The 288,358-nt window shown below is 46.9% G+C and overlaps 1 protein-coding gene across 1 annotated transcript; it reads left to right on the forward strand.

Annotated features, from left to right (window-relative positions):
- The first annotated feature begins 6,216 nt into the window (after positions 1 to 6,216).
- LOC147730583 (uncharacterized) lies at positions 6,217 to 142,818 on the forward strand. The gene is made up of 4 exons (XM_086954089.1): positions 6,217 to 6,227; positions 6,684 to 6,788; positions 82,570 to 82,625; positions 141,863 to 142,818. The coding sequence occupies exons 1-4, from the start codon at positions 6,217 to 6,219 to the stop codon at positions 142,069 to 142,071; spliced, it is 381 nt and encodes a 126-aa protein (XP_086810215.1). The 3' UTR covers positions 142,072 to 142,818.
- Positions 142,819 to 288,358: the final 145,540 nt, after the last annotated feature.

The following is a 288,358-nucleotide window of genomic DNA, read 5'->3' on the forward strand; positions in this document are numbered from 1 at the left end:
ACAGTACATACCAGTGTTAACTTTAGCCCATTCGCACACTTCTATTATTGCAAGACGTTGGGTTTTCTTTTTCTGTTTAAAACTTCTTCAAGAGAAAAGAAAGACAATGCAAGATACATCAACCTAAAATGTCTAACAAGTAAGGTGACTCTAAAGGTTAGTCATTAGTTAGGGTTAAGTGACTTATCACACCACACGACTAAACCATACCTTGCAATGATTTATCTTTATCCGTAAATTGGGTTCTGCAAAATGAGAGAAAAAAAAGAAAAGAAAAGCCAAGAACAAGTTCTGCGCCAATAGTAACTAGCGCAACGTCCAGAATCAGTGGTTTAAGTCACCACTGAATGTTAATCACTCTCTGTTTCACATTGGAATCACAATATATAAATCATTTAAACAACTACTGTTCATCATTCACATTAAAGAATAGTATTGGCAAATTCTTCTGATTAAACAAAAGTAAAGTTCCCCAAACGAATTGTCTTTAGCAATGGTTGTTTAGCAATGTTTGTTTTGTTCAAGGATCGGAAAATGTCTCTAGGAATCTGTTGTTTGTTGCTAAGCAACTAGTCTTACTGTCTTTTGTCACAGGAAGCGGATGGTCTTGAAGGCTGCACCAACCGGAAACCAAAGACGGGATCTGAAGTCCAAAAATGCTTTGAAGTTGCTCCGAGGTCCGACGCTGTCTGGAAACAGGTAAGGTGAAGCAGGGAGGAAAGGGAGGCTTGTGCGAACTGCCGGCAGGATAGGGAAGGGAAACCAGCAAGGGAAGGAGCGGGGCAGCCAGAAAGGAAGCAGGAGCAAGACGGGAAATCCAGGCGGGGCAGGCGATGTTCAGGAAGCTCTCGTGGTGATGCTCAAAGAAACGAAGCGAAGCACTCCCACGTTTAAGAGCACAGCTTAAATAGCCTCCGTGCTAGGGCGTTGGCTCTGGGCGTTGTCTTCATCCACACGTGTATTTAGTGAAGCTGTTGCTGGCAGGTAGAACGTGCTTGAAGATCAACTAGTACTGTAACCACAATTACGATGGTAACAAGCATTGCTACATACAAGGATTTTCCATTCATTTCTAGTTTATACATTTCAAGTTTAACCAAGGACAGATGTTGGAAATATACTCAGTAAATTGAATGTGATTAACAATATTTGTACCATCTTTCCCCTGATCTTTTGGAAAAGAATATTTAACAGAATATTTAACCTAAAGCAGCATGTGCACCATGAGCACCCATGACAGTTCTCCCCCCCAAAGGCCGTCTAATAGGTCGTGGTTTTTGTGGATGGAGAGCATGAAATGACCGAACAAGACGAGGGGCATGTACGTTTGTTTCAGGTTCCCATGATCTCTCTGAGGAGTCGTACCCTTTCCAATCAATTAAATAGAACAGGCGGCCTCGAATGCGTTTTGCATCCAAAATTTTCTTGACCTCATACTCAACATGATCTCCTACGACTATTGGAGGAGGGGGATTATCTGAACGGGTGGTTGGGTCAAATGGTTTTAGAAGGGATACATGGAACACTGGGTGAATAGCGTAGTCGTGAGGAAGGGTCAGTCTGATTGATACTGGATTTAAGATTTTCTCTATGGGAAAAGGTCCAATAAAACGGGGTTTCAATTTTTTAGGTCCTTCAATTTGGATGTTTTTTGTGGCTAACCAAACCAAGTCTCCTGGTTTGTACTGTGGAGCTGGAATTCGATGAAGATCAGCTAATTCTTTCATTTTTTCTTTATTTTTACCTAATGCTTTTCTTACATTTTCCTGAAAAGCTTGTAAATTAGCTAATCGGTCTGTGACTGCTGGCAAATTGTGTGTCTTGTCAGGGAAAATTATGGGTAATGTCCGGGGGTGATGACCAGTAAGGAAATAGAATGGTGAACATCCTAAAGCCGAATGAACAGAGTTATTATAAGCAAACTCAGCTAAAGGTAAAGCTTCATCCCAATTGGAAATCATGGTGGTAGTCAGACAGCGCAAACTTTGTTCCAGATACTGGTTAACCTTTTCTGTTTGGCCATCAGTTTGAGGATGAAAGGCAGAGGATAAGGCGATCTCTATACCCAATTGGCTGTTTAGTTGTTTCCAAAATCGGGACAAGAATTGGGGACCTCTGTCTGAGATGAGTTTTTGTGGCAATCCATGAAGCTTGACTATATTGGCCAGGAAGATCTGACTCAATTCTATTGCAGATGGCAATTTACTTAGAGGGATGAAATGTCCCATTTTGGACAAAAGATCCACCACTACCAGGATTGTGGTTAGGCCATGAGATTTAGGTAGATCCGTGACAAAGTCTAAACTAACGGTATGCCAAGGGTATGGTGGAACTGCCATTGGTTGCAATAAACCCATTGGAGGCGTATGCAAGGATTTCTGTCGTGCACACACTGGGCATGAGTGTATGTATTGATTTATATCAGTTCTCATTTTGTCCCACCAAAAATGTCTTTGGCACAATTCTAGAGTTTTGTGGATTCCTGGATGAGCAGCTGTTGCTAAGTCATGGTTCCAGTGTATTACCTGTTCTCTTAATACCTTGTCTGGAACATATAGTTTATCTTTGTAAAAGAAAAGATTGTCTCGAATTGAAGTGTGTTTAAGTGAGAGCCACTGTTGTTGGTTTAGGTTCTGAGTTTCTTTCTTTAGTAATGTCAAAAAATCATCTGAGAGGGTCTCAGCACACACCTTTTCAGTGGGTATTATGCTTTGTAGATCTTTTGGTAGATCTTTGTCTTTATTGCAAATCAAACGTGAAAGTGTTGCAGACAATAATTGTTTAGGGCCTGGGCGGTAGGTGATTATGAAGTCGAATTCGCTAAAGAATTGCAACCAGCGCATCTGTCTAGGTGTAAATGCCTTTACTGTTGAATAAAACTGCAGGTTCTTGTGATCTGAGAAAACAGTAATTGTGTGCTTAGCCCCCAAAAGGTGGTGTCTCCATTCTTGGAAAACTGCTTTAATTGCAAGTAGCTCTCGTTCTGCAATAGTGTAATTTTGTTCTGCAGGTAATAACTTGCGCGAGAAAAAGGCCAAAGGATGTAACTGACCGGTGTGGGCATCTTTTTGTAACAAAACTCCACCAATAGCTGTTTGTGAAGCATCCGCTTCAACAAAATAAGGTCTGTCTGGATCTGGGTGTACTAAGATAGGAGCAGAGGTGAAGGCCTTTTTCAAGGTCTGGAAGGCTGTCTCAGCATCAGTGCTCCAGTGAAACTTTTTTCCTTTTTGCAGAAGTTGTGTAATCGGGGCAACTATTTCTGAAAATTTTGAAATAAAACGCCTGTAGAAATTTGCGAAACCAAGAACTCTTTGAATGTCCTTCACAGAAGTTGGAGCAGGCCAAGTTAAAATTGCTTCCACCTTTTTGGGGTCCATAGTAATTCCTTCCGGAGATAACCAATACCCCAGGAACTCTACTTTTGAAGTGTTAAAAACACATTTTTCTAATTTTACAAATAGAGAGTTATCTCTGAGCCTTTGAAGGACTGCTCGAACATGTTTTACATGTTCTTCGGAATTTTTTGAATAAATAAGGATGTCATCAATATATACGATAACGCAGATGTCCAACAGGTCATGTAGTACCTCATTAATGAAGTACTGAAATGCTGCTGGGGCATTACACAGACCGAATGGCATCACCGTATATTCAAACAAACCAAATTTTGTGCGGAAGGCTGTCTTCCATTCATCTCCTTCTTTGACACGAACAAGATGATAGGCTCCACGCAAATCTAGCTTGGTATACATGCTTGAGCCCTTTACCTGATTCAGAAGTACAGGGATTAAAGGTAAGGGATACCGGTTTTTAATTGTGGCCTTGTTGACTGCGCGGTAGTCTATGCAAGCCCTCAAGTCACCTGACTTCTTCGCTACAAAAAAAAGAGGAGATGAAACTGGAGAGGTTGAGTGACGGATAAAACCTAACTCCAACAATTCGTCTAGATAGGAACGCAAATATTGGTTTTCCGATTCTGTAAGAGCATATATCCGACTACAGGGCAGGACCGCACCTGGGATAAGGTCAATCCTACAGTCATAAATTCTGTGAGGAGGTAATTTAGTGGCTTTGACTGGGTCAAATACATCAGAAAAATCTTGGTACTTACTAGGAATGGTATGGTGTTCAGTATGGGAAGTAGCACAAAAAAGAGGCATGACAGGATCTTTTGTCTCTTGAAAACAATGAAGTTTGCAAAAAGAGGAGTCTAATGTCACAGTGCGCTTTGACCAGTCAATCTTTGGATTGTGTAACTCAAGCCATGGAATTCCTAGTATCACCCCAAAAGTGGGTGTGTCAATCAGATCAAACGTGGTAAGTTCTGTGTGACCGTTATCAGTGACTAGAATCAAAGGTGTTGTGTGATAACGAATTAAACCTGAAGAAAGCGCAGAACCATCAACAGCTCGAACTGGCTCCGGCTCCTTTTTTAATACTTGGGCTATATTCAATCTCCTAGCTAATTCCAGATCAAAAAAGTTACCAGTAGCCCCAGAATCGATGAGTACTGGGATACTATGTCTTTGTTGATTTGTTAAAATCAGAATTATGCGTATAGTAAAATGTCTAGGTATATGACTGGTTACACTTGTTGCATACCGTGAGATCTCTAAGCTATGGTTTCCCGAGAAGTCGATCTCTTTATTCCCCGGGATACTTAGTTTTCCGAACTTTGAGCAGAATCAGAAACTACTGCTGAGATTTTCTTTTTAACAGGTTTTATAGGACACTCTCTGGCAAAGTGGCCAGACTTGCCACAATACAAACACAAGTTTCCCTTTCTCCTCCGATCTTTCTCTTCCAATGATAGGGGTCCTTTGACCCCCCCTATTTGCATAGGTTCTACTTGGGAATTCTTGTCTGCACTATCCTTGCGTTCTATTTTGAAATGTAAACTTCTAATGTCTCCTTTAGTTCTTTCGCCTTTGCGTTCACCTAGCCTATGGTCTAGTTTCACCACTAAATCCTGAAATTCCGTGAAATCCTCTGGTAAATCAACTATGTGAGCAAGGGAGTCTTTTAGATCATCTCTAAGCCCTCGATAGAAAAGTGAAGTTCTTTTCTCTTCAGGCCACCGGGTTTCTGCTGGTAATCTATTGAAAGTGGTGACGTAAGTTATTAAATCCTTTGATCCTTGGCGAAGACTCAGGAGCTCATTATCAGATGCTTGCAGGAAAACATGTTTAGCAAACAGACTTGCCATTGCCGCTTTGAAGTCAGTTAGATTATGTAGCAAGGGATCATTTCTTTCAACAAGAGGCATAGCCCAATTAGCCGCCACCCCACCTAGATAGGAGATGATAAAGGCTACTTTAGCTGAATCTGTGGTAAACACTTGGGGTTTACACATAAAGTGTAACTGACATTGACTTACAAATGTGCTGTAACGATTACCATCGCCTGTGAATCTTTCTGGATTTGCTAAAGGGATTGGGTTAGGTGTTACTACTGTTACTTGCACTGGTAGATCAGCGTTCTGTCCTGATGAGGCCTGAATAGGAGGATTAGAAGTCCCAAATTTAGCTGGTGTTAAAATGGGTCGCTTGTCTTCAGATTTTTCTCGCCATGTAGTGAACCCCAATCTAGTTTTATCTAACTCATGTCTAAGAGTTTCATTTTCTAGACGTAAGGTCTGCATTTCCTCATTCAACTGCTGTACCAATTGGGTTAACTCGGAAACATCCATAGTGATTGATTTTACAGGTTGCACCGCCAAGAGGAAAGTAAGGTGTGGCTTCGCTTTCTGTTAAGCATTCATCCACGAGGTTCCTGTTGTTTTCCTTCTTGGCGCTGCAAGCTCCTAACCCCCCTGAGAACTAACCAGCTAGCAAGGAAGAGAACACTTGACTGGTCTGGTTATTCCCCAAGGGAAAGGAGAAGTGGACAGGGAAAGGGGAAGTAGACTGAGAAAACAAACAAACACTGGATCTCTTCAGAGATGTCAGCCAGTTTTCTCTTGAAGTGTTCTGGGCTTCACAGTGATCGTAAGCGTTCAACCACTTGTACCTATGCAAACCGACACACTTATAAATAGCCATGCAATAATGGACACCAAACTGTTATTCATTACTCTAAAACATTAACAGTACATACCAGTGTTAACTTTAGCCCATTCGCACACTTCTATTATTGCAAGACGTTGGGTTTTCTTTTTCTGTTTAAAACTTCTTCAAGAGAAAAGAAAGACAATGCAAGATACATCAACCTAAAATGTCTAACAAGTAAGGTGACTCTAAAGGTTAGTCATTAGTTAGGGTTAAGTGACTTATCACACCACACGACTAAACCATACCTTGCAATGATTTATCTTTATCCGTAAATTGGGTTCTGCAAAATGAGAGAAAAAAAAGAAAAGAAAAGCCAAGAACAAGTTCTGCGCCAATAGTAACTAGCGCAACGTCCAGAATCAGTGGTTTAAGTCACCACTGAATGTTAATCACTCTCTGTTTCACATTGGAATCACAATATATAAATCATTTAAACAACTACTGTTGATCATTCACATTAAAGAATAGTATTGGCAAATTCTTCTGATTAAACAAAAGTAAAGTTCCCCAAAACGAATTGTCTTTAGCAATGGTTGTTTAGCAATGTTTGTTTTGTTCAAGGATCGGAAAATGTCTCTAGGAATCTGTTGTTTGTTGCTAAGCAACTAGTCTTACTGTCTTTTGTCACAGGAAGCGGATGGTCTTGAAGGCTGCACCAACCGGAAACCAAAGACGGGATCTGAAGTCCAAAAATGCTTTGAAGTTGCTCCGAGGTCCGACGCTGTCTGGAAACAGGTAAGGTGAAGCAGGGAGGAAAGGGAGGCTTGTGCGAACTGCCGGCAGGATAGGGAAGGGAAACCAGCAAGGGAAGGAGCGGGGCAGCCAGAAAGGAAGCAGGAGCAAGACGGGAAATCCAGGCGGGGCAGGCGATGTTCAGGAAGCTCTCGTGGTGATGCTCAAAGAAACGAAGCGAAGCACTCCCACGTTTAAGAGCACAGCTTAAATAGCCTCCGTGCTAGGGCGTTGGCTCTGGGCGTTGTCTTCATCCACACGTGTATTTAGTGAAGCTGTTGCTGGCAGGTAGAACGTGCTTGAAGATCAACTAGTACTGTAACCACAATTACGATGGTAACAAGCATTGCTACATACAAGGATTTTCCATTCATTTCTAGTTTATACATTTCAAGTTTAACCAAGGACAGATGTTGGAAATATACTCAGTAAATTGAATGTGATTAACAATATTTGTACCATCTTTCCCCTGATCTTTTGGAAAAGAATATTTAACAGAATATTTAACCTAAAGCAGCATGTGCACCATGAGCACCCATGACACTCATAGAGGCATAATTCCCGATCTATGGTAATTTAGCGTCATCGGTGTTAGTAGAAGAGGAGGCATTTAAGGTGGCGTTGAGGGGACAAAACCTGGGACAATTGATTGGCGCACAGCGGGAACTCCGGCAATAACTACTGGATCTGAAGGCTCAGATCAGGCAGTGGGACAATATTTAGGGGTGCAATGCCACCTCTGCAACGTGCCTGCAGGAGGCACACACAACTTTTAATAGTGCGTTAGAGAGGCTGAGATGCCACAGCTACAGGGAATACCTAGACAGGGTGCAGAGGGAGGAAGGGAAGGCTGGTCATCTGCTGGCGTGGCTGTTCAAGCCTGAGAGTAGGGGGGCACCGATTATGCAGGCCCAAACAGACACCAGAAAGTTGGTTTATGACCCTGATGCTATTAATACCTTGTTTTGCACATACTATGAGAAGTTGTATGCCAGCCCTGCTCTGGCCCCTCGCTCCAATATACGGGACTTTCTGGATGGCTGCCACTACGGAAGTTAGAGGTATAGGTGCAGGACAATCTAGGCCCAGTACCCTTGCATGAAGTCAGAGCAGCCATTGTGGACATGGTGCCGGGTAAGACACCAGGACTGGATGGACTCCTGGCAGAGTAGTGCGCAAAATATATGGACTAACTGGAGCCATGATTAGTGACCCTGTACGAGAGTCCCCGTACCTCTGTAACCTCTTGACTCCACACATGATGATTTGGTAATACCCCTCCCTAAGACCAAAGAGGCTGGTGCTCCGGTCACTGAGTATAGACCACTCTCTATGCTCAACCTCTATTTCAAGATCCTCAGCAAAATACTAGCACTCAGACTGCTCCGGCACATGCACTCCATCATTCACTCAAACCAAAACGGTTTCATCCCTTCCCATAATACATCTTATAATCTGCGTCGAGATGAGATCTATGCCCTCGGCTGCTGTACTCTTGGTCGACCTGGAGAAGGCCTTCAATAAGGTTGGCTGAGAATACCTCATTGAATTAATGATGCGACTGAGTCTTGGGAGGGATGGGTGAAATGGGTACAGCTGCTTTATGCATCGCCTATAGCGAGGGTCAGGACGGGGAAGTCTGTGTCCTCCCAAAATTCTGTATTACTAGGAACTAGGCAGGGGTTCCCCTTATCACTTTTATTGTTTGCCCTGGCAACTGAACCCCTTGCAGAATTGGTCCGGCAGGGTGGGGAGGGGATAGGCCTTAGACTAGACGGTCGGACACATATTATTTCTGTGTATGCGGATGACATGCTGGTATATCTAGGGACTGATGTCTCCGGCACCGCAGCTGCACTTGCAGTTTTGGAGTGGCACTGTCGAGCTTGCAGGTCAACAAGAAAAATACCTATTTGCTTCCATTGAGGGAACCGACACCCTGCTAAAAGCAGATATTAACTGGGTTCCCCATTCATTTAAGTATTTAGCCATACATATCTTTCAGACTTTGGAAGACCAAAAGGAAGATAACTTGGATAGAGCGCTGTGGTCTCTTCAAACTTGTGCACTTTTCTGGCACACATTATATTTGCCCATTATGGTGGGAATCTCTAATTAAAATGGTCATGCTGCGGTGGCTATTGTACTTCTTCGTCACTTTGCCGGCATTGATGCCCTAGGATGCTTCAGGCCACTGAACTCACTAGTGAGAGATCTGATATTGGGAGATGGTAGGTCAACGATTTCCCTGTGGACGTTACGGCGCCCCATGGTGGAAGGCGGCCTGGGTGTGCTGGACTTTTTGCTGTACATTTTTTTTAATTTATTTTATTTATAAAGTTTTACATAGACCCATGAGGGTATCCGAGCACTGTACATTTAGGATGGTTGCGTTAAGAGTTACATCAGATACAAGAGCATAGTAAGATAGAGTATACATAAACAATCTTTCACAAATTTGTAGGAGGGAGGGGAGGAAGGAGTAATAGCGGGGAGACTACGAGGAACTGTGCCTAATGTCCGGCTGGGTAGGTGACCAGTGGGAAACCAGGACCAATCTCCTCATTAGCTGTCTAGCAGCTCCACCAGGCATCAGCCATGTTGGTCATGTCTCAGCATTCAGGAAAACCAGATTTTATTTTAGTATTAAATCATTTTTATTGAAGGATTGTCACACAGATAATCACACATTACTGATAGATCCGACAGATTTTAGTTTATTTAATTTGAGTAGAGAAGGTTATATAGCGATGGCTAGACTCAAAGGTATCAGAGCGCAAAACCAGCGGATTGTTGCATTACTAGGTATATCTAAAAAGGTTTATATAGCGCTGGCTAGACCCGGAGGGATCAGTGCGCTATACAAAAGGAACATTGCATTACAAGTTACATCACTTACAATAGCGTAGCACAGTACTGTCAACAAAAACGAGGATGAGAGAATTTGTAGGAAAGGAGGAGAGTAAGGTGCCATAACAGGAAGACGAGTAAGAACTGTGTTCGATGTCCAGCTGGGTAGGTGACGTTCAAGGGAGAAACCAGGGCCAGTCTCCTCATTAGCTGTCTAGGCAGCTCCACCAGGCATCAGCCATGTTGCTCAGGTCTCAGCATTCAGGAAGACCATATTTTTGTTTATTTTGTTTATTTGATTTGAGGAACATTGCGTTACAAATTACATCAGTTACAATAGCATAGTAAGGTACAGTCAACTAACGAGGATGAGAGAATTAGTAGGAAAGGAGGGGGAGGGGCCATAACAGGGAGTCCTATGTCTGGCTAGGTTGGAGACGGTCGAGGGGGAAACCAGGGCCAATCTCCTCATTAGCTGTCTAGCAACTCCACCGGGCATCAGCCATGTTGCTCAGATCTCAAAGTTCAAGAAAACCAGTTTAGAATAGATACATTGGCTACGAGGATAGAGGTAACAGAAGGATGCGGGAGGGGTTGTAGTGCACTAACAGCTCAGAATGGGAGTGCCCCGGAGCCACGGGAGACCTCCCTGGCGATGATTAAGACTAACCCTGACTGGCCCCAGCCCCCATCCTGACAGGGAAACGGGTGCTCCTCTGGGTGTTAGAGTGGAGTCAGTGCTGCTCCTACTCCAAGCCGAGTCACAACAGATGCCTTGCAACACTGCCTCATTCAACAACCCTGTCCTGAGGATGATCCTAACTTAACTGGATCGAAACGTCGTCGACTCCCCAGCTAAATTCAAAAGGCGCTATCTACATTGTGACCACCTTCAGAAATTAAGAATTTGTGTTCCAATTTAGGATCATGTCACTTTGTATTCCACCACTGTATATATTTCGCACTCAGTATTTCCATTCATGCTGAGCACCTTTGTCACTTGCGTACCTATTGTGCACACCACTTGCACCTTTCTGCACCAAGTACAATTTGGTTTGTATTAATATTTTTAGTCACAGTGCTGATACTATTTGTGTCCTGTTTCTCCCGTGTTGTACATAAATATGATGCTCATGGCACATACAAATGGATATATTGAGTCTCTTGTTTCTCTTCTTGATAATGTTTATTACATATCATATTTAATTGTCTAAATGAACTATACCTGTTGGGATACTGTTTGTTTATTAGAGGAGAAGAATGTAGCAAAAGCAACTTCAAAGTAAGGCTGACCGGACATACACCTTTGGCAGATAGACAAGCAGGTTCGTTCAGGTCTTCCCTTGAGCAGTTATTAGCCAAACATTTTTGGAGTACTCAGTTTGGGATTTTGCCCATCTGACCATCTGTAGCACCACACCAAAGACTGGTGGGACACCACTTGTGGAATCAGGAATCACTTTGGCCAGGGTCCAAGGATGGGTTCAAGATAGAGGAGCCTTATATCCCTGTATCTCTCAACAGGAGGCCAACAAACTAGCCCTTGGAGTCGCTCTGTGTGTCTGTGGTGTAGGTGAAGATGCAGGGCACAAACAGCAGGACTGACCTCTGAGGGTTCAAGTCAGGCTCTAGGCAGCAACTAATTCCATTTAGGTACAGCAAATCAGTCTTGCAAATTGCACTGCAGATCACAGCATAAAGCAGTCCTCTGAGAGTCCTTTCCACATATCCAAAAGTGAACTGAAGAGTGTGTCTAAGGGTCCTATTTTTACGAGGATAGGAAAAGGGGTGTGCAGCTCCTTAAACACAAAAAATACTCCCCCTGTATATACTCTTGTTGTATTGAGCACGTCCGGGAAGTATAGCTGTCCCATTTCCAATATGGTGGCCATATTAGATGGGGTTTATGTTGTTTACATCTCTTCTCTTTCTCCATTTTTAATGCACAGATTGACACAACGATCAAAGGGTCATCTGGATAGAAGGGCTCACATAAGGAGCTTTGATGATTTAAGCATTCCCTCATTGGCTGGAATGAGAGAAAATAGCCGAATGAGGGTAATTTAAATTATTGTCCATTACAACTTTGTGCACTTCTATAATTACATTGGGAACAGTAAGGCAAAATTGCATTTTGTTGTGTTTGCTTCTTCCATTTGACAGTTTTTCTAAAATGATTTGTCCAACTTAGGTGCTGTGATGAGCCGTCTAGCCGTGAAGAATTTGCCGAAAAGTTGCAGGCAATGAAACATGATGGCATGGAATGTGAAATGGGTATGCATGATTAGCAACATGCCAGAAACCGGTCCTTGGAAGCTTGTTTCCGGTCCAGGGAAGACATGGCTTGGCAGTTCGGGCTGGACTGTTCCTATGAGGCACAGGGTCAGACTCATTTGCATATAGCCATGTCTGAACTTGGGTGGCAGAGTGGGCTAAAGAACGGTGATGGATTAAACCCAGATATTTTGACTGGGTGTGAGTGTTTGATTGATTCAGATGCTCTGTCCATCACCACCCCCTTTTGTACCGCTTTTGGCCGCCATAAGTGTGGCAGGGTATGCTCAGACGTGAGTCCCTTGCTCACTTTGACACTGGATTCAAGCAAGCCGGGCTGAAGAAGGCTGGAATGCCAGAAACCAGTCCTCGGAAGCTTGTTTCTGGTCCAGTTCAGACATGGCTTGGCAGTTCGGGCTGGACTGTTCCCATGAGGCACAGGGTCAGACTGATTTGCATATAGCCATGTCTGAACTGGGGTGGCAGAGTGGGCTGAAGAATGGTGATGGATAAAACCCAGATCTTTTGACTGGGTGTGAGTGTTTCATTGATTCAGATGCTCCGTCCATCACAACCCCCTTTTGTACCGCTTTTGGCCGCCATAAGTGTGGCAGGGTATGCTCAGACGTGAGTCCCTTGCTCACTTTGCCACTGGATTCAAGCAAGCCGGGCTGAAGAAGGCTGGTATGCCAGAATCGGGTCCTCGGAAGCTTGTTTCCGGTCCAGGGAAGACATGGCTTGGCAGTTCGGGCTGGACTGTTCCCATGTGGCACAGGGTCAGACTGATTTGCACATAGCCATGTCTGAACTGGGGTGGCAGAGTGGGCTAAAGAACGGTGATGGATTAAACCCAGATCTTTTGACTGGGTGTGAGTGTTTAATTGATTCAGATGCTCCATCCATCACCGCCCCCTTTTGTACCGCTTTTGGCCGCCATAAGTGTGGCAGGGTATGCTCAGACGTGAGTCCCTTGCACACTTTGCCACTGGATTCAAGCAAGCCGGGCTGAAGAAGGCTGGAATGCCAGAAACCGGTCCTCGGAAGCTTGTTTCCGGTCCAGGGAAGACATGGCTTGGCAGTTCGGGCTGGACTGTTCCCATGAGTAACATGGTCAGACTGATTTGCATATAGCCATGTCTGAACTGGGGTGGCAGAGTGGGCTAAAGAACGGTGATGGATTAAACCCAGATCTTTTGACTGGGTGTGAGTGTTTGATTGATTCAGATGCTCTGTCCATCACCACCCCCTTTTGTACCGCTTTTGGCCACCATAAGTGTGGCAGGGTATGCTCAGACGTGAGTCCCTTGCTCACTTTGCCACTAGATTCAAGCAAGCCGTGCTGAAGAAGGCTGGAATGCCAGAAACCGGTCTTCGGAAGCTTGTTTCCGGACCAAGTAAGACATGGCTTGGCAGTTCGGGCTGGACTGTTCCCATGAGGCACAGGGTCAGATTCATTTGCATATAGCCATGTCTGAACTGGGGTGGCAGAGTGGGCTAAAGAACGGTGATGGATTAAACCCAGATCTTTTGACTGGGTGTGAGTGTTTGATTGATTCAGATGCTCCGTCCATCACCACCCCCTTTTGTACCGCTTTTGGCCACCATAAGTGTGGCAGGGTATGCTCAGACGTGAGTCCCTTGCTCACTTTGCCACTGGATTCAAGCAAGCCGGGCTGAAGAAGGCTGGAATGCCAGAAACCGGTCCTCGGAAGCTTGTTTCCGGTCCAGGGAAGACATGGCTTGGCAGTTCGGGCTGGACTGTTCCCATGAGGCACAGGGTCAGACTGATTTGCATATAGCCATGTCTGAACTGGGGTGGCAGAGTGGGCTAAGGAACGGTGATGGATTAAACCCAGATCTTTTGACTGGGTGTGAGTGTTTAATTGATTCAGATGCTCCATCCATCACCACCCCCTTTTGTACCGCTTTTGGCCGCCATAAGTGTGGCAGGGTATGCTCAGATGTGAGTCCCTTGCTCACTTTGCCACTGGATTCAAGCAGGCCGGGCTGAAGAAGGCTGGAATGCCAGAAACCGGTCCTCGGAAGCTTGTTTCCGGTCCAGGGAAGACATGGCTTGGCAGTTCGGGCTGGACTGTTCCCATGTGGCACAGGGTCAGACTGATTTGCATATAGCCATGTCTGAACTGGGGTGGCAGAGTGGGCTAAAGAACGGTGATGGATTAAACCCAGATCTTTCGACTGGGTGTGAGTGTTTGATTGATTCAGATTCTCCGTCCATCACCACTCCCTTTTGTACCGTGATTAGCAACCTGTACACATATTTTAATTTGACAGTTCACTCCTAGTGAATAATAAAGTATTGTGTGATAGGCGTGCCTGTCAATTTTAATCATTTTTTCATCACTAGTATAGAGTGTACTTATTTGTCACTCTTTTGCACTTATACTGTTTATGTTTGTTTGGACACAATTTTTGTTATTAGACAAGGTGATTACCGATGATGAGAACAGTGGGCTTTTCTGGTGAGTACCTGCCAGTTACTCCTTTGGTGGTTCGCCCGTGAGGGGTCACTTTGTCTTTCACACATTTTTTTCACATTTTTCTCACGATTTGGGGAACACTGTTTTATTTATAAGCAGCTTAGGGAGATTGAAAAATTAATCACCACTTTTTTTTAGAAAGACTGTCAATGGAAAGGAGAGGTTTTTTAGAAATAGGCGTTGAAATGTGGCAACCAACCTAGAGTAAGATATAGGTTAGTGTGCAGAGAACGTGAAAGTTTGATGATGTATGCAAATTGTATAGCAAATATTTAAAGTAATCTGCATACGATATCCCTTGCGGAACGGGTTTTGTTGATCATTGTGACCCTTCCCTCTATGCCTGGGACTGTTTGCATGGGTCCTCTAAGTAACGAAGGGGCCATGTGGCTGGCACTGGCCGCTTATACCCCGAATCCAGATTTAGGTAGTTTTAATTTGGTACAAACTCACGCTTTGTATACTTTTCTTGTTGTTCTATATAGACGTCTTATTCAGTATATTTTATCTACTTTGCTGGCTAGTTTAACGAGACATGGCCTGTAAGCACAATCCCAGTTGCCAGCAGCCCCTATCATTAGCCTTGTAATAGTTCTTTCACTTACAGGAAAACAACACACAAATTATGAGGAAATTCCATTTTGGGTAGCCCAAAAATCAAATCAACGTGAAGCTATGCTTCCCCTAATGGGGCATAATTTTCACCATGTGCTTACCCACTGGACTGGTTCCTACTCTAGCAGAATGCAAAATCTAAGGGACTATTTTTGCCACTGTTTTCACTCTCTTATGGGACTCCCTCAGTGGCTATTATGTTAAACTTCCACAAACAACTACAGAATGAACATGGGGCAAGTCTTGCCCTAGATTTGGGGATGAAACTTATGGGTAATTGTCGAGTTGTCTCTAAAATGATTCTTTCTTATGTTAAATGGTAAAGCAGTATCTTTGGTTGTGTGCCAGTGACTGGAGTCCTCCGAAAGACAATATGTTTTTCATGATCACACTAAAATCAAGACCCCTGATAGGTATCACATTCCTGATCCACATTCACCTCATTCCTTTAAGGACTCGTCTGACAAACAGTATGACAGAGGTTGGCGACCACAGACAAGAAGAGAATGTTAAACGAACAAGGTAGACCAAAGCTCATCAGACATGAAGAGAAATGAAGATTGACCTACTCCATCTAAAACCCCTGTAAGTTGCAGATTTAACTGCAAAATACACCACAGATGGTGAGAACCCTCCTTCTGAACAGGATTTGGATGTCTGCTCGACAGCACATGGGAAGTCACCATAGTTCGCGGGGATCTCCCCAAATTTCTGGTGGTGAAAGCAACATAAACATTTATTACAGTTGAACAGTTACAGCAGGCACCTGTGTAGCCCCTCTGGACAGGCTATATCACTTGGATATTCACACTGAAGATGATGTTAAACGCTAAACGCAGCATTATAGCAATATTCTGGGACAACTTGACTACTTCTTATGACATTCTCTATGCGGAGGTCAATTGGCCCCTAACTTTTGTTCTTCATGCCCCCAGGTTGAAAGTGCCTTTCTCCCTTCTTTCGCAAACTTCACTCTGGCAAAGTCAATCAAGCTTATGCATCTGAATGGGATTTAACTTTGGGCCCTGCTCTATATCATAATCATACTGGTTGGAGTGATGATTCCCCTTAGCTTGTTATTCCTATTTGACCCAGACCTTAGGTACAACCACAATATCCTACATGGTCAGTGACGGCTACCGCCCCCCTCCCTGTGGACCCACATCAACCCAGAACACATTGACACGGAAGGATTGTCTTTGGAAGGCGGGGGATCGTAAGACCCCCCGGCCGTATTTATTAAGATACAAAATAATAAAATTATTAAACAAATGATACAATTTTATGCAAAAATATTCAGGAACATTAGATACAATCATATCAACAAGTATGATAGGCTAACCTTAACAAGATTCTAATACAGCTTGTTTCCTAACCGAATCTAACATCCTCCTCTGAAAATATTTGCATACTAACATTTCTGGCCATATGGCGAGGTCGCTAACCGGTGTCAGGTCTTACAAGCTGCGCTCTTACCGCAGGTGCGCATGTGCAGCCGAGCCCGTTAATTACTCGGTCCACCCGTGCAGCCGAGCCCGTTAATTACTCGGTCCACTCTGTGAAATCCATTTAACCACTGAAGGAGGGCCCTTACTCGCGTCATACGCTGATGTCATAAGTACGCGCGGGGTGGCTACCAGCCTAAGGACAGCCTGACTCCCCTACCCGCGCCCCTTTGCAGCACCAGTTATACCTGCCCCTGAAGTTCTAGGAGGGGCCAGTGACCCCTCCCCCCCTGGGCGGACACCTCCAAAGGATGATGCCACCCACTCAGACCTTAAAATAGCTGCTCACCGGTCATGACCTTACCGCATGTCCATACCCTAATAAATACGACGACCTGTGGAAAAAAGGACTAAAGGACAACTACATAATCTAAATCAACATGTCATGACATACCATCGTCAGGCTGCTAGGGGAAAAAAGGCCTAAAGAAAATTGCAACCAACATTTTATGCTTCAACACCACTTCCCAAATGGGAAAAAAACAATTAATACATGACAATACACACAATAAACAGGTAAACAATATGCACCACACAACATTGTAACCAACATTTATGCTTTAATACCACTTCCTAAATGGGAAATAATTAATACACGTCAATCCATACTACAAGACAGGTATACAATATACAAAACACTGCAATGTTCCAGGGATGGTGGGTGGGGAAAATTAGGAAGCCCCGAGCGCGCGGCACGACCAGTGTGTGGGAGCATCTATGCGACAAGAGGGTCACCTGAGCGCCCCCCCTCCTTTATTCCCGGGATTGTGGGGAGGGGGTGGCACACCCCCTCCCTGCGCCCCTCCGACCCGGAAGACTGCACAACGCCTTCCGGGTCAGGGATCGGGCACCAGCCAGCCGGTGGTGAGGCGCACACCCCCTGCGTCATCATTGGACGCCGGGAGGTCATGCCCCCACCACCGGGAGGCAAGGGGAAAGGGGATCGCCGCACCGCTATGCGGGCAGGGGGGCCAAGGGCACCCCCTTTTCACATGGTCAGTGACGGCTACCGCCCCCCTCCCTGTGGACCCACATCAACCCAGAACACATTGACACAGAACGTGATTGTCTTTGGAAGGCGGGAGATCGCAAGACCCCCCCGGCCGTATTTATTAAGAAATAATAAAATTATTAAACAAATTATACAATTTAATGCAAAAATATTCAGGAACATTAGATACAATCATATCAACAAGTATGATAGGCTAACCTTAACAAGATTCTAATACAGCTTGTTTCCTAACCGAATCTAACATCCTCCTCTGAAAATTCTTTTTTGCATACTAACATTTCTGGCCATATGGCGAGGTCGCTAACTGGTGTCAGGTCTTACAAGCTGCGCCCTTACCGCAGGTGCGCATGCGCAGCCAAGCCCGTTAATTACTCGGTCCACCCGTGCAGCCGAGTCCGTTAATTACTCGGTCCACTCCGTGAACTCCATTTAACCACTGAAGGAGGGCCCTTACTCGCGTCATACGCTGACTTCATGAGTACGCATGGGGTGGCTACCAGCCTAAGGACAGCGTGACTCCCCTACCCGCGCCCCTTTGCAGCACCAGTTATACCTGTCCCTGAAGTTCTAGGAGGGGTCAGTGACCCCTCCCCCCCGGGCGGACACCTCCAAAGGATGATGCCGCCCCCTCAGACCTTAAAATAGCTGTTCACCTGTCATGACCTTACCGCCACAGGGCAGCATTGTTACCCGACGATCTGGCCTCCCCCTACCTACTCCTAAGAAAGGTCATACTCACCTCGCAAATCCCTCTAGCCATGCCAATATGTTATTAGACCACAGGACGTTCCCTGCCTCAGTCAAGTGTACCCCGTCCTGCAGGTAGAAATGTTCCCCCCAAATACACCCATGAGGTATCGTCTGCAACGGGGGGGCTCGAAATAATGTGTCCAATTGTGTGTTGATCCTCTTTACCGAGTGATTCAACGCCTTGACCGAGTCCCCCCCTCGCCACTGCCACCGAGGTATAAGTTGCGACCAAACTACTGTGCAACTCGGGCATGTCCTGGCCACCCACCCCACAGTGGAGATGATTTCCTCTATAAGGAGGCACCTCCCCAGTTTGGCCAAATCGTTCTCCCCCAGGTGAAGTATCACCACTGACGGGGGGCGGGTTGCTGAGATAAGAGTTCCTGAAAGTAATCTCTGAACTGGCTGATGCATAGGCCCCCCCTCCCAAAGAAGGAAACACAAAACCCCTTTTTCTCCGCCCTTCTCCTCCTTTCACTTGAAAGAAAAACATGTTTAGCTCGCCGCACTTAAGAGTGGCCCACAATCCAAGTCACCAATGTCCGTTGATCTTCATGTCACTTGCGTTGAGCTGCCGTCGTTTCTTGACGACCCTCGTCGAGTTCCTCCCCCGCGTGACAGGTTTGAGAAACTGCAAAGACCAGAAAATACCAGGCGTGAGTCACCTTGCCATGTTATAGCATGTCAATCCGTACATATTGTTTGTAACATTCAGACCACCATCTTCCAATTCTCTTAACCTTCTCTACTGAGAGTCCCCTTACAACTGCCTCAGTTGCTGCCCCAATTCTAAAAGAGTGGGTACCAAATTCCGTAGGATCCAAGCCTGCTTTTGCGACCGTCAACTCCAAGACTCTTCTAAACTGATACCTATTCAGTGGTGTACCGTCGGCGTGAGGCAATAGTGCCCCCCCCTCCGCACCCTCCCGCTGCCTTTTAAAGACCTCTACATGCGAGACCGGGCAGCAAGGATTGGTCCGAGCCCGATGGAGCACTATGGTATCCCCCCATCCCTCTTGGTCAGTTTTTGATCTTTGAATTGTCACCCGCATTGTATCTTCTCTGATCACAACGCAGGCCACTTGGAGGCCGCCCTGTTTATCACTTTTTGACGTCACTACCAACTCCCCTATCCTTAGCGCTCCTTAGAACGCTAGTGCGAACGCAGCTTTGAACAGCAGCACCTCCCATTTTGAGCTACAAACGTCATGAAGTGCCGATAATAAGGCTGTGAGCCTTTCCAGACCTATCGGCTTTCTCGTATCCGTCAAGTGTCCCTGTATGCAGCGCCAACCCCACAAAGCATTGCGCACCACAAAAGTGTTCGTAGGATCCCTCATGCCCTTGGCCTGTGCGAAGGAGACAGCCGCCCTATGCCTATTTGTCGCTGCCACTGAGCGCCCTTCCTTGTGCTTCAATTCCAGATAAGCTACAAAACTGTCCTCTTGCGCCCGGCTAACCTCCCACCCGTGCCCCAAGAAAGTACGGTAAGACAAGAACGCCCCTTCATATGCTGTCTTGGTCCTGGGGGCTAAGCTAGCTGCCACGAGATGCAGTAGTCTGGAGCACCAATCTGCCAGAGAGCAGCCGGGAAATATGCTGGCGAGGGGTCTGCTACAGGAAGCTGTTCCCAGAATACCTGCATTTTGAAGCGAGAAAGGGCATCAGCCGCATTATTGAGGACGCCTGGCACATGTTTGGCTCTGAAAACGACATTACATTTCAAGCATTGCAGCACAATTTCTTTTACCATGCGCAGTATGAATGGACACCGTGCCGCTTGCTGGTTAATGCATTCCACCACGCTCGTGTTATCAGACCAGAACACCACCGACTGATTGCATAGGTGTTCTGGCCAGACCATCAATGCTACCCATATCGGAAACAGTTCCAGAAAGCCGATGTTGGTGGTCAAACCCCATGACCTCCACTCCTCAGGCCACCTCTGGGCGACCCATTTGGTCCCCAGGATGGCGCCAAAGCCCACGCTACCAGCAGCGTCTGTCCATAAACCCAACTCTGCTGATGCCGTGGGGGGGCCGGGCCACACTATCCTGCCATTAAAGTCCTCCAGGAATGCCATCCATATCCGCATATCCTGGCGAACCTCAGATGACAACCTAGTGTGGTGATGTTTCTCCCGCAATCCCTTCATGGCTAGGGCAATAGAGCGTGAGAAGGGGCGTGCAATTGGGATGACCCGCAATGCAAAGTTCAGTTGCCCCACCGTCTCCTGCAGTTGTTGTAAGGTAACCTGGTCTTTGAGTAGGCTCTGACGCAGTGCAGCCCTAAACCTTGACACTTTGTCTCTGGGCAACCTGAAGCACCCCTCCACCGAGTCTATTTCAATGCCAAGGAATTCCAAACAGGTGGACGGGCCAACCGTCTTCCCTGGCGCTAGCGGGACCCCGAAAGCCCGCATGAGCACCTAAAATTTCTGCAATGCCCAAGCACACTCCCCAGTACCCGCCACTCCTAGGAAAAGGAAACCGTCTAAATAATGCATGACCTGTTTGTGGCCCGTCGACTGCCTCATGACCCATTCTAGAAAAGAGCTAAAAGTCTCAAAGTATGCACATGATATGGAACAACCCATAGGCATGCACTTATCCATGTAAAATTTGCCTTCAAAAGCGAAACCCAGGAGGTGGTGGTCCAAAGGATGGACAGGTAGGAGACGGAAAGCAGATTCAATGTCCGATTTTGCCATTAATGCGCCCGGCCCTAATCCCCGCAATAATTCCACGGCCTGGTCAAATGAAGCGTACTTCACACTACAAACACCCTCATCTATCGCATCATTCAAAGATGCCCCTCTTGGTGCCGATAGGTTGTGAATCAGTCTAAACTCGCCCTTTTCCTTCTTGGGTACTACACTCAGTGGCGAACACACAAAGTCGGGGACAGGCACCTCCAGGAATGGCCCAGCTATCCTGCCCAAGGACAACTTCTTTCCAATCTTAGCAGCCACTATCGCAGGATTCTGCTGTACCGATAACTGATTCCTGCAATGTGGGCTGCCTGTGTATCCCCCTGCCGGGATCCGGAAACCTTGGGAGAAACCTTCCTGCAGTAGGGCAGCCGCTGTGTGGTCTGGGCATCAGTTCAACCATGGGATCATTGCCAAGACGTCTATGGGAGTGGGACCAACCGTGCCTTCTACCCTATTCTGGTTTCTTCCCCCCTCTCTGACCTTGGTTACCATTTCTGGACCTGCACGTTGTCTCGGGATGGGAGGTGTGACCGCAAATTGCGCAGGCATGTTTAAATTTACATGTGCCAGCCGGCCTCGCACAGGAGCGCTTATTAAAGTCCCAGCACACACCCCTCCTTTCCCCCCCACTCCCCCTATTCTTCCCCGAGAAGTCATTCCCCTGTGCTGACCGAAAGGGCTGCTGAGGTTTTGCAGAGAACACCTTGGCTACACTGGTGGAATGGGCCGGGGCCGTGTTCCCTGAGAACTGCTTCTCCCAAGACAAAGAGTCAACCTTGTCCCATGTCAATGAGGAGTCAAATTCCTTAGATTTCCTGAAATTAACATCATACTCCTTCCACGCCTTCCCAGGGTACTGCTCGCTCCACCCTACAATCCTGCTCTGGTAGCAAGCCATTGCTGCCTGTACATTAGGAGGGCGTTCGACGGTGATAGCCGTAAGGATCGAGAAGGCACTGATCCAATTAAGCAACGTTTCCTCCACCCTGAATTTTTCACACTGTACCCTTCATTCGCTAGGATGCATCCATTCTTTAAGTACTTTGGCATTTTCCATTTCCCTATTGTCCAGCAACAGAGAAAAAATATAAATATACTTTCCCGCCCAAATCATTTCTTTCACAGCCCGGGAAACATGTTGTGCTAGATCCTCACTCCTGGACGGGATTGAACCGTCCCCCAAGAGAGGCAGAGCCACTTCGTTACCATTTCCGGACACTTGAGCTGGTCCACCTTCCATTCCGCTCGGTTGAGCGATATTCGCACCTGCAATTGAAGAAGAAGAGGGGCCCGCAGCACCACCACCAGCCGTTGCTGCTCTAATTTTTTCCACCATCTTAGCCGCCTCAGCGGTATGATCCAATGTTGAGGGCAACATATCCCCCTTTTGCAACCAAGGCAATATGGCCGCTATCTGAGCTGTTAGTTCGGGCGGGACTGGAGCTTCTGAATCTGGCACAACTGCCGGCACTACCGGCCCCCATGGGGGCACGCCCGGCGGCACTGATGGGCTAGGTAAAGGGGCGGCCGGTGGCAGGGGGGCCCAATAGTTGCTGGCACGGGGGCAGTCGGAGGCGACCCAATGGGGGCAGACGGGGCGGCCCCACAGGAGGAGCCGGTGCCGCAGGAGCCGGTACTACCGGCTCGGGTTTAGGGGGATCAGCCGGAGGTGCAGGAGCGAGTGCGCTGCGCCTAGATCTCTTGGCCTTGCTCCTCCTAGGTGAGGTGTCGAAGTCCCCCCTAGGCAAAGGCGCCGTAATCTGCCGTTTGGGCCTAGCATGTGGGCCCGCAATACCATCAATCCTCTCATTCATACGAGCCTCCAGATTGTCAACCTTACCCAACCTTTTATCAATGGCATTCATCCTACGCATCATGGCCTGCATCATCATCTCCATTTTCGTCCCCTTAGCCCCCTTAGCTCCTGACATTCTGCTGCCCACTGTACAACAACCTTACTGCCCGGATTCGCGACCCGTGCACACTGTTACCTACAACAGACGGAGGATACGCAGGAGGCTGTGAGCACCATGCAACTGCGACCGCAACACACCAGCTTGTCCGATGTCCGGGGTGACCAAACTCTAAGGTAGACCCACCCGGCGGCCACTAGAAGCAATGAAATGCGAGCCCCCCGCTCTCCTCTTACCACTGATGTCCTGCGTGTTCCACGGTCCCGGTCAATGCTCCATAACGTACGGTCCACGCTCAGACTGTCTGCTTCCAATGTCGCGCTCCCACACACCCAAATAGAAGTCCTCACTTTGGCACTGACCTGCAGTGAAAGGGAAAATATTACGACTTTTTGAGTCAAGGCGCTGCCACGTTCGACGCGTTCCCTTTTCGGCCTCTGTCCTTCCAAGACTCAGCGCCTCCTTCAGCCGCTTGACCGCCGACAACAACCTGAAATACAAGAAAAGAAAATTAGGAAGACCGGAGCGCGGGGCACGACCAGTGTGTGGGAGCGTCCAGGCGACAAGAGGGCCACCATAGCGCTCCCCCCTCCTTTATTCCCAGGATCGCGGGGAGGGGGCGGCATGCCCTCTCCCCCCGCCCCCCAGCCGCCCGCCCCTCCAACCCGGAAGACTGCACAACGCCTTCCGGGTCAGGGTTGGGGGGCCAGCCAGCCGGTGGTGCGGCGCACACCCCCGCGCCATCATTGGACGCCGGGAGGTCACGCCCCACCACCGGGAGGCAAGGGGAGAGGGGATCGCCACACTGCCATGTGGGCGGGGGGACAAGGGCCCCCCCTTTTCATTAACATGGATGCAAAAGCACCTGTCAAAGAAATTCTTTCCCAACTGGAGTATCAGGAAGTAATTGAATCCTGAGTTTCTCAAATGAATAATATTCTTTGTTCTGTTCTGAAACCAGATCATTCATATTGCATTGTGTTAAATTATAAACATTTATACACGCACATTTGCAGTGCATAATACCGGCAGTATGGCACTTATTATTAATGTGGTCCACTTTGGACATTTCCAACGTTTTTTCAGTTGCAACCTGGCTCTTAAGAGCTGAGACCGGTTCCCCTTTAGAACCTTGGGCTTTCAAATGTGTTATACATTACTTCCTCAGGGCCATAAGAGCAGCCCAGGTTATTTGCAGCACGAATTGTGTTGATTCTTCATGATGTAGACGCTAATGCTCTTTCTTAGGTAGATAATATCTACCTGACGGATAATGAATTAAACTCCCATCTAGTGAGAGTCAATTGCTTAATACTGCGATTTGCTGAACTTGTCTACAAGTTTAACTTCAAATAATCAAACATAGCTCTTCTGAGTGTATTTTTCTTAAGATATGAATGTACCAATGAGGGAAAGAGTCTTACCCCTGAATTTCCGAAGAACTGTTCACAATTGCAGCCTCCAAGTAAACATAAAAAGCTACAATCCCTGCTAGGATTTTTGAATTTTTGCCGAGCATACATATCTGGTTATGCACTACGTATTAAATCACTTTTTGCCTTAATGTGTCCTGATTTTTCTGCTTCCTGTTGGACATTGGAGCACAACGACACCCTCAGATCTTTACAATCTTTGAAACATGCTACTTACAGACGTGTCAATGCCACAAATTTAGTCATCCATATTTTGCTGAGTGTAATTGGATTTACATATGTCACATTTAACTAACGTGAAACGATTCCTATAGCATATAAATCACATTTCTACTCCACTTCAGAAATGCATTTTGCTTCTCAGGAAAAAACACTGCTCAGGCAACGCATTATTATAATTTCTCTAGTGCCAGCTTTAGAGGTCGTCACCAAACCTTGCATTCTAAATGGTGGATAAAATTGGGCTCGGTCCTTAACAGCCATTGATGTAAACTCTGTGTTTGACACTTCTTTGCAAACACAAGAATTTTTGCAATATGAACATTTTTATCATTCTTTGGTTCTACCTCTTGGACAATATAAATATATATGTTACACTGATGGATCAGCTCAGCCTGCTATAGGTTCTACGAATCAGAAAAGGGGGTGGTGATGAACAGAGTGTCTGAATTAAGCAGACCACTCTTTCCCAGTCCAAAGATCAGGGCTTGATCCATCACCGTTATTTATCTCACTGCACCATCCCAGCTCAGAACCTGGCTATATGCAAATCAGTCTGTCCCTGGCCCAGTGCATCATGGGAACAGGGCAGACTAAACTACCAAGCCAATTCTTCACCAGAAAGGAGACAAGCTACCGGGGACCGGTTTCTGGCATTTTAGCCGTCTTCGGCCCGGCTTGCTTGAATCCTGATGGTGCAGTGAGAAAGGGACTCATGTCTGAGTATACCCTGCCACACCTATAGTAGCCAAAAACGATTCAGAAAAGGGGGTGGTGATGAACAGAGTGTCTGAATTAAGCAGACCACTCTTACCCAGTCCAAAGATCAGGGCTTGATCCATCACCGTTATTTATCTCACTGCACCATCCCAGCTCAGAACCTGGCTATATGCAAATCAGTCTGTCCCTGGCCCAGTGCATCATGGGAACAGGGCAGACTAAACTACCAAGCCAATTCTTCACCAGAAAGGAGACAATCTACCGGGGACCGGTTTCTGGCATTTCAGCCGTCTTCGGCCCGGCTTGCTTGAATCCTGATGGTGCAGTGAGAAAGGGACTCATGTCCGAGTATACCCTGCCACACCTATAGTGGCCAAAAACGATTCAGAAAAGGGGGTGGTGATGAACAGAGTGTCTGAATTAAGCAGACCACTCTTACCCAGTCCAAAGATCAGGGCTTGATCCATCACCGTTATTTATCTCACTGCACCATCCCAGCTCAGAACCTGGCTATATGCAAATCAGTCTGTCCCTGGACCAGTGCATCATGGGAACAGGGCAGACTAAACTACCAAGCCAATTCTTCACCAGAAAGGAGACAAGCTACCGGGGACCGGTTTCTGGCATTTCAGCCGTCTTCGGCCCGGCTTGCTTGAATCCTGATGGTGCAGTGAGAAAGGGACTCATGTCTGAGTATACCCTGCCACACCTATAGTGGCCAAAAACGATTCAGAAAAGGGGGTGGTGATGAACAGAGTGTCTGAATTAAGCAGACCACTCTTACCCAGTCCAAAGATCAGGGCTTGATCCATCACCGTTATTTATCTCACTGCACCATCCCAGCTCAGAACCTGGCTATATGCAAATCAGTCTGTCCCTGGACCAGTGCATCATGTGAACAGGGCAGACTAAACTACCAAGCCAATTCTTCACCAGAAAGGAGACAAGCTACCAGGGACCGGTTTCTGGCATTTCAGCCGTCTTCGGCCCGGCTTGCTTGAATCCTGATGGTGCAGTGAGAAAGGGACTCATGTCTGAGTATACCCTGCCACACCTATAGTGGCCAAAAACGATTCAGAAAAGGGGGTGGTGATGAACAGAGTGTCTGAATTAAGCAGACCACTCTTACCCAGTCCAAAGATCAGGGCTTGATCCATCACCGTTATTTATCTCACTGCACCATCCCAGCTCAGAACCTGGCTATATGCAAATCAGTCTGTCCCTGGCCCAGTGCATCATGGGAACAGGGCAGACTAAACTACCAAGCCAATTCTTCACCAGAAAGGAGACAAGCTACCGGGGACCGGTTTCTGGCATTTCAGCCATCTTCGGCCCGGCTTGCTTGAATCCTGATGGTGCAGTGAGAAAGGGACTCATGTCTGAGTATACCCTGCCACACCTATAGTGGCCAAAAACGAATCAGAAAAGGGGGTGGTGATGAACAGAGTGTCTGAATTAAGCAGACCACTCTTACCCAGTCCAAAGATCAGGGCTTGATCCATCACCATTATTTATCTCACTGCACCATCCCAGCTCAGAACCTGGCTATATGCAAATCAGTCTGTCCCTGGCCCAGTGCATCATGGGAACAGGGCAGACTAAACTACCAAGCCAATTCTTCACCAGAAAGGAGACAAGCTACCGGGGACCGGTTTCTGGCATTTCAGCCGTCTTCGGCCCGGCTTGCTTGAATCCTGATGGTGCAGTGAGAAAGGGACTCATGTCTGAGTATACCCTGCCACACCTACAGTGGCCAAAAACGATTCAGAAAAGGGGGTGGTGATGAACAGAGTGTCTGAATTAAGCAGACCACTCTTACCCAGTCCAAAGATCAGGGCTTGATCCATCCCCGTTATTTATCTCACTGCACCATCCCAGCTCAGAACCTGGCTATATGCAAATCAGTCTGTCCCTGGCCCAGTGCATCATGGGAACAGGGCAGACTAAACTACCAAGCCAATTCTTCACCAGAAGGTTCTAAGCAGCAGTATTCCGATGCATGCACCATTGTCATTGGTACTACATGAGATAGAGGTTTTACCCCCAAACGGCTCATACAAGGTCGCACGGAGACTGCATTGCGCAGTTGGCTGAACTAAAGGCTTTTTTTTCCTGCACTTGAAAATATGAATCCTGAATTCCCCCCGTTATTTTGTGTGATTCATATTATTGTGTACAATCCTTTAAAGATAATTTACATTTTTGGTGGCAGAATGACTTTACAGATACAAAATGTAGCACAATCAAGTATAAACTGCTTTGGGTCAAAGTGGCAAATCTTAAGGATAGATTACCACAAGCTCATGTTATACATACCTTGAGTCATCGACGTGTGGGAGCTCACGCTATTGGATATTCTCTGGCTGATGAAGCAGCCATATCTGCAGTAGCCATAACTAGAATTGCAGCTGTAACCCACTTTAAACCTCGTTGTGACTTTGATATCTTGGCTGCTGGGAATGCTTTTTAGAACGGCACCCATTTACCAAAGGACTTTCCTCTAAATACTCTTATCATTTAAATGATGAGAATGTTTGTTTTTTCACTATTCCAGGTGTTGGCGATCATGTGATACGCAACGCAGACCACAGACATGATCTGATTGTTGCAGCAATTGAAGGGATAACTTCTGCTCACACAGGACTGGCTGGCACTATTTTGCTCTTAAAGTGACTTTCTTAGTGGCAGGGTTTATAATAGCAAACTAGAAAGTATGTTCTCTGCTGTGGCACCTGCCAACAGAGTAACAGTTCTACTGTGTCTCTTCCACCGCAAACACAACCTTACATTTTGAATAAACCTAGATTCCTCTGGCTTTGGCCACAGCGCTCAGTTTATGGTTGCACCGTTATTAAGAATGTGCAGGTCTTCATCGAACGTAGGCCTAGTGCGCATTCCACTCAGGCCAAGGTCTGGATTTACTTCTAAAGCATATCATGATTCAATGAAATCCATGGGTGTACAAGTGCATTTTACTTCACCAAGACCCGAGGGCAAATCTCATGTGGAAAGAATGAATGGTGAATAAAAGCAGTCCTTAATGGCGAGGGTATTAGGCAAAGGGAGCGGCTGGTTGAACCACCTCTATGGGGTTCAACAGGCATTAAGTAACCTCCCCAAAGGATCTATGGGTGAGCGGACTCCGTAAAAAGTGCTTTTTAGCATCAAGATGTATGTTCCAGACCTTGACAGTCCAGAAATTGTGGTGGCATCTGCATCCTTTGGTGTAGATAACCATTGTGCTGTCCTACAGGATCCACAGAAGTTCTGTGGCACTCAATCTCACAAATACTTGCCTTCATATCTCTCATCGAGTACTGAAGATGAGCTTCCAGTTTCTGTCTGGCTTCCGAAAGTTGGAGATCTGTTTCAGGAAAAGGTGGCCATCAAAAAAAGAATTCTGCCCAACGTATCATGCTCCTGTTACAGTCCTTGGTGTGCAAAGTACACATGCTGTGATTTTGCCACCACTTCAGGGATATCAAGACTAATTCTTTGTCTCCATTAAACATGTCAAACTACACTGTGTGGCCGATTCTCAGTAGTATTCCACAGAGTGTCCATACCCTAATTGGTAGTTCATATGCACCCCCAATGCTGATACTCCCAAACTAGGGGGGACGCCGAGTCCTCAAATGACAACTTAAGTGACACAGTTCCTGTTCCAACTATCACCTCTTCTACAATGGATGTTATTTAAACAGATCTTATTAATTAGCAAGAACTAGTCTATCTAGACGTGTGGGGAAGTCGTAAGGGTGGATGTAGTATGATGTATGTAAAGGGGTAGGGTTTACCCTTTTTGAAAGCCCTCACCCACCAACCTAGTTGGTGGCATGCTTCACCATCGGGCCCACCCATTGACACCGAGTGTGTCCAGGGTGTCAATTATACACAATGGGAACATTGTCCAACTCACCGAAAAGGGACCTTCTAAAAGGCAAAAAGACATGTTCACGTATTTTACGGAATATGACATTCAGACCCCTCATCATATTATTTCATACTTGTTCCAAAGCCACCAAAATAATATTTGCTTACTCAGACTAAGCTCATCTGAATAGCTTTTGTTTACAACCAGTTAGTCCCTAAAGGCTATGATTACTGGAAGGACAACATTGATTTGAAATCGATTTGGGTAAAAAGTCCTGGCAGGTTCAAAGTCCTGGCAGGTTCAGGGCATGGAAACCTTATTTCTAGCCTTATTTCCCACACAAGTTATTTTCTTAAATGAAATGATCATACAAACTACTTGTCTATGATTGTCAGAAATTAAAGAAATGAATGCCATGACCATTTTCTCTAATGCCCACTTCGATGAATATTTCAGAATTTGACACACTACGTGGAAGACTAATTAAATAGCGTGGTGTAGAATGGTACATTTAATTCTTCATTTTTCGAGTCCTGGCGGGTGGTTGTTGTGGCCAGTGGACACAAATTACTGTTATACTAATTTCCTTAATTCCATACCTGGATTCAACTCAAGCAGACCTGATTCCTGATACTCATTGTCATTCTGGAATCATTTATTATATAGTTTAGCTGGAGTCTTCAAACACCCTAAAATGGGCATGTTCCATGTCATTACTTGCATTGTAGCGATTTGTTCTACCTTTTAATTTAACACGTGAACATCAACTAATGGCCATGAAAGATGCAACCTACACAATGCTGCATTTAGAAAAATAAAAACAACTCCCATTCACCATAGCTGAACCACCTTCGGAGGTGTGGTTAATACATGATGTTATTTCACTACCTATCTCAACATTTCAATTCACAGCTTGCTTGAAACATATCCCTGTTGGTAGATATGAACACCTTGGAAGCATGCTTCATTCATGAATTATGGTCACTTCCCTTTACATATCGTTGTAAACGTACTAATACTTATTACTGGAGAAGAATGCGACTCTACTGTTGATCATTCACTTGTTTGTAAACAGGTTCAAATTCATGGTGCATGTAATTCTTAAGCGCCCTATTTAGATTGGTATTTGAAAGGAATTCTGTTTCCCGTAATTCTCCCTTTTATTATGATACTCTCTAATGGAAGTTATTTCATACTTAGCATTAGACTGCTGCGGAATGTCGGCTGGAGACCTGTATATTTTGGCTGTTTCCCAGTTAGTCACTTGTTGCAACAACGTCTAAATTCACCCTCTACATGGGATTTTAGATAACTCATTTAGGCCTACCATTCCAAATTTGAAGGCAGATTTCAACAAGCTAAGCAGACGCAAAGCATTATTGTTCCAAAAAGATGTAGTTCGTACATCTGCTCCAAGGCCTATGAGGAAACATGTGTATTGGCACATGGATCAAAGGGTACATGCTTTACTAACACAGATGCAGGTGTCCTGGTAACTGTTAGCTTCGGCTGGGACCGGAGATCATGTGTGGCTCGTGACTTGGGCAGTTGACCAATCATTATATGAGGAGTCAGGCTCCGTTATGGAGTCTTTGGCCTTATGATTACTTTTATTACATTTAGTATTCACTTTAGTGGTATTATCCTGACCAAAGGGAGGGTGTTGTGTTTTTTCAGAAAAGCCCATTGTAGTTTTCCCTATGTTAGCCTAATTGTGCATGTTGTGGGTCGCATTTTCTTTCGCACATGTTACTATATAAACATGCTTGCTTTCGCGCCTCGTTGTACTTTCATACAGAACCTGCATATGTTTTCGTGTTCTGTTCTTTTCCTGGGACTTAGTCTGAACACCACAGACAAGGTCAAACAACATTGCCCTTTGTTATTTTCTTCGGTCAGGCACTAGCACCTAAACATAACATGAGAATGCAGCTCCTGTTTGTGAGCACACGTCTTGTTATACAACTGAGCAAGGGTTCTAAGACAAGATTGCTACACCAGCTGAGATGTAGAAAGTCCATCTGCATATGCTAAGGTACAGGGTCTGCCACTAATCCCAGAGATCTTTGATATATAATCATTCAGCTTCAGTAGAAAGGGTAGAGGGGGTTAAAATATTCAGTCTCATAAATTGACAGGGCTTTTTATGGTATATGGTTTATTGACCATGCTAACAGTATTTTTGGTATGCATTTGTTTTCTAATTGTGGCACGAATACTGCATTTTAGGACACAATAGTTTAAATTAATTTTCTAAAATGTCTTTGTGTCTCTTATTGTGGATGATCGCAAGTGAGAAAACAAAACGGTGTGTCCTTTACAGCAATTCCTGAGAGGGTCAGGTGTGTTATGTTCTGGGGTGCCAATTAACTTGATTCTCTGGTAGTGGCGGCCGGCTTGTACTGAGGATGGTGAGGCAGGGGGTAAAAAATAATTAATAAATAAGCAGACTTTCCTTGTATCTTGTAGCACAATGTCCTCCTCCCTCGGGTGTCTTCTCTCCTCACGGAAGTTCCCGCTGCAGGAAACTGCACTACCCAATCCTGCTATATTCAATCCTGGCGCTGCTCTTATGCTATGAAAGCAGGACAAGGATTAGATAGAGTGGCCTCTCCCCAAGCTCCTAGGAGCACTGTAGACCTGTGCTTTCTCTAACATAGCTGTCTTTGAGAATTTTAAAATGCGCATGTGTGGCTGTCCTGCCCAAGAGGGCTGGCCAAGGAGATATATGCATTTTAAATCGCATATCTCTCTGCTTCTGCCACTGTGCAACACTGGCCAGCTCCGTTCTGACACTTAGTTCAGGATGGGCTGCTGAAAAATAAAACAATAATACATTAACTTTATTAGAGTTTTATTTTTCAGCTCTGGTGCTTGTCAGGCAACACTCCTCCGCTCAAATGGAGGAGCCACCTCTGTTCTATTGTAAGGTTAGTAGGGCAAGTGAGGCACTATAGGTTGTCGGACTCTGGCTCATAGGTACTGAGGTGGTATGGTGACTCAGTCCCTACAGGCTGATGTTCTATGGTCCCAAGCATAGTTCAGGTCCTGAACATAATCCCTACAACAGTTATAATGCAAATTTGAATTGGCAGTTTATAACTGGAATCAGGCTGAAATTGCAGACCAGAGACATGTTTTTAGGTGCTACTTACGTTTGTGGCACAATAAGTGCTGAAGGCCCACTAATAGCATTTCATTTTTAGGCCCTGTGTATATGGCATTTCATAAGGCAAGCAGGTGTAAGTCATAAACAATATTTAGTGGAGTGAGCACAAACTTTTTCACACCGGCTAGCAGTGGTAAGGTGAACAGAGTCCTAAGGCCAACAAAAGCAAATTCAGCAGAAGTGGAGGGTAAAAGGCAACGTGTTAGTGAGTGACCCTGCAGAGAGGGCCAGATCCAACACATTGCAATATGACACGCTGTGCATTTCTGAGCATTTCTGAGCAAACGTTGTTACCTGGCCTCATCATTTTACCTAAACTGTTCTAAAAACGGTGTTGCAAACTAGTATTATTAACTGGTAAGGCTGGGTTAGGACATTCCTGTACTGTTGAATTAATATATTTTTCTTTATTCAGGTGCAAACACATCCATAAAAAATACAGTCATACATTTGTACAATAAAAAGGAAAATATACCTCATAATAGGTTAAAAACATTTGATACAGCTAAAACATCATAAAATGTAAAAACAATACAAATTGATAAAACTCTGGGGACAGGACTGTACACACCAATGCGCTAAAATAACTTTACCAATGCATGCCGCACAAATTCAGTCAATTCTACAGAGCCTAGATCTGTAAGCTGCCCGCAAAAAACTTGTCACTGCACAGAGTGTAAAGGGGTCAGGTTACAGCTGTAAATGCAAGAGTGCCTCTTTAGCCTGCATAAACTTCAAACTTCTTAACAATGGCTGGAGAAAGTGTTTGCAGCCACAAGGACCTCGTTGGTCTGACTGAAAAAAAAAATACTGCCGGGGATGCTAAAAATTGATAAAGCTGATTAAATCTGAAACGTGTGATTAAGAATCTATCATGAGTACTAGTATGGGCCGAGAGGTATGATTCGATACCCGGAACCGATTTTAACATTACATAGGGCCTCACTGAGGGATTACTAAGCTCAGTGTTTTCACGATTCACAGTAACAAATGTATAATGTAGTTTTTTTATGATTGTAACATCCCCAAAACCTGAAGTGTTATGTCCAAAGAAAATGTATGGCCTTCCTATAGTCTGGAAAGACTCTTTTATGTATCGCATCCAAGGGATTTTATTGCCATGTTCTAATGTCAGGCAATCCGATAGGATCATGCGATTCAAGCCCTTATGTTCGCATGTCCATATTTTTATCCAGCACACTAAAGGTTTGATTGCCGCTTGATCCGCCAGGTAACCAACCCCTAGCTCTTCAAGCACAGACCAGGCTCTGATGCAGGAACTTATTTGCTGCCACCTGTAACCTATGTGGGGGAACATACCCCCATATTTTACTGCTGTATAAAACTCTAGAAATACCTTCAGACATTTACAGTTTTAAGTTGACCTCCGGAGGCCCATGATCCCAATCGACTTGCAAAGGTAGTGATGGCTTCCAAGGATTTATTCAGCTCACTCAGTTTCCCCTCTAAGTGGGCTTCCCATTGTAATTTATCATCAAATGATACACCCAGATAGGGAAAAGCTGGGACCTTGCCAAGGGTATGGTTGCCAGCTTTACAACTTTTCATCTTGAGCCCCAGGGGACCCGCAACTAAAACATAGAACTTAGTAAAATTGAGCGACAGGTCCAGTCTGTCCATGAATGCCACAAAATCATCTATTAAAACCTACAGGCCCCTGCCTATACAGGCCATGAGCAGAGTGTTGTCCACATGAAATAGTCCTGGCAAAGCTCTCCTACCTACTCAAGAGAGTGTGACTGGAGTGCAAAATGGGCAGCTTTGAAGCTGTTAACATGAATCGAGATTAAAAAAGGAGCTAGAATGCAGCCTCAGAACACTTTCCATATGCAATAAAAGTGATTAGAAAGGTCTCCCTCATGGGAAAATCTCACTGCTGCTGTTGTGTGGGCATGGACTGATATAAGTAGGTGGACAATGCAAGGATTCACCCACAGAGAGGTTAATATGTCCCACAACTTAGTTCAGGTTACGCGGTCAAAAGAGGACGTAAGGTCCATGAAAGCTAAATACAGAGTGCCCAGTTTGGCCACTGTGTATTTGGATATCAGGAGATAAAGGTTAAGACATTGGTCCGTAGTTGACAAACCTTCCCGGAAGTCATATTGGACATCTGATAAAATATGGTTATCTGTGGCCCACAAAGATAATCTGGACAGAAGTACCTGTCCCCAAACCTTGTCTGCGGCATCAATGAGAGAGATTGGACTCTAAGATTGTGGGTTATCCTTGTCTCCTTTTTCAAAAATTGGTTCTATAATAGCAGAGGACCAGGAGGACAATGTCCCCTTTGAGGCAGCCGCATCTAAGACTTCGGTCAGTATAGGAGCCCAAATCTCATTGTTATTGCGGAAAAGGTCCAGGGTATATAATCAGGACCTGGGATCTTGTTTAATGCCAACAACTTGATGCTTGAAGATACCTCCTCCAGAGAAAAACTAATGACGGAAACCACCAGACAGGGAGGTATGACTACACATCGCTCGCCCTGGCAACCCACATTATAAACTGTTTCATAATTAGACAGCCACTGATCTGGCGTGATGTGGTGGCATAGGGTCAGATTGACCGATTCTGAAAAGCAAGGGTTAATAATAATTTTCCAAAATAAGATTGAATCCCCCAAGTCTCCCGCTTTGGTTAAGTCCTCCCAAGCCTGCTTCTGTAGTTGAAGCCTGCAGTCTTTTAGCGTCTCTTTATAAAGGCGTCTGCACAAGGGCACTCTTGTGGCACCTGTTTTAAAGCTGCTTTCAGCCTCCTTAAAGCCTGCAAACACTTGTGATCAGACCATGAGGGGGAAGCCAGAACACGCCCGCTGCCTTTGTAGGTAAAAGGCCAGAAACTGTCTGGGCGATGGAAGAGAACAAGCTTAACTATTTCTGGCATGAGGAAAGAAGGCTATTGTTAAAGGCCTTTATGTCTATGCTCGCCAATCAAAGGAGCCTACCCTACCCTGATCTGTGGGGGTTAGAAATGCCTGAAGCTTTCGTTGGACCTGTTGGAGAGTGGTCCTGCCATGTCAGTGCAAGTGTCAGTGTGATCACTAAAAATGCTGTGCTCTATATTAAATTGAATCGGGGACCACTATCAAATGTGCTGTTATGAATATAAAGTCTATGATAGTTGCAGAAGACCTTTCTTCATACGTCAGGGCAATTGAGAAGTAGGTCCGGGGTACCAATGGTCTAGAGTGTATACCAGGTTATGAGTAAGTAAAAGGTTGTTTAACACCTTCCTACCCATGGTGTGTTCCATGTGTAGGTTGTCAAAAAGCAGGCACGGCTGAGCAGTCGACTGATTCTTCACAAAGGATAGGCATAAGTGACAGTTGAAATCACCCACTAAAATAAGATTCATGTGCCCACAACCCTCCTACTTTATGGAGTCTAGGGCACAATTTAAGGCATTGAAATTGGAAGACCCGCCCTCCCCCTCGTGCATTATAAAAACAAGTTTAAGTGCTCTCCTCATATGCAATTCTATACCCTGGAATATCTGAGAATCCCACTTTAAAATCGTTACATCTTTGCATAATTCTAGATCCACAAATATAATGAGGCCCCCACTGGCTCATCCCATGATTGAGTTTGACGCTGGCAGAAGACAGTCTTATACCCGTCCATAAAAAAGTTATTCTTATTCTCCCTAGTTTCCTGTAAGCATATGATTTTTATATGATCTAACATACAGTTACCATCTGTCATCGGTAATCTTGGAAGAGAGACCTAACACGTTCCAGGAGATAAGACTAAATTCCCCATAATGAATGTGGTTGATGTTACCATGAGAGTGTAATGGAGAAAGAGGCGTGTGAGACCTCACCTGGGTAGTGTGGTTAATCACGGATAGCACATAAGGCAGGTAGGCTGATCAAATCTCATTTGAACTCAATATTAGTGGGGGCTAGCTTCCTCTACACTCTGTCTCAAAGGGCCATGTTGTTGGAGTGAATAGACGTGTGTCTCCTCAACCTGTAGTTTTTTAGCTCATTCCCTGTGTGTTTTAGCTCATTCCCTGCACTGAAGTGTTCAGTTAGAAACTCTTCTCAAGTGTGTTCAGCTATGTTTGAATTGCTTATGGTACAATTACCTCTTCCTATTTTCCAAAAGGTTTTTGAATTATTGTCCATGCTTGCATGTAAAACACAGACCCAGAATTGGTCTACACACATCTTTTTTCCCTTCCTATTAGTTTTTTGTATGTTGTCCTTTGCCGTGCGGAGGTTATTAAGTAATTGATTGTGGACTGGTGCCTTTTTAAACTTCCTGAATGCCTGTGTGACCTTCCATTCGCCAGCCTGCAGGCATTAGATGGCATTTTGTTACAGCTCGTTTCAAAATATGGAATTTGAGAACTAATCATTTAAGAAATTTTCATAAAGGTGTACTTGCCGAAGAAAAAGGTATGTTACAATTGTCTCAGCAATAGGCTCAAAGGTGGAAATTGAGCAATCTGACCACTACAATTTTTGTGTTTATCTCTAGTAAATAGCCCTAGAAGGTTATTGGCAGGAATGTGTCTAAAAAGGGAAAGTTAGACGATTATGTAGAGTAAGAGTGAGTTTTTGTCGAGGTGTAATATGCCCAACAGGAGGGGTTATTTCCCTTCAGCCTTTAATTTATGACCCTCATCCCAATGTGTTGTAACTCTGTGATGAGGTTTTTGCCCAGCTTGTCTCAGCACTTAAATGGGCATGGCCCTTGGTGGTCCATAATAGGTTCCCTAGACAACAGTATTTTGGCTGGTTTAGGATATTTTCTCAAATAAATAATCAGGGAGACGAATTTTCTGAATGGTCGCGTTTCGTTTTTGAGTCGGCATGAACATTGGAGAGTGTACTGATTGGTGTGTTCTTGCCAACCAGTTATCAAGCTGTACTTCCGAAAAAGCAGGGTGAGTGCATTTAATCTACAGTGTTGTAGAGATGTGCGTCGCCATTCCCTCTTTGGCGGCCTTTTCTGTTACCTTCCATGCTGGGCTTGTACATTCAATACTACCAGGCAGAGAAGGAGAATCCATGGACCGAGTTTCTTGGAGCGTTATTATTGGTATATGTTAGTCATGTAACTTATTAGCCGGCCCACCAGTGTTTCAAGAGCTGATTAAAAATAGGGGTGATGTGTTGTTGATTGATTTTCTAGGAAGTTTATGATTTTATTGGCTTGGATTTACAAGTGCGGCGGCTGGTAATGGGTTCCAATCTAGCAGCTCCTATGTGTTTCAGTGGAGTTGGCATTCAGGTGAAACCTGCTCTGCTTCATGAACTGTCACGGATTTACCAATTGCATTTTGAAGAGCTGTGCTCACTTTTATGATCCCTGAGTAATTAGTAGTCCCAGACCTGAAGTGGGAGCCTTCAAGAAGATGCGGTTAATCTTTGTTCTCAAAAAGTGAGATTCTTAAACTCCAGGTTATTTTCCGTCATTATCTTCTTGAGTGTGATGTCTTGTGTTTTCCAGGTGTCAATTGTTGGTTGAGTCGGTTGGTATATCCTTGATGGCAACTGTTCAACCAATTTCATCTCATTTGAAAGACGAAGAGCTAAGGTTCTTAAAGACTTAAGTCACTTCACAATATTTCAAATAGGTAGATTAGCAAAGCAGCGTTTGGAGTAATGTTTGGGCAAGAAGAGAGCTTTTCCATTCTATTCTTATATCATTTCAAAGCTCTGCAAGTGGACATTGTCCGAGTATAATAGATCAATTGATCAACACTGGAGTTGGAATTATTAGGACTTATTCGTTGCACCCCATGATGTACATTTGACACTGCCATGTTGCTATAGAACATTATTACAGGTGTCTTCGTTTGTTCCTCTTCATGTTCCTCTTCCTCTATGTTAACAGCCTGGGGCGCAGAGCAAAGTGTTACCTTTTTGTGCATTGGTTGTAAGTAAGTAAATAATGAGTAGGTAATACTTTATTGTTCAGTGATTGTTGTTACACTTCTCTAGTGTTGATGGGAGTGTCTTTTAACAGGACAAGTGGGGTCTCCAGATATTCGTCTGTAATGACCATCAACTCAACATTGTGACTATCAAATGAAAGAACTGTGCCATTTTTCTCCTGGTGGAAGTCCTGGCCATCATTAGTTTGAATACATGGTTTATTCTGGATTGATGTCGATTTTTCCACACCGGGATTATCATGCATAACCCCAACTTCTTTGTTGCTGCCATTTTAAGATTTGAATACACCTACATTTCTTGTATATATGGGATTATTCTGGTTGTTATGCATTTTTCTGAATTTTAAGTCGAGGGTGCACCATTTTGTTCCTCGCCTTCCGTAGTTTTTAAAACTCAGTCTTTGTTATAAGCATTATAGGAAAAGTCTGAGAAGGGTCTGCCTCATTTGTGCTAACTATTGCTTCAGAAGTTTTCAAGTCTGCAAGGTCTATGTCATTTCTTTGTTGATGTATTTCAAATTGTAGCTGTTGCGATCACTTTTCCTCTATTACAAGTGCGCTGGTCTAAAATGCTCTATTGGTAGAATGGAATCAGTTGTATTCAGTTGTGATACTGTTTGTCGATAGACATTGACTCACTGGAGAAACTTCCTTTCACAGTATTTTAGCGGCAGCGCCCACTTGGGTTCAATTTCTGGTTCGGACTGCAAATACCAGGATGCAGTTTAGTACACGCCCAGGAGGGTGGGAGAACTCGTTGTTTTGGGCGAGGTTCCTTTAAATAATTGCAGATGTTCTGGACCAAGGTTGTCGCTTTCTTATCTGTGTTGGGCTCTAGAGGAAGGATAACTCCGAAACGCGTCAGCCCACAACTAATGATTTATTGGAGAACAGTTGCCTGCTGCTGACCTCGCTGGAAGGGAAGATGTCATGAGGGCTTTCTCATTGGAGGGTAACCTTTATTTTTGGATTTGAAGCGGCTTGGCCCAAGTCGCGAGAAAGCCCCGCCTCGTCAAAGCGGCCCTGCAAGGCTGTGATGTCACGGCACGCTGAAGGGATGACGATCGCTCACAAGCGAGTGTTCTTTTGATGTCAGCCAGCATCCAACTTCGATAGACATTGACTCACTGGAGAAACTACCTTTCACAGTATTTTAGCGGCACCGCCCACTTGGGTTCTATTTCTGGTTCGGACTGCAAATACCATGATGCACTTTAGTACACGCCCAGGAGGGCGAGAGAAACTGTTGTTTTGGGCGGGGTTTCTTTGAATAAATGCAGGTGTTCTGAACCAAGGTTGTCGTTTTCTTATCTGTGTTGGGCTCTAGATGAAGGATAACTCCGAAATGCGTCAGCCCACCACTAATGATTTATTGGAGAACAGTTGTCTGCTGCTGACCTCGCTGAAAGGGAAGATGTCATGAGGGCTTTCTCATTGGAGGTTAACCTTTATTTTTGGATATATATATATATATATACTTCCCAAGATATAATTTGCATTAATTGTATATGTCTATTTTAAATTTAGGAGAACATTTAAAAAACAATGTGCCAGCACTAATAAATTCATTTGCATTAATATATATTCTAAAGTATATTAAACTAGTTTTAATTTCCCTTATACTTTATTACATGCACATCTTCACCCGAGCTGTGGTGTCCCCTTATGATGAAGTATGTGGGAAAAGTATTAACATTTATTTAACTGATGAGTAAACATACTTTTAAGTTACATTTCACTGCAAAATATTGTTCGTGTGAAGGTGGCTGTACTGAACCCTATAGAGTCAGACTCAATTTAGCATACTCATTTCGGATCTCGACAAGGAACAAAGGTTTAACTAAATGTCTAGCATGCATATATAAAGCTGACAGACAAGAAACACTGGGGGATATTTACAAGAATATGTTTGAGAACGGTGTTACACCAAAATTAAAAACGCTATGCTCCAATATTTTTGAAACGCAGGGATGTACCATATTTACAAAAATATGGCACACCCCTATGTTTCCCCTGGTGTTAGCTCTAAAAAAGCTACCAAGTACCAGGGCAGGCACAATTGCCCCATATTGCAAGGGTGCGTGTGGCGCAGGGGCTATTGTTTATGTGCAGTAAGGGACACCTTTCTGCACCTAAACAATCTTTAACCCGTTGAGTGCTTCGAACGTCCAACGGTCGTCGCGTGCACTACCTCGCTAGTGCTGCGCACGACCGTTGGACGTCCGAATCCCGTTAGCGCAATCGAACGTCCGCACTGGGGCGGAATGTTTGCGCGCGCTTAACGGGTTAAAGGTGATTTGCTGTTTCTAAGTGTGTCACAGAATGAAAGCAATTGGTGCTGCTGTGGAATACCCACAGCAACATCCATTACCCTCCCCTTTTCCCCAGCAGACTGCTGCTGTAAGGGGCATTCATACCGGGTGGCGCTAAGCCAACATCAAGTGGCTTAATGCCACCTTGTAAACATGGAGTAGAGAGCAATGCCACTGGAGCGTCACAAAAAGTGACGCTCCAGTGGAGTTAGGGGCTTGTAAATAAGCCCCGCTTTACCACCACGTTTAGCCAAATGTTCATAAAATGTACAGAGTCTGTCTCATAATTGAGGCAAAAACAAAACTGGACCTCTAAAGCAGATATGACTAAACTTTAAATGTGTATTATTTTGAAATTAGAATCGTTTCCAAGGTGCAGATGGTCTGAAGTGCGTTCTCAAGCACAATATCAATTCTGTTAAGTTCGGTGCGTTCACATGTTTAATTTATTGTATGCCTTAAGAAAATATGTTTTGAGATGTGTTGGCGGTTTTGCTTGTGACTTTTAAACAGTGTCTAATTTTGTTATGCTGTATATGTGCATGTTTGTTTGTCATCTATTTTTGCCAAAAAACCCAGTTGATGGACAGAATGTAGAACAATGTCATACATTCACCCCAGTACAAGGATCTGGGCCTAAATCCATCGTTTTTTGCACTCCACACCACCCTGGGTTAGACACTGGCTATATGCAAATCAGCTCTGACCCTGTGCCTCATGGGAACAGTCCAGTCCGAACTACCAAGCCATGTCTTTCCCTGACCGGAATCAAGCATCCAAGGACCGGTTTCTGGCTATCAGCCTTCATCAGCCTGGATAGCTTGACTCCAGTGGTGTGGAGAGCCTGGGACTCACGTCTGAGTATGCCCAGCACACTCGGGGTGAAAATTGCAAAAAACGCAGTTGATGGAGAGAATGTAGAACAATGTCATACATTCACCCCAGTACAAGGATCTGGGCCTAAATCCATTGTTTTTTTGCACTCCACACCACCGTGGGTTAGACACTGGCTATATGCAAATCAGCTCTGACCCTGTGCCTCATGGGAACAGTCCAGTCCGAACTACCAAGCCATGTCTTTCCCAGACCAGAATCAAGCATCCAAGGACCGGTTTCTGGCTATCAGCCTTCATCAGCCTGGATAGCTTGACTCCAGTGGTGTGGAGAGCCTGGGACTCACGTCTGAGTATACCCAGCACACTCGGGGGGGGGGGGGGGGGGGGGGGAATTGCAAAAAACACAGTTGATGGACAGAATGTAGAAAAATGTCATACATTCACCCCAGTACAAGGATCTGGGCCTAAATCCATCGTTTTTTTGCACTCCACACCACCCTGGGTTAGACACTGGCTATATGCAAATCAGCTCTGACCCTGTGCCTCATGGGAACAGTCCAGTCCGAACTACCAAGCCATGTCTTTCCCAGACCGGAATCAAGCATCCAAGCACCGGTTTCTGGCTATCAGCCTTCATCAGCCTGGATAGCTTGACTCCAGTGATGTGGAGAGCCTGGGACTCATGTCTGAGTATACCCAGCACACCCAGGGTGAAAACTGCAAAAAACACAGTTGATGGACAGAATGTAGAACAATGTCATACATTCACCCCAGTACAAGGATCTGGGCCTAAATCCATCGTTTTTTTGCACTCCACACCACCCTGGGTTAGACACTGGCTATATGCAAATCAGCTCTGACCCTGTGCCTCATGGAAACAGTCCATGGCTTGGTAGTTCGGACTGGACTGGTCCCATGAGGGACAGGGTCAGAGCTGATTTGCATATAGCCTGTGTCTAACCCAGGGTGGTGTGGAGTCCAAAAAAACGATGGATTCATGCCCAGATCCTTGTACTGGGGTGAATGTATGACATTGTTCTACATTCTGTCCATCAACTGTGTTTTTTGCAATTTTCACCCCGAGTGTGCTGGGTATACTCAGACGTGAGTCCCAGGCTCTCCACACCACTGGAGTCAAGCTATCCAGGCTGATGAAGGCTAATAGCCAGAAACCGGTCCGTGGATGCTTGATTCCGGTCTGGGAAAGACATGGCTTGGTAGTTCGGACTGGACTGTTCCCATGAGGCACAGGGTCAGAGCTGATTTGCATATAGGCAGTGTCTAACCCAGGGTGGTGTGGAGTGCAAAAAAACGATGGAGTTAGGCCCAGATCCTTGTACTGGGGTGAATGTATGACATTGTTCTACATTCTGTCCATCAACTGTGTTTTTTGCAATTTTCACCCCGAGTGTGCTGGGTATACTCAGACGTGAGTCCCAGGCTCTCCACACCACTGGAGTCGAGCTATCCAGGCTGATGAAGGCTGATAGCCAGAAACCAGTTCTTGGATGCTTGATTCCGGTCTGGGAAAGACATGGCTTGGTAGTTCGGACTGGACTGTTCCCATGAGGCACAGGGTCTGAGCTGATTTGCATATAGCCAGTGTCTAACCCAGGGTGGTGTGGAGTGCAAAAAAACAATGGATTTAGGCCCAGATCCTTGTACTGGGGTGAATGTATGACATTGTTCTACATTCTGTCCATCAACTGTGTTTTTTGCAATTTTCACCCCGAGTGTGCTGGGTATACTCAGACGTGAGTCCCAGGCTCTCCACATCACTGGAGTCAAGCTATCCAGGCTGATGAAGGCTGATAGCCAGAAACCGGTCCTTGGATGCTTGATTCCGGCCTGGGAAAGACATGGCTTAGTAGTTCGGACTGGACTGTTCTCATGAGGCATAGGGTCAGAGCTGATTTGCATATAGCCAGTGTCTAACCCAGGGTGGTGTGGAGTGCAAAAAAACGATGGATTTAGGCCCAGATCCTTGTACTGGGGTGAATGTATGACATTGTTCTACATTCTGTCAATCAACTGTGTTTTATGCAATTTTCACCCCGAGTGTGCTGGGTATACTCAGACGTGAGTCCCAGGCTCTCCACACCACTTGAGTCAAGCTATCCAGGCTGATGAAGGCTGATAGCCAGAAACCGGTCCTTGGATGCTTGATTCCGGTCTGGGAAAGACATGGCTTGGTAGTTCGGACTGGACTGTTTCCATGAGGCACAGGGTCAGAGCTGATTTGCATATAGCCAGTGTCTAACCCAGGGTGGTGTCGAGTGCAAAAAAATGATGGACTTAGGCCCAGATCCTTGTACTGGGGTGAATGTATGACATTGTTCTACATTCTGTCCATCAACTGTGTTTTATGCAATTTTCACCCCGAGTGTGCTGGGTATACTCAGACGTGAGTCCCAGGCTCTCCACACCACTTGAGTCAAGCTATCCAGGCTGATGAAGGCTGATAGCCAGAAACCGGTCCTTGGATGCTTGATTCCGGTCTGGGAAAGACATGGCTTGGTAGTTCGGACTGGACTGTTTCCATGAGGCACAGGGTCAGAGCTGATTTGCATATAGCCAGTGTCTAACCCAGGGTGGTGTCGAGTGCAAAAAAATGATGGACTTAAGCCCAGATCCTTGTACTGGGGTGAATGTATGACATTGTTCTACATTCTGTCCATCAACTGTGTTTTTTGCAATTTTCACCCCGAGTGTGCTGGGTATACTCAGACGTGAGTCCCAGGCTCTCCACACCACTGGAGTCAAGCTATCCAGGCTGATGAAGGCTGATAGCCAGAAACCGGTCCTTGGATGCTTGATTCCGGTCTGGGAAAGACATGGCTTGGTAGTTTGGACTGGACCGTTCCCATGAGGCACAGGGTCAGAGCTGATTTGAATATAGCCAGTGTCTAACCCAGAGTGGTGTGGAGTGCTAATAAACGATGGATTCAGGCCCAGATCCTCGTACTGGGGTGAATGTATGACATTGTTCTACATTCTGTCCATCAACTGTGTTTTTTGCAATTTTCACCCCGAGTGTGCTGGGTATACTCAGACGTGAGTCCCAGGCTCTCCACACCACTGGAGTCAAGCTATCCAGGCTGATGAAGGCTGATAGCCAGAAACCGGTCCTTGGAGGCTTGATTCCGCTCTGGGAAAGACATCGCTTGGTAGTTCGGACTGGACTGTTCCCATGAGGCACAGGGTCAGAGCTGATTTGCATATAGCCAGTGTCTAACCCAGGGTGGTGTGGAGTGCAAAAAAACTATGGATTTAGTCCCAGATCCTTGTACTGTGGTGAATGTATGACATTGTTCTACATTCTGTCCATCAACTGTGTTTTTTGCAATCTATTTTTGGCAAGCATGACTTTCTCATGTGGTATCTCTATGGCATCTTCAATTAGCATTTGTATGTGTCATTTTACAAACCGTGTACTGCTTGACATGGTTTATAGTTTTTTTTATGCAATAATAATACAGCTGTGCAAAATTAGCTTTCCAGCTTTCAACAGTCGCCTGGTCAATCATTTGCAATCATACTGCCAAATCCAATTATTACTCAAGTATATTAGTATAGCAACATGATATGTTCCCCTATTAAGCAAATTTGGTTTAATTCGGAAAACATATGACTTGGAAAGTTATCTTAATATACACAAGAAATGATTACCCCAGATATATGTTTCAAATTTATAAATGTATGGTCTGTATTACTTTATCTCAGCGATGTACCCTCTTTAAAGCCCACTCTACACTCACTTTCTTTTCATAGTCTTTGAACCAGGAGCTTACTTCTACGATTCCAATCTGTTTGACCTACTGATGATTTTCGGCATGATCAAGAGGGGAAACTATGTCCCATTGACCCATATTGAGTTACTGTGTTCTAGCCGCTTGTCAGCAGGTCAGCGTTCCTCTTACTCTGTAACAGATGGTATGATTGCCAGCTAAGATCAATGTGAACTTAAGTCCACACCAATAACCATGGTTATATAATATAGCAGTGCGCTGAAGCACTTGAGGGAGGTTCTCTTCATGCAGTGTTCACTCAAGGACAAACTTGAGTTCTCTGCCCTCACATGGAGGAATGGGGAAATAGTCACCAAAAAGTGAATGCTTTTTAAATATAGAATAGTACATTTCCTTTCAGAAATGTGTTACTTAGATGTGGTAGTAGCAGTGGTCGTTTCTGTGCAAGGGCATGGGGGTCCGCCCCCTTTACATTCAGTAAAAAGAAAGGAATCATAGTAATGGTCATATGTTGGTTTTAATTAAAAAAAGAAAACCTTTTAAGTTTTTATAACGCAGGGCACTGTCTGCCTTACTCACCAATGTTGATGTTGTTACTGCTCATGTGATGTGACTGTCGCTGCGCGGAGAGCTCCCCTGGGATGGCCCAAAGTTTAAGTATTTGCCGGGCTGACAATCTCGCAGCCCTGATGGAGTAGAGGTAAAGGTAGCCCCAGGAGTTTTGGATACAAGCCCGGTATTGCTAAGCCTCCATGTCAATCAGGGAGTGGAACGCACTGTCACCAAACCCTTTCCCAACTCAATGCAGGATGTGAGATGGGACACAACCCTGTGACGAGTTGGGAAAGGGTACGGCCGGCAGGAAGAAATCAAGTTTGCGCAGACTCGACTTATAGTGAGGCAGCTTCCCTGGCCTCACATGAGTCAGTTAATCCTGGAGTGGATGCCATTTTAAGGACACTGTGTGTGTCTCTGTGTTGAGACAGCCATATGATCTACTGCAGTGTCAGCAGCTAGTCCTAATAGCTGTTTGCACATAGCACTGCAGGTTGCTGTTGGGACAAGTGGACGTCATATGTTCACCTGCCCAGGTAAGGTTAAAGAAACATTGGCAGCCAGTTATTAGGTGGTTACACTTAGTCAAGCTCTCTGAAGTCAAAGAGGATACCACGGGACCTTTGATGTTATTAGCACGCTGGCAAATGCTAACACATTGATGATTCAGCTTAGGCTTTTAGACAGGTCCAGCATAAAGGCCCAAGGACAATGTCTCACTACTTATAAGAGCGCCACAACCTGAGACATTATCCCAGCTTTGCGCCTTATAGTTTTTATTTTTACTTAGTGTAGGAGACCCCCGGATTAAAGTTGTTTTCGGAGGTACTCCCAAACCTATTTTACATGTCATACAAAATGACACCAGAGGTCTGCTACTGTAGCCTGGGTGTGGTGGTGTATGCACCCCTTACTGAGATATATGTTCACTATATCTCTCCATATCACTGCACATGTAAACCTATCAGTCACCCCTATGGCAGGCCTTAACAATCTTGAAGGCAGGGTGCTGGGTTTCATGTGAGAGGGTGCCCATGCATGAGCAGAGCCCCTCTGCAGCTTTCGGAGCCGTTATTCCGGGGTTGTTTGTGATGCAGCCAAACCATATACTCTTAAATGCATTATAACTTTGCAGTAAATGCTAACATTGGGTTGGCTGTATGTAAACATATTGTGTTTGGTGTCAAACACTTTGGAATCATACCCCCACACCAGTAACTGGTGTGGAAGTATGATCCCACCCTTCTAGAGGGAGAGACATGACAGCACCGGTATACCCGGTACCAGCTTAACAGAACCTGGCATCACAAAATGGATGCTGCCAGCCACAGACTTGAGTCTGTCCTCCTGCTGCTGGAAGAAACTCCGGCAGGGGAGGCCTGGACAATAGGTTTCCTGTCACAGGGAGGTGTAACCACCTCCCAGACAGGCTTTAGTGTATTGGGGCTGGGTGGGTGTACTCCAAGATTGCTTTGAATGCTGCACTCGGGGCACATGCGGTGTCCCTGTACATAGTCCAGCTCAAACCGGTTGCAGGGGCTACCAGCCCCTGCTCTGGCATGAAACTGGACATGGGTGTAGCCACACCTCTTTCCTGACCCTCCCATAGGTGGGTCCCTAGAGTTTGTCCCACCCCTTCCTTGAGTATAATATAGGAACCCCTGGCTACAGGACTTTGGATTTACCTGGACGAAACTCTGATACATAATCCAGGAACTTCGATGATCTACAAGGCGCTAGATGACTGAAGAATCTCCCTTGGAGTAAAAGAGTTTCTCCCCCACAAAGCAGGCACCTAAGACGCATCTGACCGGTTTGCATCTCGGAAGCTCCCGCCTGACGCAGAAGAAGTTTGCAACACAGGAGGTGGGTTTCCGTGATCTCTGAGGTTGGTCTGTACACTCAGCAATTCTGAGGCCTATATCCCTCTTGGAAGACCGTGCAACCTGAACCCCTGGACAACGCAACCATTTTTAGAAGCATCAGCTTTGAGGGAACCTCTGAACCTGAGCTTTGGGTTACTTGTAGCCCTGACCCCTAGCAGCATTTGAACCGAAGATTGCCAGCCTACACTCCACAAGTGTTCTGTGAGCTGGCTCTTTGTGTTTTCTCTTGAGGTCCCTTTGTGATCCCTAGTCCATCTACTGGTGGTTCCCTGTGAAGGCAACTTTAACTCTGATTGGGCTTACCTGGTTGTGCCAGACGGGCCCTGATTCTCCATTGCTTGGGGAGTCCCCAGGACCTTGCTGGTCCGCACCGAAGCATCTTTTCTCATCCTGCGTGGGTTGCAGTAGCCTAGGGTTGCCGTGTTCAATATGAGCACTGACACTGCAGCACTTGACATCTTTTGAGGGACAGTTGAATTTAGCTCCTGGTCATCGTCGACACCTCCTGGCCCTCATGGCTGCAGAGTCACGCTTCACGTCTTCATCCCTGAAATACCCGACATCGGTGGGCATTCGTCTATCATGCCCCTGGTCACTGGCAAGAGACCCAGACTCTGTCCCCTCTGCTTTCAGGTTCTTCACATCTTGGATCCAGGCTTGGATCACACCAGACACTTTTCTTTTTCACTGCAGCAGCACTTTGCAGCAGATCGCCATTGAAATCAACGACAATTCCCGGCACCTTTTGACACCTATGCACCCGGCTTCCCTGGGTGAGGTAACTCGAGTACTACAGTGCTGCCGTGGGTGTTTGCCCTAGAACTCCCTAAGTCTAAAGGGGTTTGCTCAAAGTCCTCTCCTAAGTGTCCTTTAACTTTAAAATTCCAACCGCAACTTTCCCCATAGAAGCTAACAAAGCTCGCGGCTGTGTTCTCACACTGCACACGTCCCCCGTGGGTCCCCTGTGACATTACCTTGGGTGATTGCTTGGGGTCCCGGTGATTCTACAGGCTCTAGGTCCTGTGTCTAGTCAAGTCGTGGTTCTTGTACCACTTTCTTAATATATGGTTTGGCCCCCCTCTGGGGCCCATTGTATATTGTGCTATTTACTGTCATTTTAGAACTGTATTATTGTGTATCTTGGACTCTAATCTCCTAAAGAGATTAGTAGTGAGTGTTTAGAAATAAATACATATATTTTATATATACCTTGTGTCGTTCTTCTTCCGTTTAGTGATGCAAGGGGTTTTAATCTGGTAAACCACGCTGCTTTACACTCCTTCAAGACTTAGCCTGAAAGCTGTTCTCCGTAGCTACCGCTAGGATAGTTTTAAATAAAGTTGTCTTTAAACCTATCATCAATAAGGGTTTTTTGGACTAGTACAAGGTGCCCACTATAACTAGTGGTCAGCATATACCCGGCCAACTTCTCACATGCACACTTTTGGCCAAATGGGTTTTAAGGGGCCAATCTCCTAGGTCCTGTTTGTGGTGTGACTACCTATCTAGGGGATTGATCAGGGTTTTTCCTGGGATGCCGTTTGTCTTTGGGCTAAGTATGACCCCAACAATGCCCTGTCACTTGATAGCCATGGGTTGGGGTTGCAGAGTGTTTCTGACCACATATCTCTGACTCAGGGTTGACGGGGAAGTCATTTTTGGTGAATCCGACAGCAATGATTTGAGTTTGCTAGAACTTCTACAAATTATGCAGCGGTCATTGATATTATTTATCCCTACATCCTCAGTATTGTGCGTACAGTTGTCACAACATACACCAATACTGTCTTTACTGATATTGACATTATTTTGTGTGCATAGCTTATGGCATACATTGACATTGCATTTGTTGTTATTGACATTGTTATGCAGGCATAGTTTATTGAATATGTTGACATCGCATTTATCGGTATTGCTGTTGTCAGGCCTGCAAATATCATGGTATCCATTGACATTGTATTCACTCATCCTAACATTACCCCCTCTAGTTGAATTTTCAACTACTCTATCCTTCTCATGTGTGCATGCTACCTATTGTGAGGACTGATATTTTACAGCAAGAATCTCCCATTTGTAGGAAATCACACTACAGAAGTACAACGGTAAATGGCATTAGTGACATGAATAGTCCGGACACCCATAGGGGGATCCATGAAAAGATACTATGCAACCAGCCCTGTTCAGTGGCACCTACCTCCTTCTTCATGTCACGTTGTAGTCCTTGGGTGGCAAGAGTTAATGTCCCATTGTCCATGTCATTTCCAGGGATAAAAGCACAATAGGAAGCTAAAATGTTGCCACATACCCCACCCTCGATTGCCGTCCTCAAGTCCAACATATACCGATGTTGCATCACCTTAAGGCAGATGGCTCTCAGTTCTTCCTTAATAGCGTTTAGGCCAATGTCAGTATCATTGATCATCTTCAGCATCTCCCACCTGGTTATCTGTAACCAGCGGGTGTTTGCCTTTGTTTGCATGGTTAAGAAGGGTATCAACCCTCATGTATTTACTTAAGTCTCCGTAAACAGTCTAAATTCTTCTTGAATGTCCTTGTACTGAGCCCAACCAAAATAACCAGCAGTTCTTCTCCTTCTAGCCTGATACAACAGAGCTGTTTTCTTCTGTAACAGATGTTGAGACAAGTCAGACAGATCGTCTCCAGGGATAACCAGCATTGTGGTTTGTATGGTCACAAGGATCCAGAGGCCTGCCATACAGGGACAAGCTGGGTGTAGGCAAGGTCACAGCATTGCCAGTAGATATCCATCAACGTGGAGGTGCCCCCATAAAGGTCTGGTATTTGCAGTATCACACCACTGTTTTTGTTCCAGCCAGGCAGTATGGTTGCTTTGCCTCTCAAACTCAGAGAATACAGTGTAACTATCTGTATATTTTGGGGTTGCCCCTTGTCCTTCAACCATTTGTACCTATTAATCTTGGTATTCCAGATTTACTGACTTGGAGCTTCTATGTTAGCGTTGAACCCCCTTCCATGAGACTTCTTTTCTTGCCCTAGCATGAACAAGGTGAGTGGCCCTGTTAGGGCCACCCTGGGACTGCAGATGCAGGAGGTGGGAGGGGACATATTTGGGTACTGGTGAATAGTCCTACTACCTCAAAGAACCTCTTTTCTATGAAGGCCTGGGACCAAACAGTACTTCCCCTATAGTGCCCCATCTATGCATCCTGTCTGGATTGGTTTGGATATCTCTTGGGTCGGTGAAAATGTATAGTGCTGTTGGGTTGGCCTCATACCGGGTGATGTTTTCTATTGTCCTATGGGGTTCTATTGTATTGGGTTGAATCTTGTCCCTGATCCTGCATAGGTACAGGTGGATGAGTCACTTTGCTTTTTCACAGGCTATCTCCTGGAATAAGCAAAGCCTGTCTGCTCCCATGGCGTGGTGTATCAGTGAACATGTGTAGCATGACCGGTTTGTGGTTTGAGTGCCTACAGCGGTCATATGTTGGTACCAGGTGTTGTGTAGTAGTGCACTGTGTAGTGAATGAGGAATGATAGCATTTTGTTCAGTATATGTGTACATGATTTGAGAGAGGTCACTGCACATGCTTTGCAAGAATGTTGAAGTAGAGTATATGATATTAGCCATATTTCTGGCTCTGGAGGGGCATGAGAACAACGCAGCTAAATAGAGTGTGCACAAAAATACATAACTTAGAAACATTTGTAGACTGTAGGATCATCTTTAGGGGAGATGTCTGTCTTCTGGGCGCCCAGGGGTGTCTTGTCTTGGTGCAGTACAAAAAAGTCTCTTTAACAAAATGGTTGTAAAGTCAATTTGTAGTCTGTGATACTTAAGCAGTTGGCCTTGGGAAAGTCCTTTTGAAAGCTTTGATCAAAGGGGTGTAGGACCGCGGAAATTATAGTGCAGTTCGATCACAGACTTGTAGGATAAGAGCTGTGCATTGTAGGTTAGCTTGGAAAAAACACATTTTTAGGCAGTTGTTCAGAAAATTCCTTGATTTACATTTTACAGGTAGACTTGATGGTTTTACTGTGAGGAAATTTTCCTAGTAGGGTATTGAAAGGCAGTGCTAAGATTTTGGGGAGAATGGTGAGGTTTAAGCTGGTTTAGTGCTGTTTGTATTTTGGTTTCTCCTTCTCTTTACTGCAGTGGGGACAGTACTCTTCCTCAGTGGGCTTCTCCCATTAAATGTATGATGTTTATTCAGTTCAGAGGTATTCTACAGACATGCATGTGCTGTGTGCATTTTGAGAGGAAGTGAATGTTAGATTTTTAGGCCAATGTTTCCTTTGACAAGTGCACGTACCTTGGTCTCTGCACATGGCGTGGAACAAGGTTTTCTCTAATTGGGTTGAGTTGCTAGGTTACAACCTTCTGAAAGGTTTGAGAATTTTGGGCTGTTTTTACGCTCTCCTGTGTGGGTTTAGGTGGGTGTTTACTTATGATTTGGGTGTTGTTAATTTAAGCAAAGGATTCCAGAGTTGGCCGGAGGGTCGTTCATGGACCCCTGTAGGGCCCTGCAGGGAAATGGCTGTAATTGTGTTTGTTTGCTGTGTTTTTCAACAAGAGTCAGAGGCCTCGTTTAGACTTTGTGTGCTCGGCTTTATGTAGGTAACGCTAATAGACTCAATTGATTTTTCTCTATTTTCTGGGGTCCTGTGAATTGGGTTTCTTTGGAGTTCTGAGGACATTGTTACCTTAAGCCTTTTGAGCAACCCTGCTCCAGACGCCAGAGCATTTGCCTAATTTTGGAACTAAAGGAGGGCCTCCACTTGGAGAGTGAGACGTACATAGCCCGCCTAAAGTTGAACTTGGATGAACGGACATGACTGCTTATTTTTATGCACCACCTGGGCTCCACTCTGCTTCCTCATCAGACTGTACTCAACCAGGTGCGTGGTCGGCTAACACCACCCTGGGGACAAACAGAAGTGGGAGCCCCAGGCCCCTGCGGGTACCTGGATGGTGTACTCAAGTGTGGATTCCTGGTCAACATAGTATGGCCACCCTAAAAGCTAACTGTGAAGGCCAGTAAGCAAATATGACTGGGGGTGGTGTGAAGGGGATAAGTTGTTACTGGGAATGAGTTTTGGACTCATGGCATGTTCGTACTGTGTGATTGTGCTAGGGCATTGCCACACCAGATAGTCACACTTCCATGCCCTGGTGGAGGGAGCAGTTGTCCTGTGTTCGGCCAATCACGCAGCCCCTGTTGCTGTGGGGTAGCTGCAGCCTGATTTCCTTGAAGCTGATTGTGTGATGTATGTAAGTTGTTCTGAGCTCAGTTTTGGGGTTGGATGCTCTGTGTATATTCATTTCTGGTCTTGGTACATTCTTAGATGACACCAGTTAGCCATGTGACCCATTCTGTGACAATAGTGGCACTCTATGAAACTGGTTTGGACCCAGCCTCCCTGATTTTGTCCGCTAGGACTGGGAGGATACCGTCTGGGGTCAACAATTGGAGCTCCCCTAGAGACTGGTGCCATCTGGATGTTCATGGCCAACACTGTTCCGTCGTGGTTAGTCTTTTTCAGCGTATGTTGGATCAATTTGGCGATGTCTCTCAGGGCCTTATTTTCCCTGTCCTTCTCTTGTCTTTTCTGGTAATAGTGTAGTATGTGTGCCTGTATTTACCACCAAGGTTTGGTGTCTAGTTCTACTACCCCATCTAGCCCGGTTTGGAGCTCAGTGGATAGTCCACTTTTGAGGTTGTTGTAGAAGAATGAAACCTGGGGGCCGGTGTCAGTCTAGAGCTGTCCTGTCTCTTGTCCCCATCATTCTTTCGTTCTATCTAGGAAATCAGTGGTGGTCTCCATAGGCATTATGCTCACTACCATCAGTTCTCCTACGTCTGGGCAGCTGGGGAAAATCTCCCTCAGGGCTGTCCAGATCTGGTGTCTGAATGAGTTAAATGCAGCACTGTCATGCTCAGTATTGATAAGCATGACTGTGGGCATGCAGAATCAGGAGAAAACCGTGCCAGTCTGCTCCCCGATGAGGCTGTTGAGCAGAGTTTTTATGCCATCTATACCTTAGTTTATACCTGCGGTGTTCTTATCAAAGCATGAGATCCATTTTCCTGCCACGTCCATTAATGGGGGAAGTTTGTTCCTGAGCTCTTTTTTGTCCATCTGTGCCCAAGGCACATAGATGGTTCCTGCTGGACCTTTCTGTAGTAGCGGACACATTTGGGTGTGGAGTTGCTCTGTTTGTTTCTCCCTGATGTAGCGCCCCCATTGTCTTAGGCATTCTTGCATGTAGGAGTAGTTCAATTTCGGAACGCCCTCCATGCTGAATGCAGTCCTCTGAAATGGCTCTATCCTCTGACTCAAAGGATCCCTCCTCTGGCCACAGATGATCATACTGGCCCTTCCTTTTAGTCCAGCAGGCCAGTAGATGGAAGTAAGGTGGTGCAAGGACTTATCCTTCTTCTCTATTTATTTATTTATTTATATAATTAAAAGGTTTTGTATAGCACGAACAAGACCCAGGAGGGTATCAGAGTGCTTCATAGTTGAGGTAGGTAGAATACCAAGGTGTGACAAGAGCAACACATTACAAATAGGTTCAAGATACAAATTACCACTAGGTTCAAGACGAGAGCATGACAACAAAATGATTCAGAACATTTGCGAACCAAATAGGATGGTTCCAACAATAGAAAGGCATAGGCAATGTTCACAGTAACAGTAGTAGCCTGCCAATCCTATTAAGCACCAGATTACACAAAATTAACAGATAGCGATCACACAATGGGAGCGAGACATTCTCTAGATACTATCTCTCTAGGGGTTGGTCTGCCTGGCCAGTAAGTTTGGAGGAAGTGGTGGACGTCCTCATTCTCCTCATGGATGTGACTCTCGACCTCAGAGAAATCTAGTGTGGGCCAGTGTGTCTGTGTCCAGATGTCTGGTGTGGGAGCGTGTGATCACCTCATGCAGTATGCATGTTGTGTCCTGGTTGGCTGAGTGTTCCTAACTACATATGGCATCAAACCTTTGGCCAAATGTGTTTTATAGGGCCAATCGCCTAGGTTCTGTTTGTGGTGTGACTACCTATCGGTGGGATCGATCAGGGGTTTCCCTGGGTGGGTGTTTGTCCTTGGGTTAAGTGCGACCCCACCTGTCACTCAATAGGCATGGGTTAGGGTTGCAGGGCCTGTCTGACCATGTATCTCTGTCCCGGAGATGGTGGGGAGGTCACCTTGAGTGAATCCGACAGCAATGATACGAGTGTGCTAAAGGTTTTACAAATTATGCGGCAGTCATTAATATCATTTATACTGACATCCTCAGTATTTTGCATACAGTTGTCATAGATTACATTGATATTGTCTTTACTGATATTGACAGTAATATGCAATGCTACATCATAGCGTTTATTGACATTGTTTCTACTGGAATCAACTCTGTTACGCATGCATAGATTATGGCATACATTGACATTGCGCGTATTGATATTGACATTGTTATGTGGGCATAGTTTACGTCATACTTTTACATTGCATTTATTGGTACTCCCATTGTCAATCCTGTATATATCATGGTACTCATTGACATTGTATTCACCCATCCTAACAGGCTTAAATTAATAATTCCAAATGCTTTTTTTTGTGGTAGTGTGAGCAAGCAGGTTATGCTTATCAGAGGGTAGTGCTAATGCATTTGTTGTACACACCGAGTCCATAAATAAGACATACACGCAAGAAGAAACTCGAGACCAATTTAGAAAAATAACAGGTATTTTGATATTTATTTTAACACCAAGAACTTCATAATTGAGTAAATACTTGTCAGTTTATCATTTTTTGCAAGTATTTAAAAATGTCACTCAAACTAGTTTTCATGTGGTAATGCTTTCCTATGGAGAAAGAAATATATACTGCATGCAAGTATTTGCAAACAAGTCTTGGGGGTCCCCTTTAGGACTTAAGGTGCTAAGTGGCCAAAGTTCAAAGTACCATCAGCAGTTTGACTTTACCTGCCCTGGATTGTCCGGGTGCAGAAGTGGTGGATGGGTTGGAAGCCTTTTGCGCAACACCATAGGAAAAGAGGAGGGAAGCCTAGAAACAGGATTCAGAGGAGGACTTGGGGATAAGTCCGGGAGCTCTCAATGGGGGCTCGGTGTTAGGGGGTACTGGGAGCATGGGAGCACCATCGGTTATCATGGACCTGGACTCGGGAGAGCGGGTGAAGATGGTATTGATCGCCTGGGGCCTGTGCATCAAAGGTACCTATGGTTCTCAGTAGGATCTGCAAAGGGAGACAAAACAGGATAGCCGGAACACTCTCATTTCTGGCCTCTGTAGTTGTGATATCTCTCTTTGGCTGCTCGGTCTTTGCGATGTTGGAGTCCGGATTGGACTCAAACAAGCATTTGATTGCAGCAAGTGGTCTGGTACCTCAGGTATTTGTACAGAGTAGCTCCAGTTGGTCCTGGGATCTTCTCACTTGGTAGGGAGATGGATATTACCTCTTAAAGCATGGTGACCCCCTCCTGTGTGGCTGCTGTGTTGGTGCAGCAGGTGTTCAGCAGTAAGGTGAACCAGATCTTTCAGTTGGTGCCTGCATCTTGAAGGGAAGTGGCTCCTCCATCGTCCCACGTTTATTTGGATAATCACTCATAAGTAAACATTCAACAACTCGACGATGAATGACTGACTGTTTAGTGCTTGCATGCTTATGTCGAGGGTGCACCGGTGAAACTTTCAGCTACAGGCAGATTACCAATGTAGCACTACCATACAATCCATCAGCCTTCTCTAATGGTTTGATTTCAGTTGGACTTAGATACTATTCATCTGAGGAGACGTCGGTGGGAAGTGACTCTCCAAGCACATGAGCTGACGGGAATGCTAATGAGCGGGGATGCCAGAGAAGCTCCCATGATAGGGGTGTCAGGCCGCATTAGGGAAGGGAGGCTGCCTGCCACAATTGTGCATCGAGTGCTGGCACTCGCGGGTCTAAGGCGCGGATGTCACAGGGAGTCCCAGGTGCATTAGGAGCCGTGCACCTCCTCATTCTATGAGGGAGGCAGTCACTGGCTGACCCTTCATGACAAATAATTTTTAGGCGTGATGGACCTCCACAGAATCTTGTACAGTTTTTATATAACTATGTGGAATTCAGCAGAGTAAAACTCTGCGACTTCTGCCCACCCCTATTTAGTATTTTTAAACGTTTTGAAATTGTTTCCTCCGTTCATATAAAATTGATTTAAAGGGAAGCTGGAACAGTTAGACTTTCATACCTTTTCTGAAATGCATGCAAGCATTATCCGAGTCAGAGCATTGTAATAGGACCCTAATGCAAACATTATAATTATCCAAAAATAAAACATTTATACCCCCATTATAAATGTGAATTGCAAAGCACTGCACGAAAATCCCTTTGAATACCAAAATATTAATGAATACTAACAATAAATAATGTTGAAAATATACCATTAAAAATTGACAGTAACCAATAACAATAAAAAATATCCCGAAAAGAATATGATAACAAAAATGTAACTTAATATCTCATAGAACAAGTTATGTAATGATAGTATGTAAGTATTGTGAAGGAAAGAGAGTCTGTGTATGCTCCCAGGTGCTATGTGCAAATATCGCTATCATGATATAACGGCTTGTCAAATTTGTGACTGGAAGTAAATATTCTATTGTGAGGAGCCTAAGGCCACTCGGCTGGTAGTCTGGACATGGAAACGGTCATTGTGAAAGATGGGTTGGATGAACAATTTATTCCTGAGACGCCATTGTGGGAGCCACCGCTTATGCAGAACTACTTGGGGTGGCAGAACATCAGCAGTGGGACATACTAGGCATCCCAAAACTAGGAGATGAATGAATGAACGCATTTGTACAGTGCACAGCTACTCAAGCGAGTGTCTTGGCACTAAATATCTATGTAGTACATGAATATGGTTGATCTTTGAGGAACTACAGGGGCAGTGCAATGTTTCGGGAGGCCAATTCTATTGATATCCATAGGTGAGGGTGATGCTACACCATTGAATCGCTGAAGCTCCGAACCTAGAGGAGAAGAACCTGTTGGAGTACAGGATACATGCCATCACCGTGCACAAACAGACACGCCATATTTCAGATAAACTGCACCCCCCTGGTTCACAGTAATTTCCCCTTGCAGACACTGAGGGAGAAATGGAATGCAGACCTGGGTAAAATAGAGGACAATGAATGGGAAGTGCTGCATGTTGCTATCCTGGGGACGTAGAAATTCAAACTGACTTTTGACTGGTGCAGCTGAAGTTGCTACACAGGGTCTACTACACTCAACAAGGCTACATGCAAAGGGAGCAACCAAGTTGGACTGCTAGAGATGGGGGTCTGGTCAAAGGCATCACTTTTTTAAAATGATCTGGAAGTGCCCAAAACTAAACAGAATTTGGTCCAGTATACAGAGCCGACTCTCCCTGCTCATGGGGGACACCCTGCCACTCACCCTCCTGGTTGGTATACATGGGGATCCGGGAGGAGGTAACTCTTGACAGACACATGTTGACTCGTTGCAGTACAGCCCTGGCAGGGGCAAGGTGAATCATTGTGGGATACTGGGGAAGGGAGGACCCCCGCACCCCCCAGTGCAAAGTAATTGAGGGTCAATATGGAGTGCTATAGGCTGATGGAGTAACTTTTCAACCAGGCAATTGGATGCCCATAAAAGGACAAGGCTCTGGAGTCCATCCTGCTGTTGAAAAAAGGTACAGGCAGAAGACCCTTTTCTGCAGTTGCCCGGCGTTAACCGCCTCTATACCCATTCAAGTTACCAAACAAAGAGGCAGGCGCTGGAGACCGAAAGGCAGGAAACAGAAGTTTTATTCCGACGGAGCAGAACACGTCAAATCAGACAACAGGGTATCTTCTCGAGGTGCTCTAACTGCATCTCTGAGGCCTGGCCTCTTATACATGAGTTTATTACTTTATTGCATAAAACACATCTCTGTCAACTCTTTGATGTACGGAAAGACATCCTCGGAATCCCCGCTTCAGGCCCGTTCCCACACATATTTACAGTTGAAGTCCCCACCCCGGTCACAACAGATGATGTTTATCGCGCAGCTGGACATTCCGCCGTTTCACGGAATGTGTGAGGTTGATCGGATCTCATGGGGTGGGGGCTTTGATCAGCTCAAGGATCCTTTGATGGGGGGGGGTTCCTACTGTACAGGAGGAAGGGGGCAATGACAGTATCCGCGGGCCAGGTGGTGGCTTGGGAACGAGTGAGACAAACGGGCACAAAGGAAAGAGGGGTGTTATCAAGGGATCCGGGACCATGAAAGGGATGGAGGGAAGTGTCGCGCTGGGAACAGGATGGGGTTCCGAGGCAGAGCTGCGTGGAAGAGAGGTTTATGACCCAAGGCATGTGAGAGCGGGGGCTGTCAGCGCGCGGGGGATGCTTTGCGAGGTCAGGAGAGAGAGAGAGAGAGACGCGCTGGCTATCAACGATGGGCAGAGAGGCCATGGTGCTCAAAATGGCTGCCGCTTACGCGCATGAATGGGCTCGAAAAGGGGGCAAGATGGCGCCGATAATGTTGATGCTGCAGCCTAAGGTTTAACAGTCCTCCCTTTTCAACATATCTAGCCACCTTGCCTATTCGATATCAATTTTCATTAGATCTCTGACCTCGGCATCATACAATGCTCCCATGCGTTCATTTCTGAAGTCCACAGTTTTAGGGCAAATACAATTTGTGCATAGTGAACACAGAGGTGGCAGACATTGGATTCCTAAGCATAGACCACATATCACAACTACAGGGATCAGGATAATGGTAAACAGTCTCCAGCCCCAGTTCTTAACAGTACTCCAGAACCAGCCACCAAGCGACCATTCTTCCTGTTCCTGGTGGACTTCTGAAGAGAGTCTGTGGAGATGTTCGATGGCCTTGTACACTGAGGGTGAATTGTCTGGTATAAATGTACAGCAGCTGGACCCAATAATTCGGCATGCTCCACCACGGTCCGCAAGAACCACATCTAGGACAAGGTGGTTCTGGAGGGCCACCAGGCGGACCGCTTGAAGTTCGGCGGTGTTGTTAGCAAGGATACCAGCTGTGATGTTCATTGTCGTCTCAACTGCCTGAGTCAGATGTCGGATGGCACGGCTGTTTGCCATCGGGCCCCAGAGCGGAACAAGTCCCTTCATGGCATTGAGGAACTGTGCTCCTGTTGAGTCGGCTTGTTCAATGTCCTTGGCTCGTTTTTGTCTGTGATGGTTCGCTGGAGCCACATAAGTCGGAGGAAGGATGAAGGAGATGAAACAAATGCCCCCCCATCCTTTGGGGAGCCAGGTGTAAGCCTTTGTGCCGCAAACGAAGTACATATTTGGGGAGGATACAAAGGAAGGTAGGTCGGTGGAGTCCAAAGTTCTGGTGAAGTGGCAGGCGCTGCGGCCTACCAGCTGTGTCCCAAGCCCTTCTATGCACATGTGGCCTGTGACGTTGATGACTGACAGGGCCACAGTCAGAGTGGCAGCCGTTCGTTTCCGCAGGTAAGAGAAGGTGGGTCTGGTTGGATTGTTGAACACCTGCATTTCAATTCGTTCTTTAGCAGGGATGTCCATGTGGATTGAGTCGTTGGAGGTCTGCGGGCAGAAGTGTGTCTTTGTCCGGTTTCGCCAGACCCCATGATAGAAGTGCGTCATGGCTTTGCCGGAAGTGGCATTGTCTTTATAACTTTCTTGCAGGAGGATCAGCCAAGCGAGGCAGGAGCCGTGAACTGAAAAGGGTGAAGGGATGAAAGGTATCGAGTGCCCAGTGGCGTGGGGTAGCAACCCACAGATCCAACAGTTGGTGGCGTTGGTGGCAAGATTGTGCTGGTGCAACAACTGTACAAAGGAGTTATTCCAAAATTCCTTTCGTCTCTCTCTGAGTTGTGGGGAGAGCGAAATCAGATAATGTTCTTTCATGGTGGTAGGCTGAGCAGTAGTCAGGAATGTTTCGTGAGCGGGTGTATTTTCTTCCACAATCCAGAGCGTGGTCATGAGGAGAAAGCAGAAAAGGATCGTGATAAAAAGTGCAATTGTCTTTGAGCTGTGGAGTCTGTCTGCTTTCGGGTTTTTGTAGTGGGTATTTCCTGTTGCTTCCATCATCTTCTTATTTGGCGCTTCCATCATCTTCTCATTTGGCGCTTCCATCATCTTCAAGGTGCTCGGTAGCGGGCAGAACCACAGACTTCGTTTAGCGTCTCTCCGGGTGACCCTTGATGGTGTTTTAGGTCACCGTTCTGAGATTTTAACTTAGCCCGTGGTCTACTTAGCCGAAGCTCCCTCCTTCCGTCGCAGGAAATACCCTTCTCTGGATGGCACAGTAGGATCAGAGAATTTTGCAAGTTCAAGGGCTTTGGAATCAGGATAGCAGGCTAGTGACGGTCGGTCCTTGTTCAGGAGCTCTTCTTGGTTGTTGATGTTTTCTGTTGTGGTCAAGGTCGAGGAGACCTTCTTGCAGTGGTGCGCGTGCAGCCAATGCCGCTTCCCCTCCACACGAAGAGCCGTCCGGGTGGTGAGCAGCACTTGCCAGGGGCCCGTCCACCTGGGTTCCAGACTTTTCGTTCGCTGAAAATTTCGGATCAGCACGAAATCTCCAGGTTGGATGGTGTGACCCGGACCCCTGGAAGCATCGGGGATGGCCTGCTGCACCTGCTGATGAATGACAGACAGAGTTTCAGTCAATTTATACAGATAATCAGACATTAAGACGTCCGGGACGTCATGTATGGAAGTTGGTTTCGGTGCAGACCAGACACTCATGGGTCGGCCAAAAACAACTTCATAAGGTGTCAAGTGATGTTTGGTGGGGGTGGAACGCATCGATAGGAATGCCAGTGGGAGGGCATCTGGCCATTTCAGACCCGTGGTAGCCACTATCTTGGCCAATTTGAGCTTCAGGGTGGCATTGTGTCGCTCAACGAGACCCGCAGACTGGGGGTGAAAAACTGCGTGGAACTTCTGCTTGATGCCCAGCCCCTTTATGATGAGCTGGATGACTTCGGCTATGAAGTGGGGGCCATTGTCGCTCCATAAAATCCGACAAAGGCCGTAGCGAGGGAAGAATTCCTTTAATAATACCTTTGCAGTGGCCATGGCGGTGTTGTCACGGGTTGGATATGCCTCTACCCACTTGCTAAATGCACACACCACAACGAGTACGTACTTCAGGCCTTGGCATCTGTCTAGTTGAATATAGTCCATCTGCAGGACTTCAAACGGGTGATTTGGGACCCCAAACCCTCCCCGGGGTACTACAGTTCCTTTCCCGGGGTTGTGTTGTAGGCATATCAAGCATTGTTGGACCAGGCGTTTGGCGGAGTCTGTGATTTTATCATTGTGCCAAACTCTGGAGACAAGTTCGATCATGGGGGCTGATCCTATGTGGGCAGGGGAGTGTGCCATAGTCAGTATGGGAATCAGGTACGAGTCAGGTAGCAACCATTTGTTTGTGTCCTTTGTTCGCCAGCAGCCTTCGTCATCCTTCAACCCCACCCGTGTCCATTCAGTCAGTTCGTGTGGTGTGCTAGCCATTTGAATGTCTCTAATAGTGTCCCTAGCGTCAGTCCATTTTTCTGCTTGTGACCTGGTCACGTACATACGTGTTGTCGTCCTATTTTCGGCTGTCGTTCGGGCGGTGATGTCGGCTAGTGCATTTCCCTGTCCAATAATGTCCGTCACCTTCTTGTGTGCCTGGCATTTGATGACCGCAAGCCTCTTGGGGAGAAGGACAGCTTTGATTAAGGCGGAGACTAGATCTCCATGCAAGATGGGTGTGCCGTGTGAGGTCAAGAATCCCCTCTCCCTCCAAAGGAGCCCAAAATGGTGAACCACCCCGAAGGCGTACTGGCTGTCAGTGTAAATGCTTGCTGTGGTTCCTGCTGCTAGAATGCAGGCTCGTGTGAGGGCAATCAGTTCCGCTGCCTTGGCAGATCGTTGTGTGATGCGGGCTGTCTCGACTACAGTTCGAGCCGTGGTGACTGCATAGGCAGCTGAAGTGGTGCCATCGGGGAGTTTGATGCAAGAGCCGTCCACCCACAGCTCTCCGTCAGGGTCAGGAAAAGCCGTGTCTCAGAGGTCAACCCTACTTCTAGTCTGTTCGTCCGTAAGAGTCACACAGTCAGGCGTGGCTTGGGCGCCGATGGCGATGGTCGCCTGAGAGCTCGGCTCCGGGACTGAGCCCGTGATTATCCTGTACATCGGAGGCTGCGGGGCACCCCGACCCCAGCGTTCTGCTGATCGGCCCGACGGAGACCTGCCGGGGCCCCTGGCGGAGTCCGAACGAGCGGTGACCCGGCGGAAAATCGGAGTTTGTGGAACTGCGGAGTGCGACCCAACATGGCGCCCGGACTTCATTGTCCCCTTGGCCGGATCCACTAGACTGATGGAACACCACTAGCAGCGGTGCACCCCCTGCTCTGCCGTCTCACGGAGATGTGAGGAACTGGACATCGGTCGGATCGGACTCTTTCAACGAGGATCGCACTCGGACGGGCAGATGCCCCCGCTATAGTGGATCCCGCACGCGGGCGCCTGGAGGTCCCGACGGTGGCCCCACTCCCTGCGCCGCACTTGGCTACTTTTTCCTGGCCGACCCACTTCCATGGGAGGCGCAACCCTTTGGCGCCGCAGATCATCCGGAGGAGTCAGTGACCCTTGCTCCGGGACTCTATCGGCCGCTCGGGCCGGCCCGACCTGGCGACGATTGTCTCCGCCTCCTCCCCGGTGCCCTCAGACGACGTGGTGGTGGCACGAGCCGAAGCTGAGGAGGTCCAACAGGCCCTGGAGACGGGGATCTCCGGCACTCGACCTGAGGCCCAGCAACCGGGAGAGTCACAGCCGGCGCTTGCACTCGGAGAAGCCTACTCCTGGACCCGCACGGTGTGCTCCCGGCGACATGGGGAAACCTAGAGGAGCCAAGGGGGCTACCCCAGCCGCCTCAGACTCGGAGTCCCAGGACAAAGAGGAACGTGGGGACCCGGAGAGTTCTGGTGGTGCATCAATGCAGCAGCAATTTGACCGCGTCTTGGAGGCGATTGCGACCACGCGCTCGGCCCTCCAGCAGGACATTGCCCAGGTAGCGACAAGCCTAGGCCTCCTTAGAGCGGATCACGGCAAACTCTCGGACAGGGTCAAGGAAGTGGAGAGCTCGGTGAAAACCTTGGAGCCGGCGCAGCGAACCCTGGCTGCGACTATGAAGGATGCCCTGTCCCGGATTACGGCCCTGGAGCAGAGAGCGGAGGATGCGGAAGGCCGTAACAGGAGGAATAACATTCGGGTGGTGGGCCTGCCGGAAAAGATTGAGGATGGCGACATGGTGGCATACTTGGAAGCCTGGCTCCGAGACACGGTGGCCCCGGAGGGTCTATCCTCCTTCTACACCCTGGAGCGCGCCCATAGAGTCCCAGCGAGGCCACCACAACAGGGTCGGGCCCCGCGACCGGTGGTGGCATGATTGTTGCACTTTCGGGACAGGGACCTCATCCTCAACGCCGCCAGACATAATGGTCCATTCAAAGTGGCGAACAGCCAGGTGAACATCTTCCCGGATTACACCTATGAAACTCAACGTAGACGGTTTTCCTTCCTGGCGGTCAAGCGTGAGCTCAGGAGCAAGGGCATCCAGTACTCGCTCCTATTTCCTGCGAGGCTCCGCATAATTGTCGATGACAAGACTCTCTTCTTTGATACCCCGGAGGACGTCTGCAACTGGCTCGAACTCTACAGAGCAGGGAAAGATGGCTTCGGCTCCTCAGCACAGCAGGCGGCGGAGCCGGAGCAGAGACGGCGGTCCAAAAGAATTCGGAGTCGTCGTGGACGCTCAGGCAGGCCCTCGACTGCGGAGACATCGACGGAGCGGAAGGGAGTGCTGGAAGTGTTGTCTGCGCTGTTTGGCTCACGGGACGATGCCATTGAGGAGGAAGCGGACCCTGGTGACGAGGGGGTGCCAACGGACTCCGAGGAATCGGTGACTGACAGCGTCCATACGCCGGTGATCACACCGAAATCGGTGGAGGACCTTCTAGATGGACAGGGGTAACGGGGTGAGCTACTTCCTTTTGGGAGGGGGCCCGGCACGGGGGCGGTGGGTGCCGACACTTGATGCTGACTCCCGGGGGAGGGGGGGTGGGGTGCCTTGTTTTTGCCCCGAGCATGTTTGGCACTGTTTTGGGCTTGTCTTAGTCCTGGTGGCCTGAGCGTTGAGGGCCCACTGCCTCCGCCCGGCCCGCACCTGGCCCTTAAGGCCTTCCTACGGTGGCGACCGCAGGATTAGTAGGGGATAGTGGGTTTTTGGAGGGTATGGTTTGGATGGGAACTAGATGGTGCTATTTGGGTCCTGTTCTGGGGAGGGCGGATGGGGGTTTGGTTCATACTTGGGTTGTTAAGTCTTGGTTGGGGAAAATGGCCGCCATCAGTGCTGGGATGATTGATGTCCTTTCTTTGTTGGGACCCAGATGGAGAGACTTTGTGAGAACGATCTGGGACAATGGCTAATGTTGCTAATCTGAAATGTGTTACTTGGAACGTGCGGGGGCTTCATACCATGTCTAGGCGGCACAAAGTCCACGCTTATTTAGTGCGTAGGGGGGTACAAATGGCGCTGCTGCAGGAAACACATCTGAACAAGGCGGAAGGGGCGGCGCTACAGCGTAGATGGAGGGGGCAGGTCTTTTGCACTTCGTACTCCGCGTATGCCAGAGGGGCGCTGATTTGGGTTAGAGCTGGGGTTCCCTTCCAGGTCACGAAAACAGTGATAGATCCAGAGGGGCGATATGTGGCCATTTCGGGCACTTTGGGAGGGAGAGACCTAAACGTTTGCTGTGTATACGCTCCTAATGTAGACCAGACTGCCTTCCTTTCCAGGTTATCGGGCTCGTTGGCCCACTTCTTCTCCGGGCCCCTCCTGCTCGGTGGAGATTTTAACTCGGTAGTGGATGTAGACACTGACCGATCGCATCCACCCCTACCTGATTCTCCGGTTCGCCGCGTGGCTAAGGGTCGTAGGGACTGGCAGACTCACTGGGGTTTAACGGATATCTGGAGGGCGCAGCACCCCACAACTAGGGACTATTCCTACTTCTCGAGCCTCCATGAGTTGCACGTTAGACTGGATGGGTTCCTTGGCTCGCCAGAACTAGTTTCGGCAGCGGTCCGGTCTGAATATTTGACCAGGACCATATCAGATCATAACCCCCTCCTGCTGGACCTTCGTTGGTTCCCCGGGGTGCCTGCGGTGCCCACCTGGAAGTTACGGCCCGAGATCCTTGAGGACAGTGTTTTCAGAGCGGACCTAGGCGATAAGATCTCGGAGTACTTTGCGTCCAACGGTGGCACCGCGAGCTCGAGAGCGCTAGAGTGGGACGCTTTTAAGGTGGTGGTGAGGGGATACTGTATTTCTAAAAAGGTCGGCATGAGGCGAATTATCCTCGCCGACCTAGATGCGGCGGACCGGAAACTCCGCGAGCTGGAACTCCGCCGCCCCGGGCGCCCTGAATTACAGATACGCGCAGCGGAGGCGAAGGAGGCGGTAGCGGCGGAGGTCGAACGGCTCCGCTGTTTTGACTACAAGGCCTATACGGTTCGGTCCATCGCAGAGGGGGATAGGTCGAGCGCGCTGCTGGCATGGCTAGCCAACCCTACGCGCCAGTCCTCACTGACGACGTCCATGCGCAAGGCAGACGGGACTGTGGTGTGCACTCAGCCTGAGATTCTGAGTTGCTACCGGCAATACTACGAATGTTTATACCGCAGTCGCTCTACCCGAGACCCTGATTTGCTTAATAATTATCCGCAGCCTCTGGAGCTCCGAACAGTGGAGCAGGACGTGGCGAAAGCCCTGGGGTCCGACATAGAATTGGGAGAGATCCATAGCGCCATTAAAAAGATGGCGAGGAATAAGACCCCGGGCCTGGACGGCCTTCCGGTGGAGTTCTATGCAGCTTATGCTGATCTCCTAGCCCCTAGGTTATTGATAGTCTACAGAGAGGCGAAAAGGCTTGGGCGACTCCCGGGCTCGATGTGCGAGGCCTTGGTGGTTCCCCTCCTCAAGCCCGGAAGGGACTCATCCGATCCGGGGTCTTACCGTCCCTTATCAATGCTGACGGTTGACTATAAAATACTGAGCAGCATCTTGGCCTCGAGGCTGCTGGGGCACATGAGCTCCCTGGTACATGAGGACCAAGCTGGATTCATCCCCAGGCGTAACACGACCATGAACATTCACAGGTTGTTCCGCTTGCTGGGAGAACCGCTTGTGGACGCCCCGTGCCCGGTTGTCTTATCGGTGGACTTAGAGAAGGCTTTTGACAGTCTGGAATGGGACTACCTTGGTACTGTGTTACGGAGGTTCGGTCTCGGTGAGGGCTTCATCAGGTGGACCAAGGTTCTGTATGCCTCTGCATCGGCCAGGGTTCGGGCGGGACCGCTCATTTCCTCACAATATCCGGTGGAGAGGGGCACGAGGCAGGGATGTTCGTTATCCCCGCTTCTCTTTGCGCTGGCGGTGGAGCCACTCGCACTGCACCTCCGGTCGGGAGCCCATTATACGGGCCTGTGGACTCCTTCGGGCCAGCACTACATTTCGCTGTATGCAGACGACCTGCTGCTCTTCCTCGAGGACCCGTTCGCTGCCTTACATGGAGCTGCGACGGCGCTCACGGAGTTTGGGGAGGTGTCGGGCCTCCGGGTGAACTGGACCAAGACCTGTCTTTTCCCGGTTCGCAGGGGCACCCCTAGCCCTGCTCTCAGCAGGGAGATTAGATGGGAACCTGACTGCTTTAAATACCTGGGGGTGTACGTCTATCATGAACCATCTGACCTCCTGGATGGGAACATTGCCCGCGGCACTCGAGCACTTCGAGGCAGCATGGACTTCTGGGCCACGCTACCGCTTTCGGTGGCAGGGCGGATCGCTTTGCTCAAAATGGTGGCGCTTCCCCGGTTGTTATATTATTTCCGGACGCTGCCAATATGGGTCCCACCGGCCACATTTCGACTATTACGATCTATGATAGTCGGATTCCTCTGGGGCTCGGGCCGCCGGCGGGTGGCCCTCAAGACCCTGATGAGGCCGAAGGATGAGGGTGGGCTGGCAGTGCCGGACTTTGAGAAGTATTATCTGGCGGCGCAGCTCCAGACCTTCACCCAGGAGATCGCCCGGGAATTCCGGGGCCCAGAAGACAGAAGGGGTACGGGTATAGCCAGGCATGTTCTCTCCTTCATAGCGCTGCGACAACGTTTGGCCTTACAGGACTTGTCCCTTGAGGAGCGGACCGTTCGCCTGTGTTGGAACCGAGCTCACGCCCGGGGCCACCTGAGAATACCGTATGCGCCCGAAATACCTTTGGGGATGCTGACGGCTTTGCCCCATGGCGGCGATTGGTCGCGGTTGGCGAACTGGGAGGACGCAGGCTTACAGCTGATAGGTGACCTATACGAGGACGGGGAGCTTTTGCCCTTTCAGGAGCTCATCGATCGCTTCGAGATTCCTCGCGGCGACTTTCTGTTGCACTCGGCCCTTATCCGAGCGATTCAGGCGCACTGGAAACATGGGCAGGAGGAACCCCCTTTATCTCCGGTGTGCCAATACGTGATGATGTCTGCGGGCACGATGAAGGCGGTCACTTGCCTTTATGGCAGACTGATCAATGAGGGGCTGACTCCCCTCACTACTCTGAGAACTCGTTGGGAGGTGGACATTGGCAAGGAGATCCCGGAGACGACCTGGTCCCAGCTGGTGCAGCGAGCCTGGAAGGGCACACGCCACGCCCGCTTTCAATTGGTCCACTACTACGTGCTCCATAGAGCTTATCTGACCCCGGTGGAAATCAGGCGATATTTTGCTACGAATGCAGCGGACTGCCCCAGGTGCCCGGCCCAGGAGGCGGACCTTCTCCACATGTTGTCGGCCTGCCCGGGATTATCATCCTATTGGGTAGAAGTGGGGAAGACCCTGGAGGAGGTGACGGGGAGATCCTTATCGATTGACCCGGCGGTGGGACTCCTGCACTGGTTCCCTCATACCCCCAAGAACAAAATATCCAGCAAGTTCATCGATTTAGGGCTGCTCCTTGCTAAGCGGGAGGTGACCAGGAACTGGAAGGCACGAGCTGGTCCGACGGGAGGCCGGTGGCACAGCGAACTTTTGAAGTGGGCAGCGGGGGAGAGCACACTGAGATACCAGCTAGCTTGGAGGCAGCGTAATGAGAAGGCACAGGAGGCAGCGCTGGAGTGGGAAACGTTAGTGCAGGCCCTTAGGGATTATTGTGCCCCCAGTGACTCTGACAGTGAGGATGCAGCTCGCCCCATGTCCCGTTAGATGATTGAACTTTTCGGCTCTGTTGTTTTCCCCATGGGTCCTTTAGCAGATCCTGTTGCGGTAGTTACCGTGCGCTGATGGCGGGGTTGGGTAGGGGTTACTTTGGTTCTTAGCGTTTTGAGGGTGGGGTTTTTCTTTCTGGGTTTATAGGCTTGTTTGGAAAAGCAGATGACAGACAGTGGATCATCCGGACCAGCTTTGACATCCTGCTGAGCCCCAATTGACTTTCGCCGCCCGACCCCAGGGTTGTGGGCTGAATGGATATGTACGAGAAATACAGCCAGGGGACAGAGGGTTGTGTCTCATTGATTTTGCTTGTTTTATAATGCTGGTCGATTATGTAAAAGAGTCACACAGTCATGTACAGGGAGCACATTGGGATCGTTCTCGGGTAAGGGTAACAGAGTTGCCGGGTTCAGTGTGGTGCATCTTTTTAGGGTGATATGGGGTGCTAGCAAGGTCAGCTCGTATCCAGTCAGTCGTGCACTCGTCAGGTGTTGCGTCTTGGTTTGGTTCAGGAGGGTGTCAACTGCATGGGGTACCAGTACTGTGAGGGGATTCAAGAGTACGATTCCCTCACTCTGTCGGATAGAGATAGCAGCGGCAGCTACAGCTCGAAGGCAGGCAGGCAAGGCTCTGGCTACAGGGTCAAGAGTGGCAGAGAAGTAAGCGCACGGTCGTTGCTTTGGGCCAATGGACTGGGTCAGGACAGATAAAGCGCACCCCTCCCTTTCGTGAGTGTAAAGGGAGAAGGGCTTTGTATAATCAGGGGTACCTAGGACAGGGGCCGAACAGAGGGCGTCTCGTAGTTCCGTGAAGGAGGTTTGGCACTCAGGGGTCCAAGGGAGTGGGAAGGGGACGTCTTTAGCTAGCAGAGAAAGCAGTGGTTTTACAACGAGGCTAAAGTTTGGCAACCACTGTCGGCAGAAGGAGGTGAGGCCTAGTAGAGAGCGAACCTGTTTCTGAGTCTTAGGGACAGGAGTTTCGAGAATGGTTTGGATCTGGTCGGGAGTGAGCTTCCTTCCGTCTTTGGACAGGAGGTGGCCTAAGTATGTCACTTGGGGTTGGCAGAATTGCAGCTTCTTCCTGGAGACCTTGTGGCCATTTTCCGCAAGGAAGTATAGGAGTTGGATGGTGGCTGTGACTGCTAGCGGAGTGGTGTCGGCCGCCAAAAGGATATCATCGACGTATTGCACCATCACCACTCCATCGGGTAACTGGACTTGATCCAGTTGTCTCTTGAGGGCCTGGCTGTAAATGCTAGGGCTTTCTGTATAGCCCTTGGGTGCTCGACAGAACCTATACGAGCGGGCCTTTAGGGTGAAGCCGAAGAGATATCGGCTGTCTGGGTGAATGGGGATGGAAAAGAATGCGTTTTTGAGGTCAATGACAGTGAAGGTAGTAGCAGTAGAAGGAATCAATGTCAGGATGGTGGTGATGTCCGAGACCACGGGGTACTGGGGTACCACCACTTTGTTGATCTCTCGAAGGTCAATGATAAAGCGGTATGCTTTCTCATCTCCTTCTCCTTGTTTCTTGATGATGGGCAAGATAGGGCTGTTGCAAACGTTGCTAACCACTTCCTCTACCACTCCTGCATCTATCAGTGACTGAATAATCTTTACCAATACCTTCTCGCCCTCGGGCGATATCCGATATTGGGGAAGTTTTGGGAGTGTTGCGTCTGGGCGGACAGTAATGTGTAGTGGGTCAATCATCATGCGCCCTACGTCCGAATCTGTCTTGGCCCATAGATACGGAGGCAGGGTGTCAAGCAGGGATGCGTCAGCGTCAGTGATGGAAAACATGCGTCGGGAAGGGCAATGTCTAAGCAGAATGGGGTTGTCGTAAAGGAAAACTCGAACTCTGTCTTGAGAGCATCTAATTGTTGCTCGGAAGTGTTTCAATAGGTCAAGTCCCATAATGGCGTCAGGGCTATTGGCAGAAAGCAAAAACGTGGTGTCAGTGGTGTTGTTTTCCAAGTCGAAGAGGATTGGGGCGGACAAAGGGTTAGTGGAGGGCGTTCCATCGAAACCTGTCGATGTTATAAGTGAGCCAGACAAGGGTGCCCTTGGAATCAGTCGTTTAGATAACGCACTACGTGTTGCGCCAGTGTCTACCAGAAGTGGAGACTTTGTACCCAAGACCTTAGCAGTGACATAAGGGCCTTGCTGGTCAACATAGAGCTCGACTGGATCCCTCCCTTGCCCTTGGCAGTCCTATGCAAAGTCGTGGGCGTCGTCATAGTCAGACTGCTGGCATTGGTTCTGTCTGGGTCGGTCAAATGTATTTGGTCTGCCTGATCTGTCATTAGTCGTGTCATTTGAAGGGCCTCGCTGCTGTCCCTTATTTCTCGGTCCGTTTGCTATGTCCCTGGGGTCTTTGTTTCTGATTATTTCCGAAAGGATCGGGCACTGGGATTTCCAATGGCCAGTTCCTTTACAGAAAGCGCACTGGTCCTCTCTAATGTCCGTACGTCCAATGTGGGGAGTCGAAGTACGGTCCTTGGGAGGTGCAGTCTTAGGGACGTTCATCTGATAGTTTCCCCTGTATTGGTCGCGTCCTATAGTCACCCCTTGCAGTTGTGCGATCATCACCCTCTCTTTCAAGTCCTTCTTCTTTTTCTCTGTTGGTCTATCGTTTTCATTTTTCTGATGTTCGTAATATTGGGCCATTTGGAGGATAGCCGTGGGTTTGGAGGCTGCCCAACTACTCTCGCTGGCCTGCAGTTTCTGGGAGACCTCTGGGGACAAACCCTTAACATAATTCTGGACGAACAGATGGTGTCTGGTTGCAGAGGTCATGTCCTGGCCGCTGTAATCGGAGAACACCGTTTCAAACCGGGAGAAGTAATCCGATACATCCTCTTGGGGTTTCTGGCGACAGGCCGTTACTATCGACCAGTCCACTTTCTTTTCTGGAATCAGGGTTTTTAATCTCTGTACGATTTTGTCTGGGAGGTCTAGAATGGATTTCAAAGGCTTTTGTCCAGGTTCTCGTTGTTTATCAATGCCATCGAGTTGCGACCAGGTATGTCCAAACAGCTCAAGGTGGTCGACTTTCCGGATTTGCTTCCACACATCAGCTGGTAGACATAACCCGAAGAACAAGTCGATTTCAGCCAGGGTCATAATCGTTGAACCTAGGGCTGTGGCTAACTCAGTATAGAAGGCGGTGGGGTTTTTACGTAGATCAGGCAGAGATTTCCGAAACGTCAGAATCTCTTGCCGGTCCCACGGCTGGTAGACCCAGTTGAACACTACCCTTCCTTTTGCATCTTTGTTGTTTGCGTCATCATGAGTCCCTTCACCTCGTGGGGGAACCCAGTAGGGGGCAGCTTCTCGTATCGGCATCATGGCGTTAGATTGCTCAGTTTGTGGTTCGGTCACTACGGATGTCATGGTTTTAGTTCCCGATTTTTGTTCAGTGAGGTGGCGGAAAACCTCAAGCGTGCGCGTAAGGAGGTCCGTCACATCACACTCGCCCTCATCCCCGATATCGACCTTCCGGTACAGAGTCGTTAGGCTCTGGGGACCTTTGTCTCGATATTGGTCCTCGTATGCGTTCAAGACATAGTAACACAGTCGAACGGTAAAGTGTCGTCTGTGACTTCCTGTATACGATTTAAACATATCCGTGATATACTCTTCATCTTCCTTTCTTTCTACCAACGTCCTTGCTATCTTGTCAATCCCTGCTCGCTCATCTTTGCTTAACCTGTTTGTTCTTGTAGAACCAGCCCTTCGGGTCTCATGGTCGCCTAACGTTGTCGTTTGTGTAGTATCTAATACAAGGAGTTCGGCCGGCACAGAGGCCACGGGGGCCGAAGCTGTGGTGCTACTTTCGTTCGTGCCCGGGGGTGGTGGGTGCTGAGCTAAGGGTTGGGAAGGGGCATATGGAGGGGGCATGTAGATGATCGGAGGACCTAGCAGCAGATCATCGTTGGCTCGCTGTTTCGCGGGTAATTCAGGGTAGAGTGTGGAGGGCGTTCTAACCGGACACTGGTTTGATGTTTCTATCTCTGGTTTCTGATCGGTTTCCTCTCTTTCCTTGATCTCTTCTTCTAGTTTCTTAGCAGCTAGGTGGGCTGCCTTTCGCAGCTCTTTTCCCAACCTACTCTCATTTCTCTTCTTACGCTGTTCGGTTTCTTTGCGCCACATGCCGAAACTATCAAGCATAGTGGGCGTTGTCTTGTTTTTACCAAGGGCTGTTTCTAGCGCGCTCATTTTATCGTCATCGAAGGATCCTATCAGTGGCCACTGACTTTCTCGATCCTTTTTCGTATATTTATGCCACAGCTTGCTATAAGCTATAGCGATCAATCCATGCTTCATGAACATGTCCTTATTAGGGGTGCCTTCCAGTGGAGCCGGATGGTTCATCTCTAATAAGCGGTCCGGGCTAAACAGGCTACCAATCAGTGGGGAGAAGACAGGCATGACGGAAATGGGGACAAGAGTCAGCACTACCTATCTTATCACTGTGTGCAAAGACTAGACAGAATATTTCTATTCTACGTTGTTTGCAGGCAGTGAATACCTCATGAACCAATATCGAGCAGTCAATGTTCAATCAAATAATCAGTGGGAAGAATAAGTAGGCCCGCAAAGGTCTGCGTTACCTACCCTTTCACTATCTGCAAAGAGGGAACCTGTTCTTTCCTGTTTGTAGACAGAGAATCTTCAGAAAATAATCCGCGAACGGTAGTTCGGGTTCAATCAATTAATCAGTGGGGGAGAAGGATAGACGCGATGGATGACAATGTGGACAAAGGTCTACGTTACCTATCCTTCACTGCTTGCAAAGAGAGAGCCTGTTGTTTTCTCCGTTTGCAGGCAGCGAATCTCCAAATGGATCAATCAAAGAGTAATACTAGTATTTTTCAAACAATCAATCATTTCGCAATTTGTCGTGTCTACACGACCTTACCCGGACCGCATGGACAGTTTCTTGTCTTCCGAATCCAGCGCCCGATCGTCCTCTATTCTTCGTAATCCTCGCGGCACTCCTGATGGTTCCCAGTCAGGACAGTAGATCACTCGAGAGAGGTCTGTTCGGAACCAGTGAAGTTCGGATGATCGGCTGTCAGACGAGGGTCTATTGGACAGGTGCACTCCCGATCGTTGCAGTCGTTCACTCTGTCGTCAGGACCTCTCCCACTGGATCCACGAGTCGCTGATGGGCCCCACGTTTGGGACGCCAATTGTTGAAAAAAGGTATAGGCAGAAGACCCTTTTCCGCAGTTGCCCGGCGTTAACCGCCTCTATACCCATTCAAGTTACCAAACAAAGAGGCCGGCGTTGGAGACCGAAAGGCAGGAAACAGAAGTTTTATTCCGATGCAGCAGAACACGTCAAATCAGACAACAGGGTATCTTCTCGAGGTGCTCTAACTGCATCTCTGAGGCCTGGCCTCTTATACATGAGTTTATTATTTTATTGCATAAAACACATCTCTGTCAACTCTTTGATGTACGGAAAGACATCCTCGGAATCCCCGCTTCAGGCCCGTTCCCACACATATTTACAGTTGAAGTCCCCACCCCGGTCACAACAGATGATGTTTATCGCGCAGCTGGACATTCCGCCGTTTCACGGAATGTGTGAGGTTGATCGGATCTCATGGGGTGGGGGCTTTGATCAGCTCAAGGATCCTTTGATGGGGGAGGGGTTCCTACTGTACAGGAGGAAGGGGGCAATGACAGTATCCGCGGGCCAGGTGGTGGCTTGGGAACGAGTGAGACAAACGGGCACAAAGGAAAGAGGGGTGTTATCAAGGGATCCGGGACCATGAAAGGGATGGAGGGAAGTGTCGCGCTGGGAACAGGATGGGGTTCCGAGGCAGAGCTGCGTGGAAGAGAGGTTTATGACCCAAGGCATGTGAGAGCGGGGGCTGTCAGCGCGCGGGGGATGCTTTGCGAGGTCAGGAGAGAGAGAGAGAGAGACGCGCTGGCTATCAACGATGGGCAGAGAGGCCATGGTGCTCAAAATGGCTGCCGCTTACGCGCATGAATGGGCTCGAAAAGGGGGCAAGATGGCGCCGATAATGTTGATGCTGCAGCCTAAGGTTTAACACTGCGACAGTGGGAGGCACATGTTTTTTTCCGGCACTATGTACTCCGACACTTCATTTCCATATTCTGTACTCCTGTTTATTAACACTGCTCCGCCACCCAGGGTGGATCTTATGGCTGTGTTCGTTGTTGTTTTAAAATGCTCAATAAAAAAGATTTGTGAAACAAAAAAAACATATCCAGAGAAGCAGGAAAACATTTGTTGTGCCATAGCAGTATTTTTCCTGTTATCGCCCTGTGAGGTTGCACGGTGTGAAATACCAGCATGGACGTGGTTTGTTCATAAATACCAAGAACGCATATAGTAACCAAACATTGCAATTTCTGAACATGACACACTACACACCAGCCTTGGATCACAGCGGGTGAGCATCATGTGTCCTTTTACAACCTCCCATTTCTTCACCTATGTGAAGTTACCCTTGGGAATGCCAATGCGTGAAAACAACAGAGGTCTTGATGCCAAACTATACCCATCAACATGCTTTTCAGATAGTGTGCCTGGAAGAAAAGGAAAACATAAAGACCCTTCTGTGGGACAACATGGCAGACAAATTAGCAGCAGGCACAAAAGTATACAATTTCGAATCAGGAACTGACTGTGCATCCAGAGGTGATAGTTAAGAGGAGCCAGGTCTAAGGACAAGTTCTATATCAAGGCAAGCCGAGTATACCGCTGTGAGGCAGAGGACTTTACGAAACGGTGATTGAGAGAAGCTGCTGCCAAAATGTACCTCAATTTAAAGAAGGAATCCTTATTTTGAGTAAAAGTGTCGGAATCCGTACAGTTGTGCTAAAATTGTGAATCTTGTAATACTATCCCCAAACTGTTTTGACTTTTTAAGTGACTTGTGTGCTAGATAGGATTTGAGCTTCACAAACCATCACAACCTTTGCAGACATTATGATTGTGACTGAAAATTGCAGTGTTCAACCATGAACCCTGGTTTCATCTCTGAAGAGTTGCAGGATGAACCCTGGCAGATCGGATACAGTAAATCATTCCAAAAAATAAGTATTGAAAAGCCATCCATTCGCTCTATTTAGGAGTAGCTAGTATTTTTGGCATCTCATAAAGGGTCTGTCACAAAAACTAAAATGAAGCAGTACCTCGCCCTGTTGAAGGACAGATGCTCACATTTCACAAAGCTGCTGATAGACCAAAGAATTTGTGTCCTACCCTGGGAACCTGTTAGGAGTGCAATGTAATCATTGTAAAACGCATTCACATATTATCCAATATTTTTGGGAATTAAAAGTAATTGTGAATTAACTAACATGTTATTGTACAGCTTAAAACAACCCTATGTAAGTTTAATGTTTAGTGTGTAGAACATGTACCTATCCTGGTAACCAATTAAGTTGTTTTAGGTTTTATTAATACTTGTGATTAAGTGATGTATTATTGATGATAAGTGCTCTTCTAGGTTGATGTTGAATGTAAAATGTGTACTAATGCAGTCGGTTGATGTATTTGTAAGCCAACTGAGGAAATGTATTTTTTGAACGACAATCATTTTTACAGGGCTCCATTGATTTTTACATTGCCATCTCGTGGCAAACCCTTTCCACACGACCCTCGTGGTAGTTTTTCCTGATGTACGAGGAAAATTCTATCAGCACCACAAAAATCCATTTTAGCAGGCCTGCATTTCTGCCCAGGAACTGTCACCCGTCCAACCCCCTGTTCTTTTCAGTTCATCAGAAAGCCACATGGCCCTCACCCCGAGTGAATGATTCATTTTTCCTCTCCAACTCCCAGCCTGATAAAACATCCTTGACACAGTGATCAGGTTATCTAGACAGTGGTCTGACCGCTGGACTCTAACCAGGGTAAATAAACAAATGACTTGAAAGACCAGGCTTTGATCAGGCAATTGAACAATGACCTGAAAGAAAGAGCCCTGATCAAAGCACAGTGGACAATGCTCTGTGTACCAAGCCTTGACCAGGTCACCAACTACAAGCATCGCCTTAATCAAGCTATCAACTACAAACACTGCCCTGATTGGACAATGGACTGACAGCCAAAAGAATGGTATGAGAAATGTATAAAAGGCTTGTAAGCTACAGAGTAAAGTAGCAGCCTCCTGGGTTTTGTCTCTAACTAGCTTGGGACTTTGTTCCATAGCCCGGGCTATTAAATAAATCTGGGTTCCTCCTGCAGACGAAGGCTCCTGTGTCTCCTTTTACTACGTATGAAGGGTATGAAAGATTTGGGCGGTTCCCTGCTGCCAAGACCCTGTAAGTGGGTTATTCCGGTTCTTCACTACCATGTATGATGGAATCATTAACTTAGCTTGACTCATAGGCCTGACTGTATGGCATCATAAGGGTCCTCATTGCTGACATTAATGTTTAGCTTTGTATGTGAAATCTGTAGAATGTTCCTCTCTCACTTTTGCATTGCAGGTGGAAAACTTTATTAGAGAAAGTAGGGGTATTGTTCCATTAGGCAAGGTTGCAGCCAGCGGTTCAGGGGACACCTAGAATCTACGGGCTCTTCTTGCTTAAATCATACATTACCAAAGCGACCAGGACAACCAGCCGTGGAGGGAAGTAAGTTATTTATTAGCTCGAGCTAAGGACAGGGTCCCAGAATGGTACAAAGACAATTCTACGGAGACTGCTGCTTCAATCCACAGTGCACACATACTTATAGTACTAGCCACGCCCATTTGCACAATACATAGTTCCACGTTTTGTTAAGTTCCTCATCTGACAAGTTTTTCGTAAGTCTTGTGGTGCAATCGTGGCCAGGGGACATCTTTCTCTGATTGCACAATGTACACAGCCTCGTGCTTCCTTGCTCAATTGTGTGGTCACAGGGTGCAGCCTTGTGCTTCCTTGATCAGATGGTGTGGTCACGGGGCACAGCCACGTTCTACCTTGACCAGATAGTGTGGTCACAGGGCACAGGAGTTGGTTGTGACAGGCTGAGTTACCAACAATGGACAGGAGGGGGCTAAGTCTCAGACACAACTGGGGGGTGAGGCACTCAGGCAGCTTCTCGGAATCGGCTCAACCACAAAGAGGAAAGAGGGTTGTGCACGTTTCAACAGGGACGTGGAAAGCTATTCTTCACCAGGTTGCCGAGAGCAGGGCAACACAAAATGGAGTCTCGTGGGTCATTTTAATTTCAGTTCAACATGGCTGAGCCCAGTGTAAAGACTGTGGAACGAAAAGCATTGTAGGACTTTTGATGAATGGTATTGTTGTAAATAGATGACAGGATAATTCTAGTTGGTTACATGTAGAGTTATTGTAGGACCAAGGATGGACAGTGGTCCAGACAGTGTCTAAGCTAGTCACATCTAGGACTATGTATCCATCTTTTGAAGTGAAATCTTCAAGCCAAAATTTCAATCTCTTTACATCACATGCAATACTGCACTTAGTAATCTTGAAGAGTACCTATGTATGGAATTCTCACATTTTACCTAAGACTGTGGTATTTGTAAAGCACAAAGGCGTATGTTGAACTTTCTATCTTCAACTCAGAACTTAAAGTGTTGGTGGACGGAAACAGATTTGAGAGAGTGGGCTGTCTCTTCCTGTTTTGCTGGTCAAAGACGGATTGGAGAGAGTGGACTGTCTTTTCCTGTTTTGTCAGTCTAAGGGGAGTAGGTAGTAGTGATACCTATTAGTTGTTTGAGTGCTGTGTCTCACCTCACACTTCACTTATACACGCTTTGCCCCAAAATGCTCTTTTGCCTTCATGAACTAAAATAGTTCAAGTCGTCTTAGATCTCCTATCTGTCTTTAATATTATTGTTGCTGTCTCCCATACTTTAAACTTCTTTTTTTATGTTTTGTTTCATTTCTTTTCTGTAAAGGAGGAAGATGTGTTGTATATTGATTCCATCTTTTCATTTTGATAACTTTATTGCGGTCATAGACCATAAAAGCACAGATAATAAATGTACATACACGGTATAGAATACATAAATAATTTAAAAAATGCATGGTTAAAAAGTTATTAAACAGTAAGTTATCAAAATAATGGTATCAAACATCGCAATTGATCACAGTTTGTCGCAATTCATTAGAGTAAGCCTTCTGCGCCACATACCATATAAAAACGGGATACCGCAAACACAAAAATAGGGGAGGTGTCATATCTTAAAATTCTAACAGCTTGAACACATTGCCTTAGACCAAGACTTCTGCATAACGGTGCCAGCCAACATGTCCTTATTTTGCTATAAGCTGGGCAGAGGAATAGAACGTGAACAATATCCTCTTTAGTGTTGTTACAGACTGGGCAAATTCCCTCTTCTCGTCCATTCCATTTGCATGTAAATGCCCCAATAGGTAGGCAACGATGTCTTAATTGTGTATAAAGTTTTCCTGCAAGGGAAGGCTGTATTAAGTCCAAAAACTCCTCCCTCTTAGACACGAGTTTTACCTGCAAAAATTCTGTAGACAAACTGCCCAACGTTGTCGAGCTATGCAGAAGGCTTAAGTTGTAATGTCTCAAGGAGGCCAAGAGCTCCGTTCTCTTCACTCCCGAGCAGCTCACCTCCGGGGTCTCCCATAATTGGGGCATACCAATTTGATGTGCAAGGGCTTTGATATGGGCTAACCAAGGAATATTCTTGATCTTTAACTGCCCCCAGACTGCAGCAAATTCAGCTCTATAGTCCTCGAGCTCAGGGACTGTCCAAAGCCTTCTCCAATGCATGAGAGGTCGAGCAGCTAGCAGTTCTGAGATGGACTCTAGGCCTAGATCTAGTCTCAGGGGTGTGAGTGGGGTGCTCTGGGGGAGGCCTATCAGGTTCCTCATAAAGGCCTGTTTCACCTTAAGAAGGCTTGGTGTACTCTTATGGCCCCAGAATTCTGCACCATAAATCACAGCTGGTCTAGCTTGTGCCCCATAAATCTCAAGGGCTGGGGCAACTGGCTTAAACAGGGATGTTCTCTGAAACTTGCCAATGCCCCCTCCAATCTGCGCCAACCTCAAAGCAGATTTGGATACCTGTGGGCCCCAACTGAAATCTTCAGTCAGGGTAACCCCCAAGTATACATAGGTTCTCACCCTTTCCAGCGGGACACCATTTAATACAGGGTTAGGGCGGGTGCGCTTTGGGGGATGGAAGATCATAAACTTCGTCTTTGCTAAGTTTATCTCCAATCCCCTCAGAGCGCAGAAAGATACAAAACCGTCCAGAACCCTCTGGATTCCTGATGATGTTCGAGACAACAGCAAGGTGTCGTCTGCAAGCATCAGAGCAGGTACCCGGCCAGTGGCCAACCATGGAGCGTCACTGTCCCTGACCTTGTCCAGTTCACCCACCAGGCCATTTATATAAAGACTAAAGAGCGTGGAAGCCAGAGCGCAGCTCTGGCATACGCCTCTAGTCACGGGGAAGCGGGCTGATAATTCACCGTTCTTCCCGCAGCTCCCCTTGGCGTAGTTCCCTGCATTGAAGCGCTTCAGGACGTCTAGCAGATAGGGCGGGAGGTCTAGTTCTTTCAGTACCCTCCATTGGCTCTTCCTGGGGACAAGGTCGAAAGCAGACCGCAGGTCTACGAAGACAAGGTAGAGGCTGCCACCCTCTACTCTTGCTGTCTTCCAAAAAAGGACCTGCAACCTAAAGATTTGGTCCAGGGTCGATATTCCATCTCTAAAGCTGGCCTGTAGGGTAGTCAACAATTTTTGCTCCTCCATCCACCCCAGCAATCTATCCAGGAGCACTCGGCCCATTAGCTTCTGCGAAGTATCCAGGAGACTAATCGGCCAGTAATTTGATGGCACTAAGGGGCAGCCCTTCTTGAAGATTGGGACAATATCAGCTCCTGCCCAGTTGTCCGGTAACTTGGCTCCCCAAAGGACAGCATAAATAGAACAGCCAAGTACGGCGCCCAGATTTTTGGCTGGGAGCGGAAAAGATCTCCTGGTAATCTATCGAGGCCTGGGGCTTTGTTAGGTAGCTGCCTGATGATCGCCGATTCCACCTCCTTGATTGAGATACTCTCGGTGTCTCCAGGGCCCACCTTCGCCCTGGCGTCCCACTGACCTCTGGGATAGCCCGGATCCAAGGCCCCCCGCAGTCGATGCTCATGCGGGGGGTCTGGGGCTCGGGGCATCCGAAGGGCATCATCTGGCACCAATGTCTCTGCCCCATTTAAATGTTCACTAGTGTCGGTCTCAGGGCTAGTGTAAAGCGCAGCAAAGTGCGCCTCCCAAACTGACGGAGCAATGTTTGGTTCAACATGGCTGAGCCCAGTGTAAAGACTGTGGAACGAAAAGCATTGTAGGACTTTTGATGAATGGTATTGTTGTAAATAGATAACAGGATACTTCTAGTTGATTACATGTAGAGTTATTGTAGGACCAAGGATGGACAGTGGTCCAGACAGTGTCTAAGCTAGTCACATCTAGGACTATGTATCCATCTTTTGAAGTGAAATCTTCAAGACAAAATTTCAATCTCTTTACATCACATGCGATACTGCACTTAGTAATCTTGAAGAGTACCTATGTATGGAATTCTCAAATTTTACCTAAGACTGTGGTATTTGTAAAGCACAAAGGCGTATGTTGAACTGTCTATCTTCAACTCAGAGCTTAAAGTGTTGGTGGACGGAAACAGATTTGAGAGAGTGGGCTGTCTCTTCCTGTTTTGTCAGTCTAAGGGGAGTAGGTAGTGGTGATGCCTATTAGTTGTTTGAGTGTTGTATCTCACCTCACACTTCACTTTTACACGCTTTGCCCCAAAATGCTCTTTTGCCTTCATGAACTAAAATAGTTCAAGTCGTCTTAGATCTCCTATCTGTCTTTAATATTATTGCTGCTGTCTCCAATACTTTAAACTTTATTTTTTTATGTTTTGTTTCATTTCTTTTCTATAAAGGAGGAAGATGTGTTGTATATTGATTCTTCATGTAATATGGCTGACAATAGTCATTAGCCCTTCCTTAGTGTTCTTACCTCCTCAGCCTCCAAGAATACATGTGTGTGCTCTAACCTGTGAGAGTGTTCACTGTGTCCTACAATAAATCTACATGTAATCAACTAGAAGTATCATGTCATCTATTCACAACAGCTATCTTATTTATATGCAGCTTTGCAGACAAGGATAGTTACCAATTTACCGCGTGAACTCCTGACAGAGTACACCTAAGCGCAAATGTGCTCTTTCTGTCGCTTGTGGCTTTATGCCTCTGATCCATTTATGGATGTTTCATCTACTGACACCACTTTCCTCTTCTCTACTGCCCTGTGGGGGAATTCGTTTAGTGATGGCACGTCAGTGTTAGAGTAGGGATAGTTAGATTTAATGCTGCATCAAGAAGTGCGGATGCAAGGGAAATTGAGTTTCTGTTTTCTCATCTCATGCATAATCGTAATTGAGGTTCTTGTTTTTCTTATGCTTCAGCGGGTGAACTTTTTCAGAAGGATCGATTTTCTGTTCCCTTTGTACTTCTATACCCTCATGCTGAGATGGGCTTTTGTCCAACTGTTTTTTAGTTTGCAATACATTGACTAAACTTCATTTGGCTGTCTATTTGGGTTCTAGTGTAGCCATTCCTGTTGCACTGTATTTCGAATAATCCATGACCTTTCCATCCCTCTAGCATTCAAACTGTTCAAAAGAAGCATCGGAGATCCGACACTGAACTGAACGGACCAAGTAAGTGGGCTCAGGCTGCATTACTACTAATCCATCGTCATGACGAGCATGAATCATTTTCATTTTCAACACCTACATTAATACTCATTAACAGCGATGCCAGACTCAGGGGTGCAGCTATGAGTGATGTAGCAGCTGCAGTGAGCGGAATAAGGTGTTTGAGCGACCCACTGCAGAACTAGAGTGGGAGGCCGTTCTCTGACCCTAAATGTGGCCAGGCTGTGGAACACTCTCCCCCTCCACTTAAGGTCCAATCCAGACCTAACCTCCTTCAGGAAACAACTGAAAACTTTTTTGTTTAATAAGTAGGCCCCCTTCAAACACCATGCCATCTGCCTTACTGTAAGAACACCTTTTAGTCATAGCGCTTGACGCCTCCGGGCAACTATTTGCGCTTTACAAAACGCATTTTCATTTCATTTAATTTTATTTCATTTCACTGCATCCCATTTTTGGCCATCTTTTATTATCTAAAAAATGGGTATTGGGGCCCATTTTACTTCATTGCATTAGAGTCCATGGAACCCTTCTGAGGCATTGTCCAGATTGCAATATAAATAGAAATGTTTACATGAAGCACCTGATAACCAATATTAATTGCCAAATATGAAATAACCGCACGCGTATTTATTTGCCATAACGGCATGCCTTGTAAGTATTTGACTGTTGCGGTCCTTTCTTTGAAGTCGATCAGCCCACCTGTGGGCCCAGGAGCCGGTGTTTATCCCATTTCATACTATGTCTATTTTATACTGACGTGAAAAGGATGCGAATAAGAGTCCAGCCGCCTGATTCATCATGCTCCCGTTTTGCGAGGCCCTAATAGCGATTCATAGCGAATCGCTATTAAGGACTCGCAAAACGGGATTCATGTAGGAATATGCAATAAAAATGCGATTCCTTACAATTCCTTATTTGCGATTAGCTAATTGCTAATCGCAAATAAGGAATAACTCGCCATTCATTCCTATGGGCCAAAAGGCCCATAGGAATGAATGGGGAGTATTCCTTATTTGCGATTAGCAATTAGCTAATCGCAAATAAGATTGCGATTTGAAGGGTGCCAGGGGTGTCCACAGGACACCCTGTAGCACCCCTCAAATGAAATGTCACACAGGTGTTGCACACACACATGTCCAAAGGACATGTGTGTGCGCAACATGCAACTTAGAAAAATGCTTTTAAAAGCATTTTTCTAAGTTTTTGCTATTTACCGAGAGGTCTGACCTCTCGGTAAATAGCGGCCCGAAATTGCGAATTAGCAATTTAAAATTGGTTGATGAATTGCATTTAAGGAATCTCAAATATAGATTCCTTAAATGTAATTCCTCGCAATTTAGCGAATTAGCAATTACCGATTTTTGCATTTGGGATGATGAATCCCAAATGCAAAAATAGCGCTCGCAAAGGGCCAGATTCTCAGAATCTAACCCTTTGCGAGCCGATTTCAGCTTGGTGAATCAGGCTGCAAATCCAGTTTAGACTTTATTCGTAAAATAGGGAAAGGCATATACATTCTTGACAACCAAGACAAAGCACGCACAGCTTCATAATTTAACTTTAGTGGCTAAGATAATTAATTCCACGCATGAAATGACCTGTGATGTCTGTTGTTAGTTCAAATTAGGAACAGATGGGCTACTCCATATGTAATTTTCATCACGCTTCCACTTTCCATAAGCGCCTGAAACGGAGAACTCGGCTTCACTTGCAAGAGCCAACACTTCCGCCTCCTCCTGCGCCCTGGCTGACCCCGACCAATGCTGATTAGATCTGCACCTCCCTGACCCTGCTCGTTCATCACAAGTTAACACGTGACAGGTACTTCTTCCCGGGCTGTAAAAATAGCATTGCTCTGGTGCACAAAGATAAATCTATGCGAGCCTGCCCAGACACATCACTGGGCAGTTCAAGTGTTTTGAAAGCGCATTCCTCAAATTGGATAGGTAACATATGACACAACTTCATAATATTTGATTTTAAATTAGGTATTGTATGTCAACGCGTGTATGTGCCAAGCAAAATACATCTGGGGCATGGCATATCTTGGAGGATGGTGGAATTCTCTCTGACCCCATTGTGGACTTAGATCCGCCATACGTGCAGCACGTGAAGTGTATCCACCGGGGCACCGACAACTTTCATTGGATAACAGTAAATTTAAAGAAAGCTATAATTCAATAAACCCTCTGCAAAAACATCGTTAACTCAATAAGATGTATGGCAACCGCCAGAGAACATTTCTTTTGTTTCTAGGTAGTCCATTGCTGTTTTAGATTTCCAGTCTTCCAAGAGTATTTTCTATTCAGCCCCTGGCTAGAATGGGGTCCGGAATTGTGTACAGATGAAATCAATAACATAGCAAATCATACCTTTCATGTATGCTGTAATTTAATTTAATACCATCTGGTGTTCACTATTCATACATTATCACATAAATTGCATTCAATTTAGCAAAATCATTTGTAAGGAAAACACCTGCTTTAGGGACCATGGATCGTGTCTATTATATAAACCATTAGATTTATATTCTATATTTTATCCAGCATATTTCTCATTCAAAACCGCCCTTTCTATATTCTGAGAAATGATATAACTCTACCCAGCAGCAGCAGGGGCAAAGTATGTCACCAGAGTGTGTCTGGATCGGCCTAGACGGTGTAGAGCAGCCCGGACTCCGTGGTAGTAGTAGGTCCTGCTCTGGAGAGAGCTTGTCCAAGTTGACACTCTTAACATGCGCTGCACCACGCCCTTTGCCTGGGGGGAGAGAAATCTGAGCCCAGGCATATCGGAGCTCTCAGACTCATCAAATACCACATGCAACCTGCCCTGTGCCTTGGTGGGGGTGGGTACTAGGAGCCCAACCGGGGCTGCATTCCAAGACTGCATCCAATAATGTTGGACCTTTCAGACTCATCTGCCGCAAACACTGACAGTGAGGCTCCCACCTCGCTGCCTGGATCTTTATTTTAAAATCCTTTGCTCGTAAAGGACATCCTCTGCCATCTACAACAAGCACCAGCAAGGCCAATAGGTCTGACTTTAAAATACCAATACATGTAAACAAGGGCATTTACAAATTCTATTGGCATGCATTGTATGCATACATGTTGTATTTCACAATAAAGTATGTCGTACTAGCTATGGCAATTTTGGAAATAGGCAGCAAAATGTTTTTTTTCTGTGAAGACTACATATAGGAAAAAACAACTGAATATGACAAACAGCAAAGTTGAGTTAAAAAAGAAAGATTTTGCATAATACCTTGTGCATACTAATTGCAACACTTCCTGGAGGGTGGGATAATAAATCCACAGCTGATAGCATGAGGTGAGACAGTAATTCTCCTGTAGTTGTAGCTTTTCTAAAGCCACCTACTCTATTCATGTTTAAAAGAATTGCTAAAAAAATGTCACCCAGACAGCTGCACTGTCAAGCCATATTCAGAACAGTCATGCACTAATATATAGTGTATTTTGCCACTCATGGGCATACTACTGTGTGGGAAGCTGTAGCAAATCTCTTGAAATGTGTAAAAGTGATTGACAGCATATTTAGCACTATTTTTGCATTAAAAGCACTGCATTACCTGCCTAGAAATACAGATGCACTGTACATAACACCCACTAATGTACTTATTACAGCGCCGCTTATATATCCCTGTAAATCATTCCCAAAGTTCCCAATACTGGGGGCAATGATAATTTCCGGAAAAAATGTGGTCATAGAAATAATAGACCCTGAGCATTTACTTATCAATGAGGAATTGTTGGGAAATCTATAATTTGATTCCCAATTCTTCCTGTATTGCACCCTAAGGCTCCCCTGCTTTCAACACGCAGAGTCCTTGAGTCAGTGCTTGATTTGAAAAAATACAAGTATGAGGGCTCACAGCAGGAGGCCACTGCACCTTGTGCAGCAAATTGATAATGGCAACACAAGTACTAACATTCACACTCCTACAAGTTTCAGACCCACCAAGCTATAAGAATGGCTTGGGTGGCAAGTATTATTCATTTTAATGTATATGACTTGTTGTAGTCATCTCTAAATTAGCCAGACAGCACCACTTTGTAGCAGACTGTCACAGGCCCCGGTGCTGCCAATTAAGTGCTGGTGCCAAGCCCCTGAAACTACAGCTCAGATTAAGCATTGCCCTGAGTGGGTGTTCAGGGGAAAAAAGTGTTTAGATTCATGGGAATGAAGTGTTAAGGGATAGTAATAGGTTTTCAGTGTTTTGGGAAGGGTAGCTTTAAGTACACTAGGGGGCCCATTAGGATGTCGAGCAGATAGCCACCGCCATGCGGGTGGTTGTGATCCACCCGACATCCTGGTCCGCCCACCACCCATTTCCCCCCCGCCATGTTAGCATGACGGGGGACCACGGTGGACGGAAAGACCGTCCACTGCTTTTCCACCCCGGTCGCCTTGCTACCGGGGCTGAAAAGGTTTAATATCGTGGCGGTGTCTATCAGACACCGCCAGCCATATTACAATGGGCTGACACAGATGCCTTTCCGTGGCGGCAGAAAGGCAGGCGGTCTTCAGCTCGGGGGCCCCCTGCGGGCCCCCATGGTGAAGGGGGTGGAGGGTGCACATGGTGGGTACCTGTGGTACCCCTCTGCATATGCATACACAATGCGGCAGGCACCGCGCGGTGCCTGCCGCTTTGTGTACGCAAATGTATACATGCATTTTTAGCATTGTGGCGGGTGATGCTGAGAGCACCGCCCGCCACAATGTTAACAATGCATGATGCGCCCGCCACTGTGGCGGGCGCATCATAATATGCAGGGCGGGACCGCCGCTTAGCTCGCGGGTGGTCCCGTTTTCCGCGAGGGTGACGGGCGGGCAAAGTCCACCGACCATCCTAATGAGCCCCTAGGTGTTTGTTGTTTTGGCTTTGATTGTAGATCGTGAGGCTGAAGAGCCTGAGGCAGAAGGTGAAGAAAAAATCTATTAGTGATGAAGCTTAAAACAAATTTAATAAAATAGTGCAGAAGTTAGATCTGGATTTGGTAGGCTGTGAAATTTGAAGTGAATAAATTGGATGAGGAATCTGGAGGGTTTGAGTTGTCTGGAACTGTGTGAGAAGAACGTTTTATGTATTTACATTCTTGAATGTACTGTCTGTACATTTTTGATCGTTATGTAAATTATTGGGGAGTTAGAATATCTCCACTATTTTTTTTACCTACATCTACTTCTGTACTTTGGTTATTTGGTTCTGGGGTGATCCAAGTATGTGAGAGTATGAGATGTAAATAGTTTCAAGGGAGCCATATTGTCCACAGCTTGGGAGATAGTATTGTTGTTTCTTAAAAGAAGAGAGTTGATGTCACTTTTATCAGGGAGTGTGAGCAGTATACATGATATTGCCAGAGCGATCAAATTAGGAGAAAAAATATTGAAGGATTGTTTTTATATGGTGGAAGGTTGAACCTTGTTGAGGATGAATGAGTGGGCGAAAAAGAGAGAGAAAGGAATGGGTAAGGTACCTGACCAGTCAGTTGTAATTTTGTTTTTGCAGTGTACCATGTTTTCATTACTTATGATGAGATCGAGGGTCTGACCTATGCTGTGAACCCAGAGGGTAGTGAGTTGTTTTAGATCATGTGACTGGATGATGAAATTTGGGAAATTATAGAGCCTGCATTTTGTATTCCCCCAGTCAAAATTGAGATCTCTGAGATAGGTATAATTTGCAGAAAGTGATTGTTCGGAGAGAATATAATAAGCTATTTCTTGTAAAAAGCGTGCTTGCAGATTGTGCGTGCTTCCAGATTGTGCTGTGGGTAGTGAGAGTTTCAGAATGAGGTTTTAAGAAAAATCCTAAGACTTTTGAAGATTATTGGGTTAGGTGCTGGTATTTCAGTGCCCATGAGGGATTCTTTGTGAATGATGGCCAGTTCCCATGTTATATATATATATCTATCTATATCTATATCTATATCTATATCTATATCTATATCTATATCTATATCTATCTATCTATCTATCTATCTATCTATATATATATATATATATATATATATATATATATATATATATATATATATATATATATATATATAGATAGATAGATAGATAGATAGATAGATAGATATATATAGATATAGATATAGATATATATATATCTTTATAGTCACTGAAAAAAAGAACGTTTACAGGGATGTTATAGTTAGGAAATATAATTTAGAAAAACATAGAAATTCACTGAAAAGACCAAAGGTGACAGTGATGTTATTGTTAGGCTTAAGTTTCACTCATACAAAACCAGTGAAATTCAGCAGTTATAGTTAGCTGAGCTAACTAATAACTTGCGCCTCCGCAATGCTTATGACCTCACATATTACATCACTCATGCCATGGTCAGTGACATCACTGATGACATCACTGATGACATCATCTAGTGTCTTTTGATTTCAACAAGTACAGGCAATCATCGCAAGGGATTCAACTGAGCAATCAACATATCTCAGGTTGAGGGAGAAGTAGCACAGGCTTAATTGAGTGCTAACTGAAAAAGTAGCTGCTAGTTGTAATAAAAACAGAATTTTATATTATGAATATGGTGAGAGAGTGGGTCAGATACTTGCCAGCCAAATGTCTGACAACAAGGCTAGATCTAGCATCAAGTGCATTGAAGGGGAGGGAGGGGCATTATATATGCAACTTCAATCTATCGCTGAGCAATTTAGATTTTTTAAATGAAAGAATACATAGCGAACCAACATCTCCCACTAATTTCAGCACCTGGGAATATTTAAAAGATATCCAATTACCCAGGTTAGATTCTCAGGAGATGATACAGCTTGAAAGGACCTAGTGCTAGGCGAGGTCGAGGGCGCTATTAGTGCTATACCCTCAGGTAAGGCTGCAGGCAAGGACACAATCCCCCTTGCGTGTTAGAAAGTCTTTAATGATATTCTAGCATCAGAATTCACTGACTTAATTGCATACATTATGGGGGAGATGTCCCCTGTATCTTGGAGAATGACCAATATCGGAGAATTTCTCAAAAAGGGAAAACCACTGGGGGGAGAGAAGTTTGTGCCGACCAATTTCACTGCATAACTCAGGCGCAAAAAAAAATCTAAAATGTAGGCAAGTTACCTGGCCTCTCTCATACATGGTATAGTCTCAGACCAACAGCATGGGTTTGTCCCCGGAAGAGACACCATGGCTCACGATAGCACTTCTAAAGCAGCTTTCGATATATCAGGGTAGTTGAAGAACAGATGGGCATGATAATGCTAGACGCAGAGAAGGCTTTTGATAGAGTAACTTGGGAAGCATTATGGTCAACAATGAGGGTATTTGGTCTTGGCAGCCAGTTTATATCTCTGTTTCAGACCCTGTATAAGAAACCTGTAGCTAAGGTCATGCTGAGTGGGACTTTGACATCTTTATTTTCAGTACACAGGGGCACTCGACAGGGTTGCCTACTTTCTTCATTATTATTTGCTTTATATTTGAACAATTTATCAACCATCTATTGCAGAATGTGGGTATTCATTGAGTAAACTTAAGAAACTGCTTAAGCAGATGATATCGCAATTTTTTCTAGCAACCCAGTAGAGGCCATAGCTTGCATTACAAAAGAGGCTGAGCTTTTTGGAGTCTTTTCCGGATGTAAATTAAACTTGAATAGAACACAGATAATCTTTAGTTACCAACCGGGCATCTCACTCTCAGTCCCAGGGGTCATAGATACAGCCACACACTTAGGCACACGGCTCAGTAGCCGTGTGGAAGATATAGTAACTCTTAATTATGAGCCACTCTTAAAACTTGTGATGGACACATTACGGCACTGGCATTGGCTCCCTCTCAGTAAACCTGTATGAGATGTCTGGTAGGATCTCCATTCATGTATTCTATCAGAAACTTATCTCAATGGTACAAGATGACTGTTAGTCCTAAGATTCAGCATTTCCGGATGATCGGCATGTTATATTATATGCTGGAACGTATCTCTAAATGGGCATCATCCTGAGCTCCTCATAAAATTAATTGCCTGAAATGCAAGCTGTATGCAGATGATTTAAAGGATATGTTCGCTGACTGCCCAAAGTTTAATCAATTTGGGCAGATCTATCCTCGCTTCTCACAAAACGTTTTGGTTACAAATTTCAACTAACTGACAAATACATTCTTTTGGGGCATAAGCAAGGTTATGTGGATCACTTGAGTCATTGGTACCGATCAGCATTGTGAGTGCCAGTTTATGTATAGCCAGAGTTTGGATAAAGCCCACTTCACCGACTATCAAGTCATGGTGGGCAATACTGCCACTGGTCTACGAGTCCGAAGCAGCCTTGGCTAAGGCCAGAGGCCCTCGTGCTCTCACAAAGTTAAAAAGGATCGGGTCCAATATAAATTGGGAATAGTCCTGTGATAGTAAATTCATGTAAATGATGTTAAAACTTGGATTTTGTAGCTGTGGATTTTATAATATATCGTTCCCATGTGATATTTTTCTGCCAGGGGTATAAGAAGGCAAGATCACAATGGCTAATCCAGCTTTGTAGGAACTTGGGGTCCACACATTGTTGCGACATGTACAGGATTTTAAAATCTGATACACACATGCCCATTGTTTTTTCCATCTCATGCTTTTTTAATGATGAACTTGTGATAAACTGTACTTATTTGGTACTCCTAGAGATAATCGATTTATTTTAAAGTCCACCATTTTTTGAAACAGAATGCATATAGAATTGATTCCTTAATGTACATGGTTCTCATTTTATTTTATTTTAACCACACTGACAATTAGAAACAAATATGCTGGCTGAGTAAATGCATTTATAGTAACTAGCCACCTAATGTACTTCCCACCAGCACTTTATGTCCTGTTCTCTAAGATGGCCCATGCCTGGAAATGCTGCTATAGTGCATGGATTGTGACTGTTTTTCTCTTTTATGTAATTTTATTTTAACTATTTTATACTATTGCCTTTTAACTGTGCTTTTATGGCCATTTGTGCTGAAATAAAGTTTTATGAATGAATATCGTTCGTCCGTTGCTCTATCTGATTTTTGCTTGCTATATTGTGCATGATGATAAAGTAATTAATGAGCTACACATTATGTAATTAACAAAAATGCGTTTTTCTTTTTGCTGATATATATGCTGGCTCCATCAAAAAATATAAAATATTTAAACCAAATAAATACATATATGTATATATATTAGCTACTGGCGGTCGCCAGTAGGTAGATATAGTTAGGACCTAGTTTCCATAGGGAATCCCCAACATTCTATTTGGTATAACTTTGGCGCCGGTTGATAAATCTTCGCAAAATTCTCCAAGAAGATGGGGTGCTCCACTCCGCTCCTACCCTGAATGTTTCGGGGTGATTCGTCAAGCGGGGGCAGAGAAAAAAGGGGGTCCCAAAACGTGTTTTCCCAATGTAATTTTCCACGGGGACATTTAAGTGAGTCTACAGCCCGAACTGCTGAACGGAATTACACCAAATTTGGCAAAAAGGTAGAGTTTTGTTTGCAGATCACACTTTTTTTTAAATGGTGTAAATCCGTGCAGTAGTTCCTGAGAAAATCAAAAGTAAAATCATAGATATATCTATGGACAAAGTAAGGTACGCGTATCCTCCCGAGCACAAGCTTTATGCTAATTGGCTGTCAACACTCCAAACCAGGAAGTGTTGGCAGCCATCTTGTGCCTCGGTAGAACCAAGGCAAAAGAAAACAGAAAAAGAAACGCAAAAAACAAGACAAGGGGGCAGGACAGAAACACCCTGATCCCCTAGGCCTGCTTAGGGGGTCCCACAAGGACCCCCAAGGACCCCCCCCAATATTTTTTTTTTACAAATCACAATATGCATGTAGGATACGCGTATCCTGCCGAACCCCCGCAGCCCTGGGGACCGTCAGCCCCTGGGCTTCCTTTTTATTATAATAAGGGGGGGCCCAGAGGGGTCCCTCAGCCCCGGGGACCGCCACCCCCGGGCTTTAAAATTATGTATGGGGGCTCAGGGCCCTCCCGCAGCCCCGGGGACTGCCACCCCGGGGCTTCCTAAATAAATTTAAAAAACCTGTGTGGGGGGCTCAAGCCTCCCCCCAGCCCTGGAGACCACCACACCGGGATTTAAAATGTTGGGGGGGGGCCACGAGCCTTGTGGTGGCCCTGGGGACCGCCACCCCCATGGACCGGCTCCTGCAGTGTCCCGGTGTGCCTACCCGCGGGACACTGTAGTTTGCTATGGTAGGGCTGAAGCCTCGCAGCTCCCCCCCTACCATAGCAAACTGCTATGGTTTTTGGAAGAAAGAGCAGGAAACCTGCTCTCTTTTCCAAAAACCAAAGCTGATTGCTTTTCTACATGGGGAGCAGCATGTTAGCTGCTGCCCATGTAGAAAAGCAATGCCAGATCCCGCAGGGTGCAGGGAACCGGCTAGGACCATGGTGGGATTGGGGACCCCCCACGGCCCCCAACAAGGAGGGCCAGCCCCGGGGGATGGGGTCCCCGTGGCTAGTAGTGGCCCAGGAGTGGGGCCACGCGGCCCCCCTCACTAAAAAAATAATAATTTAAATACTCAATAAGAGGCCACAGGAGGGGGGCAAGGCAGCACCATTCCAAAAGAGATTTTTTTATTTTTTTATAAATGCATGCCTCGAGGAATGGGGCCCCCGGGGCCAAAAAAGGCCTTGGGAAGGTGGCCACACTTCCCAACATTAAAAAAAAAAAAAAAACATTTGGGGGCAGGCCCTTCTTAAAAGTAAATTAAAAAAAAAAACAGGATTGGGGAGGAGGACAGGATCCCTCATTGCACCTCTCTGCAAACCCACCCCCTGGCACATTTGCAGAGGGGGAAGTAATTTGCCTTGAATACTGGGGGTGCCTGGGGGCCAACTAGCCCATCAGGAGCCTCCAGTATGCGCCAGGGGGCTATGTTGCAGAGAGGTGTAATGAGGCCATGCCCCTTTTTACACCTCTCAGCAACGCAGCCCCCTGGCGCATACTGGAGGTTCCCAGTGAGCTAGATGACCCCCAGGGACCCCCAGTATGCAATGGGACTTAATCCTCCAACTTAGAACGTGCTACGGGGCCCGTTTGCACAGTGGTGAAGGTAGAGGGTGGTGCTTGAGGTGATATGTGTGCAAACATGTCCTGTGACGCGTTTTAAGTTGGGGAATTAATTCCTCTTCAATCTAGAGGTCCCCTAGGGGCCAACTAGCCTACCAGGTACCTCCAGTAAGCACCACGGAACTGCGTTGCAGAGTGTTGTAAAAAGGGGGCTTGGCCTCTGAAAACCTCTCTGAAACGCAGCTCCCTGGGGCATACTGGAGGTACCTGGTGGGCTAGTTGGCCCACAGCGGACCTCAGGATTGAAGAGGAATTAATTCCCAAACTTAAAAAGCACCCCCTTCCTTCACTATTGAGCAAAACATTCCTCTAAAATCAGCCAAACTACGAATTCCGATTTACTCACCTGTTATCACGAGGGACCTTAGTGCTGCATCTTTGAGCGCAGTACGGACCCTGAAAAGTAAATCTAAGTGTACTTACCAGTAACTTGTATTTCCTTCCATAGGAATCTATTGTGTTGGTTTAACCAGAAAAGTTTCTAAGTGTCTATTTTTAAAACGTACAAATATTCCCCTAAAATCAGCCGAACTACGAATTCCGATTTACTCACCTCTTATCAGGAGAGACCTCAGTGCTGCATCTTTCAGCCCAGTACTGATCCTGAAAAGTAATTCTAACCTTACTTACAGTAACTTGAATTTCCTTCCATAGTCTAACATTGACTGGTTTCACTTGGAAATTCTTCTAAATGTGAAGTTTTAGAGCTTTAAAAAATTCCTCTAAAATCAGCTTAACTACGAATTCCGATTTACTCACCTGTTATCAGGAGAGAACCCAGTGCTGCATTTTTCAGTCTACTACTGATCCTGAAATGTAATTCTAACCATACTTACAGTAACTTGAATTTCCTTCCATAGTCTAACATTGACTGGTTTCACTTGGAAATTCTTCTAAATGTGAAGTTTTGGAGCTTTAAAAAATTTCTCTAAAATCAGCTGAACTACGAATTCCGATTTACTCACCTGTTATCAGGAGAGAACCCAGTGCTGCATCTTTGAACACAGCACTGACCCTGAAAAGTAATTCTAACCATACTTGCCAGTAACTTGTATTTCCTTCCATAGGAATCCATTGTCTGGTTTTCACCAGAAAATTTCTGTGTCTATTTTCATAAACTAAAAATATTCCTTAAAAATCGCCTGTATGACTTAAACACATTCTTTCAACTGTTTACAGGAGATGCACCAGTGAAGGATCCAGGATCCACCACTGAGTAAGAAAAAGTAATGATAACACTACTTACCTGCTAAGTGAATTTTGTTCCCATACAATAACATTGGTGATTCCATGTAAAAACATTTCTAAGTGTCAACTTTTAAATTACAATAATATTCCTTAAAAATCACTACCGTAAATAAAACACTTTTACTCAACCGTTTACATGAGATGTCCAAGGAATGAATCTAGGATCCAGTCCTGTGGTTAGAAAAGTAATCCATAAAGTAAATAATTGCATTTAACTAGAAAAACACATTGAGGTCAATGTTGTATTGTGTTTGAAATTGTGTTGCCCATTGTAACAACTGTAATTACTGTAATTAAAAGTCTGTTGCCTATTTGCAAAGTATTTAAACTAAACTAATTCATTCTGAGAAAGTGTATTTTGTAATGTAATGTATAATGTAATTACAATGTAATTAAAAAAATAAAATAGCTTTAAAGAAATAGTTTAAAAATTTTAGCAAATCAGTATTAAAAAAATATATACAACAATTAATACATTCACAACTGGTAAAGCTGCTGCTGCTGTCGATCGCACTCTGCTTGATTTTAAAAATTGATTGAAATCGCTTATTTGTACATCACCTGTTGCTTTTAAAATTGTTTATTTTGCACTAAAATTGTAGAGGAAGACAGCGAGTGAGGCTGTTCCTCGTACCTTGTTTGCGTTGGCTGCCGAATCCCATCCTCTGTTCTTATGAGTGCCAATTGCGTGGAGAGCAAAAAGGGGAAGTAGGCAGACCAATCATTGGCCATCCCCATTGACCATCCCCTGCGTGCCGGAGGGCGGATCCAGGAGCCCGCGCTTCCCGCTATTTATTTCAATGTGCTGGTGTACGCGCAGCGAACAGGCGCAGCGGGTGCGCCAAAGGCAAGCCCGTCTGCGCCCGTCCGCGACTGGCCGGGGCCAGGCACCTTACCCCCTGTCGGTGATATTCAATCCCTGCCTGCCGCCATTAGCTATTCACGCAACGAGCTGCTGTCCTATGCTCCTAATCTGGGAAATAATCACGGACAATGTACGCAGACTGGTCCGGAACTCTCTTACGGCCCAATATCCTGCCTTGCTTGTAGGTGGTCAAGTATGGGCCAATTTCAACCAGGCTCCCCGAATACTCAGGATTACCCGATGCTTCCCTGCCTATATTTCAATGCTAGATCCCTTCCCAAGCATGCCACTGATATATGGCATCTGCTGTAGGCAAAGAACCCCGATCTGGCTAACCGATACTAATGCCCCAGACTTGGCCAGTGCATTACCCAGCAATTACAAAATTATCAAACAAGATAGAGTCGGAAGCAGGGGAAGGGGGGTTGCTATTATTTTTACAGATCACCTGAATTGTCTCCAGATGCAGGCAACCTCCTACAATGAACATCAAACTCTCCCTTTCCAATTACTACACGACGGACTCACCATCCTAGCAGGAGCATTAATCTATAATCCTCCTGGCAAACTTGTCAAATTTAGCACCAAATTACTCAACTTTTACCAACTTGCCTAAAATATAATAACTACCTAGTAATCTGTGATTTCAATATGCACTATGAGAAAAAAAGACACTCTAGCGGTCTCCCAACAGGAGAGTGATATGAGGATCCTCAATCTCAAACAGTGGATAGAGGGACCGACCCATAGAGCGGGTCATACACTCGATCTACTCTTCTCTAACATCGAAGCCATAGATATTCACGAGATCTTGCTATTACTTTGGACAGACCACTCCCTTATAGTCTTCACATTGGGCTTGCCCACTAAACAAACAAAATCCAGGGTAACCCATCAGATCTCTAACCGAGTTTGGAGGATATTCAATGAAGCCAATTTTGAAACACATTTCTTAGATGCTAATGTAGAGTTCTCAGACGATATCACAGTATGTGTAGATGCAACAACTCTTGAAACAAAGATCTATCAACACTAGACAAGCTGGTCCCTATTCGTAAATCCCCGAAATGGCCCCATACAGAAAAATGGAATACCCCTCAATTAAAAAGCCTCAAGAGGGAGTGCCAGAAACTTGAACACCAATGGAGGCGATCCAAAATTGAAGCAAATAAACTAAGTTATATTCTCAAGTTGAGGTTTTATAATCTCACCATAAAAAATACAAAACAAATTACTATTCCCAGCATATCAATGAAAACTGCAACTCAGCCAAAGAACTCTTTAGAATTGTTAAAGAACTCAGTAAGCCGTCTGGCACAACTCAGACCCTTACCCCCTCGGTAGAGGCCTGTAAAAGAATTAGTGCCTTCTTCACTGAAAAAATTGGAAAAATCTATACCACCTTCAGTCCCCAGAGTTCCCATGGCACAACCATTGTAGCAAAGACAGCCACGGCTGCCCCCTGCTCAGAAGTCACCCTAACCTTGGGCAGTTTTGAGCCCCTCACACTAGATGAGGTCTTAAGAGCTATGAGCACAGTAAAATCAAGATCCCTGTTGGACCCCTGTCCCCATTTTGTTTTCTCAAAGATTGCCACTACGCTTTGTCCTTTCATTACCCAACTTTTGAACAAATCTCTAAGAACCGCCATCTTCCCGGATTTATGGAAGCACGCCTCAGTGATCCCCCTCCTAAAAAAAGCTGGGACGGACGTCCTCAACCCTGAAAATTACCGCCCCATTTCCCAGCTCCCCTACCTTTCTAAGGTATTAGAGAAATTGGTAAATGGCCAGCTGACTAAGTATCTGGAAATAAATCACCTCCTTGATCCCTCCCAGACAGGCTTCAGAGCCAATAACTGCACGGAGGCAACGCTGCTGGCTGTGTCGGACAGTGTCAGATCAAGCACCGACCAAGGTGGGGCGGTGGCCCTGATACTGTTGGACCTGTCAGCGGCATTCGACACGGTCCCCCACAACTGCCTGCTGAACATTCTCTATGAAAAAGGTGTTCACTCCACTGCCTTAAGCTGGCTACATTCATTCCTGAGCAATCATACACAAGCAGTGCATATGGGATAACCTCATTCCAAACCCAGCCCCATAGGTTGCGGTGTCCCCCAAGGGGCCTCGTTAAGCCCAACCCTTTTTAATGTCTATATGTCATCTCTAGCTAAAATTGGTGGGAAGAGGGGCATTGGCATCTGCTCTTATGCGGATAACACACAACTAATGATGGCCCTGGATGAAAAAACAGACACTACCAAATCTAAACTGCACAACTGTCTTTCCGAAATGGACCAGTGGATGCACTCACACTGCCTGAAGCTGAACGCCGGCAAATCAGAAATCCTATTGTTCGGCGGTGCCAAATTAGTGTGGGACGCCTCCTGAAGGCCGCCCATCTTAGGCAAGGCCCCTATCCCAAAACAACACGCTAAAAACCTGGGGATCATCATGGACAACGCCCTGTCCATAAAGGTTCATGTGCGTTCCCTCTGTGGCAAAGGTTTCGCCATTCTAAAGCTTCTAGTTAGACTGTTCACATGGATACCACTGGACTGCAGACGCTCGGTTACACAAGCTCTGCTGGTCAGTCTTATGGACTATGGCAATGCCCTATTTGTAGGCATGAATGAGCAGCTATTCACACGCCTACAAGTACTGCAGAATGCAGCAGCAAAACTTGTCTGTAATAAAGGAAAGTTTGACTCCACCTCAGTTTGTTTGAGGGAACTGCACTGGCTGCCGATGCGCCAGGATATATATATATCCAATTACCGCTCCGGTGAGTGCATCCACCATGAAGAGAAAGACAAACTCCGTAATACCTTTATTCCCTGCTGGAAACAGTGACTTTTATTTATATTCGCCAAGAGTGCAAATGCATCGGAAAGGATGACGCATTTCGGCCAACTGCGTGCCCTTGTTCACATACATGCGTTGCTCTAAAACTTTGTTTTTTATACATATGTGCAAAGAATCACGTGACCTGGAGAACTACCAATTTCACTGAAAGTGAAATACTGGCGGGTTATGAACTACAAATTCTACTGTTTTTACTTAACAGAATATCTAGAATTTGTATGCCTTCCAACATTATTTACAATACATTTCTATGATGTTTAGACATAAACAAGATGGCAGTATGTTAATGACTGTTCAAATACAGATATTAAATTAACATTTGGTCATACATGGTTTTTCTGATTGGATAGTAATGTCTGCATTAAACAACGACTGTTCAAAATTATTAAAAAATGTGAGTGGTGATTCACGACCAATCTCAACATAAACCAAAATCTCTTGGTGTTTGGTTTATTTGTGCACACATGCATATTGTCGTCCCCATATCCTTTTTAGTTATGGTTCTTAAGACAGCTAAGAAATCAATACCATCAGTAATATCTCAAACTCATCGATCAAGATTATATTTACTGTCAACATTGTATGATATGTAAACTTAAACTCATTTTTTGCTGGATAATATACAAACCCTACCATATAGAAAAGTGCTCGGGATAATAGGTAAAACATGTTATCAAATAGAGAAAAAAGAAAAAAGAAAGAGAAGAAAAAAAAGGCGGCTTAAGATATGTAACTATGCAAAATATTATGTTTTGCTATAGAAAATATCATAATCAAGGAGGCTATCATCTAGGCATAATCTTTACAAAACAGTCAAATAACTGTCAAAAAACATTCAATGAACAGTGAGCAACACGATCAGTAGCAGACCAGATTAACATGTAAACAAAGGTTAGAAAATAAAAGTTGGAAAATAAATTTCCACACAGTATTGATGGATCATATTTTGAGGTATTTAACTGGTTATTAATAGATATTTTAGGCCACTCTAAAGGTAATGGTGTATGTCTTCACACATATTTAATTCATCAGGGGCATTAGTGTTTAATTCGATTATATATTTTGTCTCCAGTTGTCTAAGATTCTTTTCACAATTGCCTCCCCGTTTATTAAGTGGCACGCTGTCAATCAAGTAGTATTTCAACACGTTCAGATTGCTTGCATGCTCCTCATTAATGTGTCAGGCCACAGGATAGGTAGAATCCGAATTTACAGTTGCCCGCAGGTGCTGTAATATTCGTTGGTGGACAGGCAGCTTTGGGCTGCCTACATAGCTTAATCCGCATATGCACTGAAGGACATATAATGCATGGTCAGTGAGGCAAGTATAATATCCCTTTAAACTGATCGGAGCCTCTGAGAAACCTGTAGTGTATGTTTTAACATTCATGCCAAACTTACAAGCTCGGCATGAGCTACATTTGTGAAAACCCTTGCTGGCTGTAAGCCACCCCTTTTGGAGATCTAGTTCTGGACTTGTTCTTACTAAGTCATTTCGCATAGAGCGGGCTTTTCTGTAAGTGAAATTTGGCTTAGTGGGAAGTAGTTGAGACAGTACTGTATCTGTTAATACAATTGACCATTGTGCATTGATTATGCTTTTTATTGCATTGGCCTGCCTGCTATATGTAGAAATAAATCTATATGATAGGGAGGTACGAGATCTAGATGTTTGATTTTGTTTAATGGCCTGTTATTCATCTGTCACTGTCTTTTCCTTTGCCAAATTTATTTCCAATAGATCCGCCCTGTCTCTAGAGTTAGCTTTCACTAATGCAGTGTCTAGTAATTTGGCTTTGTAGCCTCTCTGTAGGAGTCGGTTTCTCGCTGCTTCCTGTGCTGTTTTCATAGGTGCTGGTGTACTACAAGCTCTCCTGATCCTTAAAAATTCACCATAGGGTAAACTGGTGATTGTATGCTGCGGATGAAAGCTAGTGGCATGCAGCAAGGTGTTTCCTGCTTTAGGCTTGCGAAACGTGTTTCGATTTTATTGTCCTCAACGTATACTATGATGTCTAAAAAGTTTACTGTATGTCGATCAATGTGAGCTGTGAATTGTAAGTTTAGAAGATTATTGTTTATGGTATTGACAAATTCCAAGGCTTCAGTTTCAGTCCCTCTCCAGACGATAAATATATCGTCTATGTATCTCCATATGTGGACCAGGTGTCTATCAACAACAGATCTATGTTGTTCCATGAGCACATGCTTCTCCCACCAACCTACGTGCAAGCACGCATAGCTGGGGGAGAAGCAGGTGCCCATAGCTACACCCTGCCGCTGCTTATAGATCTTGCCATCGAACATAAACAGATTGTTATACAAACACCATTGCATCATACATAGCAGCATCTTATTATGATTATGTAGGGACAAACATCTGTTAAGAAGGAAAGATTATGTTGCAGGCAAGCCATCTTCGTGTCTTATGCTTGTATAGAGGGAAACAATGTCTAGCATCATGAGTAAATAATCATCCGACCATTTGATGGAATTAAGTTTGCCCAAGAAATCTTTGGTGTCTCTAAGATATGTCGGCAAAGCTATAACATGTTCTTGTAGATAGTGGTCGATATATCTCGAAGTGTTTTCAAAGACACTGTCCCTTGCCTAGATTATCGGACGTCCTGTATATATATATCCACAAATCTTGTTGTATTTCCTTCGCCAGAAGTGCAGACCACATATAAATGCTAATATAATATTTTGTTATTGCTATTGTTGATAACTGATTTTATATAGCGCAAATTACTGGCAGGTCGCTAAGCACTTGAGAGAGAGTTGCCAGAGGTCGACATGGGTCACAGGTGCATGGCTGCATAGTAGGCTAGTTAAGCCGTGTCTAAAGCCTTCTTGATCAGAAACCTTTTAAGCTGTTTCCTGAAAGGGAAGAGTGCCAGTTCCTTGCGCAGGTAATCGGGCAATTGGTTCCAAAGTTGTGGGAGCAGGCTGAAGAATGCTGAACCCCCATTAGATGTAGATTTATATCCTGGAGTGGCCAGGCGGCAGGTCTCAGAAGACTGCAGTGTGCTGCCTGGAACAACGTTCTTTAATATAGGCCGGTGCAAAAACAGCAGTTGATGGACAGAATGCAGAACAGTGTCATACATTCACCCCAGTACAGAGATCTGGGACTAAATCCATCGTTTTTTGCTCCCCATGCCATTCCAGTTTGATCCCAGCCATTTGCAAATCAGTCTTGGCCCTGTGCCCCATGGGAATAGTCCAGCCCGAACTGCTAAGCCAGGTCCTCCCTGCACTGGAAGCAAGCATCCTAGGACCGGTTTCGGGCTTTCAGCCCTCATCAGCCAGGGTAGCTTGATTCCAGTGGCATGGAGAGCACGGGACTCACATTTGAGCATACCCGTCCCACTCGAGGGGACAAATGCAAAAACAACAGTTGATGGAAAGAATGCAGAACAATGTCATACATTCACACCAGTAATATAGGCCGGGGCTTTGCCGTGGTTTGCATTATGGCCGATACAGAGGCCTTTAAATCTAGCTGTCTGTTTGATTGGAAGCCAGTACACCTTGCGCAGCAGGGGGAGGAGTGGGACCGTCTTGGCAACCTAAAGACCAGTCTGGCTGCATCATTCAGCACCACCTGTAATTTATTAGTCAACTTCTGAGGGAGGACAATGTATTGGTCGCTGCCGTAATCCAATCTCGAGACAATCGTGGCTGATGATACAATCATTTGCAGCGATGCAGTTAAAAGGAGGTGGACAAGTTTTCGTAACTGTCTCATAAGCCCTATAAAGGGTTGCGACCACTGTGGTGACTTGGTTGGCCATGGATTAGCTTTGAATCAATTTTTATGGCCAGGCTTTTTACGACATGTAATGGTGGGGTGGCACTCAGCTCTCGGTGCCAGAAAAGGTAGCTCCAGGGGTTGTCTTTCGTGGGGATGACAAGTACTTCCATTTTATCGGGGTGGATTTTCAGTGAGTTGGCAGTCATCCAGTTCACCGTAAATCTAAGGATTTTTATTGCCACTTCTTGGGCATAGCTGGAATTGTCAATCTGGAGAAATGATCTGGGTGTCATCCGTGTAGTTAAAGACGCTGCAGTCCATATGGGCAAAGGCTGGCACTAAAGGCAGATGTGAAAGAGGAGCGGGGACAGTGCAGAGACTTGAGGGATGCCGCAGGTGAGGGTACCTCTATCTGATACCCTCTCCCCTAGCTGGATCCTCTGGGACCGCTCTGTCAGTATGGCTGAGATACCCGCCACCCCCTCTCAACACAATCCCCAAGAATTGGGAAACCGGAAACAGTTCTGAACTTTTGGAAGGCGGGAGGGAGTTACCCTCCCGGCCGTATTTATTAAAATATGAAACAAAATCAAAACATTAAAAAAACAGTTTCATATCATGTACAATTTCATATCCACATTACGATGTTTGGCTAACCTTAACACATATCTAATACAAAGGTTCTCCTAGCCGATACTAACATCCTTACAAAATGCATTTCAAATTGAAATTGTACATCCTAACGTTAAGGGCCAACGGCAAGGTCGTAACCGGTGTCAGATCCCTAAACCAGAACTCCCCCCTCACTTGTGAGGGGCGGCCGCACAGAGGACTGCACCTCTTGTGCCATACCAATTTCCCTTGTCTTGACGGGGGCCCCTGTTAACTTGACGCCATCTACGTGGTCGTCCGAGGACTCGTGTGAGGTGTCTAGAAGGTAGCGTAGACACCCCTCCCCACCCCACACAACTTACCACATCTGCCGTCGCAGATGTCCTGGCCCCGGGAAATTCCCAGGAGGGGCCCGTAGCCCCTCCTATCCAGGGAGGGGCCTTGACCGCCTTCCCTTTCCTTTAGGCGTCCCGTCCTCTAGAAGGGACCGCCTCCCCGTTGAGGGGCCAATGGCCACCTCCCCCCGGGCGCTCCCATCCGTAATGGGTGACGCCCCCCCTAGGGATCTTCCAATGACTGCTCACCGATCATGACCTTACCGCCTGACCAAACAATAAATACGACAAGATTAATTACTAAAGAGAAAAAGACATTCCTACTTTAAACAGATCAAGTATCAACCCTCTAAAACATTACTAATCACTCTGATGCAAGTCTTTAATAAAGCATACTGCAAAGAATTATCCACTTTATTGCAACCGAATCACAAACTTTATTCAGAAACAACCTGCAAGAAAACAACTACTACGTAAAATGACTTTATACCACAACAACTTGCTGTCTTCAGGGGATGGTGGGTGGGTTCAAAATTGGCTCTTCGTTCCGTCTCGAGCTCACGTGCAGCGAGGAGGTGCAGCTTCAGAGCACAGGAACAAGAGGATGCTTCCTTGAATTGTTGCTCCTTTTATTCTTCTCTGGGCGGGCGTAAACCCGCCTCCTCCCGCCTCCAGGGGCGTGGCTGACGGCTTCAGTGTCTAGGACAACCCACTCTTGGGCGGGAAAAAGCGCGCCCCGGCTACGCCGCTTCGGGCATACCAGCCGAGACGCGCCTCCCACCCAAAATGGCTTCCCGGGGGGATCGGGGTACTCCACCATACGTTCGGGGGGACCGAGTGGTCGCCCCTTTCCATATGGCTGAGATACCCGCCACCCCCTCTCAACACAATCCCCAAGAATTGGGAAACCGGAAACAGTTCTGAACTTTTGGAAGGCGGGAGGGAGTTACCCTCCCGGCCGTATTTATTAAAATATGAAACAAAATCAAAACATTAAAATAACAGTTTCATATCATGTACAATTTCATATCCACATTACGATGTTTGGCTAACCTTAACACATATCTAATACAAAGGTTCTCCTAGCCGATACTAACATCCTTACAAAATGCATTTCAAATTGAAATTGTACATCCTAACGTTAAGGGCCAACGGCAAGGTCGTAACCGGTGTCAGATCCCTAAACCAGAACTCCCCCCTCACTTGTGAGGGGCGGCCGCACAGAGGACTGCACCTCATGTGCCATACCAATTTCCCTTGTCTTGACGGGGGCCCCTGTTAACTCGACGCCATCTACGTGGTCGTCCGAGGACTCGTGTGAGGTGTCTAGAAGGTAGCGTAGACCCCCCTCCCCACCCCACACAACTTACCACATCTGCCGTCGCAGATGTCCTGGCCCCGGGAAATTCCCAGGAGGGGCCCATAGCCCCTCCTATCCAGGGAGGGGCCTTGACCACCTTCCCTTTCCTTTAGGCGTCCCGTCCTCTAGAAGGGACCGCCTCCCCGTTGAGGGGCCAATGGCCACCTCCCCCCGGGCGCTCCCATCCGTAATGGGTGACGCCCCCCCCCCCCTAGGGATCTTCCAATGACTGCTCACCGATCATGACCTTACCGCCACAGGCCGGATAGTTGACCGGCTATCCGGACCCCCCACAAAACTCCTACCTAAAGGTCATGCTGTAAACTCCTTAACCGGGCTACGAGGTCTCCTATGGGTAAAGAATTCCCCACCCGGGACAAATGGACCCCATCCTCTAGATACATATTGTCCCCCCTGATACAACCATGAGGAATCGAATGCAATGTACTGGTACGGAACAGTCTACCAAGCTTGTTATTCACCTTTTTCACAGAATGATTTATAGCAGACACTGAATTAGCCCCCCGCCATACCTTTCGTGGAATCATATGGGACCATGCAATCGTGCACCCTGGAACTCTTCTCGCCAACCAACTTACTGTGGATAGTATCGCCTCGAGAAGTACTCGTCTACCAGTGGTCACCAAATCATTGCCCCCAAGATGTACTATGAGTATAGATGGCGGTGACCTTGTCCGCCCGAACAAGCCCTCGAGAAAATGTTGAAACTGGTCAATACAGAGCCCGCCCCTTCCGTAGAAGGTCACCCTGTACCCATATTCCCCAGCTGTGTGAATCATGTCACCTGCTTTGAATACGTCCGCGGCACGCCTCACGTATGAGTGGCCCACGACCCACACCACTCTTCCCTCAGCCGGTGATCTCTGACCGCTGGTTCCCAGGTGTCGGGTCGACTGCACAGTCCGCCCCGCCTCGTAGGTTTGCGAAACTGTAACCAAACAAAGACAAGAAGCGTGAGTACATGATATCAGCTTCACAACATGTGCAACCGCACATACCTTTTGTAACAATTCGAGGACCAACGCCCCAACTGTTTCACTTTTTCCACACTCAGACCCCTGGCTGTAGCCTCTGTAGCAGCCCCTATCCGGAAGGAATGAGTCCCAAACTCGCCCGGGTTCAAGCCCGCGGCCGAAATTGCCATTGCAAACACCCGCTGGAACTGAAACCTTGTCAGTGGGGTGGCATCTGCGTGCCTCAGCAATGTCCCCCCCCCATGATGCCGCCCTCTGCGCCAAATACTCCTCAACGCATGCCACCGGGCACATGGGAGATCCGGGAATCCGCTGGACTATTACACTGTCCCCGATCGCCCCCTGATCGGTCTTGGACCTGACAAACGAGACAATCATCGTCTCCCCTTTTACTTGAATGTGCTCTCGGCACAAACCACCCCCCGTATCCTGCTTGTTTCTTGCCACCAGTTCGCTTACCCGCATAGCCCCATGGAATGCTAATGCAAAAGCGGCCCGGAATAACACTGTTTCCGACTGGGATGAACATGTTGCAGGGAGTACGGACAATAACAGGGCCAACCTATCCAGACCTATCGGGTGCCTTTCATCTACTCTGCGACCCTCAAGGCGTTGCCACCCACGCAGCGCTTTCTGTACTACGAAAGACGCTGTAGGATCCTGGATACCATGGGCCCGCGCCATGAAGGAAATGGCGGCCCGATGCCTCTGGGCCGTAGCCACCGATTTGCCTGCCCTGCGTAATGACAGTAAAAACTCTATGACAAATTCCTCCTGGCCCCATAGCTCCCTCCTAGCAGAACCCAAAAAGAAACGGAACGCCCCTTCATATGCCTTCCTTGTCCTGGGTGCTAAACTCTCTCCCACGAGGTTTTGTAGTTCGGGGCACCGAGAGACCAGAGAGCTTCGGGAAATGGTGCCGCCACCGGGTCCGCAGTGGGCGGAAAACCCCAGAAGGCCTGCATACGGAAACGAGAAAGCGCATCAGCAGCCTGATTCAGCACCCCTGGCACATGCCTCGCTCTAAAAAGCACGTTCAATTGCATACATAGTAAAACAATTTCTTTGAGCAACCTCAGAATCCATTTGCATCGTGCTGCTTGACTATTGATACACTCAACCACGGTCATGTTATCAGACCAGAACACCACAGAGTGATCCCTAAACCCCTCAAGCCATGTTTTCAAAGCCACCAGAATAGGGAACAGTTCGAGAAAAGCAATGTTACTTGTAAGCCCACACTTGTGCCACCATGGCGGCCACCTCTGAGCCGTCCAGTGATTGCCAAATATGGCGCCAAAGCCTATACTGCCCGCCGAATCTGTCCACAGCCCCAACTCCTCGGAGGACACCGCCGGCTTGGTCCAGACAACCCGACCATTGAAATCCGCCAGGAATACCAACCAAATGCGCATGTCCTGGCGAATCTCAGCCGAGAGCCTCGTGCGGTGGTGCCCCTCTTTGAGACCGACCATGGCTTGTGCAATCGAGCGGGAAAAAGGGCGGGCCATTGGCATTATCCTAAGGGCAAAATTCAACTGACCCACAGTCTGCTGTAATTGATGCAAGTTCACCTTAGTTTCCCTAATGCATGCCTCAAGCGAAGCCCTGAATTTCCGCACCTTTTCTTCTGGCAACCGGAAGCAACCTTCTTCGGAATCGAGCTCTATTCCAAGAAACTCGAGCGAAGTTGATGGCCCCACAGTCTTACCTGGCGCCAACGGCACACCAAACTGCCTCATCAGATCACAAAATTCTTTTAAAGCCTGTGCACATTCTGTGTCCCCGGCAGCCCCCAGGAACAGAAAATCGTCAAGATAATGCATAACATGCTGAAAACCCATCACTCTTGTGAATGCCCACTGCAGGAAACAACTGAATTTCTCAAAATAAGCACAAGATCTGGAACAGCCCATTGGCATACATTTATCCATGTAATAGCGCCCCTGAAACTTAAAGCCCAGGAGACGCTGATCGTCTGGGTGTACCGGGAGCAACCGGAACGCTGACTCGATGTCTGATTTGGCCATCAGCGCTCCGGGCCCCAGGCGATTCAACATGGCGACTGCATCATCGAAGGATGCGTACCGCACCGAACAAACCTCTGGGTCTATCGCATCATTAACTGACAGACCTCTCGGGGCTGACAAATTATATATCAGTCTAAACTCACCCGGGTCCTTCTTGGGGACCACTCCCAAGGGTGAACAAACAAAATTAGGAACTGGTGGCATGTCGAAAGGTCCCACAACCCGACCCCGGGCCACCTCTTTCCCAATCTTCGCTTGCACCACCGCCGTATTATGTAGGACCGATAGTTGGTTCCTACACTGCGCTTTACCCTGAAAATTCCCCACCGGGATGTGGAAACCATAGGAAAAACCGTCTCGCAACACCCCAGCGGAGACATGATCAGGGTATTCACTGAGCCAAGGAATCATTGCCATGGTATCAACTGGTGTAGGTAAAGGCGCCCCTCGGACTATGTCAGACCTGTTTGGCGCTTCCCCTACTTCCGTTATCACCCGTTTTGGCTCTGCACATGGTCTCGGGATGCGAGGACTGTCCACACCCCCCACAGTCGTGCCTAAACTTGCATGACCCCTGGGGCCTCGTACACTTTCCCCTGTTAAAGTTCCAGCATACCCCTTTCTTACCTGTATTGCCATTCGACCTTGGGTGATGCTCATTACTTGTCCCCGCCCGAAAGGGCGCCCCGGATGAATGGCGGGAAAACTCACCCCCGCCCCCCCCAACAATGGCGCCTTTAACATGCCTGAGTTCTCCATTTTTTGCCAAGAAATGGAGTCGTAACAATCCCACGTCAGGCACGTGTCGAACTCTTTGGCCTTACGAAAGATATTATCATAGCAAAACCACTCATTGCCCGCATATGTCTGAGAAAATTCCATAATACGTGACTGGTACACAGGTAACTCGGCCAACAAGTCAGGTCTCCGTTCCCCCATAATTGAAGTAAATATGCCAAATGCTCTACCCCAATTACCTATCGTCTCATCGACTCTAAAAGCGGCCATTTTTGCGCGCCAAACACTCGGATGCATAAGCTCTTTCTGGACTTTCACATGCTCAATCTCGTAATGATCAGTTAGCAAGGAAAACATGTTTACATATTTCTCAGCCCATATCCGTTCTTTGATTTCCATCGGGATATGCTGAGCCAATTTCTCCCTTCTCGAGGGTACAGACCCCTTCCCCGCAATCGGCATTAGCTGCTTACCTGCGCCAGAAGCTGTAACCGCCGTTGCTGCCGAACTCGTGCCAGATGCGGGTTGCTCTACTGGGGCCTGCGGGGAAACAAACGGACAAGGTGGTTTCGCGGCCTCCGGTGACTGCCGCAACTGCCTCATTAATTGCTTGGCCTCCTCGGCCGTGTCCCCCGGAGCCAGGGAACCCCTGCTGCTATTACCCAACCATGCCGCCAGCTGGGCGGCCAACTCCGGGGGCATGTCCCCATCGTTCACTGGGGTAACCACCACGGGGATCCGCTGGCCCTCGGCGGGAGCCGGCGCGGGAATCTCCGCTGGTCTAGGAGGGCTCGCCGGGGGAGCCTCCGGAACTGGGACCTCGTCCCCATTTGCCCCATTCCTGGCCCTCTTCCTTCTTCCGGCCGGGACCTCCGCCGGGTTGGATCTTTTCGGCCTTCCCGCACCGTCCCTGGCCGCCAATTTTTTTCTTCATCTCTGCCATGTCTTTCACCAACATCCGGAGCATCTGGTCGGTGCTGACCTTCTTTGCGACTCTCTTGCCCGGCATTTTCCCCACGTAGGTGAAAGGTCCTGACGCGATTTGCAATGCTAGAAGAGAAAAGAGAGAAATTACAAATTTCAAAATTGGCTCTTCGTTCCGTCTCGAGCTCACGTGCAGCGAGGAGGTGCAGCTTCAGAGCACAGGAACAAGAGGATGCTTCCTTGAATTGTTGCTCCTTTTATTCTTCTCTGGGCGGGCGTAAACCCGCCTCCTCCCGCCTCCAGGGGCATGGCTGACGGCTTCAGTGTCTAGGACAACCCACTCTTGGGCGGGAAAAAGCGCGCCCCGGCTACGCCGCTTCGGGCATACCAGCCGAGACGCGCCTCCCGCCCAAAATGGCTTCCCGGGGGGATCGGGGTACTCCACCATACGTTCGGGGGGACCGAGTGGTCGCCCCTTTCCAGAAGGAGGCTAGCCACTGGTGTGCCGGCCCAAGAATGCCCAGATCCGCTATTTGGTCCAACAGCCGGGTGTGGTTGACTATATAGATCTAATAGAATCAGGGTGCTCAGTTTATTGTGTCCCCCATGATTTAGAGATCATCAAAGACTGACAAAATCACCAGTTCCGTGCTGTGGTGGGCTCCAAACCCAGCGTGTTGCTTCTGGAGCAGTTGGTTATCCTCCCGGAATGATGAAAGTGTTTTGAGAACATGTTGTTCTATCACTTCGAACAAGAAAGGGAGCTGGGAAATAAGCCTATAGTTCTTGAGGCTTGGGGCATCTGCTCCAGGTTTAGGAGGGGATGACCCTAGCTTCGTTCAAGTTGGAAGGTAGGTGGTCAGTCTTCAAGGAGTTTTTTAATAGGACAAACAGCTGTTTTCCATGCCGGGTAGGGCCATTTGGAAAATCCTTGGGGGACACAGGTCTGTGGGGGAACCCGCTTCAGTATGGCTCATCAGCTGTGTCAGTGACATAGACTCCAGCATAGGGAAGATGGAGAGTTGTTTGCCAGAGGGGGGGACTGATTCTGGGTTAGATGCCCTTGATTGATGGGGGTATTGTCAATCTCAGAGATGATGTCCCTGACTTTTTGGAGAAAGTAGGTCTGAAATGTGTTGCAGTCTAGGGGTTCGGTTGCAGATTTCACCTCCAATTTTTGGCTGAGTTCTTTCAGTATTCTGAAGGTCTCTTTCTGCTTATTAGGCGCAACTATGATTCTTGCCTTGTAGTATTCGGCTTTCCTGACAGTGATGGATTTTTTATACGCAGTGAGCATGGCTTTATAGGCTGTCAGTTCTGCCGGATCGTAGGCTTTCCACCACCTCCTCTCGGCGTGGTGGAGGATTTGTTTCAATGCCCTCCGTGTCTCATCAAACCAGTAGGCCCCTTTCCCTTTCTCTCTCACTCTATCTCGTCGCTCCGGTGCCACTTTATCTATAGCACAGCATAGAGAGTTTGTCAGGGCTTCACTCTCCTGGTTGAGATTGCCTGGTTTGGGTTTCGGGGGGGGGGATCCTGTGTAGAGTTTCTACTAGGTTCTCAGCTTCTATTTTTTTCCAGTTTTGCATCTTTCTCCACTCTGGGGGTGGTTGAGATAGTTGGCCCTCTGTTGTTTATTGAGTTACATTTGCCATGACGCATATCTGCCATTGCCGGCCTTGATCGCATGACAATCCTCCAAATGGTGATAGTTGCTTTTAAAGTGACAAGTGTTCCACATGTGACTAATAGACATAGTAAAAAGACTGTCCTACTGTGCATATTAGGCATAATACATGGTTAAATCCACATTAAATTGCATCACATTGATACTTTATAATCTTATTGCTATTTATGCAGTATAGATATTTCCCCTATTCACATTGATTTGTGTTAACATTCTTTTACTGCATACCACAGTGCAATTTTAATAATGCCACATTTGCTTACATGTCATTGGCCATATGTGTAGATGAAATAGATGAACACTTGTTTTCTTTTTTGCTTTTTTACCGCTAATCCTTCCCAGCCAGGATTTTTCCCAACTTCATTTCTTTAAAGTGACTAGTGCAAACTGACTACTGGGTATGGTCAACACATATATTTATTGGATCTTAATACTTATATGAATACTTTTTGTCTTCTCCCTTTATGGATTAGACCTTTATATGGTAGCTCCTGCATTCAGCTGATGTAGGACATCTCCAACAATTAGTCAAATTCAAATATTCCAATTGACATATATTGCCAATCCTGTCTCATTCATACCATATCCCGATAATAATTATGTGCAAAATGTTAAAGTGTGTATGCGCCTTCACATAAACAATCCTTTCCAGCCAGCATTTTATTAAAGTACATAGTATCTAAAGTGCCTATTTTGTGCAAATTGCATGAAAGTGCTTCAGCTGCAAATTATATACATGAATTACAATCAAGTTAATGTATATAATTCAATAACTCTTCGATTAATTCATCGAGCATTTTAAAATTCATATATATGTTTCCTGGTGGCTAAATGGTTATTTGTGGAAGATGAAACACATTATAAACCTTCCATTTAGTTGTAATAAAATCATAATACAAACAGCACATTCATAAGCCTCTGAAATCCAATAAATGTTTATTTGTGGAGGACAAACTGTATACAAATCCTCCATCGAGTTGTTGTAAAACAAAATCAGAATCAGAATATAAACAACATATTAGTAAGCCCCTAAAACCTTATAGGATATTCTAACATGCACATACTTTCAGAGTCTTTTTCCATCATAGAGCTTTCTCACCTTAATTATTGTAACCCCCTGGGTCTCAAATGGTCCAGTTTACAAACATGTATAAAGGTCCTCACTTGTATTTAACCCTCCTGGTATCTTAGTATCGAACTCTAGGATCTACCTTGTCTCCAACCTTCTCAGCTTCTCCTCCCGGTTACCTATATTTAAAATGCTTAAGATCTCTCTAATAAACTTCTCTAAAATGCCTTGCCACTGGGTAACTGGGGTCCTTGTTGACTATAGCCGTAGTATGCTGCAAAATACTTTTGAGTGCCTGCAGTTTGGTGCTGCCTACGTACTGGAGGCCACAACTGCACTCCAGTACGTAGATCACATGGTCTGTTTTGCATGTAAGGTGCTTACTTATCAACTGTATTTTGTTGCTAAAAGCAGTCTGGTGTGTGGTTTTAATAAAACCATACTTGCAGATTTGCAGGTCGCACATTTAAAAAAAAACGTTTTGTGCAGTGAGCCAAGAGCCATTCCCTATACCCTCTTGACTTCTCTTTACCAGGACATTCCCCATGGAAGCTGCATTTCTATTGGAGATGGAAGGTGTTTTAGGTAGCAAATGGCCTATTGTTGGGTCATCTAATACAATAGGCCAATTTTGGGGAGAGGAGTTGGCCTAACAGCTAATAGTAATAGTTGTGGCCCCAATATATAAAATCTTTTCCTTTTCCACGTTTATCATCCAATCTTAGGATCCAAGCCCCATCATTTGTAGAATAGTATTATCCATTCGGATCTTGATAAAGCTCAAAAGTTTGCTTTTGTCCTCCTGTGTCCGCTCCCAGTGCGACCTGCTCAGACTCCTTTCTTGTGCGAGAAAGGCCACAACTCTTACGATGATGAAGGACATTAGGAGCGCAAACTCTCAATATTGACCTGCAAACTGTGCTATCAAACATCCGGGTTATCATCCATTCGTCACAGAGAAGTGCAACTTTAGAGAATATCCATAATCATAGACCTTGGAATGATTAGTTACAAGCCTTGAGAAAGCCCTGCGGGCGAAACGCGCGTCGGCTGCTTTTTACTGCTTGTGAATTGTGGAAATTAAACACAGACCTCAACTCAGGAAGATCTGTTTGGACTACTTGATTTTCTGCTCTGAGACATTATGGACCTAGAATATATAGGGTGCTGAGACGTCATTGTATTGTTGGGAGAAATACCTATACATTTGAACTTTTGGAAATAATGATATTGGTGTGCTCAGGTGTTTTGTATATATATATGTATGACCTGGGTTCGGCTGAATCCTAGGACTGAATGACACTTTGGTGGGTAGGTGTTATATACCTTTAGAGCCCCCGGCCCATAGTTGCCTTTTGTTATGAATAGATGCTTTTTCCATAATTGGCATAACATTAGGATGTGCGGCTCAATTTAAGCAAACCCATTTTAAGCAAACCCATTATCTATATGTGTACATTTCTCAAAAGCAACTGGACGGATTTGCACCCAGTGACAAAAAACACGCAATCTACGTAACAATATCTACCTTTCTGCCAAATTTGATTTAATTCTGTTCAGTGGTGACAATGCGTTCTTATGGAAATTAACATTACAAATGCACCCTTTTTTGTGCCCCTATTCCTTGGTATCCCCTGCGCAGATCACTCCCAAACTTTCCATGACACAGAGAACCTACTTTGACACTTTTTAAATAAAAATGTAATAAAGATTTGACAAATGATGCCAAAGTTCTAGGCAAGTCAAAAAATACCTTTTCTATGTAATCTAGGTCCTAACTATAGCTACCTACTGGCAACCGCCACATATGGCCAGGGTACAAGATATAGTTACTTTAGGGCATGAGTAATAGTTAAATGAGATAACTATAATTGGTGAATCAATATGTTTTACCTGATATTTTCACCTATTTATTAACCTTTAACCTTTGAAATTTTAGTGAATTTCTAAAGTTTTTTAAGGGTAAAGTAACTAATGATTAAAATTCCTAAGTATAATGTAACTTTAACATAATATGTGTATTTGTAAAGCCCACATCACCCAGAAGAGTATCTTGGTGCTGAATGACAGATGTTTATTGTTACCCATATATTTGGTACTCATATTATCAAACAAAGAAGGATGAAAAGCTGAGTGGACCCACCAGGATTAGAACCTGTGATTATGAGGTCAAACACAGGACCGATACTGGACACATTAGTCCATCGAGCCACTAGAACCTGCTTTAACCTTTATCTTGTATCAGTGAATTTCTATTTTTTTTAATGTAAAGTAAGATGTCAGTCACAATGCACGTCATGGGGTTGGGTGCCCTTCGCGCCCCGGGAATCACAGCTCTGCCCACTCCCTGCCAGTGGCCCCATGGGTGTTGCAGGAGCTGCCAACATGTTTTAAAAAAACCTCCTTTTTCATGTTGGGGGCTGGAGAGGGAACCCCATGGCGCCTGTGACTCTAACTGGGAACTACAAACTGTTCAACTTTTAGTGGTGCCCTGGTGCCCACCTGGGACACCCAAAAGGCAGTTTTCATTGGGCATGCAGAGGGAATTCCCAGTGCCCATACTATCCCTGCTGCCATACTTGTTGCTGGGGGAGCTAAGTTCATTATTTTCCTCCCACCTAGGCAGGAGCAGCACTTTTCACTGCTCCCGCTTGTGCAGGAGCAAAGTTCTGTTCATTGGCCTGGAGGTTGGGGGTAAGGTATGCCCGCACTTTCTCAGGCCAAGAACTACAGAATCCTGTGAGATGGGGTCTCTGAGACACTGCAACACTTTTGGCCACAGGAGATGGAATACCCAGGTTAATCATCACTTGGTGAGGTGGGTCCCACATCAGCTCACCATTTTGAAAATTAAAAAAAATATTAGTTCCGAGTGATGGCGTCCCTGGGCCGTCCTGTGGGTGCAACAGCAGCCCATGCATCCCCCTCTCCAGCCCTACCAGCCCTGGGGGTAGGGACCTGGGGCCCTCGTGATTGTTCTTGAAGGTGGCCATGTGTCCCATCCTCCAAAAAATCAAAAATGTGCTGTGGCCCTGGCCCACCCTTGTGGTGTTAAAAACAAGAGAGTAACTGCTGTCTTTTTATTTTTAATTCTGAGCCTCGGATCAGCGTTTCCCCCCTATCAAGCACAGGGCGCAGAGCTACCCTGTCCCCCATATGTTTAGTTTTTTATTGACTTAGGCCAGGGGACTGAGTCCCAGGGTCCTCAAGTGCATGCTACCACATCTTTGTTGATGTGGTGGCAGCTAATCAGATCTTATGTCAGGATCTGTTGGCACCGCAGATTCTTCTCAGCATGAAACATGCAAGGTTTTTGAACTTTAATTTTTCCAAAACTACTAAATGGATTTACTCTGAGATTTAGCTTCGTGCCAAATCTGGTGTAATGCCATTCAGCAGTTTTTATGGCATTGCTGCCCAGATTTCCTAATGAAAACTGTATAGGCAAAATGTGTTTTGGGACCCCATTTTTCACTGCCTCCACTTGATGGACCACCCCAAAATGTAGATAGATTGGTAGATAGATAGCTAGATAGATAGATAGATAGATAGATAGATAGATAGATAGATAGATAGATAGATAGATAGATAGATAGATAGATAGATAGATAGATAGATAGATAGATAGATAGATAGATAGATAGATAGATAGATAGATAGATAGATAGATAGATAGATAGCTAGATAGCTAGATAGATAGATAGGCGCCCCAGTCATTGTAAACATTATCTTTTCCTCTCATAATCATTCCATCTTCTGGGTTTAAATATAACAATTTGACTAGTAGTAGTAGTGGTACTCTAATTCTGACATATTTGATATATCCTACATACAATTCCCTGTTCGGCTTTTTGTTGATGATCACAATTTCTAGCCACTGAATTATGTCATAATCTGTATCCCCTCCATAATTTCTGTCTTTGTCTTGTCTAATTGAGTGTGTACCAATTGTGATGGTGGTGACTAGGATTGAAGGATGCTGCTGCAGCATTCATACCAATCAAATTTCCTGTGAACATATGTGAACTTTTTTGCCCTTTTGCATGTGAAGGTAGACCTACTCTTTCTATGCATCCAAATCTCATTTGGTGTCCCATTTTGACCTGGGTCTGACATCATTAATATCACTGCCACTCTGAAAGGTTTTCAAAATTGACATCTTAAGAATATGTTGGAGAAACCCCATTTCTGAACTTGCTTCTTAGTCACTCTCCTTTTTCACTCAAATATTCATTAACAATTCAAATTCAAAGAAATGTCTACACTATCTTCATATTTCCTGATATGAGAATATGCTGCAAAGTTCTTGGCACCTCTACACCCTACATCCACAGTTTCTACTCAAGCTTTATATTATAATGAATATTCCACTTTTCTCATTCTGGGCGTTTCTAATGATGAAGTAATGTTGGTATTCCTGCAAGAGACCTAAAATACATTGCAACATCTTGCAACACAGACTGTGATACATTCACAATTTTACATCAATATACCCCCCAGTTTCATTGCCTTCTTTGTTAGCTTTGTTATATCCAGGTGACATACTTTGTCCCTTGTGTATCTTGCAGCAATACGTTAAACACAACTAGAAAGTATATATATATATATATATATAGATCTATATATATATATATATATATAGATATATATATATATATATATAGATATATATATATATATATATATATCTATATATATATATATATAGATATATATATATATATATATATATGCGTGTGTGTCTGTGTGTGTGGATGGGTGTGTGAGCTGCAACATGCATAAGTACGTTTGAGTTTTATTTTTGAACTGCACGCTCTTCCCCATTGGAAAGGTAATATAAAAAGAGAGACATAAAACATAATCAAAATAGAGACGTGATAGTGTGTCTCTTCAGATGTATATGTATATATTTTTTGTTACTTCCCGCAGTTGACGCCTTTCATTCAAGCATGCATTTAAATGTCCTTCCAGGCTGTTCTCTGAGCACAGCTCTTCCACTCTGTTGCTCCTCACCACAAGTTCGTCTTCAGCCTGCTGCACTCACAACATAGGCACAAAGACGTGTGAGGTTACTGCACTGAAAGTGTGATCAAGAAAGACAAAAGACTTAGTCTCACCTAAATGGCCCCTTTAAACCAGCAACAACAGAAAACACAGTCCTACGCCTCACCCTTGCAATTTACCAATGGGCAATACTCCATGACATCTACACAGCATTCCTTTCCTAAAATCATATGTATTGCATTTGTTAGGAAGCCCTGTTACCATCCTCCAAATGCCTGTGTCTGCATCTCTACCTTCCAGCCACTGCACTACAGTCAAAACACTTCCAATGTCTGGAAAGCTGTTCTTATCGTCCATCATGTGCCAGTACAATGAAAAAGCATCCAAATGGATCCCACTCGGCTTTATCATTAATACTATGAGACAAACTTGAGGATGAACCTCAAAAAACACCCGCTCCAGCATCTGCAGAATCTTCTCTACAATTTGTATGTTATTTTCGACTGAATCTTCTCACATTGCTATGATCTTGAGGTTACTGCTTCCTTGAGTGCAGCCCAGTGTTCAATACCTCCCTACATGGGCACCCAGCAATTACTTTTCAGTACCACTTTGATCTGATCAACTGCCCTGGCTGGAGAGGGGGTCTAGAGTAGCAGTGGACGGGTTGTTTGAGTGATTCTTGTGTCTGTCAAAAATACCTCACATGGCACTATCTTCACACACAAATAATATTGTTTCATTCTACAGTCACAAATGTCATGCTATCTCGAAAATGTCCTTTGTATTCCTAACTTTTAGCATGTAAATAGAACCTTCACTTGAAACTTCTGATTGACGCCTCTCCTTTTTTCTTTCATATGGCTCACTTCTCCTCTTCCATCCCTTAGATGCCTGCTCTCTCTAAGCACAATCTACCCCTGTCAAATGCATGACTGCCTTAATCTCTATTATTGTATTTCTGCAAATCCCCCACAACTCATTTTCAAAATTACGTGTTCTCTGTCCTTGGAAAATCAGACCCTGCAACCTAACAATAGCACATCTCCTCTAGCCATCTATCACTCTCACTACCCCTATATGTAAGCAACCCAGTCCTGGACCCATGGAAATGAGCCTGAATGTGCTTTGCCAGCCAAGCTGTGGTCATTTAGGCAGAACCGATAAACAATGATGCATTTCCTCACAGCTCCTCTTCAGAACTGCTGCTGTGTGATGTATGTCTGATGCAGGACTTTGAACATAGCCCACAGTCTCTTTGGAATCGCCACTGTGTGATGCATCCTTGACACAGGACTTCACACCGCAATCTCCTCAATGACTAAGCAGAACCTCACATTGCAGCTTTGCAGCTACGCTTTGGTCTTGCTGTTGTGCGATGTATCCTTGACACAGGACTTTGCATCAAGCTTCTATGGAAATGCTGGTGTGCAACACATCTTCGATGCAAGACTTTGCACTGCAAGTCCCTCTTCAATGGTATCCTTGATGGCGAAGCAAGCCTAGCATCAGAGCCTCGCAGCTCCTCTGAACGGTGACATATCCTCAAAATGGGATCTCACAATGCGCCGCAACCACGATTTAAGATACTTTGTTCAGCAGCCTAACATGGTTCCAGCATCTGGCCTGCGCTCCATCACAGTCAGCCTGAACTTGTAACTTTGCCCCGGTCTGGCATCACCAGGTAACTACAGGTGGTGCTTTGTGCTATTGGGCATTATTGTCCTTTAAATCTTTAAAACGTCATATCAGGGAGAAACCAACTAGACAAAAAGAACATGTTTTCCTTGTATTGCTGTGTTCCTAGAAATACAAACTGCAATTAGAAGTGTGTTCTATTTTACTTAAGCCAACAAAAGGGTTAGCAGTTTGCACTCCTACTTTTTAAAAGTTAAACAGAAGCAGAAAACATTGCTAGCTCACCCCTCCCACTGTGGATCATTTGCTGAGGCCCACAAATGGTCATTTACTATAACAAGTGCAGTCATTCATCAGAGAAAATCATGGTTGTAGGATAGTTGTTCGGTGCATGGCAACTGGGACAGGAAGACAGAGGATGGCCTGGAGATCCAGCACAAGGAAAGTAAGGAGAATAATGGAGGCCAAGAGTTGTTGTAGCTGGAACTAAAAGGTAAAGGTAATTCCCGAACAATTTCCCACGTAAAATTCTAAGGCATGTGCTCCGTGCCTGAAGAAAGAATTATGCTGCCTTCTTTAGTGCCTGAGTCGCATGACATGCCCAGTAGATCATTTACGATAAAAATAATTCATATACAGTGCCATCAAACGGAGAAAACATCTCAACCAAAAATTGAAACATGTCCTGTGCTTTGAAACTTTGTGTTAACATCAAGGAAGCACACAGCAGAGTACATAGTTCCTCCCTATTAAGCATGGCATAAACGTGGATTATCAAAGCACATGAACGATATGTTTTCCCTGTTTGGTGGCAATGAGCGCAAATTATTTTCATGGCATATTGTCTGCTGGGCAAAACACAGGGCTGTCCCTGAATGGTATTTAACGAGAAGGTAGCCCTTATGGAAATTTATAGCACAGTAGCTAGTGATGGCAAAGTGCGCAGAAGCACAGAAATAACAGGCAGAGACGGGCGGGAGGTTGTGGTGGGGGAGGAGATGGCACCAAGATATTAAGTGATGGTGACAGAAGCCGAAGCACTGAAAATAACAGGCAGTGATGGGTGGGGGCGGCACAGGGAATTTCCGCAAAAAAATAGATTTACAGGCTCAAGACTAAAACATGAAGCGCAGCGTCCATGAAGCTTGCGCCCTGCTGACTCAAGCCGAGGCAAACAATTAAAAAAAATAGTGTACAAAAAGAAACTTAAATTTAAAAAAAAGTAAAACAACATGTAACAGGGGCTGTCTCCTGGGATGGTCTGAAACACCAAAAGGAGAGTTTACTTACTAAATAAAAGCAGACATTTATGAAGGTCACAAACAGGAATCAATACAAAAGATGGGAGGTGCTTCAAGCCCACAGACTAGGTACAGCGTGCCTCGCAGAGCAGCACATGTACTGCTTAGGTTCAACCTAATAAAATGTGACATATCTTGGTAGGTAAGGTTCCTTTTTTTCTCTCACTCACTTTGACCCAAGGCAACAAAGAAATTTCGGTGCTGCGCTGCCTTGTATCAAATAATAATAAATCTGTCTCTACATCTGTATTTGTTATGTATCAAAGTGATAAAAAGCATAATGAGCCTGCTAGTATTTTAATAGAATATATACTTTTGGTCTCCATCAGGGGATATTATGTTTTCCTATGCATCCTCTCCTTGCATGAGAGAGTGCATTACTGACCAGCGCATCAGACGAGCATGGTGAACAGGATAAAACTGGTAGGAATAGCTGGGTGGCTGAAGCATTTATCCTACATGCTACAGTGCCACTTTGAAAGCAATAATGAGCATGTCACGGTCTATATAACATGATTTTACTGCATTTCTGTTAATTACCTAAAAAGGCTGCATTTTTATTTTCTTTACAGTATTATCTTCTTTATTCTGAAGTTATATTCTGCATTTTTTATTCATTGCCTTGGCCTCTTCAGGTCAAGGTTTTTGATTGACATATTTGGGAGCACTTATAAGAAAGCAGATTCATCTAGTTTTCCAGGTGTCCCTTTGCATTAAACTGCATGAAGCAGTTAGACCGGTGGTTGTATATCGAGTGGCACATCTGGCCTTTATTTATTTTTTGGTTTTAAACCGTGGGTTCATGATCTTCCAGCTCTATAACACTTTCTCATGACATCTTCTCTCTGCTAAGACACAGGATACAGCTGTTTTCTTTTTCCTGGAAGTGATCCATGTTCAGAAATTCCCAAGAGTTACACAGAAACCAAATCAAAGGTCTCCCCGGACAACTGAAAATCTCATTACGAAACACAGAGACACTCTCTATTGCATTCTCTGTGTCAGCCGGACTAATAGATTTCCACTGATGGGAACTGCTAATCAGAACAAGCCCCCTGAAATCATGCTGCATCCTTATGGGAAACAGTCCTTTCTGTATCATGCAAGAACTGTTATGAAAGTCCAAACAAAAAGCTGTGCCAAAAAAAAATAATGCAGCGAGATCAAGCAGTTGTTGAGGTGCATTAAAAAATATATGTGTGCAGGGTTTGGGGGGAGTGAGCGGTTGGGCGTGTGTAGAAAACAAAATAATCTGTAACTTTTTTTGGTCTTTCACTTTCTGGTAACTACATATAAAATAACGCACAGCTCAAATGAAGATTAAATACAAGTTGTTAATCAGTAGGAAATGCACTATTGTACATTATGAAACCTCTGTTAGTTAAACTGCACTGCACCAGAGAGCCACAGAATTGAATACTAGTTGGTGCAGTGGAGAAAGTGTTCACTGCTACAAGGTCCAAGTCGGTGACAGAAAGCACTGTGAACATGCAAGTCATTATTTTAAACATTCATCACACACAGTATAAGATAGGCTCCTACGGAATGCACCAAAAGTTTTAGGATAAAAAGTGCTTCATTAATATGGATTTTTTGCAGACTGTATGTAGTGCAGTTTTTTTAGTAACTTTTTTTAAAAGCAGCCACTTCACAACTTAGGTGGAAACTCTCCTACAATACCCATACAATACAGCAAGCTTCAAGTGATTAAATTAATTAAAGTCAATACTGGCTTCCAAGCACCCTTTACATTTGAAGATTGACCAGTTGCAGACATTTACATTTCTTTCAGGCAAGCAGTCACCCTGGCAAGAAGACTTTTTTAGCTGTCTGCTCCTCCCTCGTTTTCACAGCACAGGAGACTCGCTGCCTTACAGTTCAGCGGAAGCATTTCAGCAGTTTCGAATTGATCGTCCCGGGACATCATGCCCCTCAAATCCTGCCTTCTACGACCACTGTTTGCAAGACTATATTATCAACGAAATTGGAAACTTGACTTCTCATCCGATACTTTAGGAGGCATGACCCATCAGAAGCTGTTGTATTTGCCGCTTGCTACTTGCTCGTTGTTCAAACTCCCATTGTATTCTAACCCAGTGCCTCTGCACCTATAAGTAGGTACGCTTTGCAGTCTAGGTGATTCAAGCAAATGCCCATAAGCATTAGCTGATGTCAGTTTTGTAGTGAGGGTGTCCATGCATGAAGGTAGTATTTAACGATGATTTATTCAAGTAGATTACAAGTGGAATAGTTCAGAACAAAAAATAGTTAAGTTGTGAAGGAGAGCCCCACCAGGAGCAGCCTGTCGGCTGCTCAGCCCATGCTCAGCTGTCGCTGCACCTCTCTGTGTCCCAACATTTCGAGGCACATGAAGACTCCCAACATTCTATTGGGCACAGGCACTGGCTGAGCAGGAGGTGTAAAATACATTTCATTACAAGCAGGATACCACATATCCCCTTTCCTACCAACAGAAGCACAAATCCAAATATGAATGAAATATAATGAGAGTGAACAAAGGACAGAAAGCAAGAAAGGAACAACAGAGTGACAGAGAGAACGTCAAGGAAAAGAGCAAGCAAAGCAGAGCTAGGAGATAGATGGGAGAAGACAAAGAGGAGAGAGATAAAGTGTAAGTAAGCAAAAAGAATAAACTCATCCTCTATAACAATGAAATGGAGAGAAGGAGACAGTGAGACACAAGAGAGGAAAACTAAATAGAGAGAGACAGATGTACCAAAGACAACCCCTACGAACACCCACTGGACGGGCAGGCAAGCAAGGAAAGAAGGACAAGGCATGACAGGAACAGAACAGAAGACATACCAAAGCACAGGGCAAAGAGAAGGAAGAGTTTCCTCCTGAACAAGGTAGAACAAGAAGAACATTGCAGAAAGGGAAAGACTGAATACCAAAAAAGAAATAACAGTGAAATGTGAATGGTTCAGATTCCAAAGATGAAAAGGAAATGACATCAAGAGGAAATCTGAACAAATAATAAACAGAGAAGAAGTGAAGTAAATACACCAGTATCACTTATACTCCCCTATTATCAAATATAGAAAAACCAATTAAGATATAATATGTAGCGTTGCATAATAAAATGGACAATGTTACATAAACGATTACAAAGCGATAAAATAACAGCCAATAGAGAAGAGGCCCATGGCCATCCTCTACTCCTAGGCAGGAGGATGAGGAGCACTGTGAATGTCACATGGGCCCATGACATAGAAGACCAAGTAAGGACAGCCCCCACATAAAGGTAAACAGCAGTGCCATGTAGTACTGGAACTATTACCCATAAGACACAGCCTGTGTGAGGGTAGAAGTGTAAATGTGAATGGGAATGTGACCCATGAGACGATGCCAAGTGTAAGGGTACCTGTGAAAATGTAAATGGGACTGTGACCCATGAGACAATGCCCAGTGTAAGTGTAGCTGTGGAAATGTGAATGGGACTGTGACCCATGAGACGGTGCCGAGTGTAAGGGTACCTGTGAAAATGTAAATGGGACTGTGACCCATGCAACAGTGCCCTGTGTAAGGGTGAAGACAGTAAGGAAGTTCCTGAGATACGCTTGTTCCACGTGGGTACGTCACCAACTTATCGCAAAATAAATGTCGGAGGAGGTCCACGCAGGAAGGTAGCATTTAAAGATGATTATTCAAGTAGATCACAAGTTGAATAGTTCAGAACAACAAATAGTTAAGTTGTGAAGGAGAGCCCCACCAGGAGCAGCCTGTCTGCTGCTCAGCCCATGCTCAACGGTCGCTTCACTTCTCTGTGTCCCAACATTCCAAGGCACATCAAGACTCCAACATTCTATTGGGCACAGAGCACAGGCACTAGCTGAGCAGGAGGTGTAACAGACATTTAATTAAAAAATGCAGGACACTACACAGTTTTCAAACCTTCATTAAGTACTTAAATCGGAATCAATGCTTTTCTCCTGATGCATCAGCTATGTCTATACGTTTGTGGATAATGTTTGATCAGGGACATAAGATAGCTTCACTATTCTGATTGTCAGGTGGGGATAAACCACATTGGAATTTGAGGGGAATCAATCAATATGCCCTTGAAAATACTACCTTGCTGCTCAGAAGTACTGCGGAAGGGAGGGGGTGTCGTTCTCTGCACCGCAAACCGGTACAGAATGTCCACCACAAACAAAACCTACAGGTTTGTAAAAGAAAAAAAGTCTGTGCAAAAGTTAACAATTTGCATGCTTAAAATCAAAATAATATGAAAAACAAACTCTCAAGAAAAGTTTGATGAAACGAAGGCCGTGTTAAAAATAAAATGTGAAATATTTTGCGGTACATGAAAAAGTTATCATTCACAAGGGTACACCTACTGGTAACAATAACCGACAGCAAATATCAGGGCAAGTGCCGCAATTTTGGACCCTTAGATAAAAATCACATTTTGCCTTACCCTTTCATGGCAACGGGACGTATTTGATGGTGTTACACCAAAGTCGGATTCGAAAAGCACTTGCTGCGCATGCGCACATATTCAGCGTATTTTGAAGAGGTTGACAACTGTGAGCTTGGCTTGAGAGCAGTTATTTAGAAGGTGGCTGGATAGCTACAAACAACACTCACCGGCTACTTTTGAATAAGTGAAAACCCAAAAGAAGCAACACAGAGGCCAGCACGACCTTTTATTTAGTTTTATATTCGACAAATAAATATCCGTGTTTTATGCAAATATGTCACTGAATTAATTTCATTGTACAAAACTCAGATTTGCTATTCAGATAAAATCCGTTGGATCAGTCAATAATCAATGTCTGAAAGGTAGAATGGGACTCTTTTCACCAGCGTAAGTTTGATAGTGTTCATTCAACATGTGCGCTGCTGGTAGAGTGCATAAGAAGCAGTCAGGTTTGGCTGTTGTGTCTGGGTGTACAAATGTGAGCAAAATAGCAAAGGTGCATGAGAAATAGGAGGAGAGAAAGAGAGGCGGGGAAAAGGGAAGTCCGAGTGTAAAGGAGGTTAGGGTGAGTGAGAGAGAAAGAGGGCAAGATGGTGTATGATATGAGCAAGTAAGTGGGTTTGTGTAGGAAAGCTGCTAAATATCTCTGTTATTCGCTGCAGTGGCAGAGTGGCAAGAGTGAGAGGCGCAGGAACTAAAAGCAGGATACCATGAGATCATCAAAGCTGCAGGAAATGACAACAGCATGAGTTACAGCAGTGACAGCAGGGTTCAGAGCGACTGCCGAAGGAATGGCAGGTTAGTAGTAGCAAGAGTTGCAACCAATGACAAGACCGGACAGAGAACGGCAGCATTTGGATCCATAAGATATAACTGGGAATGGACTGCTGATTATGACAACAACATGAGTTACTGAGTGAAAACAGGACTCAGAGTGACCGCAGGAAGACCAGCAGCAGACGCTGCATGCAGTGACAATAGGTGTAGCAGTAAGACCGGGAGGAGAATGGCAGCAGAAGTATCTACAAGAAGCAACATCAACTAGACTGCTGACTATGACAACCACAGGAATTAACGCTGGACTCACACTGATCCTATAAGGACTCTCAGGATACGACAGAAACATCTCTGGCTGAATTGTGTGTGATAGCATGGGTCATAAGGAGTGACAGGAAATGTGCTGATAGTCAATGCCACTTTTCTAACAAGCGCAGTGTGAGTGTAGGGGGCAGGGCTGAATCCGGCGATTGCAGGATTAGAGCTGCCCCTGCAGTGTGACTGTTGGGGTGACCGGCTGGTTTGCTCTGGCCAGCCTGACATGCGCAGTGTGAACCAATCAATCCCATGCCTGTGAAACAGCTGGGGGATTGCTAGCACAGCCCCCCAGCCTCAAAATGAGTGCTGGGTTATCCTGCTCCCACCAAGCCTGGAGCTGCTCTCATGCTGAGGACAGCTCCAGGATTGGTTGTTAGTGTTCCCCTGAGCAGGAAGGAAGTCCTTCCTTTTCCTGCTTGAGGTCACTAATATGAAGAAAGAATTGCTGCATCCTGGGGAGCAGTAAATATGGTGAGTTCGGCGCTGTCGTGCTCCACTATATTATTATAGTTGTAGCCACCACTGCTGATAGGGACTGGCACTCGCTGAAAGTGATAGCAGCACTTGCTCATTCACTTTTTCATGCACCTATAAACTTATCTCAATGGCTTAAGGACCTGCTCCAGAACCCTGTGTGTAACCTTTACTTCACTGATACTGTAATTGTGCATATTATGTAAGTGAGATGCTTTTGCCATGCTGATGTGCTGTATGTTATGTAATAGGGGAAGCATGAACTGCAGCTGCAGTCTGAGTGATGGGAGCTTGTTTTGCTGCTGTCCAGTTGTGCCTGTTTGGCTTAGAAGTGAAGCCTGCTCATCAGCTGTCCAGTTTGAGCCTGCCTAGTGAGGGTGGGAAGCTGTCACTGCTGCAGCTGTTCTGTTGTCCCTGCTACATGAAGAATGGCTGTTTCCGCAGCTGTTGTCTCATCTGTACCTGATCTGTGAACAATGGAAACTTGCAATGTGGATGTACAAATTGTACATATTCTGTGAGGAAGGGAGGTTTGCACTCTTGCTACTGGCTTTGAGCCTGTTTTGTGCATATGTGGCAGAATACTGCCCCATCTGCCTTTTACATAGTCATTGTGTCAGCATCGCTTGCGCTGCTCCTGCTGATAATTTACCCTCTGTTATGTGTCAGCTAAGATTGGTATATGCATTTATCTATGAAAAAAACACAAAAAGATTGGCATTGTCAATGCAAGATGTAAATGAAAACTTGCTATTTCACAAAATAGGAAAACAGAGTTTAATTTACATCTTACACCTCAACCAAAAGGTTTTTGAAATGGGGTAGATCACTGTGTAAACTTTTTGCAACACACTTTCTAAAAGTGACTCCTTGACATGTCCTGACACGATTAACCAATCCTGGCTCTTTACTCAACATCACTTTGCACGCTACCATTCTATTAGCCTGTAAGGAGTGTTGAAATAAAACTACAAGCCCCAGAATGCAACATGCTGCTGCCAAAAAATCTAGAAATGGCTAATGGTTTTGTATTCAGAGTAGGGGTGGTTGCCAGTGTGTCACTTCACTATCAACAGCCTCCTACCTACACTGACATATTTAAATGGCTTTCAAACATTTGTGATTCTGAAATATTAATGATAGAATTAGCCCTACTTTTCTTTCTGAAAATGGTGCCACCTTCCAACAGTTCTGAAAGAATGGGGTGCAATACCCCCCTAGACAACCCTTCTTTCCCCAAAGAGGAAGGGGTCCAAGAAACCGTGGTTCCAGAGGTCGTGGTACTCCCAACACCTCCAATTCTACCAGTAAGTACTACTCCTTCTTCTTCTTCCCTCCCATAGTAGGGGGCAGACTAAAACAGTTTTATCATGTTTGGAATTCAATCACCCAAGACCCATGGGTTCTAGAAACCGTCATGGGCTTCAAAATAGACTTTTCAGAGATCCCCTTCCAATCACGCTTACCCCAACCCTTTGTCCTTTCACAGGATCAGGAAAAGATCGTGGAGGAGGAAATTATTTCTATGCTCAAAAAGGGAGCAATAGTGGAAGTTCCTTTGTCCGATGCAAGATTCATAAGCACACTTTTTCTTGTTCAGAAAAAGGACAGAGGGTGGAGACGGGTAATAAACCTTCGAGAAGTCAACAGATTTCTGGTTTATCGTCACTTCAAAATGGAGGGTATCCACCTTCTGAGGGATCTCCTTCTCGAAGGAGATTGGTTGGTCAAGTTAGACCTAAAGGATGCCTACTTCACTATCCCTATGTACAAGGAGCATTAAGCTTTCCTTCAATTTGCTTGGAAAGAACGCCTTTACCAATTTCAAGCTCTTCCCTTTGGCCTCTCTTCTGCCCCTTGGTGTTTTACCAAGATCTTGAAGTGTATCGTTACAATTCTAAGAGAAAGGGGTATCCGTCTCATCATCTACCTGGACGATATTCTTATCATGTCCCAATCCCATTTAGATCTCCTAAGAGATCTAAAAACTTCCATGAACTTAATAGAGAGTCTAGGATTCATCATCAACAGAGAAAAATCCATTCTCTCTCCCTGCAAGACCATAGATTTCCTTGGCTTCACCCTAGACACAGTGAAGTGTCTTCTCCTCCTTCCTGCCAAGAAGATTGCCAAGATCCGGAAAGAGATCAGGTCCGTCTTAAAACAAGAGTCTCTAACACTCCGTGAACTAGCCAGACTTCTTGGGCTTCTTTCTTCTTCCATCCAGGCAATTTTCCCCGGTCCTCTGAATTACCGTGCGCTTCAAAGATTAAAGAGAAAAACGCTCAATTTAGGTCTATGGTATGGGGATCTTGTCTCCCTGGACCAAGATGCCAGAGCAGAGCTCTTTTGGTGGCTGGAGAACTTAGACGCCTGGAATGACAAAGCTATCTTTGGCTGATCCCCAGATTTGGTCCTAGAATCAGACGCCAGTCTTCATGGCTGGGGTGCACGTTTGGAAGACCAGAACACCTGTGGGGTTTGGACCCTGACGGAATCTTTTCAACACATAAATTTTCTGGAATTGACAGCTGGTTTATACGCTCTTATGTGCTTCAAACACTCCATTCAATGGAGGACTGTTGTTCTGAAAATGGACAACATTTCTGCTGTGGCCTATATCAATCGTCTTGGAGGAACGAAATCTGCAGATCTCTCCAATCTTGCCAGGAAACTTTGGATGTTCTGTCTGGAACACAAAATTTCCCTCAGGGCAGAATATCTTCCAGGAAAATCGAACAGTTCTGCAGACTGGAATTCAAAATTCCTTCTAGACTTCTCAGACTGGAAACTCAATGTGAACGTCTTCAATACCCTCTTCCCCTTTTGGGGTCCCATGGACGTGGACTTATTTGCCAGCAGGCTTACCTTCCAACTTCCCAACTACTTCAGTTGGATGCCAGACCCGGGCGCTCTTGCTGTGAACGCCTTCCTCCAACCATGGTCTCACTTCCTGGGTTATGCCTTCCCTCCTTTCGCCATGATTCAGAGGGTCCTCCAGAAAGTCAGATTGGAACAATGCCTTCTGATCCTAATTACTCCCTAATTACTCCCTTTTGGCCATCCCAAGCTTGGTTCCCCACAGCCCTGGAACTAGCATGCGACATTCCCTTTCTGATCCCAGCCTCTCCAGGCCTGGTCTCAAACGCAGACGGAGAATTCTTATTCTCGAGGGGAATTTGAACCTTCTTGCTTGGAAAGTGTCAGGCAATCTAACGAATTGTCTGGACTTTCGTCGACAGCTCTCTCTCTTCTCTGAGAATCTTGGGCACCCGGAACACACCTTAGGTATAACAACATTTGGAAAAAATTTTTTCATTGGTGCCTGGAAAGGAGTCTCGATCCCGTGGAGGCTCCGGTCGTCAATATCGTAAATTTTCTGGTCGAACAATTTGACAGAGGCCTATCTTATCGTTCTATTAATTGTTTTAGATCCGCAATCTCCGCGGTCCATTCCCCTATCAACGGTAAATCGGTAGGTAAAAATCCTATTATTTGTAGAGTCCTCAAGGGTTTAAGACTAAGGAGACCTCCTAGACCTAAGTATCAGACCCTTTGGGATATCAAGTGTATTTTAGACCTTTTTTGTTCTTGGCCAGAAAACTCTTCCCTTAATAGAAAATTTCTCTCCTTCAAACTCGCCACTCTCTTGTGTCTAGTCTCCTGTAGAAGAGTATCGGACATCAAAAGCTTAGACATTTCAAATAGATGTTATGATATTTTTGGTGTCAAGTTTGAATTACTGAGAAGAACTAAAACCATGTCAGATTTTATCTTTTATCCTCGTTTTGACACTTTCCCTAAACTTTGTGTGGTTGCTTGTATGAAAGAGTATGACGCTAGGATGTCTCTCCTACGCCCTAACGATGCAAATCAACTTTTAGTTTCTTTTGTGAAACCTTTTAAACCTGTTTCTTCCACCTCTATATCTAGATGGGTTAAGTCTACCATGAGTCTTGCTGGTATCGACCTCTCTAAATTTCAAGCACATTCTATCAGAGGAGCTATGGCCAGTAAATCCTTCTTCAGGTAAGTTGGATGATATCCTGAAAGCTGCTGACTGGTCAAATGCTAACACCTTTGCTCGTCATTATTGCAAGCCTATCGAGCATATGTCTGATGTTGTCCTTCGGGGCTACGAACATGCATAATGTAGCCTCCGGTCTTGTAATGAAATTGCGATTCTCCTATTAACATGACCAGAGAATCTGGATTTCATTAAAGACACAGAGGCTGACATTATCCCTCCCTCCTCCCTTTTACAACATTTGATATGTCTTTATGATATTGAACTTATCGACTACTTCAATTGTTGTTAATCTTTTATTATGCCTATGCTTCTGTTATCTTTCTGATTGTGATGAGGTTTTATAGCTCTCTAGGCTCTTGATTCTTAATCATTTCTTTCTTTCAGGCAATTCTGTTTAACAGGCTGTTGATTGAGAAGCTTTCCATTCAGATGCTGAAGTTCGTTCCACAATGTTTTTCAAGCTCTTCTTGGATCTCTCCGTTTATGAAGTTCTTTCCTGCTGCGATTCTTTTAAAAGAGGCAGATCATATCCTGGATACATCCTTTGTTCACTGTTAACTCTAGAACTTATCCTTTATGATGTAGTGCGGCTGTGTGAGTTGCTTATTAAAGGATAATGCATAATGTCAGCCTCTGTGTCTTTAATGAAATCCAGATTCTCTGGTCATGTTAATAGGAGAATCGCAATTCTACTGCAAATCCCTTAAACGTGTTAAATCATGCCTATACTGGAGTGAAAATCTTTCTGAATCTGATACAGTGTGACCACTCGGGATTTTATTTGTAAATAACTTTCTAGTTACCTCAAAAAAAATCTTTGCTATCACCTTGTTTATGTTTATTTATTTCACTAGAAAACCTAGGGACACAATACTCTTTCATTCGGAGCTCTGCTCTTGATATCAGAATTCACTAAGAGCTCAATTCTGAAAACACCTAATTATGCGAAGTCATCATGCCTGTGCAACGTGACGCAAAGTGACGCAAAGTGTGCTTACTTTCCAGTGCAAAATGTATTTGTCCTTTGTCCCTTGGAAGGTGCACTTCTGTGCAGCTGTGCTCCATTATGCGTCAAGGGGGTGTTACCTATGCGGATCTGAACAATCACACATGGGTTAGAAGCAAAACCTGATCGACTAAGATATCCAGACTGGGCTACACTTCAGTGATGCATCCGAATACACCGTCTTTCTAATTTCAACCGCACCCTCACCCTTATCCCTTATGTCATGGAGTCATCAATCTGAGAGTGCAAACAGTGCATATGTGCTCTCCTTTTAACTGCCCCAGTTTCATATTCGGCTGAGAGTTCGAAGTGTCAATTATATCTGAAGCAAACAAGTAAGCCAGAGTTGCTTTTATGCATAATAGGAACAAGCTCATTGAATACTGGGATTCATTAGATTTGTTTCTACATTTAGTTTGAAGAGGACTGAAACAGTGGCACTTCAAACTCAGTGATTGACATATATTTGATGTACGGTGAACGAGAATTCTGCCTACAGATAGATGGAATTGTCTGTAAATGAGACCTACAAAATACTTCAGAGGCACTTCCTTCCGGGACCACTCCTCGAGGTATTCCTGGGATCATCGTACCCACAATTATGTGTCTAGGACACTACTCTTTTTATTTGCAAGAAGTTAATCTAGAATACCTTCTCTCAACTTTAACCAAGAGTCCTAGGGTGCCAAGTTCCACTTGCAATACACAGAGTCTCCTGTCCACAGCAGGGTGCAGTGTGCCCTCTCGCTCCAGGGGTGTGACTGGTGGTGCCGAGTTGTCTAAATTGTGTTGTCCACCAGGGTATGCATGGCATGCCTTCTCACACAGGTTTTACTTGGATGTTGTCTCATCAAAGGACTGCATGAGGGCAGAGTGCTGCCAGAGTGTGTACTGGGTTTCAGGTTTACTCTGTAGCAATGTTTTCCCAATAATGATCTCTATGAGCTGCCGTACACTACCCACCAGGGGTTTGTGAGGATTCTGGTATGCGTATGAGGGCTTCCCTCTTACGAACATGACCTCTAGATTTGTATGTGATGCTTTTTGTCCACTGCCACCATGGTAATAAAGCGTCTGCCATTTTCATTGAGAGGTTGTGCATCGTAAAATAATCCTCATTTCAAGGGGTTGCTTGTGAAGCAACCTCACTTCCACCCTCCAAATTCTCACCATTTTGGGACACTAGATCTTGACAGGTTGTGTACAGCTAGGGTTCTTAGTCGTCCGGCTCCTTTGGTCCTCGGGAAAGCTCTTCCTATATGTGGAACGCAAGATGGGCGCACACCGCTAGCCTCTCCACCGGATCGCCCCTCAGCATTCTGGGAGTGGTAGTGCGAGTAGCAAAGAAACCGGAAAGTTCAAAGTGTATCACCTTGGATGGTGCAAATCAGTTCTTGAAGCTTCAGTAATCTCTAGACCCGAGACATGGCCCGGGTTTCGGGATTTATATCCCTCATCAGTAGAGATAAAGTTCAGGGGTGGTGAAGAAAGCCGCTGTAGATCCGTCAAGGGCTTTGTTGCCTGCTCAGCACGCAGGTGCGTTTCCCAAAAGCCCGTCGGCTTGGAGGCTCGCAAAAGCCCTTAAGTAGAACGCAAGATGGGCGCACACCGCTAGCCTCTCCACCGGATCGCCCCTCAGCATTCTGGGAGTGGTAGTGCGAGTAGCAAAGAAACCGGAAAGTTCAAAGTGTATCACCTTGGATGGTGCAAATCAGTTCTTGAAGCTTCAGTAATCTCTAGACCCGAGACATGGCCCGGGTTTCGGGATTTATATCCCTCATCAGTAGAGATAAAGTTCAGGGGTGGTGAAGAAAGCCGCTGTAGATCCGTCAAGGGCTTTGTTGCCTGCTCAGCACGCAGGTGCGTTTCCCAAAAGCCCGTTGGCTTGGAGGCTCGCAAAAGCCCTTAAGTAGAACGCAAGATGGGCGCACACCGCTAGCCTCTCCACCGGATCGCCCCTCAGAATTCTGGGAGTGGTAGTGCGAGTAGCAAAGAAACCGGAAAGTTCAAAGTGTATCACCTTGGATGGTGCAAATCAGTTCTTGAAGCTTCAGTAATCTCTAGACCCGAGACATGGCCCGGGTTTCGGGATTTATATCCCTCATCAGTAGAGATAAAGTTCAGGGGTGGTGAAGAAAGCCGCTGTAGATCCGTCAAGGGCTTTGTTGCCTGCTCAGCACGCAGGTGCGTTTCCCAAAAGCCCGTCGGCTTGGAGGGTCTCAAAAGCCCTTAAGTAGAACGCAAGATGGGCGCACACCGCTAGCCTCTCCACCGGATCGCCCCTCAGCATTCTGGGAATGGTAGTGCGAGTAGCAAAGAAACCGGAAAGTTCAAAGTGTATCACCTTGGATGGTGCAAATCAGTTCTTGAAGCTTCAGTAATCTCTAGACCCGAGACATGGCCCGGGTTTCGGGATTTATATCCCTCATCAGTAGAGATAAAGTTCAGGGGTGGTGAAGAAAGCCGCTGTAGATCCGTCAAGGGCTTTGTTGCCTGCTCAGCACGCAGGTGCGTTTCCCAAAAGCCCGTCGGCTTGGAGGCTCGCAAAAGCCCTTAAGTAGAACGCAAGATGGGCGCACACCGCTAGCCTCTCCACCCGATCGCCCCTCAGCATTCTGGGAGTGGTAGTGCGAGTAGCAAAGAAACCGGAAAGTTCAAAGTGTATCACCTTGGATGGTGCAAATCAGTCCTATATGTGGCTGCCACCGCTGGGTCTCCACTTCATGCACATACACACACACACCAGGGGCTCACTCACTGCTTCCTGCTGTCCACATAACTCTTTCACTACCTCCAGCTGCCACATGCCACATACAGGAAGGTGAAGGTGAGGGCTGGGCTGAGGCGACATTGCGCCATTCAGGAGGAAGTGACAGATATGCTCCTAATCTCATCAATGAAAACAGAAAATGGACTAAGCACAATCATTGCAAACACTGCATTCATTATACGCTGATCATATTGGCTATGCATTAAAGAGGAAATAAAAATCAATTAAAACAATTCTTTTTACTGAAATAGTGCAGAAACAATTTTTTTACTTAATAACTTTTTAAGCTGAAGTTTTCTTCACATTTTCACCAAAGTGGTTGTTACAGGCACATAGAATATGTTACAACAATAAAGTCTCAATAAAATGAGTTGCTGCATGGATGAAACACTGAAGGATTAGACATACATGCTATAGAATCATTTAATTGGTTAAGCTCAAAGCACAACTATATCACATCCCTATATCATGGAAGTACTGATATTATTTCATAATTGCAGTGATGATTGTGTTTGGGCAGCTGAGGGAGCTATGCGTAAATACCCTTAATCCCACTCGCACTGTCAGCCAGCTATAGATTTCTACAGAGGATCCTACAAATAAGTGGATTGGTTACAAAAAGAATAATTGCAGAAAAATTGCCATTTCCATTTGATAACTTTATTTCGGTCATAGACCATAAAAGTGCAGATAAAATACATACAAAGCGCAGTAATAAAATCCTTAAATATAAACAGTTAGAATAGAGGATAAATAGTTATTAAACAGTAAGTTATCAAAAGGGGGCTCAGCTGAGAAAAATTGTATTAAAAAAAAAAGCGGACAGTTTGTCCAAGTTATTTCCATTTGACCTTAAACAAAGCCTTTCCTTCTACGCCACATACCATGTAGGAAACCGGAAACAGCAAAGACAATAGGGGGGGAGGTATCATATGTTAAAACCCTCCACGCCTACACACATTGCCTAAGTCCCAGGTTTCTACATAGGGGAATCAGCCAACATTTTCGTATTTTAGTTTACGCCGGGCAAAAGAACATAACATGCACAACACCTTCTCGGCTACAGTTACAGGCTGGGCAGGTTCCCTCTTCTGTGTTGGCCCATTTAAAAGTGAACGCCCTAATGGGCAGGCAGGCGTGTCTCACTTTGGTATATAATTTCCTCGCGAGGGGAGGTTGCACTACATCTAGGAACTCCTCCCTCTGGGAATCAGTTTTTACTAACAGGAACTCAGCAGATAGCCTGCCCAGAGTTGTCGAGCAGTGTAATGCATGGAGGTTTTGATACCTCACAGAGGCCAGCAACTCTGACCTAGGTATCCTCGGGCAGCTCAGCTTGGGGGTCTCCCATAGCTGGGGCAAACCTACGTAATAGGAAAGAGCCTTGATGTGGGATAACCAAGGAATGTTTTTGTTCTTTATTTGTCCCCAAACCTCAAAAAATTCCGCTCTATAGGCTGAAAGCTCCGGTACAGACCAGAGCCTTCTCGAGTAGAACAGGGATCGTGCAGCTACCAATTCCTTAATGGACTCCAGGCCCAAATCTAGTCGCAGGGGTGTGAGCGGTGTACTTTGAGGTAGGCCCACCAGATTTCTCATAAAGGACTGCTCAACCTTTAAGAGGCTCAGTGTATTCAGGTGTCCCCAGAGTTCTGCGCCATAAATGGCTGCTGTCTGGGCCTGGAGTCCATAGATCTCAAGGACAGGAGCAACCGGTTTGAAATCCGATGTTTGTGGAATTTACCGATACCCCCCAAAGTCTGTGAGAGTCTCAGGGTAGATTGAAAAACTTGGTGGCCCCAATCAAAATGTTCTGTCAACGTGACACCAAGGTAGACAAAGGTTTTCACCCGTTCAAGGGGGATACTGCTCAAAACTGTGTTAGGACGGGTGTGCCTCGGGGATTGAAGATCATAAACTTTGTTTTCTCCAAGTTTACCTCCAGTCCCCCCGAGGCACAGAAAGTTACAAATCCTTCCAGAACCCGCTGGATGCACCTGACGTTTGGGATAACAGGAGAGTATCATCCACGAACATCAGAGCGGGCACCCGGCCAGTGGCTAACCAGGGAGCGTCATTATCCTTGACACCGTTTAGGGCATCCACCAGGCCGTTGATGTAAAGGCTAAAGAGTGTTGGAGCCAGGACGCACCCCTGACGAACACCCCTGGATACAGGGAAACGGGCCGAAAGATCCCCATGCCTCCCACACCTAACCTGGGCATAGTTCCCTGCATGGAATCTAATCAAAATATCGAGTAAAAAGAACGGGAGGCCCAATTCCTCCAACATCTTCCACAATCTTTCCCTGGGCACAAAATCGAATGCGGCCCGCAGGTCCACAAAGACAAGGTAGAGGCTGCCACCCTCTACGCTTGCAGTTTTCCAGAATAGGACCTGGAGCCTAAAAATTTGGTCCAGATTCGAAATACCAGATCTAAATCCGGCCTAGAGAGTAGTAAGTATTTCATGTTCCTCCATCCATCCTTGTATCCTGTCCAGTATGATCCTACCCATTAGTTTTTGAGTTGTATCTATAAGGCTAATAATGTGATTTCAACATAACAAAATACTAATACGGGCCCCCAAGAGGGTGGGCAAGAGGGAAAGGGTTATACACATGTCCATTATGAATTTTGGAAGGGCAGCATGTACAATTAGTGTCAGCAAACCTATATTGATGACATGAGCAATTTTATGGTAGAATTTCAGTTTTAGAGAACTTTAGTTTATAACCACAGATATTAGAATATAACCTCATCGCTCGTAAAAAAGGATTTGAGGAGGAGAGGGGGTTAGACATATATGTTAAAATATTTTATTATATACATTCAAGGAAGGGTTCTAAAGAAAGATTAAAAAGCAAAGAGGAGAGGGGACAGCCTTCTTCTGGTACCTCTATGTAATTTAAAGTAAGGGGAAACATATCCATTAACTAACACACTAGCACTGGGGTCAGAAGTCAGAATATAATAATTTAATAAAATAAATAAAATTAGGCCCAAACCAATGAAGAGTTGTAAACACATATTGCCAATTAATGCGGTTGAATGCCTTTTTGGCATCAAGAGATTGGAACACAAGAGGAAAGTGATATTTTTTACCTAATGCAAGAAAATTGAAGAGCATTCTGACATTATCCACAGCAAGTCTACCTTTAAAAAAACAGATTGATCAGATTTAACAAGTAGGGAAACAACATTTTCAAGGCGGGATGCTAAAAGATTGGCAAATATTTTGCAATCATAGTTAATTAGTGAAATGTGCAATAGTTTTTACAAAGGGTGTGATTTTTGTCAGGTTTAGGGATAATATCAATTAGTGCTTTCTAAAAAGGTCCAGTAGCCTTTGATACTACAAGGCAAGAATTGAAAAGTTCAAGTAATTTAGGGGCAAAAATGAAAGAAAAAGATGAAAATAATTCATAGAAAATCAATCTGGGCTCGGGACTTTGTTTTTTTTAACTAATTTAATAGCATCCATAATCTCCTGAAGAGTTATGTTGGCTTGTAATGATTTAAATTTATGAGGAATGGAAGGTGGATTAGGAAGACACCTAAAAAAGTATGCATATCGTGCTCTGAAAGATTAGTATTTTTTTAATATAATGATTTGTAATAATCGTTGAAAGTATTAGAAAGATCAGCATTTCAGGAAGCAATGTTATTGGTGAGTTCATTACAAACAGGTACAATATTTTTACATTCAGATTAGATTGGCCAACATTTTGCTAATTTTATTTGGACCATCATGATATTTTGATATAACTTTAAGCTCAATATTACAAGCATTAGTCTGTGGTAGTGGGTTTATTGAGGGTATACTTGGCCTTAATGAATTTGTGTAAAACAAAGGAAAGATTGAGGGGTAAAATAAGTATGTTCCAATGTTTTAATTTATTTGCTGTAATAATGAAGTATATTGGGAATTTGCTATCTCTTTCCTTTCAACTGAATAAGCTATAGTAAAACCCAGAAAGGAAGCTTTGAAAGCATCCCAGTTGTTAGAAGTATCGGTTTCAATAGAACGGTTAAATTTTAAAAACGCATTCATAAAAGCAATGGCTTCTGTAATAAAATTATTGTCCGATGAAAGGAAATTGTTAAATTTCCAGGAGGCAGATTTAGAATTAGTGAGGAATTAATCAAAAGAAGATAAAACAAGGGCATGATCTGAAATAAAAATTGAGCCAATTTTTGAGGAATGAATGGAGGAAAGTAAGGGCTTAGGGGCCCATTACGATGGCGGTTGGAAAACCACCACTACCGCCATGGTAGCGGAAAACAACTCCCCACCGGGACCGTGGAAATACCCGAGGACCCGCGGATCAACCGCCTAAAAAAAACGACTGCGGTGGTAAGGGCCTCTGAAAAATCGCCCGACGCGAGCCCGAGACATCGTAAACCGGTTTGCAACAGTCGGATTCACGGCAGAAACACACCAACCTGCCGCCTGGACAGCGTAGACACTGTCCGGAAATGTAGGATACCCTTGATGTGACCATGGTATGTTTCACTGTTTCCGTCCGCCACGGTCGCACACAGTGATGAGTGGGAGATACGGCGGGTGGCTGGAGCATATCCACCGCTGCGGAAACACCGTTAAAATAATGGTAGCCAACATGAAAACACTTAACAAGGCCACCAAGTCCACCCAGCAAACTAGACCTGCCCCCAAAACAACTAACACAGCCCAAAGACAAACCACCATGGCAAAATCAAAAACTACAAATCACAGGAAAACCCACAAAACAGATCTGCCAGAAATACACCATTTTGCCACACCCACATAGCTGAGTATAAGACCAGCCCCTTCCCTGACCACAATCCTTTGCAACACTCCAGCAGAGAAGGCTATCAACCACATCTGAAAGGAGAGGTAAAAGAGTACACTACACACACATCACCACCACCACCACCACACCTGCACCTCTAATACCTTTGCACATCAAAACACCATACACATCACCACCACAACTACTACTTCCACACCTGCACCTCTAACCCTTGGTATACCACACACCATGGCACCACAAAAAATGCCAAAATTCACTGAGAGTGAGTTAAGGGTCTTGGTAGATGAGATAATCAGAGTTAAGCCATATTTGTTTGGCAACCTGGTCCCTGCGGGGACAGGCCATGACCCTCCACTTCCACCCAAAACATTCTCAGATTGGAAGGAGTAGGTGCTTGCCATCCTGCATCTAGAGAGTCTCACAGTAATAGCCGGGGGAGTGCAGGCTGCTAAGCAAAAGCAAATATATCCTGTCACACTGCTATGTATTGTCTTGCACAACTACAAAGCTACGCCCCTTAGCCACAAGTCTAGTCACCAGCACCGCAACACCCAACACAGGTCTCACAGATGTAAATTCACTTCAACTGATTCACTCCAAAGCTACACAACATTCACAGGGTGGCATGTGTATAGACAACCAGCCCCACAACTCCCACCAGGCACCCCTGTCCCACACCTGAGCAGGATGGGGCAATCCCCCCTCCCAGCATGTGTCAGCCAGTGTATGGGTCACCTTCACCTAACAGGTCAGTAGCTATCACACCAGGAAAGGCTGTTTGTGGGTGTAAGGCTGGCACCACCATTCCCACCAGGCATCTCTGTTCCCAAACCCAGCAAGATGGAGCACTCACATCCCCCAGCATGTGGCAGCCATTGCATTGTTCATCTACACCTAACAGGTAGGTAGCCATCTTAACAGGGAGGGCTGTGGGTGGGTGGGAAGCTAGTACTACAACACCCACCATACCCCCTGCCCCACAGCTCAGCAGGATGGAGCACTCCCCCTCTCCCAGCATGAGTCAGGCCGTGTATGGGTCACCTTCACCTAATAGGTTGGTAGCCATCTCACCAGGGAGGTCTGTTTGTGGGTGGGAGGCCTGCACCTCCACCCCCACCAGGCATCCCTGTTCCCAAGCCCAGCAAGATGGAGCACTCACCCCCCACTCCCAGCATGTGGCAGCCATTGCATTGTTCATGTACACCAAACAGGTAGGTAGCCATCTTAACAGGGAGGGCTGTGGGTGGGTGGGAAGCAAGCACTACAAAACCAACCAGGCCTCCTGTGCCACAGCTTGCAAGATGGAGCACTCACCCCTCATTGCCAGCATGTGGCAGCCATTGCATTGTTCATCTACACCTAACAGGTAGGTAGCCATCTTCCCAGGAAGGGCTGTGGGTGGGTGTAAAGTCAGCACTACAACACCCACCAGGCACCCTGTCCCACAGCCCAGCAAGATGGAGCACTCACCCCCCCACTCCCAGCATTTGGCAGCCATTGTATTGTTCATGTACACCAAACAGGTAGGCAGCCATGTTAACAGGGAGGGCTGTGGGTGGGTGGGAAGCCAGCACTACACAAACCAACCAGGCCCCCTGTCCCACAGCTCAGTAAGATGGAGCACTCACCCCCACCCCCAGCATGTGGAAGGCATTGCATTGTACACTGAAACCTAACAGGTGGGTAGCCATACACCAAAGTCATTCTCTCTGTGGTTGGGAGGCCTGCACTACAACTGCCAATAGGCTCTCCTATGCCACCCCTGAGCAGGATAGAGCACTCCACCTCACACAGAAGCATGTCCCAGCCGTTGTATGGTTCACCCTCACCTAACAGGTAGGTAGCCATCTCACCAGAGAGGGCTGTTTGTAGGTGAGAGACTTGCACCCTCACCAGGCAGCCCTGTTCCCAAGCCCAACAAGATGGAGCACTCACACACACCCCCAGCATGTGGCAGCCGTAGCATTGTTCATCTACACCTAGCAGGTAGGTAGTCATATTAACAGGGAAGGCTGTCTGTGGGTGGGAGGCCTGCACTATAACACCCACCAGGCTCTCCTGTCCCACAGCTGAGCAAGATGGAGCACTCACACACCCCCCAGCATGTGGCAGCCATTGCATTGTACACTAAAACCAAACAGGTTGGTAGGCATACACCAAGGTCATTCTGTCTGTGGTTGGGAGGCCTGCATTATAACTCTCACCAGGCTCTCCTGTTCCACAGCTGGGCAAGATGGATCACTCACCCCCACCCTAGCATGTGGCAGCCATTGCATTGTACACTGAAACCTAACAGGTGGGTAGCCATACATCAAGGTCGTTCTGTCTATGAATAGGAGGCCTGTACTACAACTCCCAACAGGCTCTCCTGTCCCACCCCTGAGCATGATGGAGCACTCCATCCCACACAGAAGCATGCATCCGAAAGTCAACAACAATATGACAACAGGACAGGTGAACAGTCAGTGCATGCACCCCAGAAAAGCATGGAGATAGATGACAACACAAGGCCTCACATCACACATAAAATGGTACAGATACTATCTCAAGATAATGTGTGTACACAGCTAAGCATATGCAATTGCCACAGAAATAGCAGTGTGGCTCACCAAACACAATGTTGAAGCAAATCAGGGCACCAACATGCACAGCAACGAATGATCACTGTAACTTACATGGGACTGACCATGAAGGTCCAAAGGAAAAGTAAGCAAGCATGGTCTGTTGAACTACGAAGTCAAAGTACAGGACGGGGCAAAGGAATGCATGAGACGAGAATGGCTAGTACATGCCCAGATGTAACGGCTGCCAGGCAGAGCAAACATCAAAAATGATTTTCACAAAGTTGTGAATCCGCCAGTTGTCAGATGACAACCTATCATTGTTATAATGAAATTTGCATGTGGGGCATGGTACCCATCCATAGGATGTACCCCCACATCCTGTCATAATGATAATCACTATGAAGACATACAATGTGCGAAAAAAGTCAACTGCGCTCTGCATTACCTGTGAATTAGAGACAGTGAACAGCAAGCTTGAGGTGTGCACGTCAATGATCATCTCCCCTCTGTCCCACAGGTGACCAAGAACTGACTGCGGAGGACGAGACCACCAACCTGCAGAGCCAGTCATCTCTCCAGTTGGAACATGGACTCTCTGGGGCTGACTCCCTGGACTCTGACTTTGAGAAGGAAGCCGGCCCATCTGGCATGCCAGTGGAGAACGGGTCCTGGGACACCACTGCCACCCCGCACCCTCAGCAACAACAACACCCACTACTCCGCTGAGCCCTGCTAGAATGATTCCTGTGGCCACCACCAGTGCCCTGCCTCAGAGGATGTACACCCCACCCCAACAACTGCGGAGGCCAGGGCAAGTATTCATGGGCAGACAGTGGTGAGCCAACAGGCGCGTGACAGCAGGGCAGGGGTGAGGCCCAGGGAGACACGGAGGCAACAGCACCATGGGAACGAAGCCCTGGTCATTGGGGCTTACGAGCAGGCCATGGCCCAAATGGACCAGGCCCATAGGATGCTCGTGAGCTCACTCAGGTGCTGCGGTCCATGGACCACCACATGGGACAAATGGTGAACCTCCTGGGCCAGCTGGTGGCAGAACTTAGGATAAGGCCTGCGGTCCAGTACCCCTCCACCTCCCTCCGGTGGCTGGCAGGATGCCAGTTTCTCATCCTCCCCTGTGAGCATGGAGAGGGCTGATTCATCAGACACGACTGGCGCTATAGCTGCGTCCCCCCTGCCAAGAACCCACGGGATGCCCTAAGAAATCATTGGGCCCACACCGCTGAAAGGCACCAGCAAAACTCCAGCCAAGGGGCTACCCATGATGGCACACCTTTTGCCACTGCCATTGACCAGCTCTACTGTCCTTCCCCACAATGCCATGTTAATGGTATCCGGCTGTTGGACTTATCTCATCTACCATCACTCAGAACTCATTGCTTCACCTTTCACAGTTCTGTAAATACTCACTGCCCTGTCACATATATCCCTTGTAAATAAACACTTCTTACACACAAATGATGTTGTGTCTGCTCCATGTTCATCACAGTATGTTAAAATCTTACCTTGATCACAATGTCACAGGAGCATGGATTGTCAGTAAGCAAGGAGAGGCTGAAGGAACCTAGGGAAATACAACAGAACAATAGTCACTAGTCAGGCAGTGGTATCACAGCCAACACACAACACTTGTCATCAAGGTACACCAATCTGCACACTTTACAACAATGAGCAAGAGTACCAACAAAAACCTCCTATAGCTGTGCATGTCTACTGGGTCCCCTAAACATTTCCATGCAACACTGAGGAAATACCAGGCTGCAGTCACAAAGATGACATCAACCTTTTCACCAAAAACAACAGCAGTAGACAATGGCCCCATAGTACCTTGTCACTCAACATCATGTAAAGTAGCAGTTGATGAGCTGTCCACTCAGGTCAACACCCTCCTCCTCTCGACTATCCTCGTCACTAGACATGGACTGGTGTGCAGGCAGGGGCCTTGGCTGATCATCATCGTCCAGAAGCAGTGGGATCTGCTTGCACAAGGCCAGGTTGTGGAGCATGCAACAGGCAACAACGATCTGGCACACCTTTCTCGGTGAGTACATCAGAGCACCTCCGAATTTATCCAGGCAGCGAAACTGTTACTTCCGGAGCCCAAAAGTAAGCTCCACAACACAGCGGGTCCTCCCATGGGCATTGTTGTAGCAGACTTCAGCTGGTGTCTGTGGATTGCGCATGGGGCTCAGCAACCAAGGACAGTAGGGATATGCAGAGTCACCTAGGTGTGAGATACACAGACCTCTTCTTGAAAACAACTGTGGCAGGGGACAGCATGTCACACACATAGCACGCCAGTCAACTCTGCATACTGACCCACAATCCATGCACGCTTTGGAAGCAGATTAGCCATCAGCTGGGGCACAATGCTGTTACGTTGGATGTACGAGTCATGGGCAGAGCCAGGACATTTGGCACACATGTGCGAGATGATCATATCCACCTGGGACACCACGTTGATGGAATGGAAATGTTTCCGATGCCTGTAGATGTACTTACATGCCTACGGTGGAACCAGCCCAACATGTGTGCCATCAATGGCTCCAACAACATTGGGGATGGGGCCAAGGGTATAAAAATTACCCTTAATAGCGCCAATTCATGGCTCCTGGGAAAATTGATATATCTGTCTTTGTTAATCATCATAGCGGCCGGGACATCACGTAGCACCATGCTGAACATGGGTTGCAACATCTCACCTGCGCTAGACACCGTGTCCTGGAATGATCCAGTGGTAAAAAAATGAAGGGCTGCCATCACTTTTGATGTTGGGATAAATGAATGAATGAATGAATTAAATTATATTTGTATAGCGCATTCTACATTAAGGCCTCGTAGCGCGTGTGGACTGCTTGGAGATGGGAAAATAATTAGGGCACATTGAGGAATAGGTGAGTTTTGAGGTGCTTGCGGAAGGCCAGTATGTTTGGTTCGCTGCGCAGAGGGGTGGTGGGGGGGCAGGGAATTCCATAGATTCGAGGCGTTCAGAGAGAAAGAGCGGCCACCCCACTTGGCACGGCGGACTTTCCTGATGGTGGCTAGAAAGGCTGAGCTGGACCGAAGGTTTCTTGAGGGTTGATAGGGCGTAATAAGGGAGTGTGAAATGGCTGGACCGGTTTTCCACATGGCTCTATGAGCCAGACACATGAGTTTAAACTGGATTATGGCCCGGATGGAGAGCCAGTGCATTGTCCTTAGGGCAGGTTTAGCCGATTGTCTCTGGGGGATTTGGAGCAGAAGGCGGGCTGCACTGTTCTGTGACACCTGGAGTCTTTGTAGGGTTGCCCAGGTACAGTGCGTACCTGTATTCAAGGCGTGATAAAATTAGGGCCTGTACCATGATCCTTCTAGCATTGAAGGGAAGCAGAGGGAGAACTTTCCTAAGGATCCTAAGTAGGCCAAAGCAGGCAGTTGCTAGCTTAGTGGCCTGGTAGCCAAAGCACAGAGAGCTGTCAAGCCATATGCTGAGGCTCTTGATCTGCTGTTTTGGAGTGGGCATTGGATTGAGACAGGTCGACCATAGATGTGAAGACAGAGGGGATGGCAGTTGTCTCAAAAACATGAGCTCAGTCTTGTCACTATTTAGTTTTAGGTGGGAGAGTTTCATCCAGTTGGCTACAGCCACTAGGCAGCTGCCGAGGGAGCAAGATGAGTCCTCTGGGTGGTTCAGGGATACCACCAACTTGGTTGGATATGTTCTGCAAGGCCGCAGGTGGGGCTCCAACATAACACATTGTTTCAGTAGGGTGGGTTGATCCAGATGGAATTTCCGGATTATCTACTTATTCTCCATGCCTGTCAGCAATGTGAAGGGTCAATGTATATTTGGTCTCCTCCTAGTAGAGATGAAAGGGGACACATGTCAATGCAATACAACATTACACATGTCCAAGTTCTCATGTCCTTAGTGGCACAACACCTACAATTACTCACTGTTGACTTATAGACCACCTCACCTGTAGGGACCACCACTGGTACACTACTTGTACACTTGTCCCCTATTACACAGCAAGTGCCTCCAGAAATAAAACAGGCCATGTAAATGTACAAAGGGATATGGCCACATCTAGCACGAGCAGCCCTGAGAGTAATCCATCCAGTACATGTGTTAAACTGCAACACTACTGTCAAACACATATCAACTGTGCCTGCCCCACCTTCATGTGTAGGTTGCACAAGGCACACATCAACAACACAATGAGCACAATCTGTGCCTAAACAACACATGTGTGCATTTAGCAGAGACAATAATTCTGCAAAAACTAGGGGTGGGCGTAGTTTGCGAAGTAGCGCTACGCGAAGCTACCCGAAGTGCACTTTGCAATACGTGAACTTCACGTAGCACTACGCGATCTGCGTAGTAGCATGTTCATACTGTGCAAGATGCATTTTCAATGATTGCACAGTGCGAACAAGCATCCGGCACTGTGCAATCATTGAAAACGGCATCTTGCACAGTGCGAGCTGTAGTTTTCTGCCGCTCGAGTAGATTTTTACTCGAGCGGCAGCTTTCTCAACGCAAACTGGTAGTTTCTCATTGTGAGCAGTCACGAGCATGCAAGACCACTCGCAATGAGAAACCTGACCTCCCTGCATTGAGAGTCTCGCCGGGATATCATTTTGCTTGCTCGCGGTCGCGAACATGATGTTGCGGACCACGAACAAGCAAAAAATGACCGCTGCACTACGCTACACTGCGCTATGCGTGTTGCACTGTGCTACGCTACGCTCGCGTAGTGCGAAGTAGCGCAAACTTCACAAACTACGCGAGCGTAGCGTAGTGCTTCGCCCAGGGTTACAAAAAACGAACATCATCATGTGGGGAAAACACATTTATGCATGCAGGTATGAGGGTGGTTACAGTACAAGCCTGTCTCATAGCCATGCAGGGTGCCAGCACAGAGCCCAATGTGTATGCTGACCACATCTGCTGCACATTGTTGGGAATATCAAGATATGCAGGACATTGCTACGTATATTTTAGTGAAGACTCATTGTGTCGAACACTGCACAGCCCTCAATGCATTTGTCCTTAAAGTGCCCCACTGTGTCATGGAAGTCATGTGGGTGGGCTAAACTGGACTGTACAGTCTCTGTCCTCTGTGGTGACGGCAGCCATTCAACCTGCCCAATCTCATAGTCCAGCTCCAGTTCCTAGGCCCACCACCCTGCCACTGGCCACATCTGAAGATAATGACCACACACCCCAGACATCAAGGGAAAGATACAGCACAACCATCACACCACAGCAGCAGCTGCCCAAGCACTCCAGGGCGCAAACGCCATCCCCACAGAAAGCTAAACCCACCCGAGTGCAGAGGCAAAAGCCCTTCAGGCGACACCCAGGGCAAGGAAACCAAGAAGCAGGCCACAGGCTCACATGCCTCAGAGGCACCCCCAGCCAAGGACTCATCTGTCCCAAAAGTGTCTAGCAAAGACAAGTAGACAGTTTCCTTGCCCACTGAGAAACAGGTGCCAGCTAAGAGTCCACGTAAAAAGAGCTCCAAGACAGGTTCACCCACAACATTGACTCCCATCCAGAGCCCTGTGAAGCAGGGAAAGGAGGCCACTGTGGGGGGACACCTGGTAAACAGGGGATGCAGGGGCAGAGGCAATCCTGAGCCAAGCACTCTGCTGAACCCATCAAGTCCCCAGAGGGAGGCTTACCATCTGCAAATGATCCTGCTGTTGTGGTGAGTGTGCCTGTTGTGTGCACACAACTTGCCGTTAATCCCAAGACAGGGAAGCCATTTCGAATCCCCAAGAAGTGGACGGGCACCCCTCCAGATTCTCCCACACACACTGTGTCTCAGGGTAGCAAGAGTCCACCCCACCTGGTCCTAGTAGCCCTCAGGCATTCAAAACCACTAATGACTCTACCACAGCTGGTCCTAGCAGCACTAAGGCTTACCAAACCACTGAGCCAGTCCCCCAACTGGCCCGACACACATCCACCTCCCAGGCAGACTGTCAGCCAAGTGTTAGTCCCCCTCACACACATGTCTTTCCCACAGTGGTGCCTTACAAGTGTAAGGAAAGAAACTTGAGCACACCTGCATGCAAAATCAATTGTTGCTGTGTTAATAAAATTCAAATGTCCAAACGTATTATGGCTGAGTATTCAATATTTTAATCAGTCCGTATTTGGAGTCATATTACTTCACATGATCCAAGTAAGATTCCGGAAATAATCAGATCCAAAGAAGTTGTACAAATGTGTTGGTTAGGATTACTACAGTAGCATGACGTTGTAAGAGTCACCCTGATGCATTTCGAGCCTGGGCTCTTCTTCAGGGGGAAAGCGTCTAAGGAGGAAATGCAAATTATGATTTTTAAAACAAGAGGCGAGATAAGTACTAGGAAATAAACAGCCATAGAGTGAAAAGCAACCATATTGTGCTCGGCGGTTGAAAAACCGGGAGACAAGTGGAGCCGCTGAATGCTGGCTAGAAGGGGGCTGTGAAGGGAGTGCTAACGTATATAGGATAGTGCCGATGGTCTAAATGAACAAGCGGAATGATTTAAATATGTGCAGTGCACTAGTGCCCGAATAGATATCAGTCTAGCGTTAGTCGCGAAGGAAACCAAATAGATTTATTAGCTCGAATTTTGAAAAACGTAAATATGAAAAAACAGTGGAGCCGCTGTTACTGACTAGAAAAGGAATAAGCAGGTAGTGCTAACAAATGTAAAATGGTGCTGGTGGTCTAAACTAACAGACATTGTGATGTAAATCAATGCGATGAACTGGTGCCAAAGTAGATGCCGGTGTGGCATTAGTCACGAAAGAGCGGAATACACATGTTGGCCCGGGTTTAGTACGTGCATATAAAATAAGTGTCAGTGTAAGGGTTATTGTAAATTACAACGTGCTTTGAAGTGCTTACCATGCCTCAGTAAAACGAGTAATTCCGATTTCAACAGCGTGTGGCGTGCAAACTCTCAGGGGAGAAATGTTACTAATACGCAAGCATGCGCGTTAAGTGCTGCTGTAGTAGATGTGGAGAGAGGACTGTAGAGTGTATATAAAGAACAATGCGATGGACAGAAAAAAAGAAGAAAAGAAGAGAAGAAAAGAAAAATAACTACTATAGTGTTTTATTAATACTAAGACCCAAACTTTAAGAAAAAAGGAAAGTATCACAATTAAAAATTGTGAGTACTGCGGATGTACTCGAAACCAGGTGGAATGTGTTGGAGACATGAGAATGTAACAGAACAGTGGCGAGGGTCGATCTAGATACAGGAAAATGAAACCTGAGGATGCAGATAGACAATACCAAAAATAACGAAAATCATATCAAAATAAGTGTATATACTAGGAGACTGGCTGAAGTTGTGGGTCAAGCCCAAACTAAGGACAAATAAAAGTGAGAGAGTGGAGAATGGAAGGGCGGGAATGAATAGGACAGATAAAAGCATGGTGAGGGAAGAACAAGAAGTGAAGAGGGAAAAGGGTGAATGCATGCAGGATGGAAACCGTGGCACTTGGAAAAGAGAACATTTAGAAATGTGTTCAAATTACACAAGAAAAAGAAGAAAAGAGGAGGAGGTATACACTAAAGTCATAGAGAGAGCAATAATGGGACCGTGGCAATATATGGATAGATCAAAGTGAAATGAAGCATTCCATCAAAGAAAACTACTATATTCAAGTCTCTCATTGAGGCCCGTAGGATGAATGGAGCGAAGTCTCTGCATCCAGTAAAGTTCACATTGTAACAAGAATTTTTGGGTGGTGGTCCTCTCACCACCTCCAAGATCTGAAAGCGATTTGCCTTATGTTATGACTGTTGTTCACGTAGTGTGCCGCAACACATGATTTTAAGTTCTTGGTTCTGATGTTGCTGCGGTGTTCTGTGAGTCATATTTTTATTTTGCGCTCGGTTTTCTTGACATAGGGTAAGTCTCCCACAGTGGTGCCATGAACTCCCAAATGTTGACACCCTGAGTGTGTTGGTGACCATGGTAGGGTACAGTACCGCCCCTTCCCAGTGCTGGATTTCATGTGCTCACTCTGCACTTTGCACTGGCCACTAAACTTGTTGCTCCTGGCTGTGTTAATTGTTCCCTGTGCAGCTTCTCATGTACCTCACCTGCACTGTGTCCTGCCCACTGGCCTTGCTGTTCACTGATGTTCCAGTCTTGCCTGTACAGCTTCTCATGTACCTCACCTGCACTTTATCCTGCCCACTGGGCTTGTTGTTCGCTGATGTTCGAGCCTTGCCTGTGCAGCTTTTCATGAACCTCACCTACACTGTGTCCTGACCACTGGCCTTGTTGTTCACTGATGTTCGAGCCTTGCCTATGCAGCTTCTCATGTACCTCACCAGCACTTTGTCCTGCTCACTTGGCTTATTGTTCACTGATGTTTGAGCCTTGCCTGTGCAGCTTCTCATATACCTCACCTGTACTGTGTCCTGCCCACTGGCCTTGCCGTTCACTGATGGTTGAGCCTTGCCTGTGCAGCTTCTCATGTACCTTACATGCACTGTGTCCTAGCCACTGGGTTTTTTGTTCACTGATGTTTTAGCCTTGCCTGTGTAGCTTTTCATGTACCTCACCTGCACTGTGTCCTGTCCACAGGCCTTGCTATTTACCCCTTCCCTGTGCTGGATCTCATGGACATACGCTGCACCTTGGACTGGCCAATGTCCTTCAAATAAAATCAAATTTATAAACTGAATGGCTGCACTAGCTAGTGCATCCCCGCGATGGACAAGAGCACGGTCCAGGCAGAGGATAGAGCAGAGAGTTGTCAAACAATAGAGTTACCAGATGGAAAAAGCATATCTCTCGAGCTTTTTCCGGAAAATGGTCTCTGATGAATCTGCCTGAGCCCTATCGGAAGCTTATTCCAGTGAGAGCGCCACTAAAAAGCAAAAGGAGCGCCCGCCCATTCTGGCTCTTCTGATGATCCCAATGCTGACCGTCCCACTAGATCTTAAACCCTGCATTGGAACATAAGGGGTGAGAAGGTCATGCAGATAGGAAGGGTCTCTCTTCTGCAGAATGCGATGACTGACAGACATAGCTTTAAAAAGAACACGTTCCCTCACCGGGAGCCAATGCAGTGAAGCCAGGGCCTTACTGGATAAGTCACTCCTCTGGAGCATTAAAACAAGACACATAGCAGCATTATGGTTGCGCTGGAGTCTCTGAACACATTTAATATTTGCTCCTAGGTACAGAACATTCCCATAGTCCACACGAGATGTCACAAGGGCGTGGACCATCGTTTTTCTTGCTGACACCGGGAGTGCATCTAAGGTCTTCCGGAGAGTGCGCAGGACCCCAACACAGTGTCCCGTCACTCGCCTGGTATGAGTTTCAAAAGACAGTTTGGTGTCCAGCCACATCCCCAGGTTCTTTACCTGGTCCTTAGTTGATGGAGTTGGGCCCAGGGTTTGAGGCCACCAAGCAGAGGACCAGATCGAGGGGGTCTTACCTATCACTAGAACCTCTGTTTTATTGCATTACTTTTAAGGCAATTAAAGGCCATCCAAGATGCCAAATCTTGAAGACACATTAAGAAGTTTAAGGCTGCTTCCTCAGAGTCTTGAGTAGGAGTCACCACAAGCTGTGTGTCATCAGCATATGACACCACACTGACTCCAAACTTCCTACAATCTCTGCCAAAGGGGTAATCTAAATTACAATTTACAGTCGGGCTAAGTATGGCTAAGTATGGAGCCCTGTGGGGCCCCCTGGTCCAGCTTGACGCTTTTAGAGAGGAAAGGTTTCTATGACACCTGTAATCTACGGTCAAGTAAGACGGAACTTAACCATTCCATCGCCCTCCTAATCATGCCTCCTTCTCTAAGGCACTGTAGTAGTGTGTGATGGGCAACAGTTTCGAATGCGGCGCCGAGATCTTAAGGGACTAGAGCAACCGTTTGTCCCATATCTACATGTCTATGGATAGTTTCAGTAGACAAGAGCAGTAACGATTCAGTAGAATAAGTGGCACGGAAGCCCGATTATGTAGGGTGAAGAAGGTTATGATGATTAATATGCGCAGTCAGTTGGATGTTTACCACATTCTCTGCTATTTTCGCAAAGTAAAGCAGGAGGGAAATGGGACGAAGATTATCCCGCTGACTCATACTAATGTTCGATTTCTTTTTTAGGGGAATGAAAATAGCCTCTTTCCATCTTTTAGGGACAACTCCAGATGAGAACGTGAGCTCAAGAAGATGTCTGGTATAGGGTTCTAATGCAGCTAGGCTCCCACTAAGGATCTTAGGGGAGGCCGGATCTCTAGGTGTGCAGGACTTAATACCGAAGGCTACTTCTTTAAGTATGTCCCCGCTGGGGAATACAAAGTCACAGAGGCATTTCGCCTCTAGTATCCTGGATACCCCTTTACTGCTAACGCATCCATGTTGTGCTGAATCAGGGAAAGTGGGTAGATCTTTCCCACCTTCTCCGCGAAGAAATCCATTATCCTATTACAGTAGTCAACTGAGATAGTGTGAGGAGCTGTTACTCTTCCTAGCAACGTAATCTCTTTGTAGATAGTAAAGACTTCTTTTGAAGAGTTCTCAGCTGTCTTGATCCTGAAGAACCGGATTAACCCACTCACTGAGTCTCGGCGACAGGGGGACCGTCCTAGTCTTCCATACTTTGCATATTTAAATAAAAGGAGACACAGGAGCCTTCGTCTGCAGGAGGAACCCAGATTTATTGCAATAGCCCGGGCTATGGAACAGAGTCCCAAGCGAGTCAAGCAACAGTGCAAAGGAGGCTGCTACTTCACTCGGTAGCTTACATGCCTTTTATACATTTCTCATTACATTCATTTGGCAGGGTTTATTGTTGATTAGCTGGATCCAGGTGGTGTTTGTAATTAGCGACCTGGTCAAGGCAAGGTACACAGTCAAATGTTAGTTCAGCTTTGATCGGGGGTTGGTTTCCTCAGGTTTCTTTGCCCAGCTGCCTTGATCAAAATCCCCGGCTTTACGAGCCATTCTCCGATTGTCTGGATGAAAGTTCAGCAGGCAGACCATTGTCCAGATAACCTGATCATGGTGTCAAGGATGTTTTATCAGGCTGGGAGCAGGAGATGAAAAATCCTTTATGCAAGGCATGATTGTCTTGTAGCCTTCCTGTGAACTGTTATGAACTGGAGGTTGGGTGCACGGCAGTTTCCGGGCAGAAATGCAGGCTGCAAGATGTTTTTTTTGTCGTGTCAGTTTTTAGCGCTTGTTCATGTATCGACAGAAAATGACCAGATGTCTTGTGTGGAGGTGTTTGACACGAGATGGCAATGAGAAAGCAATGCAGTCCTGGTGAAATGATTATGGTTCGAAAAACTAATTTTCCTCAATCCTGCTGCTGTAATAGGTGGCCTGCACTTTCCTGATCATAGCATGATATTTTTTTAGGCTAGATTTATATTCGGTTTTTCAGTACATCAAAATTCCTCCTCCAAGCTCTCTCGAGATGCTTACAGGCTGATTTAGCATTTCTGAGTTCATTTCTAAACCAAGGAGCGGTTTTAACTGCCTACCTGTTGATCTTGAAGACCAGGGAGTCGTACTATTCAATGCCTCCAGGATGCGTTTATCGAGTCCATCCCATGGAGACACAATGTCAGTGCCCCCAGGCGTCCCACCCTTTTGTAGGGCCATATTAAAGCTAGGTGTAGAAAACGTGGCCCATTTCCTCAACGGTTTTGTGGTACCCATTTTATATGGCACATCAAACTGGGGCAACATGATTCCTAAGGGGACCACAAAATGATCAGACCAGGGAACCGGGATCTGGGGTTCAATTTGTAAGGTAATTACAGTGCAGGATCTCATGGAAATACTCTGCACCTTGAACTGGCCACTGGCCTTGTTGTTTACCCCTTCTCTGTGCAGGATTTCATGGACATACTCTGCACCTTGGACTGGCCAATGGCCTTGCTGTTTACCCCTTCCCTGTGCAGGATCTCATAGAGATACTCTGCACCTTGGACTGGCTACTGGCCTTGATGTTTACACCTTCCCTATGCAGGATCTCATGGAGATACTCTGCACCTTGGACTGGCCACTTGCCTTGCTGTTTACCCGTTCCCTGTGCAGGATCTCATGGACATACTCTGCACCTTGAACTGGCCAATAACCTTGCTCTTGTCCACTTTTGTTGCCTATCACTGTGATATGTGAATAAAACTAGTTACTCCTGTTGTCTGCATTGTCAGTGCCCTTGATGAATAAAGTATTACTCTGTGTGGGTATGGTTTACTGTGCCACATGCTCTATATGCCAAAATTCCACATTGCCAATGGTTTTGAGCACTTTATCCTGGGTTTTACAGAGCTGACATGCACTTCAGTTCTTCTTCACTCTGAGACTTGGGGGTGCAATGATGTTGGTTTGTGATGGACTACAGTTATAATGGTCACTCTTTGGACAGCTTGTCTATATTGGACACATGTCATGTCTGTATGTAGTGCCTGCACAAAGTGGGATTCTATACAAAGAGTTGCATGCTGGCAGGCCAGGGTAATCATGTCTGCTTGTCCTTTATTGATGTGTGCACAGCGGTGTTGGTGTATGCTCATCTAGTGATGTCCAGGCGTCCAAGTCAAATGTGTTACTTAAGATGTTTGCCCTTGGGTGTTCATGTAGTGTGCAATGTGAAAGGCTGATTTTGTCATTGTTGTTGTTGTTGTGTGTGTGCCCCTTCAATATGAACTACACACATGTGTCACCCTGGAGTTGGGTGCATGTTGTTTGTGTTGGTCATCCCTGTGCTTGTGACTGTGTGCACATGTTTGAGGTGTGTGTTGGGCACTAAGCAATGTGTTGGTGTGTTTGCACTTGTGGGGGATGACTACTAGTGGAGTGGTGTGGCTCACTGGTTTGAGGCGGCAGACCCGGAAGCAGAGGACGGCCTGGGACCAGGGTTCAATTCCCGACGTGGCAGGGTCGTAAACCAGGGTCAGCGGACTCGATAATTCTCGCCTCGGTGCCTACTCTAACCAGGGATCACACTCGGCAACTCTGGGCATTAGCTTGCCTCATCTCCACAACGGCCCCCCACAAACGCCAGGGATGCCTGGTTTCACCTTGGAGATACCCAGCAGGGAACATCTCACAGGGAAAGCCAGGACGGGTTCCCCAGCGGTCTATAGCGCCAGGACGCCTCCGGGTAGCAGTGGGCTTTACAAGACACACATTACATTACTTGTCGTTGGTGGCAATTGTGAGTATGCAAATTGTGTGTCTGGGAGGTCAGTGTTGGGTTTTGTTGATCAACCATGTGTATTCTAACTGTCTGTGCTCACTGTGCAATCCTGCTCAGCCACACTGACATTGTGGGTGTTTTCTGATGCATTGCTCTAACTTGGATCTATTTTGGGGCCATGATGGCATTTTGGGTGTGGAGTATGACGATTGCCTGCCTGTGCTTCTGATGCCTACCCATTGTGTGTGTGCCCTGCATCTATATTACTATGGGGTACTCCTCACCTGTCCACTACTGGCGTACACACCACTTAACTCTCATGGCAGCTGTCCCCTTTGCTTACCACTGTGTGTGCCTCCCCATCAGTTTGTTGGCTTCACTATGCTTTGTGGTGCTGATCTGTGCACAGGACCAATGTGCCACTGATGACATTTGACCAATTGGTTCTATGGGATATTCTTTTTTTGTTTAGCAGACATGTTTGCTAATTTGCAATTCTGCTGTTTGTGCTGCAAAGTCCTCTAGTCATGGTGTTGTCACCTGGGAGTCCCAGACCTGTGCATGTGTGTGTTGTATTGGATGTATGTGTGTCTGCTGTGTTACTGCTTCACTTTCTGAGTGTGATGTTGTGTCAGTGCTGTGCTGATTGGTGGTGTGTGTGTTCATGTTGTGTCAGTCTTATCTGTGTGGTACTGGTATATTTGTTGCGCAAACACTGCTTGTCGTGCATGCAGTTCTGTGAGTGTATGTTGCCTTGTCTTTGCCTGGTGTGCACCCCCTGATGTCCTGCTGTGCTGGGCAATGTGAGATATTGGCATGTGCATCTGTTGTGTCTTTGATGTGGATGTGTGCAGTGTTTGGTCTGTGTTATCTCTTGCAGCTGGCAGGTGCTCTGTGTGTGATGTTCTATTGACATGTCAGTGTGCGTGTTTTATCAGTGTGTTGTGATTCATCCAGATGTGTGTTTCCAGTGTGCTGTGCATTACTTGTGTGTCTATCACATGCACCTAGGGCTATTCTTGTTACTGGGTGCATCCTGGGGGTTTTCTGCTATCATGTGTGAGCTGTCATTTGTCAGGATTGTGCATGTGCATGCAGGTGGTACACTATGACACCATGTTGACTTGCTCGGTGGTGTGGTATGTCTGTCTGTGTTTCATTGTAGGGCCATTGTTCCTATTTTGTTTCCATGTTTGTTTTGAGATGATGCACTTCTTGTCCGTGTTGGGGTATGTTGTCTGTGCAGTGTTGCTGAGTGAAGATGTTGTGTTCTCCTCTTTTGTCTGTGCTGCCATTGCCTAAATACATTTTTGCTACACAGGTCAGGTCTTGTCTTGTAGTCCTGTGTGTGTTGTTCTTGATGTGGGTGGATGGCTGCTGTTTTGGTGTCAGCATTGGTTCAAGTATCCATGTTTGAGTGATGTTTGTGTATGCCCCCCAGGGAGTGTGATTGTCTGTGGATGTATTGACTGGACATCATTGGCACCCTTTTGTGTGTTTGACGCTGGTGTTGTGTGATGCATGTGTGGTTGGGGGGTATGTGTGGAGGATGCTACTTGTGTTAGACAGTTATGGAGTTTGTAAATGGGCCCTGACTGTGGTGCTGCTGACCCACACCTTTCAAGTAGTTGGATGCAGATGTGTGGCTGTTGTCTGTTGAACTTCAGTGACTTCCTTTCATTCCTGAGCCTATACATGGTTTGCATTGCTGTCTCCCTGAGTTGTTGCAAATGGGGTAGCTGTGGTTCAATTTCACTCACTTTAGCAGCCATGTGTGGTTTTATGAGGTAAGGGTGTTGTCCTGTGTCCATTGCCTTGCATGTACAATTGCTTAGTGATTGGCTCCTTGGCCTTCCATTGGTGTGCACATCACTTTTGCTTTCCTATTTCTTGTCCTCCATTGCTGGTGACTTGTGGTCTGAGTATGTGGCTGTGTATCAGTGTGGGTATGTTATGTAATGTTATGTTATTTTATTTATACTTATACAACGCACAGCTGCCCCAGCGAAGGGGCGTCCTGGCGCTTTGACAAGGTACACACAACACAACACCGATAAAAGACCAGAAAGGCCACAGAACACAGTTTTGAGAGCTAAACAAATAAAATGGTCTTGATGGCGCGTCTAAACTGAAGAAGGTCATCAAGAGCCCGGATATGAAGAGGAAGAGAATTCCACCACTTCGCGGCTAACACTCGAAAAGAGCGGCCACCAGCTCTACTCAGCCTGAAACGCGGAACCACTGCCAGATTCTGACCCAGCGATCTGAGGGTTCGCGGGGGTACATACTGTGTCAGCAGGTTCTCCAGAATATGGGGAGACGTGCCCTTGAGGATTTTAAACGCAAGGCATAATACCTTGAATTTAATCCTCTGGTTTACGGGGAGCCAATGGAGAGAATGCAACGATTTGGAGACCGAGCACCGCCTTGGCAGACCTATCACCACTTTGGCTGCAGCATTTTGAACTCGCTGCAGCTGGGTGAGTTCTGACTGATTAATCCCCGCCAAAAGCGAGCTGGCATAATCCAGCCGGGACAGCACTGATGCTTGAACCACCAGTTGCCTGGTAGCTACATCAAAGAATTTAAGGATGGGTCTTAGACCTCTGATGATGCCATAACAAGTGGCCCCCACCTTCTTGGTGTGACACATGAAGCTGAGGGTCGGATCAAGCCAAACCCCTAGATTTTTTATCTCCGATGCTGGAGAGGGGGTCTCACCCAGTTCAGAGGGCCACCACTTGTCACCCCACAACTCCGCCTGCTTGCCGACCACCATAACCTCGGTCTTCTTGGTATTTAACTGGAGACAGTTGGAATTCATCCAGTTGGCCACTGCCCGTAATCCGTCACGGAACCTGGGAGCCTCCATGTCTGAGTTCCCACTCAACGTGACCGCCAGCTGCGTATTATCTGCGTATGATACCATCATCAAGCCCCATTGCTTGACGACCGCAGCCAGCGGCCTCACGTAAAGATTAAATAGAGTGGGACTTAATGATGACCCCTGTGGGACCCCCAGGTCCAACGGATAGGATTTAGACTTGCCAGGCGGGATCGCAACCTGAAAGGACCTTTCTGTGTGGTGTGTGACTTGACAGGCTGTGTGTCCAGTTGAGTGTTTGGTTCTATTCTGTTTGGGTGTTGATTTTGTGCTTGGCCTCAGTGTTGTTGCCATGTGTGGAGTGTAGGTGTGGTGTGAGGGTTGCCCTGACCATGTGTTTCTGTGCTGTCTGTTCCTCTGCAGCCCTTCCTGCAGAGGCTCCCTCCCTAGTTCTGTGGAGTGTGTGGTGCAGGGTGTGGATTTACCTGCGTGGTTGTTGTACATGGGGTGGCTGGGATAGGTGAGGCACATGGCATGTTCCTTCAGGGGGGCTTGGTGTGTGGAGGTGTGGTCCTGTGATCTTTGTGCACTGCCCAGGCCTGGCACAGGCCCTGCCTTCCTGCACTATGCGCATGTTTTCCCGCAGCTTTACCGCTGTGGTGACGTGACCGTGACATTATAGCAAGATTGCGGTAGATAGGTGACCTGGATGCGGAGGGGTGAATTTGTGACACTTGGGACATGTGTGGGAGCACTTGTCGATGAGTTCCTGTCCCCACCAGGGTGTTTGGATTGGACATGGTCCCCATGTCAGCTCTGGAGTTCTGTGTTGTGTTTGTGTGCGGAGTTGTGTCATTGCGTACCTGCGGCGGCGGCCGCAACGGTACATTACTTGCTGCTAGTGTATCATGTACAGCGCAGGGAAAACATGTATGGGGGGGTCCATTGCGTTCGGGACCGGGTGAAAGGGACCGGGACTCTGGTTTCGCGCTCGGCTGTGGTGCTTCCACCGCCTCTGGTTGGGCAGTTTCTTTGCCGCGGTGTGACAGGATGTTTGGAGCATCTTGATTTGTTGAGCGGACGGAACGTCATTCCTCACGGAGGTGGATCTCCATTAGCTCCCACCGCTACTGTGGCGGGTGCACTTTGATGGCGGTGCGTCTTGCACCGCGACGGACGGGAAAGGGGCTATATTTGACCGTACCATTATGGCGGGCATCGGGGACCGCACCTGGCGTGCAGAAAATTGCTTTTTCCACCAGCACCCCGGTGGTGCTTCCACCCGCCATCATAATAGACCCCTTGGTTACTAAATGTAATCAGTTCTAGACATAGTATGATGTACATTAGAAAAAAACATAAATTTGCAAGTAGTACAAGTTTTCCAGCCATCAAATAATGGACGAGTTGCAATGGCCGATTGAAATGCCTTATGAGATTTTTAAGGATTAAATTTACATTTAGATTTTCTCTCAGTAAAGGGATCTAACTACTGATTAAAATCTCCGGCTGCAATAATATTGGGATTGTCAATTGAGGCCAATTTTATCTTAATATTATTCCAATAATTAGGATCTGATTTGACAGGACCATAGATAATAAATGAAGAAATATTTTTGTACTGAATAATAACAGTAGCCAGTACCCAGCCTCCATTAGTGCAACTTTGGGTTGATATAATCTGTGCATGTGACATTTCATGAAAAAGAATGGCAACACCGCCTTTACGTTTAGTAGCTGGGGAATAAACCACCTTGCCTTTTTAACTTAAGCGATTCGACTTGAATACAATGACTTTCCTGTAAAAAAGTAATATGTGAATACTATTTTGACAAATGAGAAAATACATTTTGTCTTGTAACAAGATGTCCTCAACCACGGATGCTCCATGAGACAACGTTAAACGTATTGGGAATTAGGAGTAGGGAGACATGAAAATGAATGACAAGCTGCAAAAATATGAAGAGAAATGACACTGGGGCATATTTACAAGTCCCTAGCACAGTTGGTGTGTCCCTTTTTGTGATGCACCGATGGTGCAGTTTGCTGCCCCATATTTAGAAAGACACGTAAAGCCACCCTGCTTGGCTTTTCGGGTCCTTGTAAATACGGACCCTTTTCATGCAGCACTGTGCTTGAAAGGGGCGTGCCATGAGTGTTGCTGTGGGTGTTCCCACCCAACACACAATACCCATGGCTTCTGCTGCATTCCCAGATTTACAACCTTTTGTAAATCTGGGAATACGCCAGAATGCTTTGCATCCCCAGGGGTCAAACATTTTTCCTAATTTTTTCCTTTTTCTATGCATGCTGCATTCTGCAGCACACATGGAAAGAGTGTATCACCATAGTGCCTGTGTTGGCTCATGACAGCCAATTGTGCACCAGCACAGGGAAAAATACAGGGATGCAACACATCATTGTAAATATGACGCATCTCTGTGCTTTGAAAGTGACTTGGTGTGGCGCAGCCAAATGGCTGGCAGTGCCGTGCAGAATCTCTTTCTTTAAGATAAGGCTCTCTGTGTTTTAACATCCATACAACATGTAAGCAGTACAAGCTTGATGACAATAGAGAAAAAAAGCACTCACAGAAAAAAACAAGTAATAGAATAAGAAGGTAGAAAAAAGAAACAGGACATGGACAGTAATTTGAAGAGACAGATCAAGGATAGAGATCCAGATTTGGAGTGAAGAGTATGGAGAATGAGCATGAGATTAGCTGTGCTCTACAAATCCCAGTATTTATTTATTTAAGTCCAAAGCATCAAATTCCATCGATGTGTACATTTATAGTGATATGCAGCATACACATTTAGATAATTGTTTCTTTTTTTAGGCACCATGAAAATTAAGTGATCTGCCCTTAATTAATTAAGCTTTGTATGTATGAAATTGCTCTATGTTTGATTTCTACTTTGAGCTAATTCTAAACTGGATGTCCAGCACTTAACTAATACCCAACCTAACTAGGATATAATTCCTCCTACAGCATTCAATTCAAGAATAGTTAGCAGGCAGGAGCCCCAAGGTCTTTATGTGAGCTGAGAACAAACTTGAAAACTCTTGGATTCTCCCGTTACACAGATCTCAACTTTATGAAAAAAATCACCAATAAAATCAAGGCAGCTAGATCAGTCACAGAAAGAACGTCACTGAGCCCTCTTCCAGACCGACATCATATTTCTAACCAGCTGCATCATGGACAAAGCATTGGAACCAACCGTCTATGTATGGAGAAGATGGGGCGTTACAGCCAGAACTGCCGATTTTGGAACTGGGAATCCAGGTTCAAGTCCTGGTATCGGTTCAACATCATGTAATTAAGGGCAAATCACTTGACCTCCCTGGTGCCTGAAAAAATAAAAACAAGTCTGACTTTGTGAAATGTAACCGGTGCTCATGTAAAATGTTCTATTTCTCTTGACCTAAATTTGCACAACATAAAACTGCAACAAACAAAAGGTATGTAGTATTTCTATTGCACGAACCTGGACAAAAAAAAGGCAGTGGAGTGCTGTACAAGGACAAAGTCATGCGTGATTGGAGAGGTGTTAGACCTGTCATCCTTTCGGGTGTCGTGGTCTTCCTCTAAACATTTTGCCTTACTCCTCTTTTCTGATCTCATTTTTGTTGTCCTTAGAACTGTGTACACTTTGCCACTGCTAACTTGTGCTAAATTGCGTGTGCATGTGCTCACTCTGTAAAACACTGTAACATTGGATTGTACCCTATTCACACAACTCATTTCTTAGTACAGTGGTAGTACATGTACATAGGGCCTGTAAATTAAATGTTGCTAGTGAGCCTGCACCACTTGTTGTGCCATTTACTTAAGTAGCCTTTAAAACATGATTCATGCCTGGCATTGCAGCCTATGTGTGCAGTTTCATACTGCCATTTCGACATGGTCAAATAAACCTTTTGACTTGGCTTGGGGGTGAACTCTGCACCGTTTGCGGAGTTGTCCGCACTTCATGTTCCATGTAGCCTGCAGTGTTCCGAAGAAGTTTTTTCCTCGCTTGAGCTCACCGGCATTGAGTTAGCGAGCCTTCAGCTTGGAAAATCCATCCCTAGGCCACCTCTCAGTGAGACTTCTCAAAGCGGTCAATCACGGATATTCATGATGGCTCGCATTGAGAAACCTTCCCTTCCCATTGAGGAAGCTGCCACTCTAGTAGAAAATCTACTCGAGTGGCAGAAAGAAGCAGCACCCTCCTGTATTGTGCATGGTGCCATTTGCGCTGATTTTCCAGCTCAGGACAAACACCCTTGCTAAAAACCAGCATGAAAGGTGAGACCTAGCACGTTCCACCGCTTTCGGAACTCCATGTAGCGTGTCAGAGTTTTTTGGTCACTTTTTGGAGTTCCACATAGCAAAACTCTGCAAACTCCACCCAGGCTCAAACCTGCCATTTTATTATGTATAATACAATTCAATGAATTAATCAAAAACAATTATTTTGATCCGCAATGTTTTATTCACTGTGGGATCCAGTGTAATGAATACACATAGCAAACAATCAACTGTATTGGAGGTCATACAGTGCCCCAGGGAGGAGAAGGGAAGTGATAGTGGAGAGGTAAGGGAAGTGGTGGGATTGTGTGACAGTAAAATCAATCTTTTAATGAACTTTTCATGCTATAATTGGTATAGCAACAGCTGCCATGAGAAATGGCGACAATATTTTTAGATGTGGAACTTACCACCAGTTATTGGTCATTTCAAATGTGGCCATTGTAAGGCTTGCGATTCTGCTATTCAGACCAAAGAATTTTTGCATCTTCACCTTACAGTCAAACTCAAATCCTTCAGCAACTGTAACTCAAACAACATCATCTACGCCATCGTATGCCCATGCCAAAAAATCTACATTGGCCAGACTCAGCAAAAAGTAAAAGCACAGATTTTACAACACATGAGCCGAATCCGATGTGATGTCCCTGGCGCACCACTAGTGGAACATTTCAAGTTGAATTCCCATCCCCCTGAAAGTCTACGATGGCTGGTCATTGAAAAGGCAACGCTGGGACCACGAGGTGGAAATATCTCTGACATTCTCAACACCCGAGAATTGAAATGGATCTTCTTTTTTAATTCAATTGAAACTGGCCTCAATGAACTGGATAGCTCATTTTCCCAATTGGCTACACTTCCATGATGGGTCTTTCCGCTCATACATGTTTCAAATTCCTCATCATTGAATATACTTGACCCTCCCTCTTTTGACCATCCTGAGTAGGGTTCCCTCTCCCAGTAAATTTCTTCTAACTATTCCTTAGTCTTAGCAAGATGGCCCTACCCTCATGTTCGAGAGGTACGCTACTGTTCAATTGGTAATTATCACATAGTCTGTGAATGTATGTGTTGATTGACTGCGCGACGGGCCTTACCCTCATGTTCGAGAGGTACGCCCTGAATATACTAATTGGTTGTATTGAGACGTTACTGATATCACAATTGTTCTTCGTTTGACTCAATGCTCCGAATGCTGTCTCGCATGTGCTTATTCTCTCATGACAATGTCTTGGACTCATGACATTTTAAACTTCTCAACTGCCTGGCCCCTTCAGTTCCACTAACATCATTGACAAGACTGATAGTCTTTCTTCTCGTTTCACGGCTCTGACGATCACCACGTGATCCGTTGCCATGACTATTTCACTAAACCAGGAAACGCAGCACACATCGGCTGCCCTCGTACGGAGCTCCCAGATTAAATCTAACCTAGTGAGTATGACTCCTCTCCTGTTCCGCCTTCCGTCCTAAATCCTTTAATAGTGATTTGCTCTCTCATGGTCCCATTGTTTTGCCTCATCAGACGAACTTTGGATCAATTCCCCACGATGTCTTAATGTACCGAGCACTGACTGAGTGCATGACGCCGCTATTGGTAAGCATCACTACTCTGTATCCATTTGGATATTGCTGTGACTCTCTTTTGACTGTCCTCCTCGATAACAGACCTGTAATCAGTGTATGCTCATTACTTTAGGTGCAGCTCTACTACCGACGTTGCCCTAATTAATCATAGACCACACGGAGGACTCCTTACCCTGTGGTGTGTCTTTCTCCTTAGTTTCTAACTCACTTTGTTGTCATTTTATATGGGAATAACTTGTGATAGTCTCAATTCACTATATTTCAGGCTCTCCTATGACCCTTTGAATTTTAGTCTATGTTCTATTTCAGGTAATTCAATTAATGCATGCCTTACTCTGTGAGTGGTTGGTCGCCCTGAATCGTGCCGGTTTCCCTACCCAGGCGCTCTGGCCCTTGCACTTACCTGTGTTTAGACCTTGTTCCATGCCTTGGACACATTCATACCACGTTAATTTTTATTCTTGATGTGCATCGACTCATAATCCCCTTTTAATCCTTTAGCTAAATACCTTTAATTAGGATGTTGACCAACGCTTTAAACTACCGCTGTGATAATGAGAGGCTGGAGTAGCACCCCTCTAACTTTAGTCTATTATACCCATTTTCATTAGGTTCCTTGCCCCTCCCCCTGGTCCTGATGAAGACCCCGCAGCAAGGTTAACTTTTCCTGCACTATCAGAGGGTCGAAACGTCACCTGTTTTTCCAATTGCGGCAACCTCACGCCAATATTTTGTATATACACTGTACCTTGTGTTGTATGCCTTTCTAAAAATATTGTCGCCATTTCTCATGGCAGCTGTTGCTATACCAATTATAGCATGAAAAGTTCATTAAAAGATTGATTTTACTGTCACACAATCCCACCACTTCCCTTACCTCTCCACTATCACTTCCCTTCTCCTCCCTGGGGCACTGTATGACCTCCAATACAGTTGATTGTTTGCTATGTGTATTCATTACACTGGATCCCACAGTGAATAAAACTTTGCGGATCAAAATAATTGTTTTTGATTAATTCATTGAATTGTATTATATGTTTCTTGTTCACACTGGGACCCCTTCCTCCTAGTACCTACTGAACCCAGGTCCCAGTGACTACAATTGGGTAACCCCCTCATTCATAACCTACTTCGAGCAGACGGCTGTCTGCGAGGTTTTTCCTTCCTTTTTCTTTAATTTATTTTTTGATATCACAATATGGTAGAAAGAGAACTTTTGTCCTACTCCGAGGACTACATAGATAAACTGTTGGAGAATCCCGACAATATATTTTTCCCATCTGATATTCCATCAATTGATTTCTCATTAAAGGATAAAATCTCTCGTCTTGAGCGCCTGGAGATGAAATTGGTACGGACACGGTGGCATGGCCACTTACTCACCAGGTATCTTAAAGAGAACATAATTCCGGTTGGACTACAAATTAAAACTGAACCGGCTATTTTCATTGAAGTCCCAAAATTTAGAGAAGGATTTAGCCACATCTCTAACAACTGCTCGCGCCACTGGATGGTGCTGGGCGTGGAAACGGCTGCGGAACAAGTACAACAACTCACTGCTGAAATCAAGGCATTGAAAGCTGAAATTGCCGCTGATACCAACTTTGCCAGCGCCAAGGATACGTTAACCAATTTGGAAGCCACACTCAAAGATTTTGACTTAACCACCCAAACCAGTAAACTTGAAAAACTGGCCCGTGATATTCGTTTATACGATAAAAAAAAGACATATCCATACTTACAGGACGACTACTACCGGCAAGACACACAGGGTTGTTTCACCAATAGAGGTCGTGGAACTTACCGAGGTAGACGGAATTTTCCAACTTTCTCCGACTCATCCTACAGTTCCGAGGGAGAACAGGACTCAGCAGGTCCAAGCTACCAATAACAATATCCTGATTACAACTACCCACCCCAACAATTTTCTCCTTTTTTAGGACAAGGTCGGGGATCTTGGCGACCCCCCTGAGGCAGGGGCAATTCATGGCCCCGCGGTCAACACCAACGCGGCTCCCAGCAGAATCAAACCAACTGGGACGGAGGACGAGGCCAAACTTCGAAACAAGTTCGGTTCCAACCCGAACAACACGGCGAGAGAGTGACTCGCAACAAGACCTACCGCTGGTAGAACCGATTGAAACTTTGAATCCTGTGGTGAACATTTCCAAACAACCACTCACTCATGCTGAACTCCGAGTACTCAGTAAAGGACTATGCTACGTTCCTACATACAATCCAGACAATTTTATCATAAGAACAGAACTCTACAAATTCTTTCGTAAGGTCCGATTGAAGTACTTTTTCCACAATACGGAAACACAGTTCAAGTCATCTGTCACAGGCCTGCGCCCTCCTTCAACTTTTGTTCCATATGCCAATAGTATGTCGAATCAGATCCTAGCCTATGAAGCTGTCGTTTGGTGAGATGTGCAACGAGTTCTTCAAGATAAAACCTTCATTCGGTATAACACCAGTAAACCCCAAAAGACAGCCCTACAGTCATTGGCAAATAACCAACAAGTCGTGATCAAGCCTGCAGACAAGGGTGGTGCCATTGTTATTCAGGATTCTTCTGCCTACAAGTCTGAGATTCTACGCCAACTACAGGATGACACTTGCTACCAACTACTGAGGTCCGACCCCTCCAGATCCATCGCAATGGAGATTCTAGAAGTAACTCAGGAAGGTCTCGATGTAGGCTTTCTGTCTGAGAATGAATTTCAGTTTCTGAATAATAAACATCCCCGCTTGGCAACACTATACACCTTGCCTAAGATTCACAAAAATATGACAAACCCTCCGGGTCGCCCAATTGTTTCTGGCTGCGGCTCCATACTGGAACCATTGGGGAAATATATTGACTTTTTCCTCAAACCACTTGCTGAGTCCACTCCGTCGTATCTATGAGACACAATGCACACCATTAACATCGTTGAAAGCATACCTTACGATCCGCTGAACCAAAGACTAGCCACATGTGATGTAGTCTCCCTATACACATGCATCCCACAACAAGAGGCTTTTACAGTGATAGCCAGATGTCTTCAGAAACGTCCTGCACCTGTTCAAGTTCCTTCAGAGTTCATTGTAGCTTTGCTCAAAATAGCGATGACCCGAAACTTCTTTTTGTTTGACAATAACTTTTACCTCCAAACTTCCGGTGTAGCCATGGGTGCTCCCTTCGCTCCCGACGTAGCCATACTCTACATGGCAGCTTTCGAAGAAGATACAATCCTTAATCAATTGAACCCATTCAGAGACCAGATTGGTCTCTGGATGAGGTATATTGATGACATTTTACTAGTTTGGAATGGCAGTCATGCCCTATTAAGCAGTTTCTTTACTTGGCTAAACCAACAATCTCAATTTGTCAAGTTTACTCTCCAATCGGACAGCAACACCATCGATTTTTTGGATGTCACGATTTACCATCATTCTGGATCACTCTGCACTAAATTATATCGCAAACCATCTGAGAGAAACTCTCTATTGGCTTACAATAGTCATCATCCTCTAGCTCTCCGCGATAACCTGCCCTTCGGGCAGTTTCTAAGGATTCGAAGGAATTGTTCAAGTAAAGACGACTATTTCTCCGAATCAGAGGATCTTTCAAACCGCTTGCTAAGCCGGGGATACCCAAGACGCCTGATAAAAAAAGCACGCAAACGTGCGTGGTTCTATCCCCGTGAAGAACTACTATCACCACAAGACAGAACCAACTGTGAAGAGAGCCGTATTGTCTGTGTCACCACCTTCAATACCAAAAGCAATAGCATCAAACGGATTATCAACAAGCACTGGCATTTGGTATCTGATGATATCAAACAACCTGAGACACCACTCCATGCGTTTAAGAAAGCTAAGAGCATTAAGGACTATGTTGTTTGCTCCTTCTTATCCACAGACAGTCAACCCACGATTACCTCCATGTGGAACTTACCATCAGTTATTGGTCATTTCAAATGTGGCCATTGTAAGGCTTGCGATTCTGCTATTCAGACCAAAGAATTTTTGCATCTTCACCTTACAGTCAAACTCAAATCCTTCAGCAACTGTAACTAAAACAACATCATCTACGCCATCGTATGCCCATGCCAAAAAATCTACATTGGCCAGACTCAGCAAAAAGTAAAAGCACGGATTTTACAACACATGAGCCGAATCCGATGTGATGTCCCTGGCACACCACTAGTGGAACATTTCAAGTTGAATTCCCATCCCCTGAAAGTCTACGATGGCTGGTCATTGAAAAGGCAACGCTGGGACCACGAGGTGGAAATATCTCTGACATTCTCAACACCCGAGAATTGAAATGGATCTACTTTTTTAATTCAATTGAAACTGGCCTCAATGAACTGGATAGCTCATTTTCCCAATTGGCTACACTTCCATGATGGGTCTTTCCGCTCATACATGTTTCAAATTACTCATCATTGAATATACTTGAACCTCCCTCTTTTGACCATCCTGAGTAGGGTTCCCTCTCCCAGTAAATTTCTTCTAACTATTTCTTAGTCTTAGCAAGGTGGCCCTACCCTCATGTTCGAGAGGTACGCTACTGTTCAATTGGTGATTATCACATAGTCTGTGAATGTATGTGTTGATTGACTGCGCGACGGGCCTTACCCTCATGTTCGAGAGGTACGCCCTGAATATACCAATTGGTTGTATTGAGACGTTACTGATATCACAATTGTTCTTCGTTTGACTCAATGCTCCGAATGCTGTCTCACATTTGCTTATTCTCTCATGACAATGTCTTGGACTCATGACATTTTAAACTTCTCAACTGCCTGGCCCCTTCAGTTCCACTAACATCATTGACGAGACTGATAGTCTTTCTTCTCGTTTCACGGCTCTGACGATCACCACGTGATCCGTTGCCATGACTATTTCACTAAACCAGGAAACGCAGCACACATCGGCTGCCCTCGTACGGAGCTCCCAGATTAAATCTAACCTAGTGAGTATGACTCCCCTCCTGTTCCGCCTTCCGTCCTAAATCCTTTAATAGTGATTTGCTCTCTCATGGTCCCATTGTTTTGCCTCATCAGATGAACTTTGGATCAATTCCCCACGATGTCTTAATGTACCGAGCACCGACTGAGTGCATGACGCCGCTATCGGTAAGCATCACTACTCTGTATCCATTTAGATATTGCTGTGACTCTCTTTTGACTGTCCACCTCGATAACAGACCTGTAATCAGTGTATGCTCATTACTTTAGGTGCAGCTCTACTACCGACGTTTCCCTAATTAATCATAGACCACATGGAGGACTCCTTACCCTGTGGTATGTCTTTCTCCTTAGTTTCTAACTCACTTTGTTGTCATTTTATATGGGAATAACTTGTGATAGTCTCAATTCACTATATTTCAGGCTCTCCTATGACACTTTGAATTTTAGTCTATGTTCTATTTCACGTAATTCAATTAATGCATGCCTTACTCTGTGAGTGGTTGGTCGCCCTGAATCGTGCCGGTTTCCCTACCCAGGCACTCTGGCCCTTGCACATAACTGTGTTTAGACCTTGTTCCATGCCTTGGACACGTTCATACCACGTTAATTTTCATTCTTGATGTGCATCGACTCATAATCCCCTTTTAATCCTTTAGCTAAATACCTTTAATTAGGATGTTGACCAACGCTTTCAACTACCGCTGTGATAATGAGAGGCTGGAGTAGCACCCCTCTAACTTTAGTCTATTATATCCATTTTCATTAGGTTCCTTGCCCCTCCCCCTGGTCCTGATGAAGACCCCGCAGCAAGGTTAACTTTTCCTGCACTATCAGAGGGTCGAAACGTCGACTGTTTTTTCAATTGCGGCAACCTCACGCCAATATTTTGTATATACACTGTACCTTGTGTTGTATGCCTTTCTAAAAATATTGTCGCCATTTCTCATGGCAGCTGTTGCTATACCAATTATAGCATGAAAAGTTCATTAAAAGATTGATTTTACTGTCACACAATCCCACCACTTCCCTTACCTCTCCACTATCACTTCCCTTCTCCTCCCTGGTGCACTGTATGACCTCCAATACAGTTGATTGTTTGCTATGTGTATTCATTACACTGGATCCCACAGTGAATAAAACTTTGCGGATCAAAATAATTGTTTTTGATTAATTCATTGAATTGTATTATATGTTTCTTGTTCACACTGGGACCCCTTCCTCCTAGTACCTACTGAACCCAGGTCCCAGTGACTACAATTGGGTAACCCCCTCATTCATAACCCATTTTAATATGTAAACATCGCTTCTAGGGTGATCCCTAAATAGTCCACAGGGCAGGGTAAAATGTATTCAAAAAGTAGGGCATGTGCTTTCAATTTTTACAAATGCTGGTATTGTAAAAATAGGGGGGGCAGAGCTTGTGGAGTTTCACTTAGTGGAATGCCACAGAGTAATCAGAAATCTCTGTGGTATCCCGCAGAGTTCCGCAGGCAGGCAAAGTTCCCTAAAACCAACATGTAGACCATCCCTGTCATTTGCTGCTTGTAGGTTGTTGCTCAGCCCAGGAACGGAAGGGAAGTAGGCACGAGCGAAGGGAGGGTAGCAAGGCTATAATCTGTTCTGGATTATTTCTCTAGCCTGCAATGCATAAAACAGGCCATTGGATTTCACGAGCAAGGACGTGTTCCCAGCCCAGGAGTTTCCCTGCACCCTCCAGCGGGGGGATCCAGCCCACGATTTCATGCCCAGAGCACCCTAGGAGCAGAGCTAGCTTCACTGGCATCATCTTGACCTAACTTGGTGTTGAGCAGCCAGTCAAAGATGGCATCAGGAGGTGACTAGAGTTGGAGGTTCCTGTTAATGTTTGCACTGCTACCAGTGGGCCCGCAGTGCAGACCCTGCACCCCAGGCTGCAGGGCTTGTATTTTGAAGATCTCAGTCCAGGGCCAGCCTTGCCTAGGGTGCGCAAGCCCTGCCTGGTCCCCTTCATCCCCTGGAAGTCTCACTAACCTGCAAGCCGCAGAGACAAGCAGGCAGACCTAAAGAGCCAGAGGAAAGGCTCAACTTTGCAGCCAATCTTGGCCGCTCCATAGTCTCTCCACCACACAGATAAGCAAAGCTCGAGCTAGTAAGGAAGCGTGCCTTCACGGGGGAAAAGTAAGTGATGAACACTTCCTTCTAGTCAATTGTTTTTCCAAATTGTGCACCAGTTTGACATTTGGTGTCTCTTGTAGCATTAGAGAAAACAAGATGTTTGGGGGCCTTGGGAAGGTTCAGAAGTGATTTTGTGAATATGGCCCCAGTATGCATTTTGAATGTACATTAAAGAACACATGTGTGCAGATGATCTGTGCCAAAGCTGCATGCACCCCGGGGCGCTAGAGGGGGCACTGTGGAATGGTTGCCTTCTAAGACAGCTCCGCCGGTCTGGATTTTTATCTGCCAAAAATGACTGCATAGCGGATGTCAAAGTAATCACAAAATGACTCTCGGGATGTCAGAACCAGTCAGCAACGGAGGGAATATGTTGTAAGCCCTGCAAAAAGAGCTGAACTCCAGAAAATTGTAAGTGTGCTGCCGGCGCGAATAAATGACTAGATGATCACAAGACGACGGTGCTCAGAGCATTAGCCGACCAGATGGGCTGCAAAACGCGGTGAAGCTGTTCTGTATGTCTGCCCCGCAAACTGTAATATCTGGCGTGATAGCTGTCTAGTTGTCTTGGATGACGTATCTGCTGGGACAGTCTGGGTGATATCAGCCGAAGATCCGGCGCTACATCTTGCCACGCGTCAGGCAGACACAAAATGGCGGGATAGCACGACTGCGGCACGGTTGCAGTTATATTCGAATAGGGAGGGTGGATGGCAGTACTGAACAATGGTGTGAAATATAACTTATGGCAGCGCTTTCAACATAGTGCCTTGTGATCCATCGTCACCTACTAATGTACATAAGGTCTGGGATGTGCTAAAACGGCTGCTCCTGTAGCATCACATAATGTGTCAGCGCCACATGTGACCTGAATGCCGTTGATATAGCGCTATGTGCAGAGCCCTCACGTGGCGGTGCTGAAACTGGCTGGCCAGGTGGTGCAGAGAGGTGAGGCATACCTATAGATCCTGTGCGTATCTCCTGCAAATTGTCTGTGGATGACCAGTGCTGCCACCAAAATATGGAGCCACTGATGTCCCCAATACCACGTGGATATTCACATTGGTCACTAGCGTGAGAACACTATAAGGGCACTTTGCTGGCACTGATAAGGACCCCATGTAATCCCTGTAAGTGGTACTGCAGAGAGAGCATAACGTACATTTGCCATAGAGTAATTCCCAACTACTGAACTGAGATACACATTGTCTGCCGCTGCGGTGGGACAGTCTCTAACCTAAGGAGGCAACTCACTGGGAGGTGAGCGGATGCGTCAACTGTAGCTGTCTGTGTGTCGGCCTGCTGCCCTGGCATCATCTCTCTAACAGCTGATAAAAAGCCTGATTAAATTCTATGTGATTGACGCTATATGCGGTGAGACTGTTCCAAATTACCTTCAACCATTAGCTTTGGTGCCATATCTAGGTCATCTTTTGAAATTGTCTGCAACACTGACCCTCGGGCACAATGGGTAAACCAGATACGCAACAACCGAAACTCTCATTTGAAACTAAACTCACTGCCAAAGGCGCAACCGCGCACTCAGATACAGAACTGAAAACAGGGGATGCAACGAGTAAGACCATGGAAAACGTCCTTCAAGCTATACCGCAAAGCCTGCAAGACATAAACGGAAAGCTGGACTCACTCACCCAAAGGGTAGATAGCATGTCCGCGAAACTGGATGAACAGGGGGAACCCCTAGACGTGGCTGAAGATCACATAACTGCAGTGGAGGATGAATCACAAACTACGAACCGCAAATGCACGGGTATGGAGAAGATCCTAGAGGTCATAAGTAACAAAGCTGAGGATTTATAAGCAAGATCGGGTCGCAATAACATCAGAATTGCAGGCGTACCGGAGTCTACGAATACCGGGAAGATGGAAACATATGTGGAGGACATGGTGCGTGACATATTTGGAGCCAACAACTTGTTGACGGTACTTATAGTAGAGCGTGCACACAGATCATTAGCGCCGAAACCACCACCAGGTGCTCCACCTAGACCAATTATTGCCCGGATCCTTAATTACAGGGAACGGGACGCATTTTTAAGGATGGCCAGAGACAAGCAACACATCACATACCAGGGAAACGACATAGCATTTTACCCGAACTTTATGTTGATGGTACAGAGCACGTAAGGACTTTAACCCTGCGAAAAAAAACTACGTGAGCTGGGTATCGGATACGCATTGCTCTACCCGGCTAGGCTGCGGGTAACGCATGATGGGCGTCCCACGTTCCTTCAGACACCGAAAGCAGCACAGGACTTCATAAAAAAGGTAATGAACAAGGGTAGGGACAAAAAACGCGATGAACAGGGCCAGGATTCCGAATAACATATGAAGATTTGAACTACACTCCCCGACTGGTGGAGAAGTGTGGCTCAATGGTTAGAGCGGCAGACCCTGATGCAGAGGTCTAGCCCTGGACTAGGGTTCAATTCCCCGCATCGGCGGGTCTTGGGCTCAAAATTCCACCGACCTGATAATTCTCGCCTCGGTGCCTATTCTAATCATAGAGTCCCACTCTGCACCTCTGGGCAATAGCTTGCTTAAATTCCACAACGGCCCCCATAACGCTAAGGATTCCTGGCCTTCACCCTGGGGGTGACCAGGAGTGGACGCCTCACAGGGAAAGCCAGGACGGGTTCCACAGTGGTATTCGTACAAGCGCCTTGAGACCCTTGCGGGTGAGTAGTGCGCTATACAAGTATCAATTTACATTTTTTTTTTTACTCTACATAGATGGCTGGAAAGACAGGACTTGACTACAGGAGATATCATCTTACATATGTAGACTGATATTATGTCTTGTATTGAATACACTGAATGCATGTTGTAGCTTTTGCATCGGAGATATAGGGGAATCTCCTGTTTACTGCATCCTGCTGCTGGACGGACTAAGCTAAGCAACCAAATTGTTGGACAGGCTGAAAGCGAAGCTCCCTACTGGTGGAAATGTATGGACTATGCATACATTAACTTTTTCTAGGCAGGGGGCATGGAGGCTAAATATGAAGTAAGCCTTGTCTGCTTGCTGTACCTGTTGCCAAATGGCTGTATTGGTCAAATATAAAATAGAATATAATGCTGTATCTACTAAGGTACTAGGCATGGGTAGCTTTGTACGAAAATAGTAACAATAAAGGCTAAAGCCTATCTATATGTAACATAATTACAGTGGTTAGGACTGTTAATTGAGGATTGTTATATAATACAATTACGGCCCCTGACGTATGTAACTAACTGTGCTGTTTTGAAATGGATGTAGGATTCGAATACTGCATTACCATATGCAGCAAACAGGACTGAGTGGTGACTTTGCATCTTGCGATGGCTGTTAGATACTAGAAATGTATGCACCTGCACTAGTAAAGCAACACCCGACCACATCCACTACGATAGATGGAGTTGTACACATCTGGCGGATTCCCTCAGGCAGGTAATCCCCACTAAGAGTTTTTGTTATGTTGTCAGTTCAGTTAGGGGTCTGTCTTTGGCAAAGTTGGGATGCCAATGTGGGAGGGGGATGGATGGGATGGGATTGGGAATGGTTCTGCAGACTGTGGTACTTAAGAGGCATCGCAAATATCCAGATTGATACTAATGTGTTTATTGTCACCAGAACTCTAATAGCGGCATTAGATGCAAATACAGTGAGTACTATAAAGCAATACATTATGAGATAGAATATGTTATTACCTTCGGATAGACTAAAACCAACGCACCTGAACTTGGTGTCATGGAATGTTAGACGGCTTAATAACCCAAAAAAGATACGCCAGACATTTGCTTATTTTGATCGTCTACATGTTGGCATTGACCTTCTCCAAGAAACCCATCTAGCCCCTAAACATAAGAGTAATATCGGGAGCAAAAGGGCGGAAACTACGCATTGCTCCTCATATTCCACATTCTCGAGGGGCGTACTGATTTCAGTCATGAAAAGAGACGCAATTTCATATAGATAGCACCATCACGGATGATCTGGGTTGTTATGTAAGTGTAATGGGACGAATAAGGGGGCAGCGAATGGCTTTGATAAATACGTCTGGCCCAAATGTGGACAACCCATATTTTTGCTAAAAAATCTGACGTACAATTAATGGGTCACCAGAAATGGCCTTGCTTTGGGGAGGTGATTTCAACATTGCCTTAAATGATAACTTGGACAGGTTGGGCATCACAAAAGAGCTACATAGACATGCGGTGGGAATATTACATGATATTATGTCTGAAACACACTTGATTGACCCTTGGAGGGCCCGAAATCCTGGGCGTATGGAAGCCACCCACACTTCAGTGATACATAACAGTTGGTCATGTATAGATTGCTGGCTAGGAACAGTGGAACTGGTATCCTGGACGCGAAACATACGCCTCCTACCTAGGACCCTGACTGACCATAGTCCAGTGTTATTAACTATAGACCTTCCGCATTACATACCCCCACCATATGTCTGGAGATTTAATGCAAAGGCGCTCCTAGACTCGGTATATACTGAAACTATTAGCCAGGCCATTACTGACTACTTCACACTAACCCAGCAGCCACGGACGACTCTAACCTGCTGTGGGAAGCCTTTAAAGCTACCATAAGGGGGGTATGTATAAGCACCAAAGCAGGTATATTAAAAGACATACGCAGTCAACTTAGCAAGCATGAGGCAACACTAGAAGTACTGGAGCGTGAATACGAACGCAAAATGCAGCATAAAGATATTACGAGATATCAGAAATGTCATGACGGAATATCAATCATTTGCATAAGATGACCTTAATTATCTAACGAAATGCCAAACCGCACGTTTACCGCAAGGGAGGCAGACGAGGTTGCGTGCTCGCAAGCAAAATTTGTTCTGCCCATAGGCCACAAAGGGTTCTGGCCGTTAATGATACTAACTGGGATCTCCAATACAATACACAGAATATACTGAGCACATTAAAGGGAATGTATAGCGATCTATACGCCTCACAAAACACTGCTCCACCCTCTGAAATCATTACTTAGACGTGGCGATAGCTTGGCTATCGGACATGCAAACAGAGTATCTCTCCCTGCCGGTAACGGTAGAGGAAGTCACCGAAGTAATTAAGTCACTCCCAAATGGTAAAGCACCAGGCCCAGACGGCTTCACCTGTGAATTTTATAAAGCATTTGTGGACCAACTGGCGCCTCACCTGGTGGAAATGTACGGTGATGCTTTTGACAAACAGCTATTACCCCCAACACTGAGAGAAGCAATGCTCATTGCCCTCTTAAAACCAAATAAAGATCCAGAGCAGTGTGGCTCATTTAGGCCACTGTCCTTAATAAACGCTGATACAAAAATATTGGCCAAACTTCATGCAAGACGGCTACAGCCACTAATGACTAATAGTCTCGTACTCCCTGACCAGTCGGGATTTATACCCTCTAGATCAACATCTCACAACACCAGAATGTTATTTGCACTGTCGCACTACTTGACCCCAAACACGAAAGCTGCTGCAGTCCTCTTTGATGCAGCAAAAGCATTTGATTCGAATGAATGGCCTTACCTAAACACAGTGTTACAAAGAATTCGGTTTCCTCCAATCTTCCTCCAGTGGGTTCAAATACTTTACACAGCACTTACTGTAGTGTAGTTCCTATATTCCCAATAGGCTCTGCACATTGGAATTGTGTATCCTGTAGTTTAGAAGTAGGACTGAAGTCGACTAGGTCTCTACAGAATATACTAGACTTAATTATGTGTGTGCCAGCAAGCTCAAAGGTCACTAGAAACTTTCTTGAATGAACAAGAAGGGATTAGTTTCTGACAACCACTTAAAACATGACAACTTTGTTTCCAAAGAGATAGAAATATATCTCTAGAGTCGCGGAAACAATAGATAGTTATTTCACTCAGTCAATTGTGCATGCTTCGTTTCACCAGAGGTGCAGAGAAATAGAGAGACGGGCATTTCCAATAAAAAGGTTTTTATTGAACAGTCTTCTTTCTCAAGCATAAGAAATGAACTGCTGCAATCGTAATACTTGTGGTAAAGTACAAAGCGTACAGTACGAAGAGTATTATAAAATAATATTGTAAAAGCATGATATGGTTTCTAAGCCATAAAATACCTAAGATGCATAAAATACATACAGTGACAAATAATGATTAAAAGTACTCAACTGGTGCTTCTAAAATACGCCTACCCTGGTGTACCTAACCTAGGTCTAGTACGAGGGAAGAAGTAAGTGAGGTGTAGCTTAAGTTTAGTATTCTTTGCCAAGAATCTATTCCAAGAATTCTCTAAGGGTCTAATCAGCTCCGTACCTTGGTTTAGAACGCAGGAGGTCTTGTATCCCTCTCTCAGGACTCAATTTCCCAGCAACCTGCAAGGGTAGCCTGGAAAAACTGGAGCTGGATTTCTCGGCAGGAGAAAGAACAGCGTCTCTCTCAGTGCGTCAGCTGGAGGGTCGGCTTCTTTTGGCACTTGCTGTAGCAGGGCGTCGGGCAATTAGATAGTCGAACTCCTCCAAACCACCGTGTGTTTGTTTGGACAAGTGTGGGCATATTTATACCTTGAAGGTGCTGAGATTGACGTAAGATTGGACATAATAACGTCATTAGAGACTTGATTCTCAGAAAACTCCATAGTTTCCTGGATAAATTAATATTCATGCAGGGGGAAGTTCCTGACTGCTGAAGGCGGGTTTTTCCAAGAAATCGTAAATTTTCTGAACTACTGGAAGTAGCCAAGCCGTATTAGGACTACTTGAGCTATGTCTTAATATGGTTGTGATTTCTATGCCTATATTAGGATACAATATTTTATACCTATATAAGGGCATGAATCGGGAAAATTCCTAAAACGCTATACAACATTACAGCGCGTGTCAAAGTCAATACGTATATATCAGATACCATTCCAATTGCGAGAGGCACAAGGCAAGGATGCCCATTAACCCCCTTGCTTTTTGCCATAGCCCTTGTACCCTAGGTGTGCAAAATACGACAGGGACATCACTACTCAGCGCTTCAATTTCCACAAAGACCATTACATATCTTGCTATACGCGGACGATATGGTACTATATGTACGTGACCCTAATACACATTTGTCCCCTTTGCTGAGAGAATATATTAAATTCGGCCGACACTCTGGACTCCAAATTAACTGGGCTAAATATCTTATTATACCCTTAACAGACACCACACAGCCACATCCCACAGAGTTCCCACTTGAGTGGCAGTCAGACCCAGTCAAATACTTGGGCATTTGGTACCATCGAGATCCAGAAATAGTGATTCGTACAAACTACGGAAGAGCGATTAGTATAATGAAGGACAGAATAGAGCGCTGGATTCAGCTCCCATTAACACTGGCAGATCGCTTGGCCATTATCAAGATGGTAATTTTACCTAAGTTTCTATATCTTTTTAATAATATCCCTATCACACCTCCAGCAGCGGTATTTAAAAAGACTGAATGCTATGGTGACACAATTGATATGGGCGGGTAAGCAAGCCTGAATCGAGATGCGTTCCCTTGTGCTGCCCTACTCCAGAGGAGGCTTCAAGGTCCAAGATTTGCTCCTCTATTACCTGTGTGCATGTAAATGTAAATGTACATGTATTTATATAGCTCAAACCACCCACATCGCAGGCATCTAAGCGCTTGCTTAGGGAACCCGTCCTGGTATTCCCCTTTGAGATAACCCCGGCAGGGTATCCACAAGGTGAAAGCCAGGCATCCCGCCGCGAGGGGCCGTTGTGGAGATTAAGCAAGCTATTGCACAGAGTGTGAACCCGTGAGTCGAGTAGGCACCGTAGCGAGAATTATCGAGTCCGTGGAATTATTGAGCCCAAGCCCCGTCGAGGCGGGGAATTGAACCCTGGTCCAGGGCCGATCTCAGCTTCCGGGTCTGCCGCCTCTAACCCCTGAGCCACACTTCTCCACTAACTAACGAGGGGGACCCGGACCCTCCAGGCTTACATGTGTCCCCTCTTTTTAAACAGCACACCGAGACCTGGAAGACTTCAGATGCTGTGTACAACCCCGGACCAGAAGTCTCTGCCGACCACTGTTTCTTTAACTTGGCGGAACTGGACCTTGGCCACATCCACCCGTCACAGGTAAAACCCAGCCCAGAGAACGCACAGGTGTGTTTTACACCCGGAGGTAGCGGAGGTGATTGGCAAGAGGACGGAGCGGAGTGGGAGAGCGGAGGTGATTGGCGAGAGGACGGAGTGGAGTGGAAGTACGGAGCAGAGCGGAGGATGGAGGAGGCAAGTGGAGACCAACGGAGGACGGAGGAGGTGAGTGGAGACCAGCGGAGGACGGAGGAGGTGAATGGAGACCAGCGGAGGACGGAGGAGGCAAGAGGAGATCAGTGGAGGAAGGAGGAGACAAGAGGAGACCAGCAGGAGACGGAGGAGGCAGGTCGAGGAGACGAGGAAGCCCCGAACCTAGGAGATGCAGAGAAGAGCGGGGGAGAGTGGAGACCGGGACGAGACATCCGCCACAAGCCAGGAGGCCACCTTAGAGGCACTTCGCCCTGCCACACTTCAAGGGAAGTGTGGCTTGAGCAGGTACGGTCACGCTTTGCGGGCTGGGCAGGTCGTAGGTGGGCTAAACCTCTCTGAACAACCAGCCGCCATATAGTGCACACCCCCTCCCTCACGAACCCTTCACTTGGACCTGGGTAGAGTAAATTGCACATGTGTTCCTCACTCCCTTCCCTGTGCACAAACCAAGGCCCCAGTCTCATTACACTTTCTTTCTTTCCCGGTACGGTGGACGGGACGACGCGGCATCACGGTGGAGAAGCGGCTACAAGTCCCAGAAAACCCCGGGAGTCCAGGCGACTGGGATCGGTGAAATGCCAAGATCGACTGTTGGAAGAGACTGACACGCCTCTCCCATATTACAGAAAGATGATTCAGAAGAAGCGCTCCTATAAAACAATAAAACCATCATTGCCCCGAGCACCAGTGTTTGTGAGTCTGTTCGAACGCCCACAAGTGGTGGAGAATGCGGGCACTGATCTAACTGTCTGGGATACAAAGATGGAAGAGTTACTACAGGCGTTAATCAAGGGACAGGAACAACTCGGATGGGCCGTGGAGCAGCAGCTCACCTCGGCACAGCAGGACAGAGAGACTTTCAGGAATACTGTGGTGGCGCAGATCGAGGGGTTGCAATATGCGACTGACCCGGCCAGTAACCCGGTCAGAGAAACAAGGCCTCAGCACAACCCTTCTGGCATTTTGCTTCAGAAGTATATCGCCGGAGAAGACCCAGACGCATTCCTTGTCAATTTTGAGAGGGTGGCTTTGGCGTGTGGCTGGCCGCTGGAAAAATGGCCATTCTTTCTCGCGCCCCTCTTGACAGGGGAAGCCCAAGCGGCCTAACAGGTCGCCAATGGCAACGGATGAACCCCACTTAGACAGATCAAGGAGATTATCCTAGACCACCTGCGCCTGGATGCGGAGGCGTACTGGGTCCGCTTTCGCAAGGAAAGAGGGGTCCCCGGAGAAAACCCAAAAACCTTGTTTTTCAGACTGGAGACTGCCGCAGACAAATGGCTTACTCCCTCCACCAGCACTAAAGAGGAGATCATGGACAGGATCTACCTTGAGCAGTTCCTCGAGGCACTACCCTATGGGACCCAGAGATGGCTGAGGCAACACTCTAACCTGTCGACCAAACAAGCCATGGAGATGGCCTCTACGTTTGTCCGGGCCCAACCCCGATTGCACACCGCTGAACCTGAAAAGACAAACTGACCACCCCTCAGACCAGACTGAAAACTACGGGCACCCCCCGGACTTCCAGGACCACGTGTGACGACTCCTTAGGCCCCCTGTAGGATCCTTTGTGTATCATCTGATCCATTGCCCCTTTAATAGTGTGTTTCCCTTTTAATCTTATGTTCATTCTCAATGTGCACATGCATTTACTGTAAGGTTCTGTTATGGAATTGTTTATCTGTAAAAGACTTGTACTGGTTATTTTGAGAGAGGAGCTTGAAGCTAAGAGTACTGTGCTGTTCTGCTAATAAAGCAACCTCCTATTTTCCCTGGATTCTGCCTCAATTCTTTACAAAATTGGCGACGAGGGTGTTCTGTACCTATCTACTCAAGTCAGCACAGGTGTGGTACATATTTGAGGAATTTTTCATAAAGAAAAGAAGAAGAAGAAGAAGAAATGGAATGACAACTTCTAACAATATGGATCTATCTTGATTGGAATATCTTTCATTGGACTTTGGATTACTTGCTCAGATACAAAAAAACTTTTACTTCAACCGTGGTTTGACTCTGAATTAAATATCTGTGGCTGTTGCCATCTTCATTTAGTTACTGCACGCTTTGGATGCAACAAATTGTAAGAGACTATTATTCAGAGAGGCATGTAGAAAATCCTGCTTCTCTGGTGAATTCAAGGACTGGATGGGGATTTAAATGCACTTTTCCGCTTTCAAAACGGATGATCGGAAAAGATTCGGAAAAAACGCTTACCGTGTTATTGTTTGAAGCTCACTGTATCCTGGCAGCGTGTATCCTGGCAACCGCTGTGGCAGCAGCGTCATCACTCCGGATCACCGAGGCTTCGTGAACGACGTGACGTCATCACGCTGTGACGAGGACGTCGGCGGTGCGGCGTGACGTCATCACGCAGTGACGAGGACGTCGGCGGCCATTTTGGGCGTTGTGATGACAACTGCAGCATCGGGACACTGATTAGTTGCTCGGCAGCGGAAAGTAAAGCGTTTTATCTGGAGTGCATCACGGAGGTTTCCATTCGGCTTCTGTAGCTATACGAAAGAGATAAGTTCTCCGGCGAGGAGGTCTGAAATAACTGGGCGTACTTTTAAGGGTGTGTGGGTCTTTTCTCCACAGAATACCTTTTGACATAATACATTTTACCTCATGATGCAGTTTGAACCTCCCACAAAGTTCTTGCAGTGCAAGGGAGACCCACCCATACCTTGGAAAAGGTGGAAAGAGGAGTTTTTAACTTACCTGAAGGCCGTTGATGGGGATAGGATGGGAAATGAGAGAAAGAAGAATATTTTTCTACATTGTCTGGGGTCAGAAGGGCAAGCTATATTCAGGACACTTCCTTCTGTGCCTGGTGAATTGGGAAGTTTTGATGAAGCGATGCTAAGAATAGAGACACGATTTAAACCTACCACTAGTATAGCGCTAAATAGGTATAAATTTTACACAAGAGCTCAGAAAGAGGGAGAAACGTTTGATGATTTTTTAACTGGTTTAAGGTCTTTAGTTGTTTCGTGTGAGTTTGGGGAAATTACTGATCAGATGATTAGGGATCAGATTATTGTAAATGTGAGATGTAAAAAAACACAGGAACAACTGTGGATTTTGGGGAACCCAACTTTAAAAGAAAGTATATCTACTGCAAAAGCGTTTGAACAGTCAAACAAATGGATGAAAACAATTGAAGAAAATGTTAAAGGGGGAAAAGGCGATAAGTCAAATGATGATGTGTGTGCTTTGAGCAATGTGAATACAAAATCTTATCCACAGTCTCAACAGAATTTTCACCAGCAACAAAGCAGAGGCATGGGGAAAAACAAATTGTATGCTTCAAATGTGGCAGCAGTAATCATGTTGCTTCATTTAAATTTTGCCCTGCGATTGGAAAAGAATGTACCAAATGTGGTAGGATAGGACACTTTGCAAAAGCTTGCAGAGATGAAAGGAGGAGGAATTTCGATCGTAATGCTAGCCATTACAAGAAGAATGAAGTTTCCTGTGTTAGACCTTATTATGATTCCTCGTGTGAAAATGTTTGTGCAAGGTGTGAACATACAACTTCAGAAGATACTATTAAAGAAACTGGTGTGGTAGTTACCCTAGTGAATGTAGGGGTGGTTGATGGTGAAATTCTTAGTTCCCCAAAGTGTGTTGTGACATTCTTAGATGTTGATCTAGAACTGATGGCTGACTCTGGTTCTCCTTGGACAATTATTACCAAAAAATACTTTGATGAAAAATATGGTCTGAGATTTTCTGAAAGAGACTTAGTTTCTCCCGATATAGCAGCTTTAGGTTTTACAGGTTCGAATATTGATTTCATTGGCTTCATACAGTCTGTTATACATTTTAAGGGAAGGTCTGCTGTCATAAAGTTATATGTAGCAAGGAAAGGTATTGATGTACTTGGGTGGAGAGACCAATGGAAGTTAGGAATCATGTTGAATCATCGCAACAGAGAACCAGTTATGATACTAGGTGATGAGTTCTTGGACGGTAAACAAATTGTGTCAGTAGGAGAAGACAGAAGATGGATGTTGTTAGCAGAAGAGTTTCCAAGGGTATTTTCTGACAACTTAGGAAAGTTGAAGGGTTTCACTCACGCCATTAAACTTAAGCAGGGTGCTGTGCCTGTTGTGCAGAAATTAAGAAATGTTCCACTCAATGTCAGGGAAGAACTTGGGGAAGCATTGCGTGAGATGTTGAATAATGAGGTTATAGAGGAAATAGAGTCATCTGAGTGGGTTTCGCCTGTGGTTCTTGCCAGGAAACCTGATAAAAGTTTGAGGCTATGCATCGATTTGAGGGCTTTGAATGCAAACATAGTTATAGATTGTCATCCTCTGCCGAATATCAACGAGGTAGTGAGCATGTTAGGTGGAGCCACTGTGTTTTCCACTCTCGATCTCAGATCGGCTTATCACCAAATTGAGTTATCCCAGGAATCAAGACATATGACGGCTTTCATCACTCCACAGGGTTTATATCAATTTAAAAGAATGCCATTTGGCTTAGCCTCGGTGGCATCAGTGTTTCAAAGGTCCATGCACCATCTGTTTAGAGAAATGGGTAGTTACGTGAAGTGTTTTCAGGACGATATTCTCATTTTTTCGAAAAATGATGATGTGCATTTAGACCATCTAAGGAGTGTGTGTAGAGTGTTGAGTGAGTCCGGTTTAACCATTAAGAGCAAAAAGTGTAAATTATTTCAGACTACAGTAGAGTATTTAGGTCATACTTTGTCTAAAGATGGTGTTTCTACGAAAAAGTCCCTGATTGATGCAATTTTAAAAGCACCAGCACCTGATTGCAGAGATAAGTTGCTTTCTTTCTCAGGTCTCTGGGAATACTACAGCAAATTTATTAAGGACTTTGCGACCAAAATGGAACCTATAAGAGCGTTGGCAAGGAAAAATGTTGAGTTCATATGGGGAGAAAAGCAACAGTGCGCTTTTGAAAGTATAAAAGCATTGCCAGACTCATGTCACGTTTGCAAGAATACAGTTTTGACATTGAGTTTGTTCCAGGGAAGTTGAATGTCACTGCAGACTGTTTATCTAGACTGCCATGTAGTCATGAAGGGAAAGGTGAAGATGAGGAAGTGGATGTTAGCATTGTGGAGTCTATGCCTGACAATTTCAAGTCTATTTCAGAGGCAGTGTGGAAGAAATGTATGGACGAGGGTGAATTGCTTTGCAAGGTTAGAGATTTTGTTCATAAGGGCTGGCCAGCCAAGTCTGAGTTGTCTGCTGATGTTGTTCCATATTTTAATGTTGGAGATGAACTTACTTTAGAAAATGGTTTGTTGTTCAAAGAAGGAAAATGTGTCCCACCTTGTGGTATACGTGAATCTATTTTGAAACTCAGTCATGAGTGTCACATGGGAATGTCTTCCATGAAGAGGCTTATTAGATCTAGCTTTTGGTGGCCTGGTGTTGACAGGTTTGTTGACAGATTTGTAAGAGAATGTTCTGACTGTATTGAGAGTGATAAAGCGTGTAGATGTAGTCCAGCCCCTTTGTCACCTATAAAGTGGCCAGATTTTCCGTGGCAAAAGTTGGGTATTGACATCACCGGTCCCTTCAATTTTTTACCACAGGACTGCCGGTTTGCCATTGTAGTAGTGGATTACCATTCCAAATGGCCGGAAGTTAAGTTGATTTCTCATCCCAACACTAGTACTGTCATAATGTTTCTTAAAGAGTTGTTTGCTCGTGATGGTTCTCCTGAGATGGTGATTTCAGACAACGGTGTACAGTTTACATCGTCTGAAATGATTGATTTTTGGAAGGTATGTGGTATCAAGCATATGACAACGGCGCTGTATGAACCTCAGGGTAATGGACAAGTTGAGAGGTATAATAGGGTGCTCAAACAGGAAATCCTTTGGGCACGCTCCTTTGGTGGTTTGTGGAAAGATAAGTTAAGAGAGAGGTTGTGGTTATATTGCATCACACCACATTCTACGACGGGGGTTTCACCTTTTCGTTTGTTGAAAGGTAGGTAACAGGTTTCTAAGTTGTGTACGTGGTGGTTTAAGAAGAACTTGTTTCCTTGTGAAAGTAAAGTGGATGTGTCTGAGGTGGCTCGGAAGGTTGAATCTAAACAGGAGAAGTCCAAGATTTACTATGATTCCAGGATGAATGTTAAAGTTCCCCTTTTCCAGACTGGTGATTGGGTGAGAATACGCAAACCAGGTTTTATTTCCAAAGGTGAAATAAAATATGGAAAGCCTATTCGGGTTGTGAGAGTGAATCGAAATAGTGTTGTAACTCAGGATGGAAAAGTCTGGAATGTTAGACGAGTTTCAAAGTGTAGAGTTTTGGACCATTGATTTTCTTTTATGTTGATGGGTGTACATAGTTCTTTTATTTTCTTTTGTTTTTCTTTGCTGTGTACAACTTTTCTTGAGAGGGGAAATGTGTAGGATCCTTTGTGTATCATCTGATCCATTGCCCCTTTAATAGTGAGTTTCCCTTTTAATCTTATGTTCATTCTCAATGTGCACATGCATTTACTGTAAGGTTCTGTTATGGAATTGTTTATCTGTAAAAGACTTGTACTGGCTATTTTGAGAGAGGAGCTTGGAGCTAAGAGTACTGTGCTGTTCTGCTAATAAATCAACCTCCTATTTTCCCTGGATTCTGCCTCAATTCTTTACACCCCCCTGTTCCGGGGCCCCCAAGGCTTAGACTGCGGAGCCTAGGGTCACATTGCCCGGTTGTGCCCACAAAAACTGAATCAAGAGGAGCCCATGGAAGTCGGGTATCTACCTAAGGCCGTCCTATACACCACAGAACTTGGAGGGGATTATCACGTGAGTGTCTGAATAAATGGGGCAGAGGTTCAGGCCCTTTTGGATTCGGGCTGTAAACAGTTTGTGATACTGGGGTGTTTTGTGACACCCCCCCAGGTGATGCCAGACGCCATAGTTCATATTAAATGTGTTCACTGTGATGTTAGGGGTTACCCGGTGGCATACATACCCCTGGAATTGGAGGGAGGGAGGACCCTGGTGGTCAAGGTGGGAGTACTCGACACCCTCCCCGAGGAACTGATCCTAGGGACTGATAACCACACTTTTTGGACCTCTTCGAGGAGTCCCTACAAAAAGAAATAAGACCTAGCAACCCCACATTACCTGCCTTGACGTCCCCTGATCCCTGGGAGAAAGACAGGAGTTTTTGTTTCGCGCAGGCCAATGACTCCAATCTGTTCAACGCCTGGGAACAAGCACATGCCGATCAGGACAATCCCACTCCCAAATACCCCCGGTTTCTGATAAAATATGACGCTAAAGCCACTTACCTTAATTTTGGACATTGCCGACACCGCCAGGAGTCACGAGAGGGGTCAGGAACGAACGCCGACACCGCCAGGAGTCTCGTTGACCACAGCATCGCGCCGCCGCCCCGGGTGACTACAGTACCCGGCAGGCTCAGCGGCGGCGCGTCCTACACGCAAGCGGAGCGCCTGAAGGCGCATTTAAGGAGCACAGCTCCCCGCGTCGCGGGACGTCGGGCGAAGCCCAGGCCAAGGGCGGGCCCGTTTAAGCCCGTTCAAGACCGAAGAGGCCGGGTCGGGCCACTCCCTTTCCATCCTCCTACAAAATACCTGAGTGAGTACATTGCCACTAAAATCCCCTGTAACATTTTGCGACATTTGGCATGCCCCCTAAAGAGTCCAAGGGGAGGGCGGGTGCTGCAACATTCACTGGAGCTATGGACCAATTTATAACCAAGATGAACAGTGTTGTTGATGAAGGGATCACCATAATGGAGCGCCGTGTCTCGCATGAATTAGCCATTGCTAGAAGATCTTCTATGGGACTAATTGCGGATGCTCGAACTCCTGATAACCTGAATACTAATAATCGTTTGAGTGCTTCCCCTATTTTAGAACTCCCTATTCCACAGCTCCCTCATTGTAATTTGTCACAAACAACCCTTAGCAGCCAATCCACAGCCTCTGAATCATTGTTGTTGTCACCTCAGATGCTCCCCACTGCAGCTGGCGTACCTAGCGTAGTAAAGGTGCATAATACTAGGCAACAGTGTGGGAAGGACCCAGGGGCAATACCTAAAAAGACCCATCAGTCTCCCAAAAAAGCAGGTGGGAGGAAAAACAAGGGCCGTAAGGGCAAGAAAGCGAATTCACCTATTGCGGTGCATGGAGCAGCCAAATCACCTCTTGGCCCGATAGACCCCGTTCCACAAAGTAAGGCTGCAGTGGCCCCAAGGGGGTTACCAATCCAGGAAATGCCACAGAGGGTGTTGGAGGCAGAGCCTAGTGCTGTCTATGACACCATTAGGCTCCTGTTAGCTCCATTATAAGAGAGGTTGAGCAAGATCGAGGTCCATTTAAAAAGGATCGAACGTGATGTTAAAAGCCTTGTTGAACCCACTCTCAGAGTTGTGCCACCCCCAGCTGCAAAACTGTCCAAACCTCCTAAAAACCATAAAGAAATAGTGACTAACAAGGAATTAGTCGATTCAGGTTCAGTCCAGACGACTATACCTGTTCCTGAAGCTATCCCTAACCCCAAAGAATTAGCTTGTCCCAACGTGAATAGCTTATCCCAAAGAAAGAAAACTCCAGATCAAAGCATGCCTGGTGGGGGGGAATTGGTCAACCAACCCATTGCAGGTAAAAAGATCTTAAATTACCCCCGGAAGTTTGTCCATTTGTGGTGGTGCTAGCGGGAGCTCCAGAATTGGCCGCAAATGAAAGGGAAAGCCCCACAAAATTATGGAACAGAGTGATACACTGGCTAAATGTGAATAGACCCTTGCCCCCATACATAGCAGGCAAAATACTTATGATTCGCAGGACTCCATGGGTAGGTCATTTGGCTAAAAACATAAGGGGAGATTATATTTTGATTAACTTCAGCAATCCTAGAATTGTTGACTTCATTTGCAATTGGAGATACCCTAGCACAGGTACGACTGTTCATTCCCTCCCTCTAACTTATTTCTACCCTCCCGGTCATTTTTCCTCTCAAGCTGACGGATGGACCATGGTTCCTGGGCGTAGGAGGGGAGTAGCACAAGGAGATTGGTCCCTGCCCCCGGCAAACTTTGATAGCTTTTTTCACCACAATCGCTATGATTGCCTGGACGCAGTCGATTGACCAGATGTAACTGCAAGCGAAATAAGTATCCCTTCTTCCCCTCAGGGTGATCATTCTATAGAAATACCTGTACTTCAAGCATCAGAGGATATAGAGCCCACTGGCTTAGCCTTGGACCCGGTGGTTAGTATTGATACTAAAGCCTCCTCAACCTTGACTGACATCCCAAACGTTGTATCCCTTGGTAGAGATAATGCTAGTACGCTTAAAATTGTTTCGTGGAACGTGGCAGGACTGCGAAACAAGCTTTTGTTGCCTGACTGGGTTGACTTTATCAATGGATTTGACATCTGCATGTTTCAAGAGACTTGGAGCTTAGAACCGTTGCATATGCATGGTTTTTCCACCTTTTGTGTGCCTGCTACATCGGTTGGTCGTGGTCGTCCCTCAGGGGGACTCATAACATGGGTAACTGTTGATCTCAACCTTAGGATTATACATCATACTCTCCCCTGTCCAGACATCATGAGGCTATCTGTTGAAAGTATTAATGGTGACCCTGGCTGGGATTTTTTCAATGTTTGTATAAGAGGAACGCAGGGAGGGGGCAAATCGCCCACAGTTGAGATATTAATAGATTTGTTAAGGTTGTGTGCTCCTGATTCTTTAGCCCTAGTAGCTGGAGATTTTAATTGTTCATTCGAACCCATGGCAGTAGAGGATATTTTAGGAACACATGAGGATGACGCACAATGGGGCGTTCCGTCCTTAACTCTCAAGCCTGTGAGAAGATGGTCTCCTGTAGTCATTCAATTAAACAGCTTAATGATAGAAACAGGTTTACGGGCCGTCAACGGCCGCACTATCTCTGACACTCAGGGTGCTAATACTTATAATAGAGTATTGTGCGAGAGTAGGATTGACTACATAAGGATTGATAGGAGAACCTGGAAGTCTGTAGTGGATATGGTAATTATTCCATCGGTTGAGAGTGACCACAACCCTTTGTCCCTCACATTGCAAAACCCATGGGATAGAAAGGAGCGCATGCCCTCAAAAGATAGGAGTTTACTAACAAAAGAACATATTCCATCGAACTGTAATAGATTCTTAAAATGGCCAAAGTTCTGCCTGGACGATTCTAAATTGTGCCAGTTGGACGGAATCCTTGCAGAGCAGTTATTAAGGCTGTCTGTAGTCTGTGGTAAGGAGGCAGGGTCGGTAGAGATAGAAAACATTTATACTGCCACAATGGACCACATTGGCAAGTTGTTTATGGTCCCTCCTAAGAAGACCCCGGCATGTACTAAGCCACTACAGAGCTGGTTTGATAGTAATTGCAGGAGGAGGAAAACTGATTTAATCTCTGCCATTAAATCTTCGAACCCAGTATCTGTGCGCTCGGCAAGATTGCATTACAGAAAGGCAATTATAGCCGCAAAAAGGGCTTGGGAAGAGTCCCATAGGGAAAATCTCAGAGATGCAAGTAAAAATAGGGATTCTGAATTGTTTTGGTCATTAGTTAGAAAATTATCTGGGTGCAGCTCGAACCAAATTCCAAGCCATATCACGGATAGTGAATGGTTTGAACATTTTTCTAGGCTATATGGAGGGATTGACCTGCCCGGAGTCCCCGGGCATTTAAGCGGTGCCTCGGTTGATGGTTCCGGTCAGCTCACGCCAACCATAGTCAATAAGAAAGAGGTTCTCGCTGCAATAGCCAAAATAGTTTCTGCCAAAGCCCCAGGACAGGACGGAGTGCCTGGGGACCTTTTTAAAGCCAATCCCGAAGGATGGGCAACGTATTTCACCATCCTTATAAATGCATTGATGGCAGGCTCTCCAGTCCCTAGTTCCTGGAAAGTGGCCGAGGTGATTCCCATTTATAAGAAGGGCCCCAGGGAGAACCCTGCCAACTACCGTCCCATTAGTCTGATAGGCGCGGGACAGAAGTTGGTTGGCAGGGTTCTCCTCGAAAGGATCCTCTCGTGGGCAGAGGAAAATAAAATCATTTCCCCTTACCAGGCTGGTTTCAGGGCATGTACTGGTACAACTGATCAAGCCTTTAGATTGCTCCTACTCCATTGGAAGGTGGTCACTATCGGCAAAGGCGGCCTTTATTTGGCATTTATTGACTTGAAGATCGCCTTTGACCTGGTTCCTCGAGATCGATTGTGGACTATACTGGAGGAGATGGGGATCCCGCTTCCAATCCTAAACCTTTTGATACGTATGCATGAAGGCACCTATGCCCGTATTAGATGGGGCTCTCAAGGGCAAAAAACCGATAGGATCCCTGTTAAGCGAGGGGTTAGACAGGGGTGCGTGTTAGCCCCAACACTCTTTTCTTTGTTTGTAAATGGTGTTGTCTCCTTTTTACTTGAAATTGATGCAGATGCCCCAGTCCTGGCAGGCGATAAAGTGCCCACCTTACTTTTCGCAGACGACACCTTGCTGGTTTCAAAAACTCCTGTGGGCTTGCAAAAATTGTTGAATCGCTTTAGCCTGTTCTGTAAACTTAGAGGCCTAGTCATTAATACCACCAAAACTAAGCTTCTCTATTTCAACCCAAGTAAGTCCTCCAGGTCCACCTTATATCTTGATGGAGAACCTTTGGAGCGCATAAAAGAATTCGATTATTTGGGAATCAGAATCTCTCATAATCTGAAGTGGCAGCCCGATATTGATAAAATGCTTTTGAACCATAAAAGGGTGACTGGTGTTCTGGGGCGGGAACATCGCATGTCCATTTCTAAGCCCATTGCCCCGGCCCTAGATATATATGCTGCAAAGGCTGTGGGCAGCGCCCTTTATGGTGCCGAGCTGTGGGGCTTCGAATGTATTAGTGCACTTACCACCTCTGAAAATAAGTTCTTTAGAGAGCTAGCATCCCTTCCGATGGGTACCCCTATCAAACCACTATTGAGTGATCTGGGCCGCTGCCCTATTCGGGATTTAGCTAGGCTTCGACCTCTTTTATACTGGGCCAGGTTATGGCGGACCCCCGAGCTCTCTAAATACCTTGATGGTTTGATAGAGGTCATGAACCTTAATGGTTCCCATAAAGTCAGTTGGATCCGTAATATTAAGAAGCTTTTGAGTGACGTTGGCTTGCCAATTGGTTGGGAGCGTGGAGCTTCCGTACCCAAGCTTGAACTTAAGCGAGTCTACTGGAACTGGGTGGATGACCAAGATCTAAGGGACTCTAACCAGGGTAGGCTGACCGAGGAGTTTAAACAGCATAAAATTGAGCCTCGTTGGGAGCCTTACCTGGACCTTATTGTAAAACCAAGGGATAGATCCCTGTTCATCCAGTTCAGGTTGGGAAACTTACCTTTGCATGATTACACCTGTAAATGGAAGCCTCCGTACCAAACTTCATCTGAGTGCCCTACCTGTAATGGCGTTACCAAAACTATTGCCCATGTCTTTTTTGTGTGCCCGGCATATGCAAAGCCTAGACAGAGATGGCTAAAACCTACATGTTTATTGCTCGGCACCAGGAGTCATTCCGTAGCCTTGAGAATTCTTAAGACTGACACCAGCACACGTTTAGTTTGTGGGGTTGCTAAATTCTTGAGTTGGGCCTGGGTAATAAGAGCAAAATCTCTGTGATGAATCGCTTTTTAACTAAACATTCTTAATTTTTACTTCTACAAAGCTTTTACTGTTTAATATGCCTCTTAATCTATTTATTGTAGTATGGACATTTTTTATTGTTATTAATTCTGTAAATTGTAACGACCTATGAATTATGGTTCCTTGTTTTTTTATCTTGTGTATGTGCTTTTATGATATCACATGTTTATCGAAATAAAGCTTTGAATTGAATTGATAAAATATGACCTCCTTTATCAACAAGGGAGCCAAGATGACCCAGTGCAACTATTGGTCCCGAGCTGTTTCAGAGAACAGATATTGTTTTGTGCACACACTCATTTGTTGGCTGGCCACATAGGTAGCGAAAAAACTACCCAGAACGTGTTAAGAAACTTTTATTGGCCAGGAGTATGTCGAGACATCAAGACTCATTGTCAACCGTGTGACATATGTCAACGCAAAAACACGCACAGACCACCGGCTGTGCCTCTGCAACCCCTACCTATAATAGGGACACCCTTTCGATAGAGTGGCCATGGATCTCATAGGACCTTTGTGAAAACACGTCGGGGTAATCAATACGCCCTGGTGATCCTGGACTATGCCACACATTTCCCAGAAGCTTTCCCTAAAAAGGCCCCCACCTCCAAGAACATTGCCGAGAAATTCATGGAACTTTTTTCGGGAGTGGGATTCCCCAAAGAGGTCCTTACTGACCAAGGTACTCCCTTCATGTCAAGGGTCATGAAGGAGGTATGCCAGCTGTTGAACCTCCACCAGATCTGGACGTCCGTTTACCATCCACAGACGTACTGACTGGTGGAACGCTACAACGGGACCCTGAAGAACATCCTGAAGAAAATGCTCACAGTGAACGGAAGCGACTGGGACATGCTATTGCCCTTAGCTTTATATGTTATCAGGGGCCAGAAACAGAGCAGTCTGGGCTGTTTGTCCTTCGAGATGCTCTATGGGTGGCAGCCCCGAAGTCTATTAGAGATGACCAAGGAATTCTGGGTGGCCGAATCATCAGGAGAAACAAGGTCACTACTGGAATACTCCCAGAACCTAAAGAACAAGTTAGGGAAAATACGCGAACTGGCGTATTCCCAATTGGAGAGTAACCAACAAAAACAGAAGACACACTATGACAAGGGAAAAAAATGGCAACATCTAGCCGTTAACGAATAACAAAGAAATTCCACAACGAGTGGCAAGGACCATACCGAGTTTTCGAAACCATAGGGAAGACCACATACCGGTTACAACTGAGCGGGAGAAAAACACAGATATTCCATATCAACCTCCTAAAGAAGTGGTTAGGATCTCCTCCCCTCGCTTCCAATCTCGCCTCTCCTATAAGTCACGAGGGAGAAACAACACTGAGTGAACTCGTAATCAATGAGGATTTGTACCAGAACGAAAAAGAAGGACTACAGAAGGTTCTCCATCCCTTTTCACACGTCTTTTCCAACCTTCCTGGGACAACAAGAATGGAGGAACACCGGAAAGAGACCCCTGCAGGATCCATAGTAAAACAGCGGCCGTACCGGATACCTGCCGCAAAGAGGGAAGCGAAAAGCAGAGAAGTGAAGGAGATGCTCAAGCACGGAGTCATCAGACCCTCTCGCAGTGAATGGTCCTCGACGATCGTGATGGTGCCCAAGCCAGACGGGAGCAGCAGGTTCTGCATGGATATCATCATTTGACGCATACCCCATACCTGGATAGACAAATTAATCGTAAAGTTGGGGGATGCCCAGTACATCAGTACTCTCGACCTAACGAAAGGTTACTGGCAAGTCCCCCTAAGAGAGGAAGACCGCAAGAAGACTGCCTTCGCCACACCCGACTGACTCTACGAATTCAACGTTCTCCCCTTCGGCTTAATAGGAGCCCCCGCCACCTTCCAGAGGCTGATGAATGAAGTCCTGAGAGAACACCAGGGGTACAGTTCAGCCTATCTGGACGACATAATAATATTCAGTCCTACATGGGGGGAACACTTGAAGCATCTAAGGAGCGTCATACAACAACTGCACAGAGCTGGGCTACACATCAATTCAAAAAAATCCCGGATGGGGTATCAAAAAGTCAAGTATTTAGGATACATTCTAGGACACGGGATCATAGAACCCCAGATAGAAAAGGTCAGAGCTATAGTCGACACCCCATTTCCCAAAAACCCAAAAGAAATGAGGGCCTTCTTGGGGTTAGTCGGCTATTATCGCAGATTCATCCCTTCATTCTCAGACATAGCCGCCCCTCTAACCGACACCCTAAAGAAACAGCCCCAGATGCCGGATTTTCAGAGGCCGACCCCTGCTATGTGGAACGCATTTCAGGCACTAAAAAGGGTTATCACAACCAGTCCGGTCCTTTCATCTCCCGACTTCTCCAAGCTATTTATCCTCCACACCGACGCAAGCTGTTCCCAAGGGAGGTGAGGTACTCGACAATTGAAAAGGAATGGCCCATAGACAAATTGCGTTATTATATGGAGGGACATGTCTTTACCTTATACACCGACCACGCCCCATTACAATGGATGAGCTGCAACATATCGAACAATCCAAGGGTAATGAGATGGTTTCTGTCATTACAGCTGTTCTCGTTCCAGGTCCGACATAGAAAGGGGAAAGACAATGCTAGCGCTGACTATCTCTCCCGTTATCCTCTTCCCGATCGGGAGAATCTAAGGGGGGAGGGGTGTAATGAGGGGGACCCGGACCCTCCAGGCTTACCTGTGTCCCCTCTCTTTAAACAGCACACCGAGACCTGGAAGACTTCAGATGCTGTGTACAACCCCGGACCAGAAGTCTCTGCCGACCACTGTTTCTTTAACTGGGCGGAACGGGACCCTGGCCACGCCCACCCGTCACAGGTAAAACCCAGCCCAGAGAACCCACAGGTGTGTTTTACACCCGGAGGTAGTGGAGGTGATTGGCGAGAGGACGGAGCGGAGTGGGAGAGCGGAGGTGATTGGCGAGAGGACGGAGCGGAGTGGAAGTACGGAGCAGAGCGGAGGACGGAGGGGGCGAGTGGAGACCAACGGAGGACGGAGGAGGCGAGTGGAGACCAGCAGAGGACGGAGGAGGTGAGTGGAGACCAGCAGAGGATGGAGGAGGCGGGAGGAGACCAGCGAAGGAAGGAGGAGGCAAGAGGAGACCAGCGGGAGACAGAGGATGCAGGTCGAGGAGACGAGGAAGCCCCGAACCTAGGAGACGCGGAGAAGAGCAGGGGAGAGCGGAGACCGGGACGAGACATCCGCAACAAGCCAGGAGGCCACCCTAGAGGCGCTTTGCCCTGCCACACTTCAAGAGAAGTGTGGCTTGAGCAGGTACGGTCACGCTTTGCGGGCTGGGCGGGTCGTAGGTGGGCTAAACCTCCCTGAACAACCAGCCGCCATATAGTGCACACCCCCTCCCTCACGAACCCTTCACTTGGACCTGGGTCGAGTAAATTGCACGTGTGTTCCTCACTCCCTTCCCTGTGCGCAAACCAAGGCCCCAGTCTCGTTACACTTTCTTTCTTCCCTGGTACGATGGGCGGGACGACGCGGCATCACGGCGGAAAAGCGTCCTACGAGTCCCAGAAAACCCCGGGAGTCCAGGCGACTGGGATCGGTGAAACGCCAAGATCGACTGTTGGAAGAGACTGACACGCCTCTCCCATATTACAGAAAGACGATTCAGAAGAAGCGCTCCTATAAAACAATAAAACCATCATTGCCCCGAGCACTAGTGTCTGTGAGTCTGTTCGAACGCCCACAGTGAACAGGCGCAATATGCACATTACTGGTATCACTCTGTCCCTTATCTAATGCATTGTTGTGTGGCGTTTTAGGCTCCGATTGAATTTTCCTGATTAGCGCCCTTGTATAGGTACAATTCCCGTTGTCCTCATATAGGCATAGAAATCAAGCCCTTACTTAGGCATAGTCCATGCGAGCCAAACACAGGCATGGCTACTTCCATCCGTTCACCAAACGTCACAACGATTTCTTGGAAAACCAGCGTAAGCTATTAGGGAACTTCCCCTTGCTTGAATATTGATTTGTCCAAGAACTCAGTTACTTTACAAAGAACAACTATTCCCTGGGGTTCTTTCCTGACGTTCATATGCCCGAATTTACGTCAAACTATGGCATTCCTAAACACCTTCAAGGTATAAATATACCTACACTTGCTCTAGCAAGAAACGGTAGTTTGGAGCACTTTGAAGACCTACTTTCCTGATGCAGCTCGCTACAGTAAGTGCAGAAGGAAGCCGACTCTCCAGCTGACGCACTGATCAGGAAGCCGCCTTTCTCCTGCCGAGAATCCAGCTCCAGAGTTTCAGGCTCCCCTTGCGGGGTGTTGGGAAATCGAGTCCCGAGACAGAGATACCAGACCTCCTACATTCTAACCAAGGTATTGAGCTGATTAGAACCTAGAGAAACCTTTAGTAGATTCTTAGCAAAAACTTAACCTATGCTACACAATACTAACCCCTTCCCCCATACTAGACTTAGGTTAGGTACATTGGGATAGGCGTATTTTAGAAGCACCAGTTGAGTATTTTAGTCAATGTTATTTATGTATGTATTTTTATATGGCTTAGAAAGCATACAATGCTCTTACAGTATTATTTCATACTGCTGTTTACGCTGTACGCAATATACTTTGCAGTCTGCATAACGATTGTAGCAGTACACTTCTCTTGCATGAGAAAGAAGACTATTCAATAAACCCTTTTTATTGAAAACGCCCATCCCACTATTTCTCTGAAACGAAGCATGCACGATTGACTGAGTGAAATACTTATCTATTGTTTCCGCGACTCTGAGAGATATATTCTTATTCTTGGGAAACAAAGTTGTCATGTTTATGCGGTTGTCAGAAACTAATCCCTTCTTGAGTATTCAAGAAAGTTTCTAGTGACCTCGGAGTTAGCTGGCACACACACAATTAAGTTTAGTATATTCGATAGAGACCTAGTTGACCTCAGTCCTACGTCTACACTATAGGATATATTATTCCAATGCACAGAGCTTATTGGGAATATAGGAACTACACTACAGCATGTGGCAATTGAAGAAGGTGATACACTTCCAACACCGTTAAATGCTATCATAACTCAATGGCTTCGCTCCATTCTCGAGATATCAATACCGTTGATGCTACAAATGCAGCTTGGAATAAAATGGGCAGACTGGCGTGCAAACTCCTGCTCTATGACCCTGTGATGTCTTTACATCACCACCCGGAATTATCAGTTACTCTGGGAGAAGTAGGAATAGGTTTACTAAAACAAGTGGGTATTAAGACAATGGGAGACCTATACCAAAATGGCACCTTTATAGAACCTAAATTCCTCACATATATTAGTAATCAGACATTACTCTTTAAATTAATGTATTATTGGTTACAGGGAGCCATCAAAAAACTATACTCCTCTTATCCAGCTGAACCATTGCAATTGGTCACGACCAATTGCTTATCACGGAAACTAGCAACACACACCTGGTATCGAAACTCTACAATAAATTTCATGAGGAATTAGCTAACACCACGCATAAAGCATTCGCGAAATGGAATGCTACACTTGACACTAACCTAACGGAGGATGACTGGGCCATATGCTGCACCCTAACCAGCATGCTCACACCGAATGGTAACCTGCGAATACTACACTATAAATACTTACATCAAACATATCACACTCCCGCCAGACTCTGTAAATACTTGCTACGTCAAGATGCTAGATGTCAACGATATGGTGCAGAAGACGCCAATTTCATACACCTTGCCTGTTATTGTGAATTAATAAATATATATTGGGTAAAAATTGTAAAGATGCTGGGCGACATGGTGGGTGCATCTATAAACTGCATGATTCGTACATGTCTGCTGGGTCTCCTCCGTGATGTGCGAGCTACTGAAAGCTACTGAAAGTAAATTTTGCATAATAGCCCTACTTCCAGCCAAGCGCAGAATCTCATTATGCTGGGGCAGTAGGGCGGCCCCAAAAACTAAACAATGGCTTCAGGATATGGCCTACTGCAAGGATACTCTACAAACATATGAGGAGGAGATGCCTACTGGTTCCAAGCCAAGCGACTATTTGAAATACCTGGTTGAATATCTGCAACAGAACCAAGCTGCTTAAGTGTGCATCACCGTGTACAATGTACTGTGTTATTTCATAGGTGATACTGTATAATTGCACTATGCTGGATGATGGATGTTGTAATACTGAAGCCTGTATGTTGTCCAATTGTTCTGGACATTGTAAATCTTGAAAATGTTAATAGAAAAAATCAAATTAAAAAAAGCTGCATACACCCCGCTTGTTCATTCAATGACATGTTTGCTGACATGTTTGCAAAAGCCTGGATATCACTGGGGGGTGCAGTTAGTTTCTCGCCAAGGTCTGAGTGAAGTCCATCTTGGCTAACACCATACATAAAGCGTTCGCGAGATGGAATGCTACACTTGACACTAACCTAACGGAGGATGACTGGGCGATATGCTGCACCCTAACCAGCATGCTCACACCGAATGGTAACCTGCGAATACTACACTATAAATACTTACATCAAACATATCACACTCCCGCCAGACTCTGTAAATACTTGCTACGTCAAGATGCTCGATGTCAACAATGTGGTGCAGAAGATGCCAATTTCATACACCTTGCCTGTTATTGTGAATTAATAAATGTATATTGGGTAAAAATTGTAAAGATGCTGGGCGACATGGTGGGTGTATCTATAAACTGCATGATTCGTACATGTCTGCTGGGTCTCCTTCGTGATGTGCGAGCTACTGAAAGTAAATTTTGCATAATGGCCCTACTTCCAGCCAAGCGCAGAATCTCATTATGCTGGGGCAGTAGGGCGGCCCCAAAAACTAAACAATGGCTTCAGGATATGGCCTACTGCAAGGATACTCTACAAACATATGAGGAGGAGCTGCCTACTGGTTCCAGCCAAGCGACTATTGGGAATACCTGGTTGAATATCTGCAACAGAACCAAGCTACTTAAGTGTGCATCACCTTGTACAATGTACTGTGTTATTTCATAGGTGATACTGTATAATTGCACTATGCTGGATGATGGATGTTGTAGTACTGCAGCCTGTATGTTGTCCAATTGTTCTGGACATTGTAAATCTTGAAAATGTTAATAGAAAAAATAAAATGTAAAAAAAGCTGCATACACCCCGCTTGTTCATTTAATGACATGTTTGCTGACATGTTTACAGAAGCCTGGATGTCACTGGGGGGTGCGGCTAGTTTCTCACCAAGGTCTGAGTGAAGTCCATCTTGGCAGCTTTGGGTACTGTTACTAAAACCCAGCTGCAAAGAGAGCTGAGGGCATGGGGCCAGTAAACTCAGTGCTCTATGCAGGGTTGCTAAGTGCCAAAAACTCCATGAATTCCACTGGCAGAGTGGAGTTAATCGCCCACCCTTAGGAAAAACTCATACATTTGTTTTTCACCACTGCAAGGCCTGCTTTTCCCATTGGATGACATCGGACTTATGCTATTACGTTTAAAAACCTGTATCTTCCAAATACGAACAGGTAAATAGTCATTGTTTGGTGTTTAAGGAATTGTAATGAAAAATCCTCTTTTATGGTGAAGTTGGATTTTTGGTTACAATTTTGAAAATGCCACTTTTAAAAAGTTGGAAAAAAGACTTTCCTAGCTGACTGTTTATTTTGCTGTGAACAGTTCAAGAGACTCAGGCCAAAATCCTTAGCAAATGATCCAATCATTTAATCATTATGTTTATTTTACATACATTTCCTTCAATCATCATTTTGCACAAGAATAAGAAGGACAACACTTCACAAAATAACAGTTTGGACACAAATAAGTGGAGACAACAAAAATTGAAAAACAATTCGCAAGTGGTTTCAGAGGGTGAACTATTTACATACAAATGAATTAAACCTGCTACAAGTGAAAAACTAGCCATTGTTAAGGTAACCTTCTGGGACAGACTCAGGGTACTGACTAGCTGGGATATTTTCAGTTCAAGCAATGAATACAATCTTCCTCAATGCTGTATAATTTGACACGCTAGCTGCTCCTCTGTTGGTAAAAATGGTTCCAATGCATTTCAAAACCCGTATGTATTACAGGGCTTCTCATTGGGGCTATGACTGGGTTAAATTATACAGCATTGAGGAAGATTGTATGAAATTGAAGAAGAAACTAAAGAGAAAGAATCTGAAGACTAATTTCTTCACAGAACACTATCACTCCATCCAGTTACTAACCTGCTGCAGTGATGTCATCAGTGATGTCATTTGAGATGTCATCAGTGATGTCAACAGTGATGTCACTGACCATGCCATGAATGATGTAATGTGTGATGTCATCAGCAGTGCAATGCGTTGGCGCGAGTTATAGTTAGCTGAACTAACTATAAAGGTCCAAATTTCTCTGGTTTTGTACGAGTGAAATGTCCATTTAACTACAACCTCCCTGAAACCTGTGTTTTTTTCAGTGAATTTCTAACTACAACGTCCTTGAAACCTGTGTTTTTTTCAGTGAATTTCAAAGGTTTTTTAATTGCTAATTTTTAACTATGCCTACAAAGGTAGGACATTTGAAGAAAGAGGAAGAAAAGTGCAGAAACAAGCAAGACAAATACAGAAAGAGGCAACAGAAGTCCAGAAAGACGAAGAAAAGTGCAGGAAGAAGCAAGAGATATGCAGAAAGAACCAACAGAGGAGCATAGAGTACTCCTGAGCACCCAAAATTCTGCTGAAGGCTACTGGTGGTAACTGACTTTGACTAACCAGGCTTAGAGCCAGTGCTATGCTAAAAGACACTTAGACTACAGTGAAAATACCTACATACACTAGGGAACACTATGCGTTGGGGTACCTCTGTGATTAGCATGCCCTCCTCTGTATTTGCCATGAGTTAATTCCTGGGTCATTGCATGCATACATGGGTAGTGACTGGATGATTAGGTTGCTACAAGGAGAGTGCATGGTGATTTTATGAGTGCTTGGATTTTGGCAAAGTGATTGGATAAGTACATGGTGCTGGCTGGGTGATTGGAGGAGTGCATGGGTAGTGACAGGGTGATGGCTGGACTTCATGGGTACTACCTGGGTAATTGCAGGAGTGAAACAGTACTGTGTAGGTGGTTAGAGGTCTGGATGGGTAGTGCATAGGGGATTGTAGCAGTGCATGGGTTAGTTCCTGGGTCATTGCATAAGTACATGGGTACTGATTGAATGAAGAGAGTACTGCAAGGAGAGTGCATGGTGAATGTATAAGTGTTTGGGTCTTGGCGGAGTGATTGGATAAGTACATGATGCTGGCTTGGTGATTGGGAGACTGAATGGGCAGTGCACAGGGGATTGTATCACTGCGTGTGTTAGTGCCTGGGTCATTGCATGCGTACATGGGTAGTGACTGAATGATTAGAGTACTGCAAGGAGAGTGCATGGTGAATTTATAAGTGCCGAGTTTTGGCGGAGTGATTGGATAAGTAGTAGTGAACCAGCTTAGACCTCAGAGACCTCATCCCCGGGTTCAAAATGTAACAAAAAGGGGAGGTAGGCCACGTGGTTCCCCTCCCAGAGCCATAAAAAGGCCCTGAGTACCCCAGCCCCCATGGCTGTAACTTAAATTAAAAAAGAAGGTGGTCCCAGGTGCCCCATTTCCCTTGAGCCGGCTCACTTACTGTGTTCCTGTGTCCCGGGGAAGTGTGGGGAGTGCAGGCAGAGAAACATTTTTGCTTCTGTCTGGCATGAGCATTTTTAAATCTCGCACCAAACAGAAGCAAACACTAAGGGCCCAATACACTAAGGTGACCCTTGATCTGAAGTCTAGGATTAGACCTGAAATCTAATTTTAGACCTGAAGTCTAAGTTTACCTTTGTGAATCAGGCTCTTAAACCTCAGGTCTAAACTTAGACTTCAGGTCATAGTTCACCTTTGTGAATTGGGTCCTCAGACTTCAGGTCAAACCTTAGAGTTCAGATCTCAGTTTACCTTTGTGAATTAGGCCCTGAGTCTGCTCACAGCTGGAGGGAGATTTAAAAATGCTCTTGCCGGCTGGGAGCAGACCTGAGGTCATTTCCCTGCCCGTGCTCTTGGGGACAAAAAAACAAAACATACATTGCTTCTGGACAAAGGGAGAATGCAAAAAGCAGCTTCTCCCTCTGAAATGGAGCAAAGCCAGCTCCAGCACAATGCAAAGAGCCAACTGGGGCCCCGGAACCCTGGGGCTTCCGCTGCAACCCCCAACATGTTGGTAGTTGGGTGCCCTAGCTGGGAACCGCGGCAACCACCTATTATGAAGAGAGGTCCAAGGGATGGGGTCTACGGGGCCCAATATGGCTCAGAGAAGTGGGCATGCGCAGGGGGGTAACCCATCAGCACTTTTAAGGTGGATTAGTGATCCTGTGCAGTGAGAGACTCAAACCACCTTCAGAAGGATGTCTGAGGTTGTCAGTGGGACCCACTTTCTCACCCCAGAGGGCTGCCTTTAGGAGGTATACTGAAAGTGCCCCACCTTCTTGTGGCGCACTTTCAGTGACACTCTGAAAGGCATGTTTGCCTCTGTGCCCTCGCTGGTAATACGGCATGGCAGCAGAGGCAAAGTCAGCCCCTCATTTGCATGGGGGCGTGCCTTCTCATGATAGTGCTGGAGCAACATGTGCACCCGTGCTATCTGTATTACAGATGGGGACTCACAAGCGTCTGCCGCTCCTTCTGTAATACCATTGGGCTTGGGGGCTTCAAAGCAGCCGCACATGTCCCCCTGGGCCTCAATGTATAATACGGGCCCTGATGTAATGACTTCAATGTAATTAACTACGAATTACAGACCAGCAAATTAGTGACATATTCATCAGTCGAAATAGCAGAAGAGGGCACTTTGCAGTGAAAGAGTTGAGGCAACTGAAGATCACTGAGAAAGGCGTTTCTTCTATTTCTCTGGTGGAAAGACCTCCCCACATAATGAATTATGAATTAGTATTATTATGTTTAGCACATTGTGTGGAATTAGAGACCATTGCATGCAGCATTTGTGAACAACACCTAAAACCCTTTTGCTTACATTTCAAAGTGCAAATACTCAAACACAGGAAACCAAAACGATTGCTGTGTAAGCTAGTATAAAACGTTAAAGGAAAACACATGCAATAATGGCAATTAATTCTCTGCTCGAGGCAAGCACTGATTTAGAACATCATTTTCCTTCCCACTGCTAAATAAAACGAAGGCAACTGATAGCTAGACCAGGCAACCACAGTTAGTCACTAAAATATTCTTCTCTATATGAAATAAAAATGTGGTTTCAAAAGGTTCAATTGACATAGCGATGTGATTCAGTACAGCAAATATGTTTTTTACATCCCTTTTATGCATAGAACCTTCTGCCATATGTAGTTAAATGTAACTTAGTCAGTCATTCTCAGAGAGAGATCCATTGCACATATTTTAATAAATAGAGGTCACAGATCATCTCAGGGTACCAACACTGCTCTTGTATTAAACCACGCACAAACTCACACACTTATGCACTTAATCTTTATTGTTTAGTTAATTAAAACCATAACAAGTTTCCTGTTCAGTTCACAAACTAATGTTTAAAGATAAAATTTGCATAAAAGAGAAATGTTCAAGAATTAAATTGTAACAAATAAAATCCAAATAATCATATTCATGACGATAAGAAAAAAACAGAAAATAGAAAACTTTAAATGTCAAAGAATAAGGAAACATGAAACATAATACTTTTTAAAAATATTAAATTGCTTTCAGGCGTTTTTTCAAAAGCAAGCAGGAACTTTATCATCTTGCAGTTTATTTGTGGGTCCATAGAATCCAAACAGCAAATGACCGCTGTCCTGCATATGCTCAGTCTCTTAGCCAGAAAGCAGTTCTTTAAGAAGTGCGTTCGCTCTTGATTCAGCTTCTTACAGTGACATGTAATGTGAATTAAGTCTTCCTTGATGTGACCGCATAGCCGACAGGCAACGGATAGTAGTTGTTTCCAGGCAGGCTCGTCTGCCAACATTGGATATTTACCAAATCTTAGGGCCATCAACTTTATTTTAAAAAATACTGAATAAGTAGAAGACAAGTAAAACGCCGGAGTAAGTGATTTATAACTGTTAATCACGGCCCAAGCGTGAGAGCGATGGGAAAAGATTTCCTTATCAGTTATCAATTAATGAAATTTGACCGCTTTATTTATAGCCTGTTTGAATGAGGTAAGTGGCAAATTTTTATCCCAAAGCTCTGCAATACATGTTAATTCCAATGCGCTGTACACAAATTTATTTGCTTCAGATTTTTTTTGTGTTTCAAATTCCTGCCATAGAAATTTGTTTAGATTATTATCTATGGTATTCATCTTAATCCGGTACCATACCTCAATACATGTATACAGTCTTCCCACTGTCTCATTCATAAGACCAAATTCTAAGCGTATTTGCGCTGGTGAAGCGGAACTGGGAAGTTGAAAGACCCTCTTGTAGATTTTGGTGATTAAATCGTTTAAAAGAGCTGAATACTTACCGTTCATTGCTACACTTGCATAAGCTAAGGTGGGAAGTGCTTTGCTTGCAATTACAGATAGTAATAGTTTGAAAGATGGACCCTCCAATTTTTTTGACAGGGTACTAAATGCAAAAATTAAGGGTCCAGCTCTTTGTGTCAACAAATTCATCTGGTCTTTTAACGCTAATTTATCATAAATGAAGTATCCCAGATATTTATAATTTGATACCCTTTCCAGCCTTTTTCCTTCAAAACAGATGTTGCAATCGGTTGAGCGTCGATTGGTAATTAACATTGTTATAGTCTTAGATAAGTTCAGAGACAGCTTGTTTACGGACAGAAAAGCAGAAAGTGCAGTTAGCAACCTGGACATACAAACTTTTGTTAAGCTCATGAGCACAATGTCATCAGCATATGCAAGATGAGTGAGCTGCAAATTGCCTAATTTTGGTGAATGAGCGTTACACGTGTTTAACTTGCCGGAGAGATCCGAGAGGAATACGTTGAATAGATATGGAGTCAAGACACAGCCTTGTTTTAAACCAGTTCTTGTGAACACTTTCCTTGATAAACGGTAACCATCCCCTAATTTTACCTGTGTCCATGTGTCTGTGTAAAATATTAGCAAGCCCCGTAATATGCTCTCCGGTATAGCCCATATACTCAGTTTAGCACGATTCACACTGTCAAATGCGGCTTGCAAATCTATAAAACATAAGTTCAACTCCTGTTTGGTGCGCTGACATTTTTCAGCTATCATAGTGATGGATAAAATATTTGAAATAGTTCCGATCCCCTCTCCAAACCCTGGTTGGTTGATTGGGATCAGTTCTCTTTCTCCAGACCAGGTTACCAGATCTTTTAAGAGCAGTGATGCAAAATACTTTGCTTCCACATCCTGCAGTGCTATTAGCCGATAGTTAAGTGGATTAGATCTTTCACCACCTTTATACATAGGCATTATTATGGAGCCTTTCCAGCTTTCCGGCACTTGATTGTAGGTTTGTACATCTGAAAAGAGGTTCTCAAGAGGTATGCTCCAATATTTGGGTGCGTGTTTGTAAGCAGCTTGCGGGATGCCATTTGGACCTGGGGCCCCATTGCTTTTGCCCTTTTTAATTACTTTTATTATCTCCTCCGCAGTATAAGGTCCGAGCGTTGCAGCCGATGCAGAACCTTTGCTTGAATAGGTTATTAGCGGCTGTCTGCCGCAATCCACCTCATTTATCCTTTTATGATGATGTTGCGGAATAAGTTGATCCCCTAAAGGTTTTATTGTATTTTCTTCGAATTTTGATGAAAGAAAAGTAGCCCATTTCTTTCCTGCACATTTGATGTTAATACATTCCGAGGTCTTGTTAGTTCATTTACAATTTTCCAAAAAGTAATTGAGTTAGGAAGTTTGGAACTGAAGAGCAATTTAGTCCAAAAACTCATTTATCCCTCTTTTATGCTCCCAGACCTTCTTTTTATACAATTTTCTTAGAGCAAGAAAAATGTCCAATATACTTAAGTCTTTGGCATTTAATTGCAATTTCTTATGTGTTTTTCGCAGATCCCTTCTTAGAGATTTCAGTTCCTTTGGCAGTTTGCTATTTAAACCACGCCCATTGCCCTTCACATTAGGCGATTTCATTTTGTGCTTTAGATTCTCGAAAAAGAGAGACCATGCTTTTATACTATTCGTTGGCATGTCACCTAAATTATTCATTGTTTCCTCTATTATCGAGAACCACTCAATTTTGTTCAAATTAAACCAGAATTAAGCATGGGCGGAAAATCCGTTCGCTCGCGGATTTTGCGGATTTTCGGTAAATTCGCAATCCGCGAGATTCGCGAATCTCCTGCAAAATCCGCAAATCCGCGAGCAGCGGATTTTGCTCGCACTGTTTGTGTGTGTTCACGGCTTCCCAGTACAACTTCGCGCCCCGCGAATAAGTGCAAAATTGCAGAAATACGATCTTAGCAAACTGAAACTACTTACCAGGTTCAAAAGTTCAGGCTCATCTGTAGTGCTTCCTGAGGGGCCCCTCCAGAGTTCAGTTGCCAGTTGCAACTATTATGTGACCCTGCTCTGAACCTCAGAATAGTTACACATATGCCACAAAGGTCCTGAATTACAGCTAAGGGAGACAAGCAGGAGCCAGGCTGGAAGTTCAAATCCATTTATCAGCCCCTAATTCATTATTGTCAGCTGGGGCAGGGCAGGTGTTGTAACTAATTTTGCAACAATGAAAGCACTTAGCAAGTGCAAAAGATCACTAATCAGGAAGCACTAAGGAAGCAGGTGCCAGCTAAAAAAATATTCTGTGACACATTAATCAGCCCCAAATTAATTCAGGTCACTTGAGGCAGGGAAGGTGTGCTTGCGTTGCCACAATAATGTACACTGACTGGACAACCAGAGGGTGCTGTGATGAAACAGAGGGTGGCATGGGTGGGCCAGAGGGTGGCATGAGTAGTCAGAGAGTGGCAGTGGTGATAGAGAGTGGCAGTGATGAAGAAGAGTGTCCCAAACAGGCTGGACACGTAGAAACAACAAGTTCGCGAAACTTGCGACCCGACAGGTAAGTTCGCAATTTGCGACATTGTACAAAACCCTCGCGAACTGGCAGAAACCCGCGCAAACACAAAAAAAAAAAATCCGCAAATTCGCGAGAATTCGCGGATTTTGCGGATTGTGAGTTCGCAAATCCGCAAAATTCGCGAACGCGAGATTCGCAAAATTCGCCCATGCTTAACCAGAATATACGTTTTTGGTTGATAGTGCATAAGTGGCCCTCAAGTATGTATGATGATTGGAATCTTTCCACACACAAGTTGAATATGGTATGCTGCATGGCATGATCACTCATAGATGTATACTCTATGTAAAAAAGATCTGATAGGGGAAACAGTGAAAGACTTGCGATTGTATAGTCCAATATTGATTGGACATGCGGACCATAGAAGGTTTTTTTAGGTGGTCTATCTTCATCAGTCCTTCCATTCAAGATGCGCATGCCTAAATATTCTAGTTCAATCACCAATTGAGTGCCTAATCGATCCATACAGGTCCTTGACACGCCTTTTATCTGTTGCGAACGCTTCAGTGCATGTTATCTGATGTTAATATTTCATCTTCCTCCACGGAGTATATCAAGTTGGAATTAAAGTCACCGGGTATTATTATGTTCCACAATGGCTCTGTGTTGCGTAGGTCTGTTATTACATCACGCAGTAAGGCATTTTTTATCTTTTTCACCAGATTTTTTGGTTGCGTGTAATAATTAATCAGGATAGTTGTCATATTATTGCTTGCAATTGGGCCTGATAGTTTGATTAATTGAATACTTGGATCAGGAGAGTTGAGTTGTTCTGACTTAATATTTAAAGCTGATGACACGTAGACCGAAAGACCACCAATAGCTCTGCCATAGATTGTAAATTTTTCAGCGGGTACCGAATAGTGCATGAATCCAGGCCAACGCAATTTCTTCTTGCAGCCATGTCTCTTGAAGAGCGATTATATCGCAATTTTTCCATTCATCCAAAGGTAATCCATCCTCCAGCAATCTTTTAGCTCCGACAATGTTCCATGATAGAACGTGTATACTGCTTTTTTCCTCTTGCTTAGCATTATCTCTATACGGTCAGTTCTTCTGCTTGTCATTTAAAAAACTGTGAAGCCATTTCCAGTGCTCCGTTGGAGATCTGGCTTCCCACCCTCTTTCTGCTTCCACTCCTTCCTGGGTGAGGACTGCATCAGTTCGGCCTTTGGCATTGTATAGACACAAATCATCAAACACACGTTTTGGCTATCTTTCATGGTACCACACATGTTAGAGGGTGCTTTACAACCATCAAGTATAGAATGTCCTATACTATCACATAGCACTCGTCCGGTCATGCCCTTCAACTCTGAGGGTATTAAGAAATGGGAAAGTTTGTCAAGATTTCGAAAAGCCCCTAACCGGAACGTCTGCTCATTTACTTCCCATGCCGTTCTTTTTTTCTTTAATGCGTGTCTTTCATCACACTTCAGGGTACAACTCCTTTGGCAGGAACTGCCATTGTTATTCTCTCTAAGTATACAAAGACTTGGCAATGGCATACTGGACCCTCAATTGGTTTCGACATTTTAGGATATTAACCTACTGAAATTCAAGTATATCAGTGTCTAGTGAGCTGCTTATCACTATATTTCAACCAGAGTTGAAGAGGGAAGAAGAAGAACGTGTTGCATTGTTTGGCTGCTTTGCAGACTTCACAATAGAATGTGAGGGAAGGGAGAGTGGTGAATAGCTTTCTGCCTGATGAATGCATTCAAAGATGGAGTCGTGGTACTTTGTTTTTCTAGGAGAAATCAGTGGCGTAGCTAGGCCTTAGGCCTCCGGTGGCAGCCACCATGTTTGCAGCCAGCGGCTAAATGTACGAGTTGGGGGTGTAAGTGCTGGCGATTACTGCGGCAGCCGCCGGCGACGGCTGCAGGTAAGCGGGAGAGGACGCTGCACCCAAAACTCATGCCGCCTGTGAATAAATCTTTCCAAGCATGTCACATGGTGAGAGTGAAGCTAGTCCCCACACTGAAGGGTTTCCGCAGGGCCATTGTTTACTGCACATCTGACAGAATTCAGACTTGCCAAGGGCACAGAAACCATCTTATCACATAGCCAACAGGAGCACCGACCACCACCTGAATGGGAACCAGCCAGTGCCCATATTCCTCTAGGGTTCTCTGAGGGATGCGATGCACTTATCTCCAACCACTACTTACCCATTTAGATCAATGGAGTATGATTTCTGGAATCCCTTTTCAGTACACTATACCCTTGCTTATTTACCGCAGGGTATATGTCAAAACAGGCACATCTGAAACTACAATATACAGGGCACCTCAGGTCTCACTATTTTTTAACACATGCTAGAGCATTTCTGCCCTGTGTCACCCAGATCATTATGCAATGCTGCCTGTGTAACCATGTGTGAATTGAGCATATCATATTCAAATGAATCTCAGTCTGTCTTCTAGGAGGAGTAAAGTAGCACCCAATAGTCTTCAGAAGATATATTTTGAGTGAAGGGAGCCGTTTAAGCCTCAACTTGAAAAAAAACAGGGTTGCAGGAAATGTAGCAGGATCAACTAACATTCACATGCCGCAGTCTTTGGGAATCCTCTCCTCTCATTCTTCATTATGCCCTAAATATTTCCCTCAGCAAACACAGTGGTAAATGGTACAATTTACTAGCTAAATTCAAGCAACCAAAGTTACTTTAGCATAGTCTTCATTTTCCACAGCTTGGAATAGTGTAACCACTTATTTTTAGGGTTACCCAAAAACAAACTAAGCAGCAAAGCATCTTCTCATCCTTAAGATAGAATACCATTCATCCTCTGCCTAGAAGTCCATGTATTAGCTCCAAGTAGAAAGTTACATTCAGAATGCAAAGAATGTTCAATGAGGGGAGATTGCAAGAGGAATGCAATAATACATATTTAGCCAATTATTATGGAACAAGGTTTTAAGGAGGCATACAACAGTGTAAGACGGCACTTTGACAACAGCATGTACACTGTGCAGAACAAAGAGAGTAGGCAGTGACTCAATGAATGTGAATGTGGCCATGGGCTTGCTGCACTCTGTTAGCAGCATTTGTAGCTGGGACTAGATGTTGTTATAATCTAAAAGATGATGAGACTTTGGGATCCAAGACAACTTTGTTCTGTCCCTATGAAATCTTTACGTAGTCCTTATGTCTTCCATTGGCAAAATCACTGAGAGATGGCAGAGAAAGCAGAATTCCAGAGAAAATAATTATCTGTTTTGTGCTGTTCAGCTTCTAATGCGGATGGAGGAATGGAGGGTAGTCAGTAGTTAAGGTCAATACTTGAAAACTGGGTGCTTGGTCTATCTCTTTCCCAACCTTAGCGTTTGCATCACTGCTGTCCAAAATGACACCTGATCACAAGAAGGGCAAGTACCCAGTTCATCCTTTCCCACTCACCGAGGATCTTGCCTCTCCCTCCTTAATGTGGACATGCATGAGCATCACAATTTACACCTCTAGAATATGTGCTGATAGGACATGCACCAGGTTAATGAAAGGAGAGGAAATTTGAAAATAGTGGCCTCTTTAGGATATCTCTGTGTTACATGGCAACTTGTAGTGCTCCCCTCGGATGATTTAGAAACTGATTCCTGATCTCTTCAAGAACATTGTTCAGATCAGCAAAAGCTTAAATCTTCCAGCTTTTAAGCTTCTGCCACACTCACATTCCGCAAAAAGCATCACCCTCAAGGGAAATATCTACATCATAAGAAGAAGACCAAGACTAAAGAGCTTCTTAGAATCAAGGATGTTGCATATTAAGACCGATGAGAAAAGGTAATTATATCACTACAAATAACTGTGTTTGTTTACTTAAACAGTCATTCAGAGAAAATCATATTTATACCTTAGTAAACGCAAAATAAAATGTAATCCCAAAAAATATAACATCAACAAAGGAAAAAAGGAAATGCTCAGAAAATAGAAATGATAAATCAAAACCTGCTAGCTAGAAAAGTGAAATTGATCAGCATTATGTTTAGGATCGACCCATGATGCCCCAATCTCTTCAGCCCACACGGAGGAAGAAGAATGCACATAATTTCCCTTTAGCGAGATAGTCAGTTTACAAATTGAAAGTACCTTGGGCAGAATAAAAAGCTGCTCCCAGTTGACTCAAATCTGGGCTATCCACTTTAACCCTGGGCGTAGTTTGCGAAGTAGCGCTACGCTTAGCTATGCAAAGTGCACTTCGCACTACGCGTAGCTATACGAACTGCGTTGTGCACTGTGCAAAATGCTGTTCGCACTGATTGCACAGTGCCGGATACTTGTCTACACTGTGCAATCAGTGCAAACTGCATCTTGCACAGTGCAAGTGGTCGTTTTCTGCCACTCGAGTAGATTTCAACTCAAGCAGCAGCTTTCTCAACGCCGGCTGGTAGTTTCTCATTGTGAGCGGTCGTGATCATACGCGACCACTCGCAATGAGAAACCTGACGTCCCCGCGTTGAGAAGCTTTCCGGGAGGTTTATTTTCCACGTTCGCGATCGGCAACTTGATGTTGCTGATCACGAACGGGGAAAAAGTCTCACTGGGATGACATTTTGTTTGCTTGTGGTCGCCAACTTGACGTTGAGGACCGCAAGCAAGCAAAAAATGACCGGTGTACTACGCTATGCATGCTTGCACTGTGCTATGTGCAATTCGCGTAGTGCGAAGTAGTGCAAATTTCGCAAACTACGCGAGCGTAATGTAGTGCTTTGCCCAGGCTTAATCCACTTGTAGGATGCCAAAATGCCAAACTACATATAGGAAGAATATACTGCACTACACATGTTTGATTTTGAGGAGTGAATCCGATTTGCCAAATTAAAAGTATGTGGGCAGGACGAAATGTTCCTATCTTTGACCCCAATGGCTTCCAATAGTGTAAAGTCAAACTGAGAAAAAATATTTGCTTGGCGCACCTCGAAAGGAGGTTTTTGAAAGAAAGTGGGTTATTATTGGGACTGATGTGAACCCAATTCAAGGAATAAGATAAGTTCCCTGGCTGCATAAAAGTCCCTAAAGTAGGAGACAAAAGCTTGTACTATCTGTGCATCTCCCCTATGCATCAGTCCCTGGGAGTCCATTTTACGTTCAATCCAGTGGGCGCCAATTTCCTTGCGGCTAAGCCAAGCAAGTAGTTTGCCAGATTTATCCCCAACATCATACAGCCTATGGAGGGTCGCCTGCGCCTGCGTCCTGGCCTCCTTTGTTATGTGGGCTCTATAGCATTGTTGGGAGTCAATCAGAATCCGAAGTACCTGCGAGTCGCGCCATGTCATATGGCCGGGATGCCTGTCACCCCCTCCCAACACAATCCCCAAGGATGGGAAGACGGACGCAGTTCTGAACTTTTGGAAGGCGGGAAGGAGTTACCCTCCCGGCCGTATTTATTAAAATATGAAACAAAATTAAAACATTAAAATAACAGTTTCATATCATGTACAATTTTCACTTATTACATTACGACACGTTCATTGGCTAACCTTAACAAATCTCTAATACAAAGGTTTTCCTAGCCGAGTCTAAACATCCTGCAAATGCATACTTTCTAAAAATTGTACATCCTAGCATTACGGGCCAACGGCAAGGTCGCAACCGGTGTCAGATCCCTACTACCAGAACTCCCCCCTCACGGTGTGAGGGGCGGGCGCACAGAGGACTGTACCTCTGTGCCAACTCCAATTTCCCTTGTCTTTGCGGGGGCCCCCTGTTCAACTCGACTCCATCTTAATGGTCGTCCGAGGACTCGTGTGAGGTGTCTAGAAGGTAGCGTGGACCCCCCTCCCACCCCACACTGTTTATCACATCCGCCGTCGCGGATACCCTGGCCCCGGGAAATTCTTGTAGGAGGGGCATCTAGCCGCCTCCTCCCCTGGAAGGGGCCTATGACCGCCTTCCCTTAGGCGACCCCATACTTAGTGGGTGCCGCCTCCCCGTGTGAGGGGCCAATGGCCGCCTCCCCCCGGGCGCTCCCATCCATAATGGGTGGCGCCCCCCCTCTAGGGACCTTGAAATTACTGCTCACCGATCATGACCTTACCGCCCGCCAAAAAATAAATACGACGTTTTATTTACCTATTTAAGAAAGAAAATCAACTTTACATTGCGATATTTATCCTATTATTTAAACATTCTACACATCCTTCAACTAGACTGTTATACTCCACTCTACTAAGGAAGAAAATGTTATGAAGTAAATCATTTTATTACAATACCAACATTGACATTTTTATTAACCACTAAACCAGGAGAGAAAAGACATTATCAAAGCAAATCAATTTCATTGCAGTACTAACGTTGCCATAAGGGGCTGGTGGGTGGGTCAAAAATTGCTCCTTGTTCCGTCGAGGGCTCACGTGCAACGAGAGGGTGCAGCTTCCAAGCACGGGAACAAGAGGATGCTTCTTCGGATTGCTGCTCCTTTTATTCCTCTTCGGGAGGGCGTGTACCCTCCTCCGGTACGCCTACGGGGCGTGGCCAACGGTGTAGCTGTCTAGGACAACCCTTCTTGGGCGGGAAAAGGCGCGCCCCGGCTACGCCGCTTCGGGCATACCAGCCGAGACACGCCCCCCGCCCAAAACGGCTTCCCGGGGGGATCCGGGCCCCCTACCATACGTTCGGGGGGACCGAGTGGTCGCCCCTTTCCATATGGCCGGGATGCCTGTCACCCCCTCCCAACACAATCCCCAAGGATGGGAAGACGGACGCAGTTCTGAACTTTTGGAAGGCGGGAGGGAGTTACCCTCCCGGCCGTATTTATTAAAATATGAAACAAAATTAAAACATTAAAATAACAGTTTCATATCATGTACAATTTTCATTTATTACATTACGATGCAGACAAGTTCATTGGCTAACCTTAACAAATCTCTAATACAAAGGTTTTCCTAGCCGAGTCTAAACATCCTGCAAATGCATACTTTCTAAAAATTGTACATCCTAGCATTACGGGCCAAAGGCAAGGTCGCAACCGGTGTCAGATCCCTACTACCAGAACTCCCCCCTCACGGTGTGAGGGGCGGGCGCACAGAGGACTGTACCTCTGTGCCAACTCCAATTTCCCTTGTCTTTGCGGGGGCCCCCTATTTAACTCAACTCCATCTTAATGGTCGTCCGAGGACTCGTGTGAGGTGTCTAGAAGGTAGCGTGGACCCCAATCAATCAATCAATAATAGGCATTTATAGAGCGCTCTACTTACCCAGAGGGTCTCAAGGCGCTAGGGGGGTGGGGGGTGCTGCTGCTACCCGAACAGCCAGGTCTTGAGCTTCTTCCTGAAGGCGAGGTGGTCTTGGGTCAGGCGCAGGTCGGTCGGGAGGGAGTTCCAGGTCTTGGCGGCCAGGTAGGAGAAGGACCTTCCTCCTGTTGTCGTTCTTCGGATGCGGGGGACGGCGGCGAGGGCGTGACTGGCTGATCGGAGGTGTCGTTTGGGAGCGTAGAAGTTGATGCGGTTGTTGAGGTAGCTCGGGCCTTGGTCGTGAAGAGCTTTGTGTGCGTGGGTAAGGAGACGGAAGGTGATTCTCTTGTTGACCGGGAGCCAGTGCAGGTCTTTTAGGTGTCCGGAGATGTGTCTGTGTCGTGGGATGTCGAGGATGAGTCTGGCTGAGGCGTTCTGGATCCGTTGGAGTCTCTTCTGGAGCTTGGCGGTGGTTCCGGCGTAGAGGGCGTTGCCGTAGTCCAGTCGGCTGGTGACGAGTGCCTGGGTGACAGTCTTCCTGGTCTCGGTGGGGATCCACCGGAAGATCTTCCGTAGCATGCGCAGGGTGTTGAAGCATGACGAGGAGACGGCGTTGACTTGCTTGGTCATGGAGAGGGAGGAGTCCAGGATGAAGCCCAGGTTGCGTGCGTGGTCTGTCGGTTTGGGTGCGGTGCCCAGGGCGGGGGGCCACCAGGAGTCGTCCCAGGCGGAGGGCGAGGATCCCAGGATGAGGACTTCCGTCTTGTCCGAGTTCAGCTTCAGGCGGCTGGTCGACATCCACTCGGCTACCTCTTTCATTCCTTCGTGAAGGTTGGCTCTGGCGGCAGCGGGGTTGTTGGTCAGGGAGAGGATCAGCTGGGTATCGTCGGCATAGGAGATGATGTTGAGGTTGTGTTGGTGTGCGATGGCCGCGAGGGGGCTCATGTAGACGTTGAAGAGGGTTGGGCTCAGCGAGGATCCTTGAGGGACGCCGCAGATGACTTCGGTGGCCTCTGACTTGTACGGTGGTAGACGGACTCTCTGTGTTCTTCCGTCGAGGAAGGAGATGATCCATTCCAGTGCCTTCTCCTGGATTCCGACGTTGCTGAGGCACTGCACTAGGGTGCGGTGGCAGACGGTGTCGAAGGCCGCGGAGAGGTCTAGTAGGATGAGGGCCGCTGTTTCTCCGTTGTCCATCAGGGTTCGGATGTCATCGGTGGCAGCGATGAGGGCGGTCTCGGTGCTGTGGTTGGCTCGGAAGCCAGACTGTGAGGGGTCGAGGGATCCGTTTGTCTCGAGGAAGGCGGCCAGCTGCTTGTTGACGGTCTTCTCGATGACTTTGGCTGGGAACGGGAGCAGCGAGATGGGGCGGTAATTCTTGAGTTCGGTGGGGTCCGCTGTTGGTTTCTTGAGTAGAGCGCTGAGTTCGGCATGCTTCCAGCTCTCAGGGAAGGTGGCGGTGGTGAAGGAGGTGTTGATGATGTCCCGCAGGTGGGGTGCGATGACGGCGTCGGCCTTGTTGAAGACGTTGGGAGGGCAGGGGTCGGTCGGGGATCCGGAGTGGATGGAGTTCATCATGCGGACGGTTTCTTCAGTGCAGATCGGAGTCCAGGCGCGGAGGGTGGTGGTAGGGGGCCGTGGTTCGGTCGAGTTGGACGTGGCGTTCGTCGGTTGGGTGTTGAAGCTGTTGTGTATGTCCGCGATCTTGTTGTGGAAGTAGGAGGCGAGGGAGTTGCAGAGTTCTTGCGATGGGGTGATGTCGTTGTTTCCGGCGTTGGGGTCGGAGAGCTCTTTCACGATGTTGAAGAGTTCCTTGCTGTTGTGTGCGTTGTTATCCAACCGGTCCTTGAATGCAGTTTTCTTGGTGTCGCGGATCAGTTGGTGATGCTTCCGGGTGGCAAGCTTGAGGGTGGTCATGTTGTCCTGTGTTGGCTCCCTTCTCCAGGCTTTCTCGAGGGCTCGGCAGTTCTTCTTGGAGCTCTTGAGTTCGTCGGTGAACCACGGGGCCTTCTTGCTGCCGGGTCTGCTGGGCGGGGTCCTCAGTGGGGTGAGTTCGTCCGCGCAGTTGCTGATCCACTTCGTGAGGTTGTCGGCGGCCTGGCTGGGGTTCGCTGAGCTGGCGGGAGGGTGCTGGCTCAGGGAAGCGGCGAGCTGGTCGGCTGTGATCTTGCTCCAGCTTCTGCGGGCGACCTGTTGCTGGTGGTGGTGGGTCGTCGTTCTTCTGAAGGTGAAGTGGACGCAGCTGTGGTCCGTCCAGTGGAGTCCTGTGGCGTGGCTGAAGGCGATGTCTTTGCTGGATGAGAAGACGGCGGCGAGTGTGTGTCCGGCGAGGTGGGTGGGGGTGGTCACCAGTTGCTTGAGTCCGAGGTTGGCGAGGTTGTCGAGCAGGGTGGTGGTGTTGCGGTCGTTGTTGTTCTCCAGGTGGAAGTTGAGGTCCCCCAGGAGGATGTAGTCAGCGGAGGGGTGGGCATGCGGGCTGACGAAGTCGGCGATGTCCTCGCTGAATTGGGTGCGTGGACCCCACACTGTTTATCACATCCGCCGTCGCGGATATCCTGGCCCCGGGAAATTCTTGTAGGAGGGGCATCTAGCCGCCTCCTCCCCTGGAAGGGGCCTATGACCGCCTTCCCTTAGGCGACCCCATACTTAGTGGGTGCCGCCTCCCCGTGTGAGGGGCCAATGGCCGCCTCCCCCCGGGCGCTCCCATCCATAATGGGTGGCGCCCCCCCTCTAGGGACCTTGAAATTACTGCTCACCGATCATGACCTTACCGCCACAGGCTGGATAGTTGACCGGCTATCCGGACCCCCCACAACTCCTACAAAAGGTCATGCTTTTACAAACCCTTTAACCATGCTATGAAGTCTCCTATGAGTAAGACATTCCCCTCCCGGGACAAATGGACCCCATCTTCGAGATACATGTGCTCCCCCCGAATACATCCATGTGGAATACAGTGCAACTGCGCCGAGCGAAACAACCTACCAAGCTTGTTATTGACTTTCTTTACTGAATGGTTCAGTGCTGATACAGAGAGGCCCCCCCACCACACCTTCCTGGGAATCATGTGGGACCATGCTATCGTGCACCCCGGGATCCTCCTCGCCAACCAGCTAACAGTAGATAGAACTCGCTCGAGTAGTACTCGCCGACCGAGTGTCACCAAATCATTGCCTCCCAGGTGTACTATGATTACAGACGGCGGTGACCTTGTCCGACCTAGCAGTCCCTCGACAAAACATTGAAACTGGTCAATACAGAGCCCGCCCCTTCCGTGGAAGGTCACCCTGTACCCGTATTTCCCAGCTGCGTGAATCATGTCACCTGCTTTGAATACGTCCCCGGCCCGCCTCACGTATGAGTGGCCCACAACCCACACCACTCTTTCCTCAGCCGGTGATCTCTGACCGCTGGTCCCCAGGTGTCGGGTCGACTGCTCAGTCCGCCCCGCATAGCATGCTCGCGAAACTGTAAACCAAACAGAAGACACGAAGCGTGAGTGCATGACATTGGCTTCACAACATGTGCAACCGCACATACCTTTTATAACAGTTCGAGGACCATCGTCCCAATCGTTTCACCTCCTCAACACTCTGACCCCTGGCTGTAGCCTCTGTAGCAGCCCCTATCCTAAAGGAATGGGTCCCAAAATCGCACGGGTCCAAGCTCGCCGCTGCGATTGCCATTGTTAGCACCCGCTGAAACTGAAACCTTGTTAGTGGGGTGGCGTCGATGTGTCTCAGCAAGCTTCCCCCCCATGCTTCCGCCCTTAGCGCTAAATATTCCTCAACGCACTTCACCGGGCACCCGGGGGACCCTCGCATGCGCTGGACAACAATACTGTTCCCCATAACACCCTGATCGGTCTTGGACCTGGCTATTGTGACCACCATTGAATCACCCTTGATCAAAATGTGTTCTCGACACAGACCTCCCTCCACATCCTTCTTATTTTTTGCAACCAGCTCGCTCACCCGCATAGCCCCATGGAACGCTAATGCGAAAGCGGCCCGGAACAGCACTGCCTCGGACTGGGAGGAACATGTCGCGGGGAGTACCGACATCAGCAGGGACAACCTTTCTAACCCAATCGGGCGCCTTTCGTCTACTCTACGACCCTCAAGGCGTTGCCAACCACGCAGGGCCTTCCTCACCAAAAAGGACGATGTGGGGTCCTTGATGCCATGCGCCTGCGCCATGAATGCAATGGCGGCCCGGTGCCTATTGGCCGTTGCCGCTGATCGGCCTGCCCTGTGTAGTGCTACTAAAAACTTTAGGACATACTCCTCCTGCCCCCATTTGTCCCCTCCCGCTTGTCCCAAAAATGCACAATAGGAACGAAACGCTCCTTCGTATGCCTTCCTTGTCCTGGGGGCTAAGCGAGGTCCTGTAATCCGGGGCACCGAGTAACCAGAGTGCTTCGGGGAATGGTGCCGCCACTAGGTCCGCGGAAGGTAGATAACCCCTGAAGGCCTGCATGTGGGAACGAGACAGTGCATCAGCCGCCTGGTTCAGCACACCCGGCACATGCCTCGCCCTAAATTGAAGGTCAGTCTCATGCAAAGTAGTACAATTTCCTTCAGTAATCTCAATATCCACTTGCAGCGTGCTGCCTGATTATTTATGCATTCGACAATGGTCATGTTGTCGGACCAAAACACCACTGAGCGATCACGAAACTCTTCCGGCCATGCCTTCAGAGCCACAAAGATGGGGAACAACTCAAGAAACCCAATGTTACCTGTGAGCCCACTGGTGTGCCACCACGCCGGCCATGTTTGCGCCGACCATCGATTACCGAAGATGGCGCCAAATCCTAGGCTCCCTGCCGAGTCGGACCATAAACCCAGCTCGTCCGAGGACGCTGGTGGCTTGCCCCACACCACTCGACCGTTGAAATCCGCCAGAAATGCCAACCATATGCGCATATCCTGGCGAACCTCTACAGACAGTCTTGTGCGGTGGTGCCCTTCCTTGAGACCAACCATGGCTTGTGCAATAGAGCGGGAAAAGTGGCGGGCCATTAGTATCACTCTAAGGGCAAAGTTAACCTGGCCACTCCTTGCTGTAACTGGTGGAGAGTAACTTTCTCTTTGCTAATGCACAGTTCCAGAGAGGCCCTGAATTTCGCTACTTTGTCCCTTGGTAAACGGAAGCATCCCTCCACTGAACCGAGCTCAATTCCAAGAAACTCGAGTGAAGTAGATGGCCCCACCGTCTTCCCCGGTGCCAATGGCACGCCGAACCGCTTCATGAGAGTGCAAAATTCCAGTAACGCCTGCGCACATTCTGTGTCACCGGCTGCCCCCAAGAACAAAAAATCATCTAGGTAATGCATAACCTGGGTATAGCCCGTAGCTTTGGTGAGCGCCCATTGCAGAAAACAACTGAATTTCTCAAAATAAGCACAAGAGATGGAGCAACCCATTGGCATACATCTATCCATGTAGTAGCGTCCTTGAAACACAAAACCTAACAGACGCTGATCCCGTGGGTGTACCGGGAGCAACCGGAACGCTGACTCGATATCTGACTTCGCCATCAGCGCTCCGGGCCCCATGCGATTCAACATGGCGATGGCCTCATCGAAGGATGCGTACCGCACTGAACAAACTCCTGGGTCAATCGCATCGTTCACCGAAAGACTCCTAGGAGCCGACAAGTTATGAATCAACCGAAACTCACCTGGGTCCTTCTTGGGGACTACTCCCAACGGGGAACAAATGAAATTAGTGACTGGCGGGTGCCTATATGGGCCAACGACCCGGCCACGGGCAACCTCCTTTCCAATCTTTCTTTCTACCACCGCCGGATTCTGCTGAACCGACAGTTGGTTTTTACACAGTGATTTCCCCCGAAAATCCCCCGCCGGGATATGGAAACCATACGAGAAGCCGTCCCGCAACACCCCAGCGGAGACATGATCAGGGTATTCATTTAGCCAGGGTGTCATTGCCATGATATCTACGGGGGTAGGTAGCGGTACCACATGGTCGACATTAGACCTGCTTGGCCCCTCCTCTACCACCTGTATCACCATTCTTGGCTCTGCACGAACTCTCGGGGTGTGAAGAATGTCCGCACCCTGCACACTCATGCCTGAACTTACACGTCCCTTGTGGCCTCGTGCACTTGCCTCTGTTAAAGTTCCAGCAGACCCCTTTTCTACCCCCGTTCCCACCACCCCTCGGTTGGTGGTCACCAGCGGGGCCTGCTCGAAAGGGCGCCGCTGATTGATGGCGGGAGGGCGCCGACTCATTCCCGCCCAGCGAAGACGACTTCATCGCGCCCGGCAGGAGCTGCTTCTGCCAAGAGATGGAGTCGAGACAATCCCACGTCAGAGATGAATCGTGCTCCTTGGCCTTACAAAACTTACTATCATAACCCATCCATTCATCGCCCTCATATGTTTCATAGAAATCCATTATACGTGCCTGATTGCAGGCCAATTCGGTCAAAACCTCGGGCTTACGTTCCCCAATAATTGCAGTAAACATCGCAAAGGCCTTGGCCCAATTAGAGATCGTCTCATCAACCTGAACCCCGCCATTTTGGCTCGCCACACACTCGGGTGCCACAAATACTTCTGAGTTTTAACATACTCCATCTTGTGATGGTCAGTCAGGAGAGAAAACATATTCATGTACTTATCAGCCCAAATCAATTCTTTCGTGGCCAGCGGAATATGTTGGACCACCTTTTCCCTTCTTGTGGGTAAAGACCCCTCTCTTGCCATTGGCAATGGCTGCTTACCCGACTCCATAGCTGGTCCCGCCGTTTTTCCAACGCCAGCTGCTGGTCCTTCCGAGGGAACCTGTGGGGGGACAAGAGGGAGATTCGCCTTTGCGGCATCTCGCGATTGCCGCAACTGCTTTATTAGCAACTTGGCCTCTTCGGCCGTGTTTCCTGGTGCCGTAGCACCCCCTGTATTTTTGCCGAGCCAAGCGGCCAACTGGGCGGCCAACTCCGGAGGCATATCCTCCTCGTTGGTGGGCGTAACTACAACCGGAATCGGTTGGCCCGCGTCCGGGATCGGTACCGGGGCCTCAACTGGACTAACCGGGCTTGCCGGGGGTGACTCGGGAACTGGGACCTCCCCCCCTGCCGCCCTATTCCTGACCCTTTTACCTCTCCCCGTGGGGACGACTCCCGGCAATGCTGGTCCTATAACTTTCTTCGGCCTGCCCGTATTGTTCATTGCCGCCATCTGCTTTTTCATGCTCGCCATATCTTTTATCAGCATGCGGAGCATCTGGTCAGTCCCCGACTTCTTTCCGGCCTTCTTGCCAGGCATCGTTGTCGGATGTTCGACCCTTGCTGCTCCACGCGGTCCTGGATCCGAAGGTTCGGAGTCGCTGAAAGAGAAACACAAAATTACAAGTTCTCAAAAATTGCTCCTTGTTCCGTCGAGGGCTCACGTGCAACGAGAGGGTGCAGCTTCCAAGCACGGGAACAAGAGGATGCTTCTTCGGATTGCTGCTCCTTTTATTCCTCTTCGGGAGGGCGTGTAACCTCCTCCGGTACGCCTACGGGGCGTGGCCAACGGTGTAGGTGTCTAGGACAACCCTTCTTGGGCGGGAAAAGGCGCGCCCCGGCTACGCCGCTTCGGGCATACCAGCCGAGACACGCCCCCCGCCCAAAATGGCTTCCCGGGGGGATCCGGGCCCCCTACCATACGTTCGGGGGGACCGAGTGGTCGCCCCTTTCCATATGGCCGGGATGCCTGTCACCCCCTCCCAACACAATCCCCAAGGATGGGAAGACGGACGCAGTTCTGAACTTTTGGAAGGCGGGAGGGAGTTACCCTCCCGGCCGTATTTATTAAAATATGAAACAAAATTAAAACATTAAAATAACAGTTTCATATCATGTACAATTTTCATTTATTACATTACGATGCAGACAAGTTCATTGGCTAACCTTAACAAATCTCTAATACAAAGGTTTTCCTAGCCGAGTCTAAACATCCTGCAAATGCATACTTTCTAAAAATTGTACATCCTAGCATTACGGGCCAAAGGCAAGGTCGCAACCGGTGTCAGATCCCTACTACCAGAACTCCCCCCTCACGGTGTGAGGGGCGGGCGCACAGAGGACTGTACCTCTGTGCCAACTCCAATTTCCCTTGTCTTTGCGGGGGCCCCCTATTTAACTCAACTCCATCTTAATGGTCGTCCGAGGACTCGTGTGAGGTGTCTAGAAGGTAGCGTGGACCCCAATCAATCAATCAATAATAGGCATTTATAGAGCGCTCTACTTACCCAGAGGGTCTCAAGGCGCTAGGGGGGTGGGGGTGCTGCTGCTACCCGAACAGCCAGGTCTTGAGCTTCTTCCTGAAGGCGAGGTGGTCTTGGGTCAGGCGCAGGTCGGTCGGGAGGGAGTTCCAGGTCTTGGCGGCCAGGTAGGAGAAGGACCTTCCTCCTGTTGTCGTTCTTCGGATGCGGGGGACGGCGGCGAGGGCGTGACTGGCTGATCGGAGGTGTCGTTTGGGAGCGTAGAAGTTGATGCGGTTGTTGAGGTAGCTCGGGCCTTGGTCGTGAAGAGCTTTGTGTGCGTGGGTAAGGAGACGGAAGGTGATTCTCTTGTTGACCGGGAGCCAGTGCAGGTCTTTTAGGTGTCCGGAGATGTGTCTGTGTCGTGGGATGTCGAGGATGAGTCTGGCTGAGGCGTTCTGGATCCGTTGGAGTCTCTTCTGGAGCTTGGCGGTGGTTCCGGCGTAGAGGGCGTTGCCGTAGTCCAGTCGGCTGGTGACGAGTGCCTGGGTGACAGTCTTCCTGGTCTCGGTGGGGATCCACCGGAAGATCTTCCGTAGCATGCGCAGGGTGTTGAAGCATGACGAGGAGACGGCGTTGACTTGCTTGGTCATGGAGAGGGAGGAGTCCAGGATGAAGCCCAGGTTGCGTGCGTGGTCTGTCGGTTTGGGTGCGGTGCCCAGGGCGGGGGGCCACCAGGAGTCGTCCCAGGCGGAGGGCGAGGATCCCAGGATGAGGACTTCCGTCTTGTCCGAGTTCAGCTTCAGGCGGCTGGTCGACATCCACTCGGCTACCTCTTTCATTCCTTCGTGAAGGTTGGCTCTGGCGGCAGCGGGGTTGTTGGTCAGGGAGAGGATCAGCTGGGTATCGTCGGCGTAGGAGATGATGTTGAGGTTGTGTTGGTGTGCGATGGCCGCGAGGGGGCTCATGTAGACGTTGAAGAGGGTTGGGCTCAGCGAGGATCCTTGAGGGACGCCGCAGATGACTTCGGTGGCCTCTGACTTGTACGGTGGTAGACGGACTCTCTGTGTTCTTCCGTCGAGGAAGGAGATGATCCATTCCAGTGCCTTCTCCTGGATTCCGACGTTGCTGAGGCACTGCACTAGGGTGCGGTGGCAGACGGTGTCGAAGGCCGCGGAGAGGTCTAGTAGGATGAGGGCCGCTGTTTCTCCGTTGTCCATCAGGGTTCGGATGTCATCGGTGGCAGCGATGAGGGCGGTCTCGGTGCTGTGGTTGGCTCGGAAGCCAGACTGTGAGGGGTCGAGGGATCCGTTTGTCTCGAGGAAGGCGGCCAGCTGCTTGTTGACGGTCTTCTCGATGACTTTGGCTGGGAACGGGAGCAGCGAGATGGGGCGGTAATTCTTGAGTTCGGTGGGGTCCGCTGTTGGTTTCTTGAGTAGAGCGCTGAGTTCGGCATGCTTCCAGCTCTCAGGGAAGGTGGCGGTGGTGAAGGAGGTGTTGATGATGTCCCGCAGGTGGGGTGCGATGACGGCGTCGGCCTTGTTGAAGACGTGGTGAGGGCAGGGGTCGGTCGGGGATCCGGAGTGGATGGAGTTCATCATGCGGACGGTTTCTTCAGTGCAGATCGGAGTCCAGGCGCGGAGGGTGGTGGTGGGGGGCGGTGGTTCGGTCGAGTTGGACGTGGCGTTCGTCGGTTGGGTGTTGAAGCTGTTGTGTATGTCCGCGATCTTGTTGTGGAAGTAGGAGGCGAGGGAGTTGCAGAGTTCTTGCGATGGGGTGATGTCGTTGTTTCCGGCGTTGGGGTCGGAGAGCTCTTTCACGATGTTGAAGAGTTCCTTGCTGTTGTGTGCGTTGTTATCCAACCGGTCCTTGAATGCAGTTTTCTTGGTGTCGCGGATCAGTTGGTGATGCTTCCGGGTGGCAAGCTTGAGGGTGGTCATGTTGTCCTGTGTTGGCTCCCTTCTCCAGGCTTTCTCGAGGGCTCGGCAGTTCTTCTTGGAGCTCTTGAGTTCGTCGGTGAACCACGGGGCCTTCTTGCTGCCGGGTCTGCTGGGCGGGGTCCTCAGTGGGGTGAGTTCGTCCGCGCAGTTGCTGATCCACTTCGTGAGGTTGTCGGCGGCCTGGCTGGGGTTCGCTGAGCTGGCGGGAGGGTGCTGGCTCAGGGAAGCGGCGAGCTGGTCGGCTGTGATCTTGCTCCAGCTTCTGCGGGCGACCTGTTGCTGGTGGTGGTGGGTCGTCGTTCTTCTGAAGGTGAAGTGGACGCAGCTGTGGTCCGTCCAGTGGAGTCCTGTGGCGTGGCTGAAGGCGATGTCTTTGCTGGATGAGAAGACGGCGGCGAGTGTGTGTCCGGCGAGGTGGGTGGGGGTGGTCACCAGTTGCTTGAGTCCGAGGTTGGCGAGGTTGTCGAGCAGGGTGGTGGTGTTGCGGTCGTTGTTGTTCTCCAGGTGGAAGTTGAGGTCCCCCAGGAGGATGTAGTCAGCGGAGGGGTGGGCATGCGGGCTGACGAAGTCGGCGATGTCCTAGCTGAATTGGGTGCGTGGACCCCACACTGTTTATCACATCCGCCGTCGCGGATATCCTGGCCCCGGGAAATTCTTGTAGGAGGGGCATCTAGCCGCCTCCTCCCCTGGAAGGGGCCTATGACCGCCTTCCCTTAGGCGACCCCATACTTAGTGGGTGCCGCCTCCCCGTGTGAGGGGCCAATGGCCGCCTCCCCCCGGGCGCTCCCATCCATAATGGGTGGCGCCCCCCCTCTAGGGACCTTGAAATTACTGCTCACCGATCATGACCTTACCGCCACAGGCTGGATAGTTGACCGGCTATCCGGACCCCCCACAACTCCTACAAAAGGTCATGCTTTTACAAACCCTTTAACCATGCTATGAAGTCTCCTATGAGTAAGACATTCCCCTCCCGGGACAAATGGACCCCATCTTCGAGATACATGTGCTCCCCCCGAATACATCCATGTGGAATACAGTGCAACTGCGCCGAGCGAAACAACCTACCAAGCTTGTTATTGACTTTCTTTACTGAATGGTTCAGTGCTGATACAGAGAGGCCCCCCCACCACACCTTCCTGGGAATCATGTGGGACCATGCTATCGTGCACCCCGGGATCCTCCTCGCCAACCAGCTAACAGTAGATAGAACTCGCTCGAGTAGTACTCGCCGACCGAGTGTCACCAAATCATTGCCTCCCAGGTGTACTATGATTACAGACGGCGGTGACCTTGTCCGACCTAGCAGTCCCTCAACAAAACATTGAAACTGGTCAATACAGAGCCCGCCCCTTCCGTGGAAGGTCACCCTGTACCCGTATTTCCCAGCTGCGTGAATCATGTCACCTGCTTTGAATACGTCCCCGGCCCGCCTCACGTATGAGTGGCCCACAACCCACACCACTCTTTCCTCAGCCGGTGATCTCTGACCGCTGGTCCCCAGGTGTCGGGTCGACTGCTCAGTCCGCCCCGCATAGCATGCTCGCGAAACTGTAAACCAAACAGAAGACACGAAGCGTGAGTGCATGACATTGGCTTCACAACATGTGCAACCGCACATACCTTTTATAACAGTTCGAGGACCATCGTCCCAATCGTTTCACCTCCTCAACACTCTGACCCCTGGCTGTAGCCTCTGTAGCAGCCCCTATCCTAAAGGAATGGGTCCCAAAATCGCACGGGTCCAAGCTCGCCGCTGCGATTGCCATTGTTAGCACCCGCTGAAACTGAAACCTTGTTAGTGGGGTGGCGTCGATGTGTCTCAGCAAGCTTCCCCCCCATGCTTCCGCCCTTAGCGCTAAATATTCCTCAACGCACTTCACCGGGCACCCGGGGGACCCTCGCATGCGCTGGACAACAATACTGTTCCCCATAACACCCTGATCGGTCTTGGACCTGGCTATTGTGACCACCATTGAATCACCCTTGATCAAAATGTGTTCTCGACACAGACCTCCCTCCACATCCTTCTTATTTTTTGCAACCAGCTCGCTCACCCGCATAGCCCCATGGAACGCTAATGCGAAAGCGGCCCGGAACAGCACTGCCTCGGACTGGGAGGAACATGTCGCGGGGAGTACCGACATCAGCAGGGACAACCTTTCTAACCCAATCGGGCGCCTTTCGTCTACTCTACGACCCTCAAGGCGTTGCCAACCACGCAGGGCCTTCCTCACCAAAAAGGACGATGTGGGGTCCTTGATGCCATGCGCCTGCGCCATGAATGCAATGGCGGCCCGGTGCCTATTGGCCGTTGCCGCTGATCGGCCTGCCCTGTGTAGTGCTACTAAAAACTTTAGGACATACTCCTCCTGCCCCCATTTGTCCCCTCCCGCTTGACCCAAAAATGCACAATAGGAACGAAACGCTCCTTCGTATGCCTTCCTTGTCCTGGGGGCTAAGCGAGGTCCTGTAATCCGGGGCACCGAGTAACCAGAGTGCTTCGGGGAATGGTGCCGCCACTAGGTCCGCGGAAGGTAGATAACCCCTGAAGGCCTGCATGTGGGAACGAGACAGTGCATCAGCCGCCTGGTTCAGCACACCCGGCACATGCCTCGCCCTAAATTGAAGGTCAGTCTCATGCAAAGTAGTACAATTTCCTTCAGTAATCTCAATATCCACTTGCAGCGTGCTGCCTGATTATTTATGCATTCGACAATGGTCATGTTGTCGGACCAAAACACCACTGAGCGATCACGAAACTCTTCCGGCCATGCCTTCAGAGCCACAAAGATGGGGAACAACTCAAGAAACCCAATGTTACCTGTGAGCCCACTGGTGTGCCACCACGCCGGCCATGTTTGCGCCGACCATCGATTACCGAAGATGGCGCCAAATCCTAGGCTCCCTGCCGAGTCGGACCATAAACCCAGCTCGTCCGAGGACGCTGGTGGCTTGCCCCACACCACTCGACCGTTGAAATCCGCCAGAAATGCCAACCATATGCGCATATCCTGGCGAACCTCTACAGACAGTCTTGTGCGGTGGTGCCCTTCCTTGAGACCAACCATGGCTTGTGCAATAGAGCGGGAAAAGTGGCGGGCCATTAGTATCACTCTAAGGGCAAAGTTAACCTGGCCACTCCTTGCTGTAACTGGTGGAGAGTAACTTTCTCTTTGCTAATGCACAGTTCCAGAGAGGCCCTGAATTTCGCTACTTTGTCCCTTGGTAAACGGAAGCATCCCTCCACTGAACCGAGCTCAATTCCAAGAAACTCGAGTGAAGTAGATGGCCCCACCGTCTTCCCCGGTGCCAATGGCACGCCGAACCGCTTCATGAGAGTGCAAAATTCCAGTAACGCCTGCGCACATTCTGTGTCACCGGCTGCCCCCAAGAACAAAAAATCATCTAGGTAATGCATAACCTGGGTATAGCCCGTAGCTTTGGTGAGCGCCCATTGCAGAAAACAACTGAATTTCTCAAAATAAGCACAAGAGATGGAGCAACCCATTGGCATACATCTATCCATGTAGTAGCGTCCTTGAAACACAAAACCTAACAGACGCTGATCCCGTGGGTGTACCGGGAGCAACCGGAACGCTGACTCGATATCTGACTTCGCCATCAGCGCTCCGGGCCCCATGCGATTCAACATGGCGATGGCCTCATCGAAGGATGCGTACCGCACCGAACAAACTCCTGGGTCAATCGCATCGTTCACCGAAAGACTCCTAGGAGCCGACAAGTTATGAATCAACCGAAACTCACCTGGGTCCTTCTTGGGGACTACTCCCAACGGGGAACAAATGAAATTAGTGACTGGCGGGTGCCTATATGGGCCAACGACCCGGCCACGGGCAACCTCCTTTCCAATCTTTCTTTCTACCACCGCCGGATTCTGCTGAACCGACAGTTGGTTTTTACACAGTGATTTCCCCCGAAAATCCCCCGCCGGGATGTGGAAACCATACGAGAAGCCGTCCCGCAACACCCCAGCGGAGACATGATCAGGGTATTCATTTAGCCAGGGTGTCATTGCCATGATATCTACGGGGGTAGGTAGCGGTACCACATGGTCGACATTAGACCTGCTTGGCCCCTCCTCTACCACCTGTATCACCATTCTTGGCTCTGCACGAACTCTCGGGGTGTGAAGAATGTCCACACCCTGCACACTCATGCCTGAACTTACACGTCCCTTGTGGCCTCGTGCACTTGCCTCTGTTAAAGTTCCAGCAGACCCCTTTTCTACCCCCGTTCCCACCACCCCTCGGTTGGTGGTCACCAGCGGGGCCTGCTCGAAAGGGCGCCGCTGATTGATGGCGGGAGGGCGCCGACCCATTCCCGCCCAGCGAAGACGACTTCATCGCGCCCGGCAGGAGCTGCTTCTGCCAAGAGATGGAGTCGAGACAATCCCACGTCAGAGATGAATCGTGCTCCTTGGCCTTACAAAACTTACTATCATAACCCATCCATTCATCGCCCTCATATGTTTCATAGAAATCCATTATACGTGCCTGATTGCAGGCCAATTCGGTCAAAACCTCGGGCTTACGTTCCCCAATAATTGCAGTAAACATCGCAAAGGCCTTGGCCCAATTAGAGATCGTCTCATCAACCTGAACCCCGCCATTTTGGCTCGCCACACACTCGGGTGCCACAAATACTTCTGAGTTTTAACATACTCCATCTTGTGATGGTCAGTCAGGAGAGAAAACATATTCATGTACTTATCAGCCCAAATCAATTCTTTCGTGGCCAGCGGAATATGTTGGACCACCTTTTCCCTTCTTGTGGGTAAAGACCCCTCTCTTGCCATTGGCAATGGCTGCTTACCCGACTCCATAGCTGGTCCCGCCGTTTTTCCAACGCCAGCTGCTGGTCCTTCCGAGGGAACCTGTGGGGGGACAAGAGGGAGATTCGCCTTTGCGGCATCTCGCGATTGCCGCAACTGCTTTATTAGCAACTTGGCCTCTTCGGCCGTGTTTCCTGGTGCCGTAGCACCCCCTGTATTTTTGCCGAGCCAAGCGGCCAACTGGGCGGCCAACTCCGGAGGCATATCCTCCTCGTTGGTGGGCGTAACTACAACCGGAATCGGTTGGCCCGCGTCCGGGATCGGTACCGGGGCCTCAACTGGACTAACCGGGCTTGCCGGGGGTGACTCGGGAACTGGGACCTCCCCCCCTGCCGCCCTATTCCTGACCCTTTTACCTCTCCCCGTGGGGACGACTCCCGGCAATGCTGGTCCTATAACTTTCTTCGGCCTGCCCGTATTGTTCATTGCCGCCATCTGCTTTTTCATGCTCGCCATATCTTTTATCAGCATGCGGAGCATCTGGTCAGTCCCCGACTTCTTTCCGGCCTTCTTGCCAGGCATCGTTGTCGGATGTTCGACCCTTGCTGCTCCACGCGGTCCTGGATCCGAAGGTTCGGAGTCGCTGAAAGAGAAACACAAAATTACAAGTTCTCAAAAATTGCTCCTTGTTCCGTCGAGGGCTCACGTGCAACGAGAGGGTGCAGCTTCCAAGCACGGGAACAAGAGGATGCTTCTTCGGATTGCTGCTCCTTTTATTCCTCTTCGGGAGGGCGTGTACCCTCCTCCGGTACGCCTACGGGGCGTGGCCAACGGTGTAGGTGTCTAGGACAACCCTTCTTGGGCGGGAAAAGGCGCGCCCCGGCTACGCCGCTTCGGGCATACCAGCCGAGACACGCCCCCCGCCCAAAATGGCTTCCCGGGGGGATCCGGGCCCCCTACCATACGTTCGGGGGGACCGAGTGGTCTCCCCTTTCCAAATCCTTTGTTCTCTAAATGCAGAGAGTGTCTGTACCAAACCAAAACCAGTTTGGTCCTTACCGGTGCAGCTTCCTGGCAGGAGGTGGAGACAGCATTGTTGAAGGCAGATCCAGCCATTAAATCTCCTCCCCTACTCTAAATGCAGCCCAGGTCTATTCAGCCCAGCCCTGACTCATTAGACTTCTGGAGTCGCTGCCTCTCTCCAGCTCCTGTCATTCAAAAGCCAGACATGCAATACACAAACCTAGAAGATGCACACTGGATGGTTATGCAAGAAAACACCCACTTTCATAAAGTGATATTTTCAAATACAGAGTGTAAAAATCACCCTCACTAAAAGATGCATTTTAACATTCAGGCATACTAAATTTTATTTTTATACCTCGTTCCCAGGGCGGTCATGTTTATAAGATGTTATAAACAACCTCCCAATTCTCTCCTAAGGGAACAGGTAGCCTTGCAATAGGGACAAACAAAATTGGCAGAATTTCACTAGAAGGACATGCCTATTTCACTAGCAGGACATGCCACACACATCAGGGCATGTCCTATCTTTCACATACAATGCACCCTGCCAACAGGGGTACCTTGGGCCTACCTTAGGGGTGACTAATATGCAGAAAATGGAAGGTTTCGGGACTGGCAATTGTGTGCACTTGCCAAGTCAACATGGCAGTCCCAGACTGCATACAGGCTTTGCAATGGCAGTCCAGGGTCACATTTTACAAGCTGCATCTGTGGGTGGCACAATCAGTGCTGCAGCCCACTTGCAGCATTTGATTTACAGGCCCTGGGAACACACAATTCACTATACTAGGGTCTGACAAGTAAATGAAATATGCCAATTATAGAACCACTAATCCATAACAACAATTTACAAAAGGAGCACTTGCATTTTGGCACTGAAGAGCCCTCCAGCTGAAATGTGGGGAGAATTACCAACCCTTTTGGGAGAAATCTGGACAGACCATGAGAATTTGCATGTTCTGTACCAGGACGGTGTTGCACCATGAAGTCCATCCCCTGTAGGGAAATGGACCACCTCAACAGCTTTGGATTCTCACCCCTCTTCTGCATCAACCATCTGAAGGGCCTGTGGTCTGTCTGCACCCGGAAGGGAGTCCCAAACAAGTATGGCCTCAGCTTCTTCATTGCCAGGACCACAGCAAATGCCTCATGTTCAATCGCACTCCACCTCTGTTCCTGTGGAAGTAATATTCCATTAATGAAGGCCACAGGTTGGTCTAGGCCCTCTTCATTAAGCTGTGAGAGCACAGCCCCACACCATGCTCTGAAGCATCTATGTGCACAATGACTTCCCTTGAGAAGTTGGGCACCTGAAGTAGGGGCGCAGTGCACATGGCAGATTTCAAGGCATCAACAGCTTTCTGGCAGGCGTCAGTCCTGTTCACTTTATTGGGCCTCTTCCTGGAAGTCAGTTCAGTCAAGAGGGCAACAATGGTGCCATACCACTTGACAAATCTCCTGTAATACCCTGTGAGTCCTAAAAAGGCTCTCACCTCTGTCTGGGACTTGGGGGCTCCTAAGCCAGAATGGTATCAATGTTGGGCTGTGGGGCGCAACCTAGCTGCCCCTATTTGGTTTCCCACATATACCTCAGAACCCTGCCTGATCTGGCACTTACTCGCCTTGATCGTGAGGCCTGGCCTCTGCAAAGCCTTCAACACTTCCCAGAGGTGGTGCAGGTGTTCCTTCCAAGTGGCACTGAACACTGCAATGTCATCCAGGTAGGCGGTAATGAAATCCTCCAGTCCAGTTAACATCTGGTTGACCAATCTCTAAAAGGTGGCAGGGGCATTCTTCAACCCAAAGGACATTACCCGAAATTGGTAGTGCCCTCCCTTTGGCACTGAAAATCCTGACCTCTCCTTTGCCCCATCAGTTAAGGCAATCTGCTGGTACCCAGACGTTAAGTCAAATGTGCTTAGGTACCGGGCAGCTCCCAACGGATTGATGAGCTCATCGGCTGTGGGGATGGGGTGCGCATCAGTCCTCGTGACCAAATTGATCCCTCGGTAGTCCACAAAGAACCGGAGTCCTGGTGTAGCACCGGGTGCGGCAGCCTTTTTGACCAAGACCACTGGGCTGGCCCAAGGGCTGTTTGAGGGTACAATCACCTCTAGCTCCAACATCTTGGTGAACTCCTCCTTGATGCAAGCCTTGATCCGGTCAGTCACTCTGTAAATTTTGTGCTTTACAGGAGTACTGTCCCCAGTGTCAACATCATGGATGCACCATTGAGTGACACCAGAGGTCAGGGAGAGCAGAGCCTCAAACTGTCCCAACAGTCACTCTGCTGTTCAGTGGTCAGGGCGGGAGAGAGTGATACATAATCCACTGACCCATTGTGCTCCTTTGCAGACAGGAGGTCAGGAAGAGCCTCAGTCTCCTCTTCTTTTCCAGCATCTGTTTCTAAGAGCATGTCCACGTCGAACCTCTCAAAGTGGGGCTTCAGGTGGTTCACATACAGGATCCACAAAGGGTTCCTAGGAGACTGCGAGTCCACCAAGTAGGTGACCTTACTCTAGCGCTCCACCACCTCAAATGGTCCGGTCCACTTATCCTGGAGCATATAAGGCTCCACTGGGGCCATGACCCAGACCTTCTATCCAGGATGAAACCCGATCAGAGTGGCATTCTGATCATACCAATGTTTCAAATCTGTCTGACTGGCTTACAGGTTCGCCTGGGCGATTTATGTGAAGCGATCAATCTGGTTTCTGAAGACCAGCATGTAGCTATATACATCCTGAGGAGGTTTACTGGGAGCTTTCTCCCGGCCTTCTTTCACCAGACTCAGATGTCCTCTTACAGGATGGCCGTACAACAGCTCAAAGGTACCGAATCCCAAGGAATTCTGTGGTACCTCTCTGTAATCAACCAGAAGTCATAGTCAGAGGACATCCCACTTATGGATATATGATTACGCAACTACTTCTTCAACAATGAATACCTAAACCACGAAGGCTAAACCACGAGCGAGCCAAACCACTACATTCTGAACAACGAGTTCCTAAACCACGAAAAATATTCATTTGCCACAATATCCGAATATACCATTATCTTCTTTTAAAAATGCATATTTAAAACACAGAGAAAAACATTTATTTTATAGCTAACAATATTAAGTAAGGAATCTTTAAATCAACAAATCAAAAATGTAATAATCCTTTTTTTACAAATATGGATGAATTACATCCCATCCTTTCAGATAAATATTTATGTTTTAAAGCACATACCTAAATTACTTAATATTTTCAAAATTCATTTAGGGGGTCTAACTACAAGCCTTCAGTTTCTGCCTCATCGGTCTGGGCCGGCAGGTGATATTTCACACCAGCAGAATTTTTTCAGGATAATTTCCGTCAACTTTCCAATCTTCGTTGTTGCCCTTCTCTTCACCTGAATTAAAGAGACTACAACAAAGTCCCAACATTTTCCTAAATTAAATTATTTAATATTTCCAAAATTCATTTAGAGGGTTTACCTGAAAACTTTCAGCTTCTGCCTCATCTGCCAGGGCCAGCAGGGGATATTTGACACTAGCTCAAATGCTTCATGATGATTTACATCAACTTTCCCATCTTCGTTGTTACCCTTCTCTTCATCTGAATTAAAGGGACACCAACAAAGTTGAGGGTTCCAGTGCCATCTATTAGCCAGTTATAGTTAGTCATATTTAATGAGGAGGTCTTTGTTCATGTAAGTCGTTGTTTAGGAAGTCATGGTTAATGAGGTTGTGGTTCATTGAAATGTCGTTGTTTTGGATTCATTGTTTAGTACACTCGTTGTAAAGGAATCGTAATTAAGGCTGTTTCCCCCACTTCTGCCTCATGGGTTCACCTAGACCCATTATCATGCCCTTCTAGGGCCAGTTGAATCTCTCAGCCAGCCATTACCTTGGGGGTGGTGAGGAAGAGTAACCTTGTACGTCACACTGCACTCTGCCACAGGGACTTCATATAGTTGGATATGAAGTTGGTACCATGGTCAGACACCACTTCTCTGGGTTACTCCACACAGGAGAAAATTACCATCAATGCACAGCCCACCACAGTGGCCGTCACAGTTAGTAGAGAGGGATGGCTTCTGGGTAGCGGGTGGCATGGTCCACCAAGACCAGTATGTGCCATGGCTGTCTTGGGATCCAGATGTTGTAAATCAGCAGCGGTTAGATTAAGCATTAGCAGAAGACATGGTTTGGTTTTTACCATTATCGTAACAAATGTGCCGACTCCATCTTGCATTTGTAACAGCCATTTTGTATGCCATACATTACCATATGCTCGTCATTTGCTTGGTCCTACCTCCTTGTTCATTGCGCCTGGAGTTTGCCCGGCAACAGGCTATTTTTCGTAGTCTCCGCTTCCAGCATATCCAGACATGCGCAGTAGGATCAGTGACCGTTACTTAATTGGTTCCAGACAGGAATGTGATCGGAGACTGTTAACTCCGCCCTCTCATTGATTGTGCCTTCCTAGATGTCCTTGTATGGTCATGAATCTGCTCTTGTCTTTTGTCCCGCCTTTTCTTTAGCCCCCTCATTGTGTATAAAAATGGCCATGTGCTTTAGTTCGGTGTGCTTCTCGATACAATACCAAAGGGTGTTGTGTGGGCTGTAGTACCACCTTTAAAGGTTCAATAAACTTTGCTTTTGTATTTCCAGTTTCATTGCCAACTTCTTCCTAAGGTCTGAGGACACTATGCAGAGAAGGGCGAACCCTTTCACTAAGTAGGCCTGGCTGAGGATTGCTTACAACAAATTGGCGCCCAATGTGGGGCTCATCGGCGACTCGGATGCCCGAAGGAGCGGTCGTGACGAAGGATTGGAATCTCGCTGCGGAAGCGTACGCATGCCAGAGGAGACCCGAGTCTTGGCATCCAAGGCTTTTTTTCCTTTCTTTCCGATCTGACCATCCAGGTGGTGCCGGTCCTCGACTGAGATCTCTTCTGTTGGCTTGCCGTGCAGTGGCCGTTTGGTCGAATTTAGAACTTGGTAATTGGAGTCTGGACACCCTGTGAGTGGTAAGAACGGTTATACGGTACTTGCTGTGGGTTTTGGAAGCCTGTGAGTGGCAAGGCAGTTTTAGGATACTCTTGAAGTGGCAATTTTGAAAGGACTAGTCCCTGATGTGTACGTGTATGTGTATGTGAAATATATGTGTTGCACTACATATAGGCAGGTAATGAGGAGATTTTTCTCCATGATACGATTTTAATTTAAATGGCACAACGTATTACAGATACTTTAAGTGCTACTTTGATTATAATATTACATATTCTGCACTATTTTTGGCATGCCTGTTTTTAGCGCACTTCATAGAATATGCTGCTTTTGTGGGAATAACCGGTTAAAACTTGAGGAATCGCAACCGGCTACCCCAGAGGGGACGCCTCATCGAGAAATGTATGTAAAATATGGTCTTTCTTCTATAATGTACAGCACGTTGTAAAGGAAATACACCGAAAGGATCCTGAGTTGTGTTGGCCGAAGTATGGGTCATTTAATATGCGAAAAACTGAGTATGTGGAACAGTGTATGTTTAAGCGAAAATCTAGACAAGATATGTTTGAAAGTGTGCAAATGTGGGTGAAAGAAATACATGAGTGTGAGAAACGTGAGCAAGCGCTGATTGAGAAAGAGCAACGGAAGAATGTGTATGAAAAAGCGCAAGAATTAAGGAAAAAGGAGGTGAAAGAGTTGGATGAAAAACAGGAAAAAGAGCGTAGATTACAGATATCTGACCAATATGCTGTTCGACAACCTCTTTATCCGGCCCTTAATAAACCGCAAGATGATTTTTCTTTGTTAGATCGTCCTCGCCTCCGTATATCCTTCCGTCCGCCCCATCCGGCAATGATGAGGATTCTGATGCTGATCAAACGAAACCGAGTACCCGCTCCATGATTTCTGTCGAACGGGCGGCTGAATTTAGGAACCTGGCTCGGAAGTGACTCAAGGATATGATTACTGTTTTAGAGATTTTAGAAGCTCTTAACCCCTTCGATGCTTGTGACGCAACCATTCCGTCATCAGTCACGGTTGGGCTGTGCTGATGACGGAATGGTTCCGTCACGACCACACCCATTTTCATAGGGGCCCAGCACAGGAGGAAAATATCGCCCGCTGCGATGCGGTTAAGGGATGGCATGATAAAGAGCAGTTGTATTTTACTGAGCATTTTGCAGATGAAGTCGTTGAAATGTTTCGAAAAGTGTCTGACGTTCTTGAACCTGATGATGTGGCAACTGATTGTAAGCAATTACGTAAAGGTTCTTTCCCTCCTTACCAGGTGACTGATATCATCAGGCGACTGGTTAAACTTCGAAACGATGCGTTCGGCTACGGGAGGAGCAACAAAAAGCTAAAACAGATGATCGAACGGGATTGATCGACGGGAAACAATCATCTATTTTCGAAACAGATAAGACCGCGATAGTGCATGCAAAGCCTATGCGTGAGGCCGCGCCTTTATATGTTCCTCCTAAAGAAGCAGGTACCAGTGATGATAAATATTCCGTAGATGCAAAAGGGTATTTTATTTATAATTGGGTGTATACTCCCTGGAATAGAGCAGATGTTATGGCACTTAAAGCTGCAATGCCTGACCCGCGTAAAAACCCTGCTGCCTTTTATGAAGAAGTTGAGGGAGCCATAAATTCTTGTACCATGACGCTGGCTGATATCGATTTATTTTTCGGGCTCATATTGCCGCCCGATATTTGGTAATCTGTGCCTAAAGTCGATGACCGTGCAGCATATGGGGCAGTATGGAAAGAGATAGAGGGGGAAAATGTAGATAGGGAACCAGCGCAAAAGCCATGTGAACTGATTTTTAAACTCCCCGGTGCCATATTAGCTAAATTAAAAACAATTATCCCCCCTAAAAAGATTGATTGGACTGTTTTAGCATCCTGCAAACAAAAGTCAGATGAATCGGTTTCAGATTTCTTTACACGTTTTGAGGAGGCCTTTCATGATTTTAGTGGCCAGTCGCTAATGGACGATATGGGCCGTCACTTATTTGTAGACAAGTATGTTAAAAACCTATCACCAGGAGTGGCTAACCGTTTGAAAGCCAGCGAAAGCTCTTGGACAACCTCTTCTCTGGCATCTGTCCTGACAATGGCTCAATATTACGAGCGTCAGGAACTTGAAGTGAAGGGTAATGAGGAAAAGAAATCTAAAGAATTAAAAACAAAAGTCATGTTATCTCAGGCCTATGGTCCACCTTTTCGAGGTAATGATGGAGGCGGACGAGGATTTTCTAACTCCTCCTCTACTTGTTACTCTTTGGCTATTGATCAATGCGCGTATTGTAAGAAATTTGGTCACTGGGCAGATGAGTGCCCATTGTTGCACTCACAGCGCTATGTCCGTGGCCGAGGATCCATGAGGAACCGCTCGGGGAACTCAGGTTTTAGAGGGGCTATGAATGATCGCGCTAGGTTTGAGTCTAATGTGCGGGTACAAAATGGGTCTAATGCTTTTGATAGGTGTAACCAATACCAGATGTCTGATTATGCGCAGCCTAAGTTGCATGATTCTGCTTTTGCATAGGATTGCGTAGGATGGGGTAAGGAATCAGTTGAAGTTCCAGTAGATCTGAGGGGTCCTTATGTTACAGCACATGTTTTGGGTTCTACTGATCAGTTTCTGGTTGATACAGGAGCTACTCGTAGTGCTTTGTTTAAACAATTGGATCCAAGGGCTCCCCTGTCTGGCTTAACGATTACATCAATATTCAAAAAAATCTTTTAAACTGTTTTTTAACTGTCTTTTTTTGTAAAAACTGTATGTATGTATTTTTTATGCTCTTTAATGGTATCTTTGTAAGTACCGAATAAAGATAATTTGAATTTGAATTTGAATTTGATTACATCAATAGGGTTCGATGGAACTCCTTCCTTTAGCCCATTGTCACAACCACTTGCGTTTGATGTTGATAAGTTTACTGCCCCATGCCCATTTTTGCTTTCACCGAACACGCCAGATAATATTGTGGGTCTTGATATGCTCAAGTATTTCAGAGCCAAAATACGATGTTCCCCTGAAGGAGTGCGTGTGATTTTGAATGACAATCACCCAATAGCAGACAGAGTTTGCATTGTTCAAGAAGATACTGCATTAGCCTCCCTACCTAACACCCTGTGGGCCACTTCAGATACAGATGTGGATCAGATGGTTATTCCACCAGTACATATTAGTGTCAAGGAGGGAGCTGTGTTGCCACGCCTGCCTCAATTTCGAATTTCACAGGAGGGTGAGGAAGCACTCACACGAATTGTACAAGATCTTATTGAAGTTGGGGTTGTTGAGGAAGTTCCATTTAACATCTGTAACAGTTCAATCCTCCCGATTTTGAAGAAAGACACTGATACAAGGATCTACAGATTTATTATCGATTTGCGGGAGGTCAACAAGATAGTGGTGCCACAATATCCAGTGGTTTCCGACATTACAACGCTCCTTACCCTAGTTCCGCCTACTGCAACAACGTTCTCTGTTATAGACTCGAAGAACGCTTTCTTTTCGATCCCTATTCATCCTGGTAGCCGATATTTGTTCGCTTTCACTTTGAAAAATTGATCGTATAGATTTTGCAGAGTTCCTCAAGGCTATACTGAGAGTCTTAGTATTTACAGTCAAGCATTGAAAAGACAACTTGATTCTTTTGTTTTACCCGAGGGTGTGGCGCTCATTCAGTACGTTGATGATATTCTGTTAGCAGCTGATACCCCCGAACTATGTGAGAAATGCACGCTGTCTATGCTCTCTTTCCTTGCTCCGCACCACCACAAAGTCTCCAGAAAGAAACTGCAATATTGTAGACCAAAGGTAACCTATTTAGGTCATCTTTTCTCTAAGGAGGGGCGTGCGCTCACATCAGATCGCATTAAAGCAATTTTAGATACACCAGTACCTTCTTCACAGAAAGGAGTTCGAGCATTTTTGGGTCCTACTTCTTTTTGTAGGCAATGGATATTAGGATGTTCAAACATCGCTAAACCTTTGTTAGCACTATTGACAAAAGATACTCCAGTACCCCTCCCCTGGACAAATGAATGTGAGAATGCTTTTTGACAGTTACGACAAGCCCTTTGTTCAGCACCAGAGTTTTTTACATTGTATGTACACAAGAGGGATGGATGTGCATTGCCAGTTTTTAGTACAGACACACGGCGATAAGCAACGCCCTTGTGCATATTTTTCAGCAGTACTAGATCCAGTTGCTCGAGCGTTGCCTGGATGTTTTTGCTCGGTTGCAGCAACAGCTGTGTCAATACGCCAGAGTGAAGGGATAGTCTTATGACATAAACTTTTGGTGTTGGTACCTCATGCTGTTGATGCTCTTTTGAATCAAAGAAAGACGCAGCATTTAACCAGTGCTCATCTGACAGGATATGAGCTGACGCTGCTGGCTCCTCAAATTACACTGAAGAGATGCGCAATGTTAAACCCAGCTACGTTGTTGCCTTTTCCGTCGACTCACCCTGAGGCGCAGGAAACACACAATTGTTTTTTTCTGACTGAGGAACAGACAAAGGGTCGTATTGATTTGCAAGATACGCCCCTTCCAGATGTAGATGGAGAATTGTGGGTTGATGGATCTTGTCTGAAGTTACCGGATGGTACAACTTCAGCCGCATATGCAATAACCATGCTTCACACGATAGTAGAGACAGCTCGTATACCACAGAAGTCAGCTCAAGCATCAGAACTGATAGCTTTGACACGAGCGTGTGAGCTTACTGCAGGATTGTGTGTGAACATTTATACAGATAGCCGCTATGCTTTTGGAGTGTCCCATGATTTTAGCCTGCTCTAAAAGGAAAGAGGCTTTTTGACATCACATGGGATACAGATAATGAACAGAGAACTAGTGCATAATCTTTTGACTGCACTAACATATCCAAAGAAAATAGCTATAGTAAAATGTAGTGCACATAGAAAGTGAATGATAAGGTGGGACAAGGAAATGCCTTTGTAGACCGAGTGGCACGTGAGACTGCGATGCAGCCCGACACTACTTCCATGTTTGTAGTCAAATCACAAGCTGAGCGGTGGCACGATGCCAGAAAAGAAGTTTTAGAGATACAAAGGACCGCTTCTGACAAAGAACGGGAGCAATGGTCCATAGATGGAAAGTTGGACGATGAAGGTTGTTGGCAAAACAAACAGATGGATAAATGGAAATTGCCTATAGATTTTGTACAACCTATGGTTCAGATGGCGCATGGACTAGCACATGTTGGAGCTTCAGCAATAGTGAAATTGCTTCCACAAGTTTGGGAGCATCCAAAGATTGCTAGCACAGCTAAGAGAGTAGTACAGTCCTGTATGATTTGCTTACGATTTAATCCTGGAAAAGAGACACGAACTCCAGCGGTAGGATTTGCTACACCAACTGCACCTTTTGAGGTTTTACAAATGGATTATATCCAGCTTGAACGCTGTAATAATTTGAAGTATGTCTTGGTGGTGGTATGTGCTTTCAGTAAATGGATTTAGGCGTATCCTACCAAGGACAATACTGCAATTACTACGGCAAAGGTGCTTTTGAAGGAATTTTTCCCTTGTTTTGGTGTTTGCAGATTTTTGTGGAGTGATAACGGGCCTCAATTTGTAGTGGACGTTATAAAGTATGTCTTGAAAGGATTGGGGATCAAACAAAGGTTTCACGCAGTATTCCACCCACAATCAGCAGGTTTGGTGGAAAGATACAATGCACTGAAACTGAAATTAGCCAAAATACAGGCTTCTACTTCTCTGACTTGGCTAGATGCGTTGCCACTGGCATTGTTGTCAATTAGATCAGTACCTCATTCTCGGACTGGCCTCACACCTTATGAGGTTCTCTTTGGCCGTCCTATGAATATCTGGGGAATTCCTAAACCAAGCTCTTTGTATGATATACCTTGTGTCTTAATGAATGACTATTGGCACAATTAACTGATAACTTGGTTTCTATTCATCAACAGGTTCGAGAAGCACTTCCCGACAGATCCACAAGAGAAGGCCACAACCTCAGACCTGTTGATTTTGTGCTTCTGAAATCCTTTGAGAAGTCGAGCAGTTTGGAACCGAGGTGGTGTGGGCCGGAGCAGGTGCTACTTGCTACAAGAACAGCAGTTCGAGTCACAAATCGGAAGAACTGGGTTTATGGGACCCATTGTCGCCCAGTACTCCCAACTTTGGTATAGCCTGCTCTATTGACCGACCACCGAGAGGCTCTGACTGCGGAAATAGGTTGTGCTGTGACACCTGACAGATCTGAGGAGGTCTTCCTGGACCAGACAGTCCCTGGAGCAACCAGATATAATTTGAGGCCAAGAGAGAAATCTGCACCATTATGAAAGTTGTGGGTCAGTGAAACGGAGAGCCGATGTGGCAAGGGGGGATCAGCCCAGCATTAGAGTAGTGACACCCTTCTTGGCCCGTGGTGAAGAAATCAATGACTACCCAGGGGTAAGAGCTCTGACAACTACTTTAGTTTCAGGAAGATTTGTTTTGTGCCGTGACTGAGAATGGAAAAGAAGAAGAAGATTTTTTGTGTTATAGGGTTTGTTGTTGCCTTGATGATTGTGGCAGCAATAACATGGTCTGATGAGGAAACAACTCCTGCTCATGAGTTGTTCATTGTTACTACGCCTGCACCAGAGGAGCATTATTTCTTTAAGCTCCCATATCAAGAATTGAAACATCGACAATCTTATCTGAATAATACATTTGTTCAAATGTTACATCATACCCACATTGCTACTAATGCGACAAACTGTTGGAGTTGTGGGATGATGCCTGCCACCAAAAGAAAGGTGATACACCGTTTATACGTCTCCCTTTTTTCGCATAATGGCTCTTGTCGAGCCTGGTACACTTTGCTCTTTGCGACTAGGAAGCCTACAGTGGGCAGACTGCTTTTTCGGTTAAATAAAGAGTGCCTTCAGGACAGATGGGTATCCTCAAGCGAATGGAACTATATGGGAGTGGGAAGAATATCGACCGGACAATGCTTCAACACCATATATCTTCACCAATACGAGAGACTCTTTTGAGGCTGAACATTTTGTGATTTCTGTTACCCAAACACAAGCAGAACTATGTGTCCAGAGCATTGGACATATCCCTGTAGGAATTAGTGATTGTATCACTGTATTAAATATAGATGGTTTAAATAATAGTATTTTTCTAGATTCGCACAATACCTACTTCGTATGCGGAAATCGAGGATATTATCGATTGCCAGCCGGATGGACTGGTATTTGCTATGTTTCGTTTCTGTTGCCCCCTGTGTTCTTAGCTCCTCCAATGTATCATCGAAATCTTAAATTGTTCAATAATATTACTGTAAACAGGTATAAGAGAACACTGACTACTGATGATGTTGATCAGACTGACACTAGCCTACAACAGTATGTAGATTTAAATTTAGGATTGTTCTTTTTCGTAGGTGCTGCATTAAATAGCAGGAAAATACAACAATTGACTACAGTAGTGGAAGCTATTACTGAACAGACAACTGCAGCCTTAGGAAATATTACTGAAGAATTACAAATTGCAAGAATTGTAGCTTTACAGAACAGAATGGATCTAGATGTGATGTTAGCAGATAGAGGTGGTGCATGCCGTGTTATTGATAGTAGCTGCTGAATGTTTATCCATGACCATACCCCATCAGTGTATCAAGCGATTAATAAACTTCATAAAATCGCTGCAGACATCCACACAGAAAATGGTACATGGACTTTTACAGGATGGTTTTGGACTTTGATCTCTGCTTGGGGCTGGAAAGTATTAACAATCCTATGTGTAATCATTGTAATCATTTTTTCCTGTTGTGTCTGTATTCAATGCAGCCCAATGATTTGTTCTATGTGTGTCAATGCTTGTATACCAATGAAAAGTAATATTACAGAAGTCAAAATGCAGAATGATCTGAAAAAGGAAATAGCTAGTATGATGGCCATTGATATAAGAGATGAATATCTGGCCTTTCCTAGGAAGTCGAATGTCTTCAGCTAATGCTGAAAGGGTTGTCTGTTGTAAATCAGCAGCGGTTAGATTAAGCATTAGCAGAAGACATGGTTTGGTTTTTACCATTATCGTAACAAATGTGCTGACTCCATCTTGAATTTGTAGCGGCCATTTTGTATGCCATACATTGCCATGTGCTCGTCATGTGCTTGGTCCTACCTCCTTGTTCATTGCACCTGGAGTCTGCCCAGCAACAGGCTATTTTTAGTAGTCTCCACTTCCAGCATGTCCAGATATGCGCGGTAGGATCAGTGACCGTTACTTAATTGGTTCCAGACAGTAATGTGATCGGAGACTGTTAAATCCCCCCACTCACGATTGTGCCTTCCTGGATGTCCTTGTATGGTCATGAATCTGCTCTTGTCTTTTGTACCCCCTTTTCTTTAGCCCCCTCATTGTGTATAAAAGGGGCCATGTGCTTTAGTTCGGTGTACTACTCAATACAATACCGAAGGGTGTTGTGTGAGCTGTAGTACCACCTTTAAAGGTTTAATAAACTTTGCTTTTGTATTTCTAATTTCATTGCCAACTGCTTCCTAAGGTCTGAGGTCTCTGTGCAGAGAAGGGCGAACCCTTGCACTAAGTAGGCTTGGCTGAGGTTTGCTTACAATACAGAGGCCCCACAATGTCAATACCCAGCCTCTCAAAAGGGGTGATGACCACAGGGAAAGGTTGGAGAGGATCCTTACTCTTCCGCCCACTGTTGCCACTTGCCTGGCAAGTCCAGTAAGAGTATCCGAGTGCTTGCACATTTGGGGGCAGTAAACATGGGTAAAAAGCCTTTCAAAGGTATTGTCTTGCCCCAAATGCCCTGCCATAGGCACATCATGAGCCAGACCCAGTAGCAAGGCTCTGTAGCACTGGGGTACCACCAGCATACAAGGTGACCCAGGCTCAGCAACCTTAGGCTCTCTATTCAGGAGATCATTCTCCCATTAAATGGAATGTGATCCAGACTGCTCACCTGCTGACTGGTTTGCAGCATGCTGCCATAAACCAACAAGAGAAGGGCACATCTGCTGCTCCTGGCAGAATTCTCCCCTGGAAGGGCCTCCTTCCTGCTACCAATGGGTCAGCTCAGGCAGGTCCCCCAGTTCAGCCACTTGTTCCCCTGTAGGCTCCAAGGCATACTACTGAAGGTTTGCCTCCTCCTGGACCGTAGGAACTTCAGGGGGTGGTTTCCCATGCCCCCTTCCTCTTTTTTTTCTGGCAGGCACCTGGGCCACTCTTTCAGGCTCCAGGTCCTCTGGATTGCCCTTACCGGTTGCCATGGACCAAGTGGTCACACACGCACATTCAGGTAGACCCAGCATCTCCAAATGAGACCTCCGTTCCACCTTCACCCAAGGGGAACTCTCCAAATCATTGCCTAGCAGACAGTCGACAGGCATGGCTGGCATCACAGCTACTTTCAAGGATCCTGAGACCCCCCCCACTCAAAGAGAACCTGTGCCACTTTGCAGAGGCACTCTGAATTGTCAGTGGCAAGTACTGGGTAGAATGTGTTTGGGACCACCTGCTCTTCAGACACCAGCCTACAATTGACAGCTGTGACACTGGCTCTGGCATCTCTCAGAGCCTCCAACCTATGGCCATTGATGGTCAGCCACTGCCTGTACTTTTTACTGTTATCAGGCAGATGAGCTCTTGGGACCATCTCACTGTCTCCTAAAGAGACCAGGGACATTTCTGCGGGACCCGACCCATCTTGGGCACCGACTCCTCCCCCAAGGCTATGCTAGCCATCTATGAGTGCAGTGTTAATATTTTTGGGACAACTAGGATCTCCTTGGAAGTGGCCCACCTGACCACAACCATAACACACCTTGGAGACCACCTGAACAGGCTTACCTGTTGGGATCCATGGCTTCTTTTCAGTGAGAGGCTGGAAACACATACCTTGGTTCCCTTGGGGATTACTTTGGGGCTCTTTGTGTAACCCCTTCTGTTTACCCTTGTCCTCCCACTCTTCTGCTGGGGACCCTGCCCACCTTTGACAGAGTCTCCCGTACGACCGTTTTGGACCCTGGTGCTGACCCATTAGTCTGCCTCGACAGCAAGCTTCCTGGGATCAGTCAGCTTACTGTCAATCAGGTGGTGGCGTAGCTCTGGAAAACAATTATCTGACAAGTGCCTCATGAAATCCTTAATAACATCTCTGGGACTGTATACCTTTCCTTCTCCAGGCACTGATGGGTGATGCCATCAGAGATATTGATCTCTAAGCTCTTCGCTTTCAGATTCAACTCCCTCAACCCTCTCTCATGCTCTAAAAGCATCCTCTTTTCCTCCAAAGCCAATTTCTGATTTGCCAACTCCAACTCCTTATATTCTATGTCACCCTCCTTCGCCAGCCTCAGCTTTGCAAGCTCCCTCTCATGCAACCTATCTCTCTCTCTCCTCATATTCCTCTGGAGACAGACCCCTTTGGTAAACACTGCTACCATCCACAGAATCTACCCTCCCTCCTGGTAGATTCAATTGCCCCTCCTTTTGTTCATCCACATTCTCAAAAACCACAGTTGATGGAGAGAATGCAGAACAATGTCATACATTCACCCCAGTACAGAGATCTGGGCCTAAATCCATCGTTTTTTTCCCCACTCCACACCACCCCAGTTCAGACATGGCCATATGCAAATCAGTCTGACCCTGTGCCTCATGGGAACAGTCCAGCCCGAACTGCCAAGCCATGCCTTCCCTGGACCGGGACAAGCTTCCGAGGACCGGTTTCTGGCATTCCAGCTGTCTTCAGCCCGGCTTGCTTGAATCCAGTGGTGTGGAGAGCATGGGACTCACGTCTGAGCATACCCATCCCACTCGGGGTGACAAATGCAAAAACCACAGTTGATGGACAGAATGCAGAACAATGTCATACATTCACCCCAGTACAGAGATCTAGGCCTAAATCCATTGTTTTTTTGCACTCCACACCACCCCAGTCCAGACATGGCCATATGCAAATCAGTCTGACCCTGTGCCTCATGGGAACAGTCCAGCCCGAACTGCCAAGCCATGCCTTCCCTGGACCGGAAACAAGCTTCCGAGGACCGGTTTCTGGCATTCCAGCCATCTTCAGCCTGGCTTGCTTGAATCCAGTGGTGTGGAGAGCAAGGGACTCACGTCTAAGCATACCGATCGCACTTGGGGTGACAAATGCAAAAACCACAGTTGATGGACATAATGCAGAACAATGTCATACATTCACCCCAGTACAGAGATCTGGGCCTAAATCCATCGTTTTTTTGCACTCCACACCACCCCAGATCAGACATGGCCATATGCAAATCAGTCTGACCCTGTGCCTCATGGGGACAGTCTAGCCCAAACTGCCAAGCCATGCCTTCCCTGGACCGGAAACAAGCTTCCAAAGACCGGTTTCTGGCATTCCAACTGTCTTCAGCCAGGCTTTCTTGAATCCAGTGGTGTAGAGAGCATGGGACTCACGTCTGAGCATACCCACCCCACTTGGGGTGACAAATGCAAAAACCACAGTTGATGGACAGAATGCAGAACACTGTCATACATTCACCCCAGTACGGAGATCAGGGCCTAAATCCATCGTTTTTTTGCACTCCACACCACCCCAGTACAGACATGGCCAAATGCAAATCAGTCTGACCCTGTGCTTCATGGGAACAGTCCAGCCGGAACTGCCAAGCCATGCCTTCCCTGGACCGGAAACAAGCTTCCGAGGACTGGTTTCTGGCATTCCAGCTGTCTTCAGCCCGGCTTGCTTGAATCCAGTGGTGTGGAGAGCATGGGACTCAAGTCTGAGTATACCCATCCCACTCGAGGTGACAAATGCAACAAGCATTGGAAATGCAATAGGTCTCGCATTAGGAAAGTTTGAGCTATTGGTCTTATAAATGACTTTTTTTAAATTTATGTGTTGTTTTTTAAAATAGCTAAAATAATAGCTTTGTCATTTACAATGCCAATAGTTATAACTTTCGCAAATGTGACACCTATAGCATTTGTAATGCAACATGTTTTGTATTACGTGACTTAGATGTATTGATATTACAAATAACAATGGCTTTAAGCATTTTTTAATAATTAATACTTACATAATTTATTTAATTTGTAATGTCAATAGCTTTAAGTGTTGTAAATAACGTGTGTGAAGATTATGTTCAGTGTTTTTTATTGTTTAGAAAATCCAAGAACAGATGTGAAAAATTAACATCTTTTTGTGGTTTGTAATAAAGCTTGTAAGCTTGAAAACTGCTTGAAACCTTGAAAGAACATATTTGAACCAGTAATGCTGTGGTGATGCTGAGTGATGCTGTGGTTGCGCTGAGTGATGGTGATGTTGCGCTGGGTGATGCTGTGGTTGCACTGAGTGATGCTGTGGTTGCCCTGAGTGATGATGTGGTTGCGCTGAGTGATGCTGTGGTGGTGCTGAGTGATGCTGGGGTGGTGCTGAGCGATACTGTGGTGGTGTTGAGTGGTGCTGTGGTGGTTCTGAGTGTTGCTGTGGTGGTGCTGAGTAGTGCTGTGGTGGTGGTGAGGGGTGCTGTGGTGGTGCTGAGTGATGCTCTGGTGGTGCTGAGTGATGCTGTGGTGGTGCTGAGTGATGATGTGGTTATGGTGAGTGGTGCTGAGTGGTGTTTTGGTGGTGCTGAGTGGTGCTGTGGTGGTGCTGAGTAGTGATGTGGTGGTGCTGAGTGGTGCTGTGGTGGTGCTGAGTGATAATGTGGTGGTGCGGAGGGGGTGAGAGTGTGTGTGAGGGTGAGAGGGTGAGTGAGGGAGTGTGAGGGTGGGGGTGTGAGGGTACGGGTGAGGGAGGGTTTGGGAGGGTGAGGGGGTGTGTGAGGGGGTGTGGGGGTGTGAGGGTGAGGGTGTGTGAGAATGAGGGGGTGTGAGGTTGAGGTGGTTTGAGGGTGAGGGTGTGTGAGGGTGAGGGTGTGTGAGTGTGGGGTGTGAGAGGGCGTGAGGGTGAGTGAGGGTGTGAGGGTGAGGGGGGTGAGGGTGAGTGAGGGTGTGTGAGGGGGTGAGAGGGTGTGTGAGAGTGAGGGGGTGAGAGGGTGTGTGAGGGTGAGTGGGTGTGTGAGGGTGAGGGGGTAAGTGAGGATGAGAGGGTGGGTGGGGGTATGTGAGGGTGAGAGGGGGGTGTGAGGGGGTAAGTAAGGGTGAGAGGGTGGGTGGGGGTAAGTGAAGGTGAGATAGGGTCAGGGGTGCAAGGGTGTGTGAGGGTGAGGGGGTGTGTGAGGGTGAGAGGGGGTGTGAGGGTGAAGGGGTGATAGGGGGTGTAAGGGTGAGAGGGGATGTGAGGGTGAGTGAGAGGGGATGAGGGGGTGTGAGGTTGATGGGGTTTTAGGGTGAGGGTGTGTGAGGGTGAGGGTGTGTGAGAGTGGGGTGTGTGATGGTGTGAGGGTGAGTGAGGGTGTGTGAGGTGAGGAGGGTGAGGGTGAGTGAGGGTGTGTGAGGGGGTGAGAGGGTGTGTGAGGGTGAGGGGGTGAGAGGGTGTGTGAGGGTGAGAGGGTGTGTGAGAGGGTGTGTGAGGGTGAGCGGGTGTGTGAGGGTGAAGGGGTAAGTGAGGGTGAGAGGTGGTTGGGGGTAAGTGAGGGTGAGAGGGTGAGAAAGGGTCAGGGGTGCGTGGGTGAGGGTGTGTGTGAGGGTGAGAGGGGGTGTGAGGGTGAGAGGGTGTGAGGGTGAGTTAGGGAGTATGAGAGGGTGTGCGGTTGAGGGGGTTTGAGTGTGAGGGTGTGTGAAGATGAGGGTGTGTGAGAGTGGGGTGTGTGAGGGTGTGTAGGTGAGTGATGGTGTGTGAGGGTGAGGGGGGTGAGGGTGTGTGAGGGTTAGGGATGAGAGGGTGTATGAGGGTGAGGGCGTGAGAGGGTGTGTGGGGGTGAGAGGGTGTGTGAGGGTGAGAGGGTGTGTGAGGGTGGGTGGGTGTGTGAGGGTGTGGGGGTAAGTGAGGGTGATAGGGTGGGTGGGGGTAGTGAGGGTGAGAGGGTGAGAGAGGGTCAGGGGTGAGACGGTGTATGAGGGTGAGGGCATGAGAGGGTGTGTGGGGGTGAGAGGGTGTGTGAGGGTGAGAGGGTGTGTGAGGGTTAGAGGGTGTGTGAGGGTGGGCGGGTGTGTGAGGGTGTGGGGGTAAGTGAGGGTGATAGGGTGGGTGGGGGTAGTGAGGGTGAGAGGGTGAGAGAGTGTCAGGGGTGCGAGGGTGTGTGAGGGTGAGGGTGTATGAATATAAGCCCATGGGGGCGGCATGATAAACACACATATCACGTGTCTTGCGAACTAGCGAGTTCCCAATAAAGTTTTTTGTTCAAGATCTAAAGTGATGCTGGGGTGGTGCTGAGTGATGCTGTAGTGGTGTTGAGTGGCGCTGTGGTGGTGCTGAGTGTTGCTGTGGTGGTGCTGAGTGGTGCTGTGGTGGTGGTGAGTGGTGCTGTGGTGGTGCTGAGTGATGCTGTGGTGGTGCTGAGTGATGCTGTGGTGGTGCTGAGTGATGATGTGGTGATGGTGAGTGGTGCTGAGTGGTGCTGTGGTGGTGCTGAGTGGTGATGTGGTGGTGCTGAGTGGGTGAGAGTGTGTGTGAGGGTGAGAGGGTGAGTGAGGGTGTGTGAGGGTGTGTGAGGGTGGGGGTGTGAGGGTACGGGTGAGAGAGGGTTAGGGAGGGTGGAGGGGTGTGTGATGGGGTGTGAGGTTGTGAGGGTGAGGGTGTGTGAGAATGAGGGGGTTTGAGGTTGAGGGGGTTTGAGGGTGAGGGTGTGTGAGGGTGAGGGTGTGTGAGTGTGGGGTGTGAGAGGGTGTGAGGGTGAGTGAAGGTGTGAGGGTGAGGGGGGTGAGGGTGAGTGAGGGTGTGTGAGGGGTGAGAGGGTGTGTGAGAGTGAGGGGGTGAGAGGGTGTGTGAGGGTGAGGGGGTGAGAGGGTGTGTGAGGGTGAGAGGGTGTGTGAGGGTGAGCGGGTGTGTGAGGGTGAGGGGGTAAGTGAGGCTGAGAGGGTGGGTAGGGGTAAGTGAGGGTGAGAGAGGGTGTGAGGGTGAGGGGATAAGTGCGGGTGAGAGGCTGGGTGGGGGTAAGTGAGGGTGAGATAGGGTCAGGGGTGCAAGGGTGTGTGAGGGGGTGTGTGAGGGTGAGAAGGGGTGTGAGGGTGAGGGGGTGAGAGGGGGTGTAAGGGTGAGAGGGGGTGTGAGGGTGAGTGAGGGAGGACGAGGGGTGTGAGGTTGAGGGGGTTTTAGGGTGAGGGTGTGTGAGGGTGAGGGTGTGTGAGAGTGGGGTGTGTGATGGTGTGAGGGTGAGTGAGGGTGTGTGAGGGTGAGGGGGTTGCCCTGAGTGATGCTGTGGTTGCGCTGAGTGATGCTGTGGTGGTGCTGAGTGATGCTGGGGTGGTGCTGAGTGATACTGTGGTGGTGTTGAGTGGTGCTGTGGTGGTTCTGAGTGTTGCTGTGGTGGTGCTGAGTAGTGCTGTGGTGGTGGTGAGGGGTGCTGTGGTGGTGCTGAGTGATGCTCTGGTGGTGCTGAGTGATGCTGTGGTGGTGCTGAGTGATGATGTGGTTATGGTGAGTGGTGCTGAGTGGTGTTTTGGTGGTGCTGAGTGGTGCTGTGGTGGTGCTGAGTAGTGATGTGGTGGTGCTGAGTGGTGCTGTGGTGGTGCTGAGTGATAATGTGGTGGTGCGGAGGGGGTGAGAGTGTGTGTGAGGGTGAGAGGGTGAGTGAGGGAGTGTGAGGGTGGGGGTGTGAGGGTACGGGTGAGGGAGGGTTTGGGAGGGTGAGGGGGTGTGTGAGGGGGTGTGGGGGTGTGAGGGTGAGGGTGTGTGAGAATGAGGGGGTGTGAGGTTGAGGTGGTTTGAGGGTGAGGGTGTGTGAGGGTGAGGGGGTGAGAGGGTGTGTGAGGGTGAGAGGGTGTGTGAGGGTGAGCGGGTGTGTGAGGGTGAGGGGGTAAGTGAGGCTGAGAGGGTGGGTAGGGGTAAGTGAGGGTGAGAGAGGGTGTGAGGGTGAGGGGATAAGTGCGGGTGAGAGGGTGGGTGGGGGTAAGTGAGGGTGAGATAGGGTCAGGGGTGCAAGGGTGTGTGAGGGGGTGTGTGAGGGTGAGAAGGGGTGTGAGGGTGAGGGGGTGAGAGGGGGTGTAAGGGTGAGAGGGGGTGTGAGGGTGAGTGAGGGAGGACGAGGGGTGTGAGGTTGAGGGGGTTTTAGGGTGAGGGTGTGTGAGGGTGAGGGTGTGTGAGAGTGGGGTGTGTGATGGTGTGAGGGTGAGTGAGGGTGTGTGAGGGTGAGGGGGTGAGGGTGAGTGAGGGTGTGTGAGGGGGTGAGAGGGTGTGTGAGGGTGAGGGGGTGAGAGGGTGTGTGAGGGTGAGAGGGTGTGTGAGGGTGGGCAGGTGTGTGAGAGTGAGGGGGTACGTGAGGGTGAGAGGGTGGTTGGGGTAAGTGAGGGTGAGAGGGTGAGAAAGGGTCAGGGGTACAAGGATGAGGGGATGTGTCAGCTCTAGTGACTGACACATGAGCCATAGACCCAGACACACTGCCAGCACCAGATACAGGAGTGTGAGACACAGCCACAGATCTAGTGACTGACACATGAGCCATAGACCCAGACACACTGCCAGCACCAGATACAGGAGTGTGAGACACAGCAACAGATCTACTGACTGACACATAAGTCATAGACCCAGACACACTGCCAGGACATGTCCCTTTACAGTGACCAACAATTACCATGCCAGCATCTGAGACAGGAGAGTGGCGGACACACACAGTGGCAATACCTAAAACAGGAGAGGGCACAACTGACACAGTGCTACTACATGAGGCATGACAGTGAACAACAGACACTGCCACTATCTGACACATGAGATTGAACTGCAGCTGACCAACTAGGACCACGGGCAAGCAGCTGAGAGGACCGGCAGCCGTGAGGGGAACGGCTTTACTGCTACTCACCGCCACCTGCCACGTAACTTTCCACGCCGTGAGGGGAACGGCAGCACAAACTACTCCTCCCAGCAGCCCCTGGGAGATGCACAGAACGCACGCCAACAGCACGCCAGGAGGCGCTTAAGGTCACGGAGAGCCCTGAGCTCCAGGTGGCAAGCAGCTGAGCGGACCGGCAGCCGTGAGAGGAACGGCTTTACTGCTACTCACCGCCACCTGCCACCCAACTTTCCACGCCGTGAGGGAAACGGCAGCACAAACTACTCCTCCCAGCAGCCCTTGGGAGATGCACAGAACGCACGCCAACAGCGCGCCAGGAGGCGCTTAAATTCACGGAACGCCCCTCGCCCCGCGAGTCGCACCCACGGGAGCAGCACGGGAGAAGCCCGGGCAAAGGGCGGCCCTCTGTGGCCCTCAGAGGCCTGAAGAGACTGGACTGGGCCAGGGTCATTGGTTCTATCGATCTGACCCCCATTTTTTTTTCTATACATCAAAAGTAAGACATTTTAATATTTGGCGTTTTTGTGTTTTTATTGCCATATAGAGTTAGACCTAGGTCCCTTCAGAGACACAGGATGTCTAAATGCAAAAATGATAAAACTGTCACTGGTCAAGGTATCATTGATAACTATATGGTCAAAAAGGTTTCCCAGATCAATAGCGAACGTAGGGCTTCCCTAGGAAAAGGAAGCACCACACCTTGCTTGGTTGACCAGCTGCCGGTTTCGGGGGATGCTGTGATGGTAGTTGACAGTGATAGTTTGATCAGTATAGAGCTCCCAATACCCACTGTGGTCAGGGCAGAGGTACACTTAGAACATAGAGAGCAACATGATATATCTAGTGAAGTGAGGGAGGAGGTTCCTTCCGTTACAAGGCCGGTAAGGATGTGCAGGAAAATACTGACAAAAAAAGGGGGGAAGCAGACTAGAACTGGAGGTGGCCTTAATCCCAAAATTAATATTGGCCCAGGAACTAACCCCTTTGTGTTTATGGAGGATAAGGAAGGCAGCCCCAACTTAAGCATTAATATTGAACAGTTTACCACTCTTATTAAAAACTTGGAGTGTAAACTGGAGACAAAGCTAGAGGAGGCACTTAGACCGTTGGTGGCTAGAATAGATACCCTGGTCAAGGAAGTGGACAGGCTTGGTGGGCTGGTCTCCCCCCAACAAAGGTTAATGGCAGGTCTGAGGGCCCAACCGGGGGAAGTTAGGGAGGCAGCGGTAGCACAAGGCAAAAAGCAGCAGAATACCAGTAAAGCTGATGTAGTAGCTAGCACCGTGAGCAGTAGGCCTCAAGCACCACCAGTTATTCAATCCCAGCCTAAAACCTCAAATTTGCAGTTGCAATCAAATCCAACTATAAGCAATAAAGTTGTTCCTAGATCCCATAGAAGTAACCGCTATCTTAATCTACCACCAGATTGCGCGCCTTTTGTGGTGGTTCTGACTAATGTCCCACCGGTTGGTACCCATCCTGCATCAACATATGGAGAGTCACACACCTCACTTAAAAACAAAACAGTGTCGTGGTTAAATAAAAACTGTGGTTTTCCTATTGGGTAGTCAGAACAGGTAAGGGCGGTTAGGAGGGTGAACTGGGTGGGTCCATCTAAAAAAGTGGGTAGCGGGGATTGCATTATGGTGAACTTTAAACACCCACAACATGTGGCCACTGTCCTCTTGAGAGCATCTTCTCTAGTATATAATGAGGACAGCATATATGTACGCCCATTAGGGTATTTTTATGCTCACTTGTGTATTAATCCCCCCAACAAAGACTTGCGACACCTCTGTACGATACCCAGACCCCGACTAATGACATGCGATTTATGTACAACGTTGTTAATTCAGGTGGAGCGGGAAATATTGTTAATACGCAGAATAGACTCAACTACAGTGGGCAACATCAGCAGGGCTTTAATGTCAACACACACAACAGGTATGAGCTTTTATCTGGCCTGGAAATGTGTGACTGACATGAAATACCTGTGGGTCAGGGTATGACAATCACTGAAGATTTAATACCCACTACTAACTCACAGGATAGAAGTGGATATAGGAATGTTGTCTCATGGAATGTTGCAGGGTTGGCTGCAAAGATGGCAGATGAAAACTGGGTCACTTACATCAAGCAATTCAAGGTTATCTGTCTCCAAGAAACATGGGTTGTAGAGTGTGACTTGTTTCTAGAAGGTTACAAGGCTTTTTATGTACGGCCACACCATCAATCAGAGGCAGGCCAAAGGGTGGCTTGGTGATATTTGTTTCCATTCTGGTCACTTCAACAATCTATAGTATTGATGTATATCAAGCCTGTGTGCAGGGAGTAGTTCTAAATGGAAAGAACAATAGGGTTGGTCTGGTGAATTTTTACAATGCTACTAATGGTACAACAGCATCTAATCAATTATCTGTACTTCATGCTTTTATTACCACTTCTATGAACGATTTTAATATATGGCAATAATGTGTGTAATGTTTTTAAACTGTTGTGTATACGTGTACTTTTATGGTTTGAAATATAACCGAAATAAAGTCTCTTTTGATTTGATTTTGACCACTGACATGATGAGCCACAGGGCTGTATGGGCCAGGAGGCAGGGTGGCTCTGGGAGCTGGCGACAGCTGTACTGAAGCGACATTGGGGTGGTCAGGTGTAACTGGTGTGTGTCTTTGTTTCTTTGGGATATGTATTGGCACCCTGGACATTACTGGTCTGGTAAGTGGTGCGGGCTCATCTGAAACACCACCCACCAAAGGTGGATCATGTGCTGGTGGTGGTCTGCTCTCTGGGGACGTGCTGGACCCTGCTTGACGCTTGCTATGGCCCTGCCTTCTGCCCTCTGTATCATGTGTAATGGGGGATGCAACAACAGTGTACTCCTTCCTCTGCTTCACCGGGTTGTGGATGGGAGTAGAGGTATGGGGGGACTCCACCTCTGACACATGTGGTTTACGTTCCTTCAGCAACACCTGCTTCAGGGGACGCAGTGGTGATGTATGCCTGTCCTTGGTGGATGTCCTGTGAATGGGAGAAGCCTTGGCCCTCGGAGGTTCCGTGGCCATGGGAGACGCCTTGGCCCTAGGAGGTGTCCTGTCTTTGGAATGTGCCTTATCCGTGGGTGGTGCTCTGTCCCTGGAAGTTGCCCTGTCCTTTGTAGTGTCCTTGTCCGTGGGAGTGTCCCTGGCCTTGGGAGGTGCCTTGTCCTTTGTAGTGTCCTTGGGAGTGTCCCTGGGAGTTGCCCTGTCCTTTGTAGTGTCCTTGGGAGTGTCCCTGGCCTCGGGAGGTGCCCTGTCCTTTGTAGTGTCCTTGTCCTTTGTAGTGTCCTTGTCCTTTGGAGTGTCCCTGTCCTTGGGAGGTGTCCTTGCCTTGGGAGTACCTTTTGAGGGGGATGACTGTGTTACATGTGAATCCCTGTCCCCTAACACCCCTTGAGGATCCTGTGTGTCAACTCCAGGGTAGCTGATGTCGTGTTCTGTGAAAGATTTCCCTGTCCTAGGGGATGCTGTCTGTGGCATCCGTGCCTTGCCTTGCTGCCTGCTTCTAGTGCAATACCCAGAAAATGAGGCTTGGTCAGAAATGTCACTCTTCCCTGAGACATCAAGTGGTGTGGTTGGGGGAACTGAAGTAGAACCTTGTCCATGCAACTGTTGAATGGCTGCAGACACTGTCTTGGATAATGACTGAACTGTTCTGTGGAGACCAGCAACATCGCCATGTATCCCCTCCATGAATGCTACCACCTGCCCCAACTTCCTATTGTGGTCTTGGAATGCATTGATCATGTTGGTCTGCCCTACACACAGCTGTTGCAGCAGATCAACTGCCTCAGCACAAAGGGCAGTTTGTGTCACAGGGGCAGGGGCAGCAGTGCCTGCACCGAAGGCCACTCTGCTCCCCCTACTCTGGCGAGCACAACCAGTACTTGTTGCAGTTGGTGGCAGTGTGGGCCCAGTGTGCTGTGTACCGACTGAAGATGTAGATTGCCCACTCCCTGTGTCTACCAACAGTGCTGACTCACCAACACTGTCTGAAGATGAGGACGATGGTGTCTCCACATGTGAGTCCTCAGGGACAGTTCTGTCCCCCTCTCCGGAGCTGCTCTCTTCAGTCTTATTCTACGTGTGTGTGATCTCTGATCCGGATGCATTTCCACCACTAAGCTCTGTCGTTCGTGGGTCAGTGCCCTCGGCCAGAGCTGAGAGAAAAAAGAGGTATACCTAAGTGCCAAACTTACGTACTGCAAATTACAAAATTAAAACTTCCTTGACTGCTGACCGACATGTAGCACCCATCCTGCACATGAACCACCCCTACCAGACATCCTCATGTCATAGAACCGGGGGTGCCTGTGAAACATGTACATCAAACAAACAGGGCAAGTCCATGCTGACCACCACACATGTGATGCCATGGGACCACAGACCTCAACGGCATGTCCCGGGACCCTGCACTACAATGCAACTGGTATGTCCACCTGGCTGACATGGATGCTAACGTCACTCCGCAAACGGCACCAACATGCAATTCCAGCACAACATACACACCACAGATGTCACTACTGTGTCTGAGCAGAAATACATGCATGCACTCACAAGTCACAAACCCATTCAGTCTGCTTACCCCAAGTTTGCTGCTGCTCCCCTCTCAACAGGGCGGAGAGGTCAGGATGTGTCACAGCTATGATACGGAGCATTAGAGGGGTGATGGTACGTCGTGTGTTGCCTATTGCACACCCCCACTGCCTGTACATCACGTGCTATAGTCCTCCACACGGCCTTGCGAAGGTGCAGCTTGACCTACCATGATGGGAGACAAGAGGGGGCAAGTCAGTGGAGAGTTGGCCATTCACACAGATAGGAGCAGCACGTATCTTTCAGCAGCCATGCACAGTACAACACATGTGAAGGTCCCACAGCACACCGCCAATATTGCAGAAACCAGGAGTCAGTGACCACCTCATGCACATAAACATGTCCCCCACTGCACTTACCACCTGTCTGGGGGCACCGTAGAGCCATTCATAGTGGCGGAGCACACCGTCCACAAGGACCTCCCGTTCCGCTGCGGTAAAGGGACGAGACCGGATCTCTCAAACTCTCGGCATGGCAAGGTCCAGGACTGTGGCACAACAGCAGCAGTTGGTGGATTGCTCAGCAGCAGCAGGTAGAGGTGATGGGTGCAGGCAGCAGTTGGTGGATTGCTCAGCAGCAGCAGGTAGAGGTGATGGGTGCAGGCAGCAGTTGGTGCATTGCTCAGCAGCAGCAGGTAGAGGTGATGGGTGCAGGCAGCAGTGGCTGGAAGCAGTGGATGTGTGCTGCTGAAATTCACACATTTATAGGGCCCTGAGCTGATATCAGTGTCACACATCTGCAGCAATTGGTTTTCCCGGGCTGCCTCATTCAAAATGAGCCAATGACTGGCCCTGCTGTGGCGGTGCACAGCTTCTGCTATATTTTAAAATCGCTTACGCATCCCGCGTTACCTGTTTCTATTAGCTACATGTGCAAGGACCATCACGGTCACATTCCGCCAACCGCGTGTGCGCGCTACCGCGGTGGTGCATCTTTTGAAAATCATCACACACTGTCAATACACAGGGTGCTCACCCACCGCCCGCACCCCGCGGTGGGCGACTGCCCGCATCCGGTGGTGGGCGACTGCCCGCACCCGGCGGTGGGTGACCAGCCATGGCCATCCATGCCAGGGTAACATCAATACACGGGGCGTTCACCCACCGCCCGCACCTGGCTGTGAGCGACTACCCGCACCTGGCGGGGGGTGACTGGCCATGGCCATCCATGCCAGGGTAACATCAATACACAGGGTGGTCACCCAACGCCTGCACCCAGTGGTGGGTGACAGCCTGCACCTGGTGGTGGGTAACCGCCCACACCCGGCGGTCTGCGGTGGGTGCTGCTATGTGACTAAAAGGGGGATACCAACTGCCATTTCCACTTGCACATTCAAGTGTATGTGTTAGCCTGCCCCGCCCCCGCGGAATGCGTGCTCTGCCATTGCAATGCCAGTGAGTGATGAATTTCAAAAGATGCACCATCGCGGTAGTGCGCACATGCGGTTGGCGGGGTGTGACCATCATGCTCCTTGACCATACAGCAAATGTTACGCACAATTGCAGTATCAAGGATCATCTTCTGTATTGGCGTAAGGCGCACCCGGATGCCGTGTGTACACACACTGCATGTCTCCGCACACATGTAATGTTTATAGGTGTGCATGTGTGTCAAGCCATGTCCGGAATGCGTCAAGAATCATTATGTCATGGCAATGGCCCGTGTCCACGTGTTTCATTTATGTCCATTATTTGCATGTGTGGTCATACTATTGACCTTGCCAGCGGTTAACAAAGGCCACTGATGTGAGCCCAAGTTGCGTCATATGTGCATGGCTATGTGGTGACGTCTTGGTTTTGAGGTCACACGTTTCTAATTGTACACATCTACACAGTACATTAAGGCTGTGTACCCACATTTGGAAGCAGTCGTGAGTCTGTGGTTTGTGTGTGCAAGTAGCAATGATGGGGGTGTACATGCATTCTGTTTATGCGTCTGTGCGTCGTCTGTTGTATGTCCATGCCTGTCATGCGAGGATGCACAGCATTGTAAGTGGGGTCATGGGTGCATGAAGACAAGGAGGGTGTGTTCCATGTTCGTGTTGTGTGTGCACGTCTATGTGTGTCTGTGGGGATGCTTGTCCACTCCTGGTCCCACAGTTATGTGATGTTGGCTGTTCTTTCAACATGTGTGCACGTACCATTGGACATGTTTGCACACAGGATGTTGTCTATGGGTGAACATTGTGTGCGTAGTTAGTTGTAGTGCCTTATATTTCTGTCACGTCACACATTCAATCAGTGTCTACAACATGTATTATTTGCATTGTGTTGGTCAGGATGTGATAGTGTGGCACAGCTGTGCGGTGTTGGTCTATTGACATCTGCTCCCATCTACTCCCACACAGGAGGGCTCCAAATGTGCATCGACCATACACTGTGCTGGAGGACATGGTTGAAGAGGAGGTAATCCGCAAATTCCGGCTTGACCGAACGACATTGCAGGACCTTGTAGCCTAATTGGCACCTCATCTGCAGCCACGCAGACCATATCCAGGAGCAATTATACCCACAGCAAAGGTGATGGCGGCATTTCACTTCTTCGCGACAGGCACTTTCCAGTACACAGTTGGTAATGCCGGGGGGATTTCCCAATCCATGTTCAGCATGGTACTGCGGGATGTGCTGCAAGCCATGATGCATTACAAGGATGATTACATCCATTTCCCACGTCCAGCAGAGCTGGCTGCAGTGAAAGGTGACTACTATGCCCTGGGCCAGATTCCACACGTAGTGGGTTCCATTGATGGCACACATATTGGTCTGATTCCACCCCAGGCTTGTGAACCCATCTATCGCAATCGGAAGCACTACCATTCTATCAATGTGTAAGTGGTGTGCCTGGATGACAACATCATCTCCCATGTGTGTGCCAGATTTCCCGAATCCGCACATGACTCCCACATCCTTCAGAGCAGCATTGTCCCCCAACAGATGGCTAATCTGCGTCAAGAACGTGCGTGGCTTGTAGGTGAATATGCTGTGATGACTACTGTGTTGTATGTGTGCCATTCTGTTCACACCAATCCTGGTAATGATGTATGTGCTTGTCATCCCCCACCTAGGCGACTCTGCGTACCCAAACCGCCCGTGGCTGCTAAGTGCCCTACGGAATCCTACTACCCCAGGTGAAACGCGCTATAATGAGGCCCATGGGAAGAAACATCAGGTGGTGGAACGTACATTTGGACAGCTGAAGTCTAGGTTTCGTTGCCTGGATAAAACCGGAGGGGCCCTGCCATACTCACCCGGCAAAGTAAGCAAAATAGTGATGGCCTGCTGCATGCTCCACAACCTGGCCTTACGCAAGAATATTGAACTGATCATGGACCCTGCAGACCAACAGGTTGCTCCGCCTCCCATACCACCCATGACCAGTGATGAGGATAGTGGGGAGGAAGAAGGTGTGGACCAGAGGCGTCAGCTCATTGATCGCTACTTTCCTTGAATGTGAGTAACTACCTCTTGTGCTGCTGTTCAATGCGTGATGTATGTCGGCTGGTGATGGGTGGATGTGGTGTGTGAATGCTGCCTGTTATATTCTGGTTGCACATGTGTGTGGGACATGGTGTACGAGCAATGCTCCCTGATATGTGTCCCGTGACCCGCTTACTTTGAATGATTGTGGGATGTGGGATGTAGCAGTACGTTGTTGTGTGATGGGTGTGATTCAGTTCCCTGACCTGTGCTTGTAGTTCTCTGATTGTCCATAGGTCACTCACACAGAGCCATGATTCCAAACAACATTAATCCCTGTAACTGGTGATGACAACAACTGAGACTAACCTGCGTTTCAACATGGAGATCACACAGCCTTCAGTGTTTCTGTGATTTTTATTAACAGGGTGTAAATTACTGTTAGTGCATATTTACAACTTGGTGTTGGGGGAAAGTGTGAGTTGAAGGTCATGTCAGATGACAACACCGTGGGGACACCACATTGTGTGATGTACACCTAGTCCAACAGACGTGTGCCAATGCTTGGCATTGTGGGGCAAGATAGTTTGCAGAGTGAATGCCAGGCTCAAGGAAGGGTGAAGTCAGTGGCAGCCCCTCTTCGAGCGGGTGGATGGTGCATTGCGACTGCTCTGTGCTGGATCCATTCTCAGACGGCCCCTCTGTATTGGAGCCGGAGCGGAGCCAGCTGTGGGGGCAGGTTGTTCTGGGACCACCTCCCTGTCAGTGGCCTCAGGTGATGGTGGCAGTGGTGTTGGTGCCCTGTCCCGCTGGCCACTTGGGGGAGGTGGAGGTTGTGTTGGTGCCCTGTCCCGCTGGCCACATGGGGGAGGGGGAGGTGGTGTTGGTTCCCCGTCATGCTGGCAACTTGGGGAGGGGAAGGTGGTGTGGTGTGGGATAACCACTCCCTCCAGATAGCTGTTTGCTGCCCCATGAGGCCAACAGTTTGTCCCATTCGGGTGTCCATGGACCGCAAAAGCTGGCAGGTCTGTAGCGAGTCTTTGTGTGCCCAATCCACTTGTGCCTGCCACCACTCATAGGAGGCTTGCACTCTGGCAATGGCATCCAGGGTCTCGGTCCCAGGATGGGCTGGGTGTTGTTCCCGACATCGCCTTGCACCTGCACTCCTGCTTGTGAGGTGTGGCCTCACCTGTGTCCTCCCCCGTCCACTCTCCCTGCTAGCCTGAGATGTTGATGGACCATCATCGGACGATGGGTCAGGCAGGGTGGCACTGGCAGGAGTGGTGGTGGTGGTAGCTGCACAGCTCACAATGGCAGGTGTTGGTGTTGTGACACTGGCCAAGGTGGTGGAGGCAGGGATGTCTTGGGAGCCTGATGGCCCTGGGAGTGTGCTTGGGCCAGCATCGTCCTCTGCACCCTAGGTGTCCATGGAATCTTCACCGGAGAGTCCTGGCTGTGAGGGGGGCGACTGGTGCTGGCGGTTGCTGGTTTCGCCTGTCAAGTTGCGATCACCTGAGGGACAATAATTTAATAATCAGTGCTGTGGACATGACAGGTTTGTTGTTGTTGTTACATTACAAATTTCTAGGGAATCAGGACATGGTTGTTGGTGTCATCATGTTGGTGTGGTAGACAGTACTGGGCATTATTTATTTATTTATTTTTGTTCCAAGACCTTTATTATTCAAAGTGCATAGTACACAGTGTGAGGCTTACAACCCCGCAGGGCCAGCCACGCAAATCAATTATCATGTATATAACAGTAGGTGAACACAGCCTTAAGGCCGACAGCCCAGAGGATCGGCGGCGTTAGGTGTTTCAGAACAGCACTTTGCGTTTAGTAGTCCATTTAGCATTACCGGTGTATAGGTCCTGGGTTTTTCTTATTTTCTTTTAGATTGTTACACAGTTCCTTAATGACAAAACTATGATGGCACCCACCAGTGCCGACGGATGGATATTGGCCCGTGTCTTTTATTTTGTGCAGTGGGTAGCCGTGCTGGCTAGATGTGACTTCGAGGGGGGTGAGGGGCACTGGTGTGGAAAGATGATACTGTGCGACATCGCGAGGGCGTTGAGGAATGAGTGTCTATGTAGAGTATCAGTCCCAGCGGGAGAAATTTATGTTGCTGGTAATGTACGGCTGGGAGGACCTCAGCCGTGGTCGCTGCTCTCATAGATTCCAATGTGTAATGTGTTCAGAAACTAAGTGTAAAAAGCCTGGTAAAAAGGAAGTGAGACCAGTAGAACTATAACAACACCAAACGGGAACATGGGGAATATGTGCTAAATGAAAGGAGGGGGGGAGTGTGGGTAGATGTATCCATGTGTTCTAAAGAGGATGTATGATGTCAATGTGTCAATAGTGGTCTGATAGGCGGGTGGAGGTTGCATTGTGAGGTTCGTATGTGTATCAATAAGGCGGGGGGGGCTCCACCACCGGGGGGATGCACCGAATGAGGTGAGCGGAGTTCGGCTACGGCAATGTGGCACGGGGAGGAAGGGGGGAAGCTATATGAGTAGGGGCGGACCATCGGGTGCGGATGTGTCTCGCAGCATCTACTGCAAGGGGGAAGTGGGGGGGGGTCACGGGGGTCAGGGGACGGCTCCCTCTACGTGATCCCTTGCTCCAAACACATCTGTTGGAAGGATTGGAGGATGTCATCCCATTGTTGTGCAATCGGGAATTTCCTAAGTCCCGCTGTCTCTTCTCGTTTCAAGACTGTGCTCTCCGCTCGCGCCCAGTTTGTGAGGGATAAACTCCAATGGCGTATGTGTGGGGGTATGTTAGCGTTCCACCACTTAGTTAGTAGCCGTTTAGCTGTGATCAGCCCAAGGTCCCAGTATCGGGCCTGTACCTTGTTCAGTTTTGTGTGCTTGTACAGCCCTAATAGGCAGGCCTCCCAAGTTTTCTGTACATGTTCGTTAGTGTAATGTGTAAGTAGCTCTGTTACTCCGTTCCAATATTGCTCAAGGGCAGGGCACTGCCAGAGCATGTGAAGGAGGTCTGCCCCAACCAAGCAGCAGTGCTGGCAGGCAGTATCTATAACTGAAAAATACCTGTTAATTTTGTCTGGAGTGAGGTATGCGCGATGCAGTATGTAAAGTTGTATGATTTTGAAGCGGGGATTGCGTGGAATATTTACCAGTACCATCAATACCAATGCCCACTCCTTGTCTGTCCAATCCCTTCCCCGGTCTGCTGCCCATTTCTCTCTCAGCTGTGTAGTAGTACGGTGTGTGTGAAGGAGGAGAGCCTGCGCCAGCCGGTGAATTATGTGGGAGCCGTTGCTCATGACAAGAAGGTATTGTATAAAATGATGTAGGGGTGGCTCCTCGGATATGTCACCCCAGGCTGCAGTTAGTGTATGTACGAGGGACGTGTGTAGTAAGAACTGCCCAGCCAGGAGGGACGTGTCCTCTGCAAGGCTGGCAAACGGGAGGAGGGCGCCATCAGAGTATAGGTCTCCCAGTGTTTCCACTCCCACAGTAGACCAGCTGTCTAGCTTTTCATTCGTCAGTGCTCCAGTCATTGTCGGGGTGCCTAGCAGAGGGAGTATTGGGGCATATGGTATAGTTGTTCGGGTGAGACGCAGACAGCGTAGAAAACATCTGCGCGCTACTGCGAGATACAATTGCGAGGGACGGGGAGTTCGAGTCAGTGGGTGAAACAGCACATGGATTTGCAACAGAGTCCAGGCAGGGATTTCCGTGGCAGTGTCTCCCAATTCTTACCACCTAGCCATCCCGATACCCACTGCATATGTGCCGCCAAGTAGTATAGTTCCATGTTGGGAACTGCGAGCCCCCCGCTTCAGTAGGCATATAGAGCTTCGCCAGCGCTATGCGTGGCCTGCCTTTATTCCAGATCAGGTCGAGAAGGAGGGCTTCAAGATCTCGGAATATTCGATTGGGAAAGTAGGATGGGATGTTGGCGAAGTAATATAATAGCCTAGGTAGAACTATCATTTTCGCCAAGGCTACTCGGCTGGGAACGTTTAGCGGGAGAGTTTTCCAGAACCCAATTTGCGACCGGATTGATGAAATCGCTCGTATCAGGTTCCCCTCCAATATATCTGTAGGATTATGATAGATGTGGATACCTAGGTATCTGAACGTCATGGAGTACCACTGCAGCCTTTCACCACCTATATGTAGCTCACGTTCGGGTGCATCCGGGTCAAATGAATAAGCCCCAGATTTGGCCCAATTGACTTTAAGTCCCAATATCTCTTCGAAAGTGCGGAAGATGTCGGCAATAGTCTGTATTTAGGAGAGCCAGAGGACGGTAGGAGCCCAGGCACTTGTTGTCTCTGCCAGGTTTAAGCAGGGAGATGAGGGTGGACTCATTGAGATTCGGGGGAAGGGAAAAGTCATCCGTGGCCGCAGCATACATCCTTAAAAGCTGGGGAATGAGGATGTCCGAACCAGCCTTGTAGAATTCGGCGGGCAAGCCATCCGGGCCCGGAGTCCTGCCATTCGAAAGGTTGAAAATGGTGTTGCGGAGTTCCTCGGGATCGAGTGGTGCTCCGAGGTCATCCTGTTGCGCAGTGATCAAAGTTGGCAACTGTAGAGGCGAAAGATATTCAGCTATGTCAGGCAGTGGGATACGTAGCCGGGAGTTGTATAGTTCCGTATAATGTTCTATGAACGCCTCGTGAATTTGGTGTTGTGTGTAAAGCAATCTACCTCCCTCCGCCTGAATCGCTGACACAGGGGACATGTGGTCCTCGCGTGCGATCAGCCAGGTCAGCAGCTTGCCAGGGCCGGTCACCTTAGCGATGCGTACGAGCAGAGTGTGCCGCAAAATTATTGTGGCATAAACGCTCTAGGAGGCGTACGTGTTCTGCTGTGGCCTCCGTCAGGCGATCATTCATATCCCCCGTTGTAGCTTGCTCGTGGCTCAATAATTCAGTCTCCAATTGTGTCAGTTCGACCTCTAGTTGTCGCCGCATATATCCTTGTGTGCCTAAACAGTGTCCTCGGGTGACCACCTTAAATGCGTCTCACTCGACCTGGGGGAAAGACGCTGTGTCAGTGTTGTGCTCAAAGTATAGCGCTGTTTGTGAGAGTAGGAAGTCGCGGAAGGCCGCGTCTAGCAGGAGGTCAGGTTGAAGGCGCCAAGTGGGAACAGGTGGACGTAGATTTTCCCATGCAATTGTCAGTGTGTGGGGATTGTGGTCCGAATGTGTACGGCCCATGTATTGTGTGTCAGTGACTAATGGGAGAATATCAGTGGTAATAATGAACCGGTCTAACCACACATGTACAGTATGTGCACCCGACCAGTAGGAGTATGTCCGCGTGGTCGGATGTCGTGTCCTCCATGCATCATGGAGGTCCGACTGTGTGGCCTGGTTGATTAGGGTTTTCGTGGTGGCGTGTGCCGGGACGCTGGCAGGAGGCACAGCAGATCTGTCCAGGTTGACGTCTAGGACGCAGTTGTAATCACCCCCCAGGATCCACAGGACCCCATGCCAAGCCGCCAGCGCCACAGAAAGGCGAGTGAAGAAGGGGCCCTGATCAGTGTTTGGGAAGTATAGCAAAGCTAGCACTACTGGGTGTCCATCGAGTCTGCCCCGGGCTATTACATATCTACCCTCTGCGTCTATCTGTGTATCCATGACCGCCCATGGGGTACCTGGCCGGATCCATAGAAGTGTCCCACGGGCAAAGGAGGAATGCTCAGTGGCATACAGCTGGCCTCTCCATCTGCGGCGCAGTGCGTGTACCTCTGCTTTATTTAAGTGCGTTTCTTGTAACAGGGCTATCTGAAATTTGTGACGTTTCAAGTAGGAGTAGATCTGGTAACGCCTAGATGGCGTGTGCATACCTCTAAAATTCCACGTACACACCTTAATGTCAGCCATGATCGTCTGTAATGTAAGAGGCACCCCCTCTACATACATTCCATCCCTCCGGTGTAAATCCCCACCGATCTCTTGGCATCACTCCACCGCTCAGATCAGACAGCGACACTGACACATGGAAGAGGAATCCAATCAATTTCCCAAGGGCGGGGGCGGGATAAAAAGAACATAGTTCACACAATGTAAAACAGTAACAAATACCAAAAGGTCGGCTTCGCAACATGTCGCCGTCCAAACACTCTATTGAGTTAAGAAAATGTGACTAAGCTAAGGGGTGGTAAGTGGTTGGCATCAATGACAAAGGTACAATACAGTTCACAATGAGGAAAAATGGAATGAGCAGGGAGGGGGGCTCACCGCCCACCCCAGGCCATTGAGAGTTTGCCACAGCTAGTGGGCGTCTCCGGAAGCCAACCCGCACAGTGGAGTAGGAGAGTATGTCGGCATATAGTGGCATGGTGCAGGAAAGGAAGTATGAAGGCTCAAGTCAATGGTTAGTGATGGCCATATATTGCTGCACAGGATGCAGTTCCGGCAGGGAGAAAAGTGCCCAAGTGTTATTTAACCAGTGCGTGCGGTGATAGCAATGGGTTACTCACCGCGTCTCTATTGTTTTTAGGGTCCGGAGAGCAAGGGGGTTCCGCCCTCACTCCACTCCAGCTTGTCCTATGTGGGCCACGAAATGTCAAGGCCGCATCAGCGAGGCCATTCACCATGTGATGTCAAGCTCAACAGTGCCAAAAAGGTTCCTTTCAGATTGGCAGGTCCGCCGTCTGCGGTGTGATTTCCGCGAGGTCAACGGATAGTTGAGAATCCGGCAAGCCATAGATTGCTTCATCGTCGCTGGGGAAGGCTCGTGGGCTGGCATGCAGGGCAGAGGTCAGGGCTGGGGAGCTGCTGATCTCCGATACCCTGGGCAGTGCGTCTCGCTGTTCCTGTAGGATCTGATCCGCTGGGGGGAAGCGCGTAGTCGTCTCCTGTGTGTGATGAGGTCTGGGCGATTTGGGGCGGCGGCATCATCTCTGACCCCTGGTGTGTATCACCGGTGTGGTGCCTTTAGTTCTCTGGGTGTCCCCTCCACTCCGCCATCCAACCAGGCCTCAACTTCTTCAGGATCAGTGAAAAAGTGTGTTTTTTCCTGCGCCACTACACGTAGTCTGGCTGGGAAGAGGAGGGAATATTTGAGGCCCAGTTGTCTCAGTCTGCGTTTTGCCGCCAGAAATGAGTGTCTTTGTCTTTGTACCTGGATGGTATAATCAGGAAAGAACATCACTACGGCGTTGTCGATTTGGATGTCTCCAAGTTTCCTGGACTCCCGCAGGATAGTGTCACGGTCTCTGTAATTGAGGACTCGTAGGATCAGTGGTCGGGGATTGGAGCCCGGAGGGAGGGGCCGCGTGGGGACGCGGTGTGCTCTTTCTACTACGAAACGAGGCGACAACACACCTTCCGGTAGTCGGCCCCGCAGCCAGTCCTCCACATGTCCGGTGGGGTCGGCCCCCTCCCATTTTTCCGGTATTCCAACTAGCCTTATGTTATTCCGCCTTGACCGACCTTCCGCATCCTCCGCCCGTTCTTCCAGGAATTCCACCCTGTTCAGAAGGTCTCAAACATGTTTTTCCATTTGATCACTCGGGGCTCCATATCGGCCACCGAGCTTTCCAGCGTCGTGGTGCGATCTTGCAGTTTTTTATGATCAGCCTTAGGTCAGGTCTATCGCCACAGTGTCTATCTTAGCTTCCAGGGAGGTTCGAGTCTGCTGTAAAGATGTTTCTAGACGTTCCATCACGGCAAGCACATTGTCCAATTTCGTAGTCACAGCGTCAGTCGCCACCTTGGGCGGCGATTTGGTTTGTTTCCCCTTGAGTGATGTACCACCTGTGCCGTGCGTGTCCTCACACCTCCAGACATGAGCAAGACGTGGCGCTAAAGCGTCCTTTATGTTAGAGGCGCGCAGTTGTATAGGATATGGCTGGTGCGGTTGCGTGGCCGGGACGGTAGGCCGCCGGTCTCCGGTAGGGTCGCCAATCCGTGTCTTGGGGCAGAGCACTCTGGCGGCGTTGTCAAAGGCTCGCCACTAACTCTTCAGAGGTCGGGTGAACGGATAATGATGTTTACAAAAGCACCAGGAGTGGCTGTATTGCAGGCAGGCAGCGCAGTTCACTCATCAACGGAGTACGGCTTTGCATATGGCGGCCTGCGTGTCCTTTAACCCCTCACCGCTCTCAGGGCCGTCCATCTGAGCGCATAGTTCATGGGGTGGTGAAGGACTGGGTTATTTAGAACCCAGCGGTGCCAGGGCACAACACCTGAAACCTTCGTGGGTAACCTGCTCCGGCGTACGAATCACAGAGACACGGGACACTTCCTTCGGCGTCAAAGATTCAAGGTTTATTTACTGCAGGGAATACAGAAGTCACGACAAGCAACACACGTGCAACTTGGGGAGACTGCTTCAAATTGGTTCTGTGAATCGCTCCTTTTATACACAATTTCCCCATAGAGTTACATTGAACACAAAAGTTTATGACCCGGTTCCCACAATCATCCCCCAGAGGGGTCGCTTTGGTCACTTTGATACACATAAGGTCCGGAACATAAGTGCGGAAACATTTGGCGGTTCCCAACTGTAAAAACCCATCTTCCCAACATTAGTGCATTCCAATCGGTAATAAACAGATCGAAATAGGAACAGGAACAGGTGTAGAGGAAGACGGAGACAGTGGGGAGATCGGAAAGGGTGTAAAAAGGGGAGGCATCGAGAAACACGAGATACAGGCATCAAAGGGACGTGCCTAATGAGATGCACGGCTGAGACAATAAGTCTGTGCGGCAAGATGAGCCTCGAGCGGCGCCATCTGCTTTACAGTAGCATCCCCCTCATCATAAAGACACTTACAAAGGACATGTGTCTTCCGCAAATATCTTGGGAGTCCCAGGGTCGCGAAGCGGACAACGTCCGTTCGCTGGCTACTTGAGGGCAAGAGACAAAATGGATGCCGTATCTAAGATGGAACCCGTGGGTACAGATAGAAATACCCACGTAACAGACGAACGGTTTAGGTTAGCACAGCGAAACTGCGCACACTTACTAAACTCGTCATTTGCGGTTCATAGATACCAGACTCGACCATATTCGTACGAGTCAAAAACACCACTTACAATTGTCACGGAACCTCAGACGCTCCTTTTGCCCTCATGTAGGCAAGCACTAGTCGGAATCATACTCGATATTCATCAGACCATCTAGATGTTGTTGTAGCATAGCTCTGTCCAACTGAGTTCCATTGGTAACAGGCGGCTGTCTCATACACGTTGTAGCACAGAGGCCACATAAGGCAGGACCGCACTGCACACAAAGGCAACACGTGAACAGGAACGCCACAATAACTCCGATAATCATCAGAATCTTCCAACCCCAAGTCGACATCAGGCCCCAAAACCACCCAAGCAGCGTCCAATCCCCTACATCCACGTGTATGGATTCAGAGATTTTATGCAACTTAGAGATGGCTTGATAAACAGTCGGAGCATTATCTGGAATGAAAATGCAGCAGCTCGAATGGATCACCTTACATACCCCACCTCGATCTGCTAAGATGACATCTAAAACCATACGGTTTTGTAATGTCATAAGTCTATCCGCCTGAAGTTCTGTGGTGATATTACCAAGGGCACTGGCAGTAATATTAGCTGTTGATTCTACCACTCGAGTCAACTGTCTCAGGTTCCTACCATTAACCATAGGTCCCCAAAACGGGAGGAAACCCTTGAAAAAGTCTCCTGCCTCTTGACCGGCAGTATCCTCTTGGCTAATTACGCCTCGCACAACTCTAGTCTTATGATAATCGGCATCTACAGTGAACGTCGGAGGCTACAAATTTGCAATGAAGCATGAGCCCATGAAGTCAGCGGGCAACCATGCGTATGCACGATCATGGCAGATAAAGTATGTACCCTTGGCAGCCAGAAACACAGGGGACGAGACCATCGGCAGCATATAATTTTCAGTGCAAGCACTCTCTCCAAGTCGGGCTTTCGATCTTCGGCCACGACCTATCAAACAAAAATTACCAATGTGGGGTACGACCCATATCGGAGGTGAGCTTTTAAGCTGCCTTTCACTCGTGAACACACTATACTCGCCTCTACTCAGGACCCTATAAGCTTGTACCTCTTCTTCAGGAATAAGCGAGGGATCATAGATATCGCTGTCTAAGTCCTCTATTGCTATCGACAAAGGTTTTTGATACGAGGTAGGACCAGAGTAGGGGGAACGTGGTTCTCGAATGGGGTGGAAACCCAGTGCGCTTCGAAACATTGTTTGAAATGCTCGAGCAGACCCTTGGGAACTATACGGTAACACCAGATATGGAATTCCCTTATCCGTAGTATGTGGCATCAACCCACATACCCAACAATTAGTAGTGTTAACCACTAACTGATGCTGGTGAAGGAGCTGAATAAAGGAATTGTTGCGGAATTCTGCACGTCTAGCCTGCTCGTGTTCGGGTAAGACATGAAAAGAATGAGGAGAAGCAGTGGAGGTGAGTTTAGGATCAGGGGTGGGAGTAGGTACAACAGGAGGTAAGAAGTAAGATATCATGTAATACACCCCACCCGCCAATAATGCAGAAACAGTCAAAAATAATACAAATACTTGAAATATAAAAAATTTCGTACGGCTAAGTTGCTGCAGCTTGAATCTTCGAGCTTGAGCTTCTTCTAAGTCCATCAGCTTCGAAAATGCCATTCCCTACGACCGTCCGCAACGTTTCTTGACGCACTTCGTTCTGTGTAGCAATAGTCAATCCCTAGGAGTTCCCAGGAACCGACGGTCTTTAACCTAGCGTCAAGACCTACTATCCAGAAGGAAGTACGCGCGCGGCCCTACGGCCTTTAAATGCACAATATATATATATATGCAAAAACAATGTCTCTCGGCTGTGGAAGCAAAAAAATGAAGCTCAATGTATATACACAGGGATAATTGCAATAATATGAACGTTCAAAACTGATCACGGAAAACGGGATAATGCAGTTGTCAATACAACAAAGCAGGATCGTTTATTAGTCTTTAGTACGAGATCGGAAAAAGTATCGAGTTTTCCCAGGACGTGTCTGCTCGTCAAACAAAGGATCCGTTGAAGAGACAGCGTCCTGCTGATCAGTTGAGTGTTCTGGTCTTGAGCCTTTTGATGACAATTGTTCATCAGAGTCTTTCTGCTGCGCTGAGGATTCTCCAACAGGCTGTGCGTCGCTGAAAGGTACAAACGCCGACAATGCTTCTGTTTCAGTTGATGCAATGCCTCTCCTCACCCACGGGTCTGCCGGCAAAGGGATAGGGACCTTTTTGGTATGGGTGGCATGCACCCAATTCTTACGCCCCTCGAGACGAACAGCATTCCTCGTGGCAAGGAGAACCTGATAGGGTCCAGTAAACCTCGGATCCAAGTTTTTCTTGCGCGAAAAGTTCCGTGTCACCACCCAATCTCCAGGCTGGAGCTGGTGGCCTGGACCCTCCGTCTGCGTCGGCAGTGCGTCGTGAACCTGTTGGTGAATTAACCTCAGTTTAGCAGTCAAGTCATGAAGGTAATCGATCAACATTGGATACTCAAGATCACAGAACATTCCTGGCCTAGGAACCCCCCAGACATTCGCAGGACGGCCGAACACTATTTCATAGGGACTGAGCCCTACTCGGGAGTGTACAGTCGCCCTAGTTGACAGCAATGCTAAAGGTAAAGCGTCAGGCCACGAAAGACCAGTCGTAGCCTGAATCTTCGCTAGTTTCAGTTTAAGGGTGCCGTTATACCCTTCAACCAAACCAGCTGACTGGGGATGATTGGCACTATGGAATTTCTGATTAATTCCAAGGCCCTTACACACACTCTTCATCACGCTTCCCACAAACTCACTTCCGTTATCTGACCACACGACTCTAGGCATTCCGTACCGAGGAAAGTATTCCTTCAGTAGGATTTTCGCAGTAGACAAAGCAGTATTGTCTTTGAGAGGATAGGCCTTGATCCATCGGGAGAATGCGCAAACCACTACTAAAACGTATTTCAGATTATTGCATCGCTCCATATGGATGAAGTCCAATTGGATCACCTCAAAAGGACATGAAGGGGGAGCAAAACTGCCAAGAGGAGTTGGGGTTCCTTTGCCAGGATTGTACATCATACACACCATACAATTTTTGACCAGACGTTCAGCACATTTCGTAATACCATCATTCTTCCACACAGGGGACAACAACTTACAAATACCTTTCGGTAAACACATTCACACGTTTCCCTTTTGCCAACACACACGCTCTAGTGAGAGCGATCAACTCTGCAGCCTGGGCAGAATTCTGATTCAACCTTGCAGTCTCAACAACAGTATTCAGCGTTACAACAGCATAGGCAGTAGTCACATCGCCATTCGGCAACTTAAAACATGACCCATCCACATACAATGTACCATCTGGATCTTCTAATGGAGTGTTTTTAAGGTCCACTCGACCTTTTGTTTCTTCTTCGGTCCTCAAGTAACAATCATGTTCTACTACTTCATCTGACTCTGCGCTAATTGGTAACAAAGTTGCCGGGTTCAGAACATTGCAACGTTTTATCTGAATATGACTTGCCAGCAACGTCAGCTCGTACCCAGACAATCTCGCACTCGTCAAGTGCTGGGTTTTCGTACGATTCAAAAGAGTATCGACTGCATGCGGAACCATCACCGTAAGCATATTATCCATGACCAGTCCTGCTGATTGTCGGATAGAGACCGCAGCTGCCGCTGTTGCTCTCAAGCAACTCGGCAATGCTCTAGCTACTGGGTCCAAGGTCGAGGAAAAATATGCACATGGACGCTGTTTACCACCAAAAGGTTGCGTTAAGACACTCAAAGCACAACCTTCCCGCTCGTGAACATATAATGTAAACGGCTTGCTATAGTCGGGAGTACCCAACACAGGAGCCGAACACAATGAATCACACAATTCAGAAAAACTTTTCTGACATTCTTCCGTCCATGGTAAAGGAGTTGAAACATCCTTGCACGTAAGAGCCACCAATGGTTTCGCTAGCAATGAAAAATTAGGAATCCATTGCCTGCAGTACGACGTGATACCTAGAAAGGCACGCACATCTCTTTGGGTTTTTGGCACAGCCATTCGCGCAATCGCTGCAATCCTCTCTGGGGTCAACCTCCTTCCCTCCTTTGACAATAAGTGACCTAGATAGGTTACTTCTTGACAACAATATTGGAGTTTAGAAGGGGACACCTTATGATTCAACTCACAGAGATGTTGCAGCAACGACACCGTAGCAATTTTGCAAATGTCCTGAGTATCAGCAGCCACCAATAAGTCATCGACGTATTGGATTAAGGCCGCACCGACCGGCAACCTAAACGCATCCAGTTGACCCTTCAAGGCTTGACTGTAAATCGATGGACTTTCACAGTAGCCCTGAGGAGCGCGCTTGAACCGGAAGCTGCGTCCACCGAGAGAGAAACCGAAAAGGTCTCTGCTCTCCTCGGCAATCGGGATGCTGAAAAACGCATTTTTCAAATCAATCACCGAAAACCACGATGCAGAAGCTGGAATCAGAGTCAGTAGCGCCGTGATGTCAGGCACAACAGGGAATTGAGGAACCACAATTTTATTCACCTCCCGTAAATCAATAACAAAACGATAAACGGGCGGTTTTGAAGGATCAGTACGTTTAAGGATGGGCAGTACAGGGCTGTTGCACACGTTTCCCCGAGTCTCTTCAATAACATCTTTCTCGATCAGATCATAAATGATCGCTAACAATGCTCGTTCACCATCAAGAGAGATACGATACTGGGGAATACGTGGCAATCGCACATTAGATTTCAACTGAACAACATAAGGGGAGATGTCAAGTAGGCCCACATCGTTGGGACCTGTTGCCCACAAAGACGCAGGAAGAGAATTCAATTCCGGTGGAAGCTTATCGAGAGACAAATACATAGGAGAGACAACCCTCTCTCCTAACGTAAGCTTTACACCCGCAGGAGAACAATACAAAGTTGCATATAAACGTTTAAGCAAATCCAGGCCCAAAAGATTTTCACCACAACCAGTGGTCAAAATTAACGGAGCTTGAAGCTCACGTGGCCCAATTGTAAGGGGCAAAGGGCGCGAAACTGGATTGCTAACGGGGGCGCCAGAGAATCCAACGGAAACATTCGTTAAGCCAGACAAAGGTGCGCCAGGGAGTTTCGAATGCTTAATGGAATTTTTCGCTGCACCAGTGTCCAACAGAAAAGGCTCAACGACGCCCAATGTAGCAACTGCGACGTAAGGCCCTCTCTGATCAACCGGAACTGATACCACTCCCTCTCCTTGTCTTTGGCTGTCCTAGTAATTACTGTTGTCAGTTCCCTGATCGACGTAATAATCATCTACATTATACTGCGCAGATCGTCCTTGCGATGATCCACGTTGATCGAAACAGTTATTAGAATTAGAAGGGTTATCGGAACGATCATTCTGAGCACCACGACCCCTACCGCGTGACACCTGATGCGAACCACCACGACCTCCTTTAGACGAATTACCACTATTGCGATCATTCAGAACAGGGCAATTGAATTTAATGTGTCCCTCCTGTCTACAATAAGCACATTGATTGTACCCTAACGATGATCTTTGGGAGGAGGAATCATTACGCGGCTGCGATCGATTCGATTGCGACTGCGATCTATTCTGTTGGGATGCATTCTGATTTGAACGCGGAGGATACGCTTGTTGAAGCAACACTTTAGTTTTAAGCTCTTTCGTCTTTTTATCAGCGCGGTCGTTCTCTTCTTTCTCTCTGTTCTCATAATATTGTGCTGTGGCCAATATCTGAGCTGAAGTAGAAACGGCCCACGCACTCTCTGAATTCTTTAATTTATTGCTCAAATCGGGCAATAAGTTAGAGACAAATTTGTCCACGAATAACCTTTGACCACCCTCAGTGCCCATATCCTGACCACTATGGTCAATGAATGCTTCCTCGAACCTCGTAAAGAAGTCGGAGACACTCTCATCCTTCTTTTGCTTACAAGCTGATAATTTGTCCCAATTTACCCTCATAGCTGGCATAAGAGTCTTCATTAACGTTAGTATTCTTTGAGGGAGAGCAGCAATCAACTGGTCGGGTTTAGCACCACCAGTTTGTAACCCATCAGCCGCTATAATGGCCGCCCAATCACCACCTAATTCATTCGGATGATTTGCCTGACGAATCTTAGCCCATACCGGTTGCGGAACAACATTGCCGAACAGCATATCAATATCAGCAAGGTTCATTATCGTAGCGTCTACGAGCTGCGATAATTCCTTGTAATACCCTGTAGGATTTTTGCGAGGGTCAGGCAAAGATTGCTTCACCTGTAACACTTCTGAGCGTTTCCATGGGAGATGTATCCATACTCTCTGGAAATGCGCCAATGTCGGATGGTGAGCATTAGGGTCAGCTGGCATCCATACCGGCGGAACTTCACGCATAGGAAATTGACCAGATTCATCTGGCAATCTTTCAACATCCTCAACAAATAAGGCTTGGGGTATGGGAGCGGGACGGAAAGATAGCAACCGCTCAACAGCACGTCGAACGTTGGTATCCACTATCAGTCCGTTCGAGAACTGAAGCTGAAGATCAGACAAAGCGGTCAGCACCTCGTCAGGTGCATCGGCCGATATCTGATCGCGAAGGAACTTACACATTTCATCAAACACGTATCTTTGGGTTGGTATATTGAATTGACAAAACGTGTCGAGTACAACACGTGGCGGATTTCTAAGAGGGTTTACCATCCAACCCATCGCCATATTATATAGCGCAACACGTTCTCTGTTACCAGGAAGCTGACTACGTCTCTGAGGACCATCGGAACCAGCGGACCCAAGAACAGGTCCGAGCGAATGAAAGAAACTAGCCGCAAGAGGAGAATTACGAGAACGAGTAGAGGGAGAAGTATAGGACACAGGGCTAATAAGCGAAGGAGTAGAAACAGTAGCAACAGCAGGAGTTAATAAAACAGGAGCAGTAGCGGGAGCAGGAGTATGTGGAAGCGGAGGAGCAGTAGGGATAGCAGTAGGCAAAGGAGCAGGAACAGTCGGAAGAGCGGGTGCAGGTTGAGGAACAGGCACAGGAAGAATAGGCGGAGGAATAGGTATAGCAGGAACCACAGGAGCTGCGGTACCCTGTACATACGGAGGTGGCGACTTCATAAGATAAGACATTAAAGGATCCTCAACTGACTCTTCCTTCTTTTCCGACTCCGTAGGCAAAGCGGGATAACATTTATCCACAGTCATACGCTGTAGTCTATCAAACACTTCCTTATCCTTAACCTCCTTATCACGCTGAAATTGCTCTGCTTTCTTCACTATGGTAGCAACATTATCTCGCTGATTTCGTTTAGTTTGTCTGATTTCTTTCTGTCGGGCTTCTTTACGCCACAACCGAAAGGCATCAAACATGGCCGGCCTTGACTTTCTTTCGAACAATTTAATCTCTAGATTATCTAAGATCGGGGCCTCGAAGCTACCATGAGGTGGCCAACGAAGGTCACCGTCCTTCTTCGTATATTTAATCCAATAATCATTAAAAGTAATCGGGCCTAGCCCATGTTTACTGTACAGTTCATAAGTGGGAGTTCCAACCGGAGGTATCGGACACGAGTCCTCCAGTCGGGAATCCGTACCACAAGGTCTAAAGCAACTAAACAAAGTACTGCGACCAGGCATCTTGCACACTAGCCGAGTTTCACAAACTTCAAGGGTTACGGGATTTACCAAGTCCCAGCAAAGAACGGTTTTTGGCGGCTGCAGTCGTCAAACAACACAACAACAAAAACGCTAGCAAAGTGTCATCGACAAAAACACTCTCGCAGCATCAACAACAAAAAACACTCGCTAAAGTGTCAACAACCAAGGACTCTGGGAGCGACCCACAAATACTTAACTCAAAGATCAATGGCGTCACCAGGAAGGCCCGTCAATCGTCTCGCTCTACCAAGGTCTACGCCAGGCGCCAAAACAGGTCTACAGTCAGGGCAGCAGTCCGTCGCAGCCGTCAGGAGACGGGAATCTTCGCGGGAAAAGTCTTCGGGCCACTTATTTCGACAACAGGATCGATGAAGCGGGGTGCACCTTCCCTCGGAGATTTCACACGAAGTTCCTCACGATCGTCGGGCTTGGACCGGTACCACTGATGCAGCCCCACTATGGGCGCCAACTGAAGGACTGGGTTATTTAGAACCCAGCGGTGCCAGGGCACAACACCTGAAACCTTTGTGGGTAACCTGCTCCGGCGTACGAATCACAGAGACACGGGACACTTCCTTCGGCGTCAAAGATTCAAGGTTTATTTACTGCAGGGAATACAGAAGTCACGACAAGCAACACACGTGCAACTTGGGGAGACTGCTTCAAATTGGTTCTGTGAATCGCTCCTTTTATACACAATTTCCCCATAGAGTTACATTGAACACAAAAGTTTATGACCCGGTTCCCACAATCATCCCCCAGAGGGGTCGCTTTGGTCACTTTGATACACATAAGGTCCGGAACATAAGTGCGGAAACATTTGGCGGTTCCCAACTGTAAAAACCCATCTTCCCAACATTAGTGCATTCCAATCGGTAATAAACAGATCGAAATAGGAACAGGAACAGGTGTAGAGGAAGACGGAGACAGTGGGGAGATCGGAAAGGGTGTAAAAAGGGGAGGCATCGAGAAACACGAGATACAGGCATCAAAGGGACGTGCCTAATGAGATGCACGGCTGAGACAATAAGTCCGTGCGGCAAGATGAGCCTCGAGCGGCGCCATCTGCTTTACAGTAGCATCCCCCTCATCATAAAGACACTTACAAAGGACATGTGTCTTCCGCAAATATCTTGGGAGTCCCAGGGTCGCGAAGCGGACAACGTCCGTTCGCTGGCTACTTGAGGGCAAGAGACAAAATGGATGCCGTATCTAAGATGGAACCCGTGGGTACAGATAGAAATACCCACGTAACAGACGAACGGTTTAGGTTAGCACAGCGAAACTGCGCACACTTACTAAACTCGTCATTTGCGGTTCATAGATACCAGACTCGACCATATTCGTACGAGTCGAAAACACCACTTACAATTGTCACGGAACCTCAGTGGTCAGGGTTTCGCTCTCACCGGCGTTGCTCCTTCAGGCGAGCGGGAGGAGGTGGATCCCTTCTCTACAGTTTCGCGGAGGTTGGGGTCAAAGGCGGCCTTCCGCACTCCATCGGCAGTGTCGTACGTGGACCACAAGGTGTCGGGCCTCCCCACAGGCGTCCAGTACTGGCAGGGGTTATTTCACGCCAGCTGTCTCGTTGAAGTCCGCAGGTTATTGTAGGGACAGTATCAGCGGTGGAACAATGTGTGCACCGGAGGCATCCAGGCCTCATTGTTTGAGTGGCGCCAAATAGGCCCGACATCGGGCCTGTCGCAACCGCCAAATCCTCGGCCTCGCGTAGTTGAGTGTGCCGGGGCGGGAGTCGCCCGATGCGGCTGCAGGCACACAAGCCCCGTCGGTGCGGTTCCCGGTGTGTGAGCAGCCGCAAACCCGGCTAGGTTGTCAGCGGGCGGTTTCTCCAGGTCTGCCCACAGCCATGGACTTTTCAGGATATTAGTAGCGGAGAAACGACCTCGGGTAGGGGAGCTCAGGTCGGAGCTCTACCCATCCACGTCCGTCGCCATTGCGCGCCAAGCCACGCCCCCATTCTAGACAGTACTGGGCATTATGGTGGTGTGGAGGTGGGGAGACAATACTTAGCTTTGTGTGGTCCGGTCCTGCTATTGGAGGGTACCCCTGTGAAGATGGCTAACTACCTTTAAGTTTGACGGGGGAGATGTACTGGTCAGCTAATGGTGGGCGGACACCATCTTGCTCTGGGATGGGACATGGGGGCCTGTTGGGAGTTGTAGTGCTGGACCGAACCCCCCACCCTCCCTGTGGACATGGGGGCCTGTTATGAGTTGTATTGCTGGACCCCCACCACCACCCTCCCTGTGGACATGGGGGCCTGTTCGGAGTTGTAGTGTTGGACCCAACCCCCCACCCTCCGTGTGGACATGGGGGCCTGTTGGGAGTTGTAGTGCTGGACCCCCCCAAATATCCCCCCACATCTACCCTCCCTGTGGACATGGGGGCCTGTTGGGAGTTGTAGTGCTGGACCCCCCACCGAACCCCCCCACCACCCTCCCTGGGGACATGGGGGCCTGTTGGGATTTGTAGTGCTGGACTCACACCCACCAACCCACCCCCACCCTCCCTGTGGACTTGGGGCCTGTTGGGAGTTGTAGTGGTGGACTCTCATCCAACCACCCACCCCCACCCTCCCTGTGGACATGGGGGCCTGTTGGGACTTGTAAGTGCTGGACTCTCACCCACCCACCCCCACTCTCCCTGTGGACATGGGGGCCTGTTGGGAGTTGTAGTGCTGGACTCTCACCCCACCACCACCACCCTCCCTGTGGACATGGGGGCCTGTTGGGAGTTGTAGTGCTGGACCCCCCCACCCACCCACCTACCCCCACCCTCCCTGTGGACATGGGGGCCTGTTGGGAGCTGTAGTGCTGGACCCCCCCACCCATGTTTTCAAGCCTCAGTCAGGAGGAGAAGCATCATCACCATGGGGGAGCTGTATGCGAGCTGGTTTGAGCTCGGAGCAGCAGAAGCATTTTTTTCAATTAAGCTAAGTTGCTGGGAGTGCCCGGGTGGGGAGCGATCACGCTGTATAGTACAGCTGTTTGTTGGAGTTGAAGCATGTGCTTTCGGCCGGCGTGCACTCATAGCACTTTTACTTTTACTGGGGCAGAGGGTCCCCACTGTAGGGACTGCAGCCTGTAAAATATTCTGGAAGGCCACAGTAAGGCACTCAGCGCTCCATGCGCAGCAGGGTCACAATACACCAACAATGCTTTAAACATGAATGAAAAGGTCCCTGCTGGACAAGGTTTGTCTTCAACAGTCCTGCTTATGAAGAGATTTAGCTACAACTTGTTTATTTATTTACTGTTCATGTGTAGCGCTCATGCTGCTTTATTGATGTTTCAGAGCGCATCATTGGGAGGAGCACTGGGAAAAGGTAGGGAATGACGATGATCTTTGATTCACGGTCCCAGCGGAGCAAGATTCCCCTGAGAACAAGTGTGTATTCAGCTTCCTGGGTTCTCAAAGGGGGTCTTCGGTGAGTCAGGGGTGCAAGAAAAGGAGGTCCTAGAGAAACGAGCCTAGTGTGGGGTGTACAACCACACCACCTTTTAAATGTTAGTTTCTACATCAACTTCGCGTTGCACTGTAGTCATATACGGTATGACACACCGTGTCTGCAGATGGAGAGAGACGGGCAGAGAGTACTCATAAGGTGTTACGGTTCTCTGGACTTCCGGAGTCCACTCTCTATAGTGGTTCACACAAGAAGAAGCATGCCTGACCCTAGGGTCAGGATGTCTTGGTTTTTTGAGTGCAGTGTGGGATGAACTGCACGCTTTGCAGAGTTAAGCAAAAGACAGCCACAGATAATTTAATGGTGATTTCACTTAGAATCCGGCGGAAGTGGGGCTTCATCCAAAGATCAGGAGATAGACGGTCTGCCCGATTTATGGTTCTCGTTTGTGAAACCCCAGATGCCTTCCCCATTGGAAACTTGTTTCCTGTTGGTTCATCTTCTATAAGCAGGTCGCCAGAGGATCTCCCTATTTAAACTAGAGCGGACTGACCTCCACTGACCTGGCGGAGATGCTGCCTACACTGCTGCAGCAGCTTGGGGGTGGCCTCACTGAGGCCCACATCAGGCCCAGGCTCAGAGTGGGCATTACCCTCGGCAGCAGCCAGCATGCCAATGTGATTTATTGATTGCATGTTGGAGGTGTAACAAGACTAGCACATCTATTCTCGCATCTGCCCATTGGCTTTGAACAAGTGGTTGTGAAAAGAATCAAAGTGTTGTCCTACGCCAGGAATGGTTTGGGCTTTAGCGGCAGCGCTGAGGCGCTGCAGACACATGGTAAACAGCTGACACCCACTTCTCTTCATGCATATGGTATGCGCCTGTTCTACAGCTCCTGCATGCATCTCTTGGTGTTCAACACTTGCCTATCGAAACTGCCTAAAAATCTGAGTTAGAATCATTTGATTAAAGTATTCAAGTATTATGTGCACCACGTAAACAGTGAAGTTTCCATTAGTGATGCTAAATTGATTGCAGCTTGTCATATCATAGTATGAAGTGTCTTAGCAATAGTGGAGGTGAAAACAAGCCAGTTTTATGCACTGAACGGTTTTTTAAAATGTTTGTCATCTCATTTAGGTATATTAAAATGTTAGGTTAGGAGGAGTACCACGTATGTGTTACCATGTGGGTGTGACCGCGTGGGTGCTTATCACATTTTGAAGTTAACCACATTGGTGTTTTTTACCTTGGGGGGGTGTTACCGTGTGGGTGTTACTGCGTGACTGACTGTGTGTTACCATGTAGGTGTTACTGCGTGACTGTGACCGTGCATTGTTATATAGGCGTTACTGCGTGACTGTGACCGCGTGTTACCGCGTAGGTGTTACAGCGTGACCATATGTTACCACGTAGGTGTTACTGCATTTATGTGACTGTGTTACTGCGTAGATGTTACTGCGTGACGGTGTGTTACCGCGAGACTGTGACCGTGTACTACCATGTAGGTGTTACTGCATGACTGTGACCTTGTGTTACTGCTTAGGTGGTACAGCATGACTGTGACCGTGTGTTACCGCATAGGTGTTACAGCGTGACTATGACCGTGTGTTACTGTGTAGATGTTACCACATGACTGTGACTGTGTTGTGCTATCTCTGAACGGACATATGATGTCCAAGCTTTCAAAGCCCCAGGAGAAACGTGGAGGAAAGCGGTCAGTATAGGTCCTGGTCAAGAGTGATCATATGGGATGAAACCAAACTAACGATGATCTCCTCTCATTTCTCGGCACCTTGCCGCAGAAGCAGACCCAAGGTATACACAAGCACAGCGTATATAAGGTGCTCTTGTGTAGGCACTCCTTGAAGTCTAATGTGAGTGATAACAGCAGATATCTCAAAGCCTAGAGTGGCTCAACCATTAAGCAAATGTCCAAGGTGGATCTTTTGTGTAAACTCCTGTTTCACTAATGTGTCCCCTATGTCCAAAGTGGAACTTTGGGCAAACTCCTGTTTGAATAATGTGTCCCCTAAAGGGGCTTGTATTTGGCCTCGTGATCCCAGGTTCAGATCTCGGTGGGTAGCATTCAGCCTTTATATTTCTGAAGTTGATAAGCGCTGTACCATTGAGTTGGGTAACAATAAACATCTGTGATTTAGCGCCAATATGCTCTCTGGTGTACGAGAGCTCTGCAATTGCATGTTTTGTTTAAAAGGTGGCAAAATTCCCAAAGATGGATATCATTGGGTTTGTTAGTGGAGGATAACATGCTGCATCAGAGTTCCAACCAGTGACAGACTTCCTAGGATCATCAACAATGCCAAACAACTTCCAGAAGGGGTCAACTGTAAACAGAGGGAGTCATATGTTCACATGTCTCAATGCAGGAATACTTAAAAACTCTACGGAACGCAACTGAATTTAACACAGATAACACTGTGCATAAGAGGTACTTTTTTATGCCACAGTGCCTCACTATCTGTGTTTTTCAATGTAAAGCAACATCATGGGCAGAAGCAAGAGGCCTCTAGATTCAGGGGCACTAGTGAGCAGTGCCGATAGGGTATAGGCTCTCTATCTGGTGACAGGGATTGGTTTTACCATAGGTGGCATATGGGATCTACTGGCAAAACCCTGAAAAAGAGCAGAGTGGGTGCCAGACGCTCTCATTGAAAGTCACATGCTTTGTGCCTTATGTAGGCTATGCTAAGTGGTCAGAATTGAAAGTCGGATTTTGAATGTTCCCCTTGTAAATGCAACTGGAGCTAGGCTAGGCGCTCTTAATTGGTAATGTGATTTTCAATGTTCGTTATTTGATGCAGATGGCGCAATGCTAGGCGCTCTCATTGAAAATCACATGCAATGTTCCCTGTGTAGGCTATGCTAAGGGGTCAGAATTGAAAGTCTGATTTCAATGTTCTTCAGGTAAATACAACTGGTGCTAGGCTAGGCATTCTTTATTAGTAATATGATTTTCAACGTTCCTTCACTTTATGCAAATGGCGCTATGCTAGACGCTCTCAATGAAAGTCACATGCAATTGTCCTTATGTAATGGAACTGAGGCTAGGCTAAGCGGTCAGAATTGAAAGTCTGATGTCAATGTAAAGTTAAAAAGCTCTGTTTTAGGTCAGCCAGCAAGGTATATATACAGTATATTACCTGTTATTCTTGTAGGTCCACAAACAAAACCTAGCGAATGCGAACATATCCCTGCTTGTTAAAGCATGAAAACAGCCTGGTTAGCTCACTCTAGTTTCATGCCACATTTTGTTGTTAGAACTTACATGTGGGGTACGAATGTGTCTGGTCAATCTGCAGCACAAGGAGATTCCATTATTTTGCCACGGACTGGTCAAACCATTGACCTTTTCCAGTTGAAACATGACTGCTTACTATGGGCATTACATCAAGACATTTCAAACCAGGGTGATGTCATGTCAATATACTACAAGTCTTTGATGTCAGCCTTGAGAGGCGCCTGCCCCTGGGTGGGCACTTACATAGAGTATTAGTACTTATGATGTCACTACATCCCAGGCCTTGTTGTCAAACATTCGAGAGTGCCATAGGCACGCCGGTGCTGTTACAAATATGAATATGCATTAGGAGTCTGTTGTAAAGTAGCATCTATGCACCCATCACAGGTACACGTATGCAGTGGAAGCTTGTTATGTTACCCTATAGCTCTGCACCTTTGTGCTGGTACACATATGCAAGTTATGCCTGTGAATTGTCACAAAGTACCTATGGACACTTTGTGCTCATACACTTATGATGATTTATCTCAGCACTCTTGTGCCTGAACACTGAAGCATTGGGGTGTCTGTGTCATGTCACACAGTACCTGTGCACCCTTGGTTCTGGTGCAATCAAGCTTTATATGCCTGGGGTGCCTCACCCCCTTGTGCTTGTACACTTATATTATTAAAGTATTTTTCCACACCGGGCCCGGTGCCCGAACATTTATACAGTGGATGTCCGTGTTTGTGTCACGGTACATATGCTTGTGCGCATTTCGGCATTAGATGCCTAGGTCGTAGCATTAAATACCTAACCACTCTGATTGTGTACACTTTTTTCGTACTAGACTCATATGTGGTGGCATGCAGTATCATATGTATGCCGACTGGGCTGAGGGTGTGGGTGGAAAAAGAGGGATGCAGTCTCATAAGGTAGGCAATAGGCCTGGCATACAAACCGCACCCCTCATCCAGAGGCTAGGATCACTAACCATCTCGGCTGTAACTGCTATGTGCGGCTGCCCATGCTGTAGCCTATTGGTTCAGTTTCACGTGAATTGCAAACTTCTTGACCCTGTGACTCAGGGAGAAGTTTGCATCAGTGCACTGTTACATAGTATCATGTACAGTAGTGTAAGTTTTTAGTCTGTCGGTAGGGCAATACACTGACGGATGTGTTATTTTCATGTTTGCTTGTGGTTTCCCTAGGCCATGGTGCGTAATTTGGAAACAAGAGCATAGTTTCATAGAAATACACCTATGTGGTAAAAACCCAGCTCGCCTGGCACGAAGGGTTGTTGTTGAGTCCAGGGGCAGGCGAATCACGGGGCATGACCTTCCTAGTGGGGTGGAGGGGTGTTCAGATAGTCGGGCGACTATGCTGTCCTGTGGCGGTAAGGTCATGATTGGTAAGCATAGTCTTCCGTCCTTAGCGGTCAGAAACATGTAACTCCAGGGGCAATGACAGTCGGTAGGTAGACTGTTGGAGTGCGGGGGCCGGGGGAGTCATTCTTTCCCAGTGGGCCTGTGGCCACCCCCTCATGCGCAGGCGCATCAGGGCACAAGTATGCAGAATTTCTGCAGCCCCCGTTATGGAGTTTAAGGCACAGGGCGTAGGGAGGGCCCGGGAGAAAGTATCCGTCCGATAAGCTGCACCCCCTGCGCAAGCCTACTCCGGTGGAGTAATTTCTAGTAGTTTGCTAGGATCAGGAGGCTGCCAGTCATTGACCTTGCCGTAGGCTCTAGAGAGGACACGCAGAAAGTATATATATGCATTGTTAGATTTACAGTAGAAGTGTCATGTGTTTTAGAGTTAAGGTTAGCCATGTAAGATCATCGGTCTAACAATGTATCTGGCCTTTCTGTGTAATTTTACATAATGTTAATAAATAATGTTTTTTAATGTTTTAATAAATGAATACGGCCAGGGGGGTTACACCCCCTAATCCAAAAATTGGTGTGGAGTCAATACTAGCCTTGCAGGAGGGAGGGAGACCACATCCGGGCAAGGGCTGGCCGTGGGTACCAAAGGTAAAAAAAGGAGACTTGGGGGAGCACAAGGCCATATGGACAAGTCCGAGCGCTAAAATAATGCGTGCCACCCATATGGCGGTCGAACCTGTCCCCGTGGGAAAGGAGGAGGTGGGAGCACTGCCACCTCCCCCATAAGCATACAGTAAGCGGGGTTACTACAGGCATGAACCGGAAGCACTTAAGTGCTTCCGGTTCACACGGACACCCAGCAGGCAGGGTCCGACCTGTTTGGACTGGCCCATGCCCCCCCTTTTAAAAGGGGGTGTGGGGAGCAGAACAGTCTTTTGTTCTTATGCTCCCCACGGGCACAGCACCCTGGCCACCAGCGGCCCGTAATTTCTTTTCCCCACCCACCATCCCCTAAGGCAGGCAATTTGAATGTGTTGGAATTTTTTTTGGTATTTTGATGTTTCCCTGAAGTTTTTTAATTACAGGTATCTCAGTAGATAGCATAAATATAAGCTTGAAGAGTGGGTACATTTTAATGATGTCTGTCAGTAATGTATTTGTTATGTTCTTTTAATTTTATTGCAGGGATCTCGGGAGATAGAAGTAATGTGAAGTTATTGATTGGTACATTTTAACTGTGTTTTGTCAGTAATGTATTTGCTTTGTTCTTTTACTTTTATTACAGGTATCTCAGGAGGTAGAATTAATGTATATGTGATGATTTGGTACAATTTATAGGTGTTTGGCAGTGATATGTTTGCTTGGTTCTTTTACTTTATTGCAGGTATTTCAGGAGATAGTTGATGTAAAGATGATGTTTTGGTGAATTTGTAACAAAAGTGTCAATATTTGAAAGCTTGTCAAGTACAGGATTGGTTAATACAGAGTTATGTAATTGAAGTGTGTAATGTTGAATAAATGTCAGTACATGTTATTTGATTTCAGGTAATAATGTCGTATTTAGTTGTGTGTGTCTCCGGTCAGGCGGTAAGGTCATGATTGGTAAGCATAGTCTTTGGGTCTTAGCGGTCAGAAACATGTAAGTCCAGGGGCAGTGACAGCCGGTAGGTAGGCTGTCGGGGTGCGGAGGCCATTGGAGTCATTCTCCCCAGTAGGCCTGTGGCCAACCCTGCACGCGCATGCGCATCAGGGCGCAAGTATGCAGATTTTCTGCAGCCCCCGTTATGGAGTTTAAGGCACAGGGCATAGGGGGGGGGGCCGGGGGAAAGTATCCATCCGATAAGGTGTACCCCCTGCGCAAGTCGACTCCGGTAGAGTAATTTCTCGTAGTTTGCTGGGATCAGGAGGCTGCCAGTCATTGACCTTGCCGTAGGCTCTAGAGGGGACACGCAGAATGTATATATATGGATTGTTAGATTTACAGTAGGAGTGTCGTGTGTATTAGAGTTAAGGTTAGCCATGTGACATTATCGGTCTAACAATGTATCTGGCCTTTCTGCGTAGTTGTACATAATATTAATAAATAATGTTTTTTAATTTTATAATAAATGAATACGGCTGGGGGGTTACACCCCTAATCCAAAAAATTGGTGTGGTCTCAATACTTGCCTTGAAGGAGGGAGGGAGACCCCATCCAGGCAAGGGCTGGTTGTGGGTACCAAAGGTAAAAAAAGGGTAATTGGGGAGTACCAGGCCATATTTCTTTAGACGCAACTTGTCTGTAGAAAGGGGTGCGGCATCCATAAATGTGAAAGCGCCGCATGGGCACTAGTAAACCAAATATTTGCAATGCAAAAGGTCTCGCATTTGTGAATGTTTAAGGTATTGCATTGCCAATAGCTTAAACTCTTGTTAATGCGAGACCTATTGCATTACAAATACTTGTTATGAAGCACCCCTGACCGATAGGTGCCACAGTGCCACAGTGTCCCCTAGAGACTAATTTCAAGAAATTGTGATTATTTAGTCCACTAGACAAAGGCCTCAGTCAGCGAGGACTTAAGGCTAAAGTTGTAGGCTATGTCCTACGTCATCAACACAACATGAGCCTGTCCTGCTTCATCTACATGCCTTCCCTTAAGTCACAGTACAATGTGCTGGTGGATGAGTACTCCACTTGGAACGCCCTTACTGTAGATCTTTGAACACAAACATGTTATGGAGGTCACTTCTTTTGGAGAATCGGTCGATTAAACTTGTTAGTCAAAGCCTCAGATCGAATTCTAACTCTTTAATTCCTTTTGATATGATTCATATATTTGCTCACCAAATGCGACCTCTGTGTCCCCAGCCAAGTAACACCATGTACCTCGGCTGCACCCATCAACCATCCCCACAACCCCCAATCCCAACCCTGCCCCGACGCAACTTTTTCTTTTTTCCTCACTTCCCCCTTGATGGCCCTTGTAGCATTGGCACCCAAAGTCACCTGTATTCTCCCCATAATCTGTCTCACAAACGCTGTTTGTGCGCCATGTATTCTCCTGCTTCACACTACACAAATGATTAAATAATGGAATGTATCTACCACTGAAAACATCTAGATGAATTAGACATAATCAAGCCTATTTTAAGCTACACCCACTAGTTCATGACGGTCTGTATGGATGGAAAAGAACCATCCTCGGCAGAGTGCATGACTGGGGTGTTAAAACAAACTGATTAAACGTCCCGGAATTGTAGAAAGTGTAGCCAGTCCTTAAACAGATGGAACATAGTTTTGCCCAAATAAGAAATATTTGTCATGGCTAACTCTAAAAGTTTGATGTTCAAATATATACTTTTCAAGTTCAGGGATCACTTCCCCAATTAAAGTGCTTTGCTTCGTGTTGCTTTTTTATGCGTTGTTTCTTCAACTCTAAAATTTGAAAGCAATTATCACTGAACTGTGGGTGAAGGAGTCGGTAGTTTCGTGGTATGTAAATTACATTTTCTTTAGTAAATCAGACAGTCACTGGCACTCAATTCAGTGAGGCCCTGAGTAACAAATGTTAATTTGCGTGAGCGAAGAGATCACATGGTTCTTTCGGATGGAGCTCAGAACGAGTAGCACATCGTGTCATTTACGCCGAGCTCGTATTTTCTACAAAAATACTATTTCAATTAAAAATAAGCTTTTCCCCGCATCCCGACCCCATTAAGAACACGGTAGACTGCGCCAGTGCCGTGTTTTTCTAGTCAGACATTGCTGCTGTAACCAAACATTCCAGCATGAGCCAGTGGAAATAAATGCCAATGTACCTGCCCAGTACTTTAGTAAGCTGGCAAAAGGCATCGACACCGTGTTTATAGGAAGAGAGCCCTGTCTAGTGTCGAATTCTAAACCCTGTGGAGGCCCCCAGGCCTCCACAATTTCGTGCCACCCCCGCGCAAATTATCTGCGAGTACGTTTTTAATTTTACCAACCAACAATTTTAATAAACACATTTTATTAAACAAAACTAAACACTAACAATTATTAAGGTTAGTAAACAAAAATTATTGGAAACAATTTAATAAAGCTTGATTATAATTTGCTTTCAAAATGAAATCGATATTATTTTTAACTGTTGACGCGGGGC

Source organism: Lissotriton vulgaris, chromosome 2_1 (genome assembly GCF_964263255.1).
Source record: "Lissotriton vulgaris chromosome 2_1, aLisVul1.2, whole genome shotgun sequence".
Lineage (NCBI taxonomy): Eukaryota > Metazoa > Chordata > Amphibia > Caudata > Salamandridae > Lissotriton > Lissotriton vulgaris.

Bases quoted from the DNA above. Each gene is read 5' to 3' on its own strand.
- LOC147730583 (XM_086954089.1), top strand. The intron at 6,789-82,569 runs GTAAGGTGAAGC...CCATCCCTCTAG, and splicing joins CCGACGCTGTCTGGAAACAG to CATTCAAACTGTTCAAAAGA. The intron at 82,626-141,862 runs GTAAGTGGGCTC...TCTGTCCCACAG, and splicing joins CACTGAACTGAACGGACCAA to GTGACCAAGAACTGACTGCG.